At 42.4% G+C, this 242,022-nt stretch overlaps 4 protein-coding genes and 5 long non-coding RNA genes across 17 annotated transcripts; 2 read left to right on the forward strand and 7 right to left on the reverse strand.

Moving 5' to 3' along the window:
• Positions 1-37,360: 37,360 nt before the first annotated feature.
• On the reverse strand, positions 37,361-81,609 carry LOC309849856. Of its 2 annotated transcripts, none has more exons than XR_014303956.1 (3): positions 81,302-81,609; positions 38,206-38,306; positions 37,361-37,490 (listed from the first exon to the last, which is right to left on the reverse strand). It is a non-coding gene; the product is annotated as an uncharacterized lncRNA (long non-coding RNA). The 2 variants fall into 2 exon arrangements; XR_014303957.1 differs by lacking the exon at positions 81,302-81,609 and adding an exon at positions 66,765-66,824.
• Positions 81,610-91,333: 9,724 nt separating this feature from the next.
• On the reverse strand, positions 91,334-97,213 carry LOC309849325. Its single transcript, XR_014303658.1, has 3 exons — positions 97,004-97,213; positions 95,298-95,474; positions 91,334-92,846 (listed from the first exon to the last, which is right to left on the reverse strand). It is a non-coding gene; the product is annotated as an uncharacterized lncRNA (long non-coding RNA).
• Positions 97,214-98,495: 1,282 nt separating this feature from the next.
• Positions 98,496-123,222, reverse strand: FH (fumarate hydratase). 2 transcript variants are annotated; one of them, XM_082702746.1, is made up of 10 exons: positions 123,037-123,222; positions 118,525-118,659; positions 115,605-115,715; positions 113,484-113,660; positions 110,847-111,029; positions 107,690-107,855; positions 106,384-106,587; positions 104,793-104,920; positions 101,656-101,809; positions 98,496-98,689 (listed from the first exon to the last, which is right to left on the reverse strand). In XM_082702746.1, the coding sequence occupies exons 1-10, from the start codon at positions 123,160-123,162 to the stop codon at positions 98,547-98,549; spliced, it is 1,527 nt and encodes a 508-aa protein (XP_082558872.1). In that variant the 5' UTR covers positions 123,163-123,222; the 3' UTR covers positions 98,496-98,546. The 2 variants fall into 2 exon arrangements, with proteins under 2 accessions (XP_082558872.1, XP_082558873.1); XM_082702747.1 differs by lacking the exon at positions 115,605-115,715 and having other exon boundaries at positions 123,037-123,198.
• Positions 123,223-123,426: 204 nt separating this feature from the next.
• Positions 123,427-192,453, forward strand: KMO (kynurenine 3-monooxygenase). 3 transcript variants are annotated; one of them, XM_082702751.1, is made up of 18 exons: positions 123,427-123,636; positions 123,751-123,935; positions 124,104-124,185; positions 143,180-143,558; positions 163,481-163,550; positions 163,842-163,939; positions 165,140-165,229; positions 171,967-172,015; positions 175,829-175,916; positions 177,064-177,229; positions 179,518-179,589; positions 180,399-180,520; positions 181,985-182,132; positions 184,336-184,393; positions 186,191-186,273; positions 190,558-190,659; positions 190,746-190,805; positions 192,116-192,453. In XM_082702751.1, the coding sequence occupies exons 7-18, from the start codon at positions 165,161-165,163 to the stop codon at positions 192,287-192,289; spliced, it is 1,191 nt and encodes a 396-aa protein (XP_082558877.1). In that variant the 5' UTR covers positions 123,427-123,636; positions 123,751-123,935; positions 124,104-124,185; positions 143,180-143,558; positions 163,481-163,550; positions 163,842-163,939; positions 165,140-165,160; the 3' UTR covers positions 192,290-192,453. The 3 variants fall into 3 exon arrangements, with proteins under 3 accessions (XP_082558877.1, XP_082558876.1, XP_082558875.1); XM_082702749.1 differs by lacking the exons at positions 123,427-123,636; positions 123,751-123,935; positions 124,104-124,185; positions 143,180-143,558 and adding an exon at positions 146,214-146,561; XM_082702750.1 differs by lacking the exons at positions 123,427-123,636; positions 123,751-123,935; positions 124,104-124,185; positions 143,180-143,558; positions 163,481-163,550 and adding an exon at positions 146,209-146,561.
• LOC309849845 lies at positions 143,565-153,419 on the reverse strand. 3 transcript variants are annotated; one of them, XR_014303940.1, is made up of 4 exons: positions 152,467-153,419; positions 151,032-151,115; positions 149,911-150,086; positions 143,565-144,134 (listed from the first exon to the last, which is right to left on the reverse strand). It is a non-coding gene; the product is annotated as an uncharacterized lncRNA (long non-coding RNA). The 3 variants fall into 3 exon arrangements; XR_014303941.1 differs by lacking the exon at positions 143,565-144,134 and having other exon boundaries at positions 149,678-150,065; XR_014303942.1 differs by lacking the exon at positions 143,565-144,134 and having other exon boundaries at positions 149,678-150,086.
• Positions 192,454-193,414: 961 nt separating the features above from the next.
• On the reverse strand, positions 193,415-235,811 carry OPN3 (opsin 3). Of its 2 annotated transcripts, XM_082702764.1 has the most exons (4): positions 235,309-235,789; positions 205,514-205,833; positions 198,593-198,844; positions 193,415-195,049 (listed from the first exon to the last, which is right to left on the reverse strand). In XM_082702764.1, exons 1-4 carry the CDS (start codon positions 235,679-235,681, stop codon positions 194,786-194,788), a joined length of 1,209 nt encoding a protein of 402 aa, XP_082558890.1. In that variant the 5' UTR covers positions 235,682-235,789; the 3' UTR covers positions 193,415-194,785. The 2 variants fall into 2 exon arrangements, with proteins under 2 accessions (XP_082558890.1, XP_082558891.1); XM_082702765.1 differs by lacking the exons at positions 193,415-195,049; positions 198,593-198,844; positions 205,514-205,833 and adding an exon at positions 226,019-231,468 and having other exon boundaries at positions 235,309-235,811.
• On the forward strand, positions 195,018-213,398 carry LOC309849855. Of its 2 annotated transcripts, XR_014303954.1 has the most exons (4): positions 195,018-195,081; positions 196,913-197,002; positions 206,965-207,051; positions 213,164-213,398. It is a non-coding gene; the product is annotated as an uncharacterized lncRNA (long non-coding RNA). The 2 variants fall into 2 exon arrangements; XR_014303955.1 differs by lacking the exon at positions 213,164-213,398 and having other exon boundaries at positions 206,965-207,225.
• On the reverse strand, positions 216,966-224,629 carry LOC309849869. Its single transcript, XR_014303970.1, has 3 exons — positions 224,597-224,629; positions 221,473-221,523; positions 216,966-218,942 (listed from the first exon to the last, which is right to left on the reverse strand). It is a non-coding gene; the product is annotated as an uncharacterized lncRNA (long non-coding RNA).
• On the reverse strand, positions 226,019-231,131 carry CHML (CHM like Rab escort protein; the record flags this gene model as incomplete). The annotated part of the gene is made up of 1 exon (XM_082702731.1): positions 226,019-231,131. The coding sequence occupies one exon, from the start codon at positions 231,129-231,131 to the stop codon at positions 229,167-229,169; it is 1,965 nt and encodes a 654-aa protein (XP_082558857.1). The 3' UTR covers positions 226,019-229,166.
• Positions 235,812-242,022: the final 6,211 nt, after the last annotated feature.

Below are 242,022 nucleotides of genomic sequence, written 5' to 3' on the forward strand. Positions count from 1 at the left end.
ATGCCTCTGTGTCCAAATTTCCCCTTTGTATAGAGACACCCGTCATATTGGATTTGAGGCCCACCCTACTGACCTCATTGTAACTTAATTACCTCTTTAAGGACCCTAACTCCAAACAAGGTCACGCTGTGAGGTACAGGGGGTTAGCGCTCCAAAATTATCTTTTGGGGGGATGACACCCTGTAACCCATAAAAACGGTGTATATTTTTGCAAATCACTGGGGATGCCGGAATCCCTGAAGTGTGAACTACCTCCTTCTGTCCTTCCATCCCTCCTTTCATTGATCAGATACTTGATTATTTGTTGTGCATAAGAATGTGTTTTCATATATGTCATATAACATGTACACCTGGAGTACATATAAAGAACGCAAGGAAATGTCATAGGTGACTTTTGCCCAAGGAGGTTTCCAGTCTACTTCAGAGGATGAAATTTCTTTTTCTCACAATTCACACTCAGTCTAATCTACAAATCCAGTGGGCCCTCCCTGCAAACTATGTCCAGAATTCTCACCACCCACTCTGCTGCCAGCCTGGTTTGGGCCTTGGTTTAATCTCTCCTGGGTGAAAACAAAGACCCAATTGCTTTCTCTGGCCCCATCACTTCCCATCTACATCTAGTTTCAATGTCGCAGTCAATGATCTCTTTAAAATGAAGTTGTGTCGCTTCTCCATGTGAAGTCCTCCAAAGACACCCCACATCACTCAAAGCATCTTCCAAAGGCCGATGAGGTCCTCATGATCTGACACCATGTTACCTCTTCTGACCTCAGTGCATGCTACTCTCCTTCCTCACTCTGTTCCAGTCACACTGCCCTCCCTGATTCTTTCAACATTCCAGGCATGCCGCTGCCACAGGATATTTGCACTGGCTGTTCCTCCTGCCTGGAATGCTTTTCCCTCAGGTAGACTTCCCTTTCTTTCTTCAATTCTTGACTCAGATAGCACCCTCTCAGCGAAGCCTAGTCTACATACCTTAATTAAGATTATGTACTCTCCTGGGTGAAGCCTCAATGGTTTCAATCAGTTAAGCATCTGACTCTTGGTTTCAGCTCAGGTCATGATCTCAGGGTTATGAGATCGAGCCCCACGTCGGGCTGCATGCTCAGCCTGCTTAAGATTCTCTCTCTCTACCCGCTTTGCCCCCACCCCTCAGACTTTCTCTCTCTCTCTCTCTCTGAGGGGAAAAAAAAAAAAAGATTATGTATTTTCCTTGCACTCTCCTTTCTCATTACCCTGTTTATTTGCTTTTAAGAGTATCTATCACCTTCTACCATTTTGTACTATTCACTTATTGACTGTGTTTGTTGTCTGTCTCCTCTCAGAAGAAATTAAGTTCTGTGAGGTCAGGGATTTTTTCCTCTCCTATTCAATGCTGTATTCCCAGGGTCTAGAACAGGATAGGCGTGCAGTTGGCACCCAATAATTATTTGCTCATCTATTGTGAATAAATCCATAAACATTATTCTGTTGGAAGACTGGAGGGACTAGAAGAATCCAGTCAACAGCTTTGAACAAAACTGAATTAGCATCAGGTTTCACTGTGGATCAAAATGAACCACCCTTCAAACCTGTTTCTTGTGTGTCATAAGGGGAAGGATCATTTCTTTTCCCACCACACACCCACTTCACAGAGGAATAGTTGAGAATTAATTAAATGCTAATGTGGAAAAGGCATTTTGAATTTCTAGGAGAAAGCACTTTATTAATTTGAGGCTTTTATTACACGAAAGAATTGTGAGCGACACAGGGGCAAGCAGAAAGAGGAGAACAATGTTGAAGGGATAATACTGTTCACGATACTACGTTGGCATGTTAGGGGATAACTGATTTGAGATTGATACAAGCAGAGTGAAAAAAAAGAAAAGTGGTTTGAGAAATCTTACCCCAAGGACAAGTTTTTTTTAAAAAAAAAAAAATACCTTCTTCTCTGTAGTCAACTCTCGATTATTTATAGCACAATACCCTCATTAATGAATTACTCTCCACTTTCACAATCCTTTTGTCCATTTTATGGCCATTTTCCTGCTAAGTAGAGCTCCCATAGCAATGGCAGGGCTGGCAAGGAAGAAGAATAAAAACTAAAATGTGTCCTTATCGGGAATTGGTTCTTTTCTCCTTTCTGTTGAAATGTTTAAACTCTGATCTAGATTACTTCCAGAATGACACCATTTTTAAATGTTATACATTTATTTTTCAAATAGGTGGAAAATTAGCTGAGCATATATTATGAGTGAGACACTGTGTAATGTGTGGAAAGAAATAGGAACATGTTGAGTTCAGCTCCTGCCCTTTCATTTTTGGAATTGTAGAAGAGAACTAAAGACAGCATCAGCACATCTGAGCTGTAGCCCTGACTGCAGTGTTTCACATCCAGGTCACATGGGACAAATGACTCGACCATCTCAAGCTCCAGTTTCCTTGACTATAAAACAAAACTTACATCATCTGCTTTCTCTTCCTCTACTGTGCCAATCTTTTTATTCCAGGACAAATGAAGTTATTTAGAAAGACAGTCTGATAGTGATCATACTGACCACATCAGGAGAACAGTAGTCTGGAAACAGACCATCACTTCTGCAGCTCAGACACCAGGGGTGGCTAGAGCTACAGTAATTAAAAAACAGTCCATCCAACAGGCAGCGTATGGTATCCAGAACGTAGTAAAAACCCAAGTGACAGGATCAGAACGGTGTAACAAAGGATCCAACTTAGCACCCCTGCAGGATGGGTAAGCATGGCCAGAACAGGCTACATCTGGAGTCTCAGCAGGCAGGGGACTGGTGTGTGGATGCCTAGGAGCAGAGCACTGCCAGCCAGAGGGGGGCCACTGGCGTTGTGATCCCAGAAGGGGGGAAAACACAGAGCAACTCATTTCCTATTGGGTTTCTAAACACTTAGCTAACAGTCTTCAAATTGGAAATGATAGAAGACATGATTAGAAAATAAATAATAAAGATGAGAGGGATAATCCTCAAATAATAAACAGAGAAACGAGACATGGATGAAGTAAGCTTCCTTTCTCGAGGTTACACGGCTCAGCGGAATTAGAGCCAGGATTTCAAGCCAGTCTCTAACATTCCAAATCTCGCGTTATGTGATGGTGCTTCTAAGAAGCAACCAGGACTCAGGTTAAGGGAAGAAGTAGTAAAAGGGTACTTGATTGTTTTAAACAGTTTGCCTCACAGAGCAGTTCCAGTCATTTGCCCTCAGAGAATCTGGAAATGAAATTCTCAGGAACTTCTAAAGTGTGGAGGGAAAAGATGATAGCAAAATAGAGTCAACTTGCCTCAAGGGAGAAAATGGATATCCAAATTACGTTGGTCCATAGGCCTTGTCCATAGGAAAGCTTTATCCTAGAATTCAAGAAATGTTTGTTAAGTCCCTGTGATGCCAGGCACCAAGTTAGTCTCTGGTAATGAACAGACCTTCCCAAGACAGAGGCCAGTAGAAGGGACCAATGGGTCAGGTCCCTGTAGCGCGTGGTATTCAGAACGTGTGCATTCAAAGTGTTAGGAAAGCACAGAGATGAGAATCAAGGACATTTTCCGAGTCTTTAAACCTGAGGGGAATCTTCCAGATGGACAGAGAGAAGGAACGGCACAGAAGCACTTCAGGTGGGTAGAAAATAATGTACCAAATTCCAGCAACACGAGGAAAGATGGATGGTTGACGAACAGCACGCCATTTGGTACAGCTGGTTGTAAAGAGGAAGCGCCTTGGATGGAGATGAAGCCGGTCCGTACACTGGGGACAGACTGTGAAGAACCTACAGCTCGTCCTGAGAAGTCTGGTCTTTAAGCAATCAAAAAGTGGATGAGTTTTGAAAGCTTAAAGAGAAAAGTGGTGGTCGCGGAGGGCCAACGAGGACGCACCAACCGCATGTCACACAGACCCGCTCTATGTCGTCCGCACGCATGGTCTCTAGACTGACAGATGAGGCCTGCAGGACAACGAAGTCTGTTATTCAGCAGAGCATGCAGCGGTTTCTTCTGGAGCAGCTTCATAAATGTGATGGGAAGATCAGAGTTTAAATGACAGACTAAATAAGGTCAGCAGAAAGAGCACTGCTTAATTGTCCAGGACACACCTGAAAGGAGAATCAGAATCTCGGGAAGATTCTGAACTCTGACCTTACAATTCCCCTGTTCTAACTGGGCATGTGCACAGGGACTCTATTACAGGTATAAACAACCCACTTACCAAGTTTATAAACGGCACCGAGCTATGAGGAATAGCTAATGCACTGGAAAATGGCAGTGGGACCCAAAGAGATCAAGGCAGGCTGAAAAGATAGAGTGAACCACGTACAAGGGAAAATTGCAAGGAGAAATTGTCAGCCTCGAATCCAGATGGAAGAGCGCTGGCTTACACTAAATACAGGATGGAAAAGATGTGACCGAACATCAGTTAAAACGGGGGGCAGGGAGGGGGGAGACTAGGTTTCTGTTTGTTTTGGTTGTAGTTGAAAGCAAACTCAATATTGCTCAAAAAGAGCACACATCTGCCCCCAAAAAGCCACTCTGATGACTGGAAGAAAGAGACATTTTGTCAGTTAAAAAAAAAAAAGTCTTGGATGATTTGGGATAATTATCTGAAAACATTAAAGGACTCTCGGGTAGAAAAAGAATCAAACAGCCTTTCAAGCCTCAGAGGACAAGCTTCACTCTAATGGGTAGCGGTCTCCGGCAGAGAGATTTCAGTTCGACACCAGGAAGTACTTTCAACACTTGTTCGTCCGTAAGGAAGAGGTCAGTTACACATCCCTGGAGGCGTCCGAGGGCATCCGGTTGACCCCGGTCTACAAGAGCTAGTTGTGACATTGAGAATGCCAGTGTAGGTGACCTCCATGATGTCTGATCACAAGACGAGATGGCGTAGGAGGAAGTGGATTGAAAACTGAACACTACCATTTTCCTGGGAGGCTTTAAAGTGATTTTGACCTGAGACAAGAATGACATGAGATATTTAAAATGATGTGGCCAAGAACATGGTCCCTCTTTGAGTTCATTTGGGCTTCAGTGGTGTCAGGGAAGACCTCACGTGGGAAAGGGGACGGACTTAGCTTTGAATGTTGCGTAGATGGAAAGGGGGTGCAGTGGCTATTTGCTCAAGGGGCCCATGACACATGCTGCCTACCCAGAAACATTTATCTGTCTTCATTTGGTAGGTCTTGTTATCACACAGTTGTCTTTTTTTTTTTTTTAAGATTTTATTTATGTATTTGACAGAGAGAAATCACAAGTAGATGGAGAGGCAGGCAGAGAGAGAGAGGGAAGCAGGCTCCCTGCCAAGCAGAGAGCCCGATGTGGGACTCGATCCCAGGACCCGGAGATCATGACCTGAGCCGAAGGCAGCGGCCTAACCCACTGAGCCACCCAGGCGCCCATCACACAGTTGTCTTAAAGGCACCTGCTGGTCAGTGGCTTTCAGGTCCTCAGGAGATGCTGATTTTATCGTGCTTAGGGCAGGAGGACACCTGCTCGCCCCAAGTCAAACCTCACTTGTAATTCCCTGATTCTCCATCATCTCTGCTTATAAATATCGCCCAGCACTTCCTGCTAGGAAGTGCTTCCTGCTAGCAATTTAGCACTACTGGATTTCTCTAAACCTGTGTTAAGAAAAAGAAATAGCAAAAGGAGGAAAAGAAAAAAAGGAATGGAAAGCCTTACTTAAATTACTTAATACACTCCTATAGTTGATAGAAAAACATTTAGGAATTTGACCCTAAGTTGGTTTCCTATGTCCATCAGCTCTGATTATATCAAGGAGGTGAATATTCTAAGAAAAACGCTGTAATTGAAAGACTATAAAGCAATCTAAGGTAAAGCGCTTGGCACCTGAATTAAGGTTCTCTGCATGCTGTGTGGTTTTCTCTAATAGTACATTAGCCACCTTCTCTGAAGCTTTCAAACCACTAGGAACAGGCTAGTGCCCTAAAAACTCTTTAACTATTAGGCCCTTCTCCTTCTTATCATGGGTTTTTCCACAGATAATTGTATGAAAATCCATATGATTTAACTTTGATTAATAGAGCTCATTAACTAGATGCTTAGAAAGCAAAGCTGTTTTTTTCAAGGTTCCCAGTGTAGACTGTGGGCACCTGGGAACCCAACCCTCCCTGGGCCAAGGCACTGGGCCCATTTCTCTCAGTCCCCTTGGGCTTCCCAACACAGGTCCCTGAGGCTCCCAAATACCTCAGCCCTTAAATCCAACATCTGTCTACTTCCTGATGGGCCAAAAAGTTTTGGACTTTGTTTCTGTTCAAATGTTCAAGCCCTGCATCTTCAGAAAGAGGTGACCACTTGAAAGATGGGCAGAAGGAATGCCGGGCTGAGGAACCCTACCCGCCGCAAGGGTCCTCCCTCTCCTCCCAAACCGGCCTGAGGTCCTCCCTCTCTTCCCAGACCCTATGTGAAGGTACCAAATTCAAGAAGCCCGTGTAAACACCCAATCCCCCATCCCAGAGAAGCGTAAGCTGGACTCAAACACAGCTGACACAACTCTGCCCGGACTGAAGGAAAAACAGCCTTGCCAGTCTCCCTGAGGAGAGGATCCAAGGTTCTCCGCCTACCACTGCGGGTGGAGGGAAGCTGAGAAGCCAGTGCAAGAAGACCTGCCGTTCCCCAGCATCCGCCCCAGATACACAGTCTTTTTCTGATCACTCAATCCTTTATTCATTAAGCATCTACCCTACGCCCGAGAAGTTTCTGAATGAATGTCACAGTGCCAGTAGGTGCAGAATTCTCTAGACTTAAGTGCCCCAGAGGATGTCTCTTCCTGGCTCACCTTCTTTGCTGCTGCGATCCCCCTTCTGTCCTATACTGGACTCTTCCAGTTCAATGGCTTTAACGCTGATATGTTGATGACACTCTCATTTACATGGTCCATCCTGGTTTCTCCTCCCTCAGAGCTCCACACTCATATTTCCAACTGTTGACTTGACATCTTCACTGGGACCTTTAATAGTCACTTCTATTAAAGAAGTTCAAGACATGGGGCGCCTGAGTGGCTCAGTGGGTTAAGCCGCTGCCTTCGGCTCAGGTCATGATCTCAGGGTCCTGGGATCAAGTCCCGCATCGGGCTCTCTGCTCGGCGGGGAGCCTGCTTCCCTCTCTCTCTCTCTGCCTGCCTATCTGCCTACTTGTAATCTCTCTCTGTCAAATAAATGAATAAAATCTTTAAAAAAAAAAAAAGAACTAGTTTCCCAACCTACACCCCAATTTTTCCTTTCCCAGAATTCCTCATGTGAGTAAGTAGGGCATTTTTTTCCCAGTTACACAAGAAAAAGCTAAGAATCATTCAAGTAAATCATAATCCTTCTCTTCCTCACAAGTTCCATCAATATAGATCAAAATAAACATCTTGTCAAGATAATTCAGTTCTCCACTTTGCCTGCCACTTCCTCATTTAAGACATCACATCTCCTACCTAAACTACTTAAGTAGCCTCCTGACTGGTCTCAGCATTAACATTCTCCAGATAAGCCCAGAATGGTATATTTAAAATATGTAACATATCATGGTGATGTTTTAGCAGCTTAAATCCTTCAATAGCTTCTCAACTCCCTTAGAATAAAATCCAAACCTCTCACTCTGACCTACAAGACCTTAAGTCATCTTACTCTTCATGACCTCTCCAAGTTCATCTTCTGTTCTTTCCTTTCTGCTCAAAACTCAAGAAGTGGGGCGCCTGTGTGGCTCAGTGGGTTAAAGCCTCTGCCTTTGGCTGAGGTCATCATCTCAGAGTCCTGGGGTCAAGCCCTGCATCAGGCTCTCTGTTCAGCAGGGAGCCTGCTTCCCTTCCTCTCTCTCTGCTTGTCTCTCTGCCTACTTGTGATCTCTGTCTGTCAAATAAGTAAAAATTAAAAAAAAAATAAACTCAAGAAGTGGTCATCTCTGTATCTTTTTATCACAAATTGAAATGTCCCTTCTTTTTTTTTTTAAGATTTACTTATTTATTTTAGAGAGAGATGGAGAGAGAAAGCACACATGAATGCAAGCTGGGGGAGGGGTGGAGGGAGAGAGAAACCACAAGCAGACGCCCTGCTGAGATGAACGTGGAGCCCCATGGGGGGCTTGATCTCCAAATTCTGAGATCATGAGCCGAGCCGAAGTCAAAAGCCAGTCACTTAACCTAATGAGCTTCCCAGGTGCCCCTAAACTTCCCTTACTCTTGAAAGAATTAAATAAAGTTGAAAGCACCTAGTTTCTTAAGCATTATTTTTCATTATGGTCACTCCCATTAGTAAACCGAAGATTTGGGAATACTTTTCCGCTAACTGCAGAGTTCTTTAGACCAAGGATAACAGGGGCATCTTCATACCAGCACATTTGTGGGATTTGGCAGTGAGCAGAGAAACCCGTTTAAAGCATGATTTTTGTCCTGCAGCAGATTTCCTAATCTATTTTCCTAATTCTTTAAGCTTATGAATAATTTATTGAACAGTCTGAACTGCTGTAGAGACAATTTTTTAAAACCTCTACTCTTCACCTTCAACTGTTCTATGACAAATCTTCCATTTTCCCCCTCTTAGTGGAATCTCAGGCAGATCCAAAGCCTTGGTTTAAAACTTTATAATCACATGGAATTTAATACCCACTTCCTCATTGCCCAGACTGATTTAGACCTGAGGGACCAGGAGTGATGGGATTGGGCTTCCCTTTTATAGCTCTCCTCTCTCTGCTCAGAGTCACTCTCCCTTCTTGTATGCCAGGAACTGATGATGCTGTTGTCCCCTTTTAAACAATTATTGTTCCTTCTCCTCATGGCTGTCTGTGTGGTGAGGGCTCAGATGGTGGCTCCTCTGTGGGACCCATGTTCAAGTGCTGTGGAAGGCCCTTTTGGAAGGGACCTCTGACCTACAGAGTTCCTTGATGAAGAAGATTCATTCTTGCCTGGTCTGACCTCTTCTTACTCCTGTAAGTTCCCACCTAGGTGATCTATTCCAGAACTGCCCAGTGATGACGCTCCCTTACTTGCTGTCTATACCTTTTGAGAGGTATACCTGCGAGAAGGCTCTGTCCTGGCTACTTTGTGGTGTCTACTGTCCTGTGAGAAATCCACATATCCTTGACTATTCACATTATAGGAATTTGAACTGTCACCTGCTACTCCACTTTCCACCGGCACTTCTCCAATTCTCTTTTCCCCCTACACCCACAGGCATGGAAGCATGCCGCCACTTACTCTGCAACCATTCACCTGGAAGTAAGATGTTATTTCCCCCTTTTTCCAAGCCCCCCAGTCACTATGAGTGGTTCTCCTAGACCATCAATCATTTGGTGTTGGGGGTGGAGAAATCCCCAGAACTTCCCAAATAGTTCAGTATTCTTTCTTTTTATCATTGGGGTGTAATTGACACACAATATCCTATTAGTCTCAGGTGTATGTCATAGCCATTCAATATTTTCAATATTCAAATTATTCAATATTCAAATATTCAATATTCAAAAATATTTCAATATTTTTATACATTAAGAAATGATCCCTATGAGAAATCTAGTTATCATCTGTCACCCCACAAAGTCATCACAATTATTATTGACTGTATGCCTTACACTGTACATCACATCCTCATGAGTTATTTGTTTTATAGCTTGAAGTCTATATGTCTTAGTCGCCTTCACCTACTTGACCCCCCCACCAACTGTTGGTGACCAACAGTTTTCCCCCCACACCTATGGGTTTGTTTCTGTTTTGTTTTGTTTGTTCATTTGTTTCTTTTTTTTAGATTCCATAGGTAAGTGAGATTATGTGGTATCAATCTGACTTTCACTTAGCAAAATACCATCCAGGTCCATCCATGTTGTCACAAATGGCAAGAGCTCATTCTTTTTTATGGCTGAATCATAGAATGAAAAAAATACATATATATACATATATATATATATGTATACATATGTATACATATATATATATATATCTCACATTTTCTTGATCCATACATTAGTCGATGGACACTCGGGTTGCTTCCATATCTTGACTGTTGTAAATAATGCTGCAATGAACACATGAGTGCATAGGTCTCTTCAAACTGGAGTTTTTGTTTTCTTTGCAAAATACCCAAAAGCGGCATTGCTTGATCATATGGCATTTCTATTTTTAATCTTTTGAGGAATATCTTTATTGTTTCCCATAGTGGCTGCACCAATTCTAATTCCTGTCAACAGTGTATGAGGTTCACTTTCTCCATATACTCACCACCACCTGTATTTTCGGTCTTTTTGATAATAGCTGATCTGAGGAATGTGAGGTGATGTCTCATTGTCATTTGATTTTCATTTCCTTGATGATCGATCAGTGATGTTTAAAATCTTTTAACATGAAAAGATGCTCTTAACATGGTCTTTTGGCTCTCTATCTGTCTTCTTTGGAAAAACATCTATTCAAGTCTTTTATCCACATTTTAATCTTTTTTGTATTTTTGATATTAAGTCGCATATGTTCTTTATATAGCATGGATGTTAACTCTTCTTTGGATGTATAATGTGCAAATATCTTCTTCTGTTCACAAGGTTGTCTTTTTAATTTGTCAGTGGTTTCCTTCACTGTGCAAACTTTTTAGTTTGATGTAGTTCTATGTGTTTGTTAGCTTTTGTTGCCATTCTCTGAGACTGCTCCCTAAAAATATTGCTAAAACCAATGTCAAAGAACTATGTTTTCTTCTAGTGTTTTAATGGTTTCAGGTCTTACATTCAAGTCTTTAATCTATTTTAAAGTAATTTTCTCTGTAATATAAAATAGTGGTCCAGTTACATGCTACTGTATATAGCTGATGAGTTTTTCCAATACCATTTATTGAAAAGACTGTCTTTTTCCCCATGGTATATTCTTGCCTCTCTTGTCATAGATTAATTGATCATATATTCATTTCTGGACTCTCTGTTTTATTCCATTAATATTTGTGTCTGTTTTCATGCCAATATGGTACTGTTTGGATTACTGGAGTTTTGTAGTATATTTTGAGATCAGGGATTGTGGTACCTACGGCTTTGTTCTTTCTCAGAACTGCTTTGGCTATTTGAGCTCTTTTGTGGTTCCTACAAATTTTAGGATTCTTTGTTTTAGTTATGTGAAAGATGTTCTTGGTGTTTTGATAAGGATTGCTTGGAATCTTTAGATTGCTTTGGGTAGTATGGCCATTTTAGCAATATCAGTTCTTCCAATTCATGAGCATGTTTTTATTTGTCATCTTTAATTTCATCATTGTCCTCTAGTTTTTAGAGTACAGATCTTTAACATCCTGGTTAAATATATTCCTGGGTACTTTATTCTTTTTATGCAATTATAAATGGGATTGTTTTCTTTTTTTTTTTAAGATTTCTTATTTATTTATTTGACAGAGAGAGAGAAATCACAAGTAGGCAGAGAGAGAGAGATGAGGAGAAGCAGGCTCCCTGCTGAGCAGAGAGCTTGATGCGGGACTCGATCCCAGGCCACTGGGATCATGACCTGAGCCGAAAAGGCAGAGGCTTAACTCACTGAGCCACCCAGGCGCCCCTGGGATTGTTTTCTTAATTGCTGCTTCTTTCTTTCTTTTTTTTTTTTCTAAAGGCTCCCCGCTGAGCAGAGAGCCCAATGCGGGGCTGGATCTCAGGACCCTGAGATCATGACCTGAGCCGAAAGAAGAGGCTTTAACCCACTGAGCCACCCAGGTGCCCCTCTTAATTGTTGTTTCTGATGGTTTATTAGTAATGTATAAAAACTCAGCCAATTTCTGTATGTTATTTGTGTATCATGTTATTTTGTGTCATGTTATATTGTATCATGTTATTTTTGTATCATTTTTCAGATTTCGTTTATTAGTTCTAGTAGTGTTTTGGTGGGGTCTTTAGGGTTTTTCATGTATAATACTATGTCATCTGCAAATTCTGATTGCTGGGAGATCAATACGGTAACAATGGTTCACTTAGCAGAGCACCTGGTACATACAAGAACCTGTATAGAGGTTAATTCCTTTCTTTCCTCAATTTTTTGATAAAATAGCCCTAGCCGCACCTGAAGAAAATTTTAACTTCTAATACAAGTAAATTGAAAAGACCTAGAGAACATGGTTAACTAGAAATGTCAAATGTCAGGACTGCCTGTTAATACTAGCTCCATGAAAAGTCTTTCAAGTTTGGCAGTACTTCCAAGCAACACAAAGATCATTTGCAGCCACATTTCTCTTAGGAGAAAGATTAAATATAGGCAAAATTTCATTCCTGTCTTTCTTCAGTGGAAATGTCATGCTTAACCACTTCAAACTCTGTAATGCATTCTTATTTTTCTTTCTAGCCATGTCCCCATGAGAGGTCTAAGTTGGTTTTTAGAAAAGATGTGTCTGTCACCACAAATAATAATGAGATCCAATACAGGACAACTTAGAATAAAGAAGTGAAAGAGACTGGACAGATGGTGAACATTAGCCCCTCCCAGGAGCAGATTTGAGAAGAGACAGGAGTGGGCTCTCAGAGAAAACATGCATAAAATGCATAGTCCTGGGATACCTGGGTGGCTCAGTCTGTTAAGCCTCTGCCTTCGGCTCAGGTCAAGATCCCAGGGTCCTGGGATTAAGTACCACATCGGACTCCTTGCTCAGCAGGGAGCCTGCTTCTCTCTCTGCCTGCCAGTCCCCCTGCTTGGGCACACTCTCTCCCTCTCTGTCTGTCTGATAATAAATAAATAAATAAAATCTTTAAAAAAAAAATGCATGGTCATCTTACCTTGCTCAGGAGTTAAATTTAATTATGTTATAATGCCACTGTGTTATTCATTTCTCTAATGCATTATCAAGGACATTCAGAGCCTTTTAGTGATCTAGAATTGATTAATGATCATTGGCACTGAGAGCCAGGTTTGAGTGAATGAAAATGCACCCTCTCAGCACCCCAGGCGGATAGAATAAGAGGTCTTTATATCTGAAACCTGAACTTACAATCTCATTCAGAGAATAGTTGAAAGAACAATGAAACCACTGGCAACAGCCATGATCATTTTGGGGGGTGTTGCTCCCTGTCTGTCCATCCTTGTGTGTCTCAGGCTAACACTCAATTATCTGGCCTTGGCACATCTGGGAGTTATCTGTTTCTCTAACCAAGATGTAACTATTTGCCTAAGTTATTTTTTCTTCCAAGGAGCATGATGAGGCTAAATTTAAGACCTACAAATTATAGAGAAATGGAAAATAAAAGAGAAGCCTAAATAATTACAAGCCCATACGTAAGGTAAGAAGAGAGAAATCCCATACAAAAAACTAAGGGGAAATTCCTTCAAAACAGAGAAAGAGCAAGAAGTCTATCAATTGCTTACATGAAGAACAAATGAATGAAACAACCAAAGAAAAAACTGATAGAAAAATATACAAGAAAAATAAATTGACTTGTCCTATGAGATGACTTTCTTCCTAGTATGCGATGTCTGACAATTTTGATGGAAGTTACTTTGGAACATTTTTCAATCTGTGGACATTATAATAAATATACTTTGTCTTCTTAGGGAAAGGAAAAAAGAACCCTTTTTTTTTCTTGTTAGCTGAAATGTGGGTCTGCTTGTTTAAATCAGAAATATCCTGTACCATAATAGCAGTACACCTAATTCTTTTAAGGGGACATAGAGGAGGGCATAGAGAAGTCAATATCCCAGAGTATCGTAGAAACTGCTCATCCCTCCCATCTTACTTTCAAACATAATCTGAGTGTTATAAGAACAGATCCAGAACTGACACCCAAAAAGAAATGAGCCAAAGATAAGTGCCTTCCAGTTCAGAAACATAAATGAAAGTGGGCTTAAGAATATGAAAAATATATCCTAACTAATTTATAAGATAAATGTAATTTCAAACTATACTGACAATAGATATAATGAAAACCCTGCCAAAATCTTAGCCACCTTTTTTGGACAAATTTACGAGATAGTTCTAAACACTTATACCGAAATTCAAGGCACCAAGATTATCCAAAATAATCTTTAAAAAAAAAAAAAAGAACAAAGTTGGAAGATTCACACTTGCTTGTTTCAAATCTACTAGAAAGCTACAGAACTCAAGATAGCATAAAAACAAGCACATAGGTCAAAGAAATAGAAGTGAATCCAAAAATAAAACCCATACTTTTATGGTCAATAAAGGTATGGGTTTTTTATTTTTTTTTAAAGATTTTATTTTTAAGTTAATTTCTACACCCAACTTAAGATTTGAACTCACAACCCTGAGACCAAGAATTGCATGCTCCATCAACTGAGCCAACCAGCACCCCCAGCCAGTTGGAGGTTTTTGTTTTATTTATTTGCTTATCTTAATTGATCCAGTTTTTTTATTGAAATATAGTTGATGTATAATATTATATTAGTTTCAGGTGTAAAACATAGTGATTCAGCAACTGCATATATTACAAAATGTTCACAGGGACAAGGGTGTTACCATCTGTTGCCATATAATGTTATTATGATAGTATTGACTATGTCCCTTATGCTATACTTTTCATACCCATGATCTATATTTTATAGCTGCAAGTTTGTACCTCTTAATCCTGTCACCTACTTCATCCATCCCCCACCTTTCTTCCAAAGGGAGTTTGTTCTCTACATTTAGCAATCTCTTTCCATTTTTGTTGTTGGTTGTTTCTTCACTTACTTTGTTTCTTAGATTTCACATATAAGTGAAATCATACAGCATTTGTCTTTCTCTGATTTATTTCACTTAAAATAATACCCCCTAAGTCCACCTATATTTTTGTGACTGGCAAGATTTCATTCTTTTTTGTGGCTGAGTAGTATTTTTATGGCTGATTATATACGTATCTTCTTTATCCATTTATCTATCAATGGACACTGAAGTGGCTTCAATATCTTTATTATAAATAATACTGCAAAAAACATAGGGCACATATGTCATTTCAAACTATTGCTTTTGCTTTCATTGGGTAAATATCCAAAAGTGGGGTTAATGAATCAAATAGTAAGTACCTCCATTTCTAATTATGGGGGAACACTTCATACTGTTTTCCAGAGTTGCTGTACCACTTTACATTCCCACCAACAGTGCACAAGGGTTCTCCTTTCTCCACATCCTTGCCAACACTTGTTTCTGGCTTTTTTGATACAGCCATTGTGACAGGTGTGAGGTGGTATCTTCTTGTGGTTTTGATTTGCATTTCCCTGAGGACTAGTGATGTTGAGCAGCTTTTCATGTGTCTGTTGTTACGGCCAACTGATTTTTTGATAAGGATGCCAAGACCATTTAAACAAGAAAGAATAGGGTGCCTGGATGTGTTGTTTAAGCATCTGCCTTCATCTCAGGTCATTATCCTAGAGGCCTGGGATCAAGCCCCACACTGGGCTCCTTGTACAGTGGGGAGTCTGCTTCTCCCTCTCCCTCTATGTTTCCTCCCTCCACCCCTGCTCAAGTTCTCACTCACTCTCTCTAAAATAAATAAATAAAATATTTTTTGAAAAAAATTTTTAAGAGGAGGGAATAACATCTTCAACAAATGGTCCTGCAACAACTAGAATCCACATGCAAAGAATGAGGGTGAATCTCTATATCACACCATTTACAAAAAATAACTCAATATCGATCATAAACCTCAATGTTAGAACTCTAATCCTCTAAGAAAGACCTTAAGAGTAAATCTTCATGGCCTTGGGTTAGGGAATCATTTCCTAGATATAACACCAAAAGCAGAAGCAACAAAAGAAAAAATATATTCTTTAAGCTTCATGAAAATGTATAACCTTTGTGCTTCAAAGAACACTATCAAGAAAGTGAAAAGACAACCCACAGAATGGGAGAAAATATTTTGATATTATATATCTGGTAAGAAGTGGCTATCCCTAATATAGAAAGACCACTTACAATTCAACAATAAAATAAACAAATAAATAAAATTATATATATATAAAATGACTCAATTAAAAGGTGGGCAAAAGGGGGCCTGGCTGATTTAGTTGGTAGAACATGTGACTCTTGACCTCAGGGTCATGAATTCAAACTCCACATCAGATGTAGGGTTTTTTGTTTTTGTTTTTTTTATTTGTTTTTGGTTTTTTTAAAGATTTTTTGCTAAAGAAGGTATACCAAGGGCCAATAAGTATGTGGAAAGATGCTTGGCATCATTAGCATTTAGAAAATGTAAATAAATACCCCAAGGATATATAACTTCACATCCACTAGGATGCTAAAATTAAAAAGACAGCTTATAATGAAGGCTTGTATAGATAAGAATAGAAACTTCATACATTGCTGAGAGGTTGTCAAATTGGACTTTCACCTTGGAAAACAGCTTGGCAGCTCTTCATATTACTAAATACAGAATTAGCACACCGCCCAACAATGGCACACATAGGTATTTACTCAAGAGAAATGAAAAAAAAAATCTGTCTATATAAAAACTTGGACATAAATGTCCATATTAGCATTTTTCATAATAGTGCAAAAGTAGAAACAACCCAAATGTCTGTCATCTAACAAACAGAACAAATGTGGTATACCTATAAAATGGAAAATTATTCAGTAAAAAAGGAAATGAAGTACTAACAAGGCTCAACGGACAAACCTTGAAAATAGCATGTTAAGTATCAACGCCCCACTGCCAGCGATCTGATTCCATTTCCAGGGAACACCCAGAACAGGCAAATCCATGGAGACAGGACGTAGATTAGTGGTTGCCAAGGCCTAGCAATGGGGAAACGAGGAACAACTGATAGGGTACAACGTTTCTTTGGGAGCCAATGAAAATATTCCAAATTACATGATGCCGATGTCGGCACAATTCTGTGAATACGTTAAAGCCTGCTGAACTGCATACTTTAAAAGGGTGGATCTTATGGTAAATAAATGACATCCCCACATAGCCGTTGTTAGAACAAAACTAAAATACTACAAAACTACTGCGTTTCCACCAGATTGAAAAAGATTCAAAAGCTCAGTGACGATGAGTTTGCAGACATGTGCTGAAACAGGTCCCTTCATATATTGCTGGTGGAGATGCCTGTAAACACAGCGTCTACAGAAGGGAAACTCTCAGTGCCTACCAAAATGAAATACCTGTCTTTGTGCCCAACCATACAATTCTGAGGAGTTAATTTTTCATATGGAACTTGCACTTAACACAAAGTGATGTATGTATGAGATTACCCCTTGCAGTAATGTTTATAACAACAAAATGCTATAAATAATCAAAATGCCCATCAATAGAGAACAGAATAATTAAATTATGGATGTCCATCAAAGGGAGTACTGGGTAGACATAAAAAAATGAAAAAAAAAAAAAAGCTGTTGATGGATTGGTACTCCAATCCCTCCGAGGTCTATCAAGTAAAATACAGGGTATATTATGTAAGATTCTATTAGGTTAATAATCAGCATCATTAATCATGAAATATTCACTCCTACTACCCTGTGGGAGGAACCTGTTTCCCCATCCCATCAGCTGTGTACTGGATCATATGATTTCTGTTAACCAATGGCACGTGCATGGAAACAAGAGTGACATTTGTAAGCAAAGGATTTAGAGACATTGTATGTTGGAGGCTGCCTGGAGCTCCTGCCATCTGCCATGAGAAGAAGTGAAAATAGCTCTTGCAGCCTCAGCATGGGTCCCAGAATGAGAGACATGTGGAGCAGACCTGGCTCCAACACAGCCAAGTCCAGCTAGTACCAGCAGAGCTACCCTCAAGCCACAGCTGACCCCTACAACCACAAGCAAAAGTTCCTTGCTGGAAGCCATTGACTTTTGGAGTCATTTATCGAAAAGGGAGTAAAAAGAATGTAGGAAGTTTATTTCCTTACAAGGCTACACAGGAATCTAATGACACGGGTTAACCCTGGGGACGTGAATTGGGTGGCTGAGTGACAAGGTGGCTGGAGGATTTATTTCCACAGCAGTTCAGACATTTTAAATTTTGACCAAGGAATGGAATAATACATTCAGAACATTACATTAAAAATTGGCCATTGTCAGGGCACCTGGGTGGTTTAATGGGTTGGGCCTCTGCCTTAGGCTCAGGTCCTGGGATCAAGTCCGGCATTGGGCTCCTTGCTGGGCGGGGAGCCTGCCTCTCCCTCTCTTTCTCTCTCTCTGCCTGCATCTCTGCCTACTTGTGATCTCTGTTGGATAAATAAATAAAGTCTTTTTTTTTTTTAATTGGTCGTTGTCAGGAATTCTTCTGAATCTGAATAAAATAGATTTTATCTATTAAAACAAAACCAAAACAATACAAAACTACTGAATTTCCACCAGATTGAAAAAGATTCTGTATCAATGGAGTCACCCACAGCATAAGGGCAAATTATTTAAAGAAGCTAACGTTAGATAAAGGAAAGAACAAGTGGCCAGTGTAAGAAGTAGAGATTTATGTAGCTGTCTGAGGCCCGGTGGCACAGTCCATGGGAGGTGGTGGGAAGCTGCTTTGTCTTTCGTTTTCAACCTCTCCACCATCGGCAAAACAGCCCCATATCTTTTGGTAAGCCATTTAACTGCTTTGGGACTAGTATCTGCATTTGTTAAATGAGTAGGAGTTTTCCAAGGCCCCTGACAGTAATCAGCCAGTTTTCTTTTTTTAATTCTATAGATGACAATAATTGAGAGGAAATCACCACAAAATTCATGTTAAATAACATACAGAGAGCAAAGTCAGCCCAGAAATGTAAAAATAGCTATCATGTTGTTTCGTTGTAGGATAATTTCACCAACTGACTTTCATAAGATGAGACTATTAAGGTATTTTCCGTAGAGTACGAATGAGTTTGTGTCACATTTTTTTCTTCAAATTTATGTTGGCAAAAGATCTCAGAAATCTTAACAAATTACCACAAAATTATCACCAAAACCATGGGAGATTATGCATTTGATACACCATGTAACAGCTGATAGTGATTTCTATATATGCAGATTGTTTGTTTGCTTTTTAAGATTTTTCTTTATTTATTCAACAGAGATCACAAATAGGCAGAGAGGCAGGCAGAGAGAGAGGGGGAAGCAGGCTCCCTGCCATCCACAGAGCCCAATGTGGGGCTCGATCCTAGGACCCTGAGATCATGACCCGAGCAGAAGGCAGGGGCCTAACCCACTGAGCCACCCAGGCGCCCCTGCAGATTGTTTCTAAGGAGCTCAGCTTTAGACATTTAGCAACAATAAAAAGGTGAAAATCTACAACCAGCCCTCTGTCATGCTGAGTTCGCTTCACTCTCCCATAGCTCTCTTGTTTACTCATAGACTCCAATAACTCAAAAGCTGCAAATTCTTTTTTTCGAGGCAATAGTATCACAATTAGACATTAACCTCAAGCCAAGAACTGTTTCAGTCCCTTAGGACTACAATGTATCCTTATAACAGTAGCCAGGCAAGAACGTTTTTATTGGTTAAATAGGTAGCAAGGGAATGGAAGAGAAGCAAGGGACAATAAATCCACTGATTTCTCTCTAGGGGAAGTGAGATTGGTCGGTGCACAGGGCAACAAACTAAAACCCATACCCCACCCTTGTGTGCAAACACAAACACAAACACAAACCTTCAAGACCAATGAACAGAACTAATCTTATGTACACTTAGAGACTTGAGGGACTGCAGAGCACTAGAAATTCCATCATTTCAGAGTTTTTCCATTGCATCGCTTGCTTAAAGTGTCTATAGAAGATAAATACTCTTAGGAGGAGTTGCTTATGAAGAAACAGGAAGTCTTAGTCAGCTTTGTCACAGAAGGCTTCTCCAGTTTGAGCCACGTCACTTCTCCAAAATAATGTCCTACTGATCCTTCCAAAATCCCAGAGTTCAGTAAGATCAGGTAATTAGGATTTACTACCTAACGCTTTACACATTATCTTATGATGCCTGCCCTAGATCTAGCCTAAAGCAGTTCTATAAATATCAAACAACAGTTATTACCATATTTCAGAAGTATATAATAATACTAGCAAAAATAATGGGGTATTATAGGTTTTACAGCCTAATGTTATTCATTTATAGTGATAAATGTTTAAATTATTTTAATTCCACAACATATTTTATCTATTTCATTGCATCTCACTTATGACAGTTTTCCCTGAACTCAGAAAGTGGGATCAGTTTCTTTTGTTTTTAAACCAACTGTTTCAACGTTCATACTCAGTTGAGATATCTTCCTACATTCTAAGTAATCTCCACACCAAATACCCAAACTCATGACCAGGAGACTACGAGTCAGATGTTCTCCTGATGGAGACAGACATATTTTCCTACATACTAAATTCTTAGGAAAAAGCAGAGGTCTTCTTGGAGAAACCTAGATCATCAACTTTTCCCATTCAAGTAAAGGTAACTCAGATTTCTGTTACCAGGTAGTACAGAGCAACTTGCAACAGACCAATAATTTCTATGAGAATAACTAGAAAAAAATTGTAAAAATTAAATATTTGTTTAACAGCATACTACAGTTGCCAAAGAAGAAAGGATCAAAGCAGCCAAGATTCTGGAAAGCAAAAACACTGCAGAAAGGTAAGCTGGTGTTGAGCACTGAGTCTAAATGAAGGCCCCTATCAATTCTAGTTGTAAGCCAAAAGGCTGATAATTTAAGCTTTTCTCTGGCAGGTGACCACAGCTGAAGACAGGAACCAGAAGACACTATGTAAGTCTCACAAACTGGAGAAACAATGTTGGAATTTTGTGAAGCCAGTATTTCAGAGAAACTCTGGTGAAGAGCCACTGTCCCTCTAGGAATTACCTATTTTTGAAACTGAATGTCTTGGGAGGCTGTCAACCTGAGCAGAAATCCCCTGAGAGTCAGAGTAATACTTCTACAGTCTCACTGGGATATTGATACACAAGTGAGAGTTCAGAATCTGCTAGAGGGGAGGCCCCCAGTGAACATATCAGGCTCTCAGAACAAAGTACCAAAAATCTAGATTTGGTATGACCCAGAGGTAGACAGAACATTTTCAAAAATAAAACATAGACTTGAGTCAGCACACTCCCTGAATGGAGTATTGTTGCAAGTCCCCTCTTTATATGCCTAGCAGAAGAAAAGGAAAACACTCTCTGGAAAAGTAGGAACAGTGGCCAGTACAATGTTTATGTACAATGTCTGTATTTTAATTTTAAAAGATTTACTAAGCATGCCAAGACACAGGCACAAATTATTGTAAGCCAATAGGAGGAATAAAACAATAAACAGACCTAAAGGAAATCAGGATAGTAAGTTGACAATTAAGAATTTCAAGGAAACAGGGGCACCTGTGTGGCTCAATGGGTTGGGCCTCTGCCTTCGGTTCAGGTCATGATCCCAGGGTCCTGGGATTGAGCCCTGCATCAGGCTCTCTGCTCTGCAGGGAGCCTGCTTCCCACCCCCCTCTCTCTGCCTGCCTCTCTGCCTACTTGTGATCTCTGTCAAATAAATAAATAAAATACTTTTAAAAAAAAGAATTTCAATCTGTGTCCCAATGTTTATAGCACCAATGGCCATGATCGCTAAACTGTGGAAAGAACCAAGATGCCCTTCAACGGACGAATGGATAAGGAAAATGTGGTCCATATACACTATGGAGTATTATGCCTCCATCAGAAAGGACGAATACCCAACTTTGGTAGCAACATGGACGGGACTGGAAGAGATTATGCTGAGTGAAATAAGTCAAGCAGAGAGAGTCAATTATCATATGGTTTCACTTATTTGTGGAGCATAACAAATAGCATGGAGGACATAAGTTAGAAAGGAGAAGGGAGTTGGGGGGAATTGGAAGGGGAGGTGAACCATGAGAGACTATGGACTCTGAAAAACAATCTGAGGGGTTTGAAGTGGTGGGGGTGGGAGTGGGAGGTTGGGGTACCAGGTGGTGCGTATTATAGAGGGCACAGAATGTATGGAGCACTGGGTGTGGTGCAAAAATAATGAATATTGTTATGCTGAAAATAAATTAAAAAAAGAATTTCAAGGAAACAACAATTAGCATGTTCAAGAATAGAGAGGCAAAGATGGAGAAAATAGAATAAAAGATGGAGACTTTTACCATAGGGTTATAATTTATTTAAAATGTTAATCCTATAATGGAAGCACAAAATAACTAAAATTAAAAATCAAATGTGTATTTTAGCAGCAGTTTTGACATAGCAGAAGATAGGATTAGTGAACTAGAAGACATGTTAACAGAAAATAATCAAACAGAAGCACTGAGATTAAAAAATGAAGAGGAAATATAGAAGAGTGGTGGATATTATGAGCTACAATGAAGAGCTGTAATGTTCAGATGAAACAAGGGGAATTAAGAATATTAGGGGGGAAAAAAGGCATGAAAATTTTTTAGAATGAAGCAAAGACATTAACCCATGGGTCAACTACCAGCCTAGATCTCTGCAGGTGGCAGAAGTAGCCTTTAAAAGTGGGAAAAAAAAAAAAAAAAAGCTTTCTGAGATAAACAATAATTGAGGGACTTTCTCACCAGTAGTCCAGCCTTATGAGAAATGTTGGAAGTTCTTCAGAGAGAAGGAAAGTATAGAAGAAACACTATAAACCATAAGCTAAATAAATCAAATAAGATGTAAGCACCTAGGGACACCTGGGTGGCTCAGTGGGTTAAGCCTCTGCCTTCAACTCAGGTAATGATCTCGGGGTCCTGGGATTGAGCCCCGCATCTGGCTTTCTGCTCAGCAGGGAGCCTGCTTCTCTCTCTTTCTCTCTCTGCCTGCCTTTCTGCCTACTTGTGATCTCTGTCAAATTTAAAAAAAAAATTTTTTTTAAACATATAAGCACCTAATAGCAAGTCTGCTTTGCTTGCCAGGAAAGTTGGAGGAATTTACAGTTATAAGATGCTCATGTTAACCCACCCAAGTGATTCCATCCTGGGTCTCAGGGTCTACTGTTCCCTGATGATGGCCCTGACTTTGACACAGGAAACATGTCAAGGCTGTGCAGTCTCCTTTGCAATTAAGCTACACTTAGAATCAGATCCCAGACCTGATATTTCAGCAGAGCATGGCCTGAGGCTGGAGATGACAGTACTCCCCTTGAAAGCTGACGCAAAGGATCCCTAACACTTAACGGTATTTCTTTTTTGCAAGATCTTCACTGCTTTGAAAAATACTTACCTCCTACCACAACCCTCATAATTATTCTTGCCTTTACACCATCTGGCACAGCATTTACTGATCTCATTTCTTCCCCTTCTACCTATACCTTTTCCCAATTAAATGTACACGGAAGCTTTAGTATTTATGTTCTAATTGCCAGAGGGGTTTTAGCATCACACCTACTCTAACAACAGACCTCAGATAGGTGGGAAAACTATCATCAAAACCCCATGCTGTGTATCTGCTTCCCAGAGGCACTCCTTGTACCAACTGTTACTGTCCAAGCTTCCTAGAAAACAGAGCCAAAGGCTAAGCTTACAAGCTAATGCTTTGTAATTGTAGGAAGTACAATTCAGCAAATTATGAATGAAGGGAAAAGAAAATGAGGGAAGACAAATACAGAGTGGTATGTGGCCAAGTTGCTAAGCCTCCAAGAACGCACTGTTCTTTTGCTCGTTCATGTAGGATGTTTCAAGGATATTGGAGCTATTTTTCTGTGAAACAGTTGAACATAGGGAAGAAGGAAGAATATGGTATCTGCTGGCTCCCTTCATCTTTTGTCTCTTATTATTCAAATTTTATCATACGGAACATTTATCCTGTACTCCCAGGTTATGAGAAGCTGTTGGGAAAGCCAGTCTCCCAGGACAGCATTTCATCTGAGTCCAGAGTGGTGGGAGAAGCCAGCACCTGATGGGAGACAGGCCCGTTCTGGAGACCAGAGCCCTAGTGGTTCCCACCATCCTGGGGACAATAGAGGCTGCCAGAGGCTGCTCCCCTTCACAGGCAACTAGGACTCCCAGCAGTGTTGACAGTCTACATGGCAGCAGTCTGAGTTTTCTCCATTAAGCAAGTGGCCAAGTGTTTGGGAAGCAAGAGAGGCCCAGCAAATCTGGGAAATGTAAAAATGGATACTAATATACATACCATTTAGACAACTGTCTACTGAACATCTCCAAAGGAATGGAGATACAATTGGTGTGTCCGAAACTGACCTCAAGTTGTCTATTCTCCCGCTGCACTCCAGCCAAAGTGAATACCACCAGTTTACTCACTTACCAAGACACAAAACTAGGTGTCATCTGTCCCAATGCCCTTTCCTGCAAATAAACCCCAACATTTAACTTCCACCTCCTGAAAATTATCTGTAAAGTATTATCCCTACCTTCATTCAAGCATGTTTTATTTCTTACCTGGAAAATTACAAGTGTCTTAACTAGTCTCATTGTCTCTATTCTTGCTTCCAGTTATGCCATTCTCCAAATCAGAGTATGGGGAAAGGCTGTATGGGGTAGGAATTAAGAGCACACACTCTGAAGTCAAACTAAGTTTGATTCTAGTTCCTTTACTTATTGGCTGAGTGACTTTGGTCAAGTTAACCAACCTTCTTTCCTTCAGTCCCCTGATGGTTTTTGGATTCAGCCGTGGGCATATGAACAGGATGTCTAAAGTGAGGGACTATTCATGGGATCCCTGAGGAGCAAAGTGTTTTAAGGGTAGGAATTGACGTGTATGTCATTTCTATTTTGCTACCTCCTTGATGGGAAGATGTTGGTCATGGCCTTGTCTTGTGCAAGTTTAAGAAAGACCATGCATGTGGGCATTATCTACGCTGTAAAAAGTCCTCCCTTTCATAGACTTCAACATTTTTCAGGTGACTGATGTGAATGTTTCTGAGAGTCATGTTCTTTCTAGGGCTTAGACAGTGCTGACAAGGTCCATTGACGTGAAGAGTCAGGTGAATCCAAGGGCTTTGCAATAACTTTTGATGCTTTCATTTGTGCTGTAAGTGCCTGGCTTAGGAGGTGAAGAGATTGCAAGAACAAATGAAGAGTATTTTCAAAACTGACGTAATTTTAGATTTCATTTTACTTAAGAGATCTGTCGGAGGAAAAGCCATTTACAAAGATTTGTTAAAGGAGCTGAGTAACTGTCTTTGGGCTGGACCCACAAGAGGTGAAGATGAAATGGATGGCACAGGGATTATGTGAGGGAAAGGCATGATTTAGGATCCTACACTGACAAACATGAAGGGGATCCTAGGGACCATTTTGAGAATCACATTAGCCCAGAGAACAAGAACTTGGGGCCAGTGGTCCCAGGTTAGCTCAGTTTCTATTACACCATATTATGTTTCCTAGGGCTTCCACAAGACATTACAAAAGTTTTCTGGTTTAAGACCACAGAAATTTATTCTTGGTCAGTTCTGGAGCAGAGAAGCCTGAAATCAAAGTGTCTGCAGGGCCACACTTTTTCTCTGAAAACTTTAGAGGACAAAACTCCCATGACTCTACCAGTTTCTATTGCCTCTGGCCAAGCCAATCCAATTTCTGCCTCTTTCTTCACATGGTCTTTCCTTCTGTGTGTGTCTCCATGTCTTCAACTCATCTTATGATATTTGTCATTGGGTGTAAAGATGATTTCATCTTGAGATCCTTTTTCTTTTAAAGATTTTATCTATTTATTCATTTGACAGGCAGAGATCACAAGTAGACAGAGCAGCAGGCAGAGAGAGGAAGAAGCAGGCTTACCACTGAGTAGAAAGCCTGACATAGGGCTTGATCCCAGGACTCTGGGATCAGGACCTGAGCTGAAGGCAGAGGCTTTAACCCACTAAGCCACCCAAGTGCCCCTTATCTTCAGATACTTAACTAATTCTATCTTCAAAGATCCTATTTCCAAATAAGGTCACATTCTGAGGTTTTATACCCTTTTTGACAAGATTCATGGATCTAAAGGAGGGGGTGTTGGATCCTCCACCTCTCCCCAAACCTTAGGCCATCTCCTCAGTTACAAATGGAGAGGGTAATTAATATTCTTCTCTTCACAAGAGCTGAGGGTTGCAGTGGGAATAAAGTGGGATAATCCACATGGGGCACTTAGCACAGATTGGACACATGGCTAAGGCTCAATAAATATTACCTGCTATTAATGAAAGCCATCACTGATACTTTGGAAGGGTTCACATGATATACAAAATAAGACTCAATGACTATGTGGAGAATGCCATCCAATAGCTAGCAAGTTATTCCCAACCAGGTCACTCATTCTTTGACTGTTTTAGAAAAGGCCCAACCCTGATGCAAATACTTCCAGTGGCACTTTTTTTTTTTTTTTTTTTTTTTTTTTTTTTTTGTGGACTCCTACCTGATATCTCTGGCTCTTAGCACTTTTTTGTGCTGTCGACGAGTGCCAGATTGACATTTGAAGATTAAGCTCTAGTATCTGGACTACAGCAAAGATGAGCATAAACGTGCAAAAACTCTCAGGGTAAATGGATCCAGGACCTAGGCTTGAAAACCTGACTGCTCTTGGGAACCTCAATCTCTGATTAAAGTGGCTAGGTCTTGCCAGAAAAGCATGCTTTAACCTCAGGAAACGGCCATCAGGATAGAAAGCTGGGATGGGGGGCAGGAAGACAGATGAACCGTAGAGTGGAGTCCAATGGTGGCAGCTTGATGTCCAATTACAGCATCTTAAGGAAAAGCATGGTGAAACGCTGGGAAGGGGAGCTGAGATAAAGAGGCGTCCACTGAATCATGGGATCAGGGCCGCACTTACTCTGGTGAGACTGCATGGCACTATCCAGAACCCCTTCACGATGGAAACACTTATTCCCCCAGCCCTTGACAATAGCAGCTCCCAGGGAACCTGCTTAAGCTAAAGAGAGCCACCTACCCAAGGATACACATCCTCCCTGGAAACAACCAAGAGCCAAAGTCTGGTCCATGAGGAGGGTTTAAAGGACTGAAGCTTTTCCTTGGACAGAACAACTCAGAAGAATCATCCCAGCCCCAAAGACCCTACAGGATCAGCTAAGGTTTCTGTTACAACTGCACAGCAGTCCAATTTTGCTTCTTTCCTTCCCCCACTACTGTGATCCCGAGAGGAGCCCAATAAAACTCTTGCTGCAAATTACCCTTCGCAAAATCCCAGAAAAGCAGGTTTTAACAGTCATTTTATAGATGAGAAAAACTGAACCTCCCAGATCAGCAACTTCTCCAAAGACATACAGCTGGTAAGTGGCAAAGTCCTGGTATTAAACCCCAGTACATGCATCCCCCAAAGCGTTTCGTTCATTCACTCCCATCTCTGCCTTCAGTGAGTCACCAGCAATAAAACAGAGATTAAACATTTCCAAGATGGGTAAATAGGAAGCGAAACATGCTGTCGTATGGGTAAGAGTCCCTTTATACTTTCCTGGCTTGCCCTGTTGTTGGGGCTGCAGTGTTTTTTCTTGTTATCTCATTCAACTTCGGTTGCTCAATGTTTGTTTTCTTTTATTAGCCCACTGTATGCTTAGGGACAGGCTCCGGTTCTCTAGTCGTGTTTATCTAGTTCCATCTATGCTTGAGCCATCTGTTTCCCTCGAGGTGACTGAAATTCTCCCCGCCCCCTCTGAGATTTCCCTACTTCTCACTTGATAAAGGAAGCCAGAGTAGGTGATTCAATGTCACCATCCTTGTCTTTGTCCTCCTCCTCCTTCCCATCATCATCAACATGAAAACACCAAGAGGGAACCTTAAGAAGCAACAGGATGGCCATCCACATGCAGGTGAAAGTATGTGACGTGACAGCAGTAGCACATTTGTCATGCTTGGATTTAGACCTGTGATCATAGTGAATCGGGGAAAGGTTGTAGTCCACCAAACAGAAAATTTTTCCAGTTTTACTGAGAAATAACTGACACACAACACTTAAGACGTAGAGCATGATCTGTAAAGAGTGTGGAATGATTACCGTGGGTTCAGCTGACTTCTGTCTTCTCATACAGGTAACAGTAAAAAGAAAAGAAAGAATAATAGAGAAACAAAATGTTCTCCTATGTCAAGAACTCTTAAGATTTACTCTCGTAACTTTCCTGCATACCGTAGTAATAATAACCATGATGTAGGTTACCTCCCCAGTACTTATTTATCTTATACCTGGCAGTTTGTACTCTTGTGACCATCTTCCCCCTGTTTCCCATCTCCCCATTACCCACCTCTTGGTAACCGCAAGTCTTATCTCATTCTATGAGTTGGTTGTGACTTAATTTTTTTTTTTTGATTCCACATTTAAGTGAGATCATACAGTATCTGTCTTTCTCTGTTCGACTTACTTCACCTAGATCATATGGTAGTTTTGCTTTTAATTTCTGGAGAATTCCGTATACTGTTTTCCATAGGGGCTGCACTAATTTACAATCCACCAACAGTTCACAAGTGTTCCCTTTACTCCACAACCATGCCAGCATTTGTTACCACTTTTCTTCCTTCCTTCTTTCTTTCTCTTTCTTTCTTTCTTTCTTTCTTCTCTTCTCTTCTCTTTCTTTCTTTCTTCTCTCTCTTTTTCTTTCTTTCTTTCTTTTCTCTTTCTTTCTAAGGGGAGGACAGAGGTAAAGGGAGAGAGAGAATGTTGCAGGGCTTGATCTCACAACCCTGAGATCATGACCTGAGCTGAAATCAGGAGTCAGATGCTTAACCGACTGAGCCACCAAGGTGCCCCTCTCTTGTCTTTCTGATGATGGCTATATTCTAACAAGCATGAAGTTATACCTCTTTATGGTTTTAGTTTTCATTTCCCTGATAGTGATACTGATCATCTTTTCATGTACCTGTTGACCTCCCATGTATATTCTCTGGAGAAATGTCTAGTCAAGTCTTTTGCTCATTTTTAAATTGGATTATTTTTAAATTTTACATATTTATTTATATCACTATTGAATTGTATGAGTTCTGTATGTATTTTGGATATTAATCCCTTACCAGATAGATGATTTGCAAATATTTTTTCCCCTTCCATACACTATTGTTTCACTTTGTTGATGGTTTCTTTGCTGTGCGAAGCTTTGTAGTTTGATGCAGCCCCGCTTGTTTCTTTTTGATTTTGTTGCTTGTGCTTTGTGTGTTATATTCAAAACATTACCAGGATTCATGTCAAGGAGTTTTAGTCCTTTTTCTTTTAGAAGTTTCAGATTTCAGATCTTACATTCAAGTCTGTAATCCATTTTGTGTTAATTTAAGTGAATGGTATAAAATGGAGTCCAGTTTCATTCTTTTACATGAGAATATCCAATTCTAACAGCATCATTAATTGAAAAGACAGTCTTTTTTTTTTCATTGACTATTCGTGGCTCCCTTGTCAAGTATCAGTTGAACAGATATGCTTGGATTTATTTCTTGGCTCTCAATTCCATTCCATTGGTGTATTCCATTGGTGTATTCCATTTGGTGTATTTATCTGCTTTTATGCAAGTACCATATTGTTTTGATAACTACAGCTTTATAGTATAGCTTGAAATCAGGAAATGTCATACCTCTTTCATCGTTCTTTCTCAGGACTTCTTTGGCTATTTGGGGTCTTTTATGGTTCCATATAAATTTCAGGAGCACTTATCTACTTCTGTAAAAAGTGTCAATGGAAACTTGACAGGGATTGCATTGTATCTATAGATGGCCTTTTGTAATATTGACATTTTAAAAATATTAATTCTTGCAGTCTATGAACAAGGGATATCTGTCTATTTATTTGTGTCTTCTTTGATTTCTTTCATCACTGTCTTGTAGTTTTCAGTGAAAAGAATTTTCATCTCCATGGTTAAGTTTATCAAATATTTCATTGTTTTAAGCTTCTATAAATGGGATTGATTTATTTTTTCTTTTTCAGAAATTTTATTTTTAGTTTATAGAAACATGTTAACTTGTGTTCTGCAACATTACTGAATTCATTGATTGGATATAACAGTTTTGGTTGAGTCTTTAGGCTTTTATGTATAAACTCATGTCATCTGCATATAGACACAATTTTACTTCTTCCTTTCCAATTCTGACTGCCTCTTATTTCTTTTTCATTTCTGCTTCCTGTGGCTAAGACTTCTGGTATCATGTTGAATAAGAACAGTGAGAGGGAATATCTTCTATCCTTTTTGGTCTTAGAAGATGGCTTTCATCCTTTCACCTCTGAGTAGGATGTTAGCTATGGGATTATCATACATGGCCTTTATTACATTGAGATATGCTCCTTCTATATCTAATTTGTTAAGGGTATTTTAAAATCATATATGGGTGTGGAATTTTGTCAAATGCTTTTTCTGTGTCTTTTGAGATGATCATATAATTATTTATATTATAGATTTTATTCATTTATTTGACAGAGAGAGACATGGCGAGATAGAGAACACAGCAGGGGGAGTAGGAGAGGGAGAAGCAGGTTTCCAGCTGAGCACGGAGCCCGGTGTGGGGCTCTATCCCAGGACCCTGGGACCATGATCAGAGCCGAAGGCATACACCCAATGACTGAGCCACCCAGGCGTCCCAGTCATGTAATTTTTATCCTTCATTTAAGTAATGTAGTATATCATGTTGATTGATTCATTTCATTCTATTAATGCAGTGTATCACTTTGATTGATTTGCATGTGTTGAATCATCCTTGCATCTTAGGGATAAATCCCACACAATCACAGTGAATGGTCTTTTTAATGTGCTGCTGAGTTCAGGTTGCTAATATTTTATTGAGAATTTTTGCATCTCTACTTATCAGGAACATTGACCTGTAGGTTTCTTTACTACTAATGTCTTTTTCTGGTTTTGGCATCAGGATAATTCTGGCCTTGTAAAATGAGTCAAACAGGATTTCTTTTTTTTTTTTTTAAGATTTTATTTATTTATTTGACAGACAGAAATCACAAGTAGAGAGGCAGGCAGAGAGAGAGGGGAAGCAGGCTCCCCACTGAGCAGAGAGCCCGATGCGGGGCTCGATCCCACAACCCTGGGATCATGACCCGAGCTGAAGGCAGAGGCTTTAGCCCACTGAGCCACCCAAGCACCCCTCAAACAGGATTTCTGAACCAAAAAGATATGACTTGATTTTCTGTTTCAGTACATACTAGCTACATAATCTTGAGTCAGTTGCTAAACTCCTATATGCAATCTTTTTATTCATAAAATAGAGCTAATAATAGTAATTATTTTGTGTGTGTATATGTGGATTGGTTGACACATACATAAAGTACAGTGCTATAAATAGAGCAAATGAACTGTATAGGTTACCTACTGACGTATGGAAGTTAAATGTGATAAATTTGAGTTGTTCCTAAGAAATATACTAAATGATATTTAGAGCAGTTCAACAAAGAGATAAGCTGAGTTCTGGCAGAAGACAGCTCTAAAAATGTCTTGGGAGAGTGCTTTCCATTATGGAGAACTTTTTTTTCCATTTTGGAGTTTAAAAATAAATGATTACATTGGTCTCTGACACGTACAACTGCTTGCTCAAATCCATGGGCTGGCTGAGTAAACACAGAGCATATAGCTTTCAGTATGTTTGTTCAGTATGAGGTAAAAAGGGAAAACAATACTCATCTTCCGCTGGTCAAAATTTTACCCAAAACTTTTACCAAAAGGGGATAACTCCCAGCACTTCCAGGCTGCCTATGTTTGGACACCCTGTGGCATTGAGAGAGAAGCCCTGGGTCTATATATATATAAAAAAGTGTATAAAGAACTCCTGGAAATGAGTGAGCCAACATCAAACAACCCTAAAGAACACTGTCTTGGATGAGATGCTTGAACAGGTACATCACCAAAGGGGATATTTAAGGGACCGGTAAACATTCTAGAAAGTATTCATAATCAGTAGTTCTCATGGAAATGGAAATCAAAAGCACAAAGAGATATGACTACACAGCGACCAGAAATACCAAAATTTAGAAGGCAGAAAAACTCCATTGGTGTGGATATAGAGCAACTAAAACTCTTCTACACTGTTCGTGGGAATGCGATTTAGTAATATTTCTTTGGAAAACTATTTGGTCATATATTCTAAAGTTTAACATGCCCCTACTCTATTAGCCAAGAATTCTATTTCTATGCATTTACTCAAGAGAAATGTAATGTAAATTCACCAAAAGACACACGCAACAGAGTTCATAGTTACATTTCTACAATAAGGCTAAATCAGGGTTTCTTGACCTCTGTACTATTGACATGTTGGATTGGATAATTCTTTGTTGTGGGAGGCTTTTCTGTGCTTTGTAGAATAGTTAGCAGCATCTCTGGACTCAACTCACTAAATTCCAGTAGCAACGCCAGCCCACCCCACCATAAAAATAAAAAATGTTTCCAGACATCGCCAATGTCCCCTGGGGAGCAAAACCACCCCCAGCTGAAAACAATTTCCCTAAAATGTAAACAACCATCAACAGTAGTATGAATAAATAATTGGAGCATATTAATTCATTACGATATTACATGTCAGTAAAAATAACTCAACATGGATGGTATCTCAAATAATGTTCAACCAAGAACCTAGACCCAGTAGAGCTCATCCCAAATGTTCTTTATATGTAAAGTTCAAACACAAATAAAACAAGCCTATGATTATAGAAATCAGAATAGTGATGAACTCTGGAGGGAATAATAGTCTGAAAGAGACATAAGACAGGCTTTTAGGATGCTGGTGACACTCTTGATCTCACTTATGTTATGTTCAATACACCAAATGCAAGTTTTTCGAGCTATATGGATTTATGAGTTGTGCACTTTCTGTATATATACCATGTTTCAACATAAAAGTATATCCCTGAAATAGACTTTCGTTTTCTTTAAAAAATAAATTTAGTCTCATACATTGCTCCCAGTGGAAAACCTACAGGCATCTCTTCTTATTGAGAGATACATTGCTTTTCCCACTCTCCAATTTTTCACTGAATATGGCCTCACTCTCGGGTTGCTTTGCTCTGCTCCTGATCACCGAACAATCCAGATGAACCGTTAGAGGGATTTGGAGCAACGTGGTGTTCTACTAAACCGGCCCTGCTCTATGCTTTTCCCCTCTGTGGAGTACTGTGCAGCATGAATTTCTCAAGTTAAAAATCGTTTTTTGAGAATTTTCCACTCTTTCAAATAAGTAGTATCTTTCTAGGTTGGTAGTCATTGCTCTAATATAACTGATAGATTCTACCCCAGTTGAGTCTGCCAATGGATGAATTACTTAGGACATAATCCTCATATTTTGGTCCACTTATATGTAGTTAGGTACAGATGTTGTGCAATGTTGGACCCACTGAAAGCCTTGTCTTCTCAAAAACATACTCTTCACACCAGGTCATTCTTGAAAGTTACAATGTTTTTAAGCTGTTCTTTCCAGCCCTTTGTAAAATGAATACTTTTCTTTAAAGAAACAATATGTTATTTGTCAGACTTCATTAAAACAGTGAAAAATACATTGATTTATCAATTAAGTGAAGAATGCAGCTCGAAGGAGGTAAATTATGGATTGCCTATGAGAAGATTAGCGGAGAGAAGAGGACATGTCATTGAATGGGAGAGGTCATGTGGCAATTTCAAAATTGGTCCACAAATTCATGGGTATTTTTTTCCATCAAGAGGTAGGGTCTATCTCTCCTCACCTTGAATGAGAGCTGGCCTTAGTAACTAAATTATGCCAATAAAATGCAGGAGCAGTGTCTTCCCAGGCTGTCTGGGTTCCAGGGCTCAGTCAGAAAAGGTCATGTGATTTCTACGTGAGTGTGTCACACCACTCGGTCAGCGGAAGTCAGCCACCATGGATGAAGTCTGACTACTCTAGACCACCAGACTGGAGAGGAGGCAGTCGCAGCAGAGCTTCCATCCATGCAACAGCCAGCATCAGTCGCCAGCCTCCAGAAAGAGCCATCTTGGACATCATCCCAGTCAGACTCTCAGATGACTGAAGCGAACGTCGGATACCACCACACCAGAGACCCCGAGGAAGCACAGTCTAACTGAACCCTCCCACAACATCCTCCAGAAAATAAAATGGGTGTTTTATGCTCTTGCTTTGGGAGATAATTTGTTATGCCGCAGCTGTAATAGGAACGGAAACAATCATCAGCTCCTTCTACAGACAGTGGCTCCGCACAGCTGAGCTGAACAAGCATGTACTGAATTTCTGCTGTGTGTCGTACAGGGTATCAGGACCTAGAGATTCCAAGAGCGTGCAGTTAGAGTCTCTGCCAACCAGGGGTGTCGACGACGTTGTGAACAACTACAGCGACGCGCAGCCAGAAGCACAGTAAGAGCTATAAGGACAAGGAACAGGGGCGTACAGGTTAAGATGTGGTCAGCCACTTCCTAGATGGCAGGGCACAGTGGCCAGGTTCAAATTCCAGGCTGAATACTACTTAATGCTGCAACCTTGCACACGTTACTTCACCTCTCTGAGCATATTTTCTTCTTCTTTATGGAAAGGGTTCCCTGGCTGTATTCATTCCTCCCCAGAAAAGCAGCAACTTAATTCAACTGATAAGTTGGGACATGAGGCAAACATATGTGTCAGCCCCTTCCTCTTTCGTTTTTCTTTGGTTCTGGTCACCTGCAGACCCCAGGGGTTTGCTCTTCTCCCTGCCATATGGTGGTCGAGGTCTGCCCTTTCAGGTTCAGAGAAAACACGTGACACATCTATGCCACGTTCTAAATAATAGCTTTATCCATGACGGAACGGCCGTGTGTTTCCCATAGGCCTGTCTTACCTATCTGGGCTCCCGCAACAGACTAACATAGCATGGGTGGCTTCGAAACCACAGAAAGTTATTTCTGCCAGTTCCGGAAGCTGAGAAGTCCAACATCAAGGTGTCATCACAATTCAGGGCCTGGTGAGAGCCTCTTCCTGGCTTGCAGGCAGCCAGCTTTTCGCTGCGTCCTCACGTGGTGGAAGGGGCAGGCAAGCCCTCTGGGGCCTCTCTTACACGGAAGGGCACCAACCCCCCTGGTGAGACTTCTACCCTTGTGACCTAATCACCTCCCGAAGGCCCCGCATCCTAATACCGTCACACGGGGATTAGGTTTCAATGTATGAGTTCTGGGGAGACACGTTCCGTCTGATTCGGCATGCCTTATTTTTTTCTTTTTTCTCAGTGGGTTCAATATTTGGGCAGGGGCACACTGTGTACAACATCTCTTATGCGGAGCCAGAAATCTGAGAACCCCACGAAAATAATGTGGCGAGTCTTTAGTTGAGGGCAAGGCACAGGAATTTAGGTGGGGACTCCAGCGAGCACATCTCGGACCCTGGCGACGACAGGAGGCTATCCTGAGCCGTGCAGGTGTTTCTTACAACTGCACATTTATTTAGCCTTTAGCTGTCATTACCAAGGTCTGTAGCTCTAGGCCACCCCTATGGGGTGGTTCATGTCAACTTTGCCCACAGTGAGCTGCTGTTTCTATAGAGACCAAGCAGCATGCACCAGAGCTCCGGAAAACAGTGGACAAGCCTCAGCAAAGAGACAGCGTGCGGTGGGGTGCAGGCCTCCACAGCCTGGTTTTGAACTAAAAGGCACAATTTTTTTAAGCAGTTGTAGCAGAGGTAAGGATTCAACTTTAGGACTAGGAGAATCCCTTCATCTACAGGCCTTTTACACATTGTTGGGCTGGGGGGGGAAATCACTGTGACTTTCAAACTTGAAGGCACCTCCATTCCCCCTAAAATTATTCCTGCTAAGCCTAGAAGGACCCGCCCCAGGCGGCTTTCAGGGTTAAGGAACAAACGATGAATGGATCCCTCGAATGTGTGTAGTTGGTCCATGGGCTGGAAGGGTTTTTGTTTTGTTTTGTTTTTAAGATTTTATCCATTTATTTGACAGACAGAAATCACAAGTAGGCAGAGAGGCAGGCAGAGAGAGAGAGAGGAGGAAGCAGGCTCCCCGCTGAGCAGAGAGCCCGATGTGGGGCTCGATCTCAGGACCTTGGACCATGACCCAAGCCGAAGGCAGAGACCTTAACCCACCGAGCCACCCAGGCGCCCTGGGCTGGAAGGGTTTTAAAAAGACTTCAAGGGAACTGAATGAGATTTCAAGGAGGGGCGGCTGGGAGTCTTCAGGGGTTACCTGGGCTAAGAGGTGCCTGCAAGTTTTAGAGAAACAAGGAGACAATAAAAGCAGCAAGTTAAAGTGTTAAAACACAGCCAAGCTCCTCTGAAAAGAAGAGGAAGGGCAGAGCCGTGTCGCCTCCTGTGGAAAAAGGCAGACCCGGGAAATGTACTTAGGGCCTGGAATATTGAGGCAACACAGCAGAAAATTCAGTCCTCGTGAGGCTCCGAAGCTTCCAAACATCCACAGAGGCAGCTGAGTGACAGTCCCACTGAGACAAGGCAGAAGGAGGAAAAACCCTTCCCACAGGAGGTGGGTTTCAGGGGGTCCAACAGTTCCTTGGGCAGCCCTGTGACACCCCGGAGACAGTGGCAGCCAGAAGGCAGAGAACAAGGGGTTTCCCAAAGGGTGTGGGGACAATGCTGGTGAGGAAAGAAAAGTGTCTGAGATAAGACCAGGTCATCTGGGGGGTCACCTGACAAATTGCTCCACTTTGGGGCAAAAAGTGTCTCTGGGACACACAGCGGGGGGGGGGGGGTCTGCCCCAGCCCCAGGGGCCCTGGATGCTTATATTATGTTAATATTGTGTCAATATTAACCTCTTGCTGGGCAATTTCTCCCCAGTGAGTTTATTTATTTATTTGAATGAGAGAGAGAGAGAGAGAGGGAGAGCAGAAGCAGGGGGTAGAGCAGAGGGACTGAGACAAGCATGCTTCACCCTGGTGTTGGATGAGCAGCTAGCAACTCCGGCCCCGCAGCCCTTAGCAGAAGTCACTGAGGGAGACTTCAGGAGAATGTTTGCTTTCTTGAGGACATAGAAGAGTTGCAGCCTACGTGGCCCTTTTGGCCTGGCCTCTTCTAGCCTTGAACATGCACTGAGGCCAAGGAACAGAGACCAGCTTGCGTGCGGCGTAGGGCGCTGAGCGTGGGGTGCAGGGCAAGGACAAGTGAATCACAGGGCTTGTGGCTTTGTCCTTATCAAGTCACTGAACCAACACTAACAGCTGTTTCCGTGGTTGATCGTGTGAATACCTCCTCATTGTTAAGTCAGGAGTCACGTTTTCTGCTGCCCCAGATAAACATATTCATAACTGATAAAGGTCCTAAGTATCAGGTCTTTTGGGTTTGGATTTAGCCACCTTCCTCCATGTTTGGGTGTGCGCGCGTATACGGACATAACATCTGTGTGTGTGTGTGTGTGTGTGCGCGCGCGTGCGTGTGGACATAACATTTGTCTGTGTGTGTGTGCATGTGTGTGCGTGTGTGTGTGGACACGCTGTGTGCGTGTGTGTCAGGAGAATGTGGTGGAAAGAGTGACAGCTCTCTTAGTCTTTCTTCATAGAAATGACAGGAAGTTTATGAGATGCCTTCAGTATAAGATCAAAGGATTCCTAGAATTCATCAACTCCATCATTCTGTCCACACTGCCTACGTTCTAAAGAAAGTGTCCTCTTCAAATAGTTTCCCATCATCTCAAAGCCATATATATGACCAGAGGATTTTTCTCAGTATTTAATCAGCATCTTACTTAAATATGTTTCTCCTTTGCCCTCAGTGAATGAAGTGAAGAGACATCCCATCTCCCTTGAGTGAAAACTGTTCTCTCCTCAGTGACTCCGGGAAGTGCCTCTTCTGCCTTCTCTTCTGACAAAAGAAATGCAATTTCTCGAAACTCAGGCCCTGGAGTACAAATACTTCGCTTTCCCACCCTCTGGCCTCCCCTGGACCATTTTCATGGCCTCCATGTCTTCCTTCCCTTTTTTTTTTTTTTTAAAGATTTTATTTTTATTTATTTGACAGCAGAGATCACAAGTAGGCAGAGAGGCAGGCAGACAGAGAGGGAGAAGCAGGCTCCCTGCTGAGCAGAGAGCCCGATGTAGGGCTCGATCCCAGGACTCCAGGTTCATGACCTGAGCTGAAGCAGAAGCTTTAACCTACTGAGCTACCCAGGCGTCCCTCCATGTCTTACTTCTGTAACTTGTCTGATGTCAGGTAGAAATAGGCATAGAAAGCCTGACGATGTCCAGGTCTGGAGAAGACCATTTCCAGCTCCCTTCATGATTTTAGTCACTTTCAAAGATATTTCTCCCTCTTTAATGTTTCTGACAAAGCTGGACATGTCTGATTTGTTTTAGGGAATGCTGAGTCTAGGTCAAAGTCATCTGGAAAAAAAAGTTTGTTTTTGTTTGTTTGTTTTTTAGAAAATGTCCCGGCCCTCATCTGAGAAATTCTGATTTCATTGGTCAAAGCAGGGTCTCAGCATTGGCAATTTGTTAGAGCTCCGAAGGGGAACCCAATGTGCAGAGCATGTTTATTTACCCCTTCTCTCTGGCTTTCTTCACGTGTCATCATCTCCTACCTCCAGCCTGTTCTTGCTCCATGAATCCCGTCACACCTCCGAAGAGCGCACTCTCCATGGCTGGACTTTGTCTGTACAGGAACACACTCGATGCTTCCCACCTGGAAGGAAATAAAGAGCAAACAGTTAGTCTTCTGCCCTGAGAATTCCTCTAGCTATCACCTGTCCCTTTTCCTTACTAGTCTAACTTGTGGGAAAAAGCACCGTATACCCCCTGTTTCTTTATCTCCATCTCCCATTCGTATTTTATTTATCTATCTATCTATCTATTTATTTTTATTTTTATTTATTTATTTTTAAATATTTTATTTATTTATTTGACAGACAGAAGTCACAAGTAGGCAGAGAGGCAGGCAGAGGGGGGTGGGGAAGAAGGCTCCCCGCTGAGCAGAGAGCCCAATGTGGGGCTCAATCCCAGGACCCTGCGATCATGACCTGAGCCGAAGGCAGAGGCTTAACCCACTGAGCCACCCAGGTGCCCTGAGTTTTTAAACTTACCTCCTTACTCATGCCAAAAGCTATTGCAGTCACCAAGGTACCAAATCTAAAAACTACTTCTCATTTTTATTTTACTTCACTTTTCTGCAACAGTTGACATTACTGTCCCACTCTCCTCCATGGGTTCTCTTTGCCCAACTGGTACATTCAAAATGGTGGTGTACCCCAGACACCATCCTTGTCTCCCTCTAAAATGTCTAAACAGTCTCTCTGAGTAATCCTAATTTCTCCCTGTCTTCATTCCCCTTGTTGATGTGCTGTAAATAGGTCTATAGATCTTGGTTCCAGTTTCCTGAGTTTCAGACCCACGCATCTGGTTGCTTTCTTGCAGATATCTCCAAAACGGAATTAATTACTTCTCCTTATGCCATCCATCCATCTTCTGCTCCTGTTCTCCCCTGTTTTTATTAATGGAACCACTAATCACCAGGCCACCAGAAACCAAAGACCAAGAATCAATTCAGCCTTCGCCTGTGGACTTCTCTCATATTTTCACAAAATTTCATTAATTTTACTTCTACAATATGTCTTAAAACTTCCCTCCACATCTCATGCCTTAGTCCAAACCCTCAACTCAAAAGGCAATGCATATAATGGTCTCCAATTGGTCTACATCCTCCTCCCTCAGCTTCCTTGAATCCGTCTCCACACCAGTGCTAGAATTACCTTCGTAAAATGGGAATTTGATGACATGAATCCGCTAATTAAAACACATCAAACGTTCCTAATCTCTTAGAATCCACAATTCATTCATTCAGGCCTTTTGGTCATCAGGTTTCTTTCTGTCCATTTTCACCCTTTCCCAGCACTCTGAGCTTCTTGACGTTCCTGAAACAAGTCATATCCCCATAACCTAGCACGTATTATTATCCCCAAGCTAGGGATGTCACCAACAAGCATCCATCTGATAAACCCGTCCACATCTTTTAAGGATGGTGACATCTATTCAGGCTTTCTTATCACCATTGTAACCCCACCCCCCCGCACCATACCATCCAGAACATGGTAGGTGCTCAGCAAATATTTGCCATATGGAACTTTCCCTGCCCACTCACCCCCACTCCAGGCAACTTTCCCTGCCCACTCCCCCCACCCCACCTCCCACCACACCATCTGGAACATGGTAGGTGCTCAATGAGTATTTGCCATATGCAACTTTCCCTGTCCACTCACCCCTACTGTGGTTAGAGCTAACAGCTATAGTCTCTTAGTCCCATGCATATACATCTATAATATCATTCATCCCATTAGACTGTCATGATTTGCTTATTTGTCTGAATCCTTTAATGAACTATGAGCTCTCTGAAGGAAGGGAATGTGTTGCAGTTGCTTTAGCAATCCGATCACTCAGCAGTGTCTGAAATATAGTCAACATTGCTGATTTTTCATTAATAAAAAAAAATATTTTCCCCCCTGGGGAGAGGAGAAGGGAGAAGGAAATGGGAAAAAATAATTTAATTAATTTTAATTAATTGATTGATTGATTATATTAATTTATTCACAAGAGGGCTGAAACAGATGAACTGAGAACTTTCAAAGCATGAATGTGCAGCTTTCAAAAAGAAAGGAGACACTCAAACATTAAACGTTACCTGTATAGTTTTATATATATTTGCCATTTCTGTGCAGAGCTTGGAAATGAAACCAACATAAAGGAGACCAGACAAGAGATGATAAAAGACTGCATCCAGAGATGGTTCTATTTATGTACCTAGATCAAGCTGCAGAGACAAATCTTCCCATCAGCTTTGTAGTTATGTGAGTCAACAAATTCTTTTTGTTTAAGTTAGATTGGGTGAGATTATTCTGTCAGTTGTCCTCAGCTGTCCTGCTGATAGGCAAGTTAAAAGCATCCTATGGAGTTTGGCTAGGAAAAGGCATGGTATGTTCCAAGTTACCATCTTCTAAATTCAGCCTAAATCAGTGGAGCCATTTAGAGACTGATCAATTAGTTGCAATAAAATATGTGATGTTTTGAGGTTTTCGTTTTATTTTCCTAAAAGTAATACAGACCAGGCGCGCCTGGGTGGCTCAGTGGGTTAAGCCCCTGCCTTCGGCTCAGGTCATGATCTCAGGGTCCTGGGATCGAGCCCTGCATTGGGCTCCCTGCTCAGCGTGGAGCCTGCTTCCCCCCTGCGTCTGCCTGCCTCTCTGCCTACTTATGATCTCTCTCTGTTAAATAAATAAATAAAAATTTTAAAAAAGTAATACAGACCAAAATTTAGTGCAAAATGATTTAAATAATGGCAAATACTTTCATTTTCATGACTGTGATGAAATTGTGAGAATTAAACATTTTCAATAATTGGAAAGACCTAAGCCATGCAAAACAGTAGCTAGCTAATTATCTAGACCAGAAGTGTAAAATGCATTTGTCTCTAAAGAGATAGGGAGATAAAGTAAAAGAATAAAGTGGGCTTAGTGTCGCATAGTAATAAGTAGGTGGAGACTATGGCCAACTGAAAATCAGAGACCCAATTAGTGTCATCTGGAAATAAAAGGCCAGCTTTACCCAATATTTCCATTTTTTTCAAAAGGATACAAACCAAGGTTTAGGAGAAACTCTCCTGATTTTGAAATGTTCATAGTGAGAAACTAAAAAATGACCCTGTTGAGAAGCAGACCCCAGTGCTACCAGACCATATGGCTGAAAATAAGACACATAAAAACAGTTTACTCCATGACCCCATCCAGAACAAGACATAGACCATGCCACTCCGTGACACAAGAATGACCATAGCCATCCTCTTGGCTGATGAGCAGCACCTGTTTCTGAAAGGATGCTGCTGCTTCGGCGGTTACACCTCGAGACTCTCACTAGTGTTCCTGCCTCCCAGGTATGAATTATTAAGATCCTCAGAGTCCGAGTTGACCCAGCTTCTTGGTAGTCCAAAGTCCAAAGCTGGTCTCTGCTTCCCAGTTCCCCCTCAGAATCTTCCAACCCACTCCTTCCAACCAAAAGGAGCTTTGGAGCTGGATTTACCAACACTAAATCTAGCATTTCTTACACTCTGGCCACGCCAATTTCCTGGAAGAGCCCCTGAGGTACATGGTCTAATCTGCAACTGGTGGCATGTTACTATCCCCATTTTACAGAGGAGTAAACTGAGGCTCAGAGTCCAGGTGACTTGCACAGTTTCACCCATTCGCTAAGTAGTAGAGCAGGGATTTGAGTCCAGATCAGACTGTTGCAAAAGCCGGTGCCTTTTATCACTGAATCACTTCAATAAAGCATTTATCCTGCGTTTAGGGTAAAACTGCTCACTGAGGGCCAAAAGAACGACATCGCAAGTCATCCCAGGCCACATCACGGCATGGCACAGTGGTGACATCACAGAAACCAGCTGAGCTCTTCATGCGAAGGGGGAGCCGGCACTCAAGCCCTGAGCCACCGTCACGCGCAAACACCAGCTCAGTATTTTCTACCTGAGGAGACTGCTCAGGACGTAGACATCGGAAGGAGTGAGTCAGGCCTCCCAAGCATATGCTTCGTTCCTAAGCCAAGCAAACTGCCACAGTAGGAGCCTGGCTTCGGGGCACAGTCCCTGGCCCCTGAGTGAGATGCGCGTCTGAGGCAGTCAAGAGGAATAAGCCTGGTGTTTTCATTCTTCGCACCCTGGGGGCTGCCCAGCTATGCCCTTGTGGGGCCTGGGAGTCTGGGGGGTCTCAAAGCGCACCACCTTGCTCCCTTTGGAAATAGGCTGCTCTCTCCTGGTGTGAATCCTCACAACCTTCCCCTACAACTCCTTTTGATCAGAAGTTAGTGGATGGCACGTACAGGATAGATGACATTGATGTACTCTGGACATTTCACAGCCTCCCCCAGCCCGGGCATCCTGGCAGTGGGATTAGTGGTACCTGGGGAAGGACCCTTGGCCATGAGCTGCACTGGTCACTGGTGGCCTGGAACCCAGTGTCCTGAGGAGCTGGACCTGAGGGGCAGTGGCGCCCCAGTCCCCAGCCCACGCACAGCTCTTTCAGAACAGATCGAGGCAGGGTTTGGAACACAGTGAAAGCATGAAAACAGGAGACGAATATCCACACCTGGACACGGCTGAACCAATTGGTTTGGGACTTTCTGCTCAGTCTGCAGCCGGCACACCCAGACTTGCCTGGTCTTGGTCCTCTGTTACCCACCACAGAAACTGATTTCCCCAAATCTAGCCCAGGTAAGTGAATGGATCCCATCTTGGGGTTCTGTCTCTTCCATAGATAAACCTAAGACAGGTCATGGTGTATGAGGTCTTGTGTGTGGTTTTCCCCCAGGGCCTCCAATGCAGCAATGGCCACTTGGCCACCTGGTTTACGAGATACCCTGAAAGCTGGTACACTGAGAAGAGGAAAAGACTCACAATAATCTTCCATCTTGGAAGTGATTTTTTTTTTTTAAGATTTTGTTTATTTATTTGACAGACAGATCACAAGTAGGCAGAGAGGCAGGCAGAGAGAGAGAGGAGGAAGCAGGCTCCCTGCTGAGCAGAGAGCCCGAGGTGGGGCTCGATCCCAGGACCCGGGGATCATGACTTGAGCTGAAGGCAGAGGCTTTAACCCACTGAGCCACCCAGGCAACCCATCTAGGAAGTGATTTTTACGTATTGCAACTCTAGATTCCAGAGTGGGCTAGAATCAGTGATGGAGAAATTTTCACAGAAAATGTAATTCTCTTAAACAGAGTTTTTATGGCTGGATAGGGGATAAGCACCATATAGTTAGATGAATAGCTAGATAAGAGAAAAATGACAGATACGATACAGAGATAGAATATAGATGGTATTATACATTAGGCAGTAATATTTGCCAAAACTATGTTTTTTATATACATGAACACAATCACAGCAAATAGAAAAGGTATTTTAAAAATATAGTATCATCTAAAAGCTTCCTCTTTGTTAAGAGGGAAATGGAAAAGTACAGCTCTTCTTTCATCTCCTTCATGTGCCCTTGAGGAAATGACAATGAATTTCCACACACACACACACACCCCACCGCCGCCGCTCTGTGGTATAATGAACTGTCGGTTTTGCGACACAGATTTTTATCTTTGTGAAATCCTCCATTCCAATAATGTTATCTTTTCACTTCACAGAACTAATAGGAGTTATTACTGCAGCCCAACACAACTACACCTCTCTCTGTGTAATACTTGCATCCCTAAAGAGTAGCATTGTCAATTGTGACTATTTAACGAATTGGATCACATTTTTAAATGTAGAAGACGACCTTGCCTCTTAAGGTAATCAATTATGAATCTTTTGGTAAAATGTATTATCAGTAATTGACTTATTATTGTTTAAATCTATATATGTATATGGTGGCTTAATTTTAAATCTTTCCACTGTAAAAGGCACTCCTGCAAGTCTGAATCCCATAGTGATTTTACAAGATCAGAATGAACAGAGGAAGTCACCGAGAGTATAAGGTGACTCGGGACGATTATGCGGGCAGCAAGGATTTCTAACACCTTGTCTGACCTCTTCCCTAATAACAGGGTATGTAGGGGAGTTATTCAATGCCCCACAGTCAGAATCAGTGGGCATGCAGAATTAAAGTTTTAGAGAATGCTTTTAACAAGGGTCCTGTAATAAAATTCCCACGGGAGTGACAGCTGCTGGCTTTCGAACTCCTTGAGCTCAGAGGGTAAACCTGCCCACATTCACACTTCTTTTCTTAGCCAAGTACTTTGAATTTCAAGGGTGCTTGGTGTGTGTACCTTTAGCTTATTTTAATACACATAAATACGACTCAGGTTTTAGACAAGAGGGAAAAGACTATCAGAACAACACATATGGGTCTTTGAGAGTAGAAACCTCTCTCATTCCACATCCTAAATCCGAACTTGGTGAGAAAGAGCTAGTACAGACCAAAGAGGAGAAGATTTTTATGTTTATCTGAAATAATACAAATATTTGGAATTTGAATATCTTGTCTTGATTTCAAGCGAAGCTAGGAAGGGCCAAAAGGGAAGGAGTACGGTAACGCAGAAGAGAATCAAAGACAATAAGAGAATTTCATGTTAACTACTGGCATATGCTCAAAAAATAGTTTTAAAAATCTGAATAGGGCCCAAAGTAGTTTTCCTTGTGTCTTACACTAAAATTTAAACTTTTATGTGTTACTGATTATGGGATCTTTTAGGGTGAAATCAATTTCTTAAACTGAAATCATTCTGCGAAATGGAGAAAAGTCCGTTGCATATCCAAGAACACGGACTTGGGAGTAAGGCTGAAGTCACAGGCTGAGACACCCAAGTCAGAGGGACACTCACCTTCTCTAACTGCTGCCCTGCCCTGTGGCTCCTACCCTACCCTGACTCTAGGCTTCGCACACAGCCAGCTCTTCTCAGAAACCCGTCTGAGGATAATGAACCTTTGCCCAGATTTTGATCTTGTTAAGTCAGATTTCACCTTATTCTGCATGAGATATTGTGAATGCACAATAAAAAGAAATTAGTTATTTAAACTATCTTAGTCTATCCTCAATATGGCACTCTGCAATGGCGCCCTACTGCAGAAAAGAAAATGGGGGAAAAAGCCTTCCGGGTGGCTACACATGCCTCTGTCTCCTTATCCCGTCCAAGCCCCCCACCAACCCCGGCACTGTTTGCTCACCAGCCTCCTTACACAGTTTTCCCCCAGCCAGATGTTCTCTTGGAATCTTCCTTCAAATGTCATCTTCTCAATGACCACTCCATTATAAAATGCAACCACACCGAACCACACCCTGTGCTAACCCCTTCTCTTGCTTCATTTCTGTTCTCCAGTTTATTTACACTTTTGAATATACTCTACAATGTATTTATTTAAACAAAATTTATTAAACTTTGTTTAATCTTTATTGTGATTGAAAATGTGGGCTCGACACGAGGGGCAAAAACCAAAAGCCAAAACCAACCAACCAACCAACCAATCAATAAACAAACTAACAAACAAACAAAACCCAAACCAAGTGGAAAAACTGAGTTGTTATCAAAGAGCAGAATTTGCCAGATCATCAAATAAAAGGGGATATGGCAGAATAAATGAAATAAATGAACAGTGAGAAAGAAGCAATAATTAAAAGAAGCCCAATCTCTGAGAAGCGTGTGCAAGCATCATTGCACGGAGACAGTTACTTTGGGAACTCATGAACGCCTGTGTTGGGTTACATAAGGCTCAAACTTGGTACCCCCACAGGCCTAGGCTATACAAAGGGTATTTGAAACTGGCATTCTAATGGAAATTTTATAAAATTTGGCCCTTAGAATAGCTGAGAAATATCCTGAAAAAATCTTCCCTGAAACTGTAATAAAGAAGTATTTATTTGCTTATTTTTCTAGTCTTTACCCATTAGAATGTGAGTGATACAAGAGTAGGGATTTTTGTCATTTTTAAAAACTGATGTATTCCAAATGCTTCAAACGGTGTCTGACATGTAGTTAGAAGCTATTTGATAAATATCTATTGATAAATAAAGGGATGGATAGGTTCAGCATTTGTTATCACTTATTAAGTAGTATCATAAAAATATTATGAAACTCAAATTTACTTATATATGATTCTCCTTGGGTCACATGCCCATAAATAGATGTTCCACTGAGATGGAAAGGAATGGAGGTTTGGGAATCACCTAGAACTATGTTCAAATCACAGATCTTCCCCTTTCTACTTTTTCTGTAGGGAAAAGTTTTGGGGTTGTTTTGTTTTGTTTTGTTTTGCTGTCCATGGAGCTGAACACAGGGCTTGAAAGCGTGAACCTGAGATCAGGACCTGAGCTGAAATCAAGAGTTGGGTGCTTTTCTGACTGAGCCACCCAGGTGCCCCTCCATAGCAAAAAGTTAAGTAGTTTTCCCTGGGCTCTAGTTTATCCCCTTTGTGACATAACAGCGATGTAGATACTCAATGAGCAAGCAACACCGTTCCTGGTGCAATGGGCCCATGATACACATGATAAAGTCTCTTTATTTTCTCTTCCTCTAATCCCTCAGCAGTTCCTACATGGTAGGAGGCAAAAAGGAAAGTTGAAGGCACTTGCAGAGATCCATGGTGGGTCCCCAAATCTCTCTACACAGGAAACTGTGCAGAAGGTTGGAGCTAACGTGAAGAGGCAGGTATCAAAGCGCTCCTAGCCCTTCTTCACTGGAAAGCCTGGCCAGGGGGGATGGAGAATGAGGACAGACAAGAGGAGCACACCTTACCCATGACTGTGGGGAAATAGTTACAGATCCAGCACGAACAAGACGGTGGTGGAAAATGCTGGCCACTCAACCACAGAAAGCTGACCAAACGTCATCCAAGCAAAGGCAGCCTGAATCCAGGGTCTGAGACCAAAGGCTAAGTCAAAGGATGCAAGAGGAAAAGGGGTAAAGAGTAAGAAGGTTGAAAGTGGCTAGAAGGAAATGGACTCGGTCAAAGTCTTTGCACGTGGTCATATCCCACAGCAGCACTGAGAGGGCCCAAATGGGTAAGGAACTTCTTGGGGGGGGGGGCAGTCTGTTGGGAAGTCCTGCACAGGACGCACAGCATTTCCCATGGCCGTGCCAGGCCCTTCTCTGACAGTCTGGAGACTTTTTGATTCATTGATACTCTTCTGACATTTCTAAAGAAGGTTTTCAGCCTGGAGAACTTAGAAAAAAAGGCGGGGGCAGGGTAGGCGAATATTAATTTTCTTCCTCAAATCAGAGAGAATGTAACTTGATACCCTGAAGTCAGAAAGAAAATTAAAGTGAAAATATGTTTTAGAAAACACAGTAAATCATAATCCATGCTCATGGACAGCAAGTCAGTGAATGAGTATTTATTAAGTAATCCCCCGCCCCCCCAAGATGCACAGCCGCGCTCCACACCTCTTGGGCAAACACCAGCTTCTGGCTTTGACCTCTCATGTTAACCCCCACATTAGGAGTGACTTTGATTGAGGAATCCTCTCAATAAAACTGTGCAACATGTGGATTGTTACTGGCTTTTGTGGTCTTAGAGATGAACATGACATCTTTTATATTTATCAAGTAGTAACCTGTTAAGTTCTATAAAATTCACTAACAAAATGATGAACTCATGACTACCAGTGATGGTAAAAGCAGGTGCCAGTCGGAGAGCTGAAAAGTGAGGTCAGGAAGCACCCACATCCTCTCCTGAAGGCTACTGTGTCTAGGGTCTGGCTCTCACTCAGCAGGGGCAGAAACCTGACTTTATAGAATCCTGTGGTGATGATTGATTTCTACTAAAGAAATTCACAAAACAGGCAAATTGAGATTCTCAGATTTATGAAGAATATTTTTTCTTTTGGTGACATTAGCTCCAAACACTTAATGGCAAAGAGTCTAGAATAAATACCCTTATATATTCCTTTTGGATTTAGGAAAAATTCTTAATGATCATTGCAATACACAATCCCCAAAGAATGTTATGTGAAATATTAGTTCCTCACGATGTTAATAATTTCTTTGGGGAAAAAAAATTCAGGGTCAAATAACTTTAGGAAATTCTAGGATAAATAATTTTAAAAATGCTTCTTTATCATAGGACTTCCAGTCTTTCATATCTAAAATTCTATATGAATCACAAAAAGAATCTCAAATAGTATGAAGTTCCCATATACATTCTTTAAGCTTTTCCCTGCCTTGGTTTCTCCTATGACTAACACCATGCATTGGTGGTGTACATTTGATAAAATTGATGAACCCATATTGACACATTATTTTTAGCTGAGGTCTATAGCTTGCCTCGGGTTTCAGTCTTTGGGTTGTACATACTGAGTTTTAGCAAATGTACGATGACCCGTATCCACCATTGCATTAGCATACAGAAGAGTTTCACTGCCTTAAAAATCCCCTCTGCTCCATGGATTCATCCCTCCCTCCCTCTGGCCACCGCTGATCTTTTTACTCCCTAGCTTTATCTCCATAGTTTTGCCTTTTCCAGAATGTCATTCAGCTGGAATCATAGAGGATGTTCTTTCTATACTGGCTTCTTTTACTTGGTAATATGTGTTCAAGGTTCCTGTAGGTCTCTCGGGGTTTCACAGCATTCCCTTTCATCCCTTAATAATAGTCCATTGTACGGATGCCTCACATTTGTTTATCCCATCCATCTCCTGAAGGACATCTTGGCTGCTTCCAAGTCTTGGCAACGTTGCATAAGGCTGGTGTAGACATTATGGGCAAGTTTTTATGTGGACCTAAGTTTTTAATTCATTTGCATAAATACCTAGGGGAGCAGTGGTTGGATCCTATTTTTGTAAGTAGCTGTCAAACTGTCTTCCACAATGGCTGCTCCGTTTTGCATTCCCACCAGCAGTGCACGGTGGTTGCCCCATCCTTGTCTGCATCTGGTATTGCCAGTGTTTGGGATTTTAGCCATTCTAAAAGGTGTGTACTGGTATATTTCTGTTGTTTGAACTTGCAATTTCCTAATGACATATGATGTGGGTTAAACATAAAGATAAGATAAGCCTCATTTCATAAGCTCACTGGCCATCTTTGTATCTTACCTGGTGAGATGTCCAGATATTTGGCTAATTTTTTAATTGGTTTGCTTTTTTTCTTATTGTTGAGTTTTAAGAGTTATTTGTATATTTTGGATACTCATCCTTTATCATATGTGTTGCAAATATTTTCTCCCAGTCTGTGGCTTGTTTCATTCTCTGAACAGAGTACTCCTTTGAAGGGCAGAATGTTTCAATTTCAATGAAGTCCAAATTATAATTTTTTTTTAGTGGAGGTGTTTTCAGTGTTTTATCTAAAAAGTTATTGCCAAACCCAAGTTTACTTTGATTTTCTATGTCATCTTCTAACAGTTTTATCACTTTGTGTTTTAAATTGATGTCTATGATCCATTTTGAGTTAATTTTTGCGAAAGATATAAGGTCTGTATCTAGATTCTTCTTCTCCTTTTTTTTTTTTTTTTGCATGTGGATGTCTAGTTCTAACAGAATGAGCACCGTTCTGTTTTAGGACATTCATTCTGAAGGAGACAGTTGGGAAAATGCTGGCTTAATCTCCGTCTCAATGGCACAAGTGAAGAAATTGAAACCCAGAGAAGTGAACTATTTTTTCAAGGTCACACAACTCACACCAGGTAAATTAAGACTAATCGCTGGGGTGCCTGGGCTCAGTCGGTGGGGCGCCTGACTCTGGATTTCAGCTCCGGTCATGAATTCAGGGTCGTGAGATGGAGCTCTGCATGGGGCTCTGCGCTCAGTGTAGAGTCCGCTTCCCCCTCCCTCTGCTCCCCTTCCCTGCTCCTGCACGCTCACTCGCTCTCTCGCTCTCTCTAGCTTTCTCTCTTAAATAAATAAATGAATCTTTAAAGAAAAAGAAAACAATTTCAATTTTAATTTCCAATGACACACATCTTTTCACTGACCTGTGTACTTTTTTTTTTTTTTTTTTTTTTTTAAAGATTCCACCTATTGGGGCGCCTGGGTGGCTCAGTGGTTTAAAGCCTCTGCCTTCAGCTCAGGTCATGATCCCAGGGCCCTGGGATCAAGCCCCACATCGGGCTCTCTGCTCAGCAGGGAGCCTGCTTCTCTTCCTCTCTCTCTCTGCCTGCCTCTCTGCCTGCTTGTGATCTCTGTCAAATAAATAAATAAGATCTTTAAAAAAAAAAATTCCAGGGGGCACCTGGGTGGCTCAGTGGGTTAAGCCTCTGCCTTCGGCTCAGGTCATGATCTCAGGGTTCTGGGATCGAGTCCCACATCGGGCTCTCTGCTCAGCGGGGAGCCTGCTTCCTCCTCTCTCTCTCTCTCTGCCTGCCTCTCTGCCTACTTGTGATCTCTCTCTGTCGAATGAATAAATAAAAATCTTTAAAAAAATTTTAAAAATTCCACCTTTTCATTGTAATGGCCAAGTTTTCGTGTTTGAGAGGCCACCAAGGAGCCAACACCGATGCAATCACACGAGGGTTTATTTAACAAGCTTATGCTTGGGCGCAAGTATACCAGACACAGCAGAGTAGGAACGTGGCCCCTGAGCTTAGTTAAGGCAGGGGTATTTATGAGTTCCTGTTACTAAAGCAGGGTGGGGCTCTCTGGAACTAAAGCAGGGTGGGGGTTAGAACTAAAGTAAATTTGGGAAAAGTTCAGCCCTTGGGCACAGGGGTCTGAGATGGCTGCGGAAGCTAAGATGGCTGTACTTCTGCTAAGGCTAAACCTGAGGTGGGATGGCCTTAACTTTTCTCGGCCTCCACATTCATCTGACAGAGACAGAGGTAATAAGTAGGCAGAGAGAGGGGGAAGCAGGCTCCCTGCCGAGCAGAGAGCCTGATGCGGGGCTCGATCCCAGGACCCCAAGATCAAGACCCGGGTTGAAGGCAGAGGCCCAACCACTGAGCCACCCAGGCGCCCCTGACCAGTGTACTCTTATGTTTTGCTTTACTCCTTTTGGGTTGAAATGTCCTTCTGTAAGATTAAGTAATCAGATGGTTGTTTGGTGAAACAGATCACACATTTCATCGAGGTGGTGGTGTAATCTGGATTTTTTTTTTAATTTTACTAGGACATAAATTCTCATATCTCTCAAAGGTATGAGTGTCTCAGAGTGTCTTTTCCTTTGTCAATAAACGTATTACTCTAATTGATTAATTATATTAATATAATTAATATACTATATAGAGAAAATTAAACATGTAAGAATTGTGTATATATATTATATATATTATTTACTTTTCTTTGTCCTTGATTATACATACTATAATATTTGAGTATTGATATTACTTGAGGTATAACATGAATAGGTATAGTTTATCTTACATTCATCACCGTTAATGCTGACGAACTCAACATTCAGTTCAATGCATTCTTACTGAGCTCCTTGAGTCTTGGATCTCTTTTACAGTCCTAGGAAGGGTGGAGATTTCAGAAACACCTGAGGGTTTTTAAATTATTTTTGTTTTGCTGATAAAGGTTTCATAGATCCTCCTGCATCTCTGCTAAGCTTTTGAAAGATTTCAAAATCTTGTCTCTTAAGTTTGGTTACTACTATAGAAAGTTAATTTGTTTCATTTATGTTGACTCTTCGGACATTGTGCCTAAATTCTAGAAGTAAAGACTACTCTGGCCTAATGATCCCTAGAGATGGTCAGAAATCAGCCTTCCTTTGGCTCTAACCATTGCTCCCAAATATGTATTTTAATAAGGTCTGTGGATGCAGTATCCCCAATATCCAATTAAGGATGAATCTATTTTTATGGGCAGAAAGTAATGCAAAACATTCTAAAACTTCTTCCTTTTCTCTATTCCTTTTCAGATGTTCAAATAGGTCACTTGAGAATTATAACTGGTTTCTTCAATTGAGTACATTACCCTTGGGTGGAAGGAATTCACCCATGTCATCTCTAGATAAAGTAAATCAGTTTTACAGAGGAAGACCTTGTTGCCACTCAGAGCATAGCATTGAAATTACTGTCTCTGCTGGACATCACCTGAGGGGGCTAATTACTTTTTCCAAAACCCAATTCTCTTACCAGAATGCAAAGTATTTCACTGTAGCGATTAGACGTTTTGAATTGTGGGTGCAAAAACTCCCATTATCTAGAAGAAACTTCTATAAGATAGAGATAGAACATGGGAAAGGAAGATGATCTAGAGAGAGAGAGAGAAGAGAATGTGTCTAAGTTTATATGATTGACAATAATACAAGTTCAGTGAAAAGGAACAAAAAACACCCAACTTTAAGAAAAAGACATGACTGTCTGCTTAAACCAATCAAGAACTGGAGGAGTAAAAGAATGTTGCAAGCATCAGGACAAAACCTTGCATACAGTTGAGGTTCAATAAAAATTTACTAAGTTGAGTTGACGAGTTAATGCATGGTTGAATTATCTGATGAGACCCTTGGAGACTATGCCCCCTCTGTTTAAAGATGTAGGTGTATTTTAGATATCAGAAATATAGAAAATCGGGACACCTGGGTGGTTCAGTGGGTTAAGCCTCAGCCTTCAGCTCAGGTCATGATCTCAGGGTCCTGGGATTGAGCCCCATGTCTGGCTCTCAACTCAACAGGGAGCCTGCTTCCCCCTCTTTCCCTCTGCCTCTGCCTACTTGTGATCTCTGTCTGTCAAATAAATAAATAAAATCTATTAAAAAAGAAGTGTAGAAAACCAACCTTATATTTTATTTTGTTTTAATATTGACTTTTTAAATATTATATTATGAAAAACATTAAAACATACATAAAAGCAGAAGAGATTGTATAATAAACTCCCACATGAATGAACCAGCTTCAATAATTATAAATACATTGTTCATCTTGTTACATCTACACTCCCCACCCACTATCCCATACTGCTTATTAATTTTTATAGCCTTATTGGGGTATAATTTATACAACATAAAATTTAGCCATCTACTGCACGATATAATTGTTTTTACTAAATTTATAAGGTTGCACACCATTATACAAATCTAGTTTTAGAATATTTCTATCACCTCCCGAAAGTTCCCACATGTTCATTTGGAGTCAATCCCATTTCCAACCTCAAGCCTAGGTAACCACAGATCAGCTTTCTGTTTCTATAGATTTTCCTTTTCTGGACATTTTTATGTAAGTGGAATCATATAATATGTGTAATAATGTTTTAGAGGTTCATCTATTTTATAACCTGCACCACAGGTTCATTCTTTTCATTATTTGTAATAATGGTCTTCCTTTGAAGGGCTGTACTACATTTTGTTCATCGATTCACCCTTTACTATACATATGATTTTTTTCCTGATTTGGGGGCTACCACGAATAGTGGATGTTATAAAAATTCATGTGCAAGTCTTTTTGCAGCATATGTTTTTGTTTCTCTTCTAGACACCTAGAAGTGAATTACTGGGTCATAGGGTGATATCACATTTAATTTTTTAAATTTCTTTTCAGTGTTCCAGAATTCATGTTTATGCACCATACCCAGTGCTCCATGCAATACGTGACCTCCTTAATACCCACCACCTGGTTCCCCCAACTTCCCACCTCCCTCCCTTCCAAAACCCTCAGTCAGTTCCTCAGAATCCACAGTCTCTCATGGTTCATCCCCCCCTCCAATTTCCCCCATCTCACTTCTTCTCTCCAGCTCCCTATGTCCTCCTTGTTATTCCTTATGCTCCACAAGTAAGTGAAACCATATGATAATTAACTCTCTCTGCTTGACTTATTTCACTCAGCATAATCTCCTCCAGTCCCATCCATGTTGATACAAAAGCTGGGTATTCACCCTTTCTGATGGAGGTGTGAGCATTGTATACATGGACCACATCTTCTTTATCCATTTGTCCATTGAAGGGCCTCTTGGTTCTTTCCACAGGTTGGTGACCGTGGCCATTGCTGCTATGAACATTGGGGTATAGATGGCCCTTCTTTTCACTACATCTGTATCTTTGGGGCAAATACATTTCATTTTTTAAGAAATGGCCATGCTGTTTTCCAAAGTAGCTGTACCACTTTAAAGCCACTCATAAAATTTCATATACAATGGATTATTTAAATGTGTGTTTTTTAAATATCCAAATATTTGAGGTTTTCCCAAATTTCATTCTATTCTTTATTTCCAGTCTAGTCATACTTCATAACATTCCAATTCTTTAAAGTCTATAGAAACTTGTTTTCAAGATCTGGCATATTATCTATTCTGAAGAATGTTCCATATGCTCCTGAAAAGAATGTGTTTTCTGCTCTTGTTGGGTGGGGCATTCCATCAATATTGATTAGCCCAAGTTGGCTAATGGTCTGGTTGAAGTCTAATAAATCCTTGCTATTTTTCTGTACTGTTCTATCAATTACTGAGAGCGGATTATTGAAGTCTCCAATTATAACTGAATGATATACTTCCCTTTTTAATCCTGTAAATTTTTGCTTCATGGATTTTGGAATTCTATTGTTAGTTGCATATGTATTTTTATTATATCTTCTTGATGAATTGACCCTTTTATCATTATGATAATTTTACCATTATGATTATTTCATCATTATGAAATGTCCCCGTTTGTCTCTCATTATACATATATAACAAAGAAAAATATATAGAGATATATAAAATACATTTTATATATTTATGTTTAATATGTAAAAATAATACATAATAGATATATAAGTATATATTTAATATATAAACATAAATATATATTTATATGTAAATATTATATATAATTAATATATATAATATCTATAACATATATATTACATATTTTAGAGAGGTAGAATGAGGGTGAGGGCAACAGAGGCAGAAGGAGAGAGAGACTCCTAGGCAGGCTCCACGTCCAGCACAGAGTCCAACATGGGGCTCGATTTCATGACTCTTGATATCATGACCTGAGCTGAAATTAAGAGTTGGATGCTAAACCCAAATGAGCCACCCAGGAAGCCCTGTCTCTAATAATATTTCTTCTCTTGCAGTTAGTGATATTTCTGTTGATCTAGTCTGTATCAATACAGATACTTCAGCTTTGCTATATTACTATTTCCATATTATATTTTTTCCTTTCAACTTATTTGTGTCTTTGAATTTAAGTATGTAAACAACATACAGTTGGATCTTGTTTTTATTTGTTTTTGTGTGGTCTGACAATATCCACCTTTTTAGTGAAGTGTTTCGTTCATTGCCATTTAGTGCATTTTAATGTACGGTGTTCAGTATCTTTTGTCTGGAACTGTTCAGTCAACTCACATTTCACATAATCATCCACTTAATGTAATAACATTTAATGTGATATAATAAAGCAGGATTTGTAGCTGCCATTTTACTACTTGCTTTCTTTACGGCTTGTGTTTTCGTGGTTGTTCCTCTGTGCCTCTTTCACTGCCCTTTTTTTTTTTTTGGTTAAATAAATATTTTTATCATGTCCTCTACATCCTCTTTTCATTATTTCACCATTACAATGTACATCGTAAATTAGTAGTCTATTTCAGATTAATACTAGTAATTCTGATAAAATATAAGAAATGTTCTCTAATATAGCCCTATTTTTTCTCTCCTTTGTACTATTATTGTCATATATGTCTATGTATATTATAAATCCAAAAATAAAATTACAAATAGTGCTTTATAAAATCTTATGTCTTTTAAAGAAATGAAGAGAAATAAGAAAACATATATTCACACAATGTTTTATATTTACTCACATTTTAACTTTTTCCAAGATGAAGTCCTTTAGTATTTCTTATAAGTCCTGTCTCCAGCAACCAATTTTCTCAGTCTTTACCTTCAGATCTCTTTATTCCACCTTTCTTTCTGAAGGATAGTTTTGTGGGTTAGAGGATTCTTGACTGACTTTTTTTTTCTTTTTCAGCACTTTGAATATTTGATTTTAGTGTCTTCAGGTCTTCTCTTTTCAAATGACAAGCCAAGTAGCTGCTAGTCACATTGTTACTCCCCTGTGTATGATGAGTGAGTTTTGTCTTGCTGTAGTCAAGATTTTCTCCTTATGTTTGGTTTTCAACTGTTTATGATTTTCTAGATGTGGCTCTCTGAATTTATTTTACTTGGAGTCTGTCAAACTTCTTGAATCTGTACATTAATGTGTTTTATTTTTTGTTTATTTTTTGTTTTTTTTTTACCAAATTCAGGAATTTTTTTTAGTTACTATTCCTTCAAATGTTTTTTTGTCTTCCCCTTAGTCTCTCTCACTGATTTCTGAAGCTCCCATAAGTTCAGTCATTTTTCATGAATAACTGCTTCTCAAAGTTTATGACTCAATTTCTAGGGCCATGAAATGAGCTTTTTATGGTTATTGATTTTTGGAAAGAGATTTGCCAAATTTCTCATTCTACTATACATCCCACCTCTGTGTTCCTGGATTAGTCTCCTAGGTATGTCCTAACAAATTAACATAAACATGGTGACTTAGCATCACAGAAACTTATTCTGGCATACTTCTGGAGATTACAATTTTTTTTTATTTTATTTTTAAAGATGTTATTTGTTTGAGAGAGAGAGAATGAGAAAGAGAAAGCATGAGAAGAGGGAAGGTAAGAGTGGAAAAGCAGACTCCCAGCTGAGCATGGAGCCTGATGCAGGACTCGATCCTGGGACTCTAGGATCTTGACCTGATCCAAAGGCAGTCACTTAACTGACGGAGCCACCCAGCCGTCCTGGAGGTTAGAAATTTTAAATCAAGGTGACAGCAGGGCTTCACTCTCTCTAAAGGCTTAGAAGAATTTTTACTGGCGTCCTCCAGCTTCTGGTGGCTACAAGTGCTTCCTGACTTAGGGCAGCATGACTCCAGTCTCTGCCTCTATCTTCACATGGCCTTCTTGTCTATGTGTCTCACTCTGTGCCGTTCCTCCCCTTTTAAGGACAGCAGTCATTAGATTTAGGGAACAACCTATATCCAGGATGATTTCATCTCAAACTCCTTAACTAATTACATCTCACAGGCTTTATTTCTATGTAAGGTCATATTTTGAGGCTCTGGGTGGTCATGAATTTTGAAGATACATCATTCAACACACTAAAGTTCCCAAGGCGACTTTTGAAGTCAGCATCCAGACAGGGCTAGCTCATTGCATGTGTTTGGGTATCTGTGTTAACTTCCTGTCACAATCATACACTAAATGCTTTAACTGTTCTCTTGTAATTTCTATGCCTCGATTTTCTAATATTTTAATGAGTTGGGAGCTAATAAAAGTACCAATCTGATGGAATTTTTGCAAGGCCTAAATGAAATATTTTCAATGTTCTAATATAAGTTTTCATTACTTAAAAAAAACTGTCATGTAAATGTCTGTTCCATGGCATTACACTGTTGATTACTGATTATTTCATGTGGGTTAAAACCAAATACAAGGCATAAACTAATTTCCAAAATGTCTAGAGAATATTGCCTTACAGTATCAATCATGCTCTATCTCCTATATAGAAAACGAATCATCAAATGTTATTTATACATTAATGGTTACCGATGAGATGCTTGGTTCCAAAATGAGAGAAGCCACTGGAGATACTCACTTCCTCCCCAGAGTGTCAAAATATAACTCAATACTAACATAAACATAAAATATACCAAAAATTCTTCCCATTTTAGCATTTGTGTCTATAGTCTCTCGTCTCTCACGTTCAGAGCAGAGTTCAAGCCCTGTGTTGGGCTCCACACTGAGCGGAAAGCCTACTTAAAAAAAAAAAAAAAAGAAAGAAAGAAAGGAAAGAAGAATCTTTTATGTCACAAGAGAAAGCATTAATTTCTTCATTTTGAAGATCCACAGCTGAATGAAACTCAGAACAGTTAAGCAAAATACTCAGGGTCAAACAGCTAGAACGTGGCAGAATGGAAATCCAGATTCAGGTCTCTGAATCATCACATAACTTTCCAAGTGGTTATTCTAATAAATGCACAATATGATTCAGATGTACATCTTTATTCACATTGGTTCCTAAAACATAGCTTTGTTTCTAATCCTAATGAAATATAGACTTTTTTTTAAAGATTTTATTTATATATTTGACAGACAAAGATCACAAGTAGGCAGAGAGGCAGAGGGGGAAGCAGGCTCCCTGCTGAGCAGAGAGGGCAATGCAGGGCTTGATCCCAGAACCCTGGGTTCATGACCTGAGCCAAAGGCAGAGGCTCTAACTCACCGAGCCACCCAGGCGTCCCGAAATATAGACTTTTTTTACTTATTTGAGAGAGAGAGTGTGTGCACAAGCATGGAGGGAGGAGCAAAGGGAGAGGGAGAAGCAGACTTCCCACTGAGCAGGGAGCCCAAATCTGGGGCTCAATCCCTGAGATCATGACCTGAGCCGAAGGCAGACACTTAACCGTCTGAGCCACCCAGGAGCCCCTGAAATATATACTTTTTTTTTTTTTTCAAAGAAAGATCACAAGAGATCTTTTTCTCACAGAGAGAAAGATCACAAGAAGGCAGAGAGGCAGGCAGAGAGATGGGGGAAGCAACCTCCCTGCTGAGCTGGGCTCGAACCCAGGACCGTGAGATCATGACCTGAGCCAAAGGCAGAGGCTTAACCCACTGAGCCACCCAGGCGCCTCTGAAATATAGACTTTTTACACTGTTCATGAAGGTCCTTTCAGTACCCTCAACTGACTTTTGGATTTGATTGGGACCAAAAAAGAAGTTCAAGGAAGAATAATCTGAGAATAACCTGCAGTCACAGATTCAGGGATGGATAGATCTTACTGCTGTTGCCCTAACGGTCTGCAGAAAGCAGGTCAGCTTTCTCGACGGAACGATTGCAGCTCACCCATTATCTCCAAACCGACCATTTTAGGCTATTAGGCATCAGTTTTCAGGGAACTAGAAACATTTCTTTCCATCTAGAGTATAATTTTGTTTCCTCGTAAACATCCAAGAACATAAATTCTACTTCGATGATTTCTCATGACTGACACCAATAATTGGGCTCATGGAGTTAATGAGACAAAATCACAAAGTAGAACACATTTGGAAAAACATAAAGAGTGTAGAAATAGTGGGGTCATTAGTTGGAAAACAGAAAGTCTCTGTTTAAATGCTCACCGTGCAGGATGGGAAACTACATTTTCTTTCTACAAGTACATATCGAACGGTGCTGTGTGCTGTTTGTTGTGCTGATGGTACAGAGATCCGTTCAATCACAAGTAAGCCCAAGTATATGTCATGCACTTGTGTGTCTTAGAGAGCACTACTGGTGTGGGGAACACAGCAGTTAACAAAACCAAATCTCTGTCCCCATGGTCAGGCCATGGGATGACAGTCTCACTACAGGAGCAATCTATAGACAAGACAGATGTTGTCTTTACCACAGGCCTAACTGGAGGCTAATGAGTATTAATCAGCTGTCATGCAAACAGCAAACATGGGGAGTCAGAGCCAGTTCAAATCCAAGTCCCAGCACTTCACACAGTGTAGCCCTTGGGTAAATTACTCAGTCTTTGGGGTGTCATGTATCCTTTTAAAAATGGCATCTACAGGGACACCTAGGCAACTCAGTCGGTTAAGTGTCTGCCTTCAGCTCAGGTCATGATCCTGGAGTCCTGGGATCGAGTCCCACGTCGGGCTCTCTGCTCAGCGAGGAGTCTGCTTCTCCCTCTGCCTGCCACTCCCCCTGCTTGTGCTCTCTCTCTCTCTCATTCTGACAAATAAATAAATGAAAACTGAAAATAAAAAAGTAAAAATAAAACGGCATCTACAAATATCACAACAAAAGTTGTGTGCTGATAGATCCTGACTACACTTCCAGTGGTGAGCCTGGAGTGATAACACGGAATTGGCAAATCACTATGGGGCATCTGGGATGGTCGGTTGGTTAAGTGTCTGCCTTCAGCTCAGGTACTGGGATCCAGCCCCACAGCATCTGTCTCCCTGAACAGCCCGCAGCCTGCTTCTCCCTCTGTGCTACCCCCATCCCTCTTTCAAAAAAAAAAAAAAAAGAAAAAGAAAGTATGAATCACTCTGTTGTAGACCAGAAACTCCTATAACACTGCATGGCAACTATATGTCAATAAATAAATAAACAGACAATAAATAAATAAAATGGTATCTACATCATATACAATGGAAGCATCTCCAAGCACAAAGCATGGGGCCTGAACATGGTAAGCTTCAGTATGTGCCTGTTTCCTTTCTCCACCATTTCCTCCATGAGGACGAAGGAACGATATGCCCTCTGGGGGGTGACTGTCTTGCAAAGCCTGGAGGCGTTCCGCTTCCTGGATAAACAGCCTTCCGCCTGGCCGGCTGTACTGATGAACAGTTCCACTGGAGGAAGAACAAACTAATCCGAAAGGGATAATCAAGACTCCGTCTTGTCCAAAAGGGATGATTTCCCAGCCATGCAGAGAACCAGTCAGCCTCCATCCCAAAGACAAAAGTAATTTTGGAAACTGCATGTGGGCCCTCCAGAGAGGACATTCGCACAGAGCACGGCAGTCCTGGCTGTGCCGTGTAGCCGAAACCCCAAACCTGCACCCACAAAGATCACAGAATTCTTTGCTTAAGAAACATGATTCGAGACTCAACTCTTAGCCACAATACTTAAAACTCACTACAGGTGATTTGACCTGGCGGTGGCTCCTCCCATCCCAACATCTGAAATTCAGGACCTTACTTTCCGGGTCTCACGTCCTCCAACTTTCCTTCCCTCCATATTGTACTCCATGTTTCCTCCCACTTTCCATTCTTTCCTCTGCTGTAACTGACATCTTTTCTTTCCTTGTGACTATCATACTCCGTGTTCCCCATTCCTGTGAAAATCTGCTGTTGCACTGGAACGATGGGCCTTCTGAATGACTTTCCCACACGGGCTCACGTTCACCTCGCTGTTCCTCACGGTCTTCGTTGTCGCTAGGGTCTGAGGTTCCAAGATGGCTCCCCAAGGCTGTGAGCAGAACCTGGGTTCTAGCACTGAGTTAGAGTTCTTTCTCTGTGAGAAACTGGGTAAGCTTGTCTGAGGTTTAGATTCTAATTGCCAGCCAGCTGGAGTCTCAGGTGACAGGCCAGCAGGCATGGTTCATGTCAGAAGTATTTGCTGATGCACAACCACTGATAGAATCCATTCGGAGCACACTATGGAGTGGACCTCATAGAATGAGTAGGACAGAAGACTCAGCTTCACCCTGGCCCCCCAGTGAGTGAGGGAGGGTAATTTACCCTTTGGCAGCCAGTTCCTACATTGGCCACCTTGCTCCAAAAGGAGAGCCGGCCAGTAAGTCTTCCTCAAGGGAATCTGAGTGAGGAAAAGGAAAATCAGGCAGGTATCCATGAGAGAGACAAAAGTGAAAGTCCTGGGAGAAGAAATAAAAACCACATCTTCGCCCAATGCAGAAGTCCTCTTTACAAAGGTAGGAGAGAAAGAAAGCTCCGTTGTTACTGAGTAAGTATTAAGCCAGAATGGGAGGAACCACAGGCAACCTGCTCAGAGACTACAAAGACAGAAACACATGCTTATATGTAGCTCCGCAGATACAAACTGTTACATACACGTTCTCAAGATAAACAACAACCAGTCCTCAAGTATGAGGACTTGCCAGCACCATTTGTCATCCAGAGTTTATCCAAACTGTACTTGGTACTGGGGTAACTGGCTTTCTCCAAAGGAAAAACAAGCTTCTCACATCGTTATGGCAGGAGGGAGACTGGAAACTTGGAGTGAGGAGCCCACTGAAGTCAGGCTTCTAACCTGCCATAGAAACTAGAAGATGGAGGCCCTCGCTCCTCAGATGTTCACGTTCCAAAGACATGGCTCCCTGGTCCTTGTGAAAGACGTTCCTGGTCCCAAAACTGACACGAGCCCTATCTCATCTTTAAAAGGATTTACATACATTTCAGAGAGGAGAAAGTACTCATAATTAGAAGTTTTATGAAGTAAATGCTCAAAGAAAAAGTAAGGGAAGGAAATCTCTTTTGTCATTTCCATGGGAGAATGAAGATTCTAATTTGCGTGTCCTCACCATGACCCTGAGGTGGGGGAGGGGTGACACCCATAATGGGCCTGCGTGAGCTGAATGACGTGGTAGTAGAATAAATGAGTCAGCAGAGGCTATTAGGGAGGGACATCTATCCCAATATTCATATTTATACCGAAATCTAGAATTGAGAGTTGGGAGAAACAAGAGAGAAGCAGACATGCACATATGGCAACGAGCTGAGCAGATCCACCATTTTCCGCTGTTTCCACTGCTTTCCATCCAGACGCCTTCACTGGAGCCCTGGCTGTGCAGACTCTACCACATTCCTCTGTGTACGTGTGATTACAACCGCACGCCCTCCTCCACAGCACACATCTGAAGTGGCACCAGGAGTCTTTGTTTCTTGGTTTAAGAGAAACAATTGCTTAAAACAAGATGGAAAGACCTTTCCCTGAGAGGATGTCGGGGACCCTCGTATGGCAAAACCCTGTCACCCAGAAAAAGTCACTTCCTCTGAGGGAGCCCTGACGTCTGGAACTTGCGAAGGTCATTCCGCAAAGTCAGAGTCCTGCAGACAAATTCCAGCAAAGTAGCTGTGGACATGCAGCTTAACGAAGCGGATGAAGGGTTGGGACGACAGGAGGCCGTCTTTGGTTTCCTTGAATATGGCAGCTCCTCCATGGTAAGCATTAGCCTCTGTGAAACATAATCTCAGAATAAGATACTCAACTGTTCCTTCGCTCATTCATTCAACCAACCAATAGTCATGGGGCCAGGTTGGGGTTCTGTGAACTGGGGGCCCAACCATGGACCAACCAGACCAGGCCCCCACTGTCAGGCAGGTACACCTTAGTAGGCAAGGCTGACCACAAACACAAAAACCTATAAAGATGCCACCCGTCTGGGCACCATGAGGGGGTGAGGGGACAAAGCACGGGACGGTGGGTGTTGGAACTGACAGACAGTCAGAGGATCACGTATATTTCGTGTTTATCATCACTCTGGTGTGTGTTAGGCCCACAGGATGAGCGAAAGCACGACAGATGACATTTCCCAAGGGTCTGTGATAAAGAGAGCAGATGGCCGGCGCTGGGGGCTCAGAGGATAGATGTGAAAACGCTGTCTCTGTGCCACGGGGGGGCCAGCTCCTTAGGGCCTGCACTCAGCCTCCCTCAGAGAGCACTCGAGGAAGCCGAATGATGGATTAGTCATTGCCACTGGGGGCCGTTGCTAAAGGAGCCCCGACACTCCTTCCAACAGAGATGCAAGCATAAAGCCCCGAGAAGGGCAAGGGGAGGGCACCAGTCTAGTTACCCTGAGATGCCAGTGTTATCCCAGAGCACCCCAGGAATTTCCTTTTACCCTGGTGGGAAGGGTCTGCCCACCTGACAGCTCAGGCTCAAGGTTGTGGCTGACACAAAGGGAGTTACCAAAGGCCCTGCTTGGTAGGAGCTTCCAACGACGGCCAGGGGCATCCCAGACTGCCTGCAAGGCAGCTGAGGGTGCGCGCCTTCTCTCCCAGACCCTCCGCAGCTCCTGGGGACAGGGACCTTGTCTGCTCCTCATCAGACCATCCAGCGCACGCGGCCTCGGGCTTGGCCTGCGGAGGGAACTTGGGGTCAAGGACTTTGCAGCCGCACCCATCCTCTTCTCAGTCAACTACTCTTTGAAGCAGATGAAATGTAAGAAATGAGGCTGAGAGTTCTGCTCTCATCTGCTTTGTATTCTGTGTGGGGAGAGTGAACCGTTTTGCTGGGAGGTTTCTCAATGACCCTTGAAGGGGAAGGTTGGGAGTCCACGGAAGAAGCTGGATAAAGCAATGGCTCCCCTCCGCGGCCTTCCAGAGTCCTAACGTTGACGACTGCTGTCTCTGCCTGCGACTCTGGCCAGCTCCTAGGTGAGGACACTTGCTGACGCGACACAACTCATTCGTGCTCAGACACATTTCCGGGGAAGAAACGAAGCCAGGCGCCCTGTCCCCAGCCCAGGGGCTTCTCCACTCTGCCACCTCACCCCAGCAGCTCCAAACAGAGACTGTGCACTGAGGACACCTGCCCCTTAAGCACAATCACATTTTATTTTACGTATGCATGCCCGGAGCCACAGTCTGTTTGGTCACATGAGAGTAAATCCACAGAATCACAGGAGCTCCCCCAAAGCTCTCAAGTAAAGTGATGGACATGAAATGCGAGGACGCTCAGCCCTCCAAAAAGAGTGTGGTCAAATGCAGACCCCCCAAAACAAATACACGATCTGTGCTGAGCCACACTCAATAGGGAGCGGTCCACGGCATCCCTCTAAGGAGAGGTTAGCAACTACCCAGTGAAAGAAGGAAAGGTCTCCTGCCCAGAGAAGTTGGCCTCAAAGAGGACTTTGGCCTGATTCATGCAAATAGTGAGGACAGCTGGAGGGCTAACCCTCAGACCTGCGGGGGGGTCTGAGGAGGGAACTACTCAGACAATGGTAGGTCTTTGTGCACCGACAGGGGGCGTAGGCATCCGGCCAACACCGTGAGTGACTGAGCCCCGTGGCCAGAGGGAGACTGAGAGGCAGTGGGACACAATGAAGAAAAAAGCCCTGAGTTCCAAGGCAGAGCTCGGGACACTGTCGACTCTCGTGTCGTGTGGCTGTGGGCCAGTGACTAGGAGTACACAGGGAGCCTTGTTTCCCCAGCCTCAGGTCCAGGCCAGGCACGCACCTAGAAGTGCGCACTGATCAAGGTGAAGTACAAGGTACTCCCTTAGCATGTGGGGGAAACTATCACGACTTCTATTTGCATTTTACTTTTACGGGTCTTCTGTCTGTAAGTTTCTATTTTGGTATATGTTTTTAATGCAAATGGTAATTCAGTGGTACATAGATCGTTTTGAAATTATGTGGCCGAAACTGTGTGAAGGACACTGGCTTAGAGCGCTGCGAGTTAGGAAAACGCGGGTTCAAATCTCTCCTCTGCCACAGATGAGCTGCCTGACCGTAGGCAAATCCCTTCATTTTCCCGAGCCTAACTTTCAATCTGTGTATTAGCAAGATAATAATAGCACACACGTCATAAGATCGTTGTGAGGATTAAATGAGCGCTTAGCATGGTGCCTGGCAAGAAATTAGTGTGAAACAGATAATAGCTCTTATTACTCATCAACAAAATGGAGACGATAATTTCTTTCTTGCCAAATTGTTGTGAAATTTAATGACATGGTATATTTAAAAGCACTTTGTAAAGTATAAATTCCAGACAAGTGTAAGGCACTATTTTTACTGCTTGTTGAAAAAATGTTTCCAAGTGCCAGAGTATTAGACCAGCTGAGTTTAACCCTTCCTCTCTGGGACCACCCGACTTACCCTCATATTTCAGTTACCACAGGTCGGGGGGGTTCCCGGGAGAAAGTGCTCATCAGCACGGGTGCCCCAAGATGTTTCTCTATAAACACAACTTGAACATTACCTCAGAGGCTGGGCACGGCCTCGAGAAGGCAACTCGGTTACCTCCATGTTTCAAATGTTAGCGTTTTCTAGCTAAGTCCAATATATCCCTAGTATCTCCCCCAATTCTTCTCCTTTAAAATATAGGGTCAGAATGTGAGGTGGTTTGTTCCCATAAAGCAGCACTTTTGAAACCACAAGATTTATGTGTTTAATAAGATCTACAGAACCCTGTGAGCTGGTGCCAAACTAGGTTTCCAAAACAGGGCTGGTTCCCTGAGCGAGCTATTTAAATGGAAGAAAACATAACCAACTTAATTCCAGCTTTCTTTTGGTACAGTAAATGATTTATAACTCAAATCATCCTTGTTTTAGCTCTAGTAGTACCATGGGACACCAGTTGACAGAGCAAGGATGACAATAATCCGTATTCTGACTCCCCTGGTTGAATCACCTTTAATCCGTCTCTTCCGGTGACCCAGGGAAAAGGTGGTGGAGGAGGCAAGCTGGCACTTGCCCTTGACTGAGATCTGGGAGCAGAATGTTGGGGAATGCCCTCACCTCAAGTTCCCTTGGGGTGCCATGTTGGGGAGGATACAGCTAGCTCAAGGATGGTCCTACATTCTCCAGTCCTGAAGTTGGGGTACAGCCTTCCTGGGACCAAACTCCCATGGGCTAACAAAATGGAACTTCACCTGACTCTGGGAGTCCAGAAAACAGTGAAGTGCAAGAAATCCTTCCACCCTTTGTGCTCCAGGAAACGTCTGTCTGCACAGAACCACCAGCCCTATGTGACAGGATTAGACAGGGCTCACGATGACCTCTCTGAGGACCTGTGACCAGACCCTCCCAATTCCCACAAATGATTAGCTGAACTGGTGGTCCCCAGTGACCAATCTGGAAAACTGTCCACTCACTTAACTTGATTAAACGTTATCAGGGTTCCCTCCTTCCCCCAGGCCCCAGAACTTTGGGTGCCCCTAAGCTTCAGCAAGCTTTCGTGAGTACTGAAATGCAGAACATTGTCCCTTCAATGGCTGCTTCCTGCCTGAGCTGCCTACTCACACCCCCTGCTCACCCACCCGACCCTCGACGCTGACTTCTCTCCAGCCATCACTGCTCCCCCTCATAAAAGAAGAGCCCTTTCCTTCTGGTTTTCGGATGACTTCTTCCCATTGCAATGGTCCTTACGAACAGAGTTTCTCCTTACCCAGGTCCGGATGTGTTTTCTGAAAGGAAGGCTCCACTTGATATTCTACCCCTAGTATTTTCTCTCAAATATGTTTTTTCTTGTATTCGCCTATTAAGCAAATCTGTACATATCAACATTCAGAGAGAGAGCTCACCACTGGTGCTCCTGATAAAAGCAGCAGACTCTCTCATGGTGTTATGCTACTGGGAGAGCAGCTGAAAGAGAGAGAAGAAAAAAGATAAACAAGAAACGATATGAAGTGCTTCAGAAATAAATAGGGCCAGGTAAGTGAGAAAGGGTCCTCTGGCTTGGGTGTGAATTGAAATTTTACGCATGATAGTCGGATAAGATTTCACAGACACAAATAGACACAAATAGACCTAGAAGGCCCTGAGATGTGTTTCTAGGGTGTGTTGGGGGTGTTCAAAGAAGAGCCAAAGGCCGGTGGCTAGAACCAAGTAAGCAAGGGGCAGGAGATAAAGTTAAAGCAGTAGGGCATTCTAGACCACGCAGGCTAATAAGCCAGAGTAAGGACTTTGGTTTTTACTCCGAATGAGATGCACAACCAAGAAGGAGTCTGAGCCATACTGTGGCGCTCTAACACCTCGCAGAATGTCTTCACGGAGCAATACTCTGGCGTCCAGGCAGAGAGCGGACTGGGGGGGAGGGGAGAAGCAGGGAGAACATCTGTGGATCCAGCGCCACATCCCTGTGCTAGGAGGAGGGCGGTCGGCCCTCATGGGGTGACAGGACCCGAGGAGCCGGACTCAGAGCTGGGGTTGGGAGGGCGTCTTGCTTTATCTCCTTATTAGATGTAAAGCGGCGTTCTTAGGTGAAAATTTTGTATATTCATACAAATTGTGAGTTTGAGACAGAGATCTTCACAGATTTGGGATGTTAATATTGATGAAAGGAATATCACTGATTATTTATATAATTAAAATGTAATTATTTAAGTCAAATAACTATTTGTTTCGTGTACTTCAGCCAATTACATAAATTTAGCTTTGCCAACTAACACTGGTCTACTTGGCCTGATAGCGCTAACCTTGCTTTCACCTCAGGCCTTTGTCCTTGGTCCCCTCTGTCTCCCAGTGTCACTCAAGTCCAACACCGTGAAAGTCAGGGTCAATGAACCAGACTGCAAAGTGACACACCACTTCCTTCCACAGGACCGTCTTGCCATGAGGAAGAAATGGCAAGAAAATGTCCACAGGCCAGAAGTTTGTGCTCCGTGATTTGTGCTCCGTGTGGCTGGTTTACCTTCTGGGGCAGCCTCCTTACCTTACCCCTACAGCTCACGGACCACCCTTTCTGCACAAGACCACCAGCTCATTCACGGATAACTACACGGCTCTGGCTCTTCTTCAGTCCGTGCGGGTCCCTGAACAGGTGTCCCTTCCTCCGAGAACGTTCCCTCCCACGCTGCTGTCTGCATCAGCTGCCTTTGCCTTGCTTTACTTCCTTTCCACTGTAGCCGTGACCATTCTGTGACTTCACGTCATGTCATTATTTGTTTAGTTCAGGTGAACAAAGCGTATTTCAATCCAGGCGTGAACTTTGTCCTTGTGAGTTACAACATCCGCGCCGAGGAAACTGCGGGGCACAGGCAGGGTCGAAAAAGTGGAAGTGAATGAAGAGAAACATCATGACAAATATAATGACTGGATGCTTGCTTATTAATATCGGGGCTCCCAGGGACGCCTGGGTGGCTCAGTGGGTTAAGCCTTTGCCTTCAGCTCAGGTCAGGATCCTCGGGTCCTGGGATCGAGTCCTATGTTGGGTCCCTTGCTCAGCAAGGAGTCTGCTTCTCCCTCTGCCTCTGCCTGCTGCTCTGCCTACTTGCAATCTCTCTCTCTCTCTCTTGCAAATAAAGAAATACAATCTTAAAAAAAAAAAAATCAGGTTCCCTGTACCTCTTTGTGTCCATCTAGTAAATCTTTTACTTCTTTATTTTTAACAACTCATTTTCCTATGAACACACTTAACAACACATTTCCTATGTGATGGACTCACAGTTTTATTTCAGAAGAACGCAGTAAGATCTAATTATTTTTGAGCCGTCCATTTCATGTGAACCACAACATGTTGTTATAGATCCGGAAACATTTCAGTTCACTCATCTCACGGTGAAGTCTTGACTCCGGCAAGAACTAGGATGGCTATTTTTGGTCCCAGTCCACACCCTTTAAGAGTCCAAAGACAGACATAGACTATTCTCATGGTCTAAAGTCCTGGGGTGACGACAGGGAACATAAATCACAGACTGTCACTTAATGTGCATTCATTCACCAGTGCCACGAGCAACATCAGCGCCCTGAAGAGAAGCCTTGCCCCTGTTCTCCTCCCAGACTCGCAGGGTAGGGAGCCATGACTTCAGCAACTTACTTTCCAGCCCCCATGAAACAAGAACGAACCCGGGGTGACGGGTTTACTGGTAGAACCCAAACCCGCCCTGTGGGAAAAGGCAGGAGGGAGCTGGAGCCCCAGAGCGTCTTGCTGCCTTCAGTTCTCGAGCTAATCGCCCGTCTGAGGGGTACGTCCTGAGTTCCACGCCCACTTCCAGCTCTGCTCTCTCAAAAGGAGACGACCATGACAGCATTCCTGTCATAAGGGTGACTTTCATCTCTGGTGTTCAGCTATTTAAAAAATGTATTTCTAGAGCACCTCAGTAGCATAGTCAGGTAAGTGATGCACTCTTGGTTTCTGCTCAGGTCATGATCTAAGAGTCATGGGACTGAGCCCTGAGTGGGGTTCCATGCTCAGTGCAGAGTCTGCTTGGGATTCTCTCTCTCCCTCGGCCCCTCCCACTTGTACTCTCTCTGTCTCTCTCTAAAATAAATAAATCTTTAAATACACACGCACACACACACACACACACACACACATATATACACATATGTATATACATATGTATACATACTTACATATACATATGTATACATACTTACATATACATATGTATACATACAAAATATATACATATTTTCCTGTATTTTACTGGTCATTTAAATAAAAACTTGAGGAAAAATAAAATTGCCTTTTCTTCACACCACCATCTGGCTCAAAAGTAATTTCTTTGTATTCTATTCGGTAACAAGCATGCTAGAAAAAAAGGCTGAGAACCAGTTCTGGGAGTCAGTGATCGGCTTGTTTATTCAATGCTGTTATCAAATCAATTTTGGTTGTGAACTCATAAATACCATGACGTGTGTATCTCAATCCTTGTAATGATCTAAATCTAAAGGAGTGATTATGGATAGGTAATGCAGAAAAATGAAGGGAATCATGGAGAAATGAGTGATCATGTTTTTATCCTGCTGAAACGGACAAGGACCAGAGGGCAGGAGATCTGAAAGCTGAAGTACTTGGCTTTCCTCGATATCTATTATCTTCCCAAACCAGGAAACCAACGAGCATAGGATTTATAAAGTAATAAATAACAGTACGCTGAAGAGGAAGGCAGACCTTTACATCTGGCGTCCAGGCTTGATGACAGAGAGCCAACCGCACACTTTCACAGCTCCAGTATTTAAAATCATGCATTAATTTCTCTACCACACAATATGTGGGCAATTCGGCAAAACAGAAATTATTTAATTTAAAAATTGCCCTAAATTTCCCCTTCTGATGCTTATTCATTATCTTACTCATCTTCGTTTCTGGCCAGAACTGTCAGGAGACAGATTCTCAATGAAGTCATCAACAGATCTGTGTCATGGAGACAGCTGTTAGGTTTCGGTGGTGGGTGAAATGGTTGACTTCCACAGACACCTCCGGCTGCTTAATTGAATGATGTAGGCAAGACGAAAGGCTAGATGAATGCCTTGGAGTTCACGTGCAGGAATCATCACCACATCAAAACACATGATTATCGCTAACAGATTGTGCAATGCCCTTCGCATCATGTAGGCAAGTAGCAAAGATCAGCCTTTCCGGGTCCGTTAATTTGCTCACAAATCACAGCTACAGGAAACAAAATCCAGGTTACATAATCGGCCCTAAAGGAGGAGGAGTAGCTTGTGCTATTAGCTAAGACATTGAGAGAATTAGTCACTGGCTTGCTGGGGAGGGTTTGGAGGGATGGGAGCCCTCACTCCAAGTGGCTCTAAGTGGCCCCGTGTGCCGAGCACAGACTTGATGCAGAGAAGGGAGCCCCGGGAAGATGCCTGCAGAAGGGAGCGCCTAGGACCGACACCCCGTGGGACGGGGGGAGGCACGGGGGTGAGCCAGCAGATGGGGACTCGGAGGGTGCCTTGGAGACTGAGCTAGTTCCCCCTTATGTCTAAGTATAATTCAGAGGCAGATCAAATCTGAAGCATTTTATTTTTGAAACTGAAAAAGCCTTTTATTTCTATTCATATGAAAGTCCAAGGTGGTGCCAGTATATAATACGTGTCATCGCCTCCCTGGAGCCCCGCGATTCTATTTCCTCGCTAAGCTTGGCGAGGCCCTTTCCTGCTTACAATTACTAAGCTGCGTTATCACTTTGGAAACAGCCCAGGTGCTTCTCGGGGAGAGAAGAGAGAGCGATTCCATTTCATTTGTATTACGCTGGCAGCTTCCCTGCCCCATTCTACCAAGTGGCCTAGATTCAGATGTTGAGCTAGCACTCTTTTAGCTGGTGGTGATGAAACCAGGGTCAGGAGAGGTAATGGACATGGCCAAAACCAATGCCTCGTTAATGACCCAGCCAAGCCCCTCCTCTCCTAGACCTTCAAGTAGCTCTAAGTTGGGAGAGAAAGCCCCCTCTTAAGAGACTAAGAAAGCGGCGAACACATTTTGCTGAATTTCAAGATCGCATAAATTTTATAGACCACTATGAAAAAGAAAGATGCCCAATTAGAAAATTCCATTAGTGGTGAGTTGCATCCTGATTTTACAGATGCTACTATATATAATATATCTTAGAGATATATAATATACATTATATAAAGATGTTATTCTATGATTTATACACACACATACACACACACATAATATGTATATATTAGAGATACTGTATCTATCTTAGAAAAGCAATCTTGCATCTTAGGGGGTGCCTGGGTGGCTCAGTCGTTAAACATCTGCCTTCGGCTCAAGTCATGATCCCAGGGTTGCAGGATCGAACTCCCCATCAGGCTCCCTGCTCAGCAGAGAGCCTGTTTGTCCCTCTCCCACTCCCCCTGTTTGTGTTCCCTCTCTCACTGTGTCTCTCTCTGTGTCAAATAAATAAAATCTTTAAAAAAAAAAAAAAAGAAAAGTATCTTGGAACTGAAAAAATATGGTAATAGAAATCCCCATGTTCCTGAATACAGTGGAAATTCATCTAGGCAGGCTACTCCATTATTTCAGGTGCAAACCAAACAGAGCGCCACACCCAATGCTTCAACTATCTACTTTTTTTTTTTCAAAGATTTTATTCATTTATTTGGCCAAGAGAGATCACAAGTAGGCAGAGAGACAGACATAGAGAGAAGGGAAGCAGCCTCCCCGCTGAGCAGAGAGCCTGATGTAGGGCTCGATCCCAGGACCCTGAGATCATGACCTGAGCCGAAGGCAGAGGCTTAACCCACTGAGCCACCCAGGTGCACCTCAACCATCTACTTCAATTAGTCACTCATTCTATACTAAATCTTCTGTAGTAAGCTTATTCTTCAGTTGGTGATTCCACAGTATTTGCTCTGTGAAAATCCATTAATATAATCCATGTATCTTCCGTACACTTTAGCTTATTTTAAAAAAATTTTAATTAATGGACTTTTAGAGACATTTTAGATATATGAAAAGATCAAGCAGAAAGTAGAATTCCCATACACCCTTTCTCCCCTGCCCCCAGTTTTCCCTATTATTAACATCATGCATTGCTGTAGCACATTTGTTACAACTGATAAATCAATATTAATACATTATTAATTAACTGAATCTACAGTTTGTAATAGGGCCCATTCTTTGTGTTACACAGCTGTGGGTTGGGACAAATGCATGATGTCACATAGGCACCGTTACAGAATCATCCAGAATAGTTTCACTGGTCTAAAAAGGCTTCACCTGCTCATCCCTCCCCCTCCTCAAATCCCTGGTAACCACAGGATTACTAGGGGATTACCACGTCTCCATAGTTTTGTCTTTTCCACAATGTCAAATAGTTGGATTCACATTCATATTGTTGACTGGCTTTTTTCATTCTCATTTAGCATTTTTTCAATAAATGTACATTTAAATTTCTTCCATGTCTTTGTATGTATGACCGGGTAGCTTATTTATTTTTATCTCTGAATAATATTCCACTGTCTGGATGCACCACAGTTTATTTATCCACTCACCCAATGAAGGACATCTTGGTCATTTTTTAATTTTTAGAAATTATGAGTGAAACTGTTATAAAACCACAAAAGACCCTGGGTAGGCAAAGCAAGCTTGGGGGGGGGGGGGACAAGGCTGGAGGCATCATGATTCTGGACTTCAAATTATATTACAAAGCTGTAATAATCAGAACAGTATGGTACTGGCACAAAAATAGATACATAGGTCAATGGAAGAGAATAGACAATCTAGAAACAAGTATATGCTCAATTAATCTTCAACAAAGCAGAAGAGACTATCCAATGGGAAAAAGACGGTCTCTTCAACAAATGGTGTTGGGAAAACTGGAGAGCGACATGCAAAAGAAGGAAAGTGAACCACTTTCTTATACCAAACACAGAAATAAACTCAAAATACATTGAAGATCTAAATGTGAGACCTGAAACCATAAAAATTCCAGAAGAGGACCCAAGCAGTAACTTCTTTGACATTGGCCATAGCAACTTCTTTCTAGATATGTCTCCTGTGACAAGAGAAATAAAATTAAAAAATATACTACTGGGACTACACATGCAAAATAAAAACTTCCGAACAGCAAAGAAAACAATCAGCAAAACAAAAAGGCAACTTATGGATGGGAAAAGATATTTAAAAATGACATGTTTGATAAAGGGTTAGTATCCAAAATATATAAAAAACTTATAAAACTCCACACCCAAAAAGTGAATCATCTAATTAAAAAATGGGCAGGAGACATGACTAGACATTTTTCCAAAGAAGACATACAGAGAGTCGGTGGGCACATGAAAAGCAGCTCAACATCATCAGGGAAACTCAAACCGGTGCCACAATGAGATACCACCTCACACCTGTCAGAATGGCTAAAATCAACAACACTAGAAACAACAGGTTTTTCAAGGATGTGGATGGAGAAAGGGAAACTTTCTTGTACTCTTGGTGGAAATGCAAACTGTGCAGCCTCTGGAAAATAGTACAGAGGTTCCTCAAAAAGTTAAAAATAGAGCTACCCTATGACCCAGCATTTGCACTACTAGATACTTACACAAACAATACAAAAATACTAATTCAAAAGGCTACCTGCACCTCAATGTTTATAGCAACATTATCTACAAAAGCCGAATTATGGAAACAACACAGGTGTCCATTGAATAATAATAATAATGGATAAAGAAGCTGTGGCATATATCAACATAATAAATATACAGTAGAATATTACTCGGCCACAAAAAGAATACAATCTTGTCATTTGCACTGACATGGATGGCACTAGACAGGATTATGCTAAGCAAAGTAAGTCAAAGATGGACACCGTATGATTTCACTTGCATGTGTAATTTAAGAAATAAAATAAATGAGCAAAAGGAAAAAAAAATGAGAGAGAGGCAAAACAAGAAATGGATACTTAACCCTAGAGCACATACTGCTGGTTACCAGCCAGGAGGTGGGTGGCTGGTTGGGGAAGTAGGAGATGGAGATTAAGCAGTGTGCTTGCTGTGATGAGACTGGGGGCGAACGCGAGGCTTGAATTACTGTATCATGCACTTGAAACAAATGTTACACTGTGTATTAATTGACTGCAATTTAGCTAAAAACTTTAAAAGCCTGTTATAAACTTCAAGTCCAGGTTTTTGTGTAGATATAAGTTTTTTTTAATTAATTCATTTATTTGACAGAGAGAGAGAGAGAATTCACAAGTAGCCAGAGGGGCAGGCAGAGAGAGGGGGTAGAAGCAGACTCCCAGCTGAGCAGAGAGCCCGATGTGGGACTCGATGTGGGGCTCGATCCCAGGACCCTGAGACCATGACCTGATCCAAAGGCAAAGGCTTAACCCACTGAGCCACCCAGGCGCCCCTAGATAAAAGTTTTCAACTCAATCGTGTAAGTACCAAAGAGGGCACTTGTTGGATCTTATAAGAGTACACTTAGTTTTGTAAGAAACCGCCAAATTGTCTTCGAGTATGACTGTGCCATTTTGCATCCCCGTCAGCAACAAATGAGTTTCTCTTGTTCCACCAGCATTTGCGGGTGTCACTGTTTTGGATTTTCACCATTGCACTAGGAGGTAATGGTACGTCACTGTCATTTCTACTGTAGTTCCCTTATGATGATGTATAATGCTGAGCATCTTTTCAGATACTCATCTGTCACCTCTGCATCTTTGTTGAGGTATCTGCTCAGATCTTTTACCTACTCCTTAATCGGATTTTTTCTTTTTGTTTATTGTTGAATTTTAAGAACCCTTAGTATATTGTGCTTTTTTATTTCTCAAAATAAAAGTTTAAATAATTCATAAATAAAATAATTTAAGTAATTGATAAATAAATCATAAGTAAGTTTCATCAGAATCAGAAATTTACATTAACAATAAAATAAGAATAACCTTTAAATAGGAAAATGAATTTCAGTTTTCTCCACCGCAAAATACCTTAGGTAAGATTTTTTTTCAAGCACCAGAAAACTTCTTATAATGTGAAATGACTAACCAGTCAGATAAATAATTTTCCTCTTTCCAGCTTGGATTAATATTAATTGATTATACCTGTGGTTGCAGAGCGAGGTTGGGGATGAGGTGAGATTTACTTTTATACACATTTCTTGGTTATAAAATAAAACTAAAGGCCTATGATTTATTTCTTAGGCTGCTTCAAGTGACCATGAATCAAAATGTTATGTGTCAAATAGATGTCTATGTCAGTAACTCTGTTTGAGATAATCATAGCAGTCTTTAATAATTAAAACTGAATTAGATCCATGAAAAGTAAAAGAACAGACATTATAGTAGATATTTAACTATTTAATATTCTTTTTAAGAAAGATTTTATTTAAAAAAAATTTAAGATTTTATTTATTTATTTAACAGAGAGAGACAGCGAGAGAAGGAACCCAAGCAGGAGGAGCAGGAGAGGGAAAGTGGGCTTTTCACCAAGCAGGGAGCCCGATGCGGGGCTTGATCTCAGGACCCTAAGATCATGGCTTGTGCTGATGGCAGAAACTTAATGACTGAGCCACCAAAGGGCCCTAGACCTTAGTTTTTAGAGTAGTTTTGGGTTCATAGCAAAATTGAGAAGTTTGAGATGACAGAGATCTCCCACATTTCTCCTGTCCGACATGCACAGCCTTTCCCATCAGCGACATCGCCCCAGCCCCCCAGAATGGTACATTTGTTATAAGTGAGGGATCTACATTAGCACATCATTATCACTGAAAGTGCGTAGCTTACATTAGGGTTCACTGAGCTTTTTTAAAAAAATACGACGACAGGCGCTGGCCCTCAGCTCCCTATGTGCCAAGCTCTTTGCTAGAGATATTTTCCCATCACTGTCTGTCTCCCATGATGCCAGAGCAGCCCTCTATCTGTTAGGTTAAGACTGTCTTGTTTATCTTCTAAACTTTAGGGGTGATGAAGGGCCAGAGACATGATAGGGGTTAAACACTTATTGTTAAAAGAATGTCTGTTATACAGCATTATATATTCCTCACCAGCTTCTTTGAATTTGTGCATTAATAAAAGAGAGAAGTTTCTGGCATTTGCCATTCAGGTCGTGTTCCTCAGCCAGGATCAAATCCTTGATCACGCCAGCTCTGAGGTGCAGTGAAAGCAACATCAGCGTGCCTAGCTGTTCCACTTGTAATTCATTTTCCCACTGAAGAATGAAAGTCACAATATTGTGTTATGTTTTGATGCGTTGGAACTGGGGAGGCTGTCTTTTTTAATTCTCACAGAACTTTTGATCTATTTATCAAGCTTCCAAAAAGCTCTTCTGCTTAGACGTTTCAGTAGTGTGCAGTGGTTTACTAATGCAAATGGTTTACGAATCTACCAACACTTGGTGTCTGTTTCCTCTGTGTAACAGTGTATGGGAGCCTCGTTACGACGAAGTTTATATTTCAACAAGAGACGGAACCAGATAACCTTCGGATGTGTTCCAGCTTTGTGTTTCTGTGGTGTAACAGAGCCCATCAGGGCTTATGTTCAATGACTGCACTCGGTCTCCCTGAGAGCTAATCCTCCCAAACCCTATTTATCACACTGCTGAAAATAAAATTGAATTATGAAACTTGACAGCACTCAAACCACATATCCCTGAAACCCAAGACTTCATACATCTGGGGACAGAATTCTAACAGGGCAGCTGAGCAATTGTGTATTTGGAAATCTACTTTAAAATAAATTTGCTTTAAAAACGTGGGTAATCATTCCAACTTTCAGATTAAACTTCTACTCATTGTGTACATTTCTTCCCATACTCGACACCCCCAAACCCTGCCCCAATAATGGTTTTGTGACTTAGACTGGTGTCACCATAATGTTCTTGGGACAGAACGATAGGCCAATGACTCATCAGGCACTAGAATGGGAAAATATTCAAGAGTCTTCACATCATTGGCATTTGAAATATTTCAATACTGTGACTCTCTTCCTAAAAATAACGACAAGTAAATAACTTGATTCAGTGATAAACGTCACAAATCGAACCGTGACAGAGTACAGAACAAATTATAATTACTTATAGAATCATTACGACTACTCATAAATACCTTAACATTGGCCAACCGATTTTTCTTGTCAAAATACATTGTTTCTTCTGGAGCCCATACCCTCAATTTGCCCAATTACTCTCCACAAATTGTTTTTGGTGGCTGAGCCATGAGATGATATTTAGCTTCTAAAGGCTTTTTTCTGTAGGAAAAACATCTGAAAAGCAGATGAACACCTTTCAAAGGCAATTGTAATTGAGGTGGTGGGTGAAAAAGATGGAAATCTGGCTGGTGCCAAGAAATCGTGGCGTGGAGCAGGAACTCCGAAATGCGGCTTGCGCGGCTAATGGCGTGCACTTCTCAGCACTGCTGGCCTTGCATTCTGCTTTCTTTCCCCTGCTTCCCCGCCTCCTCCTTCCCGCACTCAATCTGTGTGTCTTTCCCTTCCTTCTCTCCTCTCTTTCCTTTCCCTGTGCTTCTCGCTGCATAGTGACTTCGGAAATATACACCTCAGAGAAAAGGGTGTGGGGACCTACAAAAATGGGTGCCTTTGCCTTTCTGATTGCATATTTCAAATGCTAAGCGTGCTCAAGATATGATTAATTCCACAATGTCTTGTTTTTAGTAAGATACTCAACACATGGAAAGTTGTATAAGCACAGAGCTCCTCCCTGGGAAGTTGTTCATACCCACTTTAAAGGGCTATTTTCATGAACCCACTCCTTGTTCCGAGTGTTCCTTTTCCAATGCATTTACCTCCCTCTAGATTTCTTTTGGGGGATCAGCAAGGGCCTGCCCCAACCCCACAGCCGTGCCTGCCTTACTCGACAGTACCCCACACTCTTGACCTCATTTCACCAAAATTACGTCTCATTCCTCGAGGATGCTGCTCGGTGACTGAAGCTAACTTAATTGATCCCTACAAGCCAACCCATTAATAATTTAATAGATAATGTTTGCTTTGTCCGGGATTGTCACCTAGAATCAAGGTTTTCTCAAAGAAGTGATCAAATAAAGTTCTTTATTTGATCAAGTATTTGTGAGGTACTTCTGAGGTCCCAGGTCCTGCCTATGATATTAGATACTCAGAGGCTGACAAAATGCACATGGGCCCTTGTCCCTCTCTTCATGGAGTCTTCTAGTGTAGTGGGTCTTTGAGTCAACACTACAGAGCAATTGTAGTGTACAGAGCATTTGAGTCACATCACATAGGTCTAGGTGGTCCTGTAGGACCAACTAGGTGGTCACCACATAAACCGCAAACAATTTTTTGGTCATTCTTAGTAGCATTTACATTCTGGGACATACACTAGTACAAACGATGGTTGTGTGAGTTAGAAATTTCTACTCCCGTTTTGTAAAGGAAATTGGCTTCACAGTGTTACGTCCTCTGTACTTAGAGTCACAGGACAAGCAAGTAGCCACGTCTGGCTCTGGAGAATACTTTGGAACCCAAGTCCCTCATTGTCCTTTCCACCATAGGTGTCCCTCAGATCCTCCTCAAGGTCATTCAGATGGGTACGTAATCAGGAATCACAAGCCATTTTCAGTTTATCTCCCTCCAGAGAGGTAAGACCGCAAGGCAGTCTTAAACTATTACTGTGCGATGGTCTCATGCTAATAACATGTCATTCTTCCTGCAAAAATGATTCTGGCTCGAGTCATCCAACAGGAACCCCTTGTCCTTTCCTTTATTTATTTGTGTATGTATTAACCTACCCTATTTCTATGTCTTCCCCCAAAGTGTCAATATGGCACTGGGGGTCAACTGTGGTTGGTCTTCTTCTGTCTGATTCTTCGTCTCTCGGCATAAATCTGTCATCCATTAATCACCCTCCTCTTACATCAGCTGACTGACAAGTGGTTTAGTCCCCCAGCTCACCCTCCATCATCATGCGTAGCTTTAGTGGCACAGACAGTTGATGAGGCATGAGAAGAGCATGGTACTGCCTTATGTTTATTCTATAAATGAGCCAAAAATGGCTTCTGGGTATTGGTCCCTAGGTTGGTTGCTTTGTTAGTGCAGACAAAGACCTGTTAGTTCATAAGACTGCCAGCCCCAAACTCAAACTTCTACACATCCAGTGGTTAGAAACATAGTTCAAAAAAGCAGATTTTTAGGGGCGCCTGAGTGGCTCAGTGGGTTAAAGCCTCTGTCTTTGGCTCAGGTCATGATCTCAGGGTCCTGGGATCGAGCCCCGCATCGGGCTCTCTGCTCAAGCAGGGAGCCTGCTTCCTCCTCTCTCTCTCTCTCTCTGCCTGCCTCTCTGCCTACTTGTGATCTCTGTCAAATAAATAAATTAAAAAAAAAAGCAGATTTTTAGCCATTAAAGCTTGCCTGTTTTGTGTACCTCATGAAACCACACCCAACACATGCCAACGATAGAGAAGATATGCTCGGGCCCTAAAAACCTCTGCCCTTCGGAGCTCCCTGACCCAAAGACTCCCACTGTGTTCTCGGTAGCTTCCCCTGGACTCAGAAGCCCCATTCCTGACTCCCTTCCCCCTGGGAGTTCTCCTGCCCTCCCCCGCTTCTGAGTGGTGGCCCCCCCAAAACCAAGACTCTGGAGGGTCTCAGGCTGTGAGGGACTTCCCTCTCCTGCAAATCTGTCAGAGTCACGCAGCAAGACTTGTGCATACTACTGCCACCTTGTGGTCATGTCCTTCCTTGACTTTCTCCCAAATCCCCCCCAGCCTCCTTAAAATAATCGGAACGATTCTTGGGTTCACTGGAGATACACATAATTCCATAAGTTAGACGTGGTTTTAGTTTATTATTATTTGCTTATCAGTGGTATTTGGTAATATTTATTTACCTACCAGTATAATGTGGCACTGTCATCCCTGAGGGGGCACACAATTTTTATTTTATAGCTGTGTTGGTTATAACATAGAAGTGAACTAATTCATTGAGTAAATAATTACCAGTCACGTTCTTGAATTTTCAAAGGCAACACTTTGTCCCTATAAGACCAGTCTTACTTCATCACAGAAATGTCTGAGGATCACACAGATGGAAAATGAAGAAAATAGCTTCCTGTAGGGCTAGGAAGGTAAGGAAACACTCTGAACAATCTGACAGCTCGTTAGAAGAACACAAGAGCCAACCTAAATGGTCAGAGTTAGAGCAAACTGAATCACAAAATAAGTAATAGTAGATATTTTAATACATCGAATAAATATTCATAATGTCATACTGTTACAAATAAATTTTAAAAAATAAGACAGTAAATGCGGGGGAGAAACAGATCTTCCTTACAGTAGAATTCCAATAAACAAAGGTATAAGGGAACTAAGAGAATCACCACTAAGCAAAGGTTACAATAATAACCGTTGCAGATAAGGTCCATCAAGGATGCAAAAATCGGCGGGTGAATGTTGGAGGCAACAGAACATTTGCATACTTTCAACATATCTCCCCAAGGTAATCAGAGCAAACGGAGAGACAGGAATCTTACAGCAGAGAGACGGACAGCCACCACCTCAACCAAGTGGTCCAGGTAAATAGCGCTGGCAACAAGACACAGACATCACGAACCCCTTCACATGATGCACTAGAAGAAGACCACATCATTTCCATCCTATTTGTGTCAAAAATGCATAATTTCATTCCAACCATGAGAAAATATCAGAAGAATCCAATGAGGAACATTCCATAAAATAACTGGTCTCTGCTCCTTCAAGGTCGAGTATCAGGTCATGAAGGAGAAGGAAGGACTGAGAAATGGACTAGAAAAGACCACGAAGGATTTACAACGAAATGCGATTTGGGACATCAGATAGGATCCAGAAACAGATGAAGGCTCATAGTGGGGGAAATGGTGAAATTTGAGAACAAGACTATGGTTTTTACTAATATTGTACTGAGGTTGACTTCCTGATCTTGAGCTCTCAGTTCAGGGTTACCTTAAATCGTGATCTGAGGCAGAGTCGAGCCACTGCTCCTCAGGCAAGTCGCAGGTCCGGGGCGAACCCGGCCTTCCTTCTCCAGGAGAAGCGGCGCAGGAGCGCAGGGCAGGAGGCTACCAGGTTTGCAGACTGCAAATGGGCCACGCGCCGAAGACAGAAACGTTCCGTCATAGGCCAGGTGAGCTCCCAGCGTGGCGGGAGACCAGGGCACAGGAGGGACTGACGGCCTTTCTCTGAGTGTGCACTGAAGAGTGTGGCCCTGAGCTCCCAGCTCCTCCGCTGAGACTGCGCGGCCGCCATCTTCATTCCCGTCCTCCCAAGCGGTACGGAAAGCGCTCAGGGAACAAAAGCTCCGAATGCGAACCCGAACGGAGCAGATCGCGTAGCCTGGGTCCTGGCAAGGGCAGTGCGGTTCTGACTGGGGCAAAGACATTGGAGAATCACAACAGGCCCCTCCTGCAGAAGATCTGCAAGAACATCCAGCCAAGGCCAAGTTCACGGATCAATGAGAACGGGAAAACTCCAGCACTAGCAGAAAGCAACCTTATTTGTTCTATACATATGAGTTTTTCTTTCTTTAAAATTTTGGGATACAGTTTCTTCGAACAGATGAAAATATACCTAAATCCAGCATATGGCTTTGTTCTAGGCTCTAACCTGATCATATTCTTTTTTTTTTTTTTTCTTTTACCAACCAACTTCTTATCAACTCCTTTTTTAAAACCTTTTAAAATTTTCATCTTTACAGTCATAGTCCATTCCTCCATCATGTTTACCCTTATTTTTTTGTGTGTGTATATATATATATATTTTTTTTTTCTTTCTTTCTTTAAGATTTTGGGAGGCAAATTCTTCTAACAGACCAAAATACACCAAAAAGTAAGTGTGTGCCTGTTTTATTCACTAGTGTAATTATGTATGTGTGTGTGTGTATATATATACATATATAATATATGTATATATAAGACATATATATAATTATATTAATAAAATATACATAATTTTTTTCCTTTCCTTTCTTCTGTCCCTGGTTTTGGGTCTTATCTGATTTGGTTAGTGTAAATTCCTCTGGGGATGTTTTTTAATATTTTGTTCTCTCATTCATCTGTTCTCCTCTGGATAAAAGGACAAGGCAGAAAAACTCACCTCAAAAAAAGAATAAAAGGCAGTACTGACACCTAGGGACCTAATCAATGTGGACATTAGTAAGATGCCAGAACTAAAGTTCAGAATGACGATTGTAAAGATACTAGCAGGGCTTGAAAAAAAGCACAGAAGATACTAGAGAATCCCTTTCTGAAGAAATAAAAGAACTAAAATATAATCAAGTTGAAACTAAAAAAGCTATTAAGGAGATGCAATAAAAAACGGAGTCTCTTACTGCTGGGATAAATGAGGCAGAAGAGAGAATAAGAGATATAGAAGACCAAATGATGGAGAATAAATAAGCTGGGGGAAAAAAAAGAGATAAACAACTACTGGACCACAAGGGGAGAATTTGAGAGATAAGTGATACCATAAGACAAAACAATATTAGAATAATAAGTATCTCAGAAGAAAAAGAGAGATGGGGGCAGAAAGTATATTGGAGTAAATTATAGCAGAGAACTTCCCCAATTGGGGAAGGGAATGAGCATCAAAATCCAGGAGGCACAGAGAACACCCCTCAGAATCAATAAAAATAGGTCAACACACCATGATCTAATAGTAAAACTTATAAGTCTCAGTGACAAAGGGAAAATCCTGAAAGCAGCCCAGGACAGGAGGTCTGTAACCTACAATGGTAGGAATTAGATTGAGGGCATATCTATCCACAGAGACGCAGCAGGCAAGAATGGACTGGCATGATATATTCAGAGCACTAATTGAGAAAAATATGCAGCTGAGAATACTCTATCCAGCTAGGCTGCCATTGAAATTAGAAGGAGAGATTTTAAAAACTTCCAGGACAAACAAAAACGACAAGAATTTGCAAACACCAAACCAGCCCTACAGGAAATATTGAAAGGGGTCCTCTAAGTGAAGAGAAAGCCTAAAAGTAACAGACGAGAAAGGAGCAGAGACAATATACAATAATAGTCACCTTGGAGGCATACAGTGGCACTAAATTCATATCCTTCAATAGTTACCCTGAATGTAAATGGGCAAAATGCCATAATCAAAAGACACAGGGTATCAGAATGAATTAAAAAAAAAAAAAAAGACATTCTTATGCTGTCTGCAAGACACCTCCAGATTTAAAGCGAGAGGGTGGAAAACAATTTACCATGCTAATGGCCATCAAAAGAAACCTGGGGTGGCAATCCTTATGTCAGATAAATTAGATTTTAGGCCAAAGACTATCATAAGAGATGAAGAAGGGCACTATATTACACTTAAAGGGTCTGTCCAAAAAGAATATCTAGCAAGTTTAAATATCTATGCCCCTAACATGGGACTAGCCAATTACATAAACTGATTAATAGCAAAATCGAAAAAACACATGGACAATAATACAATAATAGTAGGAGACTTTAACACCCCCCCTTACTGAAATAGACAGATGATCTAAGCAAAAGATCAACAATGAAATAAAGGCTTTACGTGACACACTGGACCAGATGGTCATCATGGATATATTCAGAACATTCCATCCCAAAGCAACAGAATACACATTCTTCTCTAGTGCACATGGAACATTCTCCAGAATAGATCACATCCTGGGTCACATATCAGGTCTCAACCAGTACCAAAAGATGGGGATCACTCCCTGCATATTTTCAGATCACAATGCTTTGAAACTAGAACTCAATCACAAGAGGGAAGTTGGAAAGAACTCAAATAATTGGAGACTAAAGAGTATCCTACTAAAGAATGAATGGGTCAGCCAGGAATTTGAAAAAGAATTTTAAAAATCCATGGAAGCAAATGAAAATGAAAACACAACTGTTCAAAATCTTTGGAATGCAGCAAAGGCAGTCCTGAGAGGAAAGTATATAGCAATACCAGCCTTTCTCAAGAAACAAGAAAGTTCTCAAATACACAACCTAACCCTACATCTAAGAGATAGAAATAATAGCAAAAGAGAAATAATAGCAAAGAAAGCCTCAACCCAGCAAAAGAAGAGAAATAATAAAGTTCAGAGCAGAAATCAATGAAATAGAAACCAAAAGAACGATAGAACAGATCAATGAAACTAGGAGCTCGTTCTTTGAAAGAATTAATAAGATTGATAAACCACTGGCCAGACTTACCAAAAAGAAAGGAGAAAGGACCCAAATTATTAAAATTATGAATGGAAGAGGATATATCACAACCAACCCCAAAGAAATAAAAATAATTACAAAAACATATCATGGCAACTAAACTATATGCCAGCAAAGTTGACAATCTGGAAGAAATGGATGCATTCCTAGAGACATATAAACTAACAAAACTGAACCAGAAACATTGGAAACCTGAACAGACCCACACCCAGTAAGGAGATTGAAGCAGTCATCAAAAATCTCTCAACAGGGGTGCCTGGGTGGCTCAGAGGGTTAAGCCTCTGCCTTCGGCTCAGGCCATGATCTCAGGGTCCTGGGATCGAGCCCCACGTCGGGCTCTCTGCTCAGCAGGGAGCATGCTTCCCCTCCTCTCTCTGCCTGCCTCTCTGCCTACTTGTGATCTCTGTCAAATAAATAATTTTTAAAAAATCTCTCAACAAACAAGAGCCCCAGGCCAGATGGCTTCTCAGGGGAATTCTACCAAATAGTAAAGAAGAAGTAATACCTAGTCTCCTGAAACTGTTCCCAAAAGCATAAATGGAAGGAAAATGTCCAAACTCATTTTATGAGGACAGCATCACCTTGATCCCAAAACCACACAAAGATCCCATCAAAAAGGAGAATTACAGACCAATATCCCACAGAACGCCAAAGTGTTCAACATCACTTGGCGTCATGGAAATACAAATCAAAACCACAGTGAAATACCACCTCACACCAGTCAGAACGGCTAAAATTAACCAGTCAGGAAACAACAGGTGTTGGCAAGGATCCAGAGAAAGGGGAACCCTCCTACATTGTTGGTGGGAATGCAAGCTGGTACAGCCATTCTGGGAAAAAGTATGGAGGTTCCTCAAAAGTTGAAATAGAGCTACCCTACTACCCAGCAATTGCGCTAGCGGGTATTTACCCTAAAGATACAAATGAAGGAATCCGAAGGAGTATGTGCACCCAAATGTTTATAGCATCAATTCTCACAATGGCCATACTATGGAAAGAACACAGATGTCCATCAATAGATGAATGGAAAAAGAAGAAGTGGTGTGTGTGTGTGTGTATATATATATATATATATATACACACGCCATCAAAAAAACAAAGTCTTGCCATTTGCAATGATGTGGATAGAACTAGAGGTTATTATGTTAGGCGAAAAAAGTCAGAGAAAGACAATTATGAGGAAATTGAGAGGCAGGGCAGGGATTTGTAGGGGTAGGGAGGGAAAAAAAATGAAACAAGATGGCACCAGGGAGGAAGACAAACCATAAGAGACTCTTAACCTCAGGAAACAAATGGAGGGCTTCTGGAAGGGAAGAGTAGGAATGGGGTTGACTGGGTTACACACATGGGGAAGGGTATGTGTTATGGTAAGTGCTTTGAATTGTGTAAGACTGATGATTCACAGATGTGTACTCCTGAAACAGGTAATACATTACATGTTAATAAAAAAATTTTTTAAAAATGGGAGAATGGGAAAAAGAAAAAAGGAAAATAGGGGTACCTGGGTGGTGCAGTCGGTTGAGCGTCCATTTTGGTTTCAGCTCACGTCATGATCTCAGGGTTGCGACTGCGTCCCACATTGGGCCCTCTGCTCAGTGTGGGGTCTGCATGGGTTTCTCTCTCCCTCTGCCCCCGACCTTCCCTCCCACACATACACGCATGCATTCTCTTTCTAAAATAAAAATAATAAATCTTTAAAAAAGGGAAAATCAGAATGGTGTTGGCCAGCGAGGCAGACTCGAGGATATTAGTGAAAGCTCGAAAACAGGAACCAAAGCTGGATGACAAGAAGGTTTTGATTCAACTTCCCAATTCAGAAAATTGAAATTAAAAAGTGCTGTGATTTCACCGAAGCAATTCAGACACAAACACCCCAGTTTTAGCTCAGGTTCAACCATTCCTGATGGAGACAGGCCAGGTCAAGGGCTCAGAGGGGGCTGGGCAGGACGAGCCAAGAGGGTCTTGGCCACACGCCGAATAGCAATCAAACATGAGCCAGCAGGAAGTGAGCAGAGCCTGTTAGGGATATGACGAGAACACAGATGGAGTGTCTGTGAGACTCAGAAAGGAAAGGAGAGGGGACTCGTCTTTGCTCGGGGTCTGAGGTTTTTCTTGAGGAATGTGGTCTTGTGTACGGTCCTCTTAGGCATCAAGGATCTGGCCAGAACAAGGGTAAGGGCCCAGGTGTCCTGCAAAAGTCGCTTGTTCCTCGAAGTCAGGGGTCTGGGCATCAAGATGTCTAGTGCCAGTGGTCTGGAAAATGCACATGGTGGCTTCATTCTGTCCTTCTCACCCAGTCCTTCCTTAGATATTATCTGCTGTGCTGCTGGAAGCCCCTAAGAAATCAGTAACTCCTTGGTCTTATAGGGAGGATATACCATCAGACATATATAAGGTTGGGGTGCAGGTCCTGGTAAGAATAGAAGCAGAAAAAGGAGCAAAAAGCAGATTTTTATGGAGTCCCTCAGTTTCCTTGTGACAAGGACAATTACACAGAATGGTAAAATGTGATGTGCTATATTTACTGTGCTTTAGCTTTTGTGCCTGTAATGTTAGGATGATTTTCTGGAATACACGTTCCTTTATGATTGGGGAGTGTTCAAAAGTATGGTGAGGAATGTCAATAAAATTACACCTAACAATTATGAAAGTATAAAGTCAAATATTGTTTAAGTTAAAATCAGAATAACCATAGACAGTATGTACCAGATGGGGGGAGGGTCATGAGGGTACTTTTTATCTTGAAAACATATCACAAAATTCCAAGAAACTATGATCTCCCTCTTCTCCTCACAAGACCCTTAGTAATACAGAAAAACTGCTTTTGAAAAGTGTTTAATCATTAAGATAAAATGGCCATGAAATTTTTTCCCTTAATCATCAGAGTCCTTTAGTTGGGGCTGCTGGTGGCTCAGTCAGTTGAGCGTCTGACTCTTGATATCAGCTCAGGTCATGGTCTCAGGGTCATGGGAACAAGCCCTGCCCTGGGCTCCACACTCAGCATGGAGTCTGCTGGGGGGTCCCTCTTTCCTTGTCCCTCTGCCCCTCCCCCTGCTTGTGCTTTCAAAATTCAATTCAATTAAGTTAAATTAAAAAAATATTAGAGTCCTTTAAGATTCGAGGAAATAAAGGAGAAGTAACTAGAGATTCTAATGTGCTACCCTTCCCCCACCAGCTGGGATGAGAATGACTGTTGCAGGTGCTTTTCGTTCGAATATATCTGTAATGAAATATGTGACATAAACATAATTAAAAATTATGTTTTGGCAAAACAATTACATTTTGGCAAGATAGACCACAATTCCACCCTTAAAGCAGTATTGTTGGACTTGAATTAAAAAAGGTGCCAGAACTCATAGAACAAATAAATTTTATCTAAATAATTATAAGTATAACCATGACCAAAGATGGTTACAGTCTGAAGTTGGTTTATTGTCACCTCATCCCAGTAAAATGCAACTTCCCCCTATTTTTTAAGGACTTTTTTAGTATAAAATATGTGGCCAGTTTAAACGAGCAGCAACCGCCCCCCAAAAATTGACCATAGTGTGAATCTAAACCTGTATTTTTGTTTTATGTGTCTATCTGTATATCAAATAGAATCATACGTACTTACATAATCCCAAATCAAGAATTCAGAACTTATTATGGTAATTTTCTTAATTAGTGCATCAATAATTAAACACACACACACGGAAACAATTCTCTACTGAGTTATTCACTAGAAAAGTACTTCTCACCTTGTAAAAACCATGAACTGTATTTGGAACAGATTTAATTATAATTAACACATTTTTAGCTACTATGGCCATCATCCTTGCTGTCAGTCTGACAATTACAAGAACCTACCGAATTTATTTAAAGAAGCCTTCACCATCTTTCCTGTCCAGTGTACAGCAGCTGATTTATGGGATAAATCAGTCTAGTTTGGTCCATGGAATTTTGGGTCGTGGTTTTCTCAGCAATTCAGAATGCAACACAGAGTTAAAATCCTACAGGCAAGTGTTTGACTGGAAAGATCGTTAACTTTGTCTCTTTTGTCTCTCACACTCTTTGTCTGTCAAACTACAGCCTGTCTTTTTGTTGTTGTTGTTGTTTCCAAATATCTCAAAAGTGCTCGAGCGTAAAGTTGATGGATTTCCTGTTTGCCGAACATTCAGAGTCCGCTACAAGGCAAACAGAAAACTGGAAGAAAACATCTACACGAAGTAAGTCACAGAGTCAGTCAAGCGGACGTGTATAAAGCTTGTTCTACTTGATATGAAGACACAAAAACCCCACCAGAAAAATGAACAAAGATGAAAAGAAGAAAAAAAAAACAAATTTTAGAAAAATAATTGACTAATAAATGTGTTGAAAAAATTGACCTCAGAAGTCATAGAACAAATTCAAACTGAAATAATGAGGTATCTGAAAAAAAAAAGAATCCATTCAACAATTTTTGAACTGGTCATGCTTATAGTCGGCTGAAATAGTATCTGTCTGCACACAAGAGCTTCCTGCAGCCTCCAACTGTACAACTTTTCTGGAAAGGAGTTTGGTAATACAGCCAGTGCATATTATTTATGGATTCCTTCTTTGTTCATTTCACCTTCTGGCTAAAATGTATTTGTAACCACTTGAGGTCATTTGTGGACATGAACAGGGTGATGCAAATTCTGGATCCCGGTGCGTTCAGACAAGACAATCTCTGCCATCTCGTTTCAGCTCTTATTCTGCAAACAGCATCGTAGGAGCCCAGGGCAGTTTCCCCAAATGTGCCACGTTCGCATATTGATTCTCTTAATAAAAGTTAGTTAAGAAACGGTTGGCGCAGGATGCCTAGGTAGGCACAGGATGCCTAGGTAGGTTAAGTGTCTGCCTTCGGCTCGGGTCATGTTCCCAGGGGTCCTGGGTTCGAGCCCCCCATTGGACTCCCTGCTCAGGAGAGAACCTGCTTCTCTTCTTCTCCCTCTGCCCCTCCCCCTTCATGTGTTTTCTCTCTCTAATGAATAAATAAAATCTTTAAAAAAAAACAACAGGTGCAAGACACTTAGACCCTACTCTGTTCCCCTGAAAGCAGGAAACAAATCTCCCATATGAAAAATATCTTCCTTTTACTAAGAAGTAAAAAGCCTTCCTCATCACCAGAGATAGTGACTTTAACGTCCAAAAACCTGCAGAAATAAACCTGGTCACTTTTTACTCTCCACTACCTCAGCAGCTTAGAATTCCACTCAGAATTCCTTAATTTCATTACTGGTCCTCTGTGTGCATGTAATAAAACTCTGTGGGTTTTCTTCTTTTTTTCTCCTGTTAATCTGTCCCTCAGCACCAGTGTTCCTTTCGTGGTCTACTTAGCACTGTTTTTCTCGCTTTTGTGCTTTTTGTTGGTGACTTTGCTGTTTAAAATGGTTCCCAAATGTGGTGTTGTCTGGTGCCTCCAAGCACGAGAGGCTGTTTCTAAGCTTGGTTCAGGCATGAGTTAGGCGGTGCTGCGGGCACAAGTTCCACGTTAGTGAATCAACAACATATATTAAGGAAAAGATTTTAAAGCCTAAACACATGAAAAACAAGGCATTGTGCAGTTAACGAAATGTGTGGAGCCGAGGCCTGCAGGACCCTGACCTGGTACTTCTTGCAGGAGCCGTGGTTCAGTATCTGCTAACTTGGTCTTTCTCCATGAATGTATGGAATAGAACCACCGGAATCTAGAATATAGATCCAACGGACTCTACTGGGAGCACGCTCACAAGGCGGAGCTCGTGACCCCCACAACCTCCCCTCACCGCTGTATCTAGAAAGCATACCTAGAAGGTTGGCCAAGAGTTCGTAGCAGTGTCAACATAATAAAAATTAAAAATACTCAGTGGCGGTGGGAAGGTGTCTTTGATGCAGTTGTCCCCGCCAGAATGAGCAGTCGGGGAGGAGACCAAAGCAAACTTGAGCGGTCTCTAGAAGCTGGAAAAGGCAGCGGCAGCAGATGGAGTCTTCCTTGGAATCTCCAGAAAGAACCAGTCCTGCCAACAAGTGAGACTGATTTAGGACCTCTGACCTCCAACTCTAGGAGAGTAACTTTGTGTGGTTTTCAAGCACTAATTTTGCGATAGTTTGTTACGGCAGCAAGAGGAAGAAGCGTAGGCCCATCTGACATGCACATGGTGGGAAACAAAGACCAAGCAGTCCCGCCGTAGAGCATACACGGTGAATGGGTGGAACACTCTTGCCTCAACAGTTTTGCTATTTATTGTACACCATAAATTTTTTTTAATTTATCTTTTCAGTGTTCCAAGATTGTTTATGCACCACACCTAGTGCTCCGTGCAATCCGTGCCCTCCTTAATACCCACCACCAGGCTCACCCAACCCCCACCCTCTCCCCTCCAGACCCTCAATTTGTTTCTCAGAGTCTGCAGTCTCTCATGGTTCGTCTCCTCCTCCAATTTCCCCCAACTCATTTTTCCTTTCCTTCTCCCCATGTCCTCTGTGTTATTCCTTATGCTCCACAAATAAGTGAAACCAAATGATAATCGACTCTCTCTGCTTGACTTATTTCACTCAGCATAATCTCCTCCAGTCCCGTCCATGTTGATACAAAAGTTGAGGATTCATCCTTTCTGATAGAGGCATCATACTCCATAGTGTATATGGACCACACCTTCCTTATCCATTTGTCTGTTGAAGGGCATCTTAGCTCTTTCCACAGTTTGGCAACTGTGCCATTGCTGCTATGAACATTGGGGTACAGATGGCCCTTCTTTTCACTACATCTGTATCTTTGGGGTAAATACCCAGTAGTGCAATTACAAGGTCATAGAATAGCTCTATTTTTAATTTTTTGAGGGATCTCCACACTGTTTTCCAAAGTGTACAACATAAATCTACAATTATTTATTTACTTTATTATTAGGTAAGTGTTTTTAAAAATATTTTAATAAGTCTCATCAGAAGTAATAAACTTCAAAAAAGCTTTCTTTCTTTCCTCTCTTTTTAAGTAGGTTCCATGCCGAGCATGGAGCCCAATATGGTGCTTGAACTCATGACCCTGAGATCAAGACCTAAACTGAAATCAAGAGTTGGACAATTCACTGACTGTGCCACCTAGGTGTCCCAGGAAGCTCATTTTTAATTAAAAAAAAAAATTAGGTACTAATTTTCATTTATCAAGGAAGTTACAGATAAACATGCCACTTGATAAAAATATTTGTCCACATTTATATCCCTCTTTAGGATATGACTGACCATGTGAAAACCAGAAGGCACAAGTCTACTGAAGAAGCTCGGGCACCTATTTCAGAATTTAATGGTTACTCCAAGAGACAGTGCTCAAGGATGACAACTTGAAATACGTGGCTGCAGGAAGTATCCTGCTGTCTCACTTTGTGAAGCACGGCTTTTTCATTTACCTTCCATGAGCATCCTACGAAGTGGACTTCATTTGTTTTGGCTAGCAGGTTTTCTTGTGTGCACAGCAGAAGGGACACCGTAACACTGTGCAGTTGTCCAGACCCATGGTGTGTGCAACACCAGGAGGGAACCCTCATGTAAACCATGGACTCTGGGTGACAATGATGTGCCAATATAGGGTCATCACTGGCACAGACGTACCATCTGGTGTGGCAGAGCGATACTGGGGGAAGCTGTGCATCGGTAGACACATATAGGGGGTAAATGGAGAATCTCTGTACTTTCCTCTCAATGTTGCTATGAACCTTAAACCACTCAAACAAAAATAAAGTCTTTTAAAAAAAAAAGTGAAGCCACAAGGTTGGGTTCATTCACCAGAGTTACAAGGTGCCATCTTTGTATCAGTCACCGTGTCCCAAACAGGAATCCATGATCTCCAATAACGAGGGGAGGCTATTTTTGTTGGGGTGTTAGAGGTGAAATAGTATCATGAATCTTTACTGTAAATGCTATTAAAAACTTCAACCTTGAGGGGCATCTGGTTGGCTCAGTTGGTTGAGCTTCCAACTCCTAGTTTTGGCTCAGGTCATCACTTCAGGGTGTTGGGATCAAGCCCTGTCTGAGGCTCCTTGCTCAGCACACAGTCTGCTTGAAAGTCTCTCCTCTCCCCCTTTCCCTTCCCCAACTCTCTCTCAAACAACACATAAAATCTTTTTTAAAAAAATTTCAACACTGAGAATAAAGTTTTTTGATCCTGTAGCAATAGAGATACTTATTTTCATGGAACACAGTGTGGTGGTTAAGAACAATGATATCACTAGATTGTTCTCAACCTGTGGAGCAAGAGTGTACTTGGAACTGGTTGTGGTCTAAACACAATTCAAGCAAGCCATGATAGTCTTCCGATTGACCTAGAAGACATCAAAATATACAAACACACTTATTATATACAAAATATACATATATATACACACTTATTATATACAAAATATACAAACACACTTCTGTGATGAAGCTCATGTTGAAAATAATTTCAGCTGGTGGGGCACACACTTCCTCCAGCTTCTGAGGAATGACTTCGTAAATCATCCTAAGTGCCCTATGGTAGAACTGAAGTGTTTGTAAATGCATTCTGTTCTCTGTTTGGTGTAGTATGAGAAATAATGGCTGCCAAGGAGGTCCAGGCCCTTCTTTCTAGATCCTTTGAATGTTCCTTCATATTGTAAAACAGGACTTCACAGGCGTGAGTAAGTAGAGAACCTCCGGACGGTCAGCTTGTCTGGGATTATCCAGGTGGACCCTAAAGGCAGACACTTTTACCTCGATTCTTAGAGAAATGAACATTTGTCGCAGGCAGAAGAGGAAGCCATGTGAGCATGGGTTCAGAGAATGGGGTGATGAGGCCAGAGGCAAGGATTCTTGGCAACCACCAGAGTCTGAGAGGCAAGAAGAGAAGAGATTCTCTCTGGGAGCCCCAGGAGGGGTGCGGCCATAGAGATGCTGACTTTGGCCAGTAAGATAGACTTCAGACTTGGGGCAACCAGAACTAAATGCACAGTGATTCATCGCTGTAGCCACGGGAAACTAATACAGTTAGAGGTGTTTGATCAAGATAATGAATGGAGCACCAGTAACTTATTACAGCTCCTTAATTTGAATCGCAGTGATTGAAAACAAAGCTCACGAACAGTAAGACATCGAAATTTGCTCCAACAAAAACAAGAGAACTAATCAAATTCCATGATGAGGGCTCCAACTGAGCATGATTTCAGTGGGAGTGTCTCAACTTTTGAGAAAACTCTTTGTATGAAATTCCCACTTATAATTGTGCAAATTGACATTTCATTTTGGAATGGGATTAATGGAGACATCCTATAATTTCACAGCATAACTTGGCAAAAAAATCATAAATAAGAATTTGTCTTTCTCGGTGTAAAATCTTAGATGCTAAGTGTAATAAGTCAGACTGAGAAAGACAAAGACCATAGGATTTCACTCATTGTGGAGTCCAAAAAGCAAAACAAAGGAATAAACAAACAAACAAAAAAAAGCAGAATCAGACTACAAACACCAAGAACAAACTGGTCATTGCCAGTGGGGAGGGAAGTGGTGATGGGCAAAATGGATGAAGGGGAGTGGGAGGTACAGGTTTCCAGTTATGGAAGGAGTAAGTCACGGGGACAGAGGCACAGCACAGGGAATATTATTGGTGGTATTGTAATGGTTTTGGTGACAGAGAGCAGCTGCCCTTGTAGTGAGCACAGCATAACGTAGAGCGGTATTGAATCACTATTATACACCTGAAACTAGTATAACATTCTGTGTCAGCTACACTCAGATTTAAAAAAAAAAAACAAAAAAACTTATTACAGTTAGTCTAAATAGAAGCAAAAAGATAATACTGAGTTGATATTACACACACTAAGATGAAAAAATAGTATTATAAGTATCCTCCATTTAATAGAATCTGCTCTGAACTTATCAGGTGTATCAGTAGCTCTATACAGAGAGACTAATTGCTCAATTAAAAATATTATAGTCTACAAAGAAGAGCAAATTGAAAACGTCAGAATTTCAGTTACTGTTAATGCGATTTGTAAAGATTACAGGCAATTTTATATAAAAATTGAAAATAATAAGACCCTATTGGAAAAAAATACATTCTTTAAAAAAACATAAGTGACACTTTATTAGAAGGATAATAAGGAATTGACCAAGTTAAAAGAATAGGTACCAAGGGTTATTCCTTCTGCAATATTTAAAGTTCAATCAGTAGACCCTTTAAAATTTTTGCTTTTTAATGTACGCACACATACGTATGTGTTTTTATTACTTTGGAGAGAATTCTATTTTTGAAATTAGCCTTTGAGTAGCACCTACTGATAGGTCCACCAATATGACAAAAACAATTGTTTGGTGCATACACATTTCAAACATTGTTATTTAATTGCCTCCTTTAGTTCTACAGAGTGCTCCTGCTTACATGAGAAGTTACACAGCTGAATACTCTTGAAGGAACGAATGGCCAAGTCTGATTTCACCTCAGTCTCATCCTTTTAAAAATCTGCTCAGCACTTGGCAATGTTGCCCGTTGTCCTCGGGGAATGAAATGGAGACACCAACTGGGGTGGGCATTGTGTCTGGTGCCTCATATATATATGCACAAGTTGTATCAAGACTTCCATATTAAGGATAAGGAAATGGGTTTATAGGCATCAAGTTGTGGCCAGAAAGCTAACTGGGAGGCAGCAGAGATGGAAGGAGACCCCACTGAACTATGTGCTTTCTTTCTCTCCGAGTGTCTAGAGCACAAACCACTCCAGTTGCCCTCCACGGCCACGTCTCTCTCCTTCGGTGCCTACCTCTCATTTGCCTTCTGCGTCTCGTTGGGCCATTCTCCAGCTTCGCATCTCACCTCCGCGTAAACATCCGATGTGCAGGCTAGTCCCGAGTTACTGATGCACACTTGCCACTCTCATCCTGAACGGTGCACTCCTCCCTCACCAGACAGAAGCAAAATGAAGTCTCGATCGCAGATTCTAAAAGAGAAGGCTCCTCTGTTAGAGTGTCATGCTTGGTAGAGGAAACCACTATTCTCTCCCCCCTTTCAGTCCCGGGGATGGAAGGCTTCTCGCTCCAGAGACATACAAGTGCATATGCTTGATGCTAAGACAGCAGATGGGATGGAATGAGCTCTTCCGGTGTGGACCTTAGCATCCTGGTCTGTCACCGGGCGCCCGTAGTCAGTCTCCGGGGAGAACCCTGAAGTGCAGGGTAGCGTCAGTAGGCATCTCCAGGACCATCAGAAGATGCTCAGCTGTCTGGCTTGAAGTGTTGCATGATCTCAGCGTTCTGTCTGCTGACATCACACAAGGCCGACAAAAATCAGCAGCTTCTTTCTCCTCACACAAATTGCAGGTAGAAGCTACTCTAGATGACTTACCAAAGCCAGTTGCTGAATGCAAATTTAGGAACTTTTCTGTAAGAAATCCCTTCCTAATAACACTCCATGCAATTAAAAGCTTCTGTTCCAAACTTTAAAAAAACAATCCAAGTATCATTGACTTGCAATATCCTGTTCGTTTCAGGTATACAGCATGATTAGGTATTTTTATACATTATAAAATGCTCCACACAAGTCTAGTTACCGGCTGTCTCCATGCAAGGTTATTAAAATAGTGCTTTATTGTATTAAAATATTCCCTATGTTGTATCCTGTATTCCCATGACTTACTTATAACCGGGAGTTTGTACCTCTTAATCCCCCTGAACAAATTCATTCTTGATTACCAGTTTTAAGCTTACCTTTCTGTCTTTAAAAAATTATACTAAATTTGTGTATCTCCCAGATTTCTTGTTGCCATAGTTATAAATCAAAAGGACAGTTAAGGAGGAAATGAAAGAGGCATAACACAACTATAGTCAAGGACATGGTCGTTAAACATGTGGGTATGAAATAGTCTCGTAAGTTACTGTGAATACATTTTTTCTGTCAACCAAATTAAAGTTCTATGAGCCAACTTCGCTTGTGACTTACTATGAATCTGACGCTTGTGTGTATCAAGCTGGTAGGAGTTCCAGACTGATCAGTTTATACATCCCATGGCTTTCCTCCCCTGAAACTAGTTTGCTCAAGAAAAGCCCTTGTCATTCTACATGTTTGTTCCCTTCATGACACCCTCACAATCCATGGATTGTTTCTGGGTCCATTTCAAACGTATTTACCTGACATTTTAACCAAAAATGTATCTAGATATTGCAAAGCATAGAGAGCCATGTGCAAAGCATGCAAAGCCGCGGGTACAACATGGCCCCCGTGTAAAAACACTTGAGGTTGGAGAGCCTGGGTGGCTCAGTCCATTAAGCATCTGCCTTCGGCTCAGGTCATGACCTCAGGGCCCGGGGTCGAGCCCAGGGTCAGGCTCTCTGCTCAGCGGGGAGTTTGCTCCTCCCTCTCATTCTCCTTCTGTGCTTTCCCTCTCTCTCTCTCTGTCTCTCAAATAAACAAAATAAATCTTTAAAGAACAAAAAACGAAATACAACACTGAGGTTGACTTTCAGCACAAACCTTCACCAGGGAATCCTATGATATAATCCTTAATTATATCCTATGGGATTATAGCAGTTTTCCTTCAGAAACATCGCAGAGACCACCGTCCGCTCACAGGATTCACTGATGGCTCCTATCACGCTAGGACAGAGTGGAGAGCTGCGCAGACGGTTTGAGGCCGGGAACTCAATCTGCTGCTATCTCTGTTACGTAACTGCTGACGTCTCGAGCTGAGCCCTCGCACGATGGCCTATTTAGACAGAGGACAGAGAATGCCTGCCTGAACAGACCATCCACGTCACCGAGTCCCACAACAACATGACAGTTGCCAGTTTGGATGTTGATTACCAGGCACTGCTAAGCCATTTAATTGATTTTACGGTTTTTTCCAAAAAAAAAAATTTTGAAACAAAATAGACGAAGGAGAACGCATGCTTTGTCTTAAAGCAAACTGTGCCAATGTCACATCATCACCACTGTGAAGAACACTGGCAAAAACAATTACTGGTGGGGTGGGAAGTAGATCCTATAGGTTCCACATTCCATAAAAAAGCTGGGAAATCCTTTTTGCAGGACAAAAAAAAAAAAAAAAAAAGAGTGCTCACTCAGGCTTCAGAGATTGAAAAACATAATTTCATCTTTCATCACAAGGGTTCTAAAACTCTCAATTACAGTCTTAGATGCTATGTACGCTGCCTTCTGAACACCACAGGGGATAGGTGTGGATGGTCAATTTTCCAAGAATAAGCGAATCCCTGATGAAAAATCCTGGCACGTGCACAGAGATGATGATCAAGACTGCCTTTCACGACACCCTCTCTTCCCAAGTTCGGGCCTGCACCCTGAGTCTCTCTAATGCACGTCCTCGAATTCCTGACCCACAGTCTGCTGCCCTCCACTCGTAACTGATCTAAGGTCAGGAGGAGGGTGTGTGTGTGTGTGTGTGTGTGTGTGTGTGTGTGTGTGTCATCGGCACATGGAGCAGGTCTGCCCAAATTTTTACACCTGCCCTACTTCCTAACAGAGACGTATGCACACGCACACACGCACACACACACTCACCCCCATGCAGCAGGGCAAATGCTCGGTTAGCATATGCCCGGAAACCACAGGAAGAGAAAAATGTCTAAGTATATAAGGAACAAGGTAAGAAGTACCTTTTCATTAAAGGGGAATTTAAAACAGCACCAGCCAACAAAATTAAAACTCTTTAAAAATTAGTATGGCTCTTTTATAAAAGATATAAATAAATACACATACACAGAAATGAGATTTGACTATAAAACAGTCAATTAACATAAAAGAAAAATGAGTCTATTTTTACTTTATACAATTTAATCACTTCATTTTACACTTTTCAAAACTCTAAATTTTCAAAAATTTACACTTTTGGACCCAGCACACCCTGGGGTTTTATGTATTGACCAAGTTGTTCTGCTCCAGACATTCAAGTTCAGAAGTCGTTTCCTTGCACATTCATCTATTTCTGTTTAAGAACAAATAAGGAGTCTTTTTCATTTCTTTTACTGAACATAATTACTTTTATTATAAATTTATTAAATCACTTTGGACCCAGCATGTCCTTAGGTTTCACCCACTCATCAAACTGCTCTGCGGTGAGAAAGCCAAGTTCAATAGCAGTCGCCTTTAAGGTGGATCCATTTTTGTGCGCCGTCTTCGCAATCTTTGCCGCCTTGTCATATCCTGAAGAAAAAAATAAAAAAGGCAATGCAGGAATTCATACTGAAATCTGGTTTTCTAAAGCAAAAGGTAATCATTTACTCAACTGAGGCTACTGATCTCAAGTAACATGTTTAATCTTAAAAAATATTTAACAGAGGGGCGCCTGGATGACTCAGTCAGTTAAGTCTCCAAATCTTGATTTCAGCTTAGGTCATGATCTCAGTCATGAGATCGAGCCCCTTGATGGCTCTACATTCAGCATGGAGTCTGCTTAAGATTCTCTCTCTCGGGACACCTGGGTGGCTCAGTGGGTTAAGCCGCTGCCTTCGGCTCAGGTCATGGTCTCAGGGTCCTGGGATCAAGCCCCACATCGGGCTCTCTGCTCAGCGGGGAGCCTGCTTCCTCCTCTCTCTCTGTCTGCCTCTCTGACTACTTGTAATCTGTCTGTCAAATAAACAAAATCTTAAAAAAAAAAAAAGTCTATCTCCCCTTCTGCCTCTGCCCCAGTTTATGCTAAATAAATAAAATCTTAAAAAAAAAAAAAATTTAACAGTGATTATCCTCAGACCTGTGACTTCTGATGCAGCCTAAACCCTTTACTTTTCATAAGTGAGATAGGCTTAAACATACCTCATTTTCTATAACAGATTTGTTTCTACGGGCAGTTGGCCAATTTAATCGTCTTTGGGTTCCCCTGTGTAGCTCTCTGGCTAAATGCTAATGTACAATAATTTTTAAAGGATCAAAAACATATTAGCCCATCTCAATACTACACTGAGAACAACTCCTATCTTCACAGGGGGGAAGAACAAAAACACAATATAGCATCAAGACATGAAAACATACTTCTAAGTAGTAGACATACGTGTTTTTTCCAGAAACATGTTTAACTGGAAGCAAAGATTCTACAAAAGCATAACCAGCTAGGTGTCGCAGTGCCCCCAGCAGATAGCAGTCCCGTGTAGGAGCTGTGGGCACTGGCTCTGAGGGGGGAAGGGGTGGGGCTGGGGAGGGGCGCACCTGCCAGATGCTTCTAATACACTTGCCGGTACTTTGGCCTCATCCCAACATCCCAAGGATACAGTGGCAAATTTTAGCAGAAATCTATTCTCATACCAAACACCACCACCAAATATATCTGTTTGCCTAAGATATTTGCTTCTGGAATTAACAAAGGCAGGGACAGCTTTGAAAGTTGTCTTAACACAACTAAAAAAAGGTCAGAAGGCAAAGAACATAAAACACTGTCTAGCTCGCTCAGCGTGTGTGTTTGGTTCAGGTCAGGATCCCCTGCTTTTTTCCATCTCCCTCTGCCCCTCCCCTCTGCTTGATCTCTCTCTCAAATAAAATCTTAAAGAAAAAAACAAACAAACAAAATGAAACCGACAAAGGAGGAAAAAAAACCCCAAATACCCCCAGATCAGAGGACTATGGTCAAAGGGACAAAAGCCTTGAGGCAACACGATCGTCAACACGTCAAGTGACGTGTTGTTGGCATGGACCCATTAACCACCCATGAAACGAATTATGGTCAATTTCAGTATTCACCTGAACTGGCGAGGCTAAGCTTGTTGAAAAGGGCATTTACTGATCAGAGTAACTTTGAGAAAGAATTTTCATCAGATGGTCAGGGTCACCATTAGGTATTGTGTGGCCTTATACTGAGGACGTTAGAGTCCAAGTCTTAACGCTAACCGTTCAGCTCTACTCTTCGGGTTCCACAAATCCCCATCCCCAGCCAGCGTGGTCCACGAATGCACAGAGAACCCAGGACAAGCAGCTACAAGGTTCAGGCTGCAGCAGCAAGGTGCAGCTTGCCCATTTATCCTCGTATGGCCTTTGGCTCACAGAAATCTGATTCCAAGAAAGACCAATCAATCACTTGGCATTAGGAGCACTTGTAACTTAAGTGTTCTGAAGTCAAATGTGAGAGAACGTTTCTCACATAAGCCTTTGGGTTCCCCTGTGTAGCTCTCTGATTGAATGTGAAAGTACAATAGTTTTTAAAGGATCAAAATATTACCAATCTCAATTCTACACCCCAGAACAGGCTATACTGCATGTCACAGTGACATACATATATGATATATACAGATATATATCCTATAAATATTTGAAACAGTCAAATGAGCTCTAACTTTATAAAACAGAAATTACAGCTTGATGTAAAGCCAATAGTAGAAAATCTGCCTTGAAAGTTCGGCATTATAGAAGAGTATTTTAAACAGCAACCATATTGTGCCAATGACTGTATCATAACTTAGTATAAAATAGAAAATCGAAGAATATGTTAACAACCTCAGCTCATCAGTAAGAAGGTGGGAAAAGGCTTTCAAGGCACCATAACAATGCAGCGAGCGCCTCCAAACCTACGGGCTGAAACTGTGTGTTTGGTAAGGACCACTCTGGTCAGTCCCCAGTCTAAGCAGGTATGTTTGAATTTACACAATAAAATATTTATAGTTCTGGAAAAGGCTTGCAATGTAAGACTCATGGTTTTAAATATAGTATTTACATTTTCCTCCTTTCCCTATAAGCAATGAGTACTACTCTTTTTCTTCTGTCCTTATTGGTAACTCCCTATATCTGAACTGAATCAAAGAACAAAACCGAAGTGTAGTAGAGCAGCTAGAGAAGGCAGAAAAATGAGCTCATCCCACACTGCTAACCAGCCAGTGCCATCTAGTGACGCTACCCGGTGAGGAGAGCTTTCCCAGGTAGAATGTGCAGAACATTCAGCCTCTCAATACCACTGAGATCTGTGTTAATTTTGAACTGCTGAGTTACCACATTTCAAATGAAACGAAGCTTCACGGACAGCATATTAATATATAACAGTGTCTTTCAACCTAGTTGCAAATATTTTGTGAGATTTTAATAAACAATGCCCGAAAGGAATTTGCTGTCCACCTTGATCCAACAATCTCTTAAAAATATTTTAGCTTTTTAATTTTGTAGTCGAAAATGGCATAATTCCCAAACCTTACCTATATGAGGATTAAGAGCTGTCACCAACATCAGAGATTCATTCATCAGCTTGTTGATCCTCTCTGTGTTGGCCTGGATTCCCACGACGCAGTTTTCAGTGAAGGAAACAGCCGCGTCCCCCAGCAGCCGGGCTGAGTGTAACACGTTTTTGATCTGGGACAGGAGGGGTGAAGTGGAGAGGGAGAGAGAGAAAGAGGGGCTTAATGAGCCTAACTTTTGTGTCCAATAATATATATTATGCGCTGGTTCCTAAATGAGTATGTAATTTGATAAACATGGAGCACTCCTGTGGTGTGTAAAGCACCATCCCCCAGAAACAAATGTGAAAGAAATTATGAAGCTTTGAGGACACGGAAATCTCAAAGACGTAAAAGCCATAAACACAAACAACTGGAACCCAAGACCTGTAGTGTGAAAGAACACTGAGTGGTATAATATGTTAGCATGAAGAGAAAATTCAGTTGCAGGAATCGGTGAAGTCCTATTTGATGGAAGGGACTTAGATAACCAGAGATGGATAAAGAATCTTCTAGAAGAGAAGCAAAGATGCAGAGGTTAGAAAGTTCAGCCTGTCTGAGGCAGTCAGTACAGAGAGGGCTTCCCAGGTCTTAATGGCCATCATGTTATTAATGCTTAACAAAACAAATATTCCCCAGACCCTTTAAAATAAACTTTCACACAGTATTTAAAATGGGCAGAGGACATGAACAGACATTTCTGCAAAGAAGACATCCAGATGGCCAACAGACACATGAAAAAGTGCTCCATATCACTCGGCATCAGGGAAATACAAATCAAAACCACAATGAGATATCACCTCACACCAGTCAGAATGGCTAAAATCAACAAGTCAGGAAATGACAGATGCTGGAGAGGATGCGGAGAAAGGGGAACCCTCCTACACTGTTGGTGGGAATGCAAACTGGTGCAGCCACTCTGGAAAACAGCATGGAGATTCCTCAAAATGTTGAAAATAGAACTGCCCTATGACCCAGCAATTGCACTACTGGGTATTTACCCTAAAGATACAAACGTAGTGATCCAAAGGGGCACGTGCACCCGAATGTTTATAGCAGCAATGTCCACAATAGCCAAACTATGGAAAGAAACTAGATGTCCATCAACAGATGAATGGATCAAGAAGATGTGGTATATATACACAATGGAATACTATGCAGCCATCAAAAGAAATGAAATCTTGCCATTTGTGACAACATGGATGGAACTAGAGAGTATCATGCTTAGCGAAATAAGTCAAGCGGAGAAAGACAACTATCATATGATCTCCCTGATATGAGGAAGTGGTGATGCAACATGGGGGCTTAAGTGGGTAGAAGAAGAATCAATGAAACAAGATGGGATTGGGAGGGAGACAAACCATAAGTGACTCTTAATCTCACAAAACAAACTGAGGGTTGCTGCAGGGAGGGGGGTTGGGAGAAGGGGGGTGATGTTATGGACATTGGGGAGGGTATGTGCTTTGGTGAGTGCTGTGAAGTGTGTAAACCTGGCAATTCACAGACCTGTACCCCTGGGGATAAAAATATATGTTCATAAAAAATAAATAAATAAATAAATAAATAAATAAATAAAAACGTGAAATCAGTTAGTTCGCTTTAGAGGTTTTTTTTCCCTTTTTTTGTAACATTTCCAACACATATAAAGATATATCTGCATCCTACTCTCTTTTGGGTCTAAAAACTCAGGGTCTGAAAAGTACAGTCCCCAAAATGGACTCCAGCAGAAGGCTCAGAACTTCAAAGTTTGATTTGGCACTAATGATTTTAATATGAGGCAAATGCTGGGGCGCCTGGGTCGCTCAGTCAGTTAAGTGTCTGCCTTTGGATCAGGTCATGATCCCAGAGTCCTGGGATCGAGCCCCACATTGGGTTCCCTGATCAGCAGAGAGCCTGCTTCTCCCTCTCCGCCTACTCGATCCCCTACTCGTGCTCGCTCTCTATTTCAAAGAAATAAAATCTTAAAAAAATGTATAAGGCAAATGTTGATTACCTTGATGGATTTTCTATAAAAGACAAAAAATAGATTTTTTTTTTTTAAACAAAAAGATTAACAAGACATTTATTGCACATCTATATTGCCAGACAGCCGGTATTTCCTGTTTGGAATCTGTCATGCAAGCAAAGGCTTAGATGTCTGAGTTCTGCTTTGGCTGGGCTTGTATTTTTCATTAGATTGTACATTTCACGAGGGCAAAAAAATATGTCTTGCTTATTGTTCTATCACTAGTACCCAATATGGTGCCCAATATAGATTTGAAAAATGCATTGAATAAATATTCTTAATATTTGTCATTTGCCTGTCTTTCTCAAATTAAAACCAGACTTTACACCAGATGCAAACTGGTAATAAGCTTCCAGTGTATTTTATGTACAACACTTTACACAAATAAAGCACTCCAAAGGATGGCGGTTCTGAAGCTGAGGAAAGCGGACAAAAGCTAAAGATGACGCACCCTGCTGCATCTTCATGAAGAGGAAGATAAAGAACAGATTTTAGACGCACAAATGTTTTCCAGGTATGTGGAAGAGGGAAAACCGATGAAGGAAAGCCAGAGAAGGACAGGGAAGAACATGGGAGGAGGGTGCTGAGGAAGCCAAGGAGAAGTGTTTCAAGGCCAAGGTCAGATGTCACCAAGTCTACAGGCCTATGTGAGTTCCAAATGACCAGAAGAATAATTCGAGGACCAGTCGGGGGCAGGAACCGGGAGCAGTGAATTTGCCTTAAAGCAAATGTGGGTTATCCTTCTAAGACAACGGAGTTTGAGGGAAGCGGCAGCAATGTGAGCAGGAGACAGGGTTGAGGGACGGCTCAAGGAGACCTGACTTATTTCTTAGCCACTGGCATCTCCCCCACTGGGTGAGGGACAAGGAAGAAACCCACACCCTATTTCCAGACTTTTTCTTATTAAATAAGGCAAACCATCAAATCACTTGAGCTAAAAGTCACCTAATCAAATATCCAGGCTGAATCTTCTAATACTAACAAAAGCTTGACTTCCAATTGCTACTTACATCATCTCAGTACCTAACGTGAAATCCTAGAAAACTTTATGAAAGAAAACACAAGACAATTAGCCTTCAGTCAAAAAAAGTTAAAAAATGAACCTCGAACTTACCATCATTGGCTTGAAAACATTCAACTCAAAATGTCCATTGCTGCCTCCGACCGTGACGGCGACGTGATTCCCCATGACCTGGGCAGCAACCATGGTCAGTGCCTCACACTGGGTAGGGTTCACCTTGCCTTCAAAAGAGCCACCAAGGAAAGAGTCCATGTCAAATGTGCTCATGGTGTCGAGTGCCAGTTAAGATTATGTATCATGTCAACTGATCAAGAAAAGGAGGAAATCTAACTTCGTTAAATAAAGCAAGTCCCCCGTCATCAGGGCTGATACAATGAAACCAATCAAGAGAGAGGGATGGGTGGCCCCAAACCGTGACCCACTGGCTCAGGGGCTCCTGAGTAATGAGTACCCACACCCACACCCACACAGGGAACACGGCCCTCCCCGTTTCCACAGCTTTCGTCCACTGCAGAACGCTGGAGCTAGGCACTGAACACCCCGTGGGGAGTGATGCAGCCCCTGGCCTGCAGAACCTGGAGGCCGGGGGGAGAGAGCCAGCAATTACAGCACAGAGAAGCCGGCAGCAACGGGAACACTCATGAAATAAGCACCGGGCTGACATTCGGGAGACTTCTCAAAGCGGACATGAAGCAGAAATTCTCCTACTCATCCTAAGTCTCCAGAGCCCCATCACCCTAGGAGCACCCCTCTGATGAGCTCAAGTCTAAACCAGACACCGCAGATGCCTCCGACCAGTACAAGGCGACACAACGGAAAGGTTACTTCCTTATCTGTGAATCTGGGCTTCTCTTTTCTAGGCAATCACTTCGAATTTGCCGGCAACTAAACTTACATCATTTTCCAACGTAAACTATGCTAAAATCTCATCTCTTCTCGTTCTATACACGTGCACCGATTTCAAAGAACCTATAGTCAGGTCTTTCTCACTATTAAAAGTCACCTTGTCAATTTTAGTTGAACCTACAGAGATGAATCTTGATCCTGTCACCCGGTGTGCTGCTGTTTCCTTATCCGCTGACGTGAGCCACTCGTACCCCGTGCCTTCACCCTTGGTCACCAGTGAAGCAGTGAAGGGGCAGAACCCCTCAGCCTCCCGTCTGAAGTCAACTCATTAGTGTCACTTCATCATCACTGTTCACCCACTACATTCATCTAACAAGGCTACCCACATGTCCCCAAGGAACTCAGTGACTGTCATAGGAGTCTGTAAATGACTCGCTAGTGCCTGTGTCACTTCCCTTACCTGACAGGCCAAAACCCAAAGCAAAAAATGAACAGGCAGTTGGAAGAATTTGTTTCTATTCAATCCATGCTGATCACTTTAACAGCTCATTTCAGGGTTCTTCTGGCTTTGGATTGTAAAAGATGGAACTTACACATTCGCTCATGTGGGGAACCAAAATGCACATGCTAACTCATTCTCTCTTCCTGTATTGCTGGGTGGTGTTCCCAACTCGGATCACAGGGGGCCCGCACACATTCTGAAACGAGTGTGCAACACACGTCCCTATCCGTGTTTGGGATCAAACTCATGCTCAACACACGGAGATGCGCTCTGTTTATGAGGATGCCCGGGTTCTTGCCCAGCTGCAGTGCTCAGATTTACCAGCTAGGTCATTACCTGGCATGATACTGCTTCCTGGTTCATTTTCAGGCAAGATCAGCTCTCCCAGACCTGAGCGGGGACCAGAACCCAGAAAGCGAATATCGTTGGCGATCTTCATCAGACTGCAGGCGCTCGTGTTCATGGCTCCACTGAGTTCAACCAAAGCATCGTGGGCGGCCAGAGCTTCAAATTTATTTGGAGCAGTGACAAAAGGCAAGCCTAAAGAAAAAAAAATGTATCTATGAGTTAACAGGTAGAATTAAATGGTTTTCTTTCTAATATCCGCAAGTTAAACAGAAAGTTCCAGGACACGAAAAGCAAACACAGAAGAAAAATTTTACTTCAAGAAAAAATGATTATCTTCTGATTCAAGCTTTGTCTAGGTTTAAGTCTTGAACAAGCAGGAAGAATCTGGAGATACTAGCGTGTTTAAAGGATAAAGAAACAAGGACAATAAAAGAAATGCACTGAAAGAAAAACACTATTCTCCTGCGAACATGCGTATGATGCCTACTTCTGAGTAAGGAGGAAAAGGAGCTAAAGTTCACTTTATTCCACACTCTTTTACTTGTACAATTGTTCCCCATCTTAGGCTGTCCTGGTGCCTCCTTTAGCCGGGACCCTGCAGACCCCCTGAGATGGCAGGGGGCAATAGGAGTTAGAATTTCCACTCACTGTTGCCTGTGTTCAAATTTTAAAGATCACATATTCTAATTCCTATAATACAGTTCTTCTCAATTAAAACTTGACTGAAAAACCAATCTCTACTAGAGACCATCTAATTATGTCTGCCCTTTCAGCCAGTAACATCTATCTCTTCAGAAGAGTTTTCTGGAGATGACAACTCGGCTGTAATAATAGTTATTATCGAGAACACAGCACTCTCTCTACTAAAGGAAAAACAAGATTCAAAAAGGTCATTAACTCAGAGAAATGTCCCAGTATGATACAGGGAAAAAAGAAACTAAGCCTGTCAGTATCTCAACATATCTACCATTGAAAGCACTGTGTGTCAACCATCTGCTGATTTTGCCTGCTTTGAAAAGGGTATTTGAAACAGCTTTAAAGGGAAAATGACTGAGCATCACGATGACAGTAAACAAGCCAGCACTGACAGATTTAACTGCACACCGTATGAATCATAGATGGGAACCCTGAAAGGCAGAAGGATGAATACTGTTACTTCTGAAACAGACGTAAGACATGTTTGATGGGAAAATATTATTTTTTAGCTTTAAAGTCACAAGAATTCAAAGCAGAAACACCTAGAAAATATAGACCAGTGTAACGAAGAGGAGTCGGAGTTCATATTCCCGCTGACCTGTGAGTGCAGCCACTTTGGCCGCCACCTTCTCTGCAAAGCCGATTCTAGTATTCAAGCCGGTGCCCACGGCAGTGCCTCCAGCCGCAAGCTCGTAGACCCTTGGCATGGCGGCTTTTATTCTCGCCATCGCGTATTTCACTTGTTGAACATAACCACTGAATTCCTGGAAAAAGAAGGAAATTAAGGAGAGAACATGTGATTTCTTAACAGCTTACAAGTGACTCTGACTGTGTTGAACAGAAGTTCTTTTAAATATGTTCTTATAAGTTATGAGCTACCAAGTGCCATGTGTACCATTTTAATTCATACGATGATCACAGTACAAGGAAGAATGAGGATTTATAAACCTATAAGGTGGGATGACACCACAGAGGGGAACATGCAGCCTGGTTAACTGTCTTCTTTTAACAGACAGCAAAGAAAAACAACACAGGAAATAAGCTTTATTTTTTAAAGATTTTATTTATTTCTGCAAAAGAGAGAGCAAGAGATAGGGAGAGAATGAGCAGGAGCAGAGGGGAGGGGCAGAGGGACAAGCAGACTCCCCACGGAGCAGGGAGCCAGCCCTACATGGGACTTGATCTCAGCACCCTGAGATCATGGCCGAGCTGAGGGCAGACATTTAACCAACTGAGCCACCCAGGCACCCAGGAAACAAGCTTTAAGAAAGAATTACTTTAGTACATTAAATTATTAGTCTGTTTGCAGGTAATTTTTTTCTTGTTGTTGTATCCCAGACAACGTCAAGAAAGAAAAAAAAAAAACAAAAAACCCTGAATCGTCTCTCCAGACAAGTACAAACAGACATTTTCTCCACACAATTTCAGCTTAAAAACCTAACACAGAACAGGAGGCTGAACGGCCCACTGAAGAGCACAAGCAGGTAACAGGCCACAGTAAGACTAGAGCTTCCGGATGCAAGTTAATTCTGCTATTACCGTCACAGGGTTCCCAGAAAGACATTCTACAAAAGGTAGCCACAGAATGTATTGTCTGAACAGGACAGGGCCCCTTTTAAGAATTATGCTGAAACAATTTTAAGAATTATGCGGGGTGGGGCACCTGGGTGGCTCAGTGGGTTAAAGCCTCTGCCTTTGGCTCAGGTCATGATATCAGGGTCCTGGGATCGAGCCCCACCATCAGGCTCCTGCTCAGCAGGGATTCGGCTTCTCCCTCTCTCTCTGCCTGCCTCTCTGCCTACTTGTCATTTCTCTCTGTCAAATAAATAAATAAAATCTTTAGAAAAAAAAAAAGAAAAGAATTATGCAGGGACAAAAGGCATAAGCCAGAACTCAACCAAGCAAGCTAGACTATATGGTTACACTAAAGCTCTTTTCCCTGCTTAAAAACATGGAAAAACCATGAACAGTTCTGATTAGTATGAGGATATCTTACTGTTTTAAAGAAAACATTTTAGAAACTGTAACCCCTTTCAGGTAGACCAGATCCATCCAACCTAACGTCACTAATACATAACCAGCTGGGTGCACTGAAGAAGTTTCTTTTTATTGGGGAAAACCTGCATAAACTCAAAAGGCAATTCCAATCAAAGCAAGTGTAGGTGCTCCGGTAAGGTGAAGTCCACCAGAAAACTGTTGCTGACGTAACAGGGAGAATGATGATTTTACCCAGGAGGCTGTCATGGCCCCAAGAGACATTAGCTCCGTGGTTTTCCACCATGTAACACACACAACAAGGAAAACGTTAGAAACCAGAGGGACACTGCTCCGCAGAAACCATGCCAGGCACTAAGACGTGCTGCAAAGAGAAGAGGCTTCGGGGACAACAGAAGGTAGGAGCCCCCTTCTCTCGCAGCACCCGTATTCCGATGAATCATTTTCTTTTCCTCGTCCCTTCCGTATTGAAATTAAGCTAAGCAATCAAGCTTCCTGCGGTGTTCACGTGAACAAAACTACAAATGAGCCTTTTCAAGTAAGCAGCCCCGCTCCCCTCGCCATCACCTGATACCGCATCTGGGCAACTCACCGTTCCCGAACCACCGGAGAGTTTTACCATCAAAAACCATTGCCTGGGGGCGCCTGGGTGGCTCAGTGGGTTAAAGTCTCTGCCTTCGGCTCAGGTCATGATCCTGGGGTCCTGGGATCGAGCCTCGCATTGGGCTCTCTGCTCAGCGGGGAGCCTGCCTCCCCCCTCTCTGCCTGCCTTTCTGCCTACTTGTGATGTCTGTCAAGTAAATAAATAAAATCCTAAAAAACAAACAAACAAGCAAAAAACAAAAACAAAAACAAAACCCATCGCCTGATTCCCTTCCTGTCCTTCGTGGTGCGTGCTACTAGACATGCTCTGAGGCACTGATCAAGAAACACAAAAACACTTTCTGGTATTTGGGGGAAGAGAGTAATACCCCTTCCCCATATGGCCCAAAACAATCTTACAGGTAGACAGGCCTTGCTTAATCAATTTAAAAGTAATTTTTATAGAGCCTACTCTGTACAGTAAGAGACAAAGGGAGACAGGATGATGGTCCTGGGACGCTGAAGGCGGCGGTGACCACTAACGCCAGTATGTCCTTATTACTACATGTCGGCATGCTTCTACACCCTTCACGTGAACCAAAGAGAACCTCACAACTGGGCTAGGGTACAGATGTTATTTTCCTCATTTTAAAGCTCAAAAAACTGAGGAGCAGAAAAGCTCACTAATTTTCCCAGGGTCCCACGGTTTGTACGTGGCACAGCTAAGCTCTCAACCCGAGCCGACTGCCGAGAGACTGGCTCACTATCCTCACGCTGTGCTCTTCCCCTGAGAATCTGTCAGGAAAACTACTGACAGCTTAATGCAGAAAAATCTCTGCCACTGAACTGTTACAACCTGGCCTTTTATTTTTTATTTTATTTTATTTTTTAAAGAGTTTACTTACTGATTTGACAGAGAGAGAGAGAGACAGTGAGAGGGAAGACAAACGGGGGGGTGGGGATGGGAGAGGGAGAAGCAGACTCTGCTGAGCAGAGAGCCCGATGCGGGACTCGATCCCAGGACCCCAGGATCATGACCTGAGCCAAAGGCAGACGTTTAACGACTGAGCCACCCAGACGCCCCTAAGTTGGCCTTTTAAACAAGTACGATTTAGAGGGTAATATGCTGGCCATCTGTACCAATCCCCAAACCGAATCAACAGTCCGCGCTCATCTACCTGCCCGAGGGTGAGAGGAACAGCATCCTGCGTGTGAGTACGCCCAATTTTGATGATCTGGGCAAACTCTTTAGATTTGGCATGGAGAGCATCGTGTAGCTTCTGGAGTCCCGGCAGGAGCACGTTGTGGACCTCTATGGCGGCGGCAATGTGCATTGCTGTGGGAAATGTGTCATTTGAGCTCTGTTGGAAAATTTACAAAAATGGTAAAATGTTACATCAGAAGCAACAAAAAACACACTTGAATGTCTCCATTAAAAACATCTCTATATGATTACACGAAACTCATGTCTTTAGTGCTTAATGACACTGACTTGCAGCAAGACACAGCTCACTTAAGGTTCGAGAGCAGCAGTCAGGCTAAATAAGCGCAGGACTGTATCATATATGCCACCTCCTCTTCCATGCTATTTGGACATCTGCTAGTCAATGGCAGCAAACAGGAAGGACAATTAACAAGTACATGTAAGGATATCTTGCAGTTACCGATAGTCTTTTATTAAACTTGAGCAAAATTCTTGTGAGGTAGTTCATCACTTTAAAAAAGAGGAAACTCAAGCTCTCAAAGATATGGTGTGACTTGCCAAAACAGTTAGGAACTGGCAGAACTGGGACCGAACCAGGAAGTCCATACTCCACACTCTGTTTTCAACTGGAAACCCTATACTTTTAAATTATTATGCTACTTTAAAAAAAAAAAGTGTTATTTTTATAGGTTTTTACTGTGGAAAATATCAAACCATTTCCAAGAGCAGAATGAATGGTACAAGGAACATTCACGGTGTACACCGATCTTACTTGCCACATAGCGCCCCTGACTCGTACACACACGATTACTCTCACTTGGATTTCAGACTTCAGTATACATAAAAGAGAAATTTATATATTTAAACACAAGTAGTAAGTTTGAAAGATCCTTCATACGGTAACCTTGTATGAAAAAGCTTCCCCATTAATACTTTAAAATAAATTAAATTACACCTAGCACCAGATCCTAATTTCTGAATATTTTCCAGTGAGATCCTCCAAGAGTTCCCTGGCAAAATGGGCACTAGCGGGGCCCTGGGGCAGGGAAGCGACAGCATGATGGGCCCGGAGCATCTGGTAGAAGAGAGTAGAGAACTGCTTTAAAGAAAGAAAAAAGGAGCAGGGGGAAGGACAGGGATACAAAGGACACAGGAGCCGACGGAGAGGACTCCCAGAGCTAGAACAATCTGAGCAACAACATAAGTAATAACAGTATCAGATTAGAGCCCTAAGAGTAAAATAAAAATGCACAAATCCATGTTGATATACATAAACAGATACATAAGTGCGGAGGTAGAGAGAAGAGGACAAATCTTCTTTACGGAAAAGTTCCAATTAATACGAGCACAAGGAATAAGGGGAGTACAAAACCTTAGCGTCACCATTAAGACATCACAGTCGTAACTGCTATAGGCCAGATCCACTAGTGAACGATAAGCTTTGTGGACAAGTTTAAGGAGAAAGAGGGTATTTGTCCAGCACCATAACTACTTACTAATTCGGTGTTGATTTTAGTACATGACCAAAAATTCCTTGATATGCCTCCCCTCAGAAAGTGAAGTTGAAGGGCAGTGCCTGAGCAGAAGCAGGCCTGCGTGGCTCACTTCTAACAGAAAACAGAAGGTGGAGAAGCCCAACGGCCTAAACAAGGGTTGAAGTTCACATCACCAGTCCCAAGTCCTGGTGCTATCATGTACCCCAGCCGTGACGCAGTAAGAGGAGCCCTTCCCTTCTGAACAGTTTTCCCAAAATCCAGAGTCTCCACCTGATCATGAGAAAGCATCAAACAGATCCAAACCGAGGGATTCCACAAAATACATGACCGCTACCTTCCAAAGTGTCAAGGTGACGAAAGACGAGAGTCAGAGACTGGAGGAGACTAAGGGAACACAGCAACTAAGTGCAACATGTAATGTGGATTTTATCTTGGAAGAAAAAAGATGTTGGCAGAAGACTAGGGCCATCCTAGTAAAGTCTGTCTAGTTGAGGGTGCTGTATACCAATGTTAATCTCACAGTGGAATAAACGTACCAGGGTGAAGAAAAATGCTTAAGGGAAGCTGGGAGAAGGCTATACAGGAACTATGTGTGAAGTACCTTTGTAATTCTTTTATAATTCTAAAATGATTTAAAAATAAAGCATTTTTAAAAAACAAAACAATATAAATAGACTTATATACTAAATTCAGGTTCCCCAATAGGGATTTTTATGAAGTTTAAGACATAGACCTAGGATTTCTAAAAGAAATAAGAACATAACAAGAATTCTGGAACACTGAAAGGAAATAAAATGGAAAAATATATACTTCAAAGAAAAAAAATGTGGTATATGGACTTTCTTCATCTGGATTGAACCTGAATTTTGAAAAGTAGCTTTAAAATATTTTATTTTTACTTCTCAGACCTCTGTTGAAATAAGCCCTTTAAATTGTGAGTTGTTAAAATAAAATCAAAAGAAAATGCCAAACACACAAACAAAAAACTATCAGTCCTTTCCACTAAAGAATGTAAGCCAAATGAACCTTCCTTGTCAAAAAGCTAATTCCTGTTTTACAGGCATAGTTTCAGGCATTCTTTTCAATTTATAACAAAGAAAAGATCATATACTGACCTGGCTTTTATTAACGTGATCATTGGGATGTACGGGTTTCTTGCTACCAAGTTCACCTCCTAGCATTTCAATTGCTCTATTGCTAATGACTTCATTTACATTCATATTTGTCTGGGTTCCAGATCCAGTCTGCCACACCACAAGAGGAAAATGATCATTTAATTTACCTTCGGCTACCTGCAGGAAAAAAGGTTTAAAAAATGGATTTTTAAAAATAAGAAGTATTCGCTATCCATTTAGCTATTGTGATCAGCTATGATTAAGGAGTCGCCTATCAAGTGCCATTCTAAAGATGCTCACTTTTCTCATACGCTAACTGATTTACGGATGGTGCCACACAGCTCGTGCTTGTCCAGCGACTCCAGGCTTCTGCAGCAGCCCATGCTCCAACCACTGCTGCTCTACAAAGTGAAAGGTTATCTACTCTGAAAGATACAATTGCACGGATTGCAGGTGAAGATTGAATCAAAGGGATCTTTCTTCTATATCTCCAACGGCCTCCTCTAATAATAACCAGACAGGGCCACCCGTTAAGGCTGGCACACCTTAGACACGTTTCCTGTGGTGCTCAGTGGGAATGTCCTATAGAAGTCACAGCTGGACTCAGCATGATAATGAACGAGTCACTTGAAAGTGAGTTTGCTGACAGCTACTTCACTGCACAGACGTCCGACATGTAGCAACTGCCAAGAGTAGAGACAAGCACAGCCCAGATTTGTCCGTTTCTGTCATATAATTTTATGTGTTAGTTTTTGAATTATAAAGCTTTCTTAGAGAGTAGGTGCTGAACTTCATCTTCTAGACGTCTTCTAGAATGACTTTAGCTTAAAAAAAAAACAGTACACACCTTAGAAAATTATTACCTTTAACAATTGGTCCCTTTTAAAATACAACTTTTTTTCCTAGTTATGTAATAGACGTTCAGTGTGAAACATTTTGAGAAGTGAGAAAAATGTAGTTACAACAGCGCTGCCTCTCAGAAATGGTAACTCTTGGCATTTTGGCTTCTCCCTTTAGGCTTGTCCCAAGCAATGGGTGTGCAAACATGCACAATGGAAAACACATGTTCTCTGTTCATATTTTCCAAACACAAATGGGATCATAAAATACATTCATTTTGCTACCTCCCCGACCCATACTTCCTATATGGTGGGCTCCATCATAGGACATTCTTTTTTTTTTTTTTTTTTTCATATTTTATTTATTTATTTGACAGACAGAGAGAGAGCACAAGTAAGCAGAGCAGCTGGCAGAGGGAGAGGGAGAAGCAGGCTCTCTGCTGAGCAGGGAGCTGGATGCAGGGCTTAATCCTAGGATGCTGGGATCATGACCTGAGCAGAAGGCAGCCGCTTAACCGACTGAGCCACCCAGGCACCCCTATCATAGGACATTCCTAAGAAAGTAATTTTCTATGGCTCTATTATATAGTTTATGTAAGCATCTGTTATGGTCAGGTACAGTCTAATTTGGTATTACTGTAAATAGTACTACAATGAAAAACATTGTAAATATACGTTTTTAACCATTATCTCTGATTACTTCCTTAAGATTACATAAGTGGATTAGTAAAATTACATTCTCCATACATATCAAGTAACTGACTAGTTTTAAAAGGAACCATTTATACTTAATAAAATAAAATGTAGTATAAGTTTAACCATGTCTCTTCAGGTTTTCTTCAAACTGTGAAGAGAATAAAAAATAAAAGGTATGGGGTGCTTGAGTGGCACAGTTGGTTAAGTGTCTGACTCTCAGATTCAGCTCAGATCATGATCTCAAGGTTGTAAGATCGAGCCCTGCATGGGACTCAGTGAGGAATCGACTTGAGATTCTCTCTCCTTCTGCCCCTCCCCAACTCTCTCTCTCTAAAATAAAGTCTTTAAAAATTAAAAAAAAAAAAAAAATTTTTTTTAAAGGTACAGCATCATCCCAAAACTTTTGCCACAATATTTTAAGCACCACACTAATATCCAATAATATCCAAACAAGCTGCTGTCACCCTACCTTGAAACTCATTAACTCGGGAATTCAGCGCCCCTTTTCCCTGCCAGAGCCTGACATCATCTAGCAGAGATGCGGGTCTGATGCCACTGAGTAAACAGCACACTTGTCACCTCCTACCTCATCTGCTGCCTTCATGATGGCCTCGGCAATCTTGGAATCAAGACCATAATCCTGGTTTACTTCAGCAGCGGCTCGCTTCAAAATGCCAAAGGCTTTAATAACTGGGATCTAAAATTAATCAGAAAAATATCTCAAAATTGCAGGTTTCATTAAGAATATAAATTTAAGATTATTCTTTTATGCAAGTGCAAAACCTACATAAAACACTAAAGTAAGTAATGTTACAGTAACACTAAGATTACAGAGAGGTATGTAATGAACCAAGATTCATCTGTTTAGGGAACCAAACAAAAGCAAATAGGTTGACTCTTTAATACATGTGTGTGTCTGACCACACCCCCCCCCAAAACACACAATGCACCACTTTTTTATGAGAGATTAAAACAGACATGTGTTTATTTCATATATATAAACACTAATGGCACTCAGTCATTTCACCAGCAAGTACCATTTTTCCTCACTGGATCTCATGCCATATTATAATTTTTCCTTCTCCTCATTAAAAACAATAAAAGTAAAAATAATATTTAACTGCCAATAAGTTCTAAATAACCATTACTAAATGGGTATCACTTCATCCCAAAGCCAAAAAGCAAGTTCTTCTGGTTCGTCAATGAGGCTTTGACATTCCTTAAGTCACTGGAATGTCCCTCAGAATATTTCTTTAATCCCAGGGTACTACATCCGGACTTAGGGCTTACAGCTTCGGATGCATCATCTCACCCTATCTCAAACCCTTTCGGTTTGCGGATCTCTTCACTTCCTGCTCTGGATCACCTCACCAAATTTAAAAGGATGAAAGTCAGCAACTTTTGCTGACTCACCAAGGAAGTGGTATCTGGTTTTTGTGAGACAGGAAGTATGTATTATGGCCACAATTAATAATGCAGATTATAGTCTGGCTCCCACAAGAGGTCTGAAGGGGGAAATGTGCAAGGGAGGAATGAAGGGTGGGGAACTGTACAGGAGAATCTACCGTCCTCACCCAGAATCAGGGGGGACACTGAAGAAAAGGAAGAGGACATGTTAAAACCAGGCTGAAGGGAGGACAAGCTGAAGGTCAAACGGAAAAAGAAATAAGAGAACATCCGTGTTTTGAATTCTAAGAAACCAGAATCAAACCATTTTGAGTGTTTTACCCAAATGAGATAGAAACAAATGGCACATAGCATTAGAAACTTAAAAACTGGGACGCCTGGGTGGCTCAGTTGGTTAAGCAGCTGCCTTCGGCTCAGGTCATGATCCCAGCGTCCTGGGATCGAGTCCCACATCGGGCTCCTTGCTCCGCAGGGAGCCTGCTTCTCCCTCTGACTCTGCCTGCCACTCTGCCTGTGCTCACTCTTGCTCTCTATCTCTCTCCGACAAATAAATAAATAAAATCTTAAAAAAAAAAAAAAGAAAGAAAAAGAAACTTAAAAACTGTAAACATGACACGGATGGGAATTTAAATTTCTACAGGAGGACACTGCAGTGGTGGCTTAAACCACTGCCAGATCGTAACCGAGAGGCCTCCCCACTCTGGCCATCCGAACGTGGGGACTGACCCCGGTGTCTGCGGACTCAGAAAATGAAAAAAGCGTCACAGCAGTTTCACGGACTACGATCACAATAAAATGGTAAAATGTCACTGGGGAGAAAAAGAAGGGTCTCATTATTCTTAATTTACTCACATTAGAAGTTCATAATCGTTTTTGGTTTTGCTTTCCTTTGGACCTCAGGTACAAGGGGCCAGGTTTACACATACTGCTCAGATCAGGGCCCATCAGAGTCTGCTTTGTATTTTAAAAAGTTCAGGATATTAATCGAGGTGAAGCAAAATGTGACAAAAAAAACAGATACCCCACATGCCCATCTTTTACAGGCGCCTAACAGAAACAGCTGCCCCATTTCTGGAGCAGCGGCAGCAACCACACACCCCTGAATCCCACCTCTGCCGCCAGAAGCAGGGGCAGGAGCAAGAGCAGGAGCCCTGCTTACTCCCACCACTAGTGCCCTGCACTGACCTCCTCAGTCCCAGGAGCTGAACTCGAGGACACTTCAGATCACCTGCTACCCTCTGTCACCTCACCACGTCATCTGACCCTAGTTTGCCCAACCACTAGGCTGACTGGTGGAGGCAGTGACAAAAAGATTTTCTTTTCTTTTGTAGAAGTGTATAAGCCTGTGAAAGTTCAGTCTTAAAGGCTTAGCAATGGGCTAAAATATGGAAGTTAAGATGACTATAGGGTAAAAAGTGTATTCGGAAGACAGTATTCCACAGCTCCCCGACCAAAGCCTGGCCACGTGCAGGCTCCGAGCCTAGGCCACAGCCTGGCGCTGACCAGGGTTCACACCACGGCTGGGCCCCAGTAGCGTACGGAAGCCAGTCAGTCAGTTCTTTCCACTTCTGACATCTCTGAAGCCAGGATGCATCACCATACAGCCAATGACAGGGCCCGACTCTGACAGCCCTTCTTCCTAGTGCTACTGAGTGCATCTTACCCGTGCATCTTCTGAGGTCATCTTACACTTATCGAAATACGGTAGAAAAGTTTCCTAATCCTTCGGTCATTCACCTGGCACTGCGTGTGTACTTATGTATAGACAGGGTGAGGAAGAATAGTTTTATGTATTTGTGTACACTTTTCTGGAAACAGAAACCAAGATAGACAGAAAGTATAATATTAAAGAAAAATCTGTTTCCTTTTCAATCAGTCTCTTAAAAATCTGTCTTAAATCAGCTTAAAAAACTAAGTATTAAAACGAAAAATGTTCAAACTAAAATTCTAATAAAAATCTGAAAAAAAAAAACAGCAAAAATAAAGAGACTCACAAAGCCAATTCTGTAATAAGTTTTTATTTTAACTCAATAAGATATTTATTTGTAAAATAAAGTGACTTGTTTGAATAAAGCCAATACTTCCATAAAACCACTTACTGGCATGCGTTCTGTCGCACCTCCAATCTTAAAGTTCATTGTGGATCTCACCGTCTGGGCGCCATAATACTTATCATTTGGGACCTTGAGTTCACCAAAGGTGTCAAACTCTATCCTAAAGGAATTTTGACTCGCCTAAAGAGAAAAATTAAGACACCATTAGAGCTTGAAAAGAAACAGTATCAAAGTAATAATATCCTATCAGCTTGTAAGGGGCAAGAAACCTAAATACCTACTAAAAAGATAAAAAAAACCCACTGGATTCTCCTTCTGCTCTCCGGTTCTTTTCCTGACAAATTTGTCACACTTTTTTTTTTTTTTGGAGTATAGGTGACACGCACAACAGTACACTAGTTTCAGGTGTAAAACACTGAGACCGAACTCTAGGTCCTACAGTGCTTGCCACGGTGTAGGGTGTAGCTATCACCTGTCACCACACAACGTAATCACCACACAATCCACTGTTTTCCTTATGCTGTACCTTCTACCCCAAGACTGACCTCATTCCTTAACGAGCCTGTACCTCCCACTCCCCTTCAGCCACTCTACCCATCCTCCCGTCCTCTTCCCTCTGGCAACCATCAGTTTTTTCTCTATATTTATGGGTCTGCTTCTGCCTTGTGTTTGTTTACTCATCTGTTTTGATTTTTAAATTCCACATATAAATGAAATCATACAGTATTCATCTTTCTCTGTCTTATTTCACCTAGCATAATACCCCTCTAGGTCTATACATGCTGTTGCAAATGGCAAAAAAACAAACCTCATCTTTTCTATGGCTGAGTAATATTCCTCTCTCTCTCTGTGTGTGTGTGTGTATAGTGTGTATACACCACACCACACCCTCTTTATCCATTCATCTCTCAGTGGACACTTGGGCTGCTTCCATAATTTGGCTATTGTAAATAATGCTGCCATAAACACAAGGGTGGATCTATCTTGTTAAATTTGTGTTTTTGCTTTCTTTGGGTAACCATCCAGTAGTGGAATTACTGAATCATATGGGATCTCTAATTTTTTGAGGGGCTGTTCCCCCACCAACAGCACATGAGGGTTCGGTTTTTCTCTGATCCTCACCGACACCTGTTCTTTCTTAGCTTTTTGGTTCTGGTCATTCCGACAGGAGGACGGTGATATGTAACTGTGGCTCTGAGGTGGAGATCCTTGACAATTAGTGATGTTGTGCATCCTTTCATGCCTCTGTTCGCCATCTGTACATCAGGTCGTCGGCCCATTTTTCAATCAGATTATTTGGGGTTTTTGGGGGTCAAGTTCTTCATCTATTTTGGATTTAACCCCTTATCAGATATTATTTGCAAATAATGCAGATGTTAAAGACAGACAGACTGTGGCTCTGCAGTCAAACAGCCCCCCACGCAGTCGCTGTGTCACCCTTAGTAAGTCAGTTTTTCTCATCTATAAATTAAATGTAGCGATAAGGGAGGATGGCGAGGTCAGTTCTTAACCTTTCCAGAGCAAGTGAGCCCTCTGAGGATATGAGGAAAGCTATGGATCCCTTCTCTAGAAAAATGAACATAAATACATATATGAAAACTCTTACGTATGATTTTAGGGAGTTTATATCTTAAAACCAAACACCACCCTGAATAAGAACCCATGATCCAAAGTCCCTTTTATGGAGACCCTAGGATTCTACCAAGTACTTCAACTTTTCTGATAAAAAAGTTAACAATTGCTCAACAAATATTTTAGAATACTATAAAAAAGATTTATTGTAAAACACTAAATAGTTGGAATTTACCTGTCACAATTTAAATCAAGGAGACTTCAGAAAGATACTCTGAGTTTTAATGTGCATTAACTATGAAATAAACATGGTCAGATGATTCAAAAGATTTAAAAATACGGGGCGCCTGGGTGGCTCAGTGGGTTAAGCCTCTGCCTTCGGGTCAGGTCATGATCTCAGCACCCTGGGATCGAGCCCCACATCGGGCTCTGTGCTCAGCGGGGAGCCTGCTTCCTCCTCTCTCTCTGCCTGCCTCTCTGCCTACTGGTGATCTCTCTGTCAAATAAATAAATAAATAAATAATCTTTAAAAAAAAAAAAAAAAGATTAAAAAATCCCTAGCCAAGTAATTCTGCTTTAGTAAATAGTCCTCTGGGGGGGGAAAAAAATTAATCTGTAGTCTGTAGTTACCCTTTGGGACTAGACAGGTTTACAAAACTGTTTATAATGTTATAAAGCCTTCTGTATTGCAAAAAGAGAAAAATATGATTGTATCTAGGTAGAAATACAGTAATATTATCAATGAGGTACATTTTTTTCCCATGTCTAAAAGTCTACAGAAGCCTGGCCTAAGCCAGTAAGAAGCAGTAGCTAATAAAAATAATCACACCTCAGCGTAATTACTGGGCTAATGTAGCAAATTCTTTCCAAGTATCATGTTATTTGACTTTTACAACCACTCTAGGAGATTTTACTATTACCATCTCCATCTTAGAGGAAATACTGGGGCTTGGAGAGATGAAATAATCTTGGGAGATCACCCAGTTAGCAAGAGGAAGGGCCTGAAACCCCCCAACCTTGGACTGTCAAAACCCGAGAGCTGTTTGGATTACTACTTTTTTATTACTACTTCCAAAAGCCAAGAAATGGAGGAAGTAACTTCAGATTGGTCCCAATCAACCCCCAGAGTTGTACCCCAACTCTGGACAATAAGAGGATGTAAACGATGAGTAGTTAGATTTTTTTCTCTAGTAGGGCTTGGTTACACTGACACCACTATACACCCACTTGGCTCCCTTCCCTGTAGACCAAAAGAACGTGGGGTTCTCAAATTCATAAACTTCTGCTTCCTTCTAAAAAATAATGTAGGATGACCACCAAGTCCGGTTACACTGGAAAAATATAATAAATGTTTTATTGATATTACACTGCAATACAGAAGATGTTTACTGAATCTCCCTGCTAGTCTCTAAACTCTATGCCTGTGGTGACTGTCCTTTCCACAGGGCCCAACACATAGCAGGCATTCAATAAATACGTTATCTTCCTATTGGATAAACATTTGTGTTCTTTTAGATAAAATGTAACTTAGGGCAGTTAGCGTTATGTAAATAAATCCTCAACAGCAATAAGAAAAACTTAATCAACACAAAGATTTTGGAGCAGAGCTCAGAGGGCAGAAGATATATTTAGAATTAGGGGGGCAATCTGTCTTCATCTGATCTTAGCTATCATTCCAACACTAAAAGCAAGGCAGTGCTAGCTTTGGAACAGTTAGAGCAGGGCAAATTCAGCTCTCCAGCCTCCGATTCCCTTTTACCAAACACTAAATTAGTAAAAACTAAATAAATTTTTAAAAGGCTCTAAAATGCATTAAAATTAGAGCAGGGAGTTGCAGGAACATAAAAGCACCCCGATTTTGTAGTTTCAAGCACAGTAATGCCGTGTTAATATCTTCAAGTTTACAGTTCAGAAAATATCTTGGACTTTTGAAATACAGGGAGGCACTCATTTAAGTGCACTCACTATTTGCCAAACACAAAGTACTTGCACATGAGCAATGTTGCCGGGTACCTGTTCTTACTTCCATTCTACACGCAGAAACCCAAGCACAAAGACAAGCGGCCCCAACGCCCAGCTCTGGGTAGCGTGACTCTCCCTCAACTACCGTTTATTCCCCAAACTTGTCCTAACAATACCCGCGTGCGTAAGTATTTAACATGCCCGGTAAGGGGCGCCTGGGTGGCTCAGCGGGTTAAGCCTCTGCCTTCGGCTCAGGTCGTGAGCTCAGGGTCCTGGGATCGAGCCCCGCATCGGGCTCTCTGCTCAGCAGGGAGTCTGCTTTCACCCGACCCCCGCCTGCCTCTCTGTCTACCTGTGATCTCTGCCAAATAAATACACAAAATCTTCTAAAAATCAAATCAAATAAAATGCTCGTTAAGCAGCCCTAATCACGGAGGGTGCCACTCTAAAGCGCAGAAGACTTGAGCTTGGGCCGCTAAGTTCCTCGGGAATCTCTGAATAAAAAGTAGACTCGGCTCCACGTTGGCTCCTAACCAGTCTGCACCGACTGACTTCAGGGCACAGCTCCACCCAGGTCCGGAACTTCTGAGAGGCGGAATCTTCTCCGCCCCCAGAGCCCTCAGCCCCACCGGAGGCCCGCAGGCCGCTCGCAGGGGCGGGAAGAAGCCCCCGGGCGGAGGCGACCGGCCGCAGCCGGCGGAGGGGCCGCGGAGGCAGCGGAGGCAGCGGCCTCGGCCCCGCCTCCAGCCCCGCACAGTCGCCGGCGCGGACGGAGCCCCCCGACCCCGCCCGCCCCGGAACGCCGGAGCGACCCCGCAGGACCCTCGCCGCCCGACGCCGCCCCTGCCCGAGCGCTCCCTGCGGGCGGCGGCGGCACGGCGGGGCCCGGACGCCAAACGCGGGCACGCAGCCCACGCCGCGCGCTGCCGGGACGCCCCGGGAATGCCTCCCGCCCGCCCGGCCGGCCAGCGGAGGGCTGAAGGTCACCGCCGGGAGGCCGCGGCTCGGACGGCGCGCGCTCACCATTCGGGCGGAGGTCGGGGTCCGCGGCGGGAGGACGGCCGCCTCTCCGAGGCCGGGAGCGGAGGCTGAGGCCGGAGGCCGCACTAGGCGACGCGAACGCGCGAGAAGCCGAAGGGCGCGATACATGATGCAGCGGGTACCTGGGTAGAATTTGGGGGTGGTTGAGGCCACGCCTCCGCGCGGGTTGTCACAATCCGTCCCGCCCACGGCGCCTCGCTTTTATCCAATCAACAGCCTCAAACTCAGCGGGTGGGGCGGGACCAATCACGAATGGCCAGTAAAGAATGAGGGGTGGGGTTAACTTCGAGCGGAGGAGCGGACCCTTGACTCCCTCGGACTCCTGGGAAACGAGTGAGAAGGGAATTCTGGGGCGGGAAGTCCGGCTACTCTGAGGGAGCTCGGTCGCCGCGTGAGGCGGGCGGAGCGGGAGGCTGAGCGGCGAGTCCGCGGTTCGGTCGATAACGTATTCCAGGAAGAAATATTTATTTATCGTGTAGCCCGTCACTACTGCTTCTCTCTTTGCAATCTTTTTAAAATGTCTTCCAGATGACATCTTCCGTGTAGAAATTGTGGAAATCGGAGCAAAGTATGAACAATGAGGTCATCATCACGATGATGATTAAGAAAGTCGTTCTGAGGTCTCTGCGGTTGCCTTTTCTTCTTTTCTCGGACTGTTATTTTTTTTTTAAAATATATTATTTATTTATCTGACAGACCGAGATCACAAGAGGCGGAGGAGGAAGCAGGCTCCCCGCTGAGCGGAGAGCCCGATGCGGGACTCGATCCCAGGACCCTGAGGTCATGACCTGAGCGGAAGGCAGCGGCTTAACCCCTGAGCCACCCAGGCGCCCTCAGCCTGTTTTTTCCGAGTGTAGTGAGGGCGAGGTCTCTAGTTCCAGGTGATTGGAGATTTCGGTTATTTACGTTTACGTTCCGGGGGGTTGCACTGATGATGTGCCTATGCACATTAGAGGCGTATTGTTGTCGTATCATCAATCGGTGGGGACAGAAAAGCTTCTGGCCCACAGTTTTATCTCGTCTTGCTTCTCTTTGTCGCTTGAAACTAGGTGACAGTCGATGATGACATCAGCCACCGGGTGATGTCTGGAAGTCCGAAGTCCGGGACCTGCGAAGCCGCGCTCACGGGAGGTAGTCGCTGCCAGAGCTCTGGGTCGCGCTGCTTGTGTTACTCTGTGGCTTAGGAATTTGACTTCCATGTACTGCAGATATGAAATTTAAATGACTGAGCATGATAGTTGCACAGATACGGGCAGAACCCCAAAACCTCACCCCAACTCTTTCTAGCTCACCTCTTCCCTCTGTCAGCGGATTCAGAAATTACTAGAATGCTTGATGAAAAAGGGAAACCAAGAGTTACGGAGAAGTTAGAAGGTCAGAATACAAGAAACATTGTAATTCAGAATCAAAAAGATAATGCGGGGCGCCTGGGTGGCTCAGTGGGTTAAGCCTCTGCCTTCGGCTCAGGTCATGATCTCAGGGTCCTGGGATCGAGCCCCGCATCGGTCTCTCTGCTCAGCCTGCTTCCCGCTCTCTCTCTGCCTAGTTGTGATCTCTCTCTCTCTCACTCTCTCATTCTCTCTCTGTGTCAAATAAATAAATAAAGTATTTAAAAATAGCAGAAAAGTCTTTGGTGAAACTTCATCTAGAGGTATAGAATTCAGCTACGATTTCTTTATTTTTCTATTTTTTTCAAGATTTTATTTATTTTAGAGAGAGAGTGCACAAGCTTGCGAGCAGGGGGAAGGGTAGAGGGAGAGGGAGAGAATCTCAAGCAAACTCCATGCTCAGCATGGAGCTCAATGCAGGGCTGGGTCCCACAACCCCGAGATCGTGACCTGAGCAGAAACCAATAATTGGACACTTAACCAACTCAGCCACCCAGACACCCCTCAGCTATAATTTCTATGTTTCCCTTCTACTCATCAATGAAACCGATTCTTCCATTTACAACCATAATTTAAGTTACATTTTTATTTAAATAAAATGTACATCAATTTGAAACAAAATATTAAGTATACTCTGAAGGTATTATGCAATAATTGAAATTTGGGAAACAGTGGCTTATTATATTACTTAATAATGAAAATGTAATGTAAATACCTTTAAGTTAATCATTGACACCATTTATTTTCATTTTCTCATACAACCTTTTATCCATGTGGAATGAGTTTTTGTTTTGTGTTTTTTTCATTTGTTTATTTTTTTTACCTTGAACTTTGTCCATAATAGTATTGACCTGTTTTCTTCTTGTTGACATTTGTGTAGTTTGTGTTTCTGTTTTTTTTTTTTATTTGTGCTCAAGTTGTGGGACTCTATGTCCTCCTGTGAAAGCCAAGTGAACAATATAATAGTTTTTTTCTTTCTCTATTCTAAATCTAAAACCTTGTTGACAAAATTGATAGTAACTTTGGGTTCTTATCAGTCTAAATATCTTCATTATCCTAAATAAAGACTTTGAAAATTCTAATTTAGGTTACCTCCAAGCCTGCGAGATTACTAAGGAATTTTTAAGTAGAAGCTTGGTAGAAATGTTGGAAGATTTAACTGTAAAAGTCTTCCAGGAAGTAGGGCAAATACTCAAAGAGAAGGAAAATATGAGACATGTATTAATAAAATTAGAGAAACAGGTCAGTATGTCCAAAATCTCAATAATTTTGGTAAACAATATACCAGAAACCATTAAACAACTAAATTTAAGACAATATCTTAAAACTACGAGATGTGAGTTTTCATAATAAAAGCCTACCAAGTGCCCAGAACAACTGGGAACACAGGGCAGAGTAAGTCATATCATATCATCAAGAAATATTAGAACTTGGGACGCCTGGGTGGCTCAGTTGGTTAAGCAGCTGCCTTCGGCTCAGGTCATGATCCCAGCGTCCTGGGATCGAGTCCCACATCGGGCTCCTTGCTCCGCAGGGAGCCTGCTTCTCCCTCTGACTCTGCCTGCCACTCTGCCTGTGCTCACTCTTGCTCTCTCTCTCTGACAAATAAATAAATAAAATCTTTAAAAAAAAAAAAAAGAAAGAAATATTAGAACTCTGTGAACTCTTCTCTTTAGAAGAGTTTCCAGAAAGAAAATTAAACAAGCCACCTACAGAGGATTAGGAATATTTACTACTCAGTAATAACAGTGGAAGCTAGAGGGCAGTGGATTGATGTCTTCAAATTGTTGAAAGAAAATAATTTTAATATTCTATACCCAGCCAAATCACATGTAAGTCTAGAATAAAAATATTTTCACATGGGCAAGTCTCAAAAATTTACTTCCCATCTATCCTTTTTCAGAAAATCCCCAGAGAAAATGTTCTATCAACACTGGAGAGTAAACCAAGGGAAAGGCAGGCATGAGCTTCTGAAAAGAGAGTTTCCAACATAGGAAACATAGACATGGAAAATTCTCTAAATGAACTTACGACAGCTTGCACTTAGCGTAAAAAGCAGCCATGGCAGACTGAAGCAAATCAGAGCCTTCAGGAGATTATTTCTCCCAGAATACAAAATCTTTAAAGCCTTGAATATATATTCATGAAAGATTTAGACAATTGTAGAAGAATTTGGAAATTGAATTTCTGGTAAGTCTTAGAAAATTCAGCAAAGAAAAAAAAAAGACAACTCTTAAGCCAAGAAATAAAAATAGTTATATTTTTCAGAAAAGGAAAAATAATCATTATTAAATTTAATGTCACAGTTATAATAAATCCAATATTGAATATGGACCTAGCCAAAATTAAGAAAAGAGAAATGGAAACACATTAATCCTCATTTCGAATAGTGTGAAGTCATGACCTAAAACCACAAACTAAAAGAAACAAGAAATAATAAAATAGTACTGGCTGTTACTGAGAGTCACAGACATGTACGTGGAGCTGGAAATGGTGGATCTTTGTGGGGACAAATGGCAGAAGGGTAGAGAGTGACCACTGCCTATATAGAATGTCTAGAATTTCTTAATTCTTAAAGTTATGTGCACATACAATAACCTTGAAAAACACTAAAATGAGCAGTAACAACAACACAAATTAACGTACTCTCCCTGTGTTTAAGGAAATAAAGGAAAAGAAAGCAATTCTTCTACTAATGTGCTGGATTCCCTACCCTCACAAAGACATGTTCCTTATATTTTCACCCTTTTCTTCTGTCATCAGATTATTTCTCTTTATGGGACCATTGCCAGAATTAATACTGTAAAGTTGCTGTGTTATCTCTCATGTTTAGAAAAACAAACCTGCTTTGAATTTGCATCCCACCCCAACCACCTCCCCATTTCTAGGACATACTGTATTCATGCACCGTCGTCTTGGCTTCACCTCTCAATAAAAGGGTCTTCTTCTGTTACCAGCTGCCTTCAGTAAGCGTCACTGCCCTAAAAGTGCTCTCGTCAAGTCGTCAATTCCTTGCAGTAAACCCAGAGCAGGTCTAATGGACAGTCTTCTGTATTTTCAGCAACACTGATGCAACTGACATTAGACATATTTTTCTTGATCTTTGTTATTTGAACTCTCCCCTGAATTCATTGTCTACTTCTTCATAGTATTCCTTGCCAGCTCTTCACTCATGAATGAAGAAGTGATGCAGGGCTCAGTCCCAGAAGACCTTTCCTTTTTCTTTAAAATTTTTTAGTAGATCTACCATAGAGAGGGTTGAGTTAACCGTGCTCTTAACTTTACAGCACATTATAGAGTAGAAGGTTCATCCATATTTGATTTCACCATTTATTTTCTCCTTTTCTATTCATCCCCTACACCTTTTATCCTTCTGGTCCCCAGAAAACTACTATAATGTGATTATTTCTATCATTTTACTCATATATATGCTTGTAAAATATACACAGTTGTTTTGTGCATTTAAAAAATTTTACATAAATAGTAAGGAAATACACGTTTTTCTTTCTCAGCCATCTTCCCAGCCATTCCTCTATCATGAAGTGAGTTATCCATTCATATGGTTTTCAATACAATCTTTATGCTGATGTCCTTGTTGCTTCCAGACTTAATTTTTCCAGCCTAGCCTCCTTCTCTGTGTTTCAGATGTATGTATCCAACTGTATACTTACTATCCCTCTTTATTTACCTAACTCAATACTCCTATCTCAAACTCAATAGTACCCCAAAGGATAAGTCTCAGTTGCCATCCCCACCTCATTTTTTCATACTCCATAAATGGTACCATCAGTTATTCAAGCTAGAAACCTGGGAGTCTTCTTTGATTCCTAAACTCTGTTCCCAACCAACGCAGACACGATGCCCAATTTACCAACAAATATGGGCCATTCTACCTCAAAATTATATGAGTCCATCTACTTTCCTCCTTCTCCACTTCAACTGTTATCTATTTGCTAATGAAACAAGTAAATGAATAAACCAGTATTCATATAATAATAAATTTCATGTACTAGTAAATGTAATAAAAGAAGCAAGCTGGATGGTGTTTAGAGAAAGATGGAGGGGCGTGCATCTTTTATGCAGAGAGATCAATCTGAGGATATTATGTTTGAGCTGAGACCTGAACGCTGAGAAGTAGACACACAAACACACAGGAGTGTTCCAGGAGATAGCTGCAGGCATGAAGGCTGTGGTAACATGAATAAACAATTATTGAGCAAGCCGAGTTCGTCAAACAAATATCGTCAACTTCAATTCTACAAGAATGACGAAAACGGCAAAGCAAATATTATATTAACCTCTCCTAAATTTTTAATTTTTTACAAGCTTTTCTTTTTCCCAGTAATACCGATTTATTAGGTGTATCAATATATGCAGAGAGAAGTGGAAATATTCAGAGTCTCTTGTAAAGCATACTATAAATTATGCTCTTCTTGGAGTCATTCTGTTGGAAAGGACTGGCTTTAGGGGTTAACAAGTAACTGAATCCCCATGAGGAGGAATTATTTCTGCCTCTGACACAGCAGTTACCCTGTAAATCTCTAGCTCGTCCCATTGCCTCAAGTTCTTCAAGCTCAGAGAATGGAGGAAAACAAATTTCTTAATTTCTCTTCGCCCTCAAGAAAGCCCTATAGAGAGAGAAGGTGTGATAATCTTTAACTTTCCTGAGGCCTCTCTAAGGCAACTCTTTCTGACTTTTAGGAAGACTAGAGGTATAAGTAGCCATGCTCAAAATTGTAGCTTTGTAATCTTTAAACTTTATTTAAGCTTTATAAAAAAATATTTATTTATTTGACAGAGAGAGGTCACAAGTAGGCAGAGGCAGGCAGAGAGAGAGGGGGAAGCAGGCTCCTTCTGAGCAGAGAGCCCAATGCAGAGCTCCATCCCAGGACCCTGAGATCAAGACCTGAGTTGAAGGCCGAGGCTTAACCCATTAAGCCACCCAGGCGCCCCTATTTAAACTTTTGATACCCTCCTTTCTTACTGAGCACCCAAGGGCCCTCATGCTATCCTTCAATTTCTAAAAGTTAACAGAATGTCATTCTACCCAAATCTGTTTTCTCCCACCCAACCTTATACAGAAAGTTGATTATCCCTTCCTTCGTATAACCCACAGAACATCAAATCCACAGTATTCAGATATTGTTATAAAATGTAGCTACTTGGGGCGCCTGGGTGGCTCAGTGGGTTAAGCCGCTGCCTTCGGCTCGGGTCATGATCTCGGGGTGCTGGGATCGAGTCCCGCATCGGGCTCTCTGCTCAGTGGGGAGCCTGCTTCCCTCTGTCTCTCTCTGCCTGCCTCTCCATCTACTTGTGATTTCTCTCTGTCAAATAAATAAATAAATAAAATCTTAAAAAAAATGTAGCTACTTTATAAACTCAAATTTCATGTAGATTTGAATTATCCAAAAAAAAAAAAAAAAAAAAGGCAGGGGCGCCTGGGTGGCTCAGTGGTTTGGGCTGCTGCCTTTGGCTCGGGTCATGATCTCAGGGTCCTGGGATCGAGCCCCGCATCGGGCTCCCTGCTCCGCAGGAAGCCTGCTTCCCTCTCTCTCTCTCTCTGCCTGCCTCTCTGCCTACTTGTGATCTCCGTCTTTCAAATAAATAAATAAAATCTTTAAAAAAAAAAAAAAAGGCAAGATGAGGCTTAAAAATTGTCATCTACCAGGAGGAATAGTCATGTAATATACACTTTTATAATATACACTTTTCCTATTACAGGGGCTGGGGAAACTCCTGGAAGTTATAGTACAAAGTAATTTTATCTGTTCCACTAAGAGTGAAATGAGAAAAGAGCTAAGACTTATAGCAAAATAATAATTGCTACCTGTCCAGTCTATCAGCATGTTGTTTATAGGTTACAAAGAAATGTATGATTCATTGTTAATCTCTTTTATCTCTTATATTTGCTTGACATGTTTTCTTGGCACATAACTGAAAAGTAATTTGACCCACCTTATACATAATTTAGAAATGTCATAGCACAACAGCTACCAGCATCCTTATAGTCAATCTCAACGTCATAAATCATTTCAATGATATCATTTGTAAGGTGGGTCAACAATGCCACTCATAACCAAGTATCAAAATTTAAAAGTTATTTTTAAATAATTAAATTAGGTACTATGTAACTATTGCTCAGATAATAATATACTATCAGATGTGCTTTTTTGAGTAGAAGTGAAAGAGTGTGTTTCCAGCTATTAAATAGGGAATTCCGTGTAAACATCAGGATCTATTATCTGCGCCAAACCCGCAATATGAATATTGCCATGAGTTTGTCTTCCAGGTGAGTAATATCCAACATGGTCATATCACATGTTGTGAAAAAAGTTTTGACTCCCTAGGATGAAAGAGAGCAAACAGAATGAAAGTCACTAGTTTAGTCTCATCTGGGCCAGTACAGATACCAAAGGAAGAACTTTTCTAGAGACAGACCCTGCTAACTTTACCCAGCAAGTAAATTCTGGATCACCCACAGGAAAATGGCAGAAGCAAAAATAAAACCCCTCTAAAGCATTTTACTGATATCTGAGGCTTCAAACTACTCCTATTTCTTTTCTTTCAAACGATTTGAGCACTCAGTTTAAAATGAGCACATGGAGGGGCACCTGAGTGGCTCAGTCAGTTAAGCAACTAACTCTTGATTTTAGCTTGGGCCATGATCTTGGAGTCTTGAGATTGAGCCCTGCATTAGGCTCCATGCTGGGTATGGAGTCAGCTTGGGATTCTCTCTCTCCTTATCCTCGGGCCCTCCCCACTGTGCTTCCGCTCACGTGCATGCACACTCTAAGAGAAATAAATGAATAAATAAATAAATAAATAAAAATGTGCACATGGAAAATAGACATCAAGGGTATCTATCGACCCCCCCAAAATAAGTAAATAACCATCAGAATAAACCCACAATAAGAATTATAGACATGGATCCTAAGACAGTCCTATTTGTTATGTTAACTTACAAAAGCTGAGCTTCAGAATTTTGTCAAGGATACTAGAAATAAATGCTAGAAACTAAAAATAGTGCAATATGTAAAAGAATCAAATAATTCCAGAACTCAACATTATAATAGTCAAAATTGAGACCTCCCTAGATAGGTTTATCAACTGATTAGACACAGAAGAAGAGAGAATTGGTAAATTGGATTATATTAAAAGAAGTTATGCATAAGAAAGCACAAAAAGGCAAAAAATAAAAGTAAAGATGAAAGGGTAACAGCAAGGAAGACTAAACAATATTTGGAGAGGTAGTAGCTGAGAATATTCTAGAATTGATGAAAGAAACCCAGTGATTCCTTACTGGGATACATAATCTTTACATATTTACATCTTAGTGAGACCTCAGAAAACCAAAGACTCAATTTAAAAGATAACAATTGTAGATTGGATTTTTAAAATATTCAAATGAATGCTGTTCCCAAAGCCCACATTAAAAACACACAGATCCAAGATAGCTGAAATGGAAAGGTTGGAAAACATATAATATGTAAATACTACACAAATACAGAAAAGTAACACTGATATCAAGCAATTAAACTTTAAAGCAAAAATCATACCTTGAGATGATTCTTTCATTATAATAAAAGCTTTGTTTTGCCTATAGAATATAGCAATTTAATTTTAATTTTAATGTTTTAGAGAGGAGGGGATGAGAGGGAGAGGGAGAGAAAGAATCAAGCAGGCCCCATATTCAGCATAGAGCCCGACATGGGGCTCAATCTAATGACCCTGAGATCATGACCTGAGCAGAAATCAAGTCGGGTGCACTTAACTGACTGAGCCACCCAGGAACCCCAGAATATAGGCATTTCAAATGTGGATTGTTTCATGTAGAGAGAAACTCTTGAGGAAATAGACAAATACTAATCAAACATGAGATTTTTTAACACACCTCTTTCAGTAATTGACCAAATGAGCAATCCAAATTTTGAACACATTATGACTAGATTTGACGTAACAAATATGTATAGGAAATTGCACACAGGAACTCAGAGCACATCTTTTTTCCAGGCACAGGCACAGAAAAGCATTTATACAGATTTACCTTTTGCTGACCATAAAATGAACCTCAACTAATTTCAAAAGTTTGAAGATGCATAGAACATATTCTCTGACCTCAGTGAAATTTTGCTAAAAATCAGTACTGGTAGGATAACTAGGAAATCTCATCTACTTAAAATGGAAGAAATACATTGCTATTCCATTGAACTGTGGGACTAGCTAAAACAGTAGGGCAAACATTCAATCGATAGGAAAGAAAAGAAAAGAATAAAACACTATCATGATGACTATGGTGAGAAAAAACATAAAAGAAGCTAGAGGTTGTGAGTATTGAGTATTAATAAGAGTTTAGAAATGTTGCTAGATATCAACCCAACAAACAGAAATAAATTGTATTTCTATATACCATCAATAGCAGAAAATGAATTTAAAGATATCATTCAAAATAAAATGAGAAACAAAACAATAATTACCTAGAAATAAATCTAAGAAAAGAAGAGTGAAACTTCTTTGGAGAAGACCCAAACAAACGGAGAGATAGCCATGTTTCTGGATTGAAAAACTCAAATGTGCTAAATATGGTATGCTTCTCAGATAGAAATCTTCTCAGTTAAAAAAAAAAAAAATGCTGGGTGCCTGGGTGGCTCAGTGGGTTGAGCCTCTGCCTTCGGCTCAGGTCATGATCTCAGGGTCCTGGGATCAAGGCCCACATCAGGCTTTCTGCTCAGCAGGGAGCCTGCTTCCCTCTCTCTCTCTCTCTCTCTCTGCCTGCCTCTGTCTGCTTGTGATCTCTCTCTGTCAAATAATTAAATAAAATCTTAAAAAAAAAAAATTCCAGCAGGGTTCTTTGTTTTTGGTTTTGGCTTTTTGTTTTTGTTTTTGTGGAATTCACTGATTCGTTCTAAAACTTAGATGGAAATGCAAAACACAAATAGTCACATAGATTATTGAAGAAGGATGAAGCAGGCGAAATTCTTTAAGATATCAAAGCTTATTTCCTTGGCGCCTAGGTGTCAGTCAGTTAAATATCTGGCTTCGGGTCAGGTCATGATCTCAGGGTCTTAGGATTAAGCCCTACATTCGGGTTCCTGTTTAATGGGGAATCTGCTTCACCCTTTGTCCCTCTCCATGCTCCTGCTCTCTCTCTCTCATTTATTTATTTATTTATTTATTGGTTTATTTATTTATTATTAACATATAATGTGTTGTTTCAGGGGAACATGTCTGTGATTCATCAGTTTTACACAATTCACAGCACTCACTATAGCACATACCTTCCCCAATGTCCATCACCCAACCACCCAATTCCTCCCATCACCCTCCCCTCCAGCAACCTTAGTTTGATTCCTGAGATTAAGGGTCTCTTATGGTTTGTCTCCCTCTCTGGTTTCATCTTCCCTGCCTTCCCCTATGATCCTCTGTCTTGTTTCTCAAATTCCTCATATCACTGAGATCATATGATAATTGTCCTTCTCTAATTGACTTATTTAGCATAATACCCTCTAGTTCCATCCACGTTGTTGCAAATGGCAAGATTTCAGGGCTTTTTAATGGCTGCATAGTATTCCATTGTATATATGTCTATCACATCTTCTCTATCCATTCAACTGTTGGTGGACATTTAGGCTCCTTCCATCATTTGGCTATTGTGAACATTGCTGCTACAAACATTCTGGTGCATGTGTCCCTTCGGATCACTACATTTGTAGGGTAAATACCCAGTAATGTGATTGCTGGGTCAGTCGTAGGGTGGCCCCTATTTTCAACTTTTTGAGGAACCTCCATACTGTTTTCCAGAGTGGATGCATCAGCTTGCATTCCCACCAACAGTGCAGGATGGTTCCCCTTTCTCCACAACCTCTCCAACACCTGTCCATTTCCTGACTGGTTAATTTTAGCCATTCTGAGGTGTGAGGTAGTATCTCACGTAGTTTTGATTTGTATTTCCATGATGCCAAGTGATGAGCACTTCTTCATGAATCTGTTGGCCATTTGGATGTCTTCTTTGTGGACATGTCTGTTCATGTCTTCTGTGCATTCCTTGATTGGATTATTTGTTCTTTGGGTGCTGAGTTTGATAAATTCATTATAGATTTTGGATAGAAGCCCTTTATCTGATATGTCATTTGGAAAATATCTTTTCACATTGTCTTGGTTGTTGTTTGGTTTTGTTGACTGTTTCCTTTGCTGTGCAAAAGCTTTTGATCTTGATGAAGTCCCAATAGTTCATTTTTGCCCTTGCTTTCCTTACCTTTGGCAATATTTTTAGGAGGAAGTTGCTGAGGCTAAGGTTGAATAGGTTGGTGCCTGTGTTCTCCTCAAGGATTTTGATGGATTCCTGTCTCACATTGAGGTCTTTCATCCATTTTGAGTCCATTTTTGTGTGTGTGAAAATGATCCAGTTTCATTTTTCTGCATGTGGCTGTCCAATTTTCCCAATACCATTTGTTGAGGAGACTTGTCTTTTTTCCATTGGCATTCTTTCCTGCTTTGTTGAAGATTAGTTGACCTTAGAGTTGATGGTCCATTTCTGGGCTCTCTTATTCTGTTCCACTGATCTGTGTGTCTGTTTTTGTGCCAATACCATGCTGTCTTGATGATTGCAGCTCTGTAATAGAGCTTGAAGTCTGGAACTGTGATGGTGCCAGCTTTGGTTTTCTTTTTCAACATTCCTCTGACTATTCGGGGGTCTTTTCTGGTTCGATATAAATTTTAGGATTATTTGTTCCATTTCTCTGAAAAAAAAGTCATTGGTATTTTGATAAGGATTGCATTAAATGTGTAGTTTACTCTAGGTAGCATAGACATTTTCACAATATTTGTTCTTCCAATCCATCAGCATGGAACATTTTTCAATTTCTTTGTGTCTTCCTCAATTTCTTTCATGAGTACTCTATAGTTTTCTGAGTACAGATTCTTTGCCTCTTTAGTTAGATTTATTCCTAGGTATCTTATGACTTTGAGTACAACTGTAAATGAGATCAACTCCTTAATTTCTCTTTCTTCTGTCTTGTTGTTGGTGTGTAGAAATATAACTGACTTTTGTGCAATGATTTTATATCCTGACACTTCACTGAATTCTTCCTGTATGAGTTCTAGCAGTTTTGGGGTGGAGTCTTTTGGGTTTTCCACATAACCCAAAGAGTGAGAGTTTGACTTCTTTGTCAATTTGCAAAGAGTGGGAGTTTGACTTCTTTGTCAATTTGGATGCCTTTTATTTCTTTTTGTTGTCTGATTGCTTAGGCTAGGTTTTCTAGTACTATGTTGAATAGCCATGGTGATAGTGGACAACCTGTAATCTTCCTGACCTTAAGGGAAAAGCTCTCAGTTTTTCCCCATTGAGAATGATATTTTCTGTGGGCTTTTCATAGATGGCTTTGATGATATTGAGGCATGTACCCTCTATCCCTCCACTGTGAAGAGTTTTGATCAAGAAACTATGCTGTACTTTGCCAAATGCTTTTTCAGCATCTATTGAGAGTATCATATGTTTCTTGCTATTTCTTTTTTTACTGTACTGTATCACATTAATTTATTTGCAGATGTTGAACCAACCTTGCAGCCCAGGAATAAATCCCACTTGGTCGTGGTGAGTAATCCTTTTGATGTACTGTTGGGACTTTTTGGCTAGTATTTTGGTGAGAATTTTTGGATCCAAGTTCATCAGGGATATTGGTGTGTAAATTCTCCTTTTTCATGGGGTCTTTGTATGGTTTTGGGATCGAGGTGATTGATGCTGGCCCATAAAATGAGTTTGGACATTTTCCTTCCATTTCTTTTTTTTCTTTTATCTTTTTTTTTTTTTTTTGGAGCAGTTTCAGATAAAAAGGTATTACTTCTTTAATATTTGGTAGAATTCCCCTGGGAAGCCATCTGGCCCAGGGCTCTTGTTCGTTGGGAGATTTTTGATGACTGCTTCAATCTCCTTATTGGGTATGGGTCTGTTCAGGTTTCCTATTTCCTCCTGGTTCAGTTTAGGTAGTTTATATGTCTCTAGGATTGTATCCATTTTTTCCAGATTGTCAAGTTTGCTGGTGTAGAGTTGCTCATAATATGTTCTTATAATTGTTTGTATTCTTTGGTATTGGTTGTGATCTCTCCTCTCTCATTCATAATTTTATTAATTTGGTTCCTCTCTTTTTTGTTTTTGTTTTTGTTTTTGGATAAGTCTAGCCAGGGGTTAATCAATCTTCTTAATTCTTTCAAGGAACCAGTTCCTAGTTTTACTGATCTGTTCTACTGTTCTTTTGATTTCTATTTCATTGGTTTTTGCTCTGGTCTTTATTATTTCTCCTCTTCTTCTGGGGTTAGGCTTTCTTTGCCATTCTTTCTCTCCAGCACCTTTAGGTGTAGGATTAAGTTGTGGATTTAAGACCTTTCTTGTTTTTTAAGAAAGCCTTGTATTGCTATATACTTTCCTCTCAGGATGACCTTTGCTGCATTCCAAAGATTTTGAACAGTTGTGTTTTCATTTTCATTTGTTTCCATGAATTTTTTAAAATTCCTTTTCAATTTCCTGGTTGACCCATTCATTCATTAGTAGGTTGCTCTTTAGTCTCCATATATTTGAGTTCTTTCCAACTTCCTTCTTGTGATTGAGTTCTAGTTTCAAAGCATTGTGGTCTGCAAATATTCAGGGAATGAACTCAATTTTTTGGTACTGGTTGAGACCTGATTTGTGACCCAGGATGTGATCTATTCTGGAGAATGTTCCATGTGTTCTAGAGAAGAATGCATTATAGTTTGTTGCTTTGGGATGGCATGTTTTGAATATTTCTGTAATGTTCATGTGGTCCAGCAGGTCATGTAAAGCCTTTATTTCCTTGTTGATCTTTTGCTTAGATGCTCTGTCCATTTCAGTGTGGGGGGGGCTGTTAAAGTCCTCTACTATTATTGTATTGTTACCAATATGTTTCTTTGATTTTGTTTTATTTTATTTATTTATTTTTTAAAGATTTTATTTATTTATTTGACAGAGAGAAATCACAAGTAGATGGAGAGGCAGGCAGAGAGAGAGGGAAGCAGGCTCCCCGCCGAGCAGAGAGCCCGATGTGGGACTCGATTCCAGGACCCTGGGATCATGACCTGAGCCGAAGGCAGCGGCTTAACCCACTGAGCCACCCAGGCGCCTTTTGATTTTGTTTTAATTGGTTTATATAATTGGCTATTTCCTATAGGCATAGATATTTAAAATTGTTAGAGCTTCTTGTTGGACAGACCCTTTAAGTATGATATAGTGTTCTGCCTTATCTCTTATTATAGTCTTTGGCTTAAAATCTAATTTGTTTCATATAAGGATTGCAACCTCAGGTTTTGTCGCTCTCGGCCTGCAAGAACGACCCGCAGATGAGGTGAGTGGCAAACTTCTTTTATTAATAATGGCGGCCGCAGCAAACCAAGCACTTTCAGCAATATTTATGCACAAAGTTCACCCGTTCTCGCCCCCCCCCCAATTTGGCCAATCATAACGCCGTGCACGCAGTGTCCTTGTGGACCCTTATGTAACCATACAGGACTCTATTGTTCTCTAGCAGTGATCATGCGTTTATCTCTTGGCTCCTGGTGCTGTGTGCGTCAGCCACGAGTGCACCCACATCCTCCTAAACCAATCATTCTCAGTTCCTCAATCTTCAGGCAGTCCCGTCTACGTGACTCCTTGCATCTGCTGGATGGCTCTCCACAGTTCCCCCTTTTTTATTGTTTATATGGCAGGGATCGTGCCTGTCTTAGGTTGCCAATCCTCAACACACATGCTTACCCGTCATCGGGTACTCCCCCTGGCCGAGGAGCCCCTGTCTTAGGTTGCTATGGTGAGGGATCAGTCTTACCCATCTTTGACTACCGATCCAGCATACTTAGCCATATTTTGGGGGGGGAGGTGCCAGTCTCCAGAGCCATCATGGCTTAGACCGAAGCCCGTTGCTGTAACCGTTGTCATCATACAATTCTGCAGATGCATTTTAGAAGGAGTATTTGAGCCGGAATCATCAAGGCTCTTATGCCTGCCTAGTTTGAGGAAAGAGACTGATTGTTATAACATAGTAACCAAATCGCCAACGGAGCCAAGAGGTACTTGGGTGGTGTTCAAGGTGACATTCTGAGCCCACCGCGGTTGATTAGCTGATGGTTACGTATGATGGCTCTTAACTTATAAACTTCTGCTAGTATTATTTTAAGTGCACAGGGCAAGAGGCACAAGAAAAGAACAATTACCACTAGTACTCCTACAATTATTCCTACAACATACCATGCGTGCGTCAGAGAAGGGAAGTGAGAAAACAAGGAGCTTACAAAGTTTTCAGCAAGCTGAGCAATGGTTAGCTGCTAAGGATAAGTTGCTATGAGCTATAGGGGTGATACAAAGTCCAGCCATATTATGTATGCATCCTATTGACACAATTGACTCTAGGATATCAAGTTGTTCCTGTACAAGATCAACCCTTTGATTTACAATAAGGATCCCAGCATACAAATGTCCGTTAATTTGTTCTTGCGTAGCCAATGCTTCAGCGACCATTCCTGTGACGTTGTTGAGTGCAGCTGCTGTTATTCCAAAGTCTCGTTTATGTCGAAGCAGCACCGGCAGGTTGTCGGGGTTCACCTGTACTGGCATCGGGATATACGTCGGTATCTTGGCTATTACTGCCGAGTCTCCCACCGTGGCGTTCCAACATTCTGATAGCAGACAATTCTGGGACTCACAAGAGAGACTAGATGACTTGTTAATAGTAGAAGCATTAAAAACTATGAAGAGAAAGGGAGCTCTAACACAGACTGGCAATGGTGAGTAACTTATGTGCTTAGCTGAGGTGCAATTGCAAGTAATATTTGTTTCAAATCGAGAGCCTACGTGATAGTTGTATGTACAGTTACGCCATGTAGACCCATTAATAAAGTGAAGGCTTTCCAAGCCTGTACATGCCTGTGCAGCATTGCAGAGCAGCCACTCGTGTGGTGCAGCTCGCACAATAGCAGGCCTTGGCGCAGCTGAGCTTATAGGGCGGGGGCCACTCATGGGGTGGCGCTGTGGAGCCAGAATGCGGAAGCGGCGTAACTTCCGTTTTTAATTTCGACTGCGCCACAACTGCGGCTTCCGTTTTTAATTTGGACTGCGCCACAGCTACAGCTTCCGCTTCTGCTTTCAACTGCGCCATAACCTCTCCCTGCATTCTTAGCTCCTCTAATGCTTTTTGTAGTTCCACCTCCTTACTCTCGAATTGCCATCATATGGCTTCTAAATCCTGCAATGCCTGGAGACTGGGAGATTCCTCCTTCTTGTTGTTTGCTTCTATCTTTCCTAACTCCCGCAACTCGCTTTCTGACATTCCTTCTGAGCTTTCGCTTTCGGAGTCAGAGTTTCGGGACGAGCCCTTACGGGATTCTTCTTTCACTTGCTCAAAAACTTCGCCTCCCTGTATTACTGCTCGCTGCAGGGGCTCTCGGGGGGAATGCAAACATACTTTCACCAGGGACCACACGGCGAGAGTCCCCGGGGATGTAGAGGGGCAGCGTTTTAAGTCCTCACCCAGGTGTTCCCATTGTGGCACATTTAGGAGCCCCTCGTCTATAAACCAGGGGGCAATCTCTTCCACTTCTTTCAAAAAGGCCCTCGCTGTTTTTGTCTTTAAGGGCGTACCGTTCGTCTTGAGGACATCTTTTAAGGAGTCCTCCAAGCGAGCAAGATCGTTCCCCATTCCGATCAACTAAAAATCAAATTACAGGACACCCAAAATAACTTACAGAGTAATGTTTCTGAACTTCAAACACTACAGTCTGAACATGATATTCTCCTAGAGCGGCATAACAAGATGCTTCAGAAAACCATGCAAGAATTAGAACTGGTTAGAAAGGATGCCTAGCAAACCACACTAATGAATATGGAAATAGCTGATTATGAGCGTTTGATGAAAGAACTGAATCAAAAGTTAGCTAATAAAAACAACAAGATTGTTCCCCATTCCGAGGAAACTTTACCTTATCGTCCCCGTAGAACTTCACAAACAGCCTAACGTCTTATCGTCTACGGGGAACCTCTTATCGTCCCTGAAGAACTTTATAAACAACCTTACCTCCGATCGTCTTCAGGGAACTTCCCTGTCAATAGACAGAAATAGGTGCACTCTTTACCTTATCGTTGCTCTTACCTCGATCCTCGTTCTGCGTCTGGAGATAGGGATCCCAGGTTTCGGCACCAGTTGTCGCTCTCGGCCCGCAAGAACGACCCGCAGACGAGGTGAGTGGCAAACTTCTTTTTTTAATAATGGCGGCCGCAGCAAACCAAGCACTTTCAGCAATATTTATGCACAAAGTTCACCCGTTCTCGCCCCCCCCCCCTATTTGGCCAATCATAACGCCGTGCACGCAGTGTCCTTGTGGACCCTTATGTAACCATACAGGACTCTATTGTTCTCTAGCGGTGATCATGCGTTTATCTCTTGGCTCCTGGTGCTGTGTGCGTCAGCCACGAGCGCACCCACATCCTCCTAAACCAATCATTCTCAGTTCCTCAGTCTTCAGGCAGTCCCGTCTACGTGACTCCTTGCATCTGCTGGATGGCTCTCCACAAGGTTTCTTTTGATGTCCATTAGCAATGTAAATTGTTTTCCACCCCCTCACTTTAAATCTGGAGGTGTCTTTGGGTGTAAAATGAGTTTCTTACAGACAGTAGAACAATGGGTCTTGTATTTTTTATCCATTCTGATACCCTGTGTCTTTTGATTGGGGCATGTAGCCCATTTACATTCAGGGTAACTATTGAAAGATGAATTTAATGCCATTGTATTGCCTGTAAGGTGACTTTTACTGTATATTGTCTCTGTTCCTTTCTGGCCTGTTACTTTTAGGCTTTCTCTTCACTTAGAGGACCACTTTTGATATTTTCTGTAGGGCTGGCTTGGTGTTTGCAAATTCTTTTTGTTTTTGTTTGTCCTGGAAACTTTTTATCTCTCCTTCTATTTTCAATGACAACCTAGCTGAATATAGTATTCTTTGCTGCCTATTTTTCTCATTTAGTGCTCCAAATACATCATGCCAATCCTTTCTGGCCTGCCAGGTCTCTGTGGATAGGTCTGCTGCCAATCTAATATTTCTACCATTGTAGGTTATAGACTTCTTGTCCAGAGGTGCTTTTAGGGTTTTCTCTTTGTCATTGAGACTTGTAAGTCTTACTATCAGATAATGTGGTCTTGACATATTTTTATGGATTTTGAGGATGGATTCTCTTTTCCCCTAGATTTTGATATTTGTTCCCTTCCTCAAATTGGGGAAGTTCTCTGCTATAATTTATTCCAATATACCTTCTGCCTCCTTCTCTCTTTATTCTTCTTTTAGGATCCCAATTATTCTAATATTGCTTTGTCTTATGATATCACTTATCTCTTGAAATCTCTCCTCGTGGTCCAGTGGTGGTTTACTTCTCTTTTTCTCAGCTTCTTTTTTCTCCATCCTTAGGTCTTTTATATTACTAATTCTCTCTTCTGCTTCATATATCCTAACAGTTAGGGCCTCCATTTTTTATTACATCTCCTTAATAGCTTTTTTGATTTCAACTTGGTTAGATTTTAGTTCTTTTATTTCTCCAGGAAGGGATTCTCTACTATCTTCTATGGGATTTTTTCAAGACCAGCTAGCATCTTTTTAATTGTCATTTTAAACTCTAGTTCTGACATCTTAATAATGTCATATCAATTAGGTCCCTAGCCATTGGTACTAGCTCTTGTCTTTTTTTTGAGGTGAGTTTTTCTGCCTTGTCATTTCATCCAGAGAAGAACAGATGAATGAAAGAAGAAAATACTAAAAGGCTAGCAATGCCCCCCCCCCCAAAATGTACACTCACCAAAACAGAAGAGATCCGAAACTGGGGAGAGAAGAAAGGAGAAAAATAATATATGATTAGGCTGATGAATAGACCAGAGCCACACATTTGGTTTTGGGTGTATTTTGGTCTGTTAGAAGAGACTGCCTCCCAAAATTTTAAAGAAAGAAAAACATATATATACAAAAATAAGGGTAAACAATGATGGAGGGTTGGAATATGACTGTAAAGATGAAAATTTAAAAAGATTTTAAAAAGGAATTGATAAGATAAAAGTTCATTGAAAGGGGCGCCTGGGTGGCTCAGTGGGTTAAGCCGCTGCCTTCGGCTCAGGTCATGATCTCAGAATCCTATGATCGAGTCCCACATCGGGCTCTCTGTTCGGCAGGGAGCCTGCTTCCCTCTCTCTCTCTCTCTCTGCCTGCCTCTCCATCTACTTCTGATCTCTCTCTATCAAATAAATAAATAAAATCTTAAAAAAAAAAAAAGTTCATTGAAAAAAGAAAAAAAAAATAGAGAATGCGATTAGGATGGAGAGTAGAACAAAGCCATATCCTAGATATAGCTTGTATTGGTCTGTTAGAAGAAAGTGTATCCCAAAATTTTAAAGAAATAAAAACTTATATGTATACAAATAATAAGGTTAAATACAATGAAGGGATAGAATATGACCATAAACATAAAAATTTAAAAGGATTTTTAAAAAAGGATTTAGAAGATAAAATAGTTAAATAATTTAAAATAAGAAAGAGGAAAATTTTAAAAATAGAAAAGGAAGTAATAACAAAAATTTTAAGAATTTAACTTTGAGAGACTAAAGAATCATGGGGAAAAAGCCATGCATTCTACGTGCTGTGTTTCTGTAGCTCTGAATTGGTGGGTGAACTTGGTCTGGCTGGACGTTCTTGCTGATCTTCTGCAGGAGGGGCCTGTTGCTGTGATTCTCAAATGTCTTTGTGGGAGGCTGAACCGCACCGCCCTCGCCAGGGGCCGGGCTATGTAATCTGCTCAGTTCGCGCTCGGAGCTTTTCTTCCCTGAGCGCTTTCCGTACCGCGTTGGAGGACGGGAATGAAGATGGCGGCTGCCCAGTCTTAGGCCCAGATTGCCGAGCGCTCACGGCCGCACTCCTCAGTGCACCTTGGAGAAAAGGCGTCAGTCCCTCCCATCTCCCTGGTCTCAGCACGCTCCGAGCTCCCACGGCCCGTGACGGGCTGTTTCTATCTCTGGCACCAAGCCCCGTTTGGAGTCTCCAAACCCAGCAGATTCCTGCCGCACTCCTGCACTACTCCTCCTAGAGAAGGTGAGTCTCCCCGGATCTGCCACTCGTGGGGTCCCTGCTCAAGGAGCAGTGCCCCGACTGGGCGTCAGATCATGGTTTAAGGTAACCCCAAGCTGAGAGCCCTCTTCTTGGCTCTGTCTTTGCCCCCAGCTTCCCCGCTCTGATACCTGTGAGCTGGGCTGCACTCAGACACCCCCAGTCTTTCTGTGACCCCATGGGTCCTGAGACCACACTGTCCCCGTGAGGGCCCCACCCCCTGCTTAGCCTCTGGACTGACGTCCCTCTGTGGAGCAGACTTGTACAAGGTCCGATTTTGTGCCCTGTTGCTCTACCGCTTGCCGGGATCCAGCCCCCTCCCCCCCACGGTTTAGCGTCCTGTATATCACCTTGCATTCACTTCTCGGCATGTCCTACCTTCCAGAAAGTGGTGGTTTTTGTGTTTGTAAAGTTGCTGCTTTTCTTCTCTTCCATCTCCTGTTGAGCTTGTAGGTGTTCAGGATGGTTTGATAAGTATCTAGCTGAACTCCTGGGACCAGACGATACTTAGGTCTTTTGCTCCATCTTGTGCCATCTTGCTTTTTCCTCGTCCTGCTCTCTCTTCCTCCCAAATAAATAAATAAATAAAAATTTAAAAGCTTATTTTACAGTTACAGTAATTTGGCTGTACCACCGGCTCCATAAGGGCACGTGTGGAATAGAATAAGCTAGAAAAGAAACCTAGAACCAGGTCAACGCACACATGAACACTGGACAAACCCAACAGTGACAGAAGGAAAGTCTTTCACTAAATAGTACTGGGGGAAAGTTTGTATTCATTTGGAAAAGAAAAAGAAATTCGACCTATCAAAACATTTATAAAACCTGACATAAAGGGGCACCTGGGTGGCTCAGTGGGTTAAGCCGCTGCCTTCGGCTCAGGTCATGATCCCAGGATCCCAGAGTCCCGCATCAGGCTCCTTGCTCGGCGGGGAGCTTGCTTCTCTCTCCGCCTCTGCCTGCCTCTCTGCCTGCTTGTGTGCTCTCTCTCTTTCTCTCTGACAAATAAATATATAAAATCTTAAAAAAAAAAAAAAAGGTTTGGAAGGAGCTTAAGCATGATTCTGAGAAAAAGAAGCAAGTCGCCAAGAAAAAAAAGCATGAGTTTAGTAAAGTTTAGTAAAGTTTTTCAAGAGGTAAAATGAAACTATTTTAGGGATGCATATATGTCAGTGAAATTATAAATAATAGCAAGAAAGTGATGAAGTCAGGATGGCAGTTGCCTCTGTGAAGGAGGGGTGGTAGGAAAAGGCCTCATATAGATCTCCAGGGTTCCCACAGGGTTCTTTTCCTGGACCTAAGTGATGGGTACTTTACAGTAAGTTATTGTACCTACTGTATACTGTTTTGTGTACTTTAATTTTTTGCATTATGGCCCTTGATTTAAAAAAAAAAAGAGTACTGTATATATTTCTATGGAAGAATTCTCCAGCTATACATTGTGAAAAAATAGGGTGTAGGAAAGTATAAAAGTGTACAGAATTTACTAGTATTTATGGACAGGAGTGGAAGAGACAAGGCTTTAGAGGGACAGACAGCGTGACCCAGACACCGAAACACTGTCTCTGGGCAGGAGAAACAGGAGGCCCAGGGACAGGGTCAGAAGACTTATTTACTCTAAGACCCTTTTGTTGTGTCTTTTGAATTTCATATCATTTGAATGTATTACCTTTTCAAAATAAGTAAATAAAAAAGCTGAAGGGCAACGTACTTTTCTAACAACAACACTAACCATCCTTGTCCACTAGGGGCCGCTGTCCAATGGCTTTTTAACTAGTTCCTCACCTGCAGGCTCCCTGCTCTCACCAGGAGGTGAGGAAGTCGTCATTCTTACTTTATTTTACACATCATGTTCCAGGAAAAAAAAAAAAATCAAACAACAACAAAAAAACACACAAGAACCCTCAATTCACAAATATGCACCCAAAGTAGATAATATGCATGTAAAATGGGATGAAAGAAGACAAAGTGGAGAGATCATAGGAATTCAGGGATGAGGTTTTTTTTTGTTTTTTTTAAAGATTTTATTTATTTATTTGACAGAGAGAGATCACAAGCAGGCAGAGAGGCAGGCAGAGAGAGAGGGGATGCAGGGCTTGATCCCAGGACCCTGAGATCATGACCTGAGTAGAAGGCAGAGGCTTAACCCTCTGAGCCACCCAGGCGCCCCTGTTTTGTTTGTTTGTTTTTGTTTTATTTATTTATTTTTTTTTAGGGATGAGGTTTTTTTTTTTTTTTTTTTTAAAGAACAGCATTAAACATCTCCCCTGGAGTCAATGCACACATTAGATTTTAAAGTTTCTAGCATCTGATGCCAAAAAAAGGAAGTATGGTTAGTGACAAATTCAAAATCTTGCTCAGGAGACTATTAATACGAAAAAAAAAAATCTTCCTGGCGGTCTGTTAGAGACAATCCGTGAGGACGCTCTAGGTGTGCTTCCTGACTGGTTTTAATAACTGGAATAAATCATACAGCAGTTGTGACACCAAAACGACCTCACTCTCCCAGAGAATTGTAAGATGCTTTAGGACTTCAGATGGGGGAAGTTTCATTCATGGTTAATCGTGAATGAAAAAGAAAGTAAGTATCCATGCATCAGAAAACAGAAGAAGAAAAGCCGGAAGACCACGCTTTAAAAAAAATTCCCCGTCTTACATGCAAGACAGCGAGTGGCTGTCTTCACGTGGCTGGATTTTTCAAAATTTGTTTATTGCAGTGAATTCTTTTAGCTTCAGCTTGAGCTGATTGTGCTTCGAGCCGCTAAGGAGTTAAATGCTGTCTTCTAAGTTCAAGGGGAAATTAGCCCTGCTCAAACACAGAGCTGGCTCACAGGACAGGGCTCTGGGCAATATAAAGGCGGGGAGCCAGCCGCCAGGAGACACAGTCTCCTTTGTGACAGGAGCTACAACAATCACAAAAATACTTTGGCAGTTATGGATTCATCTGACATTCCAAGGAAAAAAATAGCTGTCATTGGTGGTGGCTTGGTAAGACTCTATTTGGATACATTATCCCTGTTAGTGGTAATTATTATTAGTCTTAATAATTATTGTAAGTCGCTTGCACCGACTGTCCATCTTCTTGTGAAACTTCTCTGATATTTAAACACACCTATTTTAAATATGGTATTCGTGGTGATTTGATCTTTTCTGCAAAATGTATTTTTATTTCCATTAAATACAAAGGTGTCTGTTTTCCCTGGTCATTTTGGTGTAGCATTTCTTAAAAATAGAAAATCAGAGCAAATTGAATTGGATGTATCTCCATGCCGGCTATATTTTTAAGACAGAAATTAGTGTGAGTAGTCATTTTAATCCAAGCATTTGCCTCCTTCGGTGAATAACTCAATTTATACTAATAATAAGAATAAAAGCGAATTCAAAATTGTTATGTAGGATGTTGGCTAGTTATTTATTTGGGTCCTGGGGAATAGCACCTGTTTGGTGTCCTGACTTATTTGGGTGATCCCACGGAGAATGTTAGGTGGTGGAGTGAGGGGCTCCCCTGTCACTGAGCACAAGAGACAAAACTGCAGAGCCTTATCTCACACCTAGAAGACGTGGCAGGGGTCTCTTATCGGCTGCCATTGTTATCTTACCAAAGCTGGTCTGTTTCATGTGGTGCTGCCCCAAGTAGATCGTATTTTTCTCCCCTCAACAGAACTCTCTTATTTTGGAATAAAAAAATATCACCATTGGTAAAAGCTTAACCATTTTGTTTTCACCTTTGCTGTACCCATTTATAGGCTTTTAGCTCGTAGGTATTCATTTATTCATTTACTCAACAAAAAATTCTTCTTCTTCTTTTTTTCAACAAAAATTTCTTAAGAGCCTAGTATGTGTCAGACACTGTTCAAGGCTGCATAGAAATTGGTGTAGTTCATACCACACATTTATTTATCAAGTCTATGCTGATTCTTGTCTTTGGTTCTGCCTTTCTTAGGAGCTTTTCACCCAAAGCACTATGACAGCTCCTCTAACATTTCTGGTTCTAGATCTGTTTGCTAAGGAATGCTGTCACACATCATGTGGGTCAATGCATGTGACACATGTTGTCATTTCTTTGGGTCTCAGTCCAAGTCTTTCCCATAAAAATTTTGCAGGAAGTGAGATTTATGTATTCACCAAAATGTCACTGCGTGCCCACTATTTGCCAACACTGTTTTAGTTACCAAGAATACAGTGGTGAACTGGGAAGTGAACGAGTGGAGAAGAAAACAAATAAATCATTTCAGTGAGAGACAGACATTGTAAAGAAATGCAAATAGGGGAGGACTGCAGGAAGTCTCTGTGGGTATCTGTTTAGTCTGGTCAGGGACAGCCTCTCTGAGGGGCGTATATGACCAGAGACCCGAATAGAAGAATGCAACCTTGTGAGGGGCTACAGAAAGCATTCCAGAGAGAGGAGATATCTAGAAGAGAAACCCTGAGGTGTTCAAGGAGCAGACAGAAAGGCAGAGAGAGTGAGGCTAGAGAAGAGGGGCCCCTGAGGAAGGTGAGCTGAGTCAGGTCCCCTCGGGTCTTACAGGGCAGGGCAAGAAGATTGGTTTCACCCTGAGCACAATGCAAAACCACTGGAGGACATTAGGCAGAAAGTGAGCTGTGATTTCTAAAAGATCCCTTGAGCTAGTGTGTGGCGAAGGAGTGGAAATTTTAAGACAAGATAGACTAGTTAAGACCCTGTTGTGTTTGTCTAAGACTCAGACTATGGGAGCAGCAGGGACACCTCTTAGAATGCCTCTTAGCAAAGGGGAGGTGACAAATACGTGATTGCATAGGTGATTTGGGGACCCATAAAAATGTGGGTGTCACCCGTGGATTTCTTGCTGAGTAACACTTAAATTCTTGTCATGTAACCAGTTCATTACCTGGGCACATGCCTGTGCTGGAACATAGAAGATATGTATTAGAAGCAACTAAAATTCCAAGCACCTGGGTGGCTCGTTGGTTAAGTGCCTGACTCTTGATTTTGACTCAAGTCATGATGTCAGGGTTGTCAGATCCAGCCTTGAGTTGAGCTCTGCACTGAGCGTGGAGCCTACTTAAGATTCTCACTCTCTCTCTCCTCGTCCCTGCTCATGCTCTCTCTCTCTCTCTTTCCCCGAAACAAAACAAAACCAAAACCGAAGAAAACTCCAAAACAAAAACTGACTAAAATTACTCTGCAAAGGAATCACCCACCCCATTGCAGAGGCTCATGCCCAGGAATCGTGTTTGAGTCCCCTTTTCATTTTATGTGCAAACCTCCCTTCCTCTTTTACTCCACCTGTAAACCTTTGTGGCTCTACCTCCAACATCAGTGTCAACTCTGGCCAATGCCACCACCCGTCCAGACCATCATCAGCCTTCATCCACCTCTTTTGTGGTCCCCCAGCTTCTACTCTTATCCACGGACAGTCCATTCTCCACCAAGCAGCCACAACCATCCTCCTAAAACCTAAGTCTGGTAACTAGAACTCTTTGCCAATAGTTAAATAGTTAACTCTTTGCCAATAGTCTTTGTGATGGTTTCCCCTTGCAAATGAGATAAAACCCAACTCTTTATCGAAAGGCCCACTAGAACTGAGCCTGTCTACCTGCTTAGCTTCATCATTTCCCTGTTTTATGTTTGTTTGTTTGTTTGTTTTAATATTATCCATCAGGACCAGAAATTACATACCTTATTTATTTTTTTTTAATTTTAGCCCATTAACTATCTACTCCAACTAGAACACAAGCTTATATTTACAAATGCACCCTAGTGGCTGGAACCATGTCCAATGTGACTTACTGTTATTATTTAGTTAGTATTTGATAGACGGATGAACGAGAGGGATGGAAAACTCTCTTAAGGATCGGACGATGGAGGAAATGTCACAATAGACAAAACCTTGAATACTGAGCATCTAATGAAACAAAGTATTAAACATATTTTTTTTTAAAGATTTTATTTATTTGACAGAGAGAGATCACAAGTAGACAGAGAGGCAGGCAGAGAGAGAGGAGGGAGCAGGCTCCCTGCTAAGCAGAGAGCCCGATGCGGGACTCGATCCCAGGACCCTGAGATCATGACCTGAGCCGAAGGCAGCGGCTTAACCCACTGAGCCACCCAGGCGCCCGAAACAAAGTATTAAATAAAGCAATTCAAGAAGGTTAAATTAAAACACAGAGAACAAACTAATTTTCTCACTCAACTTCTTTCTTGTATCTTTCTGTTCACCTTTCCCAATCTCTTCCTGCCAATGGGCCATATCCTAGTGTCTTAAACTGTCTAATGCATTAAAGACTCTCCCCAGCCCCTAAAGAGAAAAATGCAACAGAGTTGAGAACTTTTCCTTTGAAGTCCAAAGGAAGGTACCTGTGTTGTGCAGTCAGCTAAGTGTCCAACTCTTGATTTCAGCTCAGGTCGCAATTTCAGGGTCAAGAGATCAAACCCGATGTCAGGCTTCCCATTCAGTGTGGAGTCTGCTTGAGATTCTCTCTCCCTCTGTTCCTCCTACTCATTCTCATTCTCTTTCAAATAAATAAGGAAATCTCAAAAAAAAAAAAAAAAGCCCAAAGGGGTACAGTGAATTCACATTATTTTTTTTTTCAGTAGTAGCCTTGCCCACTGAAAAATCACCCTAAGAATTTGTCCTTGCCCCACTATAAGAGATCATCTGACCCCATGATAGACCAATTAATTTCTTTTCTTTAAAGACCTGTCAAGTCAAGGAGGTCAGAAATCAACAGATCAAGGAAGGAACTCTTACTGAGAAATGAAAGGTGACAGAAACTAAACCATGATCTTAAGCTGGTGAAAGTTGTTGCTTTTTTTTTAAAAAAAACTTTAATCTGAATATTGAGGAAGATCACTGTATCAACTTAGACATTTTCCTCCTTGTGTGCAACACTGCTCCCCAAGCCCCCAGCCAATGTCATTACCAAAGGATCATTTCAGCCTGTGAAGACCTCTTCTCTTCTGGAAATGTCGACAAAGTTGTTTGCCTTTATCACATGCTGCATCCTATAAAAGTTATTCATATACATGGTTTATTTGCCCATAAAATGTATTTAATTTTCTAAATCTTGAGATTGTTTTATCTTTGGGTCCCCCTCCCTTCCCTTTTATAAAGGTTATCTCAGGGCCTTATACCGTCAAACACACAAAATATTTTGTGTGTGTGAGTTTGCTTTCAGAAATGGGGAATCGTGTGCTTACAAGTTGTGGGCAATTAAAAGAAAGACAATGTTTTCCACCAGGATGGTGTCCTAAGGAATGTCGTCCTTGAAGGATGATCTTGAAAATGGATTTGAAAAACAACCGCTCCCTTTCAGGCTGGAAGAAAGTCTATGGGGGTAGCTTTCTGATTCTGTAGCCTCTGGCGGTGGAGGCAGGAAGAGGAAAACAGCCCATTAGTGGCCTTCCTCTGTGTTAGTGATCTCTTCCTGTTTTTACGAAGTGGCAAACCAGTGAAGTCAAAAGAAAGTCTAACTAACCTGTCTGGTATCCTGAAGCTATGTTCATACTCAGGCCCGTGGTTTTCAGAAATGCTGCTTCTGGTGACTGTTTGCAGTGTTTACCTGTAGGGTAGAAACAAGCAGAGCCATGGTGAACATGCTGAAAGCCACACTTTCAGCAACAGCTACAGCTCCTCGAGCCTCATTTTTGGGGGAAAGCCAAGAGCTTTAGCTGGAAGAGCTACTGAGGATTCCAGACTCAGCTGTAGCCTGCCATCCAAGCACACGTTCAAAGAGGTATCACAGGGTAGCCTTGAAGTCTTTCTTCTGTCTCCTCTGCCCACAAGCGGCCCCACTACACATTGTTTAGTGATCCGTCATCCCTGTGTTTGACCAACAAAATTCTCCTGGGAAAAGTATTGAGAGGGTGAAGTCTTTCAAACCATCAGAATGAGGAGACACATTTATGATCCTTATGACTTGGTTTCCATAATTGTGCCCATCTCCTAGGATTCGAGTCAGGTTAGTGACCTCTGTTCATGAAATTGCCTTTGAAGCAACTTCACCTTGACTCTGGGAGAGCGTGTCACAGGCATATTTGCTGGAGTCCCTCGTGGGTTTATAGGGTCAGAGTGGTCTTGATGCTGGGCTGGCTCTAGACTGTGTTTTGTCCTGGGTTCCTGGGATCTCTCCACCTTACCACTCACTCTACTCACCTGAATGGGACAAAGCAGTTTCTGATAGTGAGGGTAAGGCATCAGCCGGAAGCCCAGAAAATCACTCAGAACACCAGATGGCTATGTCTTTTAACTCCGAAATTCGACTGCTTCCTTTTCACACTTCCTTATCCACTCATCTCTAGCTTTGTTCTCAATCTAGCCGTTATAAAAACAGAAATCAAATATCACCCAGAATTTTCCCTTTTGCCAAAGTCAATATCCTAGACACACAGAGACCATCGAATGTTTCATAGTCTTGGGGCAAGGCCTCTATTTCGGTCTTCTGCAAAGGTTAATGAGACAAACCATGTAAAGGACATAATTACTATGAGTCTTTATTATTATTTTATTGATATGAAAGTAAATTAAACTCTGTTCCCTCCACTCTTGATTCCCACTCCCCAGACACTGAGCCCTGTATGTGAGAAATGCTCGCTTCCTTCTGCACTAGTATCTAGGACCTTCTGCCAACAGAAGGGGAGTGGGTTTCTCTGTGACTGTGGAGGTCATCCGGAATTCGCTCCAAGCTAAGGACGAGTCTTGATCCCGTGCTCTGGTTCTCCTCTCAGTCTCTTGTGTAGCTTCCCTTGTGCTCCGATCAAAGGCATTTATCCTAGCTGTCTCCCTTCTTATTCAGCCATATCTCTGCTTCTTCGGGAGGTTTGGCTAATGCCTTGAGATTTTGTTGCTACCCAGACAGATCGTTAAGGTGTCTTGTAAATTCGGCTGTTACCTGTGTGATACAGAGAACTTACCCTGCAGGGCCTGCTTCATTTACTGCCTTGTGAGCTGCACCTGAGATGAAACCAGGAACTTGAGGCAGCTCAAAGCTTAACTGCCCGTTTTTCTTTCCTTGGCCCCAGATATGGTCAGTCAGTCTGTCCATGACCCACGCGTGCACCTGCTCATGAATCTGTCCACTCAAAGAGGCCAGCTACCCATGTCTTGAAGCTGGCCTCAGGGAGGTATTGGCTTGAGACAAACAACTGTCCTTCAAAATAAAACAAAATGCAATGAAGAATCTTTAACATGGTCTCTCAGAAACACCCGGTCTGGAGGCTGTTCAAAACTCACAGCAAAACCGTAAAAATAACTCGTCCCGCGCACCCTCGGTTTCTCCCACCTGCTTTGCAGCTGTTCCAAAAACAAACCCAGAGATCCGACCCACTCCTCCGGCCCTCGAGGCTGGCAGCGTCCCCTCCCAGCTTGTTTGTTTGCCTGCCTCCTCTGCCCTCTGTCCGCGCTCGTTCTGCTCTTCTCTTCATTTCCGCCTGGTGCTGCGGCCCCGCCGCTGCTGGGGCACCATTCCATTACTGCAATCCCAAAAATTACATATTAAATATAATTAAATTAAAATAAAATAACTTCTTTTTTTTTTTAAAGATTTTATTTATTTATTTGTCATAGAGAGAGAAGCGAGAGCAAGCACAGGCAGACAGAGTGGCAGGCAGAGGCAGAGGGAGAAGCAGGCTCCCTGCCAAGCAAGGAGCCCGATGCGGGACTCGATCCCAGGATGCTGGGATCATGACCTGAGCCGAAGGCAGCCGCTCAACCAACTGAGCCACCCAGGCGTCCCAAAATAAAATAACTTCAATGTCCAAATATAAGGGCATTGCAGACAATGAACTGTAAAGCAATTATTTCAAATTCTGATTTAAAATATTTTCTGCAATGGAAATATATTCACAGTATCCTATTTATTTTTTAAAACAAAATCACAAAATAAAATATACAACATGGTACCATTTTTAAAAGAAGTATTATATATTTATATATAATACTTTATATATATAATATATATCCATATATGGATATATAATAAATATCCAATAATTTATATCCATAGAAAACTTTAACACTGTAAGATTGTGGAACATTAATTTTTTCCTTCATGTTTATCTAATTTTCTATTTTTATTAAAAAATGCTGGGTTCTTACTAAGTATCAGGTATTATGGTTTGGACTAGAAATAGAAAGAGTGGTAAAATATAAGCCCTAGAAATATTATTACTCTCAGGGCACTTACAGCCTGTGGGAAAGTCAGACGGGAATGTAAATAATTCCGTTCTTTGTGGGAGATATCAGAACACATATTCACACAGACATTTGTGGCATTACAGAAGAAAAGGCAAATAAGTCTTTTGGAGGAAGAGAGGTATCAAGAAGAATTGTACTGAGAATAAGAGTCTTTTTTTCTTTTAAAGATTTTATTTATTTATTTGACAGAGAGAGATCGCAAGTAGGCAGAGAGGCGGACAGAGAGAGAAAGGAGGAAGCAGGCTCCCCGTCAAGCAGAGAGCCCAATGCCAGGCTTAATCCTCGGACCCTGAGATCATACCTGAGCCAAGGGCAGAGGCTTTAACCCACTGAGCCAGCCAGGTACCTGAAAATATGAGTCTTAAAAGAAGACAAAAGCTTTTCCAGATGGAGAAGGCAGGAAAGGATTGTTCAGGCAAAGGGAATATTGTATTCAAAAGCATCTAAAGTGTAAAAATGCATGGTATATTCAGGAAATAAGCAGTGGTTTTGGTATGCCTATTACAGATAGGGAATGGCAAAAAAATGAACTGAATGAAAAAGAGAAGTTGGGGTCACATATAAGGATCTTTTCGGTCATATTGAAAATTTGGTACTTTTCCCCGAAGATTTCTGTGGAGCAAATAAAGGGCTATAAGACAGAAAATGCATCCTCTGATTTTTGTTTCCGGAGACACCCAGTCTATGGAGCGTGGCGTGGATAGGTAGAGACTGGGAAGCCGACACCATCATTCAGGTGAAAGGTCATGAGAGCCCTGAAAAGAGAATGGGGGGTAGGATAGAGAGTCTGTTTGGGAAAGCCTCCAGGGGATCAACAAGACTTGTTGTCTGATTAAATATGTATTGGCAAATAGAACGGGATGTTCAGCGTTCCCTGAAGTGTCCTGGTTGGGTGAACTAGTGGGCAGCGCTGCCAGCCTCTAAACTATGTAATCCAGAAGGAGGAGGAGGAGGTTTGAAGTTCGAGGGAGGTGAATGGGTTGGATTTGAGGCACGTTGAGATGGAGAAACCTGTAAGACCCCCCAGGTAGAAAGAGGTTCACTAGTCAGAGATGAGTTCACGAGATGGATCAAGGCTGGAGGAAAAGTCCTAAGAGCCCCCGCAGAAAGCATCACGGAGGGCGGAAGGTTGAGACTGCTGCTTGTCCTCAAAGACCACATCCAGGTGATACAAGCTGGCGTATTCAGGGTAAGGTTTAGATATAAAAACTCAGAACATATGCAGTTCTGGCAGATGGAACCATTACCAACGAAGTGTGAAGACATTTTTATGTGCTTATTTCATGGAAAGTGCAGTTAACATTCTGGTTCTTTTCATTCCATTCATACGTTCAAAGATCAAATTCTTGAGAAATCAAAATATAGTTGGATGAGTGGGAGGTATAAACAGGCTTTTCTGTTTGGGGACAAACTCAGAAAAGCCTAGGAATCTTAGGGAGACTTTTATACACTTCATAAAGTCAAAGAGTTGACATGTGTTTAACATGCTATCAGGTTAATTTCGAACACATTATAATCACGAGGCATAAAATGCATGACATTTTTATAGTCACAGTGCCCCTCCCTACTAGAATCAGCATTTATAAATTAAAAGATCCAGTTTTCTCATTATCATTGGACGTCTGAATGATCATTGCTGGAGAGGTCACATGGAACCCACAGAAATTTGGCAAATCCTCTTGATAAAAGCAAGCTTCCTTGATAAGACCAGCTTCCTGCTCATCGGGGAATCTGCTTCTCCCTCTCCCTCTATCCCACTCCCTCTCCCTCCCCATGGCTCCTGTGCTCTCTCTCTGTGTCACTCAAACAAATAAATAAAATATTAAAAAAAAAAAAAAGGCAGGCCAGTGAAACACTGGAGCATTTACATAAAAGAAAATTTCAAACAGTGTTTCTAAATGGTAAGTTAGGTGCCCATAGAGCAGACCAGGGTGGGGTCCACCAAAACCCATGACTTACAGAGAAGGAAGTAAGAGGAGACGGGAAAAGAAGGCAGAAAAACAGAACAACTGGGTCAACCCGGAATTACATAACCGAGGAATCTCCTCAGAGCTCTGCTTATGCACGAACAGGCTAGACTAGTTGTTATTAAAGCTTTTAATTTGCAGGGACACCTGGGTGACTCAGTGGGGTAAGCCTCTGCTTTTAGCTCAGGTCATGATCCGGGGGTCCTGGAATGGAGCCCTGCATCGGGCTCTCTGCTCAGTGGGAAGCCTGCTTCCTCCTCTCTCTCTGCCTGCTTCTCTGCCTACTTGTGATCTCTGTCAAATAAATAAAATCTTAAAAAAAAAAAGCTCTTAATTTGCAGATTATTCTATGATCAAAACAATCTACTCTTGTCAACTTTGGATGCCTCAGAACAAATAGACATTTCACCATTGCCTGTGAACTTGAGAGAGTTGTCCTATCCCTGTCAGGGCAGAAGTCCCAGAACTGCCATCACACAAAGTGTGGATTGCTCCCAAGGGTCCAACCCTGTCCCGTTTCCTCTCTCCCCTCACCACCCTCATCTCTGGTTCTGCTCAGAAGCCGGCTGAGCCTTAACGGAGAGTCTGTGGGGGGCTCGCCTTGGTGTACACACGTTTTCCTTCCCATTTGTATCTTCATGTCTAATCAGCCTCCCTACCCAGCATCACGCTAAAGAGGCCGCTGACCGCCCCGACAAAGCACATTTTATAGACAGAGAGGAGGGGAAATAAAAGTAAAGTGGAAAACACTTCATTAGCCATGTTACTAATCCTTGTGGCTGGACCATTATAGTATCTACCGGTATGCCTTCATTTTAGTTTTAGTCGAACTTTAGTTACACAGAATTGGAATTACAATCTTTGTTGTTGTTGTTTTAAAGATTTTATTTACTTATTTGTGATAGAGAGAGAACACAAGCAGGGGGACCAGCAGGCAGAGGGAGAAGCAGGCTTCCCACCGAGCAAGGAGCCCAATGCAGGACTCGATCCCAGGACTCTGGGATCATGACCTGAGCTGAACACAGACGCTTAACCGACTGAGTCACCCAGGGACCCCTGGAATTATAATCTTTGTTTCAGGACATATTCTGAACACATCGTGAGCTTGGAGAAGACTTCTATTGACTTTTTAAAATTAATACTAAAAAGCAGCAGCAGCAACTGAACTCACCCGTCAACCCTAGAATCTGCACATTGCTGGTGGCTTGTATTAACCTCTGCTTCTCCCTCACCCATTGTAAGCGTATAAGCATTGCCTGGAATCTTGTGTTTATGATTCTCATTCATATGTGCATGTGTGTGTTTTATGTATATGCAATATATTTATCTCCTATATGTACACATAAATAATATACATACTCCTCAAAGTTATGTAGATACATGTATCCGGGATTCAGCTTTACTCATCTTTATTTTGTCAGAGTATCGTGCAGGGTGAAGTCCTCTGGGACTTACTCTTCTCGTGTATAGCATTACTAAAATACTCATATCATTGCCTTTCATTGTGTGAATATACCGCAATTGATTTGTTCACTCCTCCCTGATGGCCATTTGGGCTGTTTCCAGTGTTTTTGTTTGTCTGTTATGAAAAGTGCTCTTCTGAGCAGTCTGGCATGTGTCTCCCGAGTACATGCCCTGAGGAGACAAGGCAGATTTGTTGGGGATGTGGTTGGCGAGGTCATTGCTAGTGGTGCGTAAGAGCCGCTCCTGGCCCTCATTCTCTCCAGCACTTGATTTTTCATGAACCAAGATTATATTTAACCTTAGTTCCAAATTACTTCATGTAGCTTTATTCCAACATTCCTGACCCTGCGGGTCTCCTGATTAGTATCCCTCCCCGTCCCGCTCCCTACCATGAGAGGCGCAGTGAGTGTTACAGGCTGTGGAAGAAAGGGGAGCTTCTGAAGCCTCTCTCCTTTCCTAAATGGACAGACTCCACTTAGCCTTTAATCGCTTCCTTAATTGTTTCTTAAATGCCACAGAACAATTTAGCCTTTGGAGGAGATTAATTTTATTGTATCAACTTCACTGTGACCTTCCAGTTTCCTTTTCCCTAAAGCAAACTGGCTAGTGCCTTTACTAGATATTTTTTAACACACACAAGGAAGGAATGTAGATAGACTGGCAAGTTTTCATAAAAGAAAACAGAGAAGGAAGAAAGATTTAAGTTGTCTGTGTTTACCAGGAGGAAATCCTCTGTGGTTGAAATCAAAGGATCTGTGATTAGTGAAACATAGAAGTGTCCAGGGCTGTGTTGGAAGAGCGTGAGAAGTGAAGGAAAAGCTGTTGAGACACACAGTATTCTGTGCCGGCACCAAGTCATGCTGTTGGTTGAGACGGCTTGACCCCTGTTGGGAAAGTGATGCCAGCAATCGGAGAGGAAGTCATTTCAGATTAAGGAATTGAAAGCAATCAGATGGAGAGATTAAAAGGAATACAATTTGTCATGATCTCTTCTGACACATCAATTCTAACCGTTAATGAGCTCATAATTTCAGGAGTGGCTGCAGAGGGTGAACTGGTTTATTTATTATGATTTTTGTTTAGAGCAGTTTAAGGTTCACAGCAAAATCAAGAGGAAGGTATAGAGATTTTCCAATATCTCCACCTCCCACACATACTAGCATCCCCTATTATCAGCATCTTCCTCCAGAGTGGGATATTTTGTGCAAGTGATGACCCTACATGGGTCAAAGTCCGTAGTGTACACTGAGCTGCACTCTGTGTCTTTGGACAAACGCATGGTGACATGAAGGTACCATTAGGGTATCATACAGAGTATGATCCGTTTGTTTATCCCCCACTCCAACCCTGGCATATTTATTTTAACAAAATAATTGAACATGGATTTCTTGGTTGGCCTTACATAATACTAAAAATATGTATTGCTTTGCAAAAATTAAATTTGAAACCTTTCCACACACTTAATGGTTTAAATAGGGGCAAAGTTCTTAAAATAACTATCACCAGTCTATAGAAACAGAATGATAGGAACAAAGTTTGGTGGCCACAGTGTCAGTGAATGGTGAGAGGAGCTCATGCTTGAATCACTGGATTATTTAAAAAACAAAACCAAAAACAAAACCCAAGAGAAACCAAACAAAACCCAAACATAGGTGCTCCATGTCAAGGTGCCCTGGAGCAGAGGAGTAAATCCTGGAGGAAATAGAAGAGGAATCTGCCTGCGCCCACACCCGGGGCCCTAAACTCTGACTAGGTGCACGGCCCCCTTCTCAGCCCCCACATATACCAGGGAGCTGCTGAGAACCTCGGAGACCTCCCACCTCCCAGATGTGCCCCCAGCTAGCTCTGTGATCTTTCTCTCCCACGTCTCACCGCTACCTTCCCTTCCAAAGCCACTCTCCCTCCTGTTGCCATCCGTCAACCCCTGAGCCCCTTGCCCCCGTCCTGAAGACTTCTGCACATTCACACCATCTGTTATCTATATCCCAGCACTGCCATCACCCTTAGTGACTCTCAAAGTTCACATGGTTGACCCACATGAATCTCCAGCCCCTTTGTCCTTGACCTGCATGCTTCCAGTATCTTCCATCTCCACCATACTTCAGCCTCCAAGTCCCGTGGCCCATGTTGGGCTTGGACCTTGTCATCCCACAGAACTGCCCCATCGACTATAATAGAGCTAGACCTCAAACTCTGATTAAAAACCTCCTGACTCCCTCCTTCAGTGGCTAGTGCTACATCTGCTCTTCACAGGGACCGCCTACTTCTCCCCGCTCAGAAGCCTTCCTCTGTCTTCCTTCCATTTTATTGTGTTATTGTCCCTCAATCCACCTAAAATCTTCCAAGTCCTTGCTTTCCAACCCATCCACATGGCCCAAACCCACCCTGCTTGGTTTCAACCCTCTGTAGAGAAATCCAGGTGGTCCAAAGCTGTAAGAAAAGATAGAACCTAACCTCACATCTTGGGGTCACTATAATTCATAGTCTTTACCTTCAACTATATCTTCAATGGTATTCAAACACACTTCTAATTTATTGATGAAGAGCTCATGTTCTGGAACCAGACTGGATCCACTTGAATCTCCACACCAACTCTAGCCCTCACTAGCTGTGGTGTCTTAGGTAAGACACTTCACCTCTCTGTGCCTCAGTGACAGTGCCTGTAGGACAAGAAAACAGCAGTACCTCCTTCATAAGGCTGAAAAGATGAAGTTGAGTAGAGTGGTGAACATAACAACCACTTCGTGGTTATCGTGCATGAGCGCTAGGATTTCCTAAACGCCATCTCTCTGTTTCCTTCTTTCTAGTAGATACTTTCAATCTTTGTCATGTGCTCCTTCTTGCTTACAACCCTCCTCTTGACTCCCCCACCCTTATTTGGCATATTATTTCAGTCTCAGTTTATAGTTTGTTTTTTTTCCAGGAAGTCATACCCCATCCCACTCCACTTCCCTTACTTGGCTTGAGGGTCCATTTTCAAACTGCTGCTCACCTTGTGTTATAATAGACTCTAATCCTCTTGAGAAGCCTGCGTTTAACTTGCTGTCTGTAGTATCTCTAGCACTTAGCACAGGGACAGTACATAGGAAAAAATTAATGTATATGTGTATTAACTAAAAATATACAAATAATATTAGAAAAAATGAAGACCTAGACAGGACTGTGAACTCCCTGAGGGCCGCTATTTTCTCTGGATCACTTCTTTTTTTATAAAGATTTTATTCATTTATTTGGCAGATGGAGATCACAGGTAGGCAGAGAGGCAGGCAGAGAGAGACGGAGAAGCAGGCTCCCTGCTGAGCAGAGAGCCCGATGCGGGGCTCAACCCCAGGACTCCGAGATCATGACCCGAACCGAAGGCAGAGGCTTTAACCCACTGAGCCACCCAGGCACCCCTGTTTGTTTCATCTTAACTGAGTTAGGTGTCATTGAGCCCAAGGATTTAGCTGGATCATCTTTAGATCCCTAAAGTTTAGTAGATTAAATCATACATCATAAATGGTCAATAAATTTTGACTTGGTTTCATTACAAATTTTATTTAACAATGTAATCTCTCTCTCATTCATTTATACATTTGACAAATGCTGATCAGGTACTTATTTTGTTGCAGACACAATGGTAGAGGCCAGGGATCAAATGGTGACCAACCAGTGTGCAGCCCACTGGGGCAGACATATTGACCACACAATCACCCTAAAGATGTGAAATTTCGATCAGGGTAAGCTCTTGGTATTATTTTCCAGGGCTACCATAACTAAGTATCACAAACCAAACAGTTTAAAGAACAGATTGTTATAATCTCACAGTCCTAGAGGCTAGAAGTTCAAGATCAAAGCATCACCATATTGGTTCCTCTTGAGGACTGTGAGAGAGGGATGTGTTCCAGGCCTCTCTCCTGGGCTTGCAGAGGCCTAGCTTCTTCCCATGTCTCTTAATATCATCTTCCCTCTCTGATGTCAATGTCCAAATTCCCTTTATAGAAGGACACCAGTTGGGTTAGGGCCAATCCCAATGACCTAATTTTAACTCCATTATCTCTGTAAAGACCCTCTCTTCAAAGAAGTCATACCCTAAGGTACCAGGGTAGGACTGCACAATGTGAGCTCGGGGGTGCACAAGTCAACCCCTAGCATTTTTCAAAGAAAAAGCGTATAGCACTGTGAGAACTCAAGGAAGTCAAGGAAGGCTTCCTTGGGGAAGAGATCCAAATAGCCAGTCAGTATATGAAAAAGAGGTTAACCTTTTTAGCAATCAGTCATGTGCAAATTAAAACCACACACATTCCTATTTTACCTGTCTACCGCAAGATTTAAAAGTTTGAGAACACCAAGTGCTGACAAAGATAGATTCTTGGAAGCTGCTGGTAAGAAAACACATTAATACAAAATTTCGAAACACTTTGGCATAATAAATGTGAAGATACATAAACCTTTGACCAGGGATAAAGCTTCCATGTATAAAAACCTAGAGAAAAATTACACAGGTGTGTATCAGGATCCAGGTACAAAAATATTCTTTGAAGCATTGCTTTTTATTTATTTTTGAGAATGAGAGAGAGAGAAACAGTGAGTGAGCAGGGGAAGGGGCAGAGGAGAGGGAGAGGGAGAACCTTAAGCAGGCTCCATGTTCAGGGTGGAGCCCAACTCTGGGATCAACTCAAGACCCTGAGATCATGACCTGAGCTGAGATCACGAGTCGGAAGTTTAACTGACAGAGACACACAGGCACCCCTGCAGCTTTGTTTTTTGTTTTTTTAATTAAAAATCAATTAACATATAGTATTAGTTTCAGAGGTAGAGGTCAGAGGCATATAATACCCAGTGCTCATTCCGTCATGTGCGCTCCTTAATACCCATCACCCACTTTATTCCCTCACCCACCTCCTGTCTAGCAACCCTCAGTTTGTTTCCTATAGTTAGGGGTCTTATAGGGCTTTTTTCCCTCTCTGATTTTATCTTATTTTATTTCGCCCCCTTCCCCTCTGTTTATTTATTTTGTTTCTTAAATTCCATATATGTGTGAAATCATATGCTATTTGTCTTTCTCTGACTTATTTCACTTACCATAATACCCTCTAGTTTCATCCATGTCATTTCTGGCAAGATTTCTTTCTTTTTGATGGCTGAGTAATATTCCTGTGTGTGTGTGTGTGTGTGTGTGTGTGTGTGTGTGTGTGTGTATACCACATCTTCTTTATCCATTCATCTATTGATGCACATCTGGGCTCTTTCCATAGTTTGGCTATTGTGGACATTGCTGCTATAAACATTCAGGTGCATGTGCTGCCTCGGATAACTACATCTGTATCTTTGGGGTAAATACCCAGTAGTGCAATTGCTAGGGTGAGGGTAGCTCTATTTTTAACTTCTTGAGGAACCCCCATATTGTTTTCCAGGGCGGCTGCGCCAGCTTGCGTTTCCACCAACAATGGAGGAGGGTTCACTTTTCTCTGCATCCTCACCAACATCTGATGTTTCCTGAGTTCATTTTAGCCATTCTGACTGGTGTGAGGTTTTAATCTCATTCCTGCAGTGTTATTAACAATATCCCCAGGCCATGTTTCATAATATAAACATTTATCAAATCATTATATTGTATACATTAAATTTGTATAATGTAACATTATATAATGTCAATTATGTATCAGTAAACATGGGAAAAATATCCTTAGACCAGAAACTAATGTCCTTCAACAGCACAACAGCTAAATAAACTGAGATTGTATGCAATGAAGAACCATAGAGCAGTGAAAGTGGACGGCCTGGAATTTATGTACAATCATATAGATGAATCTCAGAAGCATTTTGTTGAGTTAAATAGAGAAGATACACAAGTATGATTCTAATTATGTGATTCAAAGGCAAGGATGGGTTATTGTCAGAGTTAGAATAACATTTACTCCTAGGTGAAAGGTTGGGGGTCATAACTGGAGAGCAGGTGGTGGGAGCTATGGAGGGCTGTGATACTCTGTTTTCACCCCCAAGTGGTAGTTACATGGATGTTTGCCTTCTAAGTATTCTATAAAATGGACACATGATATTTCTGTATGAAAGTCATATTTCACTATAAAAAAGTTAAAAAAGAAAAACACCAAAGCTACCTCTGAAATCATACCATTTAATCTTGAGTCCATCCCATTATTTTTGCAAACGATACCTTCCACTAGGGATTAAGTAAATCAGTTGCACAACCAAGGCTGATACAAGTATCACTATACACAATGTTGCATTTTGCCTGTAAAAATTCCCTATATTTGTGGAATCAAATAAAAATATGAAAAAAACCTGCTTTGATTCTCAGGTTGGATCATTAAATGCATGCTTCTTTGCAAAGAGGAATTTCCAAGTTGACGTGTATGAAGCTAGGGAAGGTAAGACAATACTGAAAATCGTGAGCTGTGAAAATTCTGATTCTCTGACATCCTTCTCTTTAGATTTTAAAAAGAAAGTTTTTTTTAGGAAGAGGAGCTTAGTTTTGTTTTGGTTTGGTTTTTTGCAGCCTCAGCTATCTAAATTTAATTTAATACAAAATCACAACTATTAGTGTTTTCTTTAAAGGAGATAACAGTTCTTTTAATTTGGTTCTGATTACACCAGTTCTTCAGGTCCTGTATCTTTTCCTGTCCTAAGATATAACACGGAGTCTACTTTCAATGTCTTAGATATCCGAGTGGCTAAATTTGCACGGGGAAGAAGCATTAACTTGGCCCTTTCTTATAGAGGACGGCAAGCCTTGAATGCCATTGGCCTGGAAGATCAGGTACCTTGTTCTTGCCTTTTCCTTGTAAAAGATAATACTTGCCATTTTCCAACAACTACGTGCTCTTGATTTCAGCCTGGCTTGAAGCATGGTGTAATGCCAAGAACCTTTGATGAAAATGCATTCCGCAAAGGTTTTCAAACTTCTAAATTTGGTCAAGAGGGTGAACATTTGACACTTGAGGCAGCTGGGGGGACTGGAGCATGATGGGGAGAAGACGGAGCCTGCCCCCCCCACCCCCTCGTTGATGGCCTCTGACACAATGGGCTGTTGGGTCTCGGCCCACGGGATGTGCAACTGAGGAGGCATCCGGGTGAGAAGAGGATTGCAACCCCCCCCCCTTATTTTTAACCACACAGGTCCATTATCTCTTCTCCATAATTCTGAACTCCGAAAAGCTCTGGAAACAGAAAGCTTTTCATCACCCATTCAGCAATAAAGTTGACCTGATGTGAGGCCTTCCATGGCCTTCTAAATACTCTCATGGAGTGTGAATTTTTGCTACAGATATCTTCTGCTCAGGATGGGGTGCTGACCCAACGTCCGTGGGCCGTGCTGTGCATGGACACGCACACTCCATTATCTATCTAAAATTTGAAAACTTCGAACCCGGAAACCAAAGGGTCCCAAGAGTTTGGATAAGGACTGTGGGGTCTGTAGATTTTCCCAGTGGGGTCTCAACATTGCCCAACTTCTCATTGTCTAGAGTGTCACTTGGAAATGTAAACAGAAGTCATAAATTTTGCTGATGGTACTTTTGCTGACAACATGTCTTTGAGATGGTAACACGGGTCCCTACAGGTGCCAGTTCTAGTTCCACAGATTTCCTTAGATATGCGTGTAGGAAAACACTCTGCACGGGGCTTCAGGGCTCCAGGGTTTTCCTCCTCGTGCATGGCTCACTCTGTTTTGTGATCGTGAGAATATCACTTATAACCTCCTTGATGCTGAACCCTTTTCCTTAATCATAACAGGTGATTTAGACCAGATACAATTTAAGTGAATTCCAAAATCTAAAGGTTTAAAAAAAATTCAAAACCTAGAATTTGCAGGAACATACTTTTCATCCATTAATCCTTTGCATTAATTTTTAATTTTTTTGAAAATATCCGAAACATCACATTTCGAAATGGATATCTATCTGATTTGTGTGATGCTGCACTGTTGTCACTGAAATTGGTGTTTCCGGCTTTATTTCAGATTGTATCCCAAGGCATTCCCATGAGAGGAAGAATGATTCACTCTCTTTCGGGGAAAAAGTCTCCACTTCTGTATGGGACCAAGTCACAGGTCAGTTGACGCTGAAGATAGTGTTTGCTTCCAGTTGAGTCTAACGTCTGGAACTTGACACTTGCTGAATGGTCCTTCTTTCCTCTCTGGTCCTATCTTCGGCCTTGTCTGTGTCAGTCTAGCATTCAGAAACTATACTAGTTAACAAGTTAATTGATAGGGGACCTTTAAAATAGGGCTTGGTTGCCAATAAACATTCAATAAGAGTTAGTTAGGGTCTTACGTTCTATGAGGCTCTTTTTTGCCTATAGGCATCAGGGACCCCTTTCTCGCCCATCTCCTCTCAACTACATAGAGAAGATCACCATGTGTTTATGGCCAAGCATAAAATGCAAGAACAACTCCAGAGGGTTTTCCCCAAACTGACTCTCTTGCCCCAAATTTAATTATAATGGAATTTATAGGATGAACCAGAAGTGTTTTCAGTGCTGTATAATTTCTACAACAACAGAGGCCAGATGGTGAGGTAGTTGACCAAAGAAAATCCATTTTCTGCTTTGTGTTCTTCTTGTCTTTACCTAGTAACACACAGAGTTGGGGAAAGTATGTATTTTTATCTAATATTTACACCTTCTAAGTTTATTGCTTTGAGAGAGAATGAATGTACCAAACATCTATCACCCAGAGAAAAACCCAACTTGCTTTTCCAACAAGGCCTCATTTTAGGAAGTGCAGAACCCAAGGGAGGTTTGTGTTGAATCTCTGTGCTCCCACACATCTCCCACTGCAGGTCGATTGGCAATTCTCAGATTCCGCTGGGATCTTGTTAAAATGCAGAGTCCGATTCTGTAGGGCCAGGATGGAAGCTGAGATTAGACGTCCCAAACACACATGGTGATGTACGTGCTGCTGGTCTGTGGGCCACATGCTGGGCAGCAAGAGACAAAACACAGGTGCTCATGGGAACGAGTCTGTGTGGCCTTGAAGCACCTCACGCCCATTAGGATGCTCCTGTAAGAAAACAGAGAAACAGAAAATTGTTATTTTGGGAAAGATGCGGAGAAGCTGGAACGCCTGTGCACTGTTGATACGAATAGAAAATTGGGCAGCCAGTATGGAAAACAGTCTAATGTTTCCTCCAAAAATTAAAAATGGGATTTCCATATGACGCAGCAGTTCCCCTTCTGGGTGCATATCCAACAGAACTGGAGGCAGGGACTTGAAGAAATATTTGAACCCTCATGATATTATTCACAACCGTCAAAAAGCAAAAGTGACCCAAATGTCCATCAAGGGATGGATGGATAGAAACACAATGTGGCGGACACAAATGTAAAGGTAACAGAAAATACATATTGTTTCCTGCCTCTGGTTCCTGGGCCCACAGAACTCCTAAAACAATTGTAGTTTCCTGAAGGATAAAAGTACTAGCAGACCTTTTGTTCTAATATTTAGTCTTTGACTGTGGTTCCTTGACACAGAGCTCCTAAATCCCTTGGAATTTCCTGGGTGATAAGAGTATCTTTTGTTCTAATGGGGTAACTGTTAGTGGGCTCCTGGATGGGGGGTGGTCACCAGAAAGACCAAGACATAATTAGAAGCTTGGAGTTTTTCAAGAGGAGGGAGAGGGGCTGGGAGTGGAGTTAATGATTCATCACGTCCCTGTGAGGAAGTCTCCATAAAAATCCCCCAAAGTATGGAGTTTAGAGAGCTTCCCGGTTCACGAACACACAGAGGTGCCAGTGGAAGGGTAGCCCACCCACCCGTAGAAGGCAAACACATCTTTCCATCTAGATGTTTCATCTGTGGCCTTGATCATATCCTTTTCTAATAAACTGATAAACAGTAAATCAACTGTTTTCCTGAGTTCTGTGAGATGCTCTAGAAAGTTCTTTCAACCTGAAAAGGGAGTCATGGGCACCTCTGACTTAAGCTGACCGGTTAGAAGCTCAGGTGTAAGCTACATTGACATTGGCCTTTGGTGTGTGTGTGATGGGGGGAGGGGTACAGTCTCTTGGGACTGAGTCCTTAACCTTTGGAATCTGAGGCTATCTCCAGGCAGATGGTGTCGGGACAAATCGTGGCACAGCCAGCTTGTGTCACTGAGAAATTGCTTCATAGAGGATGCCCTCTCCCCCCCGCCACATCTGTTACCCGAGTGTCGTGCGTGTGGTAGTAGATGAGAGTAATGAAGGCATTCCCCAGAGGAGAAGGGGAAGGGGTTTCTATATGACATGCTTTAGAATACTATTCAGCCTTAAAAAACAGAAAGAAAGAAAGAAAGAAAGAAAGAAAGAAAGAAAGAAAGAAAGAAAGAAAGAAAAAAGAAAAAAGAGGAAATCCTGACACCTGCTACAACATGATTGGAACTGGAGGGCTTTATATTAAGTGAAATAAGCCAGTCGCAGAAGGATACGTGCCCTATGACATTTATGGGAGGGCTCTAGAGGAGAGAAGTGCGTGGTGGTTGCCAGGGCCTGGAGGGAGGCAGAATTATGGGGAGCTGTTCCTTAACGGGTAGAGAGTTTCCGCTGTATAAGATGAAGTGGTCTGTGGATGGCGGTACAGACGGTCATGCAGCGTGTGAACGTACCGCGTGCCACCGACGGAACACTTAAAAAGAGTTAAGATGGTAAATATTATATAGTGTGTGTTTCGCTACGATGAAAGTTCGCTTAAAAAGTGGTTGAAAAGAAAAACGCTCCAAAACCAAAGCGCCCAGGGGGTTGCAGGGGAGGTGGCGGGGAAGGATCAAAATTTTCCATTTAGCAACTTTCTCAAATAATAACCCACTGATTTGGGCGTTATAAAAACATAGGTCCTGAGGTAATGCATGAGCCAGGCAGGAGGAGGAAGCGGAAGCAAATCTACTGACCATCCACGAAAGATAAGCATCATTGGGTAGTTAATACGCCCTGTTTCATGGGCCCCAACTTGGGCTTGGTGCTGTAGAAAAGAAACACAAGATGTACACACGCAGGCAAGGGTAAGCTGGACACATTAACTGTATCCTTTCCATGAACAACTGTCCTCTTGTGCAAGATGCCCTGTGCTTGTGCTACTTACCCAGGACGGGGAGAGGCGCTTGCAACCTCTTGAGGACAGCGGGTATTCGAGTCCTTGCGGAAAGAAGCTTCTGAGGGAAGCTCAGCAGGGTGGTTTGGAGAGGAGGTAGCTTTAGTTTTCAGAGATCTCACAGAGAAGGTGAGCTTGGAGAGGGACATTTTATTTAAATATCAAATCGGTGCCAAAATAACATTTTCCCAATTAAATGAGGGTCCATTGGTGAAGAGGAGTAGGGTGAGACCAAAATTCTAAAAAAAAAAAAAAAAAGGAAATCTTTATGTGCCCAGTGTGTATTGGTAAGAAAACATCTCACACGTGTTGGCATAACAGAATCTTACAGCGATGGGCAACCTTGGGCTCCTCACATCCAACCACCCTGCTTCACTGATGAAGAAATAGGCTACATGGTACGCAAGGTCAACGTCAAGGGAGACGCAGGGCCGGTGTCTCATGCACAGTCGCCAGGGCAGCACACTGCGGAAGGCGCTCCCAGGCACGCTGGGCAGGCTTGACTGGTTGCACTCTTGCTTTTGCTACCCTGAGAGCGACCAGAGTAATCCTCCCACTCTGTTTTGGATTCAGGGGGAATTAGCCAAGTAGACCAATTCCAGCATCATCTCCCCTGAGCCCCCGAGAGATTGAGCCAATAAAGGGTGAGTAGACCGAGGAGGAAGACATGGTTCAGAACGTCAGGGAAGTTAGACGAACAGAGCGACTTGGACTTGAGCCTCAAACTGGCTTCCTTACCCCCAGCTCCAGGGGAGGAGGGAGGAGGCAGCTTCCTCTCCACGGACGCCCAAGAGGGTGAAGGCATTGGTGGGAGTTTCCATTTGGGGCCTTCAACGCATTCGAGGAAGTAGGAAATGATCGCTTGCCCACGGATCCTGCCCTTCTCAATTCTTAAGAACTCAGTGAATGCTAAATTTGCGGCCACCTCTTTCTTTGGTTTGCGTTGTTACTTTTATAACAGGGTTGAACACGGAACATCCTTAAAGAAGAACAAGAGGTTGGTTTTGAATCGCTCAATTCCACAGCCTGTGGAAATGCAAAGCCTCCCAGTGACCCCAGGATTTCTGCAAATCGTCAGGGAGCTCACCCTCCATGGGCCTCCCCCCTTCTCGGAGCCTCCGTCCCCCACCTGTTTTCTCTGCCCTTCCTCCCTGGCCGGGTCCAGACTCTTCCAGTCTTGCTGGTTCCTGCCATGTCCCTCCCAAATTGCCCTGGGAACTATCAAAATATTCCCTGATATACAGAGCAGGTCAGAAATCCCCATTTGTTTTTAATGATGCAGAAAAATGTATTTATTTTATTTTATTTAATTCCAGTGTATTAACATACAGCATTATATCAGTTTTGGTTGTACAGTATAGTTATTTGGCAATTCCCTGTAACCCCCTCTATAATCCCCTTCACCAATGTCACCCATCCCCCACCCACCCTAGCTCCCCAAGCCTTGCCCCTAACCTCCTAGCGCCCCCATGCTAGAAAACATCTGCCTTTACAGGCTTTCGGAATATAGAGCAGGAGCATGTTTTTCTAATATACTCGAAAGTCTGCTGCGACCACCCTTGTACAAATATCCCAAGGAGATTCTTGAACTTCCTTTAGGTTTTATTAATAATGTTTTTGATTACCAGGGCCACTTTATCCTTCCTCACTTGTTTGTTCTTTTTTATTTTTCCTTCCCATGACTAGTGCTCAATTTTATTAAGGACCTTCGTGAAGGTTCATTTGAAACAACTTAGTCTGTCAGATGCAGTTGAATCACTAAGCGGCAACAGCAAGTTTCGGTGTTGGATTAATAATGTCCCACGCATTGATAATTACTCCACTAGCTGGCTAGGAAGAATACACAGAATTGTACAAAACACACTGTGATGAGGAGGGACCGCTGACACATGACTCATAAAATAGGTTAAATTGTCATCATTTGAGCTATTACTTGAAACATACGGCTGCCAGAAGGTGACCAGTGTTATTTTTGCTCCTGTTTTTGTCTTGATAAATAAGTTCGATAAAGCTATCCAGATCGGAAATCTGGAGCGGGAATATGAGAATTACTTCTCTGTAGCCTTCATCAGAGATGAGGGATTCCCCCCCCCGGTTTTATTGAGATACAATTGCCCAAGTTCAAGGAGAACCGCACGATGGATTGATTGGTGTGTGCTGTGAAGACTTACCTGTTCTAATTCATATTTTTTCTTCATACGATCAACCTTTTAGAAGAGGCATTGGAGAAGTGAGGCATGATGAGGAAGGCTCTAACTTTTGCTGATAACACAAGGCTGCTCCCGGACCCCAGGGGGAACGGACAGGGACTCTGAACAGGACCAGTTCAACCACGCCTCCCAACTGAGATGGAAAGACTATTTCCCCCACGTAAATGAGCCTTCCTCATTTAAATGTTTCCTAGCATACTCTGAATAACAAGCGTGGTTTCCACTGAAATGAGGGATTAATGACACAGAAGAGTGGAAACCAGAACAAAGAGGCAAAAAATGAAGAAATCATCTTAATATTAATTTATAGCAAAGACACAGGAAGTTGTGTCTTCAGTCATCGTCTTTGTAGCATGACGGAGTTATTTTTACACCAACTCTAGATTTAGCTGTTAATATTAGATGTCTACTTTTGGATGAGCTGAAGATTTATAAATTAGCATATTTGCATTAAATGATGTGATGTTTCTAAATTTGGGAGACACATGCTTTAAATTTGTAAAGACTAGACTCACCTTGAATTGCAAGTCCCCATTTCGAGTTTTGTGGGCTCTGGGTGGGCACTTTTGTTTTTGTGGGTCCGTCTCTCTCTGAAACAATAAATATTAAAAATTAGCTTTTATGAATGTGTTGGTATAGAGATTAATCAGGCTGGATTTATTCTCATGTATTCATTATATTTTTTTCTTCTGATTTTAGTATCAACTAAAATTAGAACATTTTCATGTTCTAACCCCTAAACGGATGTTCCCTCTGTGCCTCAGGCACAGTCAGCCCTGCCGAATTGTCCCATGAAGTCAGAAAAAACAAACATGTGTCCCAGGGGCTGATCCTACTTCTACCAGTACTTCCTCTCCCCACTTCTTTCACGTTGACACGAGTGTCTTCAAAGTAGTCTCTTTAGGGGCATCTGGGCGGCTCATTTAAGCAATTTCCTTCCATTCAGGTCGTGATCCCAGGGTCCTGGGACTGAGCCCTGCATGGGGCTCCCTGCCGAGTGGGGGGTCTGCTTCTCCCTCTGCCTCTGTTTCTCCTCTCCAGCTCATGCTCTCTCTCGCACTCACTCCCCTCACCTCAAATCAATTAAAAAAAAAATCTCTAAAACAAAAACAAAGTAGTGTCTTAAGGAAATAGTATACTTATTCTAGTGATGCTGTCATTTCTGAAGTTTTTCCAACAGCTCTCTTTGGAGCCCTAGGATGAAAATAGAAGGTTTATGAGATGTTGTCAACATAAAACTATCTTAGTGAAAATAACATTTTTTTTTGCTATAAGATGAGATTTTGGTTTTTGTGGTATCAAACCTGAAAAAGCTTGAGTTTAAACTTGAACATTGTTTTGTATGTATTTGGTTAAAGTGCTTATTTTTTTTTAAAAGGCTCCTTAGCTAAATGACTACAAAACTAAGCTTGCAACCCTCTGCTAGGTGTTTCCTGTTGCTGAGCGAATAATGTGAAATGTTATCTGTCCATCCTCCAGAAGCAAACAGTATCTACTGTGTTTTCCTTGCAGTACATTCTTTCTGTAAGCAGAGCAGATCTAAACAAGGAACTTTTGACGGGTAAGTCCAACATTTTATTCAGCTATTGTCATTTCAGTAAAAGTACATGAGTCTAACTAAGCTTGTCCCATGATTTACTGGGATTTGCTTTTATGATTCCATTTCCTGGGTTGCCTATGGGTTATTCGCACAGGCTGTGTACAGCCCAAAGTCCTTCTTGAAAAAGAGTAGCACTAGATCCTTCGGCGTCTCTTTCTCTCTCATCTTATGGCTGATGTAAATAAAAATCACCTGTCCACCCCGTATTCAAGTCCTGCTGTCTTCTCAGTACTGCAACGAGTGAGTGCGCACTCCCTGAAGACCTCGTGGACCGGAAGAAGAGCAGATATCCTCGAAGGACTTGCCCAGGGGCACAATGAGCCCCACACGACAGACACACGAAAAGCAGTAGTTGGAGGCTGAATGGGGTGGTGGTCTTTAGGGTACGTCGATAATTCCTGGGCACAGCAACCAAGCGGTAGACTGAGCGAGAGCCCGGAGGTCGGGGGGCACCAGTGCTGAAGGTAGAGGCACGTGATTTTGTAGGAGACCAAGGAGATAGACGGCCAAGGAGGCTGAGAAAGAGGAAGCTGTGACATCCGCTCTGAGACTTCAATGTGTTACAGACCAAGCCATTCATGGACAAGCCTCTGAACTGCAAATTAAATCTGTAGCTTGGATAATTGAATTGATAATCTAATCACCTTCCAGGTAGCCCTTGATCACAACAGGTTTTTTTTTTTTTTTTCTCTTCCTCAGCGTTTGTGCTAATCAGGTCCATTCCCCGCAGAGCATAACTGTTGAGTAATTCTACCTTCGGTTCCTCTATGCAATCCGGCAGCCTCTGAGTTTTGGAGAGCAGCGATGCTCCGTGGTTTACCTGTGTTTTTCCACAGCCCCTGACCCAGCATGAGTTTGCAGCGTGTCTGTTGAACGCTGAGCTGGTGGGAGTCATCTGCGGAGCTCACTCCTGCTGACTCACCAGGGACTTCAGAAATAGGGCTTAATATTCTTCCCAATTCCACTTCTTTACTTATATTTGCAAGACTATCTTTTGGATGAGTAGATGTTGGGGGGTTTGGAGGGGTGTAGGTAGTTGCTAGATATACAGATCTCCAGAAGTCCCAAAACAGCTTTTTAAAAAGTAGCCTGTAGCAAACCTAAGACAATCCCTTTAGGACATCCTCTGAATTTATGAAGATAAAAATGAGAGCAAACATTCACTGAGGCCCCAGAAGTATGTTCATTGCTCTATATACATTGATTTATAGACCCTCCCAACAGCTCTGTGAAGTGGGAGCTCTTTTCTCTCTGTTTTACAGGTGGTGAAGGAGGTTTCCAGAGCTCCCCCCCAACCCCCCAGCAGCCCACATGGTTAATAAGTGATAGAGTCCGGGCTGGAGCTTGGGCCCCTACTCCAAAGTCCATGCCCTTATCCTCAAACGTCAGTGCCCCCGGCAGGACACACGACACATCTGCTGACAGCAGGAGCCATGGCCTGGGAAGAACTAACCTTGTGGACAGACCAGAAGCTCCCAGCCCTGGTTATCCTTAGGAATGTGCTGCACGCTGTGTAATTTCAGAAATGCCACAAACTCGAGAATGAAATGAACACGGCCTCTCTTCGCTCCTAAACATCATTTGGCACATAAATTCTTTCATACGGCTTTCATTCCTTTACACACATGTGTGAGCCGCCAGACCGAACAGCACCCCGCCCCCCCACTCCTAAGCCTCAAGAGCAAAATCACCGCCCTGCATTCCATGGAGGATTGCTTCATGGTTCACTGTATGTGTTGGGGGGGCGGGGGGTGGTGTTAATAATTGTTAAGCAAAGGAAGCAGAAAAAGGCTTGTGGTCAAGAAAATGTGGTAAATTCTGCAAGAAACAAGTTTTGTAAGTTTTCTTACAGTCTTTCTCTGATGGTCTGCATTGTGGATTTTCTAGCGCAGCACTGTCCAAGACCCGGCCAGAGATGGCAGACTCATGTGTAATTTAAACTTTTTTAGTAACCACATGTAAAAACCAAAAAAAGAATCAAGTTAACTTTAACAATATATTTTAACCTAATATATCCAAAGTATTATCATTTCAATGTGTAATCAACAGAACACAGTTATTCATGAGACTTTGGGGGGGTAACTGAGTTGCCCAAACCACTGTGTGCAATTCATTTCCATTCAGACTAGCCACATGTGGCTGAGGACCAGGACCACACAGCTCAGGGGTCAGACTGTTAGCGTCTTGCTAATGGCTTTGACCAAAAAATGGTTTTTATTAGGAAGCGTATTCCAGGACTATTGTTCTGTGGAAACTTTTTTGAACTGTCTTAGTATACATTTAAATAAAAAATAGATTTTTTTTTTTTTTTTTTTTTTTAGATTTTATTTATTTGACCGAGAGAGAGCACGAGCAGGGGAAGGGGCAGCAGGTAGAGGGAGAAGCTGGCTTCCTGATGAGCAGGCAGCCAATGCAGGGCTCGATCCCAGGTTTGTGGGAGCAGGACCTGAGCCAAAGGCAGACACTTAACTGACTGAGCCACCCAGGTGCCCCCCCTCAAAATTAAATTAAATTTAATTTTTTAAAAGCTTGATTTCACAAACACATTTTGAGTTTATAAAAGGTATCCGTCATGGTTCCGATAAACTCTGTTTTCTCCGAAGTTATTTTCCAGAAGTTTTCTTAAACATAGATAAATAGATCTGATGTGTAGCTTTAACAACAACTAATAGCCTATAATTATAGATCTCCTAACCATGAGAATTAATAGGGACAAAAATAACATTTTACTGTTATGACAAGAATATGATTAATTCACTACTTTCTACCAATTGTTAGCAGGCAAAATTCAAAAAGCACCAAAATAATTTCATTCTATTTATTGAGAAATTTTAAATCTTCTTACTCAGTGTTTTCCCCTAAGTGTTCCGGTGTTTGATTACAAAAAGAATTAGTGTCAAAAATTTATATTTGTGGGGTGCTTGGGGGGCTCAATTATTAAGCATCTGCCTTGGGCTCAGGTCATAATCCCAGTGTCCTGAAATGGAGCCCCGTATCAGGAAGCCTGCTTCTCCCTCTCCAGCTCCCCCTGCTTGTATTCCCTCTCTAGCTATCTCTCTCTGTCATAAATAACTAAAATCTTTAAAAAAGAATCTGTATTTGTGACAACATGACTCAGAAGTTCGGAGACTTACTAAAAAGAGATAAAGACTCAGGCATAGCTTGAGTAAAGGAGTTTAGCTGCGAATTTCTTTCTCTCTTTTTTAATGAGAATTTTTTAAAAAAAGATTTTATTTATTGATTTGACACAGAGAGAGAGAGAGCACAAGAAGGCAGAGACGCAGGCAGAGCAAGAAGCAGACTCCCTGATGAGCAGGGAGCTGGATGCAGGACTCGATCCCAGGACCCTGGGATCATGACCTGAGCCAAAAGCAGAGGCTTTAACCCACTGAGCCACCCAGACTCCCCTAGCTGAGTATTTCTAATCACAAGTAAGGTCTTAGGTCAGAGGCAACTTTGAAAATACGTGCCGCCTCTTTCTTTTCCAGGGTAACAGCCATCATAGCAATGTAAAAATTTGCATATTGGAATTGGTTGGATTTTTTTTTTTTTTTTTAGATAGTTGATTTGTATTCATCACTTTTATTACCAGATGATCCTGGAACATTCGCCAAGTAGCTGTCGAAAGACCATTTTAACGAATTCATTTTTACGTTCTTGAGAATAAACATCTCTATTCTACTGTTCTCAGAAAACGATGACTATTTCAATTTGATTAAGTGAAACGAGAACTGGAATTTCATTTCTATTTGGTTTTCTTCTTTGTCTCCTCAGCCGTTGAGAAATACCCCAACGTGAAGGTGCACTTTGGCCACAGGCTGTTGAAGTGTAATCCTGAGGAGGGCGCGATCACGGTGCTCGGGTAATCCCCGGGGTTGGGGGGGGGGGGTTGCTGACCGCGGAGGTGAAGGCTTGGAGTGGAGAACTGGACCTGTACACTTTGTTCTCTGGCTTCTTTGGAAGAGTTAAATGATTACTAAAAGGGATTCAAAGAATCAGATCGAAAACCAGCCTGGGGGGCGCCTGGGTGGCTCAGTGGTTAAGCCGCTGCCTTCGGCTCAGGTCATGATCTCAGAGTCCTGGGATCGAGTCCCGCATCGGGCTCTCTGCTCAGCGGGGAGCCTGCTTCCTCCTCTCTCTCTCTCTCTGCCTGCCTCTCTGCCTACTTGTGATTTCTCTCTGTCAAATAAATAAATAAAATCTTTAAAAAAAAAAAAAAAAAAAAAAAAAAAGAAAACCAGCCTGGGCTGCCTTCTGAACACCAGCACCAGTGGTTCTTCTTGATTCTTGTGCTGGTTCAGTGTCCTGCAGTGTCCCACACCCATGCTCCTCCCTTCAAAGGCTCTCTGTCCTTGAAACAGATGAGCCCCGTGGCCCGGCATTTCCTCTCCTCTTTTGGAAACAACTTGGCTTCCTCTGAAGCTCCTAGCCCTGTGTCCCATTCTTGGAATGTGTCATGGATTCCCAATCAGTTCGGCAACCTCTTAGAGGGTCACTTGGCTAAAACGAGCCTCTCTAGTCCGTTGCTCTGTCTTCACTCGCCTCACTCGCCATCCTTATTTAGACCCTAATCCATGCTCTTTTCCTCTTCGGCACCTTCACAGATACCTCTTGCCATGATCTCAAATGCATCTTAAAACTTAATCATCTTGGGGCACCTGGGTGGCTCAGTGGTTAAGCATCTGTCTTTGTACAGCAGAGCAGTGGCCCCCCGAGCTGCTGCTTTTTATACCCAAGTAGATGAACATCACCATTTTTACCACTAGACAGTTTCTTTTTTTTTTTTTAAGATTTTATTTATTATTTATTTGACAGACAGAGATCACAAGTAGACAGAGAGGCAGAGAGAGAGAGAGGTTAAGCAGGCTCCCTGCTGAGCAGAGAGCCCCATACGGGGCTTGATCCCAGGACTCTGGGATCATGACCTGAGCCGAAGGCAGAGGCTTTAACCCATTGAGCCACCCAGGCATCCCAGATGGTTTCTTTTAATGGTACGTGTTATTTTTCAGATCTGACGAAGTTCCCATAGATGTCACTTATGACCTCATTGTAGGATGTGATGGAGCCTATTCCACTGTCCGAAGCCACCTCATGAAGAAACCCCGCTTTGATTACAGTCAGCTGTACATTCCTCACGGGTACATGGAGCTCACGATCCCACCCAGGAATGGGGATGTAAGTCCTTCCCTTTGGCTCCTTCCCACAGCCCTCCCACCCCTGGGACCAGGGAAGACACAGAACCTAGTGCACTTGTTCTAGGCAGCACGTGTGGATGAATTCTGAGGTCTGTCAGAGTCCTTGTAAGACGTAAATTGGGTGTGCAAATATCCCCTTCATAATATCACTTCTCTCCCCTGCCATCAAGATACGTTTTCCTGAGTGGGCAGGAAAGAAGAGGCATCCCCAGTACCCTACTGAAAATGCACAGGGAATTTGATATAATCATGTCATTTTTCTACTTTTTCTGGGAGGAAAAAAATGGGTTTTGCATCTTTCTGTATACCAACAATCCAGACCTCTTAAACTCATGATTGTTTCAAATAACAGTCATTAGATAAAGCAAATAGCAAGTCATTACAAAGAGGTTTCCACTGCATTTTCTTCATTTCTGGGTTCCCAAGTTTGGCCCTATTTGGCCTGAGGCAAGTACAGCCTAGGTATGTTTAATATTGTCATAAGCAAATAAATGTAGGAACTTACTAAGGGAAATTAAAATATTAACAAAACCAGTAAGGATCTTGGCTTATAGGTAAAATGAGTAAATAGCATTTGTTAAAATTTGATTTGCATAGACTACATCCGTTTTTAAGGTACAGGTGCGATCTCTCCTATTTGAAATTCAGACGTCTATAAAATTAGTCAATCTGTGATGGTGCTATTAACATACCGGCTACGCGCCAAACTCGATCAGCCAGGCAGATCCGTATTAACATTGAATCACTGTTTATTTCTTCCTCCCAGTTGCAAAAGTATGTAGTAACTCTGAAGTGCTAATTTTACGGTTTTCAAGGGAGGCTTGTTCTCATGGCCCAGGATCTGATAATTCTGGGTAATAGGATACTAGGATTCTGTTGAAAAATTGCCCCAGACTTGATTGGACTGATGCCTCCTAACGTAGATTTAAGATCACCATTTACTTTGTGTAGGGGCTCATATTTCATAGTAAGGATTCGTGGTTTACAAAAAGTCTCTGCTCTTAAAAAAACAAAACAAAACAAAACACTGTTTTGACATAGCAATGGAATTCAGACCTGGGAGTGTTTTAATATGGTCCCAAAACTATCCCAGGAAACTCCCATATTGGGGACGGGCGCTTGGAGGATTGGGTGGGAGGCTCATCTCAAAGCATAGCAGGCACCTGTTTCGCTCACATTTCCTGTTTGGAGACACTTGTGGTGAGAGCCCAGTGGGGATTCCTGGAGCCTACTCTTCGATAAAGATATCTTTTGAGAGCATGACTTGATAATGAAGAAGCTGAAATTTTAAAGGATTATTTCCCAGAGTCGTGAAATATGCATGAACATCAAAATATTATTCTTGGTGTCACAATTTCAAGTAACTCGTACCTGAAATGGTTGGAAACAGATTACGTGTTTTTATGTGTATCATAGCCTGGGGAACCTCCAGGATTAGGTTCGGCTGGGTCTTTGGGTTCGTTGATCTGCCCAAGCAATCAATACTGACTCAGACCACTATCGGGTTGTCGTGGGGTCTCTAAAAAGAAAAGACTTCCTTCTATTATTTATGTTGTAGGAAGCAAGTGGTAAGAAGCTTGTTGGTAAAATTTTATTTTGCCCATGAAATTTATTTATTTATTTATTTATTTATTTTTTATTTATTTTATTATTTTTTAAAGATTTTATTTATTAATTTGACACACAGAGATCACAAGTAGGCAGAGAAGCAGGCAGAGAGAGAGGGAGAAGCAGGCTCCCTGCTGAGCAGAGAGCCTGATGTGGGGCTCGATCCCAGGACCCTGAGATTATGACCTGAGCTGAAGGCAGAGGCTTTAACCCACTGAGCCACCCAGCACCCCTGCCCATGAAATTTAAACTTAGGTTCTTTCTGTTCATATAAATAAGTCCGCAAGTAAGGTGAAAATTAATGTATAAAATATCACACACACACACACACATACACATATATGTGGACATAGAAATATATAGTTTACGTGTGTGTGTAATGTGTATGTATTTACATGTATGTGTGGGGTGGTGTGTGTCTGTATGTGTGTGATTGAATTTTGTCTAGTATTGAGAACCCACATAAGCTATATGAATTTCTAAAGACAGGACAGAAAACATTTTTAAGATAATTTCTACCTTAAATAGCAGTAGGTGTGCATATCACCAAGTGTGTGATGCACTTTGAATCGCTACAGAAACAGTCAAGCAGAGTCAGTTTTCTAGAACTGCTGCCTTAGAGCTCTAATCCAACACAAATACAATTTCTTCCCTTTACAGTACGCCATGGAACCTAATTACCTGCATATTTGGCCTCGAAATACCTTCATGATGATTGCGCTTCCTAACATGGTAATATAGAGTTTATCAATGTAATTTTGCATCTGTCACTAAATTTTTTCACGAGTATGTGTCTGGTGTGTGCCCAATTACTTTCACACTCAGCATGTGTATACCTGGCATCGTCGTTCAGTCTGTTTAGTGATTAGATCATTGAAACTTTGGGATTCCTGAGGAAAAACCAGAAGGAATTCACTTACTTACAGTGGAGATGAGATGGAACACATGTAAGTGACAAGTGGCACTATCTGTGTGGTGGTGCCTGCCCTGTAAGGGCCTTCAGATGAAGCCAGAGAGATTCGGGCTCTACACGAGACAGTCCTTCCAGCCTGTGAGGTGTCTGGGACGTTGGGATATACATTGTCAAAAAGGGGCACGGCTGTTCTTTTCTTAGACCCAAGAGAATTTTTTTGCTCTCTAGACCTGAATATGTATTCCTCTGGTTGGTCCTCTAAGTCCCTTGGCAGCAGTGCTGGGGTCCTATGACTCTTACTGTTATCTGACAAGGAACAAGAGACAGGAAAATGGAGGTAAAATTCAATCCAACCAGCTGATTATTAATCCAAGGATCATAGTGTCTGCAATTAGTAATCTAAGGAGATTGGTGTTTGCTTGGTGAAATGGCTGAGGTTTACCGTGTAGAAATTCTGGTGAGTGGGAAGCTGGGGAGCACCTGGGGCGTGGTGCGGCTTTTCTCCGGGAGTGAGGAGAGAAAGGCAGGCTCTGTTTCCCACCAGCCTGGACGTTTCCGCCGGGTGCCCCTCGGCCACAGCAAGAACCCGAGACTACTCTTTCTCACCCTCTTCCTCTTCTTCTCACAGAATAAATCTTTCACGTGTACTTTGTTCATGCCCTTTGAAGAGTTTGAAAAACTTGTAACCAACAGTGATGTGATGGATTTCTTCCAGAAGTACTTTGCAGATTCCATCCCTCTAATTGGAGAGTAAGTTTGGAGATGTGCGAGTATGCCTTTCTCTCCACTGGTCTGAGTTAATCAAAATTCAAATAAAGGCCAAGCATCTTACTTCTGTTTTGATCACATGTGGCTGGTCCTGGACAGGAAGCCTCCCTTAGAGCAAAGGTCCAAAGCAGATGTTGTGCTGTGAGCAAGGATTCAGAAAGCCCCATGCTAGGGCCAGTTTCCCTGGGAAACACAAGGCACCCATTAGACACCCATGTCCCTAGGCCTTTTCTGCCTCTTGCAAGGGCTCTCAGGCCCTCAGAGTTGGTGTGCTGCAAAGCGGGGCTGTGCTTCCCTCTGCTGGTCGACACGCAGGTCCAAGGCCCAGTAGGTGCAAGCGTGGGTCTTCACTTACCAGCTGGGTTCACTTTTCTAGCTCGCGGGGCCCTCGCGGAAACATGGCCGTGCATAGCAATACCCGCCCCAAAGGGTTGAGAGGACTGGACGAGTTCCTGCCTACAGATCACTCCGCGCAGAGCCCCCCAGCTTGTAGCTTGCCTGTGAGCTGTCTGGTTTATGACCTATGACTCCTCTGCCCCCTGTCAACGCCTCCCTCCCCAGGGGCTTGTCATTGGGTCTCGCTAAGTCCCTTTGCTCCCATGGTCCCTCCCTAGAATCCAGCTCCCTCTCCGCCTCCAGCAGTGTTTTCCTGGAGGCGGCCCAATGTTGCCCAATGTGAGGTTAATGCCGCTCTGAGTCTCAGATTTCTCATCTTTACAATGGGCATCAGGAGATCTACCTGGGCGGGGGTGGGGGGTGGGGGGGGGACTGTGACATGCACTAACTCTATAAAAGGGGTGGCCCACTGCCAGCCCACAGCAGGTCTCTTTGAAATGGTCAATTTCCATCCTTACCAGCAGACCAGTGTGCCCTGGTCTCTCTTTCTCTGATCTTGGGAAATCTCTGCCTGCCACAATTTACCTCTTGTGTTTTTTGATTATTTCTGGCCTCTCCAACCAGACTTAAAATTCATGAGGGTTTATACTGTTTCCCTGCTTACAGCTGCCACAAAACCTCTAGATGCTGGCACTCACTGGTTTCCAAATCTATAGCAAGTCGTGTTTATTTTAATTTTGGTTTGTGTGGCTTGAACCCGACGCACGTCGTTCTCAGTTTTTCCATTAAAACCTAAAACACACCAGAACAGCTGAAAATTTCAGGAAAATTTCATGACACCTAACACAGGCGTATTTCGAGTTCTTGAAATGCGGACATGTCCTGGTTGGATGTGATTAACACCGATGAGAACGAAACAGGTGATTAGGACAATGGAATTTCAGGAACTAGAAGGAACTTCAGTTTTCCCCCTTTCCTGTTTACTTCCTGCCATTTTTGTCTTGTTTCTCAACAAAACCCTATGGTAATGAAGTCAGTACCTCCGAAAGAATGGTGCGGGTTCTAACACCCAGCCTTGGGTGCTTACGTTCTGGTGGTCTCCTCCCGAAGGCAAGCCCTGCTACGAGACTTCTTCCTGCTGCCGGCGCAGCCCATGATTTCCGTGAAGTGCTCTTCTTTTCACCTGAAGTCACACTGTGTGCTGATGGGGGACGCAGCTCACGCCATTGTGCCCTTTTTTGGGCAAGGAATGAATGCGGTAAGTCCTTTCTCCCCAAGTCGGTGGGTCTCAACTAAAAACGCATAAAAAACAAGGGTGCCTAGAACTGTGGCCACATAATGTCTGAGCAAAGAGTCAATCCCACAATCCTCTCAGCTGTTCAGGTCACTAACTAGAGTCAAGGCTTGGGGTGCTTGATCCCAGGATTTCCCCTAGGAAAAAGCAATGGAGCGTAAAGCGGTTTTCGGCGCAGTTGGAAAATACATTGATAGCTTGAAATTTGGGAACTTGACTGTCAGCGATTCAAGGCTTAATTTAAAAAAAATTTTTTTTAGAGGGGCGCCTGGGTGGCTCAGTGGGGTAGGCCACTGCCTTCGGCTCAGGTCATGGTCTCAGGGTTCTGGGATCGAGTCCCGCATGAGGATCTCTGCTCAGCGGGGAGCCTGCCAACTCCTCTCTCTCTCTGCCTGCCTCTCTGCCTACTTGTGATCTCTCTATGTCAAATAAATAAATGAAATCTTTAAAAAAATTTTTTTTTAAATTTTTTTAGAGATTATACATAAATATATAAATGTTAGGCTCAAAAAAGAAAAAGAGCCCAAACTGTTGTTTTCTCTCTCTCTCTTTTTTTTTTTTAAAGATTTTATTTATTTATTTGACAGAGAGAGTTCACAGTAGACAGAGAGGCAGGCAGAGAGAGAGAGGGAAACAGGCTCCCTGCTGAGCAGAGATCCCGATGTGGGACTCGATCCCAGGATCCTGAGATCATGACCCGAGCCGAAGGCAGCGGCCCAACCCACTGAGCCACCCAGGCGCCCTCTCTTTTTTTTTTAAGTATTATTTATTTGACAGAGATAGACACAGCAAGAGAGGGAACACAAGCAGTGGGAGTGGGAGAGGGAGAAGCAGGCTTCCTGCAGGGCTGGATCCCATATACCCAGACGCTTAATGACGGAGCCACCCAGGGGCCCCTCTACTTTTTCTTTCTGAAGGAAAAGAAAACACAATTGATAGAGTTGAATAAGACTATGAAATGGATTTGATGTTGAATACTACTGCTTTCATGGAATTTTTGTTGTTCTGGCTAGAAAAAATATTTCTGAGAAGAAGGAGTGCTCAGATATGCAAAATTAATTTCAAGGAATCCAAGATTAGTTATCTAGACCAACAATTATTTGTGTTTCTGATAACTGATAGCTTTATAATCACAGCCCTCCGTTGTTTTGGTGATGGGGATCTATCCCGAGTGTCAATAGGCTGTAAATCTAAACACTTATATTTTCCACAAAGCAGTGGTAAACACTTTGCTTTATGAAAACCCAAGGACACACCAACTTTAGGATAGTGGATAAGGGCCCCAGCCTTGGCAGTATAAGGCCCAGTTCAAATCCTGGCTCCAGGATTTATTAGAATATGTTCTTGCTCAAGTGACTTAAACTTACCTTTACTTCCTTGTCTCTAAAATGGGTTTTCAATTGTGCCTCTAGCATATAGGTTCTTGGGGAAACGAATTAATTAATTAAGTAAAGAATTGAAAAGTGTTAATATCAGCCTGTATGGTATTTTGCATTTCTAACGTCCTCTAACTGATAGTCTGTATAGATGCCAACCAAGTATGTTTATTTGTTTCAGAGGTAATCCTATAATTGATGTGAAAAATGTTTTTTTAACTTTACATTTTTAAAATATCGTCTCTAAAGCCATAGTTTGCATTTCTAGAAAGCAGGAAACACCTTTTGATTTTCTTCTGCCCTACTGCATTGTGTGGAGAACATTATTAGGGTTAATTTTGTGGACTTGGTAACATTGGAAATTTGCTTTAATCTTTGGCTTAAAGGAACTGAATTAATACGAGAGTTCTATCCTGCCATTAATTGCTCTAAATGTGAAGCTTAAAGACCAGAACAGTTTAAATGACTCAAATACTCATGGTAGAACAGTATCATTTCTGTTGTTTCTTAAAGAAGCCATGGAATCCATTAAAGTTGCAAGAATAATTTAAAATTTTGATCAAACTCCAAATCATTATGATCAACAGGCATTAGGCAAAGAAAAGCCATCAAGAATGCCATTGATAGTCTTTATAATCATAATTTAATGCCAAATGTGACTAAGCAGCTGTTGTGTGTGGGTTGAAGGCAAACATCCTATGACTTACACTCACCAGTGGAAAGTCTGTTCAAAATTACTCAGAAGCTTTCATGATATCCAGTTTATTTTTCCCCATTCTTTCTTATTTCAGGGCTTTGAAGACTGCTTGGTATTTGATGAGTTAATGGACAAATTCAATAATGACTTTAGTAAGTAAAGTCCGTCAGACGGACCTGGACTAACATGATTAATTGTGGACCCGATTCTGACCCCTGATGAGTGCAAACCCATTTTTATATGTCATGCTGAAATTAAGTGAAATGAAATGGATAACACTTCAGCTGTAAAAGAAGTGGCTGACAATAGCCCGAGACCGGGGGTAGCTTACTGCTTCTCTGCATCCATGGTCTCAAAGGCCACCTCTAAATTTAGACCCTGTTCGGGTGAGGGATGGATCTAGAGAACTGGCTGTAGTAAGTCTACACCCAGATTCCCGTCCTGACTCACCCGCTTACTAGCTGTAAGACCTTGAGCAAGTCGTTTCAGCTTTTTGAAGTCTTGGATTTTCTTTTTTTCTTTTCCACCTATAAAGTGGGGACAATAATACTAAATTCAGAGAGATGTGAAAATTAAGTAAAATCATTTGTGTAAAGCTTTTCTATTGATTAGTTTCAGAGGTAGAATTTAGTGATTCATCAGTTGCATATAATACCCAGTGCTCATTATGTCACGTCCCCTCCTTAATGTCCAACACCCAGTTACCTCACCCCCCCACCTCCCCTCCAGCAACAATCACTTTGTTTCCTATAGTTTAGAGTCTCTTAGGGTTTGTCTCCCTTTCGGATTTCATCTTATTTTATTTTTCCCTCCCTTCCTCTATGATCCTCTATTTTGTTTCGTAATTTCTTCACGTAAGTGAAATCATATGATGATTGTCTTTCTCTAATTGACTTATTTCTCTTAGCATAATACTTTCTAGTGTCCATTGATAGACAAATGGATAAAGAAGATGTAGCACACACACACACATATATCTACAGTGGAATACTATGCAGCCATCAAAAATGAAATCTTACCATTTGCAATGACATGGATGGAACTAGAAGACATTATGCTAAGTGAAATAAGTCAATCAGAGAAAGACAATTATCATATGATCTCTCTGATATGATGAATTTGAGAGGCAGGGAAGGGGGTTGTGGGGGGAAAGGGAGGGAAAATGGAACAAGATGGGACTGCAGAGGGAGACAAACCGTAAGAGACTCTTAACCTCAGGAAACAAACTGAGGATTGCTGGAGGGGAGGAGGAGGGAGAGGGTGGTTGGGTGATGGGCACTGGGGAGGTATGTGCTATGGAGAGTGCCGTGAATTGTGTAAGACTGAAGATTCACAGACCTGTACCCCAGAAGCAAGTAATACATTATATGTTAATTAAAATAAGTAAATTTAATTTAATATTTTTTTTAAAAGTCTGGCATGAAGTGAGTTCATAGTAATTGTGTGTGATGGTGTTTTAGGAAGTCCTTGGACACTGGTATCTGGATCAGAAAGACTAGAGGGTCCAGAGTAAAGTTCTTTTGGTTTTCTAACTTCCTTTTCCAGTCATCTTGCACAGATGCTCCAGATGTGGAGACATTTTGTTTCCTCCCACCTCGGCCCTGGTGGGATGGATCTGCATGTGATAGGGATGATTGGGGGGGTAGAGGGTTCATATGTCAGAACATCCTGTCAGCGCTGGGCTTGGTTACTACAGAACAAAAATAAAACAATACTGATTTTGACAATGAGACTCAACTCGCATTAATGAACACTTCATATGTGTTGGGCATCTTGCTCTATTTTTTAGTCCATTTTCTCATTTGATCTCCATGGGAAACATGGGGCATAGGTTTCTATTCTTGTCCCTTTTTTACAACTTGTCTCACCATTTAATTTGATTGGTGTAGAGGCCAGCACATTTTCATAGACTGTATTGGAAATGATATATTATTCAACTTGGCTCCTAGGTGTGTGTCTTCCTGAATATTCAAGATTGAGAATTCCAGATGACCACGCCATCTCAGACCTGTCCATGTACAATTACATAGAGGTGAGTGAGGGGGTTAGGCTCCCTTCAGTGAGATCATTCCTAATAGTCTAACAGATAGTTCTTTTCTTTTTAAACAACATTGTTTAAACTTTAATTCCAGTGTAATTAACATACAGTGTTACATTAGTTTCAGTATAGAAAGCAGTGGTTCAATAGTTGTATGCATTGCTCAGTGCTCATCATGGTAAATACACTCTTTAATCCCCACCACTCCTCTCATCCCCTCACTGACCTCCCCTCTGGTGACCACCTGTTTGTTCTCTATAGTCAAGAGTTTGTCACCTTTTTTATCTTCTTTGGTTCATTGCTTAAATTCCACATATGAGTGAAATCATACGACATTTTTCTTTCTCTGACTTACGTTACTTATCATAATACACTCTAGGTCCATCCATGCTGTTGCAAATGACAAGATTTCGTTCTTTTGTTATGGCTGAGTAATATTCCATTATAAATACACATATAAATCACCTCTTTTTTTATCCTTGACTCTATCAAGGGACACGGGCTATTTCCATAGGTTGGTTATTTTAAATAATTCTTCAATAAACACAGGAGTGCCTATGTTTTACAAAATTAGTGTTTTCTTATTCTTGTGTAAATACCCAGTAGTGGAATTACTGATTCATACGGTAACTCGATTTTTAATTTTTTGACAAACCTCCATACAGTCTTCCACAGTGGCTGCACCAGTTTGCAATCACCAACAGTGCCTGATGGTTCTCTTCTGTCCATGTCCTCATCAGCACTTGTTTCTGGTGTTTTTAATTTTGGCCAATCTGACCGGTGGGAGGTGGTATCTCATTATGGTTTTGATTTGTACTTCTCTGATGATGAGTGATGTTGAGCATCTTTTTGTATGTCTGGTCGGCCATCTGGATGTCTTCTTTGGAGAAATGTCTGTTCATGTCTTCTGCGCATTTTAATTGGGTTATTTGGGGGTTTTGGTGTTGAGATGTATATGTTGTTTATATTTTGGATACCAACCATTTATCAAATATGTCAATTGCAAATATCTTCTATTTTGTAGGTTTTGTTGTGTTTTAGTTCTCTTGTTTCCTTTGCTCGGCAGGAGTTTTTATTTTGATGTAGCCCTAATAGTTTATTTTTCCTTTTTTCCCCTTGCCTCAGGAGACACATCTAGAAAAATGTTGCTCAGGCTGGTATTAGAGAAATTACTCCCTGTGCCCTCTTCTAGGATTTTTATGGTTTCAGGTCTCACATTTAGGTTTTTAATCTGTTTTGAGTTAATTTTTGTAGATGGTGTAGTCAAGTAGTCCAGTTTCATTCTTTTGCATGTGGCTGTCCAGCATTCCCCATACCATTTGTTGAAGAGACTGTCTTTCCCATTGCATATTTTTGACTCCTTTGTCAAAGGTTAATTGGCTTATTTCTGAGCTCTCTCTTCTCTTCTGTAGATCTTATGTGTCTATTTTCTTGTCAGTATCATACTGTTTTGGTTACTATAGCTTCAAAGTTTATCTTGAGATCTGAGATGGTGATACCTCCAGTTTTAATCTTCTTTATTAAGATTGTTTTGTCTATTTGGGGTCTTTTCTGGTATCATACAAATTTTAAGATTATTTGTTCCAGTTCTGCAGAAAAGCCTGTTGGTATTTTGACAGGAATTGCACTAAATGTGTAGATTGCTTGTGGTAGTATATACATTTTAACAATGTTTTTTATTCCAATTCATGAGCATGGAATGTCTTTCCATTTGTTTGTTATCTTCAATTTCTTCCATTAATACTTTACAGTTTTCAGAGTATAGGTCTTTCACCTCCTTGGTTAGGTTTATTCCTGGCTATTTTATTATTTTTGGTGCAATTGTAAATGGGATTGTTTTACTCACTTGCTCTTTTGTTACTTCATTATTGGTGTATAGAAATGCAATGGATGTCTGTATATTAATTTTGTGTCCTGCAACGTTACTGAAGTCATTTATCAGTTCCAGTAGTTTTTTGGTGGAGTCTTTAGGGTTTTCTGTATATAGTATAATGCCATTTGCAAATAGTGAAAGTTTTACTTCTTCTTTTCCAATATGGATGCCTTTTATTTCTTTTTCTTCTCTGATTGCTGTAGCTGGATTTCCAGGGCTATATTCAATAAAAGTGGTGAGAGTGGACATCTTTGACTTGTTCTTTATCTTACGGAGAAAGCTCTCAGATTTTCACCAGACTATGATGTTGGCTATGGGTTTTTCATATGGGGTCCTTATTATGTTGAGGTATAGACCCTCTAAACCTACTTTGTTGAGGGTTTTTATGATGAATGAATGTTGTTCTTTGTCAAATGCCTTTATTTATTATTTGACAGAGAGAGATCACAAGTAGGCAGAGAGGCAGGCAGAAAGAGAGGGGAAAGCAGACTCCCTGCTGAGCAAAGAACCCGATGCGGGGCTCAATCCCAGGACCCTGAGATCATGATCCGAACCAAAGGCAGAGGCTTAACCCACTGAGCCACCCAGGCGCTCCTCAAATGCCTTTTCTGCATCTATTGAAATTAGCATATGATTTTTGTCTTTTCTCTTAGTGATGTGATGTGTCACTTTGATTGATTTGTGAATATTGAACCACCCTTGCATTCCAGGGATAAATCCCACATGCTCTGAGATCAGTAAATAAATCTTTTCGCATATCCTAGGCATTTTTCCAAACTGTTGCTTCTATACTATATTGTGTATGAGTGATTCTCTTTGTTGTGCTGTCTCTTTAAGGGTGGGGACTCAGTTTCCTCTCACCCTCCAGCTCTCCCCCAGCAGAGCCGTCTGATTTTTGAAGTTCCAGGTGTTAAGCTCCGCTGATGGTAAGAACTATCCAAGTTAGGCCCCTCTGGTTTTCAAAGCCAAATGTTATGGGGATTTGTCTTCCCAGTGTGGGTGTCCTACACCTAGGGTGCCTGGTGTGGGGCCTCCTGCCCTCCCCTTTCCATGCCAGCAGTGTCCTGACCTCCTCTGGATAGTCCTGTGGGTCAGTGTGGCTCCTGACTGTGTCTCTGTCCTTCCTACCCTCTTTAGTTGTGGCCTCTTCCCAATATTTAGCTGTGGAGAGTCTGTTCTGGTGGCTTCGGGTTATTTTTCTGGGTTTTTTACACTGTGTGGTGGTGGTTATATAGGTGTATCCATGGGATGAGGTGAACCTAGGGTCCTCCTCCACTGCAACCTTCCCCCAGAAGTCACAAATGTTTTCTTTGCTCCAGCCCCATCACATACATGCTGAATAAGAATAGGTACAAACACACACACACACACACACACACGCAGAGCATTCCTTGCATATGGGTGGATTGTGACTGTAGACGTGACAATGACCCACACACATCATGTCCCTCTACATTTTAGGGACATTTAGGAGGTAACAAAGATGATTCAATGTCTGATTTCAATCACCGATAATTCACAAACACAAACCTTAGACATTTGGTAGAGCTAGTAATATTTTATTTTAAGGAAAATATAATTTTGATATAGTAACATATTTTGAAGATTTGAGAAACATCAAATGATCTTAACACTGTTAATATTATACTCTGCAAATTTGGAGCAGGTTTATAATATCCTTTGGGACCTTATGCACTGGAAAAAAATATGTATATACCAAAGAAATTCATGGTTAAAGGATTAATACTCAAAAGAAAAACACAATTACATTTGAGCCAGTCACATAAAAAACTTACAATAAATAGTCATGGTCACAGTTTTTAAATGAGATCAAATGAGAAAATTTACAAGTTTAAGGAAAAGAGTGCAGTTGTTTTCCATCTTTCCCGAAGATAGAAAATAGAAGTGATGTGGATTTCCATTTGAGCAGAATTGTTTCATATGTACTGAAAATCTTCACTGATGTAACTTGCCGGTGTCTTTAAAAACAAGACAGCTAAAAACACGATATTTTTTCTCAATATGGAGTAAGTCAGGACAGACATAGCTTCAACGATCCCTCCCTGCCATGAAGGAGATTTCAAACCAGCTCGTAAACAATGGCAGTTAGTCACATCTTTGGTCCCACAGACGGTCCCCAGATCTGGCTGAACAAACCTTTCACTGAAATAGAGTTCCCATAATGCCCCCTGAGCAGAGTGGTGTTCTATCACAGGTTTTGTGCAGTTGCTCAACCTTTCAAGGTAACGTCTTACACTTTCACTAAAAAGGATTGGTAACGACTGTGAAGGGAATACAAAGTTGACTACTCTGTGTCCTGCTTTGCCGTGATTGGGACTGTGTTGTCGTAAAGAAATAAACGCCATTCGCTGGAGGTATTCTGTAAGAGTCTTCCGTTATTGCAGATGCGAGCTCACGTCAACTCCAGGTGGTTCATCTTCTACAGGAAGGTGGAGAGACTTCTTCAGGCTCTTATGCCGTCTACCTTCATTCCTCTCTATACCATGGTAAGGTCTGGCTTTAAGACATCTCATTTCATTCTTCTGTTTAGCCATTAAAGGATCACAAGAATACTTTTTAAACTTCCTTATAGGTCACCTTTTCCAGAATAAGATACCATGAGGCAAAGCTGCATTGGCATTGGCAGAAAAAGGTGAGAACAAGTTGAAGTTCATAGTGTGATGCTTATGATTCTTCAGGCAAGTTCAGAAATGATGTGACAGACATGGTTGCTTCCAAATAAAAACTGTCCTGGGTACACAGGAGGTAAAGCGCCTGATGAACAAAATTACAAAAAGGGAGAAAGAGAGAGCGAGCAAGAGGGAGAGAGAGAGGGAGTGCCCCGCAAGGGAGGAAATGCAAAAGAGAACTGAGGCTAGTATTTCTTTTTTTTTTTTTTTAAGATTTTGTTTATTTAGAGAGAGAGTGTGTCTGAGCACAAGTGGGTTAAGGAGTGGAGGGAAAGGGACCAGCAGACTCCGTGCTGAGTTTGGAGCCTGACGCAGGACTTGATCCCACAAGCCCGAGACCATGACCTGAGCCAAAATCAAGAGTCAGACACTAAACCAACTGAACTACCAAGGATACCCCTGATGCAGTATTTCTAAACTTTTAAATTTATTTTAGCAATGTAATTTTTTTTACTGGTATTTAGCCATTGACTTTTGCTTCATGCAATATTCTTATGGGTTTAACCTGTGAAATTGGACAGGGTTGAAACTCTTGTAACACATAATCTAATTCTAATTTAATGCCCGAACACGTTCATTTTGGGCAGCTCACCCAGAGATGCCAGTACACAGACATTCAGATTCCTAGATTTCCTCTGGAATCTAACAACTTTATTCATTCAGCAAATCACTGCATTTAATGTCTAGAGACGGAGCTGGGCAGGAGATGAATAAGCAGCAGCCCCTCTCCTCCTGCAGCTCAGAGGCGGGAGGGGCAGGCTGACCGCGGCTGGTGGAGCACGGGAGTGCTGGGGGGGGGTGCTGGGGGGCCCTGGAGGCAGCCCTGGTGTGTGAGAACCGCCTGAGGGGCAGCTGGAAGGGCAAGCAGGACATCATGCATTTTGAATATTATGTCAAGGGAAGCAAGGAGGCCAAGGGAGGCTAACAGACTCTAATAAGATCGCATTTATAACTCTTTTTCTAAATTGTGTGTGTGTGTGTGTGTGTGTGTGTTTATGGCTATACAAAGGCAGACTGCTAAGAATTCATTACACAGAGCACATGGATTCAGCTATCTCTGGGAAGGGAGAGGGACAGAGACAGAGAAGGGAAGCTCCAAATTCCTGACCTTACCAGCCATCCTAGGCCTTGACCTCGTGGTCATGCCATTAAATTGCCATTTTAGGTTAAAGAACAAAGAAGACGTTGTATACTCCTTGGTTGTTCAAGAATGAAGTCTTTTGAGATCTTTATCTCTGGACAAATAACACGAGACTTCTTGCTGTTTTTACAGGTGATAAACAAAGGACTCTTTTTCTTTGGAGCATTGATAGCCATGGGTAGTACCTACCTATTTCTGTGCTCCATGTCCCTGAGACCCCTGCACTACTTCAGAAGACCATGGGAGTGGCTCACTTCTTTCCAGAAAACAGGACATGTTTCCTTGCAAACTCCATGGAGTCACTAGAAAAAAATTCCCAATGTCATTAGCCGGTGACATAAATATGCTGACGCGGCAACTGGACTTCCTCATAACTGAAACTAAGAATCAAAGCCATGTTTCCATCATCATATTTAATTCACTAGGGACAGATATATTCCCGCTTACAATTAAAATCAGTATAAAATTTCTCTGTGTGTTCGTTGTGGTTATTGGGAGTGGGACCACCCCTAAACTACCAGTTTAAGTTGCAAAATACAGCTTTCCCATAATGCTACACATAGGTGTGGTCATTCTAAATATGAAAGTGCAGTGACTAAGATCTCTTTCACTTCTCAAAAAGTAAAGCACCAGGGACCTCAAGGAAGATGCTGATCACCTCTTCCCTTTCAAGGACATCGTTAAAGTCACGATAGGACGGACTCGTAACACCCAAGACTAAAAACCACGATTTGCCTAACATGTAAATTACACTTTGGAACTAATCCAACGTAGAGCTCAGCTCCACTTACCAAAACTGGAAGTAAAAATGAGGAATTTGGGGCACTCTAGAACGTTACAAAAATGAACTAATTTTACTTCACCATCTTCGAAAGCCATCATTACCTTCTGAAGATTAAAAAAAAGAGGGGGTTATTGATGCCATACTAAGTGAAGAACAAGAAGTTTTACTTATAAATTAAACAGATATATAGATGACAGAGTGGAAAGGAAACAAGGGAGACAGTTTTCATAGAAATGATTCCACTTGAGATTCTCCAGAAGCAGTTTACTAACCAGCGATAAACTTGATTTTGAAAGGTTCTTTTAGGGAAAATATTCTCTTTGGTTCTTCTTCAGTAGACCAGCTGACACAGTCAGAAGTCTTTCAGACATGATTAATTGTGAAGATGCTACATCAGCAGGACAGTCAACTAAGAAATAAAAATTAGGCAACAAAATAAAATGGTTCAGTTTCTTTTTTAGATAGTTGAAGAAATCCTTGAGTTCTAACGAGCTGTGTTTAGTCCAAACAAGGACTCATGGGAAAATGGCAACTTCACGAACACTGACCGTCGATTACCCAGGAGACTGGTTAAAGAGCAAAAAAGACTAAGTAATACATTTTATGAATACAGTTTTACACTTACTTTCATCCCTTTCAAATGTAGATTTGTTTCTTTTTTTTTTTTTTTTTTGCTTGGAACTTCTTTTCTAAACCCAAAACACTTGGCAAAATTGTGGCAAATTGTTGAGAGGATAAGGTTGCCAAGTCATGTTTGAAATGAAACAGATCTGCCATCGACACATCGTTCCCATGGGCATCCTCTGCTCATGTGAGTCCCCAGCCTCCACGATTATTTTGAAATTCACGACCTTTCCTTAGCTGGGTTGCTTTTCAGTATTCCTCCTGGAGTGCGCTTCGCAGGACAGTCATCTGGAAGCTCGTCTTTATCATACGGCACATACAGTAAGTCTTTCGTTTCAGAGGAAGCCAGGGTGCTGATTTTCTTTTTCACCCTGGAATAGGCTCTCTGATAAATCTGATCGTTCATACATAAGACAAGACAGTGATGAGGATCCAACACCACCGAAAAGCTGCAGTTTCCGACATATATGATACAAAGTTATTTTTTTACCATTATTTCTGAGCTGTGAATACAGCTAAGTATTTTTGAGAAAAAATGTATTGTGTGCCTTGGAAAATAGTGTCATTTAAAAAAATATATTTGAAATGAAAATTTCCAACATGTTAGAAGTTAATGGTGCCAGGTGCCCATCTTGTGCCATGAAGGGTTTTTCGTTACAGAAAGCACCCATTGAAGTAAAGCAACTGTCTTGCTCAGTTGCTTCCAGAGGCTAGAAAGCATACGTACGGGCAATTCAGATTTCCTGCTGACTCACCGAAGTTCTGTTGATGTTGTGGGAGTCCAAGGCAGGATGCCCCAAAATATGCCACAATTTTGAATTTAACTTACTTAATAAACACCAGATGCAAAAAGCACAGTCTGACCTTCCTTTGTCCTCCTGAAAGCAGGAAATCTCTTGTGTGAAAGGAACCTCCCTAAACCAGGGGGTAGAGAGACATCTGTATCATCAGAGACAGAGAACTGAGGGCTGAAAAAACCTGTATGAACAAACCCTGTTACTTTTACTAAATTACTACCAAGCCCAGATCCTGTTTAGAATTCTTTACGGACTGAAGCTCCCAAACTTGAGTTTTCCTGTCCTGTCAATTCCTTACAGATTTATGTCTCTTTGTCTAAAATGTGAAAAAGCTACATGCCCTGCTCATTTCTTTGGGTCTCAATTTTATTATTGGGCCTCCATGCACACAGAATTAAACTTTTGGGGTTTTCTCCTGTTCATCTGTGTCATGTCAATTTATTTCCTTCACCAGGTAGAAGAAAATTTGAGGGCAGAAGAAAGTTTTTCCTCCCCCAAAATATTACGTAGAGTGGGGATTCCAAAATAGTCCTCATAATGGAAGTCAAGATGTGGTTTCCAGTATAAGGCCTCATCTTTCATTACCATTATTCCTTCCTATAAAGGACGAACTTGGATTACATCAACCTTTGACACACTGGTCTTGTCACTCTCATCAACTGCCAGTGATTCGTCACTGGTGATGATAAAAATGATGGAAGAAGAATTAAAAGTCACTTTTTTCTTTGGCCTGTCCCCGTCTTTCTGTGACATCACAATGGGTCTGATCTGCATTTCACTCCCATTGGCTGGTAGGTCCTTAGCAGGCCTCTGGCATCTCAGAAGTCGGAAACAGAGCAGTTGAAAAAGGGATCTTCGGAACTGGGCAGAGAGAAAATGAAGTTGAATATAAAGTAAAAATTCGGCCCTTAATTAGGGTTAACCCTAACCCTAATCCTAAATTCAAATTAGTTGAATTTAATTTCGGTTGTTCTTTTTTGTTAGCTGGGTGGGGATGGGGTTAGGTGGCAGTGCTCATATGTACCTACATAACCCTGGAGTTTAAGGGTTTTTATTATTATTATGTAATTCTCATCAACAAAATCATAAAGGACTATTACAATACCTTATAATCACCATGGATTCAAGTTGCATGCACTGTCTTTGAGGACAACTAAATCTGTTTAAGAAACTTGAAATTGGAGGGGAAGACGAACCGTGAGAGACTGTGGACTCTGAAAAACAATCTGAGGGTTTGGGAGGGGCGGGGGATGGGAGGTTGGGGGAACCAGGTGGTGGGTATTGGAGAGGGCACGGATTGCATGGAGCACTGGGTGTGGTGCATAAACAATGAATTCTGGAACACTGAAAATAAATTTAAAAAATAAATAAAAACAAAAAAATTTTTTAAAAATTCAAATTAATTCATTCCACAAATATTCAGTGAGCAACTACAAGGTAAAAGCCACTGGGCTACAATTTGGGAATACTGCGAGCAGCAAAGGCCGACAAGACCCTTCCCACAGAGTTTACAGTCAGCCGTCCGCACTAATTTCCTTTGGTCAGGTAAGGAATTCTTTTCTATCAAGATTACAAACCATCTGGAGAAAAAATACTACAGCAGAGAGTGCTAGTGCACACCAATACCCATGATCCTCCCCTTGTCCTGGGTACAACACTGAACCCCATTTCTCAACTTCCTTTCAGAGGCTCCTCCTGCTCTTCCCCCTCCTATAAGACCTTAGAGGTCAAGCCTGAAGATTATAACATCACAACATGGAGGAACTTTGATTCCTACAGAACTGTATGGGACAGAGCCCCTGCCCTCCAGCAAATAGAGTGGACTCTGGACCAGGATTTAATGAGCAAAACCTTAGGGCCCCTGGGTGACTCAGTTAGTTGAGCTCCTGACTCTTAGTTTTGGCTCAGGCTATGATTTCGAGGTCTTGAGATCAAGCCCCGTAGGGGGCTCTGTCCTCAGCAGGGAGTCTGCTTGAGATTCTCTCGCTCTGCCCCTCTCCCCACTTATGCTCCCACAGGTGTTCTCTTTCTCTTTCTAAAATAAATGTTTTCAAAAAGAAATGAAAGAATACTTTTCTTGCTGATTCACTGAAATGGTGGAGTTATTTGTTGCAATAGTCTATCGTGACCAATAAAACATATAAATAAAAAGTTAATTTAATTTTTATCCCATTAGGGGCGCCTGGGTGGCTCAGTGGGTTAAAGCCTCTGCCTTCGGCTCAGGTCATGATCCCAGTGTCCTGGGATCGAGCCCCGCATCGGGCTCTCTGCTCAGCGGGGAGCCTGCTTCCTCCTCTCTCTCTGCCTGCCTCTCTGCTTGCCTCTCTGCCTACCTATGATCTCTGTCTGTCAAATAAATAAATAAAATCTTTAAAAAAAATTTTTTTTTATCCCATTAGTTCAGAGCAAAATTGAAGTTTAATACATGGGCTTTCCCAGACCAGGAAATATCAGTGGAAAATAGAAGAGCTAGCTACATTGATTTCTGTCTTCTTTAAAACTCACTTGTATACAAGTTAGTATTTAGTCTATACTCACCTTTAAAAATATTTGCTTGAGACTATCTATTCATCAAACTAGTGTTTGCTATACCAGCTTAAGTGCTAAAGATACATTATTATAAGGGTTAAAGTATGTCAAAATATGTTTTCCTCCATAAATGGTAAGCTCCTTGAGGATAAGGACCATTGTTTTATTTATTTGTTAGTTTACTGTGTCTTTCAGACTTTCCATCTTAAGTGTGCTCCTGAGAACCAGAAACATGGGGACCATGTGCAAAGCAGAATCTTGGCCACCCAGGCATACCAAATCTGAGTATGTACTCTTTTAAAAAAAAATTTTTTTTTTTACGGTCTCTCCTGGTGTACTGTATGCACACTAAAATTTTAAAAGAACTGACATAGGGGCCACTGGCCCAGAGAAAGAACACAAAACATAATGTGAGGTAATATATTTTAAATGTAATTATTTGCCTGTTGACGTGGTAGTTAAAATATGAAGTTCTTACACTTCTTCAGAAAATTAAGCTTATAAACTATCTTGTTAGAAAAATGTACATGTGCATATTCTTAAAAAGTTTTATGACTAATTTCAGAGGTTCTCATGGCTCTCCTGAAGCCAATTCAAGTAATTCTCAGATTTTAGGGACTCTGAGTTAAAATTCTCTGGATTCAAGTAAATAGATAAATGAAGCCATCATGAAAGAGAAAGAAAGACCATCAATGAATAGAGACTGAAACCATATGAAAGTACAAAGGGGGAGATTTAGCAGTGAACATTATAAGGTTAATAGAAAAAATGTTTTCTCATTCCAAACTTTTGAGTATTAGTAGCCACAGTAGCTATTATTATAATTATTATTAATTATTATTGCCTGTTATTAGTGTGATCTGCTACTTTAAAGTTTCGATGGAGAGGGTCCTGGGTGACACAGTCTATGGAGCATGTGACTCTTGGTTTTGGTCAGGTCAGGATCTCAGGGTTGTGAGGTCGAGCCTTGAGTTGGGCTCGAGGCCCAGGGCAGCGTCGGCTTGATGATGCCCCCTCCCTCTGCCTCTGCCTCTCTGTCTCTCCCTTTCCCTCAGGCCCTGCTCCTCATGTTATCTCTCTCTCTCTCTATCTCTCTCAAATAAATAAATATTTTAAAAATAAAAATAAAAAATGTCAGTACAGGAATTGGCCATTATAACTTGGCAATTCTCTGGTTTTTAAGCTTTGTGACTTAGAGCCTTAGCCTCATGCTTCTTCGCAATCCTAGTGAGGCCCTCATAGTCCTGGCTGACAGTCGTCAAGCCGAAACCTGTCTACCACACACACAGATGATAAGCTTCCCATTCGATCTAGAGGAGTTTCTGGAAACGAATTAGTTTGAGCTACACACTCGTCATGGCATGTGAATAATGATACCTGAAACCCTAAGTGGTGAGATGGACTTTGATATTCTAGCAAACCAGACTGGAATCCAGGCACCAACAATTCCTGGAGCAGGCCAGTCATTTAACTTTTTTGAACTTGTGTTATAATTCATAAATCAAGTAAAAAATAATTCTAGTGCCTATCTCATGGTGTTTTGAAAGATAATGGGTATAATCTCCATAGTACAGTAAGTATTTTAAGTAAATTATTAACTTTGTGGCCATTATTATTACAAGACATAAAATGTTTCCTGATGAGTTAAATATTAATTTTAATGGAAGTTTACTTAACAAGATCTTTGGTAGATCTTAGAATTGTTACTATTTTCTTTGGGGAATACCTTGCATTTATTCCTGAACACTTTTTCCTATAAAATTCTTGACTTTGGTTTCTATCATTGAAGGTGTCTGAATAATCTCTATAAAAGTATTACATTTTCCAACAACCACATCTACATGGTGAAAACAACATGTATATTACCACACTTACCTTTCTGATCATGATGATATAAATAATCGGATTATATACAGTGCTTGACTTAGCAAAGAGATAGGAGACAAGAGATACTGTTGGAGTGACCAAGTGTCCATAACCATTCACCACCATGAAACAGATCACGATATAAGGCATCCAAAAGATAAGGAAGATAAATATCATTAAAAAGCACATTTTGGCCACTTTCTTTTCATATCTTAAAATCTTAATCACTTGAATTGTCTGAAGATCTTCAACACAACGAAGCTGCAGAAAGGAGAAAGAAAGAGCTGGAAGTCAAAGAAAACTTTTCTCATGTTGCTTTGATAATAGATATACAGACAAAATTCCAGGGCCCACCCTTGTGGAAAGACAACAGGACTTTCGGGGTCAACTTCTGATCCAAGAGCCTCCAGCTGTGTCCAGCCCTTAATCTCTCCATGTCTCAGTCCATTAATCTTTAATACAGTACTTGGAGCCACATAGCCTCTTTGATCCTTTAATGGTTTTTAATGTTTTCCAATTTCTTTAAAGAAGAAAAGAATGGGGGCGCCTGGGTGGCTCAGATGTTGAGTGTGGGACTCTTAATTTTGGCTCAGGTCTTGATTTCACAATCCGGCCTGCTGTGCTCCACGCCCAGTGTGTAGTCTGCTTGGGATTCTCGCTCTCCCTCTGCCCCTACCCCCCCCCCCACAACCACACATGTTTTCTCTCTAAAATAAATAAATAAAATCTTAAAAAAAAAAAAAAAAGAAGAAAATGAATTATTTTGCTTAGATTCTCCAGTCACTGAAAGACAGCCTGACAGAGTCCTGACAAGTTGGAAACTCTCTCTATGATCCTGGAAACTCTAATCCAGACCATAACCCTCAACTTCTCAAACCAGGCAGCAAACATGTGACGTCGGTTCTGCATGGTTAAGCTGGTCTTGGTTAAAGCTAAATTCCCAAATGAATTCTTGCTGCAAACTATGGTGGCTTCCACTCCCAGCTAACTACTGCAAAGTGGGATTGGATGGGGACCTCGCTTGTGGTTGGTTTCATCCGGGCTCAGGTGCAGAGAACACTTGTAGCCACATCCCTGTAAACTCAGCATATCTGCTTTTAATTCATCCCTAGTAAAGCACTGAAGAATAATGGTCTAGAGTCTGAAAGTTGTTTGGGTTTCTCAGATAAAAGTTCTTTCTTTCAAGGTTCCTTCTATTGTTATTATAAATTTGTTAGTAAGGGGAGGCGATAATATCCCTCTACACCAAAAGTATGTTCTTAAATAAAATGGTTTTTCTGACTATCCTAAAAAGTTAAGTTTGCTACAAAAATACAAATGCCTATGTATTTAAAATAAGGTATCTTGCATACTGTTTATACTTAGTGCACAATTTTAAACTGGGAAATTTATTGCATTTCAGCAAAATCTAAGCATTCCTTTTTATTTCCAGGATTATCATAAAAATTAAGGAAAAAAGTTTCCAAATAAATCAGAACATGTGCTTATAGTGTTTAAAAGTATATTTGAATTGATACAGCTAAATTATTGATATCATCTAAAATTATATTGAAGAAACTCTGTTCTTAGTAGAATCACCTATTCATACTGACAGAGAGTAGGAAGAAAATATGGATAATTAAAATGCTTGTGTTTTTATAGAGTAGAGGAAGGTGTAGGAGTGGGCATGGTTGTAAAGTTGGATTCTATTATTATCTATTCTATTATCTATATATCTATTCTATTTTTTTAAAAGGTTTTATTTATCCATTTGACATAGAGAGGGATAACAAATAGGCAGAGAGGCAGGCAGAGAGAGAGGAGGAAGCAGGCTCCCCGCTGAGCAGAGAGCCCGATGTAGGGCTCGATCCCAGGATCCTGAGATCATGACCTGAGCCGAAGGCAGAGGCTTAACCTACTGAGCCACCCAGGTGCCCCTTATCTATTCTATTTTAGAAGAAACTATTTTATTTCATGTGATAGGATATTACTCTATTTTCAGAACATTTTTTGGGTGGGTGGGAAATTTTCCATAGAGTTTTTTTCCTCTTTTTTAAAAGATTTTATTTATTTATTTGACAGAGATCACAAGTAGGCAGAGCAGGAGGCAGAGAGAGGGGAGAAAGCAGGCTCCCCGCTGAGCAGAGAGCCCGATGTGGGGCTCGATCCCAGGACCCTGGGATCACGACCTGAGCTGAAGGCAGAAGCTTTTAACCCACTGAGCCACCCAGGTGCCCCTCCCCAGAGTTTCTTAAGAAGGTTGTAGAGTTCTAATAAAAGGTCTCTATTTGGAATTAGGTCTGGATCCATATCCCAGATTCACCACTTTTGCTCCTGGCAATCAATTACTTCCTCTAAGAGTCAAGATTAAAAAAGATTCAAATGAATAACTTGTTGGACTTAACAGAAGTTGGGTCCCAGTTCCACACACATGACTTTGTGGGATTATGTCCAAGATTAAATATTTATTTACACTGGAGTTATATTTGAAACTAACACATTTATATGCATTTGTACTTTTATGATACTATGGAATATTTGGAATCAAATTTTGGAATCAAATCAGATTTTTGGCTCCTCAGTTGCAATTAATGAGTATATATATATTTGATATACTCAATATATAGTCTATTTAATATATGATATATTGCATTGTATTGATAATACACAATATACAATATACTCAGTATAACTACAGCTCAATCATCTGTCTCCAATTCCCCACCATCCAGAGTCCCCTACAGACTCATCTCTACCCTTTCTGAGCAACTCAATTCCCATCTTCTCAACATGGATCAAAGCAGAGCACTCATTTATCATCTTGAAATTACATGCATGCTGGAGAAGTTCATTTAAGGAAATACCGGGCTGGGAAAGCCCAGTTTCTCTTTGGTACAAGGATATAGTTCTGATTATTGTTCTGGATTATTTGTGTTTGCAGATCTGTAGTTTCCATGATGATTTTTCATTTATCTCTTTTGGCCTCTCTGTTTTATCATTCTCCATGCCTTCACTCTGTCCTTTCAAAGTTTTCCAAATAAAGAGCCCCCCAAATATCCTATCCCAATATACAATCATTTGAGAATATCTTCTAAAATGGCTACAGATGGAGCAAAAGCATATACACAGCTGAACTTGTCCTGAAGGTTGAACCACTTAAGACACATTCCCCAGAATTCCCAATAAAAGAGTCCTCTGCCTACATTAAATTGGGCTTATTGATGCAGACACCTGTAGATTTTCGAACATTTCACCGTGAGTCCTTTTCTCACATGAGAAGCTCTGTCTCCATCAGTGCTATGAGTCACCCCTCTGGATAACCACCAGGTTCTGAGTGGAGAATACTGTGGTCTAGAGTCAAGTCTCTTCAGACTCGCACCACTTGCCCTTCCAATGCATTGTTTGTCACTCATTCCAAAAATAGTCTCTGATCAACTATTTTATGCAAGTCCTGTTCCAGCTGTAGGTGAAAAAATGAATAAGACTGGGTCTCTGCTTTTAAGGAATTCACTGGATTCTGAGGGTGAGAGACACACAGACTGTTTCCGTAGATGATGCGTGTCATGAGAGAGGCGACCAGAGAGGGCTTGGAGAACACACAGGATGGGTAATGGATTCAGACATAGGTAAGGGCAGGAAGATACTGAGCTCAGCCTCCTGTGGTTCAGCCGAGGAAGGGGAAAGGACAGAGTGTCCCAGGAACAGGATGAATGCTAATGTAAAGTAGTAATAGAACACGTGTCAAGTTCTGGGAACAGGAAATACTGCACTTGACTGGAACCCGAGTTGGCAAGAGGGTCGGCATGTCAAGAATTAAAGCCGGACACACGGACAAGAGATGGCGGGACCATCTGCAGGACCCTGGTACTCACACTCGGAGGCTTTATTTTTCATCGTGAAGGCAGACGAACCTCTGAAGGATTTTAAGCTGGCCAAAGATATGAGAAAACTTGCACTTAAGAATAACTACTCTGGTGGAAGTGTGGAGAAAACGGATTAGAAGAAAGGAAGAAAAAACTAAGGCCCCTTTGAACTGAGTCTGTGACCACAGGAGAAGGGGAAAAGGATATAAGGAAAAACAGGAGGTTGAATACATGAAAACTGATCATTGATTGTGGGATAATTGGGGAGATTTGGATGAGGAATAGTCAAATATTATGCTCTCATTTCTGGCTGAGGAATAATGACCATCCACTGAGAAAGGGAATGGAGGGGCAGCCGGGCTGGGGGAAAGATGGCCCAGTTGTCTTCGCGCACATGGAATCTGTTAAGTCTGAATGTTCTGAAGGGGCACCTGGAAGGCCAAGTCAGTTAAGCATCTGCCTTAGGCTCAGGTCATGATCCCAGGGTCCTGAGATGGAGCCTTGCATCAGGCTCCCTGCTCAGTGGGGAGTCTGTTTCTGCCTCTGTGCTCACCCCACCCTCACCCTGCTCTCTCCTATTTTCTCTCACTCTCAAATAAATAAATAAAATCTTAAGATAAAAAGAAGAAGAAGAAGAAGAATCTGATAGGTCTGGGGACCATCCTAGTGGAGGTCTGCAATAGGCAGCTGACGGGGACCTGACAGAGGTCAGAAGAACACCCTGGGTCAGAAGCCGTTGTTAGAAGGGGACATCCTAAGAGCATAGGACATGCCCAAGGCCAGTGTGTAGTAAGAGAAAAGAGCTACACGCACAATGCTGGGAAGCCCATAGGAAGCCACCCTGGGCAGAGACCTAACAAGATGGGCCAGAGAATCAGCAGCAAAGACAGGAGAGAATAGAATCCTAGAAACCGTGGAGGAGAAAACCACCAGTGAGTGGAAGTTGTTAATAACGCCACAAGTGTCAAATACCATGGATGTCAGAAAAGAAAAAAGAGATAGGAATGTGTTCCCTGGATCTAGCATTTGAGAGATCATCAGTTACCTTAATGTGGGCTGTTTCTCTGACAGTGTGCTCAAGGAAGGAAGCGCCAATTTGCTCTGGGTTGGGGAATTAAGCGATAGGTAAGTTTATTAAACTATAAACTGAGGCAGGGGCGATATCTTATACATGTTACATCCTCAGAGCTTAGGCAACGGCTTAGTCAGCTTGGGCCTCCATAACAATATAACATAGACTGAGTGGCTTCGACAACAGACATGTATTTCTCACACATCTGAAGGCTGGGGAGTCTGAGGTCAAGATGCCCACAGGCAGGTTTCGGTATGAGACCTCTTTTCTTGGCTTGGAGATGGCTGCCTTCTCTCTGTGTGTCGCATGCTGGAAAGAGACACGGCAGGAGGATGAAGAGATGGAGAGAGGGAGGGAAAGACACACACACAGAGAGAGAGAGAGAGAGACACTGATCTTTCCTCCTCCTCTTACTAGAGCACTAACCCCATCGTGAGGACCCCACGCTCATGACATCATATGACCCTAATTACCTCCTAAAGACCCCATCTCCAATACCGTTGGTTGAGGGTCAAGCTTCCATATATAAATTTGGGAGAGAAAAAAAAAAAAAAAACATTCAGCCCGTAATAGTAATTGGTGCATTCTCTATGTTCGACCAATATTGGCCGAATGCATGCTTACTGAGTGGTGATAGAACACCAAAAGCCACTAATGGTTCTTTGAGTACAGACTGGTGCGGAGGGCGATGAAGTGAGAGCCAGAGGGAGTTGAGAGCAGACTTTGCTTTTGTATAATAGTAGCATAGTTATTGCTAAAGAGAAGGAGCCAGAAGTAAGGAAGAGATTGGAGATGTTAAGTGGAAGAGAAAACTATTACTTGCGAGAGGTCCCTGGGGCAGAAAATGGGGTTGGGGGAAAACCAGAAGCTAAGGTCAGCTTGGTCCTCAGAGATCTATGCCATGACCCCAGAACTGAAGAGGGGGGAACCTAAGAATGAGGCTGAACAGAGCGATTTGTATAAAGGGGGGCAGGGAGTTGAGACATTTCTTGATAATGGCTTTCTTGTAAATAAGCATGATTATTTGATAAGAATGACTGGGGTTAGGGCAAGAGCTGAATTAAAAGGAGAACTGAGGCTTTGTAGAAGTTACCGTGTGAGAGAGCGGACCCTCCAGGGACCCAGACGTTGTCAGACACTGCTGGGAGGACCTCCGGTATGGGCATTGGGAATCTGGGCACGTATTTTCCTCCAGCCGCTCTCTGTAGTTTGACTATGGGCATAGGGGAAAACCTATCTTTGGATTGGTATGGGGATTTTTTTTTTCTTTTTTTACAAAACAGATGTGTATGAAAAAAGTTCGAATGTGGAAGTCAGCAGTGGGTTATGATTTAAAGTAATGCATGTGGCCAAGTTCGGTTTTGTTTGTTTGTTTGTTTTTTAAAGGTGAAAGTTAGAGGGGTTTAGCAGGGTGCACAGGAGACCGCTGAGCAGGAGTTCTGAAGGAAGACGCAGACAGGAAGACATGGTGATTGAGCAAGGAAAGTGTTTGGGGCTAAAGTAGGAGACTGCCTCCCACTGTCACTTCAGACGTCTCCCTAGCACTCAGCAGGAAACCCATTTGTGGCCAGTCTTGTTCTTTATGATTCAGAAGTGATTTCCGGAAGAAATATCTATACTATGGTCTAGTGGATTTACATGACCTTTGAATGAATAAAATCATGGGAAGTGTGGAATTTCCTTGGTCAGAGTTCTTTCATTCTAACAGTGTCAGAGAACGCAGGTGTTCTTGGTTGTTACTGATTTTATCTGTCCAGAACCCCTTTCCTTCCTCCTTGTGGTTTAGAGGGTGGCATAGAGAAAGTAGAGGTTACTCCTCATTTGCCTTTTAGAGTGTGATTCAGTGCCCAATTCTATTGAACAGAGTAGAATTCTATACTCTCCCAGGAAGTCCCCTAGAACGGCGCCAGCTGCGGACAACCACTGATCACGTAGGGAGAGTTTGAGTCTCTTCTGCCCAGAACCGCCCACCCTGGAAATAGATTAGGGGAGGGGCACCTGCCGTTTTCAACTTACCATTCGAACGGAATACAGAATATGGCCATAGCAATGGGCTATGACTCCCAGGGGCACCACCAGGCAGCCAAGAAATAAGAAAAGCACAAAGGAAGAGTCGTTGGCGTCCTTGGATTTCCAGTCCACAGAGCAGCCCAGTCCATGCACGTCCAGGGTGTACCTGTTCCAACCCAGCAGAGGTGCTCCCGACCACGCCAGTGAGTACAGCCAGATGTAGGTGATGGCCCTCCAGGCCCAGGAAAAATTGATCACTCTGGCATGGACCACGCGAGTGTAACGTTCATAGGCCAGCACAGTCAGGGTGGTGATGGAAACGAGGCCTGCAAGAAGAGAGAGTGGGACACTATGACATGGTGCGGCGGCGGCCGGACGTGGCCGAGGGTCCGCTGTCCGCTGGAGACACCTCCCAGAGTGTCCGGAACAAACCAGGTGCTCTGAAAGCCACATCTGAGAGGACTAATGCCTCACAGACCCCAGGACATTTGACTGGAAACATATTCACCCAGGAAAGAAAACCAATGGCAGGTGGGTTGCGCAGGACAAGAATAAAAGCTCTGCCCCGGCCATACAGCTCCTGTGTTAAACTTCCTGCCCAAGAGAGACTCTGAAGAGAGGGTCACTCAGTGAGTCTCATTTGATTTGACCTTTTCTCAGTTGCGTCTGACCCAGGACTGAAGATGAAATTGAAGTGGGTTTCACAAGGCTGAAGGGACAAATTACGATAACAGTAGCAGGGGGGCTGGGTTAACCCTCCTGCTCGCGGACATAAGCCTACGGATTGTTCTCATCCAGGACGGCTGACGAGGGAGGGAAGCCCCCTGTGCTCCCCGGGTCTACATGCATGCTTCCTTTTGGCAGCAAATCCACTTTAACAACATTCTCATTTATTTCCCTGCCTCTTCCCAGAGAGCGGTTCATTCCATCAACAAGCTTCTATTGAGCACCTACTATGTGCCCGTCACCTTTCCAACTCTGGAGGTTTCGGGATGACAGAAATGCAGAAATCTAGGTGCCCAGAGGGATCCCCGTTGTGCAAACAACAGTAAGACTGCGGGATGGGCGTCATGGAACAGGGGGCCTTTGTGAACCCGGAAGGAGAAGCATATTCCAGGAGAAGCTAAGAATTATGTACCAGAGCAGGGAGACCATTTAAGGGTTTAAAAATGATGAGAGGATTCAGAGGTGCCGGGAGTCCGAGGATCCAAAGCAGAGAGGAGGGTAAAAGGAGCAGATGAGTCTGCTGGAAAGCGCTTTTGATTTCTTGCTAAGGGTTTTGTTTCTTTCTCATTCTTAAAACACACACACACACACACACACACACACACACACACACAACCATTTTTCCTCTATAAAACAGCAAATTATAAACCTGTTACTCTGTCATGTTTTTTAAGTGTGAAGGACAACAGTTAAGTTCTCTTCCTTCTTCCTCCTCCTTTTTCCTCTGAAAGGACCCTCATTCCTGCAGTGGTACGGAACTCCCTTCCCAGGCCATGGCATGGAGATCAGCTTGAAGGCTACTGCAAAAGTCCAAGCAGGTATGACGGGGCCTGAATTAGAGTACCTTTAAAGGTATGAAGAGCAAAGTCTGGGTAGCAAGTGTCTAAATGTTAAAAAAAATTGTCTTACAGATGAAGTTATCAGTTTTTTATTTGTATACAACTGATCAAAATATTTTGTTAAATATTAAAAATAAAAGGGGCACATGGGTGGCTTAGTGGGTTAAAGCCTCTGCCTTCAGCTCAGGTCATGATCCCAGGGTCCTGGGATCGAGCCCCGAATTGGGCTCTCTGCTCAGCGGGGAGCCTGCTTCCTCCTCTCTCTCTGCCTGCTTCTCTGCCTACTTGTGATCTCTGTCGGTCAAATTAAAAAAAAAAAAATCGTAAAAAAATAAAAAATATATTAAGAAATAAAAAACTTAATTAGAAATAAATCTCTTAAGGTGATCAGTACAGCTTTCCCTCACCACGGAGATTATACCTTATCCACAATTACTATTACCAAGGCTAGAACAATTAAGGATAAATTCTCTTCCTGTTTTTCTTGCTTATAAAGTTAAAGATTTCTTGATCACACATGTATCCAGATGCAATGGAAGGGATTTTGTTATATTCAGTTCTTATTGATTATAAGAACATTCCTTTTATATTCAATGATTTGAGCTCTCCTGAATTTATATGCCAAAAATTGCAGAATGGTTATTATCAAAATTGTATTTACTCATCCACCAACTCAACTTTGTCAAAGGTGAACTGGAAACCACCGAAGTGGTCATCCACTTCCCCAGGTTCGTCGTCAGTGTTTTAACTTACCCCTTTGTTTGCCGGCCTGGAACCTCCTCCCTGCCCTCCCTGGTGACTTGCACCGTAAGACATGGGATGGGTAAGGAGTGTATCTTCCTGTGGGCAGTAAGGGACAGTGATGGAGAAAGGGAAGGTTTGCATCACAGGGAGCTGGTTTCTGGGAGAGAATACAAGCTGAGCATTTAGAAGTTGATTCTCCTAAAACGGTCCTCACATAACCATCAGGAAGAGCTGTATCTCGAGCAGTATGTGTTCACCTATTTGAAGACAGAAGTCTATGAAAACTAATCTTGGGTGTGCCTGGGTGGCTCAGTGAGTTAAAGCCTCTGCCTTTGGCTCAGGTCATGATCCCAGGGTCCTGGGATTGAGCCCCACATTAGGCTCTCTGCTCAGCAGGGAGCCTGCTTCCCCCTCTCTCTCTCTCTGCCTGCCTCTCTGCCTGCTTGTGATCTCTGTCAAATGGATAAATAAAATCTTAAAAAAAAACAAAACATACAAACATAATCTCGGCGTATTATGGAGACTCTTCTTTATCTTGCTGTGTCACTTACACTGGGATACAGATAGCAAGCCCCAAAGTGCCAGCCACACTCCAAGCTGGCTGCTTGGACACCACTGTTCCCTCTGCCTGAACTGCTGACGGAGATCTCAGAGCCTGCAGAAGACAGACGTGTAAAGAAGGAATTACAGGAATGTGATTCGCGCTGACCCAGAGCTGTGTCTGGGAGCTGGAGGATACAATCGGGGAAGCACTGACCTCTGCCTAAGGAAACACTGAGGAAGGTCTTAAAGCAATATTTGAATTGATGAATGCAAGGGAGTTTATCAAGCTGGCGAGGGTGAGGATATTTCAAGGCCAAGGCTGTAGCATACAAAATGCATGGAAACAAGAAGAGGTATCTAAGGGTTAACTCTGTACACCAGATTGAGTCAGTAAACTTCTCTGTGATATAATTTGGGGATTATGCATTCTCTTACATTTATCAACAATCCATGCACATAAAATAGACCAGGCACTGTGCTAAGAAATGGGCAAAGATAAACTATAAAAGAAAGAAACAGTAATAGGGTGATAAATTCTATAATAGAGGAATGTCTATGAGGCCAGCCTTGGATTCAACTTCAGTTTCTGTATATAAACACAGATCACTCTGGGAAAATTAATTAATATCTATGAACCTCAATTTGCTCACAGTAAAATAGAAAGAATAGTTCCAAAATGCTACCTCATCGTGAGGGTGTGTATATGTGTTACATAAGAATATGAATGTATTTGGTTAGATGATGATATATAAGATATCATCATCATAGTTATTATTGTTGAATAGTTCAGTATCTAGGGGTAAAACTGCTTTAAGTGGTAGAAATCTGGCAGAAGGCACAGGAACAGGCAGAGGAGCTCTGGGGCTTAAATTGTTAATAATTTATACAGTAAGGATTTACTTTACTTACTTGCTGCGTAATTTATACAATAAGTATTATTAATGTAATTACTTAAGAACAGTCATCCCCCCCCTTGGCCACTAGATGTCCACAGTGAATAACTTACTTATAGCTCAGTGGTCTAGACTGGGTAAGCAAGTTTACACGAGAGCAAATGCTTAGAAGAGCGATTGCCTGGACCAGGCGCCAGACCTGTCAATACTCATCTGCTGGATTAAAAAATTAATATGGCGTGGTTCACATCTTCAAGGAGCTCACACTCCAGAGTATGAGGCGAAACTCCGAATCTGATAACAGGAGGAAACCATCCAGTTTTTCTCTGGGAAGCAGGCACTATCTGAGTGAGTCTCGTAGATTAAATACGGTTTCACCGAGCAAATAGGAGGGGCGAGAGGGGAAAGCAGTGTCAGTCCTATTCCGGCGCATGAAACGCACGGATACCTGGCCGAGCTTAGAGCATTCGGGTTCCTGCAAATAATTCAATATGGTGGAAGCAGAGGGTTCTAGAAGAAGGGAAGTTTGTCTTGTTTTGTTTTGTTTTTAAAGATTTTATTTATTTATTTGACAGACAGAGGTCACAAGTAAGTGGAGAGGTAGGCAGAGAGGAGGAAGCAGGCTCCCTGCAGAGCAGAGAGCCCGATGTGGGGCTCCATCCCAGGACCCTGGGATCATGACCTGAGCCGAAGGCAGAGGCTTTAACCCACTGAGCCACCCAGGCGCCCCAGAAGGAGAGAAGTTTTAATTACTTTCATCTATATATAGTTTTGGAAACTATTTGATGTTGCTTCATAAAAATGTTTCTTTATTAATTAGGACCTCTATTTGTATTTGAACCTTAAATCAGAAAAACAACATGCTTAATATGCCTGAGAAAACTTATTCTCCTAGGAAGTAACCTCTTCTTTGGAATCTTGTTTCCATTGCTTATTAGTAGAGTAATCTTTCCTGCTCCCTTTTACTTGATTAACAAGGATAATTTCCGCCACATAACACACGGAGAGTATCTCTGTGTGTCAGGCACTGCTCTGAGCAGTTTGCCTGTGTTCTCTTATTTAATCCTCACAACTCTGTAAGACACGTGGAAGTTACTACCATCCCCATTTTGTAGGGGGAACTGAGATAAACATGGTTTACTACCTTGCTCAGGTCTCAAACTAATAAAAAACAAGAGCCAACATTCAAATCAAAGAGTCTGCTTCCAAAGTCGACACGATGCTAAACTCATTGTCTAAATCTTCTTGGGAAATTATCAAAAAGTTTCTACTAGTGAAGTAGACACTAGAGAAAACATATATAATCCATGTGTTGCCTACTACTATTGAAAAGGTCTTTTTTTTTTTTTTTTTTAAGATTTTCTTCATTTGAGACATATACAGAGAGAGAGAGCTTGAGCAGGGCAAGAGGGAGGGGGAGAAGCAGACTCCCTGTTGTGATGGGAGCCTAACGTGGGGCTCGATCCTAGGACCCAGAGATCAGGACCTGAGCCAAAGGCAGACGCTCAACCATCTGAACCACCCAGGCACACCAGGGCTTTTTTTAGTTTGTTTTTTTAAAGTAGACTCCCTGCCCAGTGCCGAGCGCTAAGCAGGGCTTGAACTCAAGACCCTGAGATCAAGCCCTGAGCTGAGATCAAGAGTCCGGCGATTAACCGACAGTCCCACCACCCAGGAGCCCCTTGAAAAGGTGATTTTTTTAAAACTCAATTTCTTTTAAGCTGAAGAATTTGAAAGGAAATTAGAGATGACCATGCTCATCTGAATAGTTTCTCCAGCACTGGAAAGCCCAGTGACCATTTGATCAAGAACAGCAGTGCGTGGAAAGACCCAAAAGGTGCACAGTCCTTTAGTGCACATATTTTAGGCATTCGCCCGCCGTCTGTTACGGCAGAAACTGAGTTCCAGTTAATAATTCCTTTTTCCATATTTGTTTCCCTCTCCCTTTTCAAATTCCATTTTTCCATGGTTTGTTCCCCAAAGTTGCTGCTCCTCAGGGTTAGTGCACGGACTCAGTTCCACAGAAATCCAGCACAGTGTGAAACTTCCAGCTCTGTGGGTCAAAAATTTATGATTTCAGGGATGCCTGGGTGGCTCAGTGGGTTAAGCAGCTGCCTTCGGCTCAAGTCATGATCCCAGCGTCCTGGGATCGAGTCCCACATCGGGCTCCTTGCTCAGCAGGGAGCCTGCTTCTCCCTCTGCCTCTGCCTGCCTCTCTGTCTGCCTGTGCTCGCTCTCTCCCTCTCTCTCTGATAAATAAATAAAATCTTAAAAAAAAAAATTATGATTTCAGGTAAGAAGCCTACACAGAGACTTGGTTTGACCACCACTTGGACACCTACCTACCAGATGCTCACTGTACGCTGCGGACTGGGAACGCCCCGAAAGAAAGGGCCAGCGAGCCCCAGAAGACAGGGTGTCCGCGGGGCAGCCTTTGGCCGGTGGGCTGTGGGCTGGCTCCGGCCGTGCGCGGTGACCACGCTGTCAGCGCAGGTCTGGCTTCTGCCGCTCCTCACGGGTGTTTCAAGGGGGTTCTTCCCCCGCCCCCAAAATACTAGTGATTTTTCACAGGGAGGTGGAGCGAAGTGTTGATTCCGTTGGTAAAATACGGGGGAGTTTTTCTTTTTTCTTTCTTTCTTTTTTTTTTTTTTAAAGATTTTATTTATTTATTTGACAGAGAGAGATCACAGGCAGGCAGAGAGGCAGGCAGAGAGAGAGAGAGAGGAGGGAGCAGGCTCCCTGCAGAGCAGAGAGTCCGATGCGGGGCTCGATCCCAGGACACTGAGATCATGACCTGAGCCGAAGGCAGCGGCTAAACCCACTGAGCCACCCAGGCGCCCCTGGGGGGGTTTTTCTACGGTTGTGCGTCCCCTCCTCCTAGGCTCCCTTGAGCGTCCTCGTCGTCGCTTGGAAATCATCCTGGACTCATTTCCCCAAGGTTATCTTTGATTCTTCCAACATCAGCGCCTCTGTCCTGCCTCCTCGGGCTTCAAACGTGGCTTTGTCTTCCTACAGCTCCCTTTGCACCGACAGCCCCGTTTCAGACCGTTTGCCTCGCCTCTGATTTGACACTGTTTTAGGGTTCGTTGGCTTCTGGAGTAAGGAGAGCCCCATCTTGGGGTAAGGTCTTATTAGAACTTTCTTTATGCTTCGGTCTGCTTGTCAGCGGAGGATATTGGACGAGATGGATCGCGAGGGGGGAGATGGATAAGCGTTGTGCCCGGAGTCCCAAGAAACACCCGTGGTGACTGGAGTCTGCAGGCCCGGGGCGGAAGGTCAGTGTCGATATAAAGTGACCGCTCCGTGCGGTCATAAACATAACGCAGCAGGACGACAGTCCAGAAAACAGTCCGCGGGGAGGGTTTGTCAGGATCTGAGATATTCTAAATTCTAACCCTAATTGAACTGCACTCAAAAATGGGCTGGGGCCACGAGTAAAACGGCAGCATACGCTGCCCTTGTTTTTATCACTTAATCAAAACGACGTCTTGCCAAGGGCAACCTCGGTCTTAGGACAACGCGCACGGCGTCCGCAGAAAAGCTGCAGCGGAGAATTCTCCTCCAGCAGGACTCGCCTCGGCCCCTTGAGGGACGCGCATGCTTGCTCCGTCTCTCCTCTCTCCTTCGATCTTGCGCTTTCGCTTCACCAGAAGCTTTTCTTTGGAAATATTTCTAAATTCATCCCTGGGTCTCCCACGTGTCCTCCTTCTCATTCAGGCTCACAGCCCGCAAGGGGCTGCGCTGACCTGCTCCTGACTGACTCTTTTTCCCTCTGTCCGGCCTCATGCTCCTTTGCGCCAAGCACCAGTGGGAGACGGGATTCAGGTCGCGGGCCACCCCAGATGTCCCTGAGCCAGCTCACGAGCCCCCATTCCCCAGCGTGGGCCGTGACCATCTGCCTTGTTCCCCAGCGACGGCGGTTCTGCTACAGTGACAAGGCTCGGCTCGGCAGCCCCGGCCAGCCCTGGCCCGTGGGCCGGACCGGCCTGCACCTGGGCCCTCCCTGGACCGAGCTCACGTAGGCTGCGGCGTCCCCAGCGGCTGCTCCGACTCAGCTGAGCCAAGCCAGAGGCAAGGGGCATGGAGCACCTCACGGAGCAGACTGGGACCCAAGGAGCCAAGAGACAGGAAGGGGCCAGTGATCCAACTGTGGGCACCCACCCCCACCCACCCATTCCACGGGTTTTCTCAAGACGGGTTCACACAGCCTCTCTGAAGGTGTCCCCAAGAACAGAGCCACAGAGCACGCGGCTGTTTCGGGGGAAGCCACGGCTCCGGGTGCGGCCTCCAACGCTTGCCCTCCCTGGACTCTCATTCTCAATCACCCGGAAACCACCCCCAGCAAGTCACCGATCCGTATGCTTGCCTGAGGCCTTATGTTGGGGGAACTTGTGCTAATAATCTCATAACCCCTGTAATCTCCTCTGGCATAATGATCTGCAAAGCTTCCTCTGCTTACTGCACGGGTGTTCAGAGAGCTCTGCGGTTTACTTGCACCCCGGCCCATCTTCTCTTTCGCCATTTCTAACTTCCTGAGTGAGGCCACACTCTGCGCGCACGCAGCACAGACCGTACCTTTGTGGCGGCTGTTCACGACTTCCTGTATTTTGTCACAATTCTACGCATTCATGTCTTGTCTTTCCAGTTATATTGCAAATGCCTAAGAGCTCGGGACCATGTCTTGTGCATCTTGACATCCTCCCTGGCTTCTGCAATAGCTAACAAGGGGTTATATGTTAGCTGATGATAAAAGTCGTGTATATATGACCGTATTTCTTCTCAAGTCAAGGATAAAAACCCTGAAGTAAACAGTCACACCTATAATTAAGCAAACACTCATGTGAAAATGCTGCTTGGAAAGAGTCACAGATTTCAAAGAAAAGGAAAACGTTTTTAAAGGAAAATACAACATATAGATCAGAAGAACATAAAAGAGGGATCCCTCGCTCAAATCAAAATACTAGTTAGCAGTCATCGCATGATAATTTTTGATTATTAAAAAGTCCCTATGAAATCCTCATTTTTATGGATGACATAAAGTCAAATGATATTCCCGCTAGATTTGTCATCTCTTGTTCTCCAATGACAGTAACAAATCATAACGCCTATTCTGTATGGTGTTTAATAATTTTCGAAGTACTGCCCCAGGTGTGTTTACTGTCAGTTCTTCACAGACCTGTGAAGGGAAGGCTCGTGTCCTCATTGGGTTAGGGTGTGAGAAAGGGCGTTGGGATTTGGGATGAGCCTAATGTCACAGATGAGTAATGTCTCGCTTGGAGGAGGACCCGCATCTTCTGATTGCAAGGCCAGAGCTCTCTGCTCAGATTTTCCTCAGAAAGAGCTGAGTTGGTGGTGATCAAAATAGAGGAGCACGGAGTCTTGCGAATTCTGTAGAGAAACTCCACACACGAGTGAGTTGGGGATATGTGACCCCTTGCCTGCAACCAAGGTTCTAGCTTCTAAGGACTCTCTGGGTTACGACCTGGCATTAAGAGATGAAAATCTGAGATAGCCCAAAAGAACAAATTAAAAATACAAGGAGATCAGAGAGGTACAGACTTAAATCTTAATTTAGTCATTTATAATTTATAAGCCCTCAAAGGAGCTCAGAATTTAGGTTTTAAAGCAGGTGGTAACACTGTGGTTCCATTTTAAGGTCATTTTCTATCACCAAGTGGAGAATGCTGAGATATAGCCAAGGACCAGCGTCACTTTTCTCTCAAAAATGAATATAAGACACTCAGCTTTAAGAGTGTGTGAGTGTGGGGGCACCTGGGTGGTTCACTGGATTAACCTCTGCCTTCGGCTCAGGTCATGATCTCAGGGTCCTCTCTGCTCAGCGGGGAGCCTGCTTCCCTTCCTCTCTCTGCCTGCCTGTCTGTCTACTTGTGATGTATGTCTGTCAAATAAATAAATAAAATCTTTAAAAAAAAAAAAAAGAGAGTGTGTGTGTGTGTCCAAGTAACTTACCAGCTAAAAACTGTGGTAGGAGATTCGTCAGGACCTAGACACAGGCGATGGGAAAAAAGAACGAACTTGCCAGAATGTGTTAGGGACCACCCTTGCTGCTGGGTGCCTGGGTGCCCTGGGCAGTGCATTGACGGTTGGAAACACTGGAGGATTAACAGGCACATCTGGGAGGTGGGCGTGTAGTGTAAAACCCATCTCGGCGACTACTGTGCAGCAGTTTGGGTGGGCAAGAAAGGATCGTTTTCTTGAAAGTCTTAGTCATCCTGAGCCGAGAATGTCAGGGGGAAAAAGGCTAAAGAAAGATTGGAGGTTGGGAAGGAAGCTTTACAAGTCGGCAGGCGCAAAGCTCGCAGGTGCTCCCACCGAATCCCAGACCCATTCATGTGCTACGGCTTCCAGCTCCCATCACGCTGCCGGCTGGGGCTTCATGTGGGTTCTCCCTCGATGTTTAATTTAAAACCTTCTATATCTGAGCAGTGAGTCTGTCTCCCGTGGTAGGAACAGTGACTCCAACTGCCAGGTGCTGAAATAGCTGCAGATGAGTCTCCTGGGGAAATGGTTGAAATGTGATTTCCAAGGCCCTGGCCTGAAGCTTCTGCTTTGGTACACCTGCGAGGGAGCCCGAGCATGGCTGCCTCTGACTGGTTTCGGAACAGTAGGTCTATGCTAAAATCCCATGGCCTTTAACATCATCTCTCTGTGGCTTTCTGCTCATTTCCCAGACTTTCCTCCACAGTCAACACCAGTGGAGGAACATAGGAAACCACTACTTCATTTCACAGAACAGTGTCCCCTAGGGACACTGGCCTCTGGTCATGCACAAAGCGCCAGCTCTGAGGGAGGGGGCTTGTCTGTGTTGTGTCGGTGGCTTGAAGCTTCATTGTAGCTTACTCGCCTCTAGGGTCATTCCTGCCTCCCCTTGTGATTTGCAGTTTGTTGCTTCCTGTGCTCTTAGAAGCTGTCATGATGCCGTTTCATAGAACCAGACGCAGCCTGGTGGAGAGAGGCTGAACTTGTGTCATTTGACGAGCAGCTTTTATAAACCCTAACGGCCTTGTATGTGTGCCGTTGAGGCTGGCCCTGGCCTTGCCAGCTAGCAAGACTCCAGAACCCATTAGAAGCGATAAATTTGTTGGAAAGACATTGGCAGGAGTTTCTTCAAAGAAAGGGAAGCAGAGTGAGGACTAATGTCACTGCCAAGGCGATTTTGCCACATTAGGGCGAGCACAGAGAAGCCTGGACGCACAAGAAGCACGAGGCATATTCTAGGTAAATAAAATTATTGTAGGGCGAGTCGCAGCTTAAAAGCAGAGAGGTAACATACCAGGAGCATCTAAACCTTCCTTAAATATTTAAGGAAGCTTCCTCCTGAGCTTAATCCTGGGGAAGCCCAGTCATCAGTAATGGTCCCTGGTGATAAAGGGGGAAAGGCAGCATCAAAAGACAAACCAAAATACAGAACTGTGTGTTTGAATATCTGCATGAGACATTCAGACCTAAGTGCCATAGGAGCTCGGAGGGAGGAAAGATCACCGAGAAAATGGGGGGCTTTGATATAAAGGGCTGGGATGGAACCTGTTTACCCAGCATGCACCGCGTCCGCCGATTCCAAAGGGACGTCTACCCCCTAGAGCGGTGCTGTCCAGAAGTATGTGACCCATAGAGTATTTAACTTTTTTAGTGGCCACACTTTAAAAAGAGAAACAGATAAAATTAATTTCAATAACATTTTATTTAATCCAACATATCTAGATATTTAGATTCGTAATCAACATACGCTTACTCATGAAATATTTTGTTTTTCATACTAAATCTTCAAAGTCCAGTGCTTTTTTTTTACACTCATCCACCTCCGTGTAGACCAGCTCCATTTCCTGTGCTCAGGACGCACAAGAGTAGCGGTGACCAGGTTGGACAGCAGAGACCTAGAGAAGCTCTCGCACGTTGAGTAGGAAGAGATGTATACCGGGATAAACTGTGAGGCACTGTTTGTTATAATACAGAGAAAAACAGGCAGTAACCCAATGTCCATCAAAAGAGGGAAACGGGTAAATAAATCACGAGCAAAGCAATGAAACATTGCTTGGTTTCACCTTATATTCATGTATGCAGCGACCTCGAGGAGGGAGGAGGTGGAATGAGCTGGAAAGAGGAATAGAAGATAATTGGATCTGTAATTTTCCATTCTTTGAAGATGGATTAAACATATAGGAAGGCTCATCTCTGTTCACTGAGGGTGGCAGATGTGTGCACTCACTGTGTCACCCTTTACTTTAAAGTATAAAAACTTTAAAGTAGGGACACCTGGGTGGCTCAGTGGGTTAAAGCTTCTGCCTTCGGCTCGGGTCATGATCCCAGGGTCCTAGGATTGAGCCCCAGGTCAGGCTCTCTGCTCAGCAGGGAGCCTGCTTCCCTTCCTCTCCCTCTGCCTGTCTGTCTGCCTGCTTGTGATCTCTGTCTGTCAAATAAATAAAATCTTTGAAAAAAATAATAATTTTTTAAAAAAACCTTTAAAGTAACTTACAAAAGGAATAAAACTCATTGAGGATATGGAGGCAGCAAGGAGTAGGCATTCAGAAGACAGACTCTTCCACCGAAGAGCAGAACGGGGTGGTCCCAAGTCAAGGACCGTTGGGGGTGGCGGCTTGACCATAAGCCGATGATGCGGGAGGAGAGAGAGAAGACTGAGTAAGACCCAGCGACCCGAGCCTTATAGTCCCCGCACACCTCCCTGACAGCCCAAGTTCAAGCGCACTGCGGGCAGGTGTTGACAGACTAAACATCTTCCCGAGGGAAATGAAGGAGGGGCGCTCTGGGAGCCGCAGTGATACTCGGTGGGTCACCCTCTCCACTACCTGGCCCTGGGGTCTACGGGGTACGTCGAGAATTCAGCCAAGCTGCTGCTTACGCAGACCGTTGCGGTCTCAGCACCCCCTTGGTCAAATGGCCTGCAGGGACTTTCGCACCAGCCCCTCACGCAAGCACATGGCTTACAGAATAGCATGCGCTCACAAGCAAACCTAAGTTCTTCATAGAACTTTTCCCAACCGCCCTTATGACCCGGCCTCGCCCGCCTCCCAGGACCTTCCCCTTGTGCCCTCCTCAGAGAAGGTCTCCACGTGGCATATACAACTCACCCCTTCTGCTGGGATTGACCAAACTTGCCCTGGGAACCCTAAAGCACTCCATCCACAGACCCTAATAACGGCATGTGCCTCGCTCTGCCTGTACCTTGCCTTGACCTCCCCATGTGACCCCTTGAGGGGTGCCATGTGCTCCTCTAGGACTCTGGGTAATAAACTATCTCGGTTTTTCCTGTGATCTGTTGCTGAACCCAATTCACCATCCAACACCCTATAACAACGTCCAACATCCACTTAACACATTACTCCACTTGTTAATTTAGCAACATTATAATAAAGTGCTTTTTAAAAAAAGCCTCTGCTTGGTGGTGGGAAATCAGGGTTCACGGGGGCTGCCAGGGTTAAAGGAAAGTGGGGAAGTAGCAAAAATGGTCAGCGAAGATGTTGAAGACACAGAGGAGCTTGCCGCTCGCGACGGGAGGCTGAGCACACAGGGTAGCAGCTCAGGATCGGATCAGATCAGAAACACACTGAGCCGTAAAGATGGGAGTTATCGCGGACTGAAGGCGCTTTCTCCTTTGGCACCGACTGACCTCAGCAGAGGTGGGAGGTACCACAGGATTTGTTCTGATCATTTCTGGGGGAAGGAGGAGTTAAAGAGTGTCTCCGGAGCCTGGGTCCTGAGTAATTCGTTCGCTGGTGCGTTGATTTCCTGTAGTGTGTTGCTGAACCGCGATGCGACACCCTATACTCCACTTAACAAATGTTAATTCACAACACAGTAATCATCTTTAGATTACTTTTGACTGGACTATTCTCACACTGATGTGAGGGGAGATGATACAACATACCATCAAAGGCACTGAATTCAGGCTCTGTATCCTCCACTTTTAATGAAACCTTGAACAAATTAATCTCCTGGAGCTTTACTCTCTTTAGCTGAGCAATGGGGTTCTAGTAGTATCTAACTACCTCACAGAGTTGGGAATAAAGAGTTAATATGCATGAAGCACATAAACAGAAACTAGCATGTGGTGTGCACTTACTAAGCATTAGTCATGGACTCTACCGTCCATTTGCTAGGTATTTCCTTGCATCTATGATTACCTCCTTAGGATAAATTCTTGACAATATAATTTCTGGGTAAAAAGGCATACACAGTTTTAATGGTTTTAATACAACCTGCCAAAATATGCACCAGAAGCTACTTTAAATCCCCTCGACTATATCATCAAATACTTGTATTATTCCCACATACCTACATCACAGTGTCTGTCAATCCACCGCCCACCCAGCAAACAATTACAGGGGGCCCTATATACTCACCGACCCAGAATGCAGGTGTGGTACCTGGTAATCTGTATTTTAAAAACACTCCCATTTGAGTCATACTGTACAGTTTAAAACCATTGCTCTAGAATTTTATCAGTTGTGAAATCAATCGCCATAACATTAGTTTTCCCAACCTCTTTGCAGTATCAACACTTCAGACCAGGATCTTTTTGAAACTCCCCTTGGCTTCTAGAACCCCTCCAGAAGAGGTTCTACGTCTTCTCCTATTTCTGCCACCTTTTCTCCCCGTTTAAGGAAAAAGAAACTGGATTATTTCATGTAACTGGGAAGTCTTTAAGCGGCACTGGCTGCAGACACATTGTCCAACAGAAATGTACCATGAGCCATGGAAACTTCAAAAAAAAAGTAATTTTTTAAATTTAAAATTAATTACTAAAGTAATTCATCTCCTCCCGTCATTGACTTGGTTGCTCCCTACGTGGCCTGAGTCTCAGACGGACTTTCTGGGAATCAAGGTGCTGGAAGCCTCTGACTCACATCCTTGAGGCTTAACAAGCCAGGGGGTGGGTTGGGGGGGGTGTATCCAGGAATCCTAGAGAAGGAATCTTCCCAGTCTGGATGTTATCCGGGGGCAGAGCTGCTACATCAAACGCAGTGGAGTGCCGTGTTTGCATTCGCAGCACATCCCTATCCACCAGCGTCTTCCCGGCCGTCTCCGATTTCTCTTGCGCCTGCAGCGCTCACATCCAATCAGTCACGGAGTGAGGCCGATTTAATCTTCCCAGTGATTCTCAGGTCTGTCCTCCGTCTTACCTGCTATGACCCCAGTTCAGACTCTCAGCATCTCTTGCCCAGATCTTTTAATAGCTGTGATAAGTCTCCTTTCTACACTTTTTACCACCCTTGGATTCCTCCTCTATACGTATCCAGATGCAGCCCATTTCCTTGGTTAATGACGGGACGTGCTAGACCACTAGGACAAAGTCAACAGCCCCTGCATACGAAATCCTCTAAGACCTTCCAGAACCACCTCCGGATCACCTTGCACGACCAACCATGTTTCTGTGTCCATGTTTTTCTCTGCCTGTTGCATTCTTACCACCCTGCCCTGCCCAGACTATACCATATTTTTCCTCCTTCCCAGCCATCTGTAGGGTCTCTGCACCTCCCCAGCTTCCCTCCACATTGCCAATGGGTACACTTTTAAACACAAGCCCTAACTGGAAAAACTGCAATAGCTCATTATCCACTTGTATCCACAAGTCCCCTGGGATTTAAGACTATGATAATTAGCATGGTTCAACACAGCTGATAATTAGCATGGTTCTAACCCTCTGTCCATCTCTCCACACCAGGTGACTGCTCTAGCTGTGCAGACCATTTCAATGCCCCGATGTCTGTTTCTACATTCTCCCCATATAGAATGTTTCCAATATTGACTTTTAGAAACCCTTCTCAACCTTCAGAGCCCTGGATTTTTCTTTCATGAAGATTTCTTAGCTCTCCCTACTCAGACAAAACACTCTGTGCCTTCACTGAAGTCTGTCCATACCTACATCACAAAAATGACCACGGCCTTGTTAATGGACTGGTTAACTGAGTGCCAACGTCAGCCCCAACGGAGTGGGAGTTCCACTACTCACCAATTCTGTAACTTTGGAACAACTAAGAGCCTAAGTTCTCATGTGCACATGGAAACATTAATACCTGCCTCCCACGGTTATCTTAAAAGAGTTCCTGGCACATGTGGAGTTCGTTACTTGTTCCTGGACCTGCTCTGAGCCCTCTCTGAACACCTCACATCACATCTTAGTCGCAGCACGTGCATTTTGGAGTCCAACTCCCCAGGACCAAGGCCCAGCTCTATCACTTACCAGCTGTGTGGTTTTGGTCAAGTTCTTTGCCTTCAGTGTCTGTTTTCCCATCTGCAAAATGAGGATCATAAGAGAACCTATCCAATTGGGCTGTCATGAGGAGGAAGTAAGATAAATCTAGCAAACCCTTAGAACAGTGCATGGCATAAAGTGCTCAGTAAGTTCCCAGGGTCTAACACAGCAACTAGGGGACGATGTTCAGTAAATGTCACATTGTATTGAACCCTATGTTTCTCTTTGCAGTGTAATTTAGGTGGGGTTCTTCCCTGCATTAAGAATACTGACCTATTTTATTATAATTTAGATAATCCCTGTTTATAAATTGTCAATCCCTGTTTATAAATTGTTCCCCTCACTCATTGCTTGGTGAACCATCACTGAATGAAAATGCGGGTACAATTCAATTATGGGTGCTTTATTTAGTCTTGGACTGGATTATCTGAAACTCACAGGATATTATTATATACATGTAATTTGATTCATCTGCCTATAGCCTGTCAAGTGAAAAGCACCCTTTCAAAACAAAAAGTATATTGAAATACGTTTACATTGATTTTGAGATAGTTGTTTGCAATATATATGAAGATACCATTGAGAAAGGTAACAAGGAAGTAGTATTACCAAAAAACACCAAAATAAGCAAGGTATCATCCTCTCATTTCTATAAATGCTTTGCAGAATTATTCTATTTCTGAATTAATGAATTTTTTTTAAACAAACAAAATCCCTAATCAATACTGACAATTGAGGCAGGAGGAGATATATTCCCTAATTCTCTGAATTTTGTTCTGAAATTCGAGTTGTCTTAAAGCTTCAGAAGGAAGCAACTGCTGATTATTGAGGGAGGCAGACAAGGGCATTGGGGGAATCCGGAGGAGCAGCCAAGACAGCCGTTCCTACCAACAACGGCCCTGTTGAGGAAACACTTACATGAAAAAGATGCTAAGGCCAAAAGTTAAAAGAAAGGAAAACAAATACATTATAAATACTCAAAATTTTAATGAAGAGTTTCTCAACATTGGCACCATTAACATTTGGGGCTAGGTAATTCTTTTCCGGGAAGGAGGCTGTCTTGTATGTTGTAGGATGTTTGACAGTTTCCCTGTCCTCTACCCACTGGGTGCCAGTAGCACCCCCTTGCTTGTTTTATAGTTTTGACAACCAAACATGTCTCCAGACATTGCCAAATGGGCAAAATCACCCTGGCTTGAGAATAACTGCTTTGATGGGAGAAAATTAGCAAAAGTATTAGGTGGGACATCTTATGGGTTTTTTAAAATATTCCATCATTTTCAGTATTTTTGTTGATTTAAAAACTAATTACCTGTACTACTAACGAAAAGTCCTGGGACCTTGGTTCTGATATCTTTTCCCAGAGCTTGGCCCCAGGGGTCCTCTGTCTGGAACGGGGTGATGACGGTAAAGGGGTGAGGAGGGAAGAAGGGTCCCCAAACCTGGTTTGGGCGGCCTGTGAAATGCAAGACTCTACAGAGGGCGTAGCGCTCCAGCACACTCAGACTCTGTTTTAAAGGAAACTATAGTCTCACGACAAGTGACTTCCAGTGCGGTTCTCATCTGCTGCTTTCTCCTTTTAATAAACACCTGGTTGGTGTTTGTCTCAGTAACAGAGGTCATGATGAATCATGGTCTGCCGTCCTAAAGTGGGACTGTTCGGGGAAGGGACGGACCTACAGCTTGTTCCTCCATAATACTTGACTGAAATTGTTTCAGGAAATGAACAGTTATATTAGTTGCCTAAAGACAAGATTCCCTGGTCTTCCTCAGGACATTCCCCTAAATGTCTTCTTTATGATGGGCAGTAGAAATGCTGAAATTGGGATAAAAACTTTAAACTTCCACATAATGATGAAATTAACTTATAATGATGTAAAAAAAAAATACTTCTGCATACTGCATTAGTAGTAGTTCTGTTATTTTGAAGTACAGGGAGGAATAAATAAAGAACAAATAAAAGTCTCAAACAGGGGCGCCTGTTGGCTCAGTGTCTGCCATCAGCTCAGGCCATGATCCCAGGGTCCTGGGATGGAGTCCCCCACTGGGCTACCCACTCAGTGGGGAGTCTGCTTCTCCCTCTGCCTCTTGCTCCTCCCCCTGCTCCTGGTCTCTTTTCCTCTGTCAAATAAATCAGATCTTTAAAAAATAAAAATAATTTTAAAAAATGTCAGACATGGGTGCTCCAAAGGCTTTCATCATGTTTTAAGTAATAAAAGGAACTGGCATAAACCCCATGGCATGAAAGTCCCCAAGGATTCCTATTTCTTTAAAACTAGAATACATCTAAAGATGTCTCTCCTGCCTGAACTACAAACAGGTGTTTATCTGCCTGTCATAGTTTGTCAGTCCTGCACTTCTGAAGCCGCTCACTGTTTCCTCTGATGACAGATATGCCTGTAGTCATCATTCAGAGGGTGTTATGGTTAAATACGTATTTAGCAACAGGAAAATGCCACAATCCAAGGACAACAGCAGGAACCAATGGACATGGTGTATCAAGAAATGAAGCTCTTGAAATAAATACTGGGATAATATTACTTTGATTTCTGGTATGACCTGAAGTCATCAACTCTCTTCGCCTTCTCCCAACCCACTGTCTCACTTTAGTTACACAGATCTTAATTCATAGGAAGATTTTTTTGCTACTTGTTGAAAAACAAATGCACTCTAGGGACGCCTGGGTGGCTCAGCCAGTTAAGCTGCTGCCTTCAGCTCAGGTCATGATTCCAGGGTCCTGGGATCAAGCTCCTGCTCAGCAGAGTCTGCTTCTCCCCCTCCCACTGCTGCTTCCCTGCTCGTACTCTGTCAAATTAATACAATCTTGAAAGAAAAAGAAAGAAAGAAAAAAAAAAAAAACCACACACACCCAAATGTCCTCTTAAATTCCAGGAGCCCCTCTTCCAGCAGTGGTTTCTGTTACACACGCGTACATGTCACTCAGCTGTGCCAACACGGAGGCAGTCCCACTCCAATGCGGAGCGCCTCCAACATGGAGCGGTGCCACTGCAATTCTCAGTTCTCAGCACCCACTATGGGCGCATACACGTCAGACCCTCAGTTCCTCCAGGTCGTATCTAGGAAACGTGGATAAATACCTGCCCTTTCTTACCTGACACAGTGGTCCTGAGGTTCATGAAACAAAATGTAGTTGTCAACAGAAAAGGCAGTGTTCCTACCAGTGCTGCAGCAGGCCTGCGCTCCTAACATGTGTGTTAGAGGCCGAGTCTTCCAGCTCAGGCAGCTTCTCGGTTCATGCCTTACAGAGCTGGCCGTACTGTGTCCCCTGCTGTTGAAATGTGAATACATGAGGTTGTCAGTTAAAATAAGAACTATACTAGGAACAGTGCCTCTTATTATCGAAGGTAAAAATACTGAAGTAAAAATCTAAAAACCTTCAAAGACGAGGTGACTACCTCCGTGCAGTGAGAGCAGGACTTCCGCTTGTGCTGCCAAGAGGAAGGAAACGGAACTTGTCCTAATCGGAACTTCTTGGCCTTGGAATCTGATGACCTATTTCATTTCAGTTTATTTACACTCCTGACTCCCTGAGCTCTCAGCGCTCTGGATCCCTGGGACCCATCTCTCATACTTTCTCTTCATGTATTCCCCCAAGCAACACAAAAAACTTCTGATTAAAGTCAGAAACTTCTTAATTCGCTCAATGGTAGCTAAAATAGACTTCAGAAAGTATTAATTGACCTTTTAACTCTGAAGCTACTTGTTTCCAACTGTAGTAAAACTTTTGGACTCCCCTTAAAGGAATGCCATGAATCTCAAACCAGATTTCTCCTTTGTTTCTTTTTCTTTTGGGGAGGGGGTGGTAGTAGTTATAGCAGGTTGTATGATGGATAGAAAACGTCTTATATTCTCAAGAAGCACATTCTCCAACACAATGGTTCTCAGGTACAGAACTTACTCATTTTTCTATTTTGAATTCTTAGAATGTCAATTCATAACCCACAGCTGATGTTCAACTGATGTTTGTTGAATTCAGTCACCTTGCTTTGGATCAGTCGGGCTGACAGGGTCTGCTAGCATCCTCAGTGCCCTGAGATCCATCCTTAGCTGTCCTGGCTGAGAACACTCCTCAGACGGAGAGGCTTGGCCATGTCTGTGAATCCAACCCCTCCTTCATTTCCCTGGAATCCAAGACCCCAGATGAAGAGTGCATTCGTGGATTGGGGGCCACACTTTTTAATTATTATGTAATGTCTTCATACTGATGTCCTAGGATGCTTTAATATTATTTCTATTATTTCCACCCCTGGCTCTGGGATTTCCAGGTTCTTAAAAAAAGTGTTGTCACAATATACATTATTTCTTAATTCTGAGCAACTGAGGAAAGATACAAAATACAAAATCCATCTTAACCAGGAAGTCCTTTCCATCAAGAGTTATAAAACCACCTGCTATGTTTTTGGAGATTACCTTTTGACATTAAAATTTTTAAAAAATACATTATTTTTTAAATTTGAAGAATTTTATATATTTCCAAAAAAAAACCCAGTAACTTTCTCACCAATTCAATAACCACTTTACCAATTATTCTTTTATTTGTATCATACACATCAACATTTTACAGAAAAAAAAAGAATCCCTTAATGTTAAACTCCAATTAAGTACGTTTTCCTGATTCTTTTTGATGTAGACACCTAAATTTTTACACAAACATAATCTGTACATAAAATAATGTTTTAACATTTTTGAATCTCATTTAACATTTTTCATACAATTTTACATAGATCAATATCTGTTAATGACTACGTAACGGTCTACAATAGCAATACATCAAAATTTACTTATCCATTTCCCAAATGCTGGATTTTTTTAAAAAAAATGTGTATGAATGGAATTGCTAGAAGTATCTTTGTACAAGTAGCTTATTTTTCTTTTAAATATTTTCCTAGGCATATGCTGTTCAAAGTGACTTGGTCTAGCCAAAAATAGATTGGTTACAGAGCTTTTGATCTAAATAGTTCTTTTAAAAATTACTAATCATGCTACTGGTATGAAGACACATGAATTTTAAAATGTTTTGCTAATATAATAGCATATACCAGGTCAAAGTTGTTTCAATTTGCATTTTTAGTGCTCGGAGACCTGAATATCAATTCTAAGCATCGTCTTTTATTTCTGTCATTTGTACTCTATCCTTTCATAAACTTACTTAGTAAAGAGTAGAAGCTTTATGGTTTTGCATCTACTTTTTAAAAAATATTAAGCATTTTATCCATGTGTAATGTAAGTAGCTTTTTAAAAATCCAATCTCTTTTTTGTCTTCTTACTTAGTGCCATTTTTCATTTTTCTTTAGTTGACCTCACCTACCCTGCTAGTGATATTTTTCAGTGCCATGAAGTATCTTTTGTACTACTGGGATGAGAATTGTAGTCTTTTTATTTTCACCTTTATAATCAACATTTTAACTCCTATGGAATGAAATGTCTTATCATATGTGGGTCTAATTCTTTTTTTCACACTGACATCCAATTAGTCTTTCTACCAGTAGTTACTGCATAATTATTTCCTTCCAACTGGTTTATTAAGTCTTAGTTAAACTTCCTACTTAGCATCAAAGTGTATTTAGAAAAGGTTATTGTAGGACTTAAAGGGCAAGACTCTCACTTCTTTCCCCTAAGTTAAAAAGATAAATCTATCTTTCCTTGCCTGTTGTCCTAATTTGCCACAGTTCTGTCAAATTATATAAAATAGAAGTTGGAATGTGCAGTTCAAGTGTAGTAAATCTCCATACTAATGTCATCTAGTGGCATTCCTTTGGCTATGATTTCAAACACATTATCTAACTTAATCTTCACACTAATTCTACAAAATATTATTTCTGTTTTATAGATGGTGAAATTATTTTGACAGGTTCAAACCTTAGGCTATACCTAATAGAACCACTTTGCCATATTAATACATGCATAAATATTAATACCAATTCATGACTTCTATTTTCAGGAAGCTGTGAAGTACTTAAGTCTTTGTTGTTTCATTTTCCTCACATATAGAAGAGCAACGAAAGACTATTCACAGCTTATCTGGGCCTAGTATCATCTGCATATTTTTATAATATGTTGCTCAGATCAAAAGATACATCATTAAAAAGCATTACTTTGTTGAAATTTAGTCAAATTCTGCTTCCATGAGCTCCTCTGCTCTAACTTTATTTCTAACTAATCCTACGCTTCACATCTCCCTGATCTGAGAGTAGACTGAGAGGCCGGAGCCCGTGGGCTCTGCTTCCCGCGCTGCGCTGCATGGACTTCCGTATCGGGGCAGCCTGGATTCCAACCCTGGCTCTTCCCCATACCAGACCCGGGCCGAAGTATTAGTAACTGTCTTTCCCTCTTTGCCTCTTCGTTAAAAACGTATTCAATAGGATCAGCCTCACAGGGTGGTTACGACCCTGTCACTAGGAAGCACAGGTGCCTAGCACATCGTAGATGCTCTGGAGGGCTCTCTTCCGAGAGGAATGACCATTCTGAGGAATGGAAACATGAGACTGAAGGAGGAGGCACTTCAGCTCTCCTGACAACTCCGCAGGTTTTCACCACCAGAGTACGACAGCTTTGGCTTCTGAGGGCTCTGGAAAAAATGTTTGTTCTCTAGGTAACAGCTGAGAGGCTGAAGTGATCATGGAGGCGGTCACCTCACTAACTGTGAGTGGGGCATAAGGGAGGAGACATGGTGAGCCCTCCTTCCATTCACTCCTATCCACCACACTCTGCTGCTAATTAAAGTGGCAGCACCACAAAGTGGTGTATCGGACCCTAAGAAACCTTGGGAAACCTCCAGACGGCTTTGAAAAACCACCAGCATCCCAAATGCCTCACTCCATCTTCTCTTCGGAATTTCAAATCTGTGGTACCTTTTCCTGGAGCAATGTATATATATATTTTTTCTTTTGGCCCAAGTTAGTTGTTGGAAGCTCTTTTCTTTTAGCCCAGCACAGGGCTCTGCAGAAATTTTCTGAAGTAGTGGTAAACCAGAACTAACCTGATCCTGAGATTTCCTTTGGGACAAACTTCCCAAGAATGACCTCTTCAATGATCAGACGGACTGTCCACCACTTTCTGAAATACAGAAGTTTGTGGTGGCGGCAATGCCTTGCTGGTTACAAGGGCTAAGTAGGGGAACTGAACTGCACAATGTGTTGTAAACACTAGACCTTTACAAGTAAAGGATCATGCAAATTTAATCTTTTAACAGTTGGCACTTGCATGGAAGTTGCTATTGCTACTATCATGTCTGTACATTAATATTATATACAAAAGACCCACATAATTTACTGTGTGTTTAACTACTCGAGGCAGGAGCAACTAAAATAATTACAAAAGTAACTAAAATATTCCTTCCATATTATTGTTATTATAGACTAATAAAATCTGAAGGTCATTAGCAGATACATATTACATCCCTTTAAGCACAGTTGCTAATATAGAACCCTCACTAATAACACCCAGTACTAAAATAAAACTAACTTTGTCCAATAATCAATCAGTTACTGATAAGATAACAACAATATCCAATAACTGAATGTCTCAACCAGAATTAAAACACATCTGCATATATCATCATATAGCCCGTTCTGATTAATCATGTACGAAAGAGTCCTTTAAGTGAAAATATTCTGATGCCAGGATGAATGTCCAATGTAGCATTTCCAGTTTGCTCTTCTCTAGTTTTGAAGTTGCTTCTCTGGGCTTTCTAGGTTTTTGCTTCCCTCAGAGGAGTCTACTTTGGCCATGATTATATCATTGGCTCCAGGAGCCTCTGGTTGCTTATCATCACCATCAAAGATGATATCTTCCGGATTTGGAGGCGGGGGGCAGAATTCTTCATTGGGAAACATCTCCTGGAAAAGCGTTTCAGCTTGCTTGACCGCATGCTCGCTTCCCAGGGCGCAGTCAGGCCCAGAGCAGACGTAAACATTGGAAGGTAAGCCCTCATAGGAGCTTCTGCTGATGCCTGAGGAGTCTCTCATATTGAAGTAAAGAGCCCACAAGAGTCTCGGCTTTGTACATTCTTCCTGGTCTACTTCTGTTTCACTGTATGGGGTGAATAACTTCTTCACGACTGACTCTAAGTCTTCTCTTGCTGTTTTAGAAGATGAACAGGCCAGATGTACCAGATAGGTGTCTTTCATGCACGTCATGGTCGAAGAACATAATTCGGTGACACGAACGGCACATGTTCCTGATTCCACTGGAGGCACTACCAAAATGGAAATCTGCTGATCTGAATCTGCCTTTAGTATAGACTGATCCGTAATGAGCACTGCCCTGGAGATCTGCTTATACTGCACATTTGAGCAGGTTTCCTCAGAAAGGTAACTGTCCTCCACAATAAAGTATTTAGCATTTATTCTTTGACCTAAGTGATCTATAATTGCTTTACATTTTCCAGAATCTTTGTCAACTACCAGGCATTGGACTTTGTGACGAAGACAATAGATTCCACCAAAAACTGCACACATCCTGCAGAAACACTGGGGAATTTCTCCTTGCCCATACAAGGGAAATAAAAAGGGGGTGTTGCCAAACCGTCCAAGACAGCGGAGGAAGTTTTTCGTTGCTTTAAGGCCATCTATGGTACTGCAAGATGATTCTGTCATTGCAATCGAATGCAGCACAAAATGTTGGAGGTTGGGGGTTAATTTTTTAGTTTGTAAGTACTCTGAAAATGAGCATTGCACAAAAGCTTGGTATTGATCAGGATGTTGTTCATAGTCTAAACAAAACGTAAGAAATTTCATCAGTATCCTCTTTTCAACCATAGTGAGTTCTTTGCTATTAAAGACATCTGCTCTGGAACAAGGCACCTGTTCTACTTTTCCTTCACGGAACGCAAGAATCCTAGTGACGTTTTTAAATTCTGCATAACGACTAACATTTGATTTGATTAAGAGATCAATTAGCAATCCTTGAGAATACAGCAGCTTTGATACCAAATCAATATTAAACCTCCTGCTTTCTTTAACTATTTGAGAGTAAGTAATCTTCTTTCTCTTTGGTTGGTCAGTGCTGTCTTTCTCTACAGGTTTCTTTGCATCTTCATCTCCATCTGAAACTGCGGGTATATGGGTTTCATCTCCACAGTACTCTTCCTTTGCCAAGGTGTCCTCGACATCAGTTACTTCCAGTGAAACTTCTCCATCACTTTTTGGAGTGTCTTTGGCGGGCGTTTCATAGCTGGCAGCATGCAACGAGTGTGTTTCTTCAGGCAAGCATGCGGAATGCAGAGGGTCAGGGGTGGTGCTGGATGTTGCTGAGGAAGGACTTTTCTGCAGAGCCTCCATCTCTTCAACACCGTCATCCACATCCTGACTGGCATAACAAAACACTTCCGTGTGCTGGATGGTTTCGTCCTTCTTGCAAAGAGTGACAGCTTCTTCTGTTTCATGGATCAGGCCTTGCCACGAGGCAGTACTTTCTTCCGCAATGGCACTGTTTTGCTGATACTCCTTCAACCAGGAGAGCAATCCCGAAAAGCTGAAACTTGCCCAGTTTCCTCCATAGTAGCTTCTGGAATCAAGATGCAGAACCCTCTGGCCACTTCTTGAACACGCAGCTGCAAGGATGGATTCGGGCAGACCCGTCCCTATGATGACCACATCAAACTCTGTGGGAAGCTGGTCCGCCATTGTAGGAGATAAAGCTTCGGGTGACAACGGCTGACAAAGGAGAGGCGTGGGAGTCTAGGCTGAGGGCTCCGCTGAGCTGAGCATATGCCGTGATCCAATCTCTCCTTGTGAGAGTCTAGTTCATCCCAGAAGTACTGAGGTTGTAGGTCCTAGCCGTTTAACAGTTACCCTTTCTTAATACTGTTTTCCTTATAGGTCAGTAGCATAAAAATATGATAAAGTATATTTAATCACATCTGAGAACACTAAAACGGATGTGTGGTTTTCATTCCTGCATTTCATCTTAGCAGTAAATGTCAAAATGCATCACACATGCATTTGTGACTGGAACTCTTCTCTGAAAGAAGAAAATTCAAGAAAGAATACATCTGTAAACAATATGAAGAGAAAAGTAATTTCATGCAACAGCAATTACAACGACTCCACTGGAGTCCGACTTGTTATCAGGACATAAGCCTCTAGGAAAGCAAATCATTAAATGCTTTCTTACATATTTTCTAATTTCTCAAAAATGAACAGTAGAGATTTATCCCCCCAAAACACACTGTAATGAGGAAGTAACATCATAATGCCCCATAAAAACAATTTTCATAATATAGTTCTGTACCTTTTGCTTTTAATAAAATTAATATTTGAATAGAACTATACAGAACGGTGAGCTTAGACTGTTAAGAAATGTGTGGTTCCACTGTGTTTATGGAAACAGACTATACACTATGTGCACACTGTCATGATGAGGAATATTTCTGTGGCCAAGTAAGCCTGCGGGTGATTTTAGAACAGCTGAATGAAAGACATTTCCATGCAACAAGCACCCTTAGGAGCCCGTGGTAGCATCGTGAGACTGTTTCAACTGAATTAACCAGTCGGATTATTGCAAAAGGATTATTTCAGTAAAACAACTAGCATTTTGAGATATTTAGGTGCAAAAAAGGTTTACTGTAGGGAACATGCATTTAAAAAAAAATATATGAATGTACACATGTGCATGTGTTTTTTTAGGTGTAAGTTAAAAAGGAAAATTCCCACCTTTTTAAGTTAAAATATCTTACCATAAACCATACCTACTTCTACAGTCCAAGTGAACATAGGGTGACTTGCATTTTGCCAGACTCCAGCTCTGACCCTGAATCTCTGTATCATAAGATGAAGGCCCTGTCCAAACATCCCCTAAGACTAACATGTTGTTTGCTGCTGTTGAAGGAGTAGGAGGCAGCAGTGCAAAAAGGCTCTCCCTCTGGCACAATACTGATTATATGCCACACGCAGAACATTTCTGCGGCACTAGGTGTGGCTCGAGTTGCAACAACCAAGGGGTGAAAGGCATACTCACCTGAAGTCTTTAGGCTAATGCACTACACGCACCACGTGAAGGGGGCCTTTCTATCAGCTGTTATGGTGCAGTCAGAGGAAGAGTTCTTGGAGCCCTAATTTTCCCTATCATTGTGCTTGCTGAACTCAACATCAGTACTAACTGGTTCTGCCTAGGCTAAGATGACGCGTTAGCTTGGACATCTGTAAAACAAGCCATTCAACTGAAAGTCGGATTAAGTTGACCAGTTCACGGTACAAGCCGGCTGGACAGTTTAGTGGAATGGCCAGCTCAACGGTCCTCTCTAGTCAGAGCCTCTGTCCTAAGAATATCGGCGATTCTACACTTGTTTTCAGCATTTCCCTGAAAAACCAGGAATTGTGCACTGGTGGGGCAGTTGCAATGCCTGCTCATAAGTGTGTGTGTGTGTGTGTGTGTGTGTGTGTCTGCGTTACTTAACCTGCCTTCTTCTAGCAGGGTGTGAGGAGGAAGACAGACCCCAGAAAGGTATGGGAAGAAAAGTAAACACAGTGCGTGCTTATTCTTGGCTCAGGAGGTAGAGCAGAGGATACAAGGCATAAGGGCTAAAACCAGGCTCCTTCTAACCCACAGATATCAAGAGTCCTCGAATAACCAAGCACGTAGGACAGAACAACTTTAAAGAACATGCAGCTCACTCCCCCATAAGAGATAACAAAACTGATTGCAGGAGATTAAGCGACTGGCAAAGTCCACACAAGAGGTTAGCCAGGCCATGGAGTGGAGCCCACTCTCGTGTCATCAGGCCGTTGGGCTTTCCACTTGGTAGAGAGCAGCCTCTCCAGGAACCTCTAGAACAAGCACTTTTAAATTTCCTCCCCCTTCAACCTGCCATAGTTGGCTCTTGTTCAGGGATGACCACCGGCGAAGCACCCTCCCTTTCTTTGCCTTAACCCTTATCTAGAAGCACAAACCTTGGAATTGACTTCAGGCAAAGAAATTCTTATTCTTGGCTAAGAACTTTTTCAGTTCCATCAGAACCCCACTACTGACTTGTCTCCCAGGACTTTAAATAAAGTCTTTGACTCTGATCCCAGAGTTTCCACCCCTAATTTAAAAACAAGGATAAAGTCATGGTTGAAAGCAGTAACTATACGCCCAGAGAAACAGAGCAGTCGTCAGGAGAAAACGCCATGTGCGGTGAATGTTTCTAGCAGTCTTAGAAACTCCCTCCTGACTAGTACGGCACCTGAGCAGGGGGGGATGCATTAGAAAAAGCAAGGGAAGGAGACGCAGCAGCAGGAGGAGGTCACACAGGCAAGAGATGAGGAAGAGGGTGAATGCTGGTACTAATAAAGAACTCAACACACCCTTGATTTTAAACCTCCAGGCCCCGGGTCCAAATAGAACTGCCCAGCATAGGAAAAGCATTTCTTGGAAATACGAACTGTAATGTCTGTGCTCAAACACCTGTTGCCCAGCCCAGGAAGCATTACAGATGGCACTTTAGGGTTAAGCTTCAATCCCCCTCCTTAACTAGAAAGCTTAGCCCTGCCTAAAAAATTGCCTGACACGTATTTTAAATTAATATAAAGAGTATAAGCACACAGCCATCTGTATCACCAGCTGCATACACTTAACGGCCCCCTCCCAAGTTTCAAATCTTTGTATAAATAAAATTCTCGGGCTGCTTATCGAGGGGGGGGTAGTATTAGAATATTAGAAAAACTCAAATAAATGAAATCATGATTCCTATGAGAATTTTTGTTTCCTTCAGAATACCAAAAAGTGAATTATAACAAATATAATATTTGGGTTTGCCACAACATAGGAGGTTGGTAAATGACACAATTCCTGATAATGCTACAAAGATTCCGTTCTCAAAAACCTGCCAAGATAAGAGCAGTGATAAATTTTCAATATATTTCACCCCCCCCCCTTTTTTTTTTAATTTTCCCTCCAAGGACCTTTAAGACCTGTGAAATACACATTCCTATTTCACATCTCGTGCAAATGAAATTCCTGGAGCACACACTATAAAATAATTCCCAAGCTTAGAAAAACCACATCTGCAATGATACATGCTTCAAAAAGAGCGTCTTTCAAAATGTCAACGAGACACGAAGCTTCCACAGGATTGGGAGTATTGCTGAAATAAATCTTCGATTAACATTCAAGTTCTACTTTAATGAAATCTCCCGGCTGCACAGCTAACTCTTTGTCCATCTAGGGTGGGATTCTGCGCCAGCTGTAACCTCACCTTAGATTTTTGGGGCGCTGGAACCCCTAAGGAGAAAAATACAGTAAAAATAGCTTAGAAGGCCACGTGCCCATTTGCATGCTGAGAACCCGAATGAAACTCTTTCCCTTCTAGGAAGCATTCAAAGGTTTACACCTGCTAATGAGCAAAATGAAAAAAAAAAAAAAAAAAAAAGTACACCTGCCACTCTGCCACCAGCGGTACCGACTTCCACCCCTTCTCACCACCCTCTCCGGCTTCCCTGAGTTACTCTTTCTGGACTCTGCTGACTCTACAGCCCTCCGTTTCCTTCCTCAAAGGGTAAAGCCGCGGTTTCGCGCCCTGTTGAGTTGTACGGGGTGAAAACAGACGTGAAAGGAACCGGACAGGGGACGGAGGGGTCGGGGAGGGGCTGGGGCTCAGGGCCGGCCGCGGGGACCGAGCCGAGGCCGCCGCGGAGCGAGAGGAGGCGAAGGAGAGGAAGGCAGGCCACGCGGCTCGGGGTGGACCAGAGGCGGCGAGGCCGGGGCGGGCGGGAGAGGGGGACCCGAGGGCGCGCCGGGCGGCCCGGGGCGCACCGAGCCGGCGGCGGGGCGGGAACGGAGCGCGCGGGGGGGAGCGCGCCGTCTCCTCCCGGCCCGACTCACCGAAGAGGCTGCTGCTAAACCCGTCCCACACGCAGCCCACGGTGTCCCAGACCCAGCCGTTCCGCAGGCAGGACACGAAGGTAAAGGTGACCCCGAAGAGGGACACCAGCAGGTCGCTGAGGCTGACGTTGACCAGCAGGAGGTGGGTGGGAGTGCGGAGCCGCGGGAACTTGGAGTAGAGGACGAGCACCAGCAGGTTGTTGCCGGCGCCCAGCAGCCCGATGCAGCCGAGCAGCGGCGCCAGGCGCTCGTAGGTGCCCGGGCTGAAGAGAGGCGCGGGGCTCAGCGTCCCCGCCGCTCCCGGCCCCTCGGCGCCCGCGGCCCCGCCGCCCTCCCAGTGGCCCTGGCCGCCGCTACGGTTCCCCGAGTACATGGCCCGGCGCCGGCGCGCTCGACGGACGGGGCGCCCAGCCTCCCGCGCGGCCCGCGGCGCGCTCCGCACTGGGTGGGGCTCCTGCTCCGCCGCCCGCTCGGGCCATTGTGCGCGCCGGGACCGCCCTCCCCTGCCCCTTCCGCCCCGCGCGCCCCCGTAGCCCTGCCCCCTCCCGCGCGCCGCGCTCCCGACACGCCTCTAGCTCCGCCCCCTTCCTCCGCTCCTCGCGTCCTCGCCGCTCCCCGCGCCGCAGCGCCCCCTCGTAGCCCCGCCCCCTCCCCTGGCCGAGCTCCCGTGGCCCCGCCCCTCGCCCCCGCGCGTCGCGTTCCCGCCGTTCCCCGCGCCCCAGCCCCCTCGTTAGTCCTCCCCCTGCCCCTTTGGCTTTACCGCCGCTCCCCTCCGGCTCGGGCTTTTCGGGTTCTCTGGTCCCAGAGTCTCCAGGGCCCCGCGCTTCTGCCCCGGCGTGTGCGCGCTCGCGGGCACGCGCGTCGGGCCGGAGGGGAGGAGAAGGCGGCGGCCGCGGCTCCCCACACCCCGCGTCCGTGCACCCCGCGGGGGAGCGTCACGGCCTCGCTCGCGTTCACGCACTCACTCGGGCACTCACTCACCGCAAGCGTTTGCGCCCCTGCTCGTGCGCCAGGAAGGTGCGCGAGGGCCTTCCGCGTCCGGTTGCTCGCCGGCCCGGGAAGCCGCCCCCACCCGCCGCCCGCGCGCCGCGCCCTCTCCTGTCCCGCCGGAAACGCGGGCCCCAGGCTGGACCCGGGCCCGCCGGCGTCGTCCGTGCCGGGCGGCTCCAGAGGCTCCGGGACTGGGGCCGGCCGAAGCCCCTCCCCGGCGGCGACGGCCCGGGCTGCGCCCTCCGAGCTGCCACCGGAATGCGGCAGGTGTGGGGCGGCGGCGGCTCTACTTAGCGCCGCGCACGTTCCCCGCTTGGCCTTTCCCCAGTAGCGGTGAAAATAGGGAACAATTCAAATATAGGCTGTGACCGTGATCGCGGCCGGCGGGGGCCGCGCCGCTGGCCCTGCAGAGCCCCTGACGAGGTCCCAGAGGAGGAACACGTCCGGGCCAGACCCGAGGAGGCTCTGGGAACTGGTGACTAACGCGGTGTGGAAGGGCAAAGGAGTTGTCCTCTAGGAGGGTGTTGACCCCTGTCACCTCGGTTCAGAAGCCCGGCGGAGACTGACTGGCTTCACTGAACCCGCGTCCTAAATTCCCTGGACATGTAGCATCAAAGAGGGCGGGTGATCTCTGCGCCCCGTGCACTGAGCGATGTGTTCTGCCCTCAAAACCTTGATTTGTCTTTAAAGATCCCAAACCGGATTTGTCATCTATGAGACTACTTAACCCATCCACACCTTTTTAAAAAAATCGTCTAATTATATATATATACACATATATGTGTGTATATATAGATACAGATATAGATGTACAGAGCCATTTAACAAGCTCTGTATATTTAACGTTCCCTGTGTTTTCATCACGCTTCCTTCCCCATCTACAGTAAGTTGTCAGTAAATATTCATTGAATGAATAAAGAAGGACTCACTATATGTTCTTCATTCATTCATTCATTCATTCAATCATTCATTCTTTCATCGGTGCTGACCCCCTGCCCTCACAAAGCTTATATTCTGGTTGTGCTGGGACAGCAGACAATAGTCAAATAAGTACATGTGCGGTGTGTCAAGTGCAGATACGTGCCATAAAGAAAAACAAGGCAAAGAAAGGGTATGAGGGAGAGAAGAAAAAGTTATCTTGTAGAGGTGGTTCTGGATGGCTGTGGAGTTCCGCAGGCACAGGGAACATGTGCTGAGGTGGGAGTGTGCTTAGCTCGTTAGAGGAAAAAAAACAAGGAAACCAACATGGCTGGTGGAGCAAAAGGGGAATTAAGAAATGAAGGCAGAAAGGTGAGCCGTGATTGGGCAGATCATGCAAGGCCATGGCCATTTTAATAAAAGGACTTTGGCTTTTACTCTGTCAGGGTCAAGTCCAGAGCAACATGCATGGGAGAGGAATAACAGCAGGGAACGAAAAAGAGGAGTAGGAAGCTCTTGGCAAACGTGTAAGAATTCCGAGAGTCATTTTTACAATATTATTAATGCTTAAGGATGTTCATTATACTTGAGAGAAACAGGCACTGCTGCCACAAATATGATTTAAACTGTCAACAATGATAGGCCATTCATTGGGGAAGGGAAGGTCTTTCCAACAAACGGTGCTTGGAAACGTGGATGTCCTCCTGCAAAAAACGAAGTTGGACCTTTCTCTTAACTCGGTATAAGAAAATTAACTCAGAAAGGATCAAACAGCTAAGCTTAAGCACTCAAACTACAGAACTCTTAGAAGAAAGCATAGGAAAAAAGTTTTCATTGCACTGGATTTGGCAAATAATTTCTGAGATATGGCACCAAAGGCACAGGTAACAAAAGAAAAACATGGATAACTAAACTCCAACAAAATTTAAATTGTGCATCAAAGGATGCTATCAAGAGAGTAAAGTTACAATTCATAAAATATTTGCAAATCATAGATCTGTAAAGGATTAATATCCAGAATATAAAAAGAACTCCTACAACTCAACAGTAACAACAACAACAAAAAAAAAAAAAACCCCAAGGACCCAATGCAAAAATGGGCAAAGGACCTGAATAGACGTTTCTCCCAGGATATATGAATGGCCTATAAGCACATGAAAAGGTACTCAACCTCATTAGTCATTAGAGACATGCAAATCAAGGCCACAATGAAATATCACTTCACACCCACCAGGATGGCTATTCTCAAAAACTAAGCTCTTAAACAAAAAATGGAAAATAATAAATGTTGACAAGGGTGTGGAGAAATAACCCTGGTGTACTGCTGCTGAGAACGCAAGATGGCGCAGTCACCATGGAAACAGTGTGGCAGCTCCTCAAAACATTAAACGAGTTACCATATGATCATATGATATGATCTATGATATATAGAATTATCACATGATGACTATGTAATAATTATCATTAAGTATTATAATTATGTAATACATATGTAATAATATATTACACATAGGTAATATATATCACCAAAAGAACTGAAAGCAGGGATTTGAATAGATATTTGTACACCAATGTTAATAGCAGCCAAAAGGTGGAAATAACCCAAATATCCATCATCAGATAAATGAATAAACAAAATGTGACATACGATGGACTACTACTCAGTCATAGAAAGGGATGAAATTCTAGTACGTTCTAACATGCATAAACCTTGAAAACATTATGTTAAGTGAAATAAGCCAGACACAAAAGGACAAATATCATGTGATCCTACTTATAGGAGGTGCCTAGCATAGGCAAATTCATGAAGACAGAATTGTGGCTGCCAGGGGCTGAGGTGGGAGGAACTGGGAGTTAGTGATTAGGATCACAGAGCTTTGGTTTGAGATGATGCAAAAGTTCTGGAAATGGACAGTGGTGATGGTTCATAACATTGGGAATGTACTTAATGTACCTAATGAACATTAATGTACTTTTGTACTGAATGTACTTAATGCCACAAAATTGTACTCTCTTATGCTACATATATTTTACCACAATAAAAAAGTATGTGCAAATTGTGCCTGCATCTAACAGAGTAGGAAAATAAAACAGATGTAACCAATTTATTGAGCAAGATACTCAGCATGTGTAAGCAGAAAGTGACTTTATTCTCTCTCCCATTACTCATTTCAAACATCTTCTCTGCTCCTGTTCTTTAACTGTCTTTGGATGGCATTATATCAGGTCCCAAAGCCTTTCTGGTCACTTTCAATTAATATAAAGTCCTGAATATTGTAATACTGAAATGTTAAAACTCATGGAAAACTCAATTGTCAACTCTCCAAAACAGAGCCTGCTTCAGGCCTGGAGAACTTCAGGAGGTAGGTATGGAGGGGACAATAAATTTAGCTTCTCCCATTCCCTAAGTCTACGACCTTGGGTGCTGCTCTGGGCCCCTCTGGGATTTCAAGCAAAAATCTTCCCTGATTGGTAAAGTTGTCACCTGATGTTGGCACCCTCTGATTGTACCAGATTTTAAGTGCTGTCATTTTCTCTTCTAGGGTGATTCGTGGGTTCTTTTGAGGACCTGAGATCAGGGAGATCTGTCTCTCACAAGTCCCTTGACAGGGGCAATGCGTTGGTCAGCTGGCTGCTTGCATCCCCCTCTGGGACCCTGGTTAGGGCCCCCAGACCCTGCAGGCAGCCTTCTCCAGTAGGGGGCCCTGCTTGTTTGGCATCTGGCCTTCTGGAAATGTATGCATCCTCGTCCCACCAAATTCTGAATGTGGACTGCAGTGGAGAACAGGCCAGCCCCAGTCTCTCCCGTCTGGTGCCCACTGGGTGGAAGGAAGTGGAGAAAAGTCAGGGCCCCTTGACTACTCCCAAAATTCCAAGGAAGTGCTCAGGAGTGGTCTCCTCAGTCTCCTAAGGAACTGCCTTCTTTTCAGTAGTTTGAACCACTACCTGCAGAACTGGTTTTTCCAGTGTCTCTGTACCCGCTTGTGTATCAACTATGCAGCCCTGTCCTTTAGATTGGGGGAGTTCTTCAGCTGTATTGTGGGGCCCCACCCAAGGCACCAGGGGATCCCTTTTACTATCATCCTACACCAGAGCATTAAGTCATCCCTCTCCCGTATTCCAAGCGAGTCCTTTATAATGTACAAGGAGGTGGGAGTGAGGGGAATGGAGATGGGTTTTATCTGCCATTCCTGCATGGGATCCCTGATAACCCCAGCCTTCGGCATCAGGCACATGTCACCTACAGGGAACTTCCAGACCCCTACTCAAGGGAGTAAACGTCCAAGGACTGGGATGCCGGCTCTCTAACCTTGGTCCCTGGTGGGAAACCCTTACTGAAAAGTCTTGCCAAATATATCTGCACCTTTTCCTGCCTTCTGAAACATCTTTGGGATGCCTGGGTGGCTCAGTTGGTTCAGCGTCTGCCTTGGGCTCAGGTCATGATCCCAGAGTCCTGGGACTGAGTCCCACATGGGGCTTTTTGGTCCATGGAGAGCCTGCTTCTCCCTCTGCCTCTCCCTCTTCTGCCCCTCCCCCCACTCATGCTTGTGTGCACTCTCTCTCTCTCTCTCTGACAAATAAGTGAAAGCTTTAAGAAATAAAATAAAGAATTTAAAATAAAGATTTAGTAAATGTAATTGAATTAAACAAAAAAAGAGAGAATCTGGCATGCCTAGTTCTGAACGTCAATTCTCTAGTGCATATAGCTCCTTGGATGTAGGACTCAGCTTAATCTATAAACTGTGTATCTGTCCACACTCCTCTTCCCCAAGATGCATACATTTGTTTAAAAATAAAACCTCATTTACAACCTTGCTCTTAAAAGCAGAGTGCGAGTGACCAAGGAGATAGGACAGAGTGGACACTCGATTTCTTGAAAGAACTGGTTAGTGAAGTTATGATTTGTGTGTAATCAAGATAAATCAGAATTAGTCAAAGAAGGGATGACTGGGTGGCTCAGTCAGTTAAGCATCTGCCTTTGGCTCAGACTGGGATCCAGTCCCACGTCAGGCTCCTTGCTCGTCAGGGAACCTGCCTCTCTCCCTGCCTCTGTCTGCCGCTCCCCCTCCTCATGCTCTCTCTCTTTCTCTGACAAATAAAATCTTTAAAAAAAAAATTAATCAATGAAGATATTACTCCTCTGGGGTGAAATAAGCATTCTCAGCTGATGCATGTGGCAGAGCACAAGAAGGGCATGATGCCAGCTGACCAGCTAAGAATCTGGACCATGTTTACTTGGACATTTTCAGGATAAAAAGATGACACAAGAACAGGTGAAGACATAGATCGATCAATCAATAGATATAGATAGATAGATAACCATACCAATACCATCGTAGTGAAATTTTTTATATGTTAGTGAAATTTTGGGACAAAAAGAACCTTTATAAGCTTCCTGAGTGTGTGTGTGTGTGTGTGTGTGTGTGTGTGGTGGTGGGGGAGATAAAAACAAGTCATGTACAAAGGATCAGGGGTAGAATAGTTTATGATTAGCGGCAGAAGCTGATCCAAAAAGACTTTATAACAACATGAGAAGAAAAAAGACAATGGAAGAATATCTTCGTACTATTCAATGAAAGTGATTTCCGACCTAGAACTATAACCCCAACCAAATAGCACTCGAATGCAAGAGAAGATTAAGAATATCTTCAAATATGCAGGGTGTGTCAAAAACTTATCTTCCAGACACTCTTTCTGGATGTAAGCCACCAAAATGAGGGAATCATCCATGGGAAAGAAAGGCATAGGATATAAAAGCGAGGATAAGGGGATTCCCTAAACGATGGCAAAGGGGTAGCGCTGTGA

The sequence above is a fragment of the Mustela nivalis genome (genome assembly GCF_964662115.1).
Source record: "Mustela nivalis genome assembly, chromosome: 16".
NCBI lineage: Eukaryota > Metazoa > Chordata > Mammalia > Carnivora > Mustelidae > Mustela > Mustela nivalis.

What these genes read in the sequence shown, in the direction of transcription:
- FH (XM_082702746.1), bottom strand. Translation starts at nt 123,162, where the DNA reads ATGTATCGCGCCCTTCGGCTTCTCGCGCGTTCGCGTCGCCTAGTGCGG. An exon ending in GTGCGACAGAACGCATGCCA is followed by an intron (nt 115,716 to 118,524) that starts GTAAGTGGTTTT and finishes GATTAATTTTAG; the next exon opens with ATCCCAGTTATTAAAGCCTT. An exon ending in AGCTCTTAATCCTCATATAG is followed by an intron (nt 98,690 to 101,655) that starts GTAAGGTTTGGG and finishes TTTTTTCTTCAG; the next exon opens with GATATGACAAGGCGGCAAAG.
- OPN3 (XM_082702764.1), bottom strand. Translation starts at nt 235,681, where the DNA reads ATGTACTCGGGGAACCGTAGCGGCGGCCAGGGCCACTGGGAGGGCGGC. An exon ending in TTCTGTATTCCGTTCGAATG is followed by an intron (nt 198,845 to 205,513) that starts GTAAGTTGAAAA and finishes TCCTTTCTGCAG; the next exon opens with CTTCGTTGTGTTGAAGATCT. An exon ending in ATATCATCATGATCAGAAAG is followed by an intron (nt 195,050 to 198,592) that starts GTAAGTGTGGTA and finishes CTCTCTGCCCAG; the next exon opens with TTCCGAAGATCCCTTTTTCA.
- KMO (XM_082702749.1), top strand. Translation starts at nt 146,508, where the DNA reads ATGGATTCATCTGACATTCCAAGGAAAAAAATAGCTGTCATTGGTGGT. An exon ending in CTGTCATTGGTGGTGGCTTG is followed by an intron (nt 146,562 to 163,480) that starts GTAAGACTCTAT and finishes TTTGATTCTCAG; the next exon opens with GTTGGATCATTAAATGCATG. An exon ending in TTGGGCAAGGAATGAATGCG is followed by an intron (nt 182,133 to 184,335) that starts GTAAGTCCTTTC and finishes TTCTTATTTCAG; the next exon opens with GGCTTTGAAGACTGCTTGGT.